Source organism: Plectropomus leopardus, chromosome 8 (genome assembly GCF_008729295.1).
Source record: "Plectropomus leopardus isolate mb chromosome 8, YSFRI_Pleo_2.0, whole genome shotgun sequence".
Taxonomy (NCBI): Eukaryota; Metazoa; Chordata; class Actinopteri; order Perciformes; family Serranidae; genus Plectropomus; species Plectropomus leopardus.
The window spans coordinates 17,829,170-18,061,586 of NC_056470.1; the positions used below are offsets into that span (position 1 = coordinate 17,829,170).

Here is a 232,417-nt window from a genome sequence, read left to right on the forward strand (position 1 = left end):
TTGTTCTTCATTGGCTATAGAGGATCACCACCCCCCTTCCCAAAACCTCTCCTCCTTCCATCACTCTCTTTTTTCATTTTCTCCTCCTTGTCTTCATTATCTGGTTTTCTTCCCAATCTAAAACTATCTCAATATTTTTTTTTATCTCTTTCTCCTAGTCTTTCTTTGAATTATCCCACACCACCCTATGCTCTCTCTTCATCTTTGCCCAAGTCTCAGGCAGTGACACATGGATTGTGTGAACTCTTGAGCAGTGGGGCAGCCCCAAATAAGGTATGAATACACAGCCCATGAAGCTCTACTATTTAAGAGACTGTCACCGAATGCACACACACACCTCTTACACAACACCTTTAACTTCTGAAGTACTGATTAGTCAAACTCGTAGTGTTTGTTTGTGGTAAACTATTTGCCAAAAAAGTGTATAGGCTTGCAACATTGTTTGCTGATAGATTGATCCTACAGGCCATGTGCTGAGCCTGGATCATGGAAACACATGCACCTTACATGATTAAATTTCATTTTACAGCCAATGGGAACATTATGGCAACAATACTGTTGAATCTCCTGCTATTAAGAATTAATCTGTGCTCATATAAACAGTATACATTGCAATCACTGTGATAACTGCTGTTAAAAGTCATAATGACCATTCTTTTCAATTGTCAATTTTCATGACCATAGGAGTTATTTTAAAGTTTCACTGCAAGTGTTCCTCCAAGAGAAACACTTAACTCTCACTTCCTGCACCACTAGTTTCACATTTTGACATATAATATCACTAGGCACAGTAATTATGTGAATAAATTCACAGATATGAGACAAATGGAAATATGCAACTTGACATTTTATATTATTAATGCACACTGTTGCTACACAGTCCTGAACAATTTAGTAGCAAGAAGATGATAGAGAGAAGGCAAGACAAGAAAAAGGCTGCTGTTGAATAGCCTTTTGCTTAGGAAGGTTCCTAAATAAAACAACGTCCTGGAAATATCTCATACTCCTTTTCTGCCAACATGGACTGGTCTCTACTTTGGTTCCTACGCCTTATTTTGAACCATTCAGTTGTTTTTCTGAGTTGGTACCACAAAATAGTAGGTTTTTCTTAACCCGAAGTGCAAACTATGGCAACATTGGTAAACATATGTCATATTCTGCAGGTTGGAAAGAGAGGATGGAGAAGACAACAATGGAGAAGTAAAGTGAGAAATTGTCAACAAAAAAGACAATAGTTGTCCATGCCTGTTTTTTGGATAAAAAAAATTTCTGTAATAAAAGAACAAAAACTCCATTTTACTACTACTGATGACTTTTGTTGTAAACTGTGCAAAGCAATCCTTAGTTACTATGGTTCTGAATAAAGGTGTAAATGTGGGCTGGTTTGCTTGATTACACCAAAGTTCCAAGAATCCGGTGAACATAATCGTTCAAGAACCAGAGCCAGCTAGTGGAAAATTATTATATATAAAAGTATGTAAATGTAATCATGAATAATTGTATGAAGCTGTATGATTCACACATGATCTTGGTTTAGATATAGTTGATGACCTTAGTCAAATCAAATCAAGTCAAGAGAGTACTTCACTCTCTCTGGGATGTCTGAATGTTAAGATACTGCAACAGCAAGACCTTGTAGAAGTTTAGACTGCAATGATAGACACAGCTGTATGAAATGTGCCTCAATACTTCCTTTTTTATCTATTTTAGCATATGGATACACAGGACCATCCTCTACGGAAGCAAAGGAGACAATGCCGTCCCACAGTTTGTTGCAACAGCAACATTTTAAGTAAGTAAGTGCTGTTGGGCTCTCTTAGGTCCGCAACTGTCTCTTACTTTTACATCGAGGTCAAGGACAAGTGTTTAGGAAAAGAAAAGACATAGGATGTTTTTTTGTTTTTTTTTTATTTATTACTCGATCGCAACCTGAGCATGAACAGCGATGTTAGCTACTTTTTGTGGCTGTGCTTAGCCAGGGTTGAGTTAAATGCTAACATGCTGACTTTAAAACAATTTTTTTTTTTTAACCCACAGTCTTATTTTAGCACGTTATTATGCAAACATTTGGTAAGAAGCACTAGACACAAAGTACAATTGACAGTGTACTTAACAAATTACAATACAATTACAATTACAATTCTGATCTCATGATGATGTTAGATTAATCAGTCAGAGGCTCACCAAAGACATAAAAATTCTGGAGTGTATCACCAGAGGTCAGAAGTCTTAAACTTCTCCAATAGCTGTTGAGATATTTCAGTCTGCTGCTAAATGCAAACAGGTCTTATTTTTTTAAGCCTAAACTCAAAAACAAATCTGATCTTGATATGATGGGATATGATCTTTAACAGAGGTTATCTTCTATCTGCCAAAAAAACAGCATTTAATCATGTTCTTTACAGTTTAAAATATTGTTTTGAAGTCTCTTTCCCCAATACTGTGAGTTATGGGTGTGATTATTCTGAAATTCCTCAAGATTGAACTATAATTTATGAAAGCTATGAGGTTGTAACTTGTGATAAATTTAAAGTTTGGACAGACACTAAGCATAACTGCTTCTGCTCAAAGGATTTATGCTTGTTTAAAGCCTGAAGAAACATAAGCAGCCTTGCAGAACAGGTATGTTTGCAGCAAATCAGCAGTCTCTCAGACAGTAATTTCTTCTAATCACATGGAAACTATGATCCATGATTTTTTGCCTATAAATTCTTTAAATTCTTGTGCAACTGTATGTGGCACTTGAGTATTTCCAGCTTGCAGACAGTCCAAAATGTTGCTGTTTTTGGACAACCTATGTCTCAGAGTTTTAAACTTCCACTGAGCCTTAGTGCAGGCTGAGATCCTCATGCTGTCCTGTTTTGGTCATACACAGTCTAGGCCAAGGGTGACTAAACTTCCTCCACTACAAGACCTGAAGACCCGCCCCGCAAAAAGGTCGCCACCTCAGTGTCTTCATTTAAGTTGTGCTTATTTGTACCTTTTTTGCCATTTTATTGTATTATTTCTAATTATTTATTGGTCATATTTTTTTTGAGGGTATAACTCTCAAAAACAGATCAAAGGATGTGAAAGATGAAAGCTGGCCCACAGGTCATGTAAAGACATCTCTCCCTAATTCTTTCAATGAAAAGCTCTACACACTTCCCTTCCCTGCACACACCCAGCTCCTCTGAACTCTCAGTGAAAAAGAGACACGAACATGCAGAGAGGAAATAACCTCCAAAAGGAGGAGGCAGAGTTGTCAGTCTTCAATCAGCACACCTGAAGCAAGGAAACAACACACCAGTTTGGTATGATGTAAAACATTTTGTTTTTTAAATTTGTCAAAAAAAGCAAAATATTGTAAAGCAAGCAAAGACACAAAAAACACTTAAGTATAATCTTAACACACCTGTTTAGCATAATGTGTCTGTTTTGTCTACCTTAATTTCTTTTTTGTGTCTGCTGCTGTCTCCAATACTGAGCTTCTTGACATTTGGCCAACAGACATATCATCTCAACAGAATTTTTATAAATGGCATCTGAAACACCCAGAAAACAATGTTTTATAATGTTTTAGCATAAAATAAGTTTTTTTAGGTCATGGTATTTCATGTCCTTAATGTGTCCTAATGTGTTATTTTGCCTTCTTTCATCTATAATTTTAAACAACACAAAATCCTGAACATTTACCATCTTATTTTTGCTAAAAGATGCTAAAACATTTGGGTGTAAACATGGGCTGCAAAACTGTCATAATTAACATAATGAGCCACTGTCAACAAAGGAGGAAGGAAATATTATCTTTGGCAGAGTTATTCTAAATACATATTTGTGTGTGGGTTGAGGTTTTTCATCAAAAATATTAGGAAGAGGGGTCTTTATGTGACGCGTAAGCTGGCTTACATCTTTATCAGTGCTTAGTACAATTAGTCGGCAAGAATAGTGAATTCCTTACAGAAATCACAGGCAGAGGTGAAGATGTGAGAGCACAAGGAAACACTAAGCTCTGAGTTGGAAGAACCAATGATTGCTTTCAACAACCACTTTGTGGTCATACAAAGTTTCCACATCACTCACACCAGCCATTAGCACAAGGTCAAGACTGACTGTGAACACATCAGAATCACTTTCTCCAAACCAGAGTGGCTAAAAATGAAGCCCACAAGCCTGTTTTCAAATCAGGCCAGGGACTGTTGTTGCATCCCTCTAAGATCACTATCTAAAAAAAATAAAATAAAAATAAAATAAAATAAAATATACTGCATTGCATTTAATAGAAATACTTACAATCTTACATTTCATATGAATAAAACTACAAGAAATATTAAAACAACAAAATATCGGAATAGATTTTGTGTTTCTTTGGTGAGCTGGGACAATACAAATATTTTCAATAATGCTGAATATGGCAAATCACATTGCAATATCATCCCACTCTGTTTAGGGGCTCTACCCAGAGGAAAAGAAAATTCAAAATAAGATAGCGCTGTCCAGCCATGTCTCTTAGACATAAATACAGATTTTGAGCATTTTCTCATTCTTAAATTCAGCCATTGAGAAAATTGTTTCCTCTTGAGTCAGCTCAGTCCTAACTGAAGATCTTAAAATACTTTTTTTTCCTCTATTACTGCTCTGATATTTATTTGTCTGAAATAATCCAAAAGGAAACTTAAGTATCTTATAAATTAGCCTCCACAATCTCAGATCAAATTAGCAAATTCAAGTCTCAACTCTGTGTATTTTATCTGATCTCAGAGTTGCCTCTGAGAGGCCTGTGAGCACAGCAAAAGAACTTGTTGTTTATTATTTTGCTCCTTATTATGTGAGCAGCAATATTTTCCTTTGGGCAACCTCTATTTGTGTGCTTTGCATTCTTTTTATTTTGAAAAAAAAAACAATATGAATTTTATGTATATGCACTTATTAGAAATCACAAAGAGTGAAAGAATATATTGAGGGAGTCGTGGTGCTTATACACTTTATAGTTCATATTTCTGTACTTCTTTGTTTCCTTGAACTAATCTAACCCTGACCAAGTCCAAAGTACTTTGGCTAAAAACAAATAATTTTCTTAGTGTGCAGTATTTGTGACTTGTACCTTATTCACCCACCCTTGAGTCAAAGCACAAACACCACAAACTTCCTCTTTCCATCGCAATAATTTCTGCCAAATTCCTGAGAATCTCCTCCTTGCCTTACATGAACACGTTTAGCTGTGTTTCCTCCCTGCTTCCTCCCATTCACCTGATCCCTGCAGGCTTTTAAGATGCTTTAGAACAAGCAGCATAGGGGGTTTCTGTCTTTTAACCACATCAATGGAAATAATATAGCAGATGCTCTGAGCAAAGTGCTGGTAAGACCGGTCCGGGAGAGACTGCCAACAGTCTAATATTAGCTGAGCACATGGCTGTCTATCAGTCACTAAGCTGGCTAAACTTAGTTCATTGCTTCCTAAGCCTCTTTCCCAGTTCTTTTGCTCTATCACTGACCTCTGCTGGGTACTCTGGTGTCTGGGGAAAAGTTGGACTGCCTTTTGCAGAGATGAGTGAATGGCTCTGTGAGGAATTTGCAGAAAGAAGGAAAATAACTCTGACCCTAAAAGGAAAGTGTGAGTATCAGGAGGTGGGAACCAGAACGAAATGTTCTGGAACTCAAACATCAGATTGTTAGTCATTTGTAAAAACCTGTTGGATTTTCTTTTGAGATAAACACAAAAAGTGCTGCTGTTTGGCTGAGCTGTGCTGCCCTCGTCTGGTAAAGCTGTTGGATGATTTTTTGTATATCTAACACGATTAAGGAAAACACACTCACTACTACCCCACCCTTTTGCGCCAAACAGACTTCCCTTTCCTCTGCATGTCTTCCTATCAACTTCATTTCTGTTTTGGCCTTTCACAAACTATAAATCTGCGCCCCCGAGCATGCCCTTTCTTCCTCTTCCTGTGTTTCATATCAGCGGCGAGTCAAGACCCCCATCTCTTGTGTCTAAACATAGCACCTGAGTAGCAGATCAGGTTAGTGTGATGCTATGAGTCTGATCTAATGGTTCGCAGTCTACGAGGCAGCCTCTGATAAGGAATTGGCTGGGGCATTTGATGGGATTTAGTGAGAGGTGTTGGAGGTGTGTCCTCTTTAGCTGGCTGGTATCAACAACAGTTCTCTGTTGCTTAACTTGTCAGAGCAGACCAGCAACTATGATTCTCAGGATTAAAATGCTTTTGAATGAGTGTCTAATTTGTCAGAGGCTTTTATCAGTCAAGGTGGCCCTCCATGGTGAGGGAAATCTGATATCAAAGTTATTTGATATGTTAATAGTACTTGGGCGAAGCACTTGATAATATTGTGTTAATGGTGGGGTCCATTTAAAGTACAAAGTGGACATATGGAAGTTCAAAGCAGAAATGTGCCTTATAATAAGTTTGTAGATCTATTTGGAGGTTGTGTAAACATCAGCTGTAACACACAGTGAGTATTAGGCTACTTAATATAATCGCTGTTTCAGCTGCCTGTATATTATTCTGAACCACATAAACAAGGCACATGTCCAAACACTGCATTACCCAGATCGATCAGAAGGGGGCAGTGTGTGCATCCCTCTAACAGAGAGCAGCTTTTGCATAAGGCAGGCTACTGTACATTCACATGCACACAGCCACAGATTGGCTTTTCTCCAATTCACTGTCAGGGTTCATCTATTTACATGCACCTTTCATACCACGTGATTGTGTCTGTGAAGCTATGAAAAAACCTGTTGACACGATATCTGTCCACATATGGGGTTCAGCCATCAAAATAAAAGGTTGTGGTAACTGCTGATGCAGGGTTTTAACAAATGTGAAACAAGTAAAAAAAAATAATAATAAAAAGCTAATTCTAGCATATTAATCTGCTTATAATTGGAATATAAGATTACTCAGCATTACATGTGCAGTGCCTGACTAACAAGGATAAGAAGACAATTGAATTAACTGTAGATAAAAATGTGGGTACTGAAACAGAAAATATGCATGCCCTCCTTTGAAATCCCTCTGGGCATGTTTTAAACAAAATATTCGGTTTAAAAAAACATAAATCAGCTTTGTTTTCCTAAGGTAACAAAGTGTGAGATTTGGGGGGATTTAGTGGCATTTGGCAGTGAGGACTGCAGATGGCAACCATAGCATGTATAAATAATCAACGTAGCAACCGTGACGTCACCCATTAGTTTGTGTACCACCATTTCTATAAGACTCAAGTTCAGCATTTCAGCTGTCCCCATCTTGTTGATGAACTGTGTCTTTTCACACTTCCCAGTTGGCTTAATTTTGAAAAACATTGAATAAAGCAGTTTCATGTTACAAAACAGTGTTTCTCTAATGCCGTGCAGCATGTCGGAGATCAGCTGCTCACCCACCACCAGCTAATGTGCACTCAAGACTTTCTCTGATAGTTTAGGATCCAGATGTTCAGGAGGTTTTTACTGGGAGCCTATTATTCGCAGAGGTCTCCTCCTCTCCAAACAAACAAACCAGGTGATTAAAACCTTTAAAAACACTGAATAAAGCAGTTCTGAATGGTCCTATCTACAGCCAGTATTCGTCCCTTCTGGGCTACTGTAGAAACATGGCAGTGCAACATGGCGAACTCTGTGGAAGAGGCCCCGCTCCCTGTGTGAAAACACACATCTCATTCTAAGGTAACGAAAACACAACAATTCTTATATTCAGGTGATTATCCACTAAAAACATACTTATTGCAATATATTCAATTTCTGCCAATATAACCCCTCTAAATCCTACACACTGGACCTTTAAGTCCCTTATCATGTCATCATACAGATTTTGGAAATTAGTTGCTTCCAACTTTTATATCTGTGTGGTTGTAAAAAGAGTTGCATTTGTGTGCACGAAGTGTCTTGTTTTTGAACATTTACGTGCATGCATCACAGAATGTCCATGTCTTTCCATGCATGTCTCTGTGTGTCATCCCTTACATGGGAATAATTACTACCAAGCTCCCCTAGCTTGGAGTAACAGCAGAGTTAGTTTCTTGTCCCAGAAAATGCATTTCCATGGGAAACAGACCCAAGACACTGTCTTCCATCACACAGACATGCTAAAATTATTAAGGCAGGGGGTCCTAAGCAGAGCAGCAGATCTCTGAGCCATAACCTCCATGATTCAGTCACAGCACTTATTTGGACAGGGAGGTTTGCTTTGACACAACAGATTGGCAGCAGAGAGCTGCGGACAGACCGATTCTGTGAGAACTGTGAGAGAGAGAAGAAAGAGAGAGCAGACTAACTCAACAGACTGTAAGGGGAGTAAGGTTGGCTGCTGTCTGTTTCTTTCCCTTAATCCTTAAATCTTCTGTAATCAGGATGAGAGGGAGAGAGCATGTTGCCTGACTTAGGACAGCAGAGTCTATGTTGAGACCAGGACGGATTGCCAGCTGATGAGGCAACATTACTGGCCAGTAGGAGAGATGGAGGGAGGGGGAAAGAATTCAGCTGAACTCAATTTGGGAAACTTTAACTTAACCAGTTTCTACAAAGAGCCAACAGGAGGAAGGGAAGTCCAAGATATGGGGATGTTTTCACCACTGAGAGCAAGTTAAAAAAAAAGAGAAGAGGACTAACCAATGGTTGGATTGTTTTAGGGTGAGATTTTACCATTTGATCTATTTTTTATTTTGTTTTGGCACAAATTGTTGCATATGTTTACCTCTTAACTCCACAGCTCATATTTGGGATTCAGAGGAAGTAGCTTGTCTCAGATTGCAAGTGTTGCTCAGCAGGAAGTGTAGGTCACATTTAAAATAGCAGCTTTCTATGTTTGTACAGAGAGAGGAAGAGAGAGAGAGAGAGAGAGAGAGAAAAGTCTGTGCGATAGTTATCTTCATTCTTCTGTATGACACAGTGCTAAATTAGGACCATATGTTTGTGGGATTAAAGGTATTGAGCAGTCCTATCTGGCATTTAACAAGAGCTTATCCAAAAGATGCTATTACTCTGATAAATTGTCAGCAGGTGCAAAGCTGCTTCTGTGCAATCTGTGTGAATTTGTGCCTAGTGTGGGTATGGTGTAGTGATGTATGCGAGGCCAAGGCAGCTTGGTGAAAGAAACCCTCAAACACTCACTGGCACAGCAACTAAGCTCTTTCTCACTCATGTGCAGCTCAAAACATTAAGAATGACAAGTCTATCTTTTAAGCTTGAGCCTGGAGAAACAGTATCATCACTGGTTTCAAAATATACTTCAAACAAACATTTGTATTTGTATAGCTCATTGATTTATTGAGAAAACCTCTGCATACCTATGAATGCACTTGCAACACGGTTAAGACACCATGAGAGATGCTGTCACTAGCCTGGCCTCCAATTGCTTCCGGCACCATATGGCCTTTCTCAAACCAGTACACTCCTCCTACTATGCCTTCATTCACAGGACTTTCACAGACTGAGCATCCACAGATGAAGACTGTTTCTAGACCATTTACTGTACGTTAATTGTCAATATACAGTATATGATTTTTTTTTTAACACATTTCCAATTTATCTTGTAAAATTATTACGCTCCGTCATACCTCTTCTTCTGTTCTATAATGGGCTGAGCTAGTTAACAAACATTAGCAAAAAGCATGTTGTACATTCAGCTTACCCATCTTGTAAAGTGGACTTGCGAATCAGCCACTCAAACAGGAGGGCAGAGGTGAGCTGAAAGCTCGTCATCCTCTTTAGGCATCGTGCCTACAAAGGGCCCTTACAGGTCAACGGATCTGTTCAACACGCTAACTTCAAAGGCTTCTTATGTTTCAATGTCAGTTTTTCAGTCATTCTTGAATTAGTGTAGTGGTTCTCAAGCTTCTTCTGTCATGCCCCCCTTCAGAAGCTGAATAAAGTTCATGCCCTCCACTACACAATTGATTTATCAATCAGAAACAATAACTGGGGAAGTATCTAATAAAAAAGAATCCATATTGAATTTTAGTGAAATAAAGGTCAGCATGTTAGCATCAGCAAACTGTTTGTTTATCTTTAGAAATTATAATCATTCATCAATCATCAATCAGAGTCCCATCAACTCTTGTTTCACACCCTTGCAGAGGCTATATAATAATGTTTAATGCAAGGTTTGCCTCTTTCTATGTCTGCCATGGCACACAAAGTTTGATGGTGTTAGGCCATGCCCTTCATTACAGTCCTCTTTAGCAACTCAGCTGGAGCTCAGAGGTACTGCATGGCTGTCCTAGTGATGAGGGGAAATATCCAGAAAATGTGTCCATTTTATATCCATGTTAACAGCAATTAATGTTTTCCTATTCAAGATGTGGGTGGTGTGCAGCGGGCCTGACACCCAGGTGTGATCCCAGGCAGAAGGGGGTCCAATGGCCACTGCAAATTATGACCCCCACCTGGGCGCAGGCCCATCCGAAGACTCGGAGATCCTCCTTGATGATTCTGACTCGGGGAGTGTGCTTTCTGATGACTCAGTGCTTCCTGACTATGAAAAGGATGAAGATCAAAAAGAGACAGCTAAAACGTTGTACGAGGCCTGCTTCAGGAATGACCCCACGTCCCTGCACAGGATCCTTGAGAGAGGAGTCACTAAAGACGAGGCCATGGAACTGGATATCAACGGCAGGGTGAGATGGATTTAGATTTCCCTTTTATCATGCAAGGAGAATGAGTTTGACACAATATTAGAAATTCTATAATGAACTAGTTTAATAGTTTCATGATGGTCAACTTGTTTTTACCTTCTTCACCCTCAGAATGGACTGATGCTGGCCGTCGCCAAGGGATTTGTAGACATTGTCATCATACTACACACATGTCCATTTATAGACATCAATCACCAAGACAATGATGGAAACACTGCTCTCATGATTGCTGCTCAGGCAGGTATGTCTGACATACACAGCACACAACTTCAACATCTAATCTCAAGTCACTTCTACCACATTAATATAAAGCGGGTTTTTTTCAATCCAGGTTTCATCACCATTTTAAACTATATTCTTAACTATTACTCTGGTGTGGACACCGAGGTCAGGGATCCTCGTGGCTTCACAGCCCTCATCAAGGCAGGCCTGCAGGGCCGAGAAGAGTGTGTGTCCGCCCTGCTAATGCATGGTAAGGTAATGTTACAAAGTCCTATCTACTAGAAATTAAGTCTTTATACAACTAATTTGAAACAGCAAATATCTGTTTGAGGAAAATACCGTCTTCACTTTTCCACCAAATTAGCTCTGATTACTGAACTGGCCTCATTCAGGGCTCTTTGAACTTTGGTGCCATCTAGCGAATTAGCTCGTGTTTCCACCAGTTTTGAGCCGAAATATTATAATCAAAGATGTGTAATTAATGGAGGGTCTTGCACAATGCACAATAAAAGTAGTAGTAGTAATATGGCTGATTGCACTGATTCACTGTGAGCTTTTGTTCTGTTAATACAGATGTCTATTTGTACCCAAAACAAGCATGGACCAACTGTTAATGACTCCACTCCATGCTCTTTTTTCTCCAAGATGACACGCCCACTGATGTTGTCTTGGTTCACACTTCAGATAAAGCAAAAAACGTCCGGATTCTAGCTAAAACTAACTTTTTGGGTTCTGAATCAATTTATTTTTGGTCAAATGCTCCCAAAGATTCAAAATTGGGCAGGGGAACTGCAACATCACCCACCACCGGGAGTGTTTATTGGTCCAGTGCAGCACAGTGCATTCTGGTAGTTGTAGGTTTTTTACCTCTTGAGCAAAAGCAAAAGTCACAGTCTTTTCCCGTGTTTTCTCTGGTCATTTAACACCACTTTCAAAAAGTATTGTAGCCTGTCTAACGCATACACAGCCCAGTTTTATGAAAAGACCATCTACTCGGCAATGAAATAAAAATGTTTTCTGTGAGCATATCCAGACAGCGATTACCTTGTCACCACCATGTACTTACGAAAACAATTCAGTAAAATACAAATATAACCTCTAGGAGAGTTGGATATACAGGGTAAGTCAGGACGTCTGACCTGATAACTAATCTGGGCTGCAGGGATTAGTCCTGTATAAAGTGTACAGGGACGCATTAAAGATAACACTATAAAAAAATTCCAACAAAGTTCTATTCAAAGTTTAGTTATGTCAGAGACAGATAACTTGGCAGGCAAATTTGAGCTCTCTGTGGCATATAAATATATGTCTGTTGATCTTGGATTAGTTATAGATCCCTGATTACTGATTGAGTGGATTGCCATATCTTTGAAATAGACACATCTGCCTCCAATAATGGGTTAAACTGCATTATTACAACCAGCTCTAGCAAATCCACAGGTCTCTGACCTGATTTTATTATATCGTTTTCACCTCTATATCCTGTTTCAAACTGTTGTGAAACGGCCTGATTTACTTCTGTATGTGTTATTCTATACTGAACATCTACTCAATGAATTGTGCTTCAAAAGCGACCACATGGTGGAGCAACTGACTTCCCCATGTCAATCAGCATCTAATCATTACGAACTTGCTTCCTTGTCTTCACTGCTATGTTCTTCCCTTTTGTGTGCAGGTGCAGATATGAATGCAATGGATCTGGTCCAAGGAAGAGGGCTAAAGGATTGGGTCCATAGGACAGGAGGCTTTGAGACTCTTAAGAGAATACGCCGCCTGCAGACTTATTCTGTCGCTGAGCAGTTCTGCGAAAGCTACATTCCTGAGTGGCCTGAGCTGAAGCAACTGGTAGCAAAGGCCACGGCCACCAAAACAGCCAGTCAGAAGCTGAGGCAGCGCTTAAAAGACACCATTTCTTTCAGCTTCCCTCAAGACCCCCAAGACAACGGGGTCATGGACCATATGGTGCGGATGACCACAAGCATCCACAGCCCCCTGATAGCCACTGGTTGCCGTCCACTCTGTCCCACTAGCCCCCCAGAGATTGGCAAGCGCCGGTTCGCCGTCCCTGAACTGCTTGAAAAGCACAGCAGCAAGGAGTTGGAGGAAAGCACAGTGTCCCACAGTAAAGGCCCCATCACCACCTCAGCTTCTCCTACTGCTGTGTCAGCCACCTCTGTATCTCTGACATCCTGCTGCCAGGACTCAGATCGCAGAGAAAGCATGCCATCAGGGGGCATGAGAAGCTTCATTCCCCGCAGCATAGCACACAGGAACAGCATCTTCCCCTCGGGCTGTATTCCCAAGATCGAAGTGACAAGATCTGGGGAGCCCACTCCAAAGAAAGAGAAAAAGAAGAAAAGGCAGAAGGGCTACCTGGAACCTCCCGTCTGGAAGTACAAGGAGGCCAAGGAGGAAAAAAAAAGGGAGAAGAAAGAAAAGGAAAAAGAACAAGAGAAAAAAACAAAGGGGTCCAAACGAAGCCAAAAATGAAGTATTATTTTCTTTTCCTCAGAAAGTTCACTGTGATAAAGTCGTGCATGAGGGATGAGCACAGGACAAACACAAGGCCTGTTTTAACAGAGGACCGAGGAATTGAAAACCAAGTTTGGAAGTGAGCACTTGACAATTAAAACAAAGCTATGGATTTAAACTTTGGCATGGGATGAACATGAGAAACTGGAGTGACTTCAATTTGCTTCACATGTTTTTCAGCATCTTTCCAAAGCTGAAAATGTTAACTAAATGTTGTTTGGTTTTGGAGATATTTGCTGACATGTCTTAGCATGGCTGTTTCTTTTCTCAACATCTACTACTGATGGCAGACACCTGCAATGACATATCTTTTCAAAAATATTTACGAGGATTTCATTAATATGTGTGTTGTGAATGATTTCCAAGCAGTGTGCCATCATGGTATTCAACTATAATAGAACCAAAGCAATAGCAATTACTGTTTATACAGTACATATGAGAAATGGCCTTCAGCAAATACATTTATATTGTAGTTGATCAAAAATACTATGTTCAGGGAAAAAAGACAAAACACCTGCAAACTATGTGCTTTGCTCCTCAACACCACCTGCACAAAGAGGCAATGGCTGCTGTTTATGACACCAAGCAATGAGGGAATGTGTCAGCCAACAACTACCGTGAGATTCATATACCGTTTCTTTTTCCTCTCTGCAAAGAGAGTAATGTTTTTGGAAAAGATTCAAAAACGTATAGTAAACCATTGCTATATAATAGCTTTATTTTGATTAAGATCCAAACTGCTCAGGCAGCTGATAAATTCTCAATATACTGTGTGTTTCTGACAATCGCTCAAACATGATTACCAGAGGTCATCTCTGTTCAACAGGCATTTTTAAATGACACCAGTCACTGTTTTAAGTTTTATCAAACACTCTTATTCTCAAAGGTTATCCAGTCCTCTCTGTATGCAACATTTAGCATATACCGGATGCCTTTTATTATGTCTTTTTGACAGGAGTTTAACACTCCAAACTGTCTGGCTGTAGCATATGAATGATGTTGGAAGATCCAGATCATGAGAAAAACTGCTAACTGGTATTAACGCCCTCAGTCTGCCAGTGCTTAATAAACAATGTCTGATGGGCATACCAGGATACCAGAATTGCTGCTTGCAATATTTCTCAGACATCAATAGAAACCCTCACATGTGCAGAGTTACCTGTGCACAGCAAAGAAACCATCTGTGCATAATGTTACTCAGGAAATCTTTTCTTAATATTATGTTGGGCATTACACATTAAGCATCTGTCAAGCCAAGAAATCTCTTTTGGGGTCCAGTTTGCGCTGAGGCATTTTAAAATATTCTGTACAGAGACCAACTTGTTACTTGATAATATCATAACTAATGACTCATGAAACTATAACGGCAATACCTATTCTAATTACAACAAAATGTATTTAAATGTGTTATCTAAACAATAATATATTTAGATACGTGTTGTTATAGAGCCTCATTTCTGGGGTTATTTATTTTAAAGTGGAAGCAAGAGACAGAAAACTCAGGTCTTTTACGTCTTGATAAAGTGTGACATGGATGAAAATATGTTTGTATGGAAGCTTGGAATAAATTTACTGACCTTTTCAAGTGAGTTTGTTTGTCTTCACTTTACTTTGCCTCAGATTTGGTGACCTGAAAGTATCAGAACGCTGTGTTAGTGTGTTTGGTCTGGTTACAGGACAAAATACACATTTGGTGATGCACAAAAATAGTTTTTTTTCTGCTCTTACACAACTCTTTGTATTTACATGCTAGAAAAGTAACATTTCCTAAACAGGCATGCACGTGACGGATGAGCCTCTTGCCTGGTACCTTGATTACTCCACAATAAAGTTATTTTGAGCCTCTTAGAGAAGCCTATAATGCGCTCACCGGAGTGGCATGGGATGACTCTTGAACCACGGTCTGTAATCTTTTAATCCAACGTGCAGTGTCATTATATAACAATTAGCTTTATTGGTAACATTAAATTAGAAAGGCTACTTTGATGTGTTCAAAAATATTTCATGGAATTATCTCTGTGAAAACAGTTCAATTTCATGTGGCAAAAAGCTAGCACAGGGATATAAATATTTCAGTACTGTGGCTCAATTCCTCTTAACAGGGGAGAAGTTGGTGACTGGAGGTCAGCTCTAAAATAAGTACCTCTTGACTTAGAGACAATAGACCAGGGGTCAGCAAACTTGGGCATGCATGTCAGCATTGGCATGCTTAGCTTAACAAGTGGCACACTAGCAATAAGTATGCCAGAGTTGTTTTTTTTTTGTTTTTTTTTAATTTTTCTATGTTTAAGTGCAGGGTTTCCTACACATTCATTTACCTGTGGCAGCCCACCACAATAACAATATTTAGTCTACCGTGTGATTATTTATTGTACATGCACTCTGGGAACAGACGGAGCAGCAGAACAGCTGGCAAAGTCAAAGTGAAACTTAGCCATTGATTGTTCTGGGTCTTAAAGTTTGCTTTCAGTGTTGCTGAGGAAAAAACAATTCATGAAGAGTCAACTTGTGCTGCATTCACAGACCTGCAAAAATGACCGAATTTAGAGAGGGACACATTTTTTTTTTTTTTTAAAGGGACCCTCACACATACACACACCCACAATAGCCCAGCAACTTTGCAACTTAAGCATTGCACTTGTGTGGATGTGAATGACACACCACATGCTGCTTAAAACCCACACCTGAAACAACAAAAGGTGAGGACACAGCCAGTGTTTTTTGGAGCATTTTGGGGAGCAAGGGATTGAGAATTTTGCTGACATGGCACACTGATTAACAAGGAAATTTAAAAATGGCACTTCATGTCAGAAAAGTTGCTGACCCCTGCATTTGACTTTAACCATGTCTATGGGGACACGGATGTGAAACACATATCCTCAAGCAGTTTTAACATGAACTGGACCTGATTGTACAGATTTTGACCTCTGAAAATTAGGTATCACACTGCGAAACACAATTATGACTTAAGTCAACATAACATTTTGACTTCATTTTTCAAATTTTCCACAGCAACATATTGACTATTCACTAGTATTTAAGTGGGAGCAAAACAACCTCTCTGTATCCAAAATAACCTTTGAAAAACTCACAGTATGAAAACATGTCTGTTGAAGCAATTTCACATTTCCTTTAATCTAGTAGATTACGCAACAAATTGAGGCTCTTTAGAACAACCTTAAGGGAATAAGACCGAGTGGCTCTTTGAATCACAGAGATTAGTAGAAAAGAAAAATAAGTGCTGATTAAAAAGAGGCAAACAATTTGCTCTTTTTACTACATGACAGCTGATGCGAGGGAGTCCAGCTGTTTCTTCAGCCATAAGCCAGCCAAAAACAGAGAGATTACAGAGCCTGAGAACAAGGAGGGGAATTTATATTACAGACATGAGGCCATCTCTCAGGCTCTGCTGAATGGAGTTTTCACACAGTCTGTCTGGCATCCAAAAGACAAATGCATTTGCCATTAAGAAACACTTTAACTGCCACAATGCAGTAACTGAGAGGACCACCATTGTGTTATCCTCTATTTTAACAACTGATTTGACAGAACATGTAAGCTTTACAATACTAATCAAATATATTCTTGTAGACACGGTATCATACATACTTCTTTTTTATCAGTTGAGGCTGCAACTTTGCAGGTCAAAGGTCACTAAAGTTAAACTCAATATGATGCGATGTAAATATGCTTTGCCAGCAAAAGCTAATGTTTTACTCACACTAAAAAAGAGAATGGTAGACAAATTCACAACTTGTGTCCACTACCCCAAGTGGAAAAAAAAAAAGAAAAAAAACTGCATATTTGCATAATTATTGCTTCAGGATTTCACATTAAGATAAGTAGCATAGGCCTGCTTATACCTTAGAATTTCTAACAGACATTTTTTTGAGGGAAAACATATTTATGAGTCTTACTATTAACCGCTCAACATTTTTGACATTGTGCTGCATGGGTTTGGAACCTTTTATTGATAACCTTTTAGTATTTGTATTTTGTTTATATGTTTCAAATTATTATCCCATTATTTCCATTGGGTTAAATCAGGTGATTTTAAACACTTTTTGGTAGATTACCAAGAAAACCACCTAAAAATCTGTAGACCTGTTTGAGTGTTACTTTGAGAACTTGTTATGGATCTCCACTATATTTTGAAAGAAAATATGTTGCCAAGTAAAATATTCTAGAGACTTTGGACTCAAACATATCAAGAACCCAAACTGGCCTACAGAGAAACATCATGTCTGGAGCATTCTGTTGTGGCTGACATGGAGTCAATGCATTGCCCTCATTTTTTCCTAAATGACAAAAATATTGAGAATGTCTGTGATATTACAGGATGGCACACAGGAACATAAGTTGTGGTTTTATGGGACCTGGTAGCCCAAGAACATGCTGGTTTCACTTCAGAAAAATGAATGCATTAAGCTGACAGAAGTTGCTTTCAGAATAGTTATTGATCACTGTTGCTAAAATGCATGACAAAGTGGCATCTGGATTTAAAAACAGGATTATGGAATTTAAAAAAACATGCAAAGAGAGTGCATAGTGAGAAAGATAGTGAGTAGTTCCTGTTTTTACACAAAGATAAATGTTATTACATGGTGGGGTCTTTGAAGCACATTCCTGTCAGTGCAGTGCAGACAGCAGTCCACAAGGGAAAGAGGAGAGTGAGAGGTTTAGCAAGAAACAGGAAAACCGCTATGAGAACACATTCCAGGCAGAGCAGACCCTGTACGGGACAATAAAGGGTGGGACACAGCTGTGTACACTATTTAAAATTCTCTAATCTCGCCTTTAGATCGGGACTACAGACAACAACACAAAACTTTCTTGCTTAATGGGAGAGGACTTACAGAGAGGCTTCGCTTGTGGGGTTCACAAAGCGGAAGGAGTCTGGTCTGGTTCCAAACCGACGACGATGTTGTCGGTTTATCAGCGCAGATTTGGACGGAGATGAGATAGGCTGCTGAGCTGTTTGTCGTCCCGCCAGGACACAGCTGCCAGCTCCTTTTTTTATGCTTTCACTTTTCCACACGTTAGAGGTGTTACTTGTTGTTAACGAGTTGGCTGTTTTAAGTTTTAAACCAAATAGAAGGAAAAAACTGAGGACGAACTTTTCCCAGAAGCGGTGGTCGGTCGTTACCGAAGCAGGAAAGGATGTGAACATCTGCAACTGAGTCGCTGAGACGAAAACGATTTAGTACACTCTCAAAATTGAACCCGCTGTCTTTTAAACGTTTCTCCCGGCGTTACTTATTCTGACTTGAGATACGTTGGTCACGGAGGGTCACCTGAAGCTCGTTTTGATATGGGAGACGTGCGGCGTTTGCGGCTGTCAAGTTAAAAGGAGAAACAAGGTAAAGCTCTTTTTCTCTGTATGTAGCCCCTTTATGTTGTGTTTCCAAACGCCTTCAAATGTAACTTATAGCTAACACTTTATGTTAAATCATCCTAAACAGCACCATACATTACTCCACGTGTTTCCAGATGTGAACCAACAGGTGTCGAGAAGTGTCCTACCTGACTGATGCTGTTTTCTTATACAATACAAGAGCAGCCACAATAAATGAACTTTATGGAACTCTATTCTATATAGCTACCAGTGATGGAAGTACTTTAAAGTACATTTAGCTTATACTAGTACAGTACAATACTGAAGTATCTTTGGCCTGCATAACCCTTTGAAAAATGAACAAAATAATTTTATTCAAAAACAAGGAAGTGAAGGCAAAAAGTAACTGTACAAAACATGGACCAAGAAATAGCTAAAAAAAAAAAAAACAACAAAAAAAAACTCTAAGACTTTACAAGAACATTACCTGAAAATAAGCACAAATAAGAGGGAGAAAAAAAAACAAAATCAAGAAAATTTCCTGGACAAAATGCTGAAAATCAAAAGCATGAAATATAAAATGTGTGTTTGGGTTTTTTTTCTGTAACATTACTTTAAATGTTGAATTATAATTACAAATATAGTTTTCTGAAAATGTTTCCCTATTTTTATTTTATGTTTTTTAAATAACCCTCCCCTCTTTTTTAAAAAAACAATTTTTCTGTACAATTTCTTGCGATTTGTCAGATGTTTCTTGCCATTTTGATCATTGTTTTTTTCCCCTCAAGTTTTCAAAAGAAATCAAACCAGTTTGCTCAGTTTTCAAAGGGTCAAATAACTTGTGAAAGGCATCTGATTGCAGCAACAAAAAGTGATGTTGATCCAGGGTTTAAAGAGTTAACTTGAGGATTTCCATTTGACTGAACATTGAACATTGAACATGTGGTCCACTAGGTTCACTATGTTTCAGAGGCACTCTGGTTACTAAAGTAGCTACCTTACTTTTTAATACACTGCACTTTTCATACAGCTACCTTTACATTTACAGCGAGACTAAGCTGATAAATTGGCTTATTGCAGATATCTTGTATCACAGTTGTTATGTAAAGAGAAATTGCTGTACAGAAATGCCAAATATAGCCTATTTTTAGCCTAGTTTGTCCACCAGAGAGAACAAGTTTATTTATCAACTGTACATGACATATGTCACATATCTTGGTCACAATTTAAAAATCTATGTATTTATGTGATGTGTTTATGCTAAAAGAAAAGACTATCGGCTGGTACAGTCGTAGAATTTTTTTAGTCTATCACATAATGCTATCAGGGGCGGCACAGTAGTTAGCAATGTCACCTTACAGGGTTTCAGGTCTGTCTTAGGCTCTTCTATGTAGAGTTTGCATGTTCTCCCCATGTATACATCAGGTTCTCCTGTTTTCTCACAGAGTCCAAAGACATGCAGGTTAGGTTAATTCCTCTAAATCAGCCGTAGTTGTGAATTTGAGCGTGAATGGTTATCTGTCCCTGTGTCAGCTCTGTGATAGTGGCGAGCTGTCCAGAGTGTACCCGGCCTGTTGCCCAATTTCAGCTGGAATAGGTGACCGGTGTAACAGCCCAAAATATACCCCCTGGCCATATTATACCCAAGGTTAAAATGAGCTTGTCTGTTTTATACCCCGGGTATATCCTGGGCTAGTCCAGTTTATACCCCCAGGTATTTTTTAGGCTGGGTTATTTCATACCCCCGTAGCCCAGATTATACCCCTCACATTCATAGTCTTGATGAGGGATATATAGTCTAGCCAAGCCCAAAATATACCCGGGGTATAAATCAGCCTAGGCTATTCTATGCCCCGAGGTATACTTTAGGCTAGGCCAGACTAAACCTGGGTATAGCACATATCTCTATGGCTGATATCTCCAACAGCTTATCACAGTGCAGAACGCAGCGTGCATCCACTCATGGGCTCATGTTCATGACAGCACAAGATGTAAACATTAATGGCATCCTCCTCAGCTGAGGGGTACCATTAGCTAGCTCAGTGGTGCTACATGAGCTAGCTCAGTGGTGCTACATGAGCTAGCAGTAGATGCACACTTCCTTCGGCGTGGTGATGAGGTTGACAGGTGTTGTTCAGTAGAAAGAAAATAGTTCCTAAATAAAACTGCTCACAACAATGTCCGTGGATTATCTTGAGTAATCAGGTCATGATTCTTGGAAAAAGACATTGCAGTTAAGTTTTTCAAGTTTATGTATTTTATCTTATTTATTTATTTTGGTGCCTTGTGCAACAGAAGCTGAACACTTTCTAGTTCCATTATATTCGAGAGAAGACAGACAACTCTATGGCTGATATCTCCAACACTCAGCAGCTCACACCAGCACAATCTAGATTGATAACTAGCACTACAGCTAAGAAGGAAGATATGCAATTTTTATTTTGTGAACTGTCCCTTTAAATTCAATTTTAAATATGGGACTTGTAATGAAGTGCTTTCACAAAGACCAACTTGTGTGCACATCATGTGTTCATCCTTTTCTTCCCCAGACATGCATTCATCGTAGGTATGCATGTGAGAGCATGCAGACAGCAACTGAGCCATAAAGCCTGCCAAGCCTGGCTTTGTCTGTGAAATGAAGATACAATCAGTCTGTCGCTACAATTAGCAGACAGTCAAAAGAGGGGTTTTTTTTACCACTTTAAACACACAGAGAACACAAGCGTTTTAAATGTGTGGCTATGTCATTAAAAAGAACTGAATGTGATGTTTTCTTGCCATTTAAACTACATAATAGGAGCTTTTACAGTACCACTGCTTAAAGTTACTTTCCAGAGACAGAGTTATTGGGCTGTTTGGTGTGATGAGGCCCAGTGGAGGGGCTGTATGAGGCTGCTGCGCTATGCCATGCCCCCACCATCCACCGCTATAACCACACAGTCATCCAGATGGAATGAGAGATCTGCCTCTTTGAGTTAAGGCTCTTTAGATGAGAGGAAGAGATGACAATGGATCTTTTCCCCCTGGGTCACGAGGGTGTAGCGTTGGACAGAATGGAGACAAACAGGAGAGAGCTCAGAGAGGAAGTGTGCTGGAGTCTAAAGTCAGGCTGTCTATGATGGAGGGCGTGATTACTGCTCTCTCCTGTGTCAGGATGATAAAAATGATAGCTAGAGAAATAAGACACAGTCATGCTCCTCCTCTGGGAATAAGCTCATTTTCTGAGTGGAGTTGTGTTAAGTATTTGTCCATTGGACCCACAGGTTAACCGCCACCACTGACTTGTAGGTTGCATGACACAGGAAGTGCTTTTTTTCTGTTTGGTAAAATATGACTTGTGGTTTTAGCGAGTCAGAGCAGAGTGCAGCGGGTTCCCATGTGTTGAGCTGGAGCCTGAGAGCTAACCAGCAGAGGAGGAAAGTCTAAAGATTGTTTGTCAGATGTGTTTATTAGATTTCTCATGAAAAATCTTATAGCCGAGATGTGACACTTTAGTAAACATGGGAAACCCCCTTTAGAGCACGTTCTCATTTGGTAGACAGCCAGCTATGTGTATTTTTACAAAGCATGCATTTTATAGGGAAAAAGTGAAAAATTATTAGAATTTAAAAAAAGGAAACCAAGAGTGTCAAATCAGTAAAGCTAGCCATGCTGAACACCTTCACTTTTTGGTCATGGTTTTTGGTCCTTGACGTTTGGCACGACTTAATGAAATGACTAAGGTAATGCAATGGCTTCCTGTAGTTTGTAACATCTAGCTAGATGCATCAAAATTAAAGGAGGATATCCGTAGTATTGTGCTGACATGTGCAAGTTCCAATGCCAGATTTTTGCAGTTCAAGTGTTAGTCACTGTGGGAGACGTGGGGCAGGAAAACTGTTTCTATAGTATTTGATAATAAAACATGCTGTGCTGTACACTTACAGCAAGCAATGCCTAATCTAGAATATACATCTTCTATAGAAAGACTGCTTCCAGTTTAATTTACACAGCCTGCCACATTAGCCAATGCAGGATTAGATGTACATAATATATTATATGATATTTTTAATGAAATTTGTGACAGTGATGAGTTTGTTTAATGCACATACTGAAGATCCACCTGGTTAGATCTGAATTTCTTGAGTCTTGCAAAAAAGGTTAACTTATTTGTCTGAAGAAAGGTAAAGCTGATAAATTGATAGGGCAGTATCCGAGTTCAACTTCATTTTTAAGTATTTGGGAACAAACTGTCTAACTGGTGGGATTTTATTCCCCAACTCAGTACTAGGGCTGCATAGTATATAGTGCTTTTATCGTCATCATAAGGTACAAGGTACAAGTTAGATTAATTTGTCATTTCTCTTAAACGTTTAAATGAAAATTAAACTTGACCCTAAATTCTGCTACATCTGTTTGGCGTCGAACGAGGAGTTGAGGAGTCTCATCGCCTGACGTCAACTTTTTTTTAAACAAATTTAATGTTTTTTTTTTTAATGTTTATTAAAATAATTGCCAAAGTGCCCAATTCAGAAAAAAAAAACAAAAGACTAACACCCAAAAGAAAAAGAAAAAAAAAAGACAAAAAGAAAATAACTTAAATGTTTGCTAAATTGTTTAGGTTTCTGTCAATGAGCTGACCACGTGTTACCCAGTGTTATTCTTTGGGCAGTGACACAGGCAAAAGACTCAAAGTGCCAGTTGTAGGTGGTAGCCATTAGAAACCATCTTGTATCCTTTTTGGAACTCAGCTAGTTTGATGTTTTTTTGTGGTATCAGGCTCTAACCTTTTGGCTCACTAACTTATGAAACTGAAATGGACTCAATAGGTTTAAACTACGGTGGGCACCATGGGACCTATGAGAAAAAAAGAAAATTGATGAGGACACAAAGACGAATCTGACTGAGATACTGCGGAAGTCACTCTGTGCCTTCTATGGCAACTGTCTCGTGTATGTGAATGCACACAGCACAGTTGGCATCCTATTACATTCACATTTGAGATTTAATTTAAGCCCCATCACACACATCAGAGGTAACAGGATAGACCTCAGGTAAAGAAGCTGCCAGCAGGCCCTGGTACACCCGGAGTCTGATTAAAGCAAATAATGTTTAACCACATTTTTCATCTATATTGCTCGTAACTCTCAATGCCTCTTGAACAACAGCATTTCCAAAAGACATGCATTTTAAGTGATAAGAATAATGCTGCTAAACAATGTCGAAGGAAGGCCTGAGGTTTTATGTGTGTGCTTGTGTAATTGTGTGCTTTTTTAGACAGAAAGTTAAAAGCAAGGTGAGATCTGTTGCAGTTGATATTAGTACAGTGTTTTAAACTACATTTTGTCACTTTTCTGAGCTCACCTGGGAGTCAAGTTACAGACCAGAGTGTGCTTCAGCAGTGAGAGAGGCCGAGTCGTGTATGAAGACCCTCCTGCTTCCGTGACCCTCAGTTCTGCAGCCCTAAACAATGAGCAGACCTGAGTCTCGCTGGCCAGCCGGGTGGGGCCACTCAATGGCAGGAAGCGTAGCCATCAATATTTACTCTGCGAGCAGGGTAGTCGAGGAGTCGACAGGCCTGGAGCCTGGGTAGCACAGCGCCACACACAGTCTCGGCACACATACACAAACACTCTGGAGTGCTGTTACAGCCTCCTTCCCCTAAGCCCCCTTTTCCCACCCAATCCAATTACAACACAGGCAGACAGGCTGGGCCCTCGGACTGTTGTTTTTGACCTCAGCTTCCTCTGCCAAAGAGTCCAGACACTATTAAGTTACAGTCTGTAAATTCCACTCACATAGCAGTAAAAATTGCCTTATTTTTCCATATTTTTTTTCCATATTAAATCTCTGGACTCTCATTATGACAGCTCCTATTTAGGAGACAACACTGATTCTATTGTCATTTGATTATATCAACTATTAATAATTATTTTGTTCCTGTTTCACAGCGATGGGAAGCTCTGCTCTGCTCACAGTGGTGCTAGTTGGGGCATTTCTGTGGATCTCTGCTATCAATGCAGGTGAGGTAATGGTTTGATGCAGAAAATATTCTGTATTTTAAAGAGCGCTAAATTAAAGCTACATTAAAGGAAACTTTCGATAGAGAATACAAAATTATCACCAGCAAGACCTCAGTGCAACCCGGAGAACCAAAACTTAGACTGTATGGATTTACATTTGTCACCAATCCTCCAGAATAAAACAATAGGTAGCTGTTTCCAGCAAACAAGCTCAGACAGGCAGAGTGCACTACCTACCTGGCAAGAAATGTAGTCACAGTAAATGCGTAGCTTTTGAGGACAGTAATGGCTCAGGTAATGGAAGACCAATGCAGCTAAAGGCTCAAAAATATTGGGCTTTTATTTGTCAGTAGTCAGACAGCTGTGAGTCTTTCAGCTTCCCAGGGGTTAAAAATTGTGTATTGCAGCTTTAACAATCTTAAACAAATAGTTTTCAAATTTGGGTTCTCGCTTTTCCACTTGTTTATGGGTCAAATGTCCTTTCTGTTTTTGCTGCAGGTCTTTGTGCCTTGCCATGCACACACACAATGCGAAAACATTTTTACTGTGATTTAACTTTAAGTTCATGCTTTGCAAACTCACCTGACCATTACTTTAGCAGTATCAAGTGGTGAAGATTGCAAATTGCAACAAGCTAAAACTTCTTCCACGTGACAGGTGTGAACTGTCATTTAGGATTCCTTCAGTCTGCATTGTTCAGGAGGTTTTTACAGAAAGCCAAATTATTCAGAGGTTCTATCCAAAACTAAAGGACATGGTGATTTACACTAGTAAAAACTCTGAAAAAAGCAGTTTCATGACAGAAGTCAGTATTTTTCAAATGCTGTTTGGCTCGCTGCAGATGGGCAGCTAGTCCAGCACCTGCTTATGTGTGCTCACCTTTTTCCTGATCCAGACGTTCAGTAGGTTTTCACTGGGAGCTGAATTGTTCGCAGATGTATCTTCTTCTCCAAAAGAAATAGACTTCTTGATTTAAATCTGTAAAAACACAATAAAGAAGCTTTGTGTTAAAAACAACAGTGTTTGGCTCATTACAGAGGGGCTGATAACTAAAATGCAAATGTCCCTATCTTGAGCCAGTGTTTGGTTTGTCGTGGGCTTATGTAGAGACATGGCAGTGCAACATGGCAGACTCTGTAGATGAGGACTCACAACTATTCTTATATTCAGGTGATTATACACTAATGAAAACATACTTATTATACTATATTCCATTTCTGCCAATATATGCCGCTAAATCCTGCACACTGGACCTTCAAGTGAGTGGAACATAGAACATTTTTACCAGAATGCAGAGGCTTGCAATGACGCAAGACTTAAGGGTATAGAAAGTACCCTAATCACCATCACACCATTTCATTTTCCATTGCTTAGGAAGCCAAAGCCACTAGTATAGTTTTTAACTTTACTACTTATCCTTAAATAATTTTTGTGCTGAGTTTGACCTTTCTGTGGTTTCTTAATTTACTATTGACTAGAAGAATGTATCTTTCTGTCAACACTGTCTGTGTGTACTTCACTGTGCCTCAGATTCTGAAGACAAAGGGAAGCTCCTGTGTACATGCGAGAATAACAAAGGGACATGCGTGAACGGGACTTGCAAAGGAGACATCTGCTTCTACACTTGGGTGCACGGCAATGAGGAGAGAGGCTGTTTCTTTGCATCTTATTACAGGGAGCAGTGCTTCACCTCCTTCGAGCGCTTCTTTATCTACTGCTGCAAAGACAACCTATGCAACACCTTCACCACACGACCTCCATACATTGGTAAGTACCCCAAAGCTTTTGTTTTACAATATTTTAACATCACATCCATGAATTTGTCCACTGTAGAACTGGGTCTTCTCAGTCACAGTTCAGTGCACATCCTGCATTACTTTGTTCTGAAGGGATTCAAAACTTCCCTCTAGTTCCCCCCTGTGGTCAGTTAGAGCAAATTGATAATGTTGCTTTTTTGGACTGATGATGCACTAAGTGTGTTGCCAGCATGTTTATTGAAAAATATATAATTGTACTGAAATGTTCTCAACTGGTTCCACAATCTCAAAATTGTGTATGTTTTTGTATGCGTGTTTGTGTGTCTCAATGGTACGTGTATCCAAATGGAGACCCGACAACAACACCCCCAGAGCTCAACCGTCCCGAGCTGTGGATCACGTTGTCCTTGCTGCTGTTAATCACGACTGCCAGCGTGTGTGGCCTGGTACTGTTCCTGCGCTTCCGACGTGCCCATGGCATACTAAGAAACATTGAAGACCATGACGTCACCATGCTTAAGGTCCCTAATGGAGAGGAGCCCACATATGGCGTAAGAGACATTTAATGTTTGACATCAGATACAATGCAGAAGTTTTTGAGTTTTCACATGTGGATCATTTTTGTGTCTCAGGATATCTTTGATGAGTTTTGCACTTCAGGAAGTGGGACAGGGCTACCCTATTTGGTCCAGAGGACTATGGCCAGACAAATCTCACTTGTCCAGTGTGTTGGTGAGTCTCTTTCCTTGAAAAAGCTGCTGCTCTTTTTCATGTTTTGTATATTACTTCGCAGTTGTGTAACTGTGTCACCCCGTTTGTTTCCAGGTAAAGGCAGGTATGGGGAGGTGTGGAGAGGGACTTGGATGGGGGAGAGTGTGGCTGTGAAGATCTTTTCCTCGAGGGATGAGCAGTCCTGGTTCAGAGAGACGGAGATCTACAACACTGTACAGCTGCGACATGACAACATACTGGGTATGGCAGCAGATTAATTAAATATTTTTGTTACATGTTTTCTGCAGAAAGCAAAGCCCAGTGTCATTTAGGGCTGGGTGATATGGAGTAGCTCAGAAAATTACATCACTTTACTGTTATGTTTTTTTAAACTAGAAAAGACAACACATACAATATTATAATATCTAAAATCAAAGACGATATCTAGTTTCACATAAGTCGGGCTTGTTATCAGATTTTCACTACCACGATTATTGTGGCCAACATAATAATATATCGCAGTATGTATAAGGAAAAAAAATATAGCAATTGGTAACATTGTTTATTGTGTGTTTTGTCTGTTACTGCACAAACTGTCCAAAAAGAGCAATTACAATCAATGGATAGTGAAAAGGCAACCAGATGGCCATGGGAGACCAAGAGGATAAAAAGAAATGGAAATAATTTTAAAGGCACTGGATTATTAACATAAATGTATATTTTAAAATGGTATAAATTAATGTTTTATTTTTAAATATCATGGTTATAGTCAGTACCATTAAATAATGACAGTCCTAGTTTCATATTACAATATAATATCGATAAATTGCCCAGCCCTTGTGTCATTCTAAAAAGAATCAGCCCAGGTATTGAAATAGTCCTCTCCCACTCTGGCTTTAGGTTTCATAGCCTCTGACATGACATCCAAGAATTCCAGCACCCAGCTGTGGCTCGTCACCCACTTCCATGAGCTGGGTTCGCTGTACGACTTCCTGCAGTACAGCAGCTTGGAGCCTGAGAGCTGCCTGAGGATGTGCCTGTCTGTGGCCTGTGGCCTTGTCCACCTTCACACTGAGATCGTCAGCTCTCAGGAAAAGCCAGCTATCGCCCACCGAGACCTGAAAAGCCGTAACATTCTGGTAAAGCGAAACGGACAGTGCTGCATCGCTGACTTGGGTGAGCTGGGTTGTGTAGAGGCAGAGATAGCAAAATCACAATTAATCTGCCAGACTTCTTGTTGTATCTGTTTCCAGCTTCTGCTCATAGTTATGATTAATGTGTTGAGACTGAACAGCTGTTTTGTGCAGATTCACTGTAAATAAAAAGGTTGCGTCTGTTCTCTGTGCCTACTCTCTCATCAGGTTTGGCTGTGATACACTCTCAGTCCCACGACTACCTTGATGTTGGCAATAACCCCCGTGTGGGGACTAAACGCTACATGGCCCCTGAAGTGCTGGATGAGACGATTCGTACAGATGTCTTTGAGTCCTACAAGCAGACTGACATCTGGGCTCTTGGCCTGGTCTTCTGGGAAATTACCCGCAGGACCATCGTCAATGGTAAAAAGAAGCCCCCTGTTAGAATATTGTGCCTTTAGAGTCGTATTGTGAGAATTTTTACCTATTTAAATTTCAAGAAGAAAATGGTTCTCACTGTAAATTTGTAGTACAGAGCAATGTATCATTTACCCATATACTTAGGCACATCATAGTGAAAATGTGTTTTCTCTGTCATGTCTGTCTGGCTCTGTATACATAAGAGGCAGTCAGTCCCGTGTCTCTCAGCACTCCAGTGTTTTCCTAGTCTGTGTCTGTCTCTACTATCCTCTCTCATGATTAGCACTGCAGTAATTATAAACAGTCTTATCTGGTGTCAGCACTCACTTGTACATAGTCCAGATGCCCGTGCACACAATTTGTAGATCCAAGCACACATCAATGCTCAAACAACCATGCACACACACTGGTACTAACGCGCTTAGTCCAGATGGATAGACATTCATAACTTTATGCGCGTGTGTGTTCTCTCTCAAACACGCACATACACTGTGTAGGCCTTACAGATCTCCATCCCAGCGCAGGCGCCAGGGAATTGATATCTTTCTCTGCTCTCTTGTTTAGTCAAACATACTTTACAAAATCCCAATACAGACTATCTCAATTTCCAAGTGTGCTATTCCAGGCCTTGCATGTAGAGAAAGGTACATTCTGACTTATAATGTGGATTTTTACAATATTAACATGACAGTCAATAACTGTGTCCCACAACAAAGATTGTTGTTGTGATAGTTTGGTAGTGCAGTTGCTCTTCTGCTCAACTGGAGAAGAAAAAGCACACTGACCGATAAATTCAAAAAATAGTTGCACAGCTTTTTCAGCCACTAATTCGGTACAAATAAGACAAAAAGAAACCTTTTAACTCTTAAAGCACCCACAAAGGGTGAAATGCACCCCTAACTGTGCCGCTATCTGTGCTCCTCTGCTATTTGCATGTATTTAAATCAGTTAATATGCATAGAAATGACAGCAAATTGGCCCCTTTCTATGCAAATACAGTCAAATTCACAAAGATCAGGACACACACTCACACACATATGTAACAAATATCTAAACTTACAAAAGTCTCTATATGTGTATATATATATATATATATATATATATATATATATATATATATATATATATATATATATATATATATATATATATATATAGTTTGCAACATACTGTAGATCATCACAATCAGGTGCAAAAAACGGGCAAACTACAGCTATGTTTGAGCAGTGATATCATGGACAAGGCAGATAGCGGTTTCAAGTGATATGCAATTCCTGTTATCATCAGCGAGCACAGTACATTCTTTGTGAATGTGCCCTGAGTCTTTTTTTCTGTTTTGCATTGTTTTAGGCATCGTGGAAGTACCCGCCCTCCCTTCTTTGACCTGGTGCCCTTAGATCCCAGCTTTGAGGAGATGAAGAAGGTGGTGTGTGTGGACCAGCAGAGGCCCAGTCTGCACAACAGGCTCCATTCCCACCCTGTATGCCATCTGATGACACACACATACATGCACACACACAGACAAGGGCAATCAATAAGGCCAATTATTTTTCTAGGGCTGCAAAAATCTCATTACAGGTTATCACAGCTTCTGTGCTTTACCACAAACATAGTCTCAAATTTAGACATTTATGCCTGATAAATGGGCATGCAAGCAAACATGTAAACATACAAACTTGATGAGGTACTCGCATAGATTTACATATGCGTAAATGTAGAGCACATTCTCTACAGGACACGTAATAATGATGCCACATGTTTCATTCTACTGAGATGCCCAGGTTGTATTTTACATCTCTCTCTTTGTGCTCAGATCCTAACAGCCATTGTAAAGATCATGAAGGAGTGTTGGTACCAGAGTCCACCGGCCCGCCTCACTGCCCTGCGGATAAGAAAGACGCTCTCCAAACTGGACCATGACAGCGACTTCAGCATCGAGAAACTCAAGCGGGACATCTAGACCTGCACACTGGCATAAAACGGGGACAAAAGATTGAAAACGCCAGAAGGGATTGTGCACCACATTCCAATAGCACGAGGTGCATATCATTAGCATATTTTGAGCTAATGACTCACACAGTCACTGCATTATATTAAAACCATATGACTTTCAGATGTAGTGTCTAGACTGGCTCCCAAGGTTTTTTTTTTTTCCTAGCCTAGTTTTCATCTGGTGCGGCAAACTAAAGGGACCAAAAGAAAAACTATTAGGACCAAAACATTTAATCTAGGTATACTGCTTTGATACTAAGCTTATAAAAGGCATTTCCAAAGCAGGATAACTAACACTGAACAATGCAGGGTTTTATTCATAGCTGCCTAAATACCGCCATCGTCATGCTAGAAGGGAAATTCTGACATTACTCATGATGTTATCGAGAAGAGGGGGAGCATTCTGGACTTATTCTGAAATACAGTAAAATTGCACAAATGGGTTTTCCCAAAAATGACCAAAGAAAACACAGAGGCCTTTTTTCCCCATGAATACAGGACATATGTAAGTAATAACATGCTCATACCAAAGCACATTACCTGTTGTGTAAGCATATTTAACTTATATAAGATGAGCATTTATTATCTGCACAGAGACACATTGAGCTGTTTAGTTGTACATATTCTAAAGGGCTGAAGCTGTAGTATCACAATTGGATTTATTGTAAATATATTTTAAAGGGGATATTATTTTCTATTACATAACAATGAGACACATTTTATATACATTTTTTTTTTTTTTACAACACAGCAGTTTCAAAGTATTTTTTTCTACATTCCTATAGGTCAATAATGTACCATCACCATTTTTTTGGTCAGTAAAGGAATCCACAAACCGACATGTAATGTTGAATAAAGGATTGTATTTTTCAATTGTTTGTGCTGTGGTTTTGCACCAGTGTTTGCAATTCTCCCTCTTACCAGTAGAGGTCATTAGACAACAGACAAACATGGATCCTTGTTGCTCACAGTATTGCAGCTTACCATGAGAGATATACAGGGTAATCAGTTTTGCAATGGTGTTTTTTTATTTTCCTAAAATCTAGAAGTTTAGACCAATGATTCATCGCAACACTGATATATAATCAACAGATACCAATGTCATGGGAAGTTGGGAAATGAATATTTTATAGGACTCAGGATTCATCAGCCGTAATAGCACACGTGTCACTCTGTGCATGAAATGTCATTAAGATAAGATAACATGTTCACATTTTGTCTCAGTCACACAGACACAACACACAACCTCCCACAGTGAGAAGCTAAACTGGAAAACATAAATAGATTCATGAAAGAAAAGCCTGACTGAATGGGGACTTGATGAATAAACATGTAAAGGTTATTTATATAAATTTATTTTTCTGCATTATTCTTGGTAGGTACTGATGTGACATTCTCTATTCATTTAGAAAACTAACACAGCCTTCAGCTTTTTATGTTTTATTTCGTTATTCTTAAATAAATAATACCTAAAGAGAGGTCTATTTAATTTGAGGAGTTTGATTTCAAACTCATTTATAGATCCCCTTCAGAAAAGAAACTAATTTGACTTTTTTTTTTTAAATAAATCTGTTCATTTCATGAATCAGTTTTTGAGCAATAATAATAGCGGATTTAGGGAGAGTTTGTTCCCTAAATACATTTGATGTTTCAAATAGATTATATCATGACCTCACTTAAGGCTAAAGGCTCATTTTATTCATCCATAACATCATGAAAATCACAAGTAACCAATGCTGGCTACAGAAGATATAAATGCTAGTAACTATAGACAAAAAAAAATCAAAAACATTCAGGAATACATTGAATATTATGGCATCTACACCAAATTTACCTGCATTTTAATTTGATCCTGATCAGATTCTGTTTAAAAGGAAAAACAAATCTGACATATTTCTAATAGTGAAATGATTCTGCTCTCAAAATCAAAACCACTTGTAAACATCTTTGTTTACACTTCAGATGAGTCACAGATCTACACCCACAACCATTTTGTTTCAGCTTTAACCTTAACGGCCATGGTGAACAATCAGCCGTCATACTTATCTCATCTTATAAACACTTACATAACAACAGTATTTTGCTTTACCAGTGATCTGGTGGGAAAATGTGGTCAAAGTGAAGCATAAATGCAACTTGTTTACAAGATGGGAATACAAAGAAAAAGAATCAAAATTGCCAGGAACATTTTCTAGTGGTTGGTTAAAATAACTAGTATAAAAATAATTTATTAGTGTTGTAAGTATCAGCTCCTTTATGTAATATGTGCATGTCAGTATTTTCTTTTTGTATCTGTTGTGCTTCCTTTATCTCTCTCTCTGTGTGTGTGTGTGTGTGTGTGTGTGTGTGTGTGTGTGTGTGTGTGTGTGTGTGTGTGTGTGTGTGTGTGTGTGTGTGTGTGTGTGTGTGTGTTTTCTGTCTGCCTGGTTGTTGAACAAACTCCAGAGAGATAATACTCCCTCAAAGCCCCAGTCTGTCTGGTCAGTCAGATGTAGAGCTGGTTATTTTTAACACTGCAGGGGGGTTGTTCAAGTATCAGAGAGGCCAAACTCCCTGTCTGTGAGTGCAGAAGCCCATCTCACTTCTCCCTCTGTGTATTCTTTACCACAGCGGGATCATTCCAACTGGCTCGGTAGAGACAGAGGGATTTGTTCGGCAGACAACTTACACTGAAGAAATGTGGAGATAAATTGGAAAGGGCTGATAGCGGACAGATATAAAGCCACAGAGGACACTATGCAGACACAATTAGGCTTGAGGATAGATCAGTGAGAGGGCTAGCAAGAGGACAGGTGATAAAACCAGGCACAGATAAAGTCCCAAATGCACCAGGTTAAAGCCTGACTCACCTCCTCTCGAGCTACATTTTCAGGCAGCTGGGTGTGTTGGCATAGAAGGCCGGGTCCTTACATGAGAGAAAACTCTGGACAGATCTGGAACGAAACAGTTTTTGTGATCTTTGGGGCCAGGATTGTTTTATGCACTCTCTCACAAACATGCAAGCAGCTGTAGCATTCTCAAAATGTGATACAGCAGCTGATATGTGATCAGATAAACTGTAACAGAGGAAATGTGGCAGGCAAGGGCGGACGTTTTGTTTCAACGTTGGGGGGGGTTGGGGGGTTGGGGGGCACACATGAAATGGGATTTGAGGGCCCGCCATCAGAAAAGTTTGGGCATCAAACAAATCCTGTATTCTGGTGAATTTACGTTATGCTCGGTTTAGTATTTTAAATGACACAAAGTTTCCTATATGTTCGTATGATCGGGATGTGTCCCCCCTGAAATCTTCACCTGTGGTGGCAGGCTCTTTTTTATGCACGCAAAATTGGTCTCACAGGTTTTGATCAAGGGACAGCTGATGGAAGTATAGATTAGACAGCTGCAGTGCCCAGAAATTATAACATCAATAAGGGATTTGTTTGACAATTGATCAGCCATTGAATACGGATGATCAGACACATGGGTTTGTTACAGACAAGCCTTATACTGGTGCTTCCAAAACACTTGCAGGAAGTCCCATAGTCACCTACTGTGCATATATCAGCTTATCCTTGCTGCCTTCTCACCTACATCCATAATAAGAAGAAAGGTTCAGGCGTCAGTCACAGTCATTTTGTAATCCATTTCCATTTGCTTTGGAGGACGATGTCATGCCTGATTTCAGATGTCTACTTTGAATGGAGGGTCGGCCCAGTTTAAATTAAAGTCATGAGTTTAGGGATTGACCCTTTGTGGACACTTTAAAGGAACAACATGTTATCAGTCATCGAGATGTTCACTATTTCTACTATTGAATTCAAAATTATCTTCATCCAAGACCATTTATCATGCCGTGAAAAAAGATATTTCATTATTTCATAGTCTCAGTTGTGGTGCCAGCTGAAGTTGGCCAGTGAGACAGAGTTTGTTCGCTGAATACATTTTTTTTTTCAAATTGATCATTCAACAAAAGTCCTGTCTTGAGTAATAACCTAAATCAGGCTTACATAAACCAAGCATAACCAAGTTAACCCTATTTGATGAAATATAACCACTTTGTATTGTTTCTGTTTGTGTCATTGAAACCAATAATCAGATTGGAAAAAAAATAATTTACCCAACAAACTTGTTTTGGCATAATCTTTAGGATGTAAATTGTTGTAATTATACAAAACTAAACCAATATTGTAGCGAAGTAGTTCTAATTTAATTATTTCCTATATACAATTTTAACTGAAATCAGATTATTAAATCTTTGCAAAAATAATTTGAAGGAAAAAAAACAAAGACTTCACCATCTTTAACATTGCCTCTATGAGTGAAATGAGAGTGAAATGAGATTTCAGGATTTTACTTTTTTGTTAGGCCTAATCACAGTGTAAGGTAACAAGCTAGAACCAGTTTGTTCCTTCAGTATATTTTTGTTTTATATGTTTATGTCATAAATAAAACCTTTTTTTTATGATATAAAGGTCCAGTGTGTGGGATTTAGGGGAATGTTTTGGCAGAAGTAGTATATAATATTCCTAACTGTGTTTCCATTGGTTTATAATCACCTCAAATAAGAATACTTGTGTTTTTGCTGCTTTAGAATAAGTTGTTAATATCTACATACAGAGTATAGAGTCTGACATGTTTTTCTAAAGTGGCCAAAAAACAGACAACCCATCAGTGGCTTTAGATAGGGCCATTTAGGTTTTCATGTTTTTGCTTCGGTCGCCGTAGTTCTCCTAAATACTTTATGCACAGGAGAAGTTTAAGTTCTGCAACCTAGACCTGTAAACTGCTAGATGCTACTAAATCCCGCACACTGGGCCTTTCAGTAAGAACTTCAGTTTATGTTTGTTTTTTCCCCCCTGATTTTTAAAGGATGAATGCAAAAATTAAGCCATTAACCCATCTGAGGGGCTTCATTTCAAACAAATTGATATATCCTTTGACATTGTCAGCAATAATCACAGTGGAGTTTGACCCAGTTTTTTCCTAAATATATTTTGTGTTAAATAGATCATTAACCAAATGCACTGTCATATCTGACCCCAATGAAGGCTAAAGGTTCAGTTTATTCATCCATAAAATCATGACAAACACAGTGCACCCATCATTATCCACCATGAGAGACTACAGAAGATAGAAATGCTAGTAAAGATATTTAAAAAAAAAAGCAATGGATTTAACAGTATCTGCACTATTTTTTTTACCATATGTTTTGATCTGACACAGGGTGAAACTAGATTATTTGTGACACTTTTAGATAGATTTTCAGGAAAACTATCTAAACCTCTTAATATTACCTGAAGTGTTATTTTTAAATCTTTAATATTTTGTAAGTGACAATATTACTAAATAAATACTAAAAATGCTTGTAATATTTAGATGGTCGCACACAACAGCATAAGTCAGGATTTAATGGCAACTGGTAGCCAAAAAACATGTTGCTTTTGCTGCAGAAAAAATGTCCCATTACATTGAAATTTTTTGTCCCAAATTATCTGAAAGCAATTAGTTCGCATTTAAAACCATTTCTTGTAAAAAGTAAAGTGAATTGTGAAAATTGATTAAAAGTCAAATGATTAATATAAAACGACATCCGAAAACCATTTTTGTTGATATGCCCTTGTTATATTTTATATCAACATGAAATAATCAACATGCCACATGGCTTTTCTTGGAAGTTCTGTGATCAGTGAATTCTTTTAATCTTTGGTGTGCTAGTAATAGCTATCTCAGAGCAATAAAAAAAAAGATTGTTTTATGTAAGGCACAATTGTAATAACAATGAATAGCATGTCTGATGACTGGCTGCTAATTATTTAAAGAGCCCAAGATGTTTAACCTTATTTGTCATATTTTAACAATAATAATAATGATTATTATTATTTAAAAAATAGCACTGTGTACATAAGAACATAAGAGAGTGCAAGTTCAAACATACAATTTCATAAATAATTCCTTCTATTGTGGAAAAGAGAATTAAGCTCACATAGACAGACTAAAATTAAGAGTAAAAGAAATAACCGTACCTAAAAGCAGATAAGACGCTAATGGAGGAGATTATGACATATAAAACAGGTTCAATGCCAATAAAAGAACAAACTCTTGAATTTAAAACAGGTAAAAGTGCAAAGTATATGGAAGCGCACAAAATAGTCAGCTGGATAATGAAAATGTAATGATAATTGCCAAATGTCTGAAAATACCCTACTTCACCCTAGACATTATCCACTCAAAAAAGATACAGATATTTTGATAGTGCTCCCTCTGTCTTTTGACAATGTTAGACTGGAAGATTATAATTCACCCAACATTTTTGTTTACACCACAGAACCGTGACCTCGGTGGCAGAAGAGGACATGCAGCAGGCAGCCCTCCCCTTTAAACATGCACACACACACACACACACACACACCTCTTTAAACACGTCACTCGCCAGGCTGGCTGGCTGGCTGGCTAGTATTTGGCGGTGTGGTGTGTGCGGTCGGACTGTGGTTGTGTTTCAGGTCTGCTCGTGTTGATAACGACACACTTCGGACGCATTTCATCGCGGAGAGATGGGAATTTTGAAGAAATGGCTCTGAAAGAAATTGCCCTAACGCTGCTGGCCCTGTTTGGCTCTGTGGCTGTCGGTAATGGTAAGTTTCATGTGAGCACCTCTCCGGCTTTTGTCTCGATGTGTTTTCCTGGACTGGGCATCGCCTGTTGTCGCTCATCGTCATGGCGCTCTGTATCGGGGATTTGGCTAACCGTATCTAGCTAGCGTCGACCTCAAAACCACAGTCGCTGTTTGCTTGAGTCAAGAGTCACGCTTTATTCCATTTCTCTGATTGTGATTTGTATTGACTGACAAAACGCGAAGTGTTTAATGGTCGCTAGTGAACACGGAGCAAGTAGCTAAACCACAACAACAACATGGTGGGGCTGTTTGTTTCGAGGCGCCTGCTAACGTTGCCGGCTAACTGATAATGAACTGTTAAAAGTTGAATATTTACGATATTTGTGATTCGTTTGTGTGCCATAAAACTGAATTAAAATCGTTTATTTTTATTGTTAATTACGTCGCATTTGGTACAGTGATTTCGGCGGATATAACCTACAGTCTGCTGTTGATGTTGAAGTTATCTGTCGCTGTTATGCTAGCATATTTACAAAACAATCTCCAGGCTTGTGACTGCTTATCACTGTGCTGCTGGGGGACAGCACTCTGCCATGATAGCAGACATTACACATGTGCAATATGGTCATTTAGATTTCCCTCACATGTTGTGTGCACTGGAAAGAGCAGAAAAGAGACGCTGAATGAAGGCCTAACCTACTTTGTGCATGAAATGTGTTTTCATGAGAGTAAACACTGGCAACTCTTCCATTGGTGTCCATTTGTAAGGAGTGAAAAGGCTGCTTAGTGGCCTCCAGCTGAAAGTGAATGCTGTCATAGGGTGACAACAACCGTGCATTCAGCCATCCCAGACACAAGTCAGAGTTGAAGTCTGGGTTCATTGTGATGGAAATGTGGCAAGTGGGGTCTTTTGAGGCGCCAGTGATGGGGCTGCCTCAGTCTGAATCCTCCCAGTCTGCTGGGGCAGCTGATGCCCAGCTCCACACCACAGCCTCACATGGGCATATGTTGCTCTGCTTGCTTCTAAAGCACAACTACTCATCTTTGACTTTAGTCCAAAACCCAAACTTCAACAAGGTTTTATTGATTTTCTCACGAGGCACAAGTATGTTTTTGGTTATGCAAACCTCCACTTTTTTACCTACCATGCTGCAACTTGCCTCTCTACAGATAAACTAACCAATAAAAAGACAACTCTGCATGCCAGAATAAATATCCTGCTGTGTCACCTATTAAAGTGCATGTTGTGCTTTAAACAGTTGAGTCATCAGTTCAAGAATCATAAATATGCCTCCCACGCTCAGTTTAGATAAGGGTGCAGCACACCAAGGTGGATCATTTAGCAGGGTTCCTGTGGATCTTTATAAAGTCATAACAGGCATTGAATTAAGTAATCTCAAAATAAGACCTTAATTGGTATTAAAATGTCTTAAATCAATCATTTTAAAAGTTTTGAAAATGTGCATGGAAATTAGAATTTTATAAGTCTTTTTTCTGATGTTGCATTGTAAAATCTCAAAATAAAAACTCATTATGGGAATTACAGCAGTGAAATCCCACACTCAAAAACAAAACAAAAATTGCCAAGAAAGCTAACAATTGCCAGGTATTTCCCAGTTCTAACTTAAATTTGTCTCTGGTGGAATTTAAAAAATCTTAAAAAGTATTACATCTAACTTGCCCAAGCTGTAGGAGCCCTGAGTTAGTTTAAGGCATGCTAGAAATGATCACACCTGAGTGGTCAGTTTGTTTGACTGGGTTACTCCAACATTAACAGTGATGTGTTAGGGGAGAGTGGGGGTGGGTGTGTGGCCTGAGCAGACAGGGGGTGATGATGGGTTTGTCCAGCTGGCGGGGTCTGTCGTGTAAGGGGCCCACAAGTCTGTCTGGAGCCATGGTTTCACGCCACATAATGGATTACACCATGCAAGGACAGAAACCAGACAAACCTGAAAGTAGCTACACAGGAGCAGATTCCATGCCTGTGGCAAGAAGTGTAGTATGTTTCTTGAAAAGACTCTTTCCGTACAGGTTTGATGAATTTGTCACGTGTTGTTGACTTCGTTAGAATTAGGAGTCACTAGTGTTATGGGCATTACATGCCTGTGTGACGCATTCTGCCTGGGTGCGTTGAACACAATAGCAATGTGATATGGGCACTGTCAACCACACTGCTGTGAGGTAGGGCGCGTCCCTCTCTTTCTCCTTTCCTCATGCCCTTGCTATTCTCCAACCCAGTAATACTCAATTTACGGCCCGCAGGCCAAATCTTGCCCCTGAAAGGGTGCCGCGTGGCCCCTGACCATTTTCTAATTCACGTTAAAAAGAAAGTGATTTATCCTGGGAATTGTTTTTGTACTTTAATGTGCCTGCGTGCATAAAACAGCATCAAAATAGAGCGTTTATCAAAAAAAAGTGCCAGTGGAGGATCCCCTGCACCCGTGACAGAGGTCCTAAGCCCCTAATGTACTAAATTCCTAGAACCATCCTAAAATCCTAAAAAAAGACTTAAAATCCTAGAAATGTCCCAAAGTCCTAGAAGCATCCTAAAATCTTAGAAATGTCCCCAAATCAGAGAGATGTCCAACAAATCCAAGAAACATCCTAAAATCTTGCTAAAATTCTAGAAATGTCCTAAAACCCTCAAAACATGGATGGAGCTGCTGCGACTGGTCCCTGACCTGTCATTTTACAAAAGTGTCCCCCAAGCAAAGCAAGTTGAGTATCCCTAATCTAACCCTGTCATGTAAAAAGACTGGTGCTGTATCGGAATTTAATCTGTACTTTATTATCGGTGGTTCCACTTCTGCTTTCACTTACTCACTGCCACCATCGGGTGCTGAAGGAAGCTCTAGCACGGGCTGCGTTTTTTCTGAGGTTAAAGGAAGGCCTCTGGTTAGATGAGCTCTTTCTATCTGTTGAACTCTGCACTCACTTTCAGTAGTCCTTCCACATGCTATCAAGACTGTGCCAGAGTCCTGTCATTCCCTGATGTGCCTCTGTGTAAAATCAAAGACGGGGCGATTGGAAACAGAAAAGTCCCTACTTCTCAGTTAGCTCGGGGAACTGCCTGTGCAGAGCTGCTACAGGTGCTGTTTCATGTCAAATTTGATGTGAATGAGTTCAGGTGGAGGAAGTGTGAGCTAGTCAGATGTGAACATGTGTACACCTGCCCATAAGATCAGAGCCAAGGGAATGCACGAAGAAGGTTGAAACTTATTGGGTTCAAAGTTGTGTGTCTGTTATGAAAGGAGACTTTGGACAGGGGAGGAGGGGTGGTAATAAGGGCTTAATGTTTAAAAGGAGAAAGTTGTTTGGTGTTTTTCTTAAATGCGTAGCAGTTGTCGAGGCCTGTTCGAGATAGACAGATGTTTTGGCTGCCGGATCCCTGCAGCTAAGTTATGATTAAATGAAGTTTCACGTCTTCTGTGTAAAATGTCAGGATATTCCCTGATACGGACACCTCCACCTTTACAATATCTGTGTTTACTAACAGCTTCTATAATGTGGCACTCAGACAGTCAGGGTCAAGTCAGGTCTGGGGTGGTCTAGTTTTCCCTTCATAATGACCAGTGCAGTTAATGACTTCCATTGGCCTGGAGGCACAGGGCCCTAATTGCTACAGCAGACAGCATAGCCTCTGACTGACCCAGCTCTGCCATTACTGATGTTGGACCACAAGGGATTACTATCACCGCAGAGCCAGCAGTTTCACCTTCGGTTGCCCACTTCTCCATACTGTTAATTAACTCACAACACTTTGTCTTTGTTAAAAGGATTTTTGTCGTCTGTCGGTGGTAAAATGACATCTGCTTTTTCTGCCATACCTTAAATGTTGCCCTACTTGGAGAGTTGTTATTGTCACAGGACACCCAGACAGACCCTGTAGCTATGTGAGTTCACGTCTATAGGGCTGAACCTGACACCCGTCCTCCATTGCAGGCCTCTTTGTAGAGGTGTTTGATTTGTGTTCTTGGCAGTTGTAAGAGTGTAGATTAGACTCGCTCTGCATCGTAATTTTCTGCTTGAAGGTGTGTAGTCTGTTGATTGGTGTGAGGGAAGGGCAGCTGGTAGGAAATCTTTTGCTTGGGGAATGTAGTGTCAGTGTGAATTATCCAACTAATGCTGAAAGTACAATTTAAATCTCTTTTGCCTATCCCTAGCCTCCATGGTGACATTGGCTTTAACAGAAGCTGAGTTTTTCTCACTTGGTTTCACCTTTGCAATAAACTTCAATGTTCAAAATATGTTCCTTTTTCAATGTAATGTAAATGTTATTTTATCAGGAGCATTTGATTTCACTTTTAATGGGGCAGAACTCTGTGATGTTCCCTGTGTATTTCCTGCATCAACACAGCATTAAGTGCCTAACTTTCCGATGATGATAACCAGAGGAAGTTGTTTTGGTTACAAAACATTATTAAATAACATCTCCTTTTCCATACTTGCCAGTTGTTACATACAAATTAAAAGTTTTTGAATGAAATAAATATTCCTGATTTAATCAGTTTTCTTTGGTGAAAGTTTGTTTGTTTTAATTCCATTTGGTTCTGTTGGTTGTTTACACCAGTAGTTTTCAACCAGACAGCCAGGGGTCCTTAATGGGCTTCCAGGGCTGCAGAAATATGGGGAACGCATAGTTTATTTTTTACTATTTACAGAAGTGAGACCAATGTGAGTAGCAGTCATAAGAGTGACAATAGGTCTCACTTCCTCCACGAGCATGTCCTTAGCTGACAACTATAGAATTAGGGTCTTTATCACATCTACCAACCAAAATCTTTTAGGTTGGAGGTCCATGAAGCAAAATATTATTGCATGGATACCCTAATGTTTATCAAATAAGGGGCACTTCCCACAAAACAGGTAGGAAACCAGTGATTTGTACAATGAAAGTATGCATCACCAAAAAAAGAAAATCAAAATGTGATTCAAGTAAAAGAGGGTGTAGTACAATATGGAGTTCTCCTACATTATTGTTAGAGCTGGGTATTGTTTGAAATGCTATTTTTTTTTCTTAAATTCATAGTTCCAGCACTGATACTTGATGTCTTATTTTTTAACACCTTATTTAGAAATGGAAACATTTTGCTATAAAAACACTCTTATTTAAAATAGACGCCAAAGTTCTCATTAACATGTGCCAAGCGTGAAGGAGAACTAGTGGCCAATGTAATGGGGCCTATCTAGAGCCAGTGTTTGATTTGTCTTTTCTGGGCTGCTCTAAAAACAACATGGTGGACTCTGTGGAAGAGGACCTGCTCCGCATGTTGATATAAACAGCTCCTTTAAAGGCAGCAAAAACACAACAATTCTTATTTTTAGGTGTTTATACACTAATGTAAACATGGTCATAAATATTAAATACCATTTCTGTCAATAGATGCTAGGGCTGCCCCCTGAGACTTGGAGATTTGAATCATCAGTCTGAGTTCCCTCAGTCAACTGAGATTGCTACAAGTCGAGCTCTGAGGGGTTTTTTTGTTGTTTGTTTTTGTGCTAGTCAGTGTGCTGTGCAGTGTACTTATGGGGGCGTTTTGGGGACTTCAGGATTCTCTCTTCTGCTCAGAAGTGGTGAATTTACAGCTTGCAGCAACTTAATTCAACATAGTCTCCTGCTTTTGTTTGACATCTAGTGTCGGCAAAAAATGCTGCACATTGCCGGTCCGTCGATAGCGCCATTAGATTGTTAACTATAATACATGAATATCACTGTTCCACTGAACGTCCTGCTGAACCCCGTTCAAACTTTAAAACTCTTCATGGGATAAAAACCCTGAACCGTCAAATATTCCTATTGAACGGCAGAATCTGATTTGACTGACATAATTCTGAGTTGGGTATAGCCCCCCAAAAAATGCCCCTAAATCCCACACACTGGACCTTTCAGTTAACATTTGATGTCAGCCTTTTCTACTTAATGTTCTTTTGCTCTGTACATAAACATTGTTGAGGTTTGATATCCAGCTGTATCTGTTGCCAAAATAAAACTTTTTCAGCAGTTGTAGAAAGACAGTAAAGGGAGAAACTGTTAAGTCTCTGGTCTGCTAAGACTCAAAGGTTTTTAAGCTCAGGTCACATGGCAGAAGCATTGTCTCAGAGTACTGCAACATACCGGGGCATTACAGAGGCAACATTGACTGTTTTGAGAATTTGAGCAGCAGTATGAAGTCCAAAATAAGCATATTCTCACATTTGTGTGCTTTTGAACCGATCCAGGGCAGCAGACAGCCAGACGGACGGACAGGATGGGATGTAGCCTAGAGGGTGGTGGTTGGTAGAGATAGTAAGGCAGCCTCTGCCCCAGAGACTTCACTTTAGAATCAGATCAGTAATCTGACCCTGAGATGCAGACAAAGGTAATGACTTTCCTCCTTCCCCTAGCATTGATTAGGACACAGTTGCGGTGTGTATGTGCACCAGTGTGTGTGTGTTTGCACTCACACTGTCTGGTGGCGTCTGCTTGTCTTGATCAGCTCTCAGTCTGGTATCTGTATGGATCTAATTTCAGCCAGTGCATTTTGGTAATGGTGCTCTGCTCCCCGCACACACGCATGTACCCGACTGCCTCTGTCTGCGTCGCTTAGCTCCCAGACACCCGCTGTTTGTGTGTAACCCTGCGCTGTGCATGTGTATTTTCCACAGACTTTATCATCTTGCCATACTAGAGTTCAGTTCACCCTCTGTTTTGACTGGGTTGCTCCGCATGAGTAGGTCTGAACTACACAAACATACACTCAAAACACCATCATCGAGGTGAATGTGTGAAGGTGTTTGGAGTGGGCTCTGCTGTGGTTTTTAGTTGGGTCCAAGTTAAGGCAATGCTGGTTATGGCAACAATGTTTTATTAATCCCTTCCTCACTGTGTCTGCCATTTCCTGTCTCAACATGAACGGAATGATAGGAACTTCACTCACATGCAGCTCAAAGGAGTCGCTCGTCGCACTGAGTTCTCCTCTTTTTCTCCACTGTTCCCTTTTCCTGTTATTTACCCCCTCCCATAAGTCAAAGTCTAGACTGGGTTTTAATGACGGTCACAGCTGGTCACTTGGGCAGACCCCAATCGCAGCTGGGGGGCCCCTGCTAGTCCCGCTTGTTACCCCCTCTGCCCCCTCCCCTCCGTATTGTCCCGACCAACAACATGGGACCAGCCCCCATCCTGTCTGGCCCAGAGCAGCCCCCAAACATTGGGGTTGTTACTGTTTTCCCTGGCCTGTCCCCTGTGCGCGCCACCCATCCCCCATCACTGCTCCACGCAGAAGTGCGCTCCCCCACTGCTCTTTGTTCGTGCAGGGCCAGTCCAATCCCTCCTCATGTCGTCTTAATCTCCACACAAAGGACCAGTGTAAAGACCACCAATTATGTGGATACAAGAGCAGAGTTCACTCAAAAACTGCATACACCCAGCCTCCACTCAGATCCATGTGTATTTAGTCTTGATATTATTCCTTCAAGTCCTAGCTTTGTAACACTCCTGCTCTGAATCCAGTGAGATATGCAAAGCACTGTGCAAACAACATGGAATTTTGGTTAATGCCAGTGGGCCACGAGTTCAGTGCCCTTCCTGCCTTGCATGACATTAATTTCAAATTTACCTTTTATTTTTGAGGTTGTGGCTTCACATTATGTCATCATTTGACAAATAATGTTAACAGCTGGGTGACGTGATAATATATTCCCTGGTATCACAGTGATTTGTCAGCCAGTGGAGGTTTCCCTTTAATATTTCTGGTTGTATTAGGTTGTAATGGGCAATGTTGCAAATCAGTGAGCAGGACTGTTCTGTCACAGTATTGAATTTTTGCCCCAATGTGATGAATGGCCTTAATTTGTTTGGTATTTGGGTAACTGGATCAGGCTATTTTTATCTATAAATGGTTTCTATCTCTATCAATATATAAAGAGACACTCTATCATCAATTTTCTCCAAGTTGGCCCCCCATACTGTCAAGGCTTGTTTGTGTGTTAGTAGGGTACATATGGTGTACTCACAAGGTAGCCTTTAACGAAAGGGAAGACTCGCCACAAACCAAAGTCTTGGTAGACCACAAACCATCCGTTGCAGACTCAAGAAGGAGATGTGTGTGTTTTTCAGCCATGTTTGGTTTCCTTCCTGAGCTTCTGTCTGTAAGTCTGCGCACCATCTGTCTTACCACACACTGAGTCTCCATGATGGATGCGCCTGTTTCGTTTTCAGATCATGGTGTTCTTATCAGATCACTGTTACTTTGTTGCAGAAAATTGGTGCAATGTGTTTTTCGTAAGAAGCATTTTTGTAACCTTCAGTTTGTTTCTCATAAGAAAAATGTAGCACAAAAATCTAGTTACAATGGTGTGGAGTGGAAATAAAACTGTATGAAAATTTTATTACATGATTATAGGGAACAAAATGATCAAGCTTATCAGTATTACTTCTATATTTTTAAAGTGTGTGTGTGTGTGTTATTGCTTTTTAGATAGCATTTTGGTTTGTCGGAGGCCATAAAGGCCTGACGGGTACGATGTGTGACACAGCAGCTATGTATGAGGGATTATTGGGAGGTAATCATCCACAATCTCAGAGGAATTGAGGATTCAAAACTTCCAGATGATCAACTCAATTTTTGAAGAGTTATGAGGTGCAATAACACCTCTTGTAACGCCTGCTGCATCATGCCCAAGGGAGCCAGTTCCTACAGACAAGTGACCTTTAAAAGCGAAAAAAGTGTTTTCATTGCAGTTTTGCAAAATAAGGCTTTTATGAATCGCCTAAAATATCATCTAGTGGAAGCATAAAAACTTTTTTTGCAAGACATTTTGCGTTCTTTCAAAATTGACATGTTTCCATCAGGGGTATTTTATATTCGCGTTTTCAATTTTCGCAATTAGAGCATTAACGGAAACCTGCTTATTGCAAGTGTGTTGTGAAGAACTGGTTCTTTTAAGTGAATGTTTTTTCTTGAAATTGTTGCTTTTACTTTGGGGATGAATTGAAAATGCCTCCTGTCTGGACTCACTAGCTGATTGATTTATTTCGCTGAGAACCAGTAAACATCAGGCCTACAAAAAAGGAGTCTAATGGAAGAAAGTATTCAGGTTGTCTGAATTTGATGATGGATATTGAGCGTCATCCAGCTTTCCAATCTACAGCTGTTACTGTCATCTGTTTTATTTGGCTAAACTATTTGCTCCATTAATGCTGCAGATTAGTGTGATGTGGCACACAGCTTGTTTTTCTCTCTTTATCAGGCCCAGCCTGCTTCACCTCCATGTAATCTGCAGGAAATTCCATCTGCATGCGAACTGTGGTGAATTTGGACACACTCCACCAAGAGTTCCTGCCACTTTTCCGCTCACCTCCTGGAGAACAACGCACACACAAACGCTAAACTGATGAGAAATATTACTGAAACACATGTTACACAATTCCAGTTACCACTCAGTGGACAAGCATAGACACATCAGCATACACGCTACATGCAAAAAATGCTCCCACACAGATTACAACCTCCCAGAGTTCAGTAAAGTGGAAACCACTCCTATGACACCAGGGTTTGTGGTTTTGGCCACTTCATGTTACATAGTGATGATACAATAACTGTATCACTCATTTGGGAGTTGTTTTTCTTTCTTTTTTTACTGTACTGTACAAGAGCCTAATCGTGTGACGACTCAGATGGTTCAAGAATGCGCTAAAATCTGCTGACACCTTTTGACAGAGACCAACGTCGGTACAAAGAGGGGAGATCAGTGAGCTCATCTGGTCAAAGAAACCATCAGGATAAGACAGAGGATTAGTGGAAGCTTGCCACTCTTAAAATCTTTTCTTTCCTCTGGGCCAGGCATTGTCAGTGGTCCAACCACTGCTGAGCCTCCTCTTTTTGAAGGAGAATGAGGATTGAAATTCCTCTCTGCTTTGTGTCTCCTCCTGTGTTGTTGGTGGTGTGACGATCTTGTCTTGGCCAAGTCCACAGCGATTAGTCTTGAGTGGTCTAGCCTTTGTTTTCCGACCGAGGACCAGCTCTTGGGCTGTCACGCCTCACTCGCGGACCTGTTGTCAGTCAGACAGTTCATCATTATTTACCACGGTTGAGCTTAGCTGCTTCCATGTGTTGTTCCCACGTGAAAACTGGTCCCAAAATCATCCAGCCTTGTCTGGTTCTGCTATGCACTCTGTTTGGTTGTAGCAAACCTTGGAAGAAGCCTTTTGTGCTGACCTTACTCTAAATGAGAAGCATGTGTGCTATGACTCAAAATCACATTTCACTCCAGATCTAATCAGTTTGCAGTTTCTTGCTCTTGTCGTTGCCCAGCCAACTCTGGTTTTGTTTTAGATGTGGCAGATTTGTGTGGACTTTCTGGCACTGACCTCATTTGTGTGTGTAGATGGACCACCACAGTTTTTATTATTATAACGGCTGGAGTTCTTTTGTGTCAGCTTTAATAGGTCCCCGTGCAGGAGTGTGCTGTGTTTAATAAAACTCCTGTCTCATAAGCTTAAACAGTGGCAGCTCTCCGTGTCAGAGAGACAGAGGAGAGGAATGGAGCAGAATGCTGCATTGGGGATTTGGCAGGAGCCCTCTCCCCTTGTTGGGTTTCACTTTGTCTGTCCCACTGGGCAGGTCTGTCTCCACCCTGCGTGTTTGGGTTCATCTGCAGTGGAGGATCTGATTTCAGGGCTACCAGGGCCGTCTGGCTGCTGCTGCTCAACTCCAAGCTCTGTGTCTGCATGTCACAAAATGCCTACAACTGAATGGGACATTAGACGCTTTACATCCTGTGGAAACTGTGGGGTTAGCTTGCCCCCTGCTGGATGTGATGAAGTGAAATGGATCTAATAAACTGATATTTATCAAACTCTCTCTGGTCTTTTCCCATAGCTCTACGCTGTAACTGCACAAGCTGTGAAAAGACGGGCTATGAGTGCGAGACAGATGGCGCCTGCATGGCCTCCACATACTACAACCATGGAAAGGAGCAGCATGTACGCATCTGTATCAACCGGGACAACCTGGTCCCCCCTGGACAACCCTTCTACTGTCTGAGCGCTGAAGGCCTGCTCAACACACATTGCTGCTATGTAGATTACTGCAATAGTATTGAAGTCCCCGGTGAGACTGCGTTATCAAACATCAGAACACTTTCAGTTCAACAGTGTTTCAATTTAAAGTAACCACCTCTTTTTTGCTGTCATTTTGCCCTCCTAGTCCCAACAAAGGAGGGGAACTGGGAAGCCTCAGCGAGCTCCTGGGGGCCGGTGGAGCTGGTGGCGGTCATTGCAGGGCCAGTGTTCCTTCTCTGTGTGCTGCTGATGGTTGGCGTGTTCCTGTTCCAGTATCACCAGAGGGCCTATAGTCACAGGCAGAGGCTGGAGGTGGAAGACCCATCCTGTGACCATCTGTACTTGGCCAAGGACAAGACCCTGCAGGACCTCATCTATGACATGTCCACCTCCGGATCAGGCTCTGGTCAGTACAAGCTGCCCACCTGATGTACTGAAAATAAAGTGTTTTGTTTTGGACATGGACATTATCCCGATCTAGAATCTAATGAGTACCTCTACTAAACCACATGTACAAAACAAGTCCACTGTGAATGTGGGCTGATGTTTTGTTTGTCTATCTACCGCCCCCTGCAGGTTTGCCCCTGTTTGTGCAGCGGACAGTGGCCAGGACCATTGTGCTGCAGGAGATAATAGGAAAGGGTCGTTTCGGTGAGGTGTGGAGAGGGAAGTGGAGGGGAGGAGATGTGGCGGTGAAGATCTTCTCATCTAGAGAGGAGCGCTCCTGGTTCAGAGAGGCTGAGATCTACCAGACAATCATGCTGCGCCACGAAAACATCCTGGGATTCATTGCAGCAGACAATAAAGGTGAGGAAGTTTGTGGGATGTGTGGAGACTTGGACCATTCACGTGCGCATTTAGAATAAAAAAAAATATATATATATTGTAGAGATGAATTTCAAGTCCAACCACAGGAAAGCAACCGTAAGAATTAGTCTTTTCAAAGCGAAATGAAGAGGAGGGACAGGTTGTTAAAAAGGATTTATATTTAAATCATAGCTGTTTAGAAAATAGAGAAATGTAATTTAATAGCATGTACATACTCCCACATATAAATGTAATGTTTTTTTCTTTTTTTTCTGCTCTCTTTCAGACAATGGTACATGGACTCAGCTCTGGCTGGTATCAGACTATCATGAGCACGGCTCTCTTTTTGACTACCTGAACCGCTACTCTGTTACCATTGAGGGCATGATCAAACTGGCACTGTCAGCAGCCAGCGGACTGGCACATCTACACATGGAGATCCTCGGCACTCAGGGTGAGACAAACTTCATTTCTAAGGAATAGATCAACCACAAAATGATCAATTCCTCACCCTGTGTTATGTTGACTTCATAAAGGAAGTTTTTTTTTTTTGGATGCTCATGGTGAACAAAGAATCCAAAAACTGAGTTAATCTGGAGAAAATGAGGGCCGCATACAACAACAGCAAAATTATATCAAAACATTGATACACATCAAAACACATTCGATTACAACCTCTCACACAACTTGTGCATTATATTCAAACGCATGCACTTGTCCAGTGTTTTAAATTATGTGGTTTTAGTTAAAATGCTTGTGTTTGGGAAGTACTGATCATACGACTGAATACATGAGACTTGGATTACATTGCGCAAGTTGTGTGAGAGTTTGAAAACATGTTTTTAAGTAGTTTTTCTGTTGTTCAACGCAGCCCCCATTTACCTCAATTCATCAAGATTTTTCTCCATTTTTGGACTCGGCATGTGAGAAAAACAATGTTATTCAAAATTACAATGTAACACAGAGTGAGTAATTGATAATACACATGGTGATTTTTTGGGTGAGTTCATCACAAAATGACTAAATAAACAGACAGCCGGGACATGAATGTGCACGCAGTTGTTATTCACATTCAGCAAGCATGTGCTCTTTCTGCTGAGCTCTCTTTAATGTAATGATGTGTTGTCTGTTCTCCTGCAGGTAAGCCTGGCATTGCTCACCGTGACCTCAAGTCTAAAAATATCCTGGTTAAGAAGAACGGCATGTGTGCAATAGCTGACCTCGGCCTAGCAGTCCGCCACGAGTCCATCACAGACACAATCGATATAGCACCGAATCAGCGCGTGGGCACTAAGAGGTAAATGTTTCTGTACAAATTCACTCAAAAACACTAAAATGGAGATATGTATTAGACGTCCTTCAGGGATAAGTAAGCTGCATTCTGTATTTGTCTCGTCTACATAAAAAGATCAAAAACAGCAGTGAATAAGGTATCCCTTTAACAAGCACACTCCTTATTTCTCTGTGCCACAGACCTCCTTGGTGTCCAAAAACTATTAAAATGCATTAATGAGGCACAGTATTAAACTATCTGACATGTTTATTCATTATCCTCATTGATGCTGTTACTCATTGCTGCTGTTTGTGTCCATTTTCAGGTATATGGCTCCAGAAGTTCTGGATGAAACCATCAACATGAAACACTTTGATTCCTTCAAGTGTGCCGACATTTACGCGCTGGGCCTCGTGTACTGGGAGATTGCGCGTCGCTGCAACGCAGGAGGTAAGACCACAAACATCAGCTGGAAACTAAATGACAAAGAGCATGAAACCAGAGACTGAAAAGGCTTCCTTACTGCAGGTATCCACGAGGAGTACCAGCTGCCCTACTATGACCTCGTACCCTCTGACCCCTCCATAGAAGAGATGAGGAAGGTGGTGTGTGACCAGAAACTGAGGCCAAATGTGCCCAACTGGTGGCAGAGCTATGAGGTATTTCACACCCTATGTACACCAACAGCTGCGTTTTTCTAAAAATACATTCAGTGGATGTATAGAGAGGCAGTTGGGCATTATCTGGCTGGACAGTACAAGACGTCCTGACATGAGGTCTTGAATACTGAATGCTAATATCTAAATCACTGTTGTGGGAGAGTAGATTAAGTTACGTTGAAGCCTACACCCCATTTTCTTATATCCTCTCATAATAATTAATACTATGTTTCACACAGGCCTAGTTTTCCCGATCTTGGTAAAAAGCTCACTGTGAGACCTGATGCTTTAAACCGATAGATCAGAATTTTTAAAGTGAGGTTGTATAAGGTACTTATTCATAATCAGTGTACCACATACAGTAGATGAGGATCAACATACCCCCACTTGGGAAAAGCAGGCAAGGTTACTGCCATGCAAGCTAAGCAATGTATTCCTGTGGACGAGACGGGAAACTGTATTTCAGCCACCTTAACAATCATCAGTTACAGTGAACACTATATTGAGAGTATTTTCACAGTTTACCGTGCTGCAGATGGCTCTCTCTGATGTGGAAGCTGTTGATGGCTTCAGTTTTCCATCTATGCTTTTGCCAAAGCCACCAGACCCACTAGATAAAAACAGTCATTTTACCTTGTGGAGCAACGGAGCTGCTGGTTAACCCTTTGACCAGTTAGTGTGTTTGTGTTATTGTAAGACTTTGGTTAATCCAAACCCATTTAAACGCCAGTCACAATAATACAAAATACCAACTGATTGACAGGTGTTCTGCGAGGTAAAATTTTTTCTCAGTTGAAGTCTGGCTTTGACAAAATCATAGATAAGTTTAACTTTGAGTTCAGTTTCCCATCGGAAAGTGCTCTCTCCTATAAGGTAAAGCCATAAGCTGTAAATAAAGATGGACAATTGCCCCGTACGTAACCTCGCTATGCTGAAGTGAGGTTAAAATATCCCGGATACAAGCGTTGCCATCTTGCGAGGGTGATGTCATTGGGAGCCCTGCATCATGAGCAGCTCCATTGAATGCGAGCTCATGGATTGGCTGTCATGGCTGTCAATCATGTTGGAAAAGCCCCCTTTTGTATAATTTAATAACTCATTAAAACCAAACAAACTTATCATGAAAACAAACACTTGAACAAACATCAGGGTGATAAGAAATACCTTCAGAGACAGAAACAATCTTTGGGGAAAACTTATTTGGCATGTACTTTGACTTTTTATCCAGCCCATGACCATTCACTAACATGGAGGGGCGGGTCTTAGGACCTGTACTGCAGTGAGACACCAGGGGGCGATCAAGACTGAATAATCTCACTTTGGGGAAGCTGTCGTGTTGTCCATCTTTACATACAGTCTATGGGCAAAGCAGTGAAAATATTCTTAATATAGCAAACAGTTAAACTGACAAGTTTTGCTGCTACCCCTGTCCACAGCCATACATTACTGCTGTCACGACTCCCACCTGTTTCTCCAAACACGTTGACCGTGATCGACTGTATGTTATACACTGACTTTGTACCTCATACAAGTCCACTTAAAAAAAATCTGGATTATCCTTTAAGACAGAAGATGATAGTTGTTTTGTTTCAAGAAATATTTAACAGATCAGGCTGAGTTATATAAACAGTTACACATTTATTAAATGATACACAAAATATTAAAAATACTTCCATTAAATTGAATAGTGCCATAGGTGGGGTAATAAAAAAATTTAAAAAGTATTTTATTGTTGTTGTTATTATCATTCAGCAATGATAGTAAATCTAATAGGGCTGCACCCGAATTATGTCAGTGTCAGTTGAATCACATTTGGCTGTTCATTACAAATATTTGACGATTCATTTTGTTTCCTTATTAAGTTTTGAACGTATTAACTTTTGAACGGGTTCAGCAGGACATTTGGTGTGACAGTAGTCACATCTCTGACTTTCAAGGGGCAGCCCTAAAATCTAACCAATGTTTCCTTTCCCGCAGTCATTACGTGTGATGGGGAAGATCATGAGGGAGTGCTGGTACGCCAATGGAGCAGCCAGACTGACGGCCCTGCGCATCAAGAAGACCCTGTCTCAGCTCAGCGTGGAGGAGGACGTCAAGATGTGAGCCGCCAGGCAGCAAAAAAGGCGCGCTGGAGACGCACAACCAGACCACACTCCCATAGGAAACAAACACTAAAGACAGACTGCAAATGAAAACCCTGCCAGTTTTAAAGCCACACTCCAAGTTGTGACGAGGCCTACCTCACCTTTTTAGCCAAAACTACTGAGAGTCACCCTCCCACTTTTGACTTTTCTCTCCCCCGCGCCCCCCTCGCCTCCTTGTTTCTCGTGTCTCCTCCCTGTTCCCTTCGGCCTCCCCTTCTCCATGGGCCACATCACTACAGCACTACCACTGTTAATATCATCACACTCAACCTGTTTTTGTTTTCATTTCCCATGGCAGGAATTACTATTGTACAGTGATGGGATTTTTTTTAAAAATCTTTTTTACCTCTCTGAAATATGTCCCATGATGGACTTCTGTTGTCCTGAAGAGTCGATAATGTTCTGGGTTCATGAACAATAACACTTCATATTCTGTTGGCCGTGCAGCATCACATCGTGCTGCTCCGAGTGTGAGGGGGGAAAGAGGCTAAAGCACTGTTTCTAGTCGTGTGTAAAAGGTGTCTGGACTACTAGCATGTTTCTCTGGTATCGGCTGTCGCTCATGAGACAAATCCAGTAATGGGGCGTTTTGTAATTAGACAGCCAGATTTGCTTTTTAATCTGTCACCTGAATACCCCTCCAATAGAAACGAGTTGCACTCAACTGTAGCTTCCTCATCATGTGTGACACCCCCCGGTATCACATAACGGATGTGGTCCAGTCCTGGTGTTAGTTTTGAAATGTGGCAGGGATAATGTTTGGGACGGTTTTATTTATTTGTCGATAGTTTTTATTTCATATTAATGAACACTGTGAGACGATTTGTGACAAGCCAGAGTCGAATACGACGTGAAAATTAGTTCGGTCTTCACCAACTTTCAGGCGTTAGATTGTTGCATTCATTTTAATAAGATACTGAGCGAGGATGTAGCCATAAGCCCTGCGTTGGTGACAGGCGATGACATCGTGCACACTGAGCAAATAAAAGGCGTATGAAATGGCAATGAAAAACAGTTTTTTTTTAAATATATTTTTGTGTTTTGTTTAAAGACATCATGATAGGTGTTTTCTTTTGACATTATTAGACACTACTGATGATGGGTACATATGTTTTGTATATAAAACATGCATTTTTTTTTTCCTTTTTATGCCACAAGCATCAGTGTGACATGTGAACAGTGATTTTGCTTGAATGGTACTTTCAGAAGTTTTTTGTTTTGATCGGTCTGCATGGTTTCTAACTGTGCCAGGAAATAGACTGTGCTGGAATTTATTTGCTCCTCTCAAGGCAATTTGGTGGTACTACTGATCCCAGATATTTCTGCTGCATCCTGATTATTTTTTTTTTTAAACGTATGACTGTTGCTTGTTGAGTTCTTTTCAGAGCTCGGTAATGCAGATCTGTTTGTCCTCCGGGGGTGACATCTCTCTCTCATTGACACTGGAATATTTAGGAGCGTCACATAACCTTGAATTCTGATACTGCCAATGGCTGTTCATTCAGAAATAAAGACAGCTGCTGACAGTTCACACACAGGGAACATATGGTTATATGTGAAAAGTAGTTGAGACGTTTTACCCTCAAAGACTGACATGCTGTAAAGTGAAACTGCATGTTTTCATTCTACTTTGTCGTCTGCAGACAAAACTATGAAAGTATTACACTGACATTTGTCACCGTTGGGCTCTGCACTGTTATGTCCACATGGACTTTAGTTAATGTTAGTTATGTCATCACTTGATCCAGAAACCATGTGTCATGTTAATATCCATTTTGCATGCTGTCTCAAACACTGGGTCCTCTGCACTGAGGTAGATGAACTTAAGTCTTTTCCCTACCTGTTGTTTTCATTCTTCCTTTTTGTTCGGGTCGTTGGCTGTGTACCCCAGAAATGTTGCTGCTACTGTTAACATGGGTGGAAGTTCAGCGGGCAGATCGGAGAAGGAGAGCTGGGAGGGAAAATAGGGAGACTGCTGTCAGTTGAACCAAAATTGTCAAAAACACTCCTGTCCATGTTTGGTTTGTTGCCATGGGTATATGACCATCAGACATCCTGTTCATAAGTAATACTTAAAAGATTTCAAAAATCATGTTGTGCAAATCTTTTCAGAAGTAGTTAAGTGTATATAGATGATATACAATAAATTCCTCTTTTTCTTATTTTTGACTTTCACTGTGGTGCTCATTCAAGGTGTCGTGCAGTATTTTTATTGTCAGCTGCTGATCATGTTATAGAAGATTAACATGTAGGACAGGATAAAAAATTTAAAACAAGAGACAAGATTGTCATGCTGAGAGCTCAAACCTCCACAATGGCAGGATGCTCCATCTCATAGTGTTAACGAAAGTGAAAAATTATTTTTCACCAGTCATAACGTTAACTGGTGCACCAGTCATATCTTGTTGGTTAGTCATATCCAGGGTTGGAAAATAACTTTTTTGTCGACCTGCTACTTTGGCTGGTGGACAAAATCTACAAGCCACTCAATAGATAACCATTGTTGTTTTTGGCTGGTGAGTGAAGCGTATCTAGCAGCCACTGGTATATTTTACCAGCATTTGGCTGGTGACTGGTGCTTATATCCGACCCTTATCGTAACTCTTGGCTCTACATCAGTAACTCTTGGCTCTACATCACACTTTTAGACCAGGCGTAAGGCGTACGTCCAGTTGATGACCTCGGCTCTGATGACCATGCTACCTGAAATATATCAGAAATCTTCCTACAACATTACGTCCTCACCTCTGAGCGTCACTCTTCTGGTGGCCCGTAGGCAAAGCGTGGAGCCGCAGAATGAAATAGAAAAGATAGAAAGAAAAATAAAGAATAACATAAATTTGATGTTATTTTGTTTTTGTTTCCTTATTTATTGTATTTTTTTTCCCTTTCAAGCAGATAATGAGGAAACAAATGTCTATTTTCAATATTTGATTTATACAGAAAAACAAATAAAATTCACACTTGTTATTTTGTTCTTTAGTTTGCCAGATGGAATTGAATAATTGAATGAACGGATGTTACACGGCCCCCACTGCACTGGTCTTTTCAAACTTAAGTTGCATAGTTAATGGCACCTGTGCATTAACTGAATATTGTTACATGGCCTAGGTCAATACACAACTGTGCTCTACTGCTGCATTGAATCCAGTTTGTACTATCACATGAAGAGGCAAAATCTCCATTTAGTTGCATTTGATATCCAGATTTCTTCTAAATATATTAAGCTATATTTGTATAAAATTTGATGCTTTTATCTCAAAATAAGCTAGCTGTTCCGCCCCACTAAAGGGGATTACTTAAAGTTTCCTTGGTGTAAGCTAAGTCTACATGTTAACGCAGTCCAGCTAACATGTATCATGTACATTTATCTGTGTATACATTTATTTTTCCACCAGTGAAATAAGAGTCTGTTGACAGTCGCCTTACTGGCATACGACGCCGACGTCGGCTAAAGACACATGAACATACCTGGACATTTGCGGTAAAGTATCAAAGCTTCTTTCCTCCCCTTCGTCCTTTTCTAACGACCATTCGTCATTTAACTAAAATGATATTTGCGGTAATATGTTCCTCTTTGCGGTGTAAAAATGGATACGAAGAGCCTTAATGTGGGCTCACTAATGGCTAACGTAATTAACATTTCAAAACAGCTGTGAAGCGGAGTGATACGTGCACAGTTAAAAGTCCCGGCGCGGTCATGATCAGCACTTATTGAATGCCTTTTGTCCAATCAAATGGCTTGGTCGGAACTAACTGTTGAATAAAACTCATTTGGGTAAAAATGAAAATAAAAATCAATAAAACGAAGAAGGAAAAATAAAAACACCACAAAAATTCCCCAGTCGTTGTCTATGGAGCAGCTCCAGACTTAATACTTTATAACATTTTACGTTTGAAACTTACTTCTCTGATTTCTGGCTTTGAGAGAGCGCCATGCTCACACATATTAACCCTTTGCAACCTGAGCAAACTGGCTTGATTTCTTTCAAACATGGGAAGAAAGCATTGAGGAACTTAACATGAAGTGACCCAAAGATTAACAAAAAAAGACACAAGAAAATTGACAGAAAATTAGCAAGAAAAGTAAAGAAAATTGAACAAGGAAATGACCTGAAAAATAAAATGCTAAAAAAACCAAAACATATAATAATATAGATACATATTATACATTTATATTCTGTAATATTATTTTAAATGTATAATATTAATATGATTTTCTGGACATTTTCTGGACATTTTCTTCCTTTATGTGTTCTAATAATGTGTTTTCTTGTCACCTTTCACCAATTTCAATGTAAAATTATGACTTTATTCTCGTAACACAAGTTTATTCTCATAAAATTACTTTTTTTCTCATAAAACTACGAATGAATTCTCTTGATATGACATTTTTCTCATATCATGACTTTATTCACAAAGTCTCAAATTAAAAAAAATGATCTCAATGTGGCCCTAAAACTCTCGTACTTCAGGAGTCTTGACTGTTAAATCAGTCATCAGTTATTTAAACCTGGAGACTATAATTAATGTCAGCACTTTTGACAAAAATTTTAACTCATGGTTCACGTACTATTTTTACGAGAGCTCTGAGCTGCAACTCATGGATGTTTACGCTCTCCCGACTGTAAAGAACCACCTACTATCACATGACGGTGATAAATCAATTAAGCAGATGGACCTTGAGTCAAGATTTTTTTTAAATAGTATTTCAAGAACAAACCTTCAAATCAATGCTTAAAGTTTTAGTTCTGAAAAAAGTGATAAAATGAGCACATATTTAAAATGCATTTTATTTTCCTTTACAAGAAACAAAAGCAGACAAAGAAATAAGATGAGGGGGAAAGGGAGTGGGAAAGCTGTATATAAAGAGATGCAACCTCTGGCGTCCTGAAAAAAATATGTACAATTCAAAATAATATCCATACAAAACATGCCACATACAATAAAAATGATCATTATATTTATTCATATTCCCTAAAAGTATCTCTGCTGTACAGATGCAACATCTTTTTAAAAAGTAGGTGAGGTTAAAAAAAACCTTCAATTTGAGCAAACTTTATTAAATTATAAGATATGCAGAGAACTTAAATTAAGATTCAGAGAAGTTAAAAATTATTCAGGCTAAAATCCAGTGAGCGGCATAATGTCTCGTCATGATCTTCCCTTGAAATAGAAACATACCAAAAAATATATATATCACTGCTTCAGATACTTGATCAATATCTACCACTTTAGAGAAGTTCTCCGTTATACTATGAGAGTGCAATTCATTACCAGGTTAAGTATGGGATTAACTTTGAGTATTACATCATAACATACATTAGGCCAAGTAACCATTTCACAAGGTTTACCAACACATTCACTTCTATAGGGAAGATATAAAAAAGCAAAACACTAACAATATTCTAGGGAATTCAAGATTTTCCATTCAAGAGTATATTAATCCAATTGTGACCGATTAAGGGACAGGTTTTGGTAATCAACAAGCAGTAGCATAAATAAAAAGAAAAATAAACACGAACAATATTACATAAATACAAATGCTATGCACCATTGTACTGCTTTACGCAAGAAAAGTGATTCTCATGTCTAATCAACGACCGTCCACATGAATCCAATCCATTTCGTAATCACACCGGCTTCTCGTCGCAGTTTGATTGGAGAAGACCAGACATTTTTCTCAAACCTATTTTTAACAAACTTGTCTCTGAGAGCTTATAGCAAAAAACACTAATAGAAAAAACAGGTAAATGCAAAACACTCTGGTTCATATACATAAAGATATTAGTTTGCCATTTTACATATATTTATATTTATATACAGCTTTATCTTTGTTAAAATGATATCCAGTGGTTGATTTTTTTTCTTCAATTTTATTTCTCTACACTTTTTGTCTTTATTGATTACAAAGGGGCTGGATAAAGAGTTGCTGTCCCCTAATGCATATACTATATATACAGTTTGTACAACTTTGCATTTTTAAATCATGTGAGGTCTTAGGTTAGGGGGAAGGAGGAAACAAAGTAGTATGGGAAGGTGGAGTTTTAGTAAAGCTCCCTTTAAAGACTTTTTTTTTTTCATTCATCTTACATAGAAATGAAAACAAATGCCCTTTTTTCCAATAAGTCTTTCCCTGCCATCAGTTCAGCCTCGAGAGGACAGTACCAGCACTAGAAAAGCACACTACAGGGGAAGTAGAAACACTGCAGGCTGGACTCAGGCAGAGGAAGACTTACTACAGTAAAGTTTCAACAACAGTCCACTAAATAATACAGAGAGGAAGAGGCATGATTCAAAGTTTAAGGTTGAGTTGTGAAAAGATTGAGTTGTGGGGGAATAAAAAGCATTTAATGGGACAGTAGTCATGCATCCACCAGCTGGTTTTCAACAAGTGGAACTTCAAATGTATGAAGCGACAAGCAAATGTGGTTAATTCTGGACTTGGCAGTCCTGTGATCCTAGAGCCATTCACTCACACCATCACTGTCTTTAACTTAAAAAGGTGGATGTTATTGTGCTTTCACACAGCTGATAACATGGTTCTTGAGACGCATAAATAAAAAGAAACAAAAAAAGAAAAAAGCTACATCAATATCCAGGAGGATTTGGTGACACCCGCTAAGCTTCTGATTGTGATTTTAATGCAATATCTTATCAAAACTGTCATATATTTCCTCTGTATAAACAATTCATGAATAATAATTATGTTGGCTCATTATTGTAAATCATCATCAGCATAGAGTAGATAGAGCAAACCTGCTGCTTAAGATTCCCTGCTTGTCCGAGAAGGCTAAGCCCATAAAAACATTCCCCCTTTCCCTCCCCCCCCGTTCCACAGTAGCAGTTAACAGTTTTTATACAAAGCAGTCGCTTCCCGCTAAATCAATGAGGTAGACTGGGTCCAACTAACCCACCTTGGGACTCCACACAGTCAGAACATCTGGTGCATCTGGAGCCACAGATCAATAGCATCTCAGATTTTATATTAACTTACATCTTTTTTTTTTCTTTTCTCCATCGATCATATGTAGTTCTTACACAGAGCCACATCAAGATTGTCTAGCTAGCCAATATCCGTGTTGTCTTCATTGATGACTTGATGGGAAAGTGCCTTTTCTGGGAGGTGAGGGGGAGGTGTGGTCAGGTGGGACAGGAGATAGGTCCGACTTAAAACATAAAAATGCATCATTAGTTCATTCTTAGTATTTTAAAATGGCTTTTTGTCGAAGCTCCCGGTGAGCTCTGCACTACGAGTTTTGATATCAGAGGGTCAGAATCATTTGGTAGATGTTGAGGATTGTTTTCCAGCCACTGTGAGATTATTGAGAACAGTCGAGGGGGGGGAAAGGGTTTTGGCTGAGGAAAAGGTGATTCGCTAGTCCAAACATGACAGTTAGTCCCACCATCAAGCTCGCTGTTGATGGAGGCGGTCGGTTGCTTTTATTGTTTAATGCTCTTTAAACCTTTGGCTACAGGTGTCAACGCTTTAGTCTTTCAATGACGGAGGCCAGCCATCCTCCAGGTCTTTCAGAACAGCTTATGCACTGGCTATGTAGGATTCAAAGGCTTTGGCGCAGGAGTGTTCTGGCACCAGTCAGAGGGGAATTCTCCATTTTTTCTTTCTTCCTGTTAGTTAGTTCATCCACTTTCGGCAATTCCAGGCTCCACAATGACAAGGGATTTTGTGCTGATCATCCTCGAAATCAAACTGGTAGTCGTAAGTCAGCTGGAAGAAAAAAAGGAAACTGATGTTAATGGCTGATGAGATTAAAAAAAGGACCTATAAAACTGAACAAAAGGCAATAAAGTTAAGGGGACATGTAAAGTGGGATTTATACTTTTGTTTTGAAACTCCACTGTAGGCTACTTCCCAGAAATATAACTACATGTCACTGCGACACTTCCCTTATTTATTTTTGTCAAATTGAAAACCATCTCCTTCTGTGGAGACAAAGCTCTAATTTCTTATTTCACAAATAAGATACAATAAATTGTGAATACTTTAAAGCCTCCACACACAATGGCTGTTAAAGTCCAGTTTATTTATGTAAGGTAAAATGTCATAGTTCATGCTAGTAACGCTAGTGTGTCTACTATAAGACAGCTGTTTTGTCGGTGAACGTTGTGAGTTTTAATGAAGCCCAATTTAACTTTGTAAAATGCTGCTGTTGTTCCTGGAGTCATATGAGAGGAATACTGTGCTAGCCACTAGGCTATTTTATGCAGCGTAAAATGCCATGTTTTTTTTCTTCAAATTACATTAGCATGTCATTTATGAGGGGAAAACCTGTCAAGCAAAAGTCAACTGTTCTGTCTGTAAACCTTGTGAGTTAAAACGGAGCTGAAATTTGGTACTTGTGTCTAATATCGTCTCTGTTAAGCAATGTTTCATGTTTTATGTGTGTGTTTATCTGTTTTGAGTCAATTAAACCTTCTAGTGCTTTGCAGGAAGTCAACACAGTGATACAGAAACCCTAGTGCCAACTATGGTTCTGAGGGTGTAACTGCAGAGTAACGCAGACACACCACCACATACGTGTAAATACTAAAACGGCACAACTATAAATCAGCCTTCAGTGGTCGCTTTTCTAATGTACTGCACCTCTTCTCCCTTGGGGATCCTACGGCTGGAAATGATAATAATCTTGTCTTCTTTGTCAAATGTTACAACTTCTGCAACACAGTTCGGGGCACAGGAATGGTTGACGTAGCTGGAGAGGAGAAAAAAAGGTCCGTTTCAAAAATCAGAAACATACTTGACTGAAGGGGTTTACAATGAGGCAACCAATAACAAAACAACACCTACCGAGCTGGGCCTCCTGTCAGCGTGGCATCAATCACCTGCTCATTGTTGATGCGGAACATGTAGATCCCACGGTTCTAAGTTAGAAAGAAAAAAAAACACAACAGAGAAAAGGTTGATAAGCAATTTTCCATTCAAATGTAATTTTTTTTCAGATGTACATTTCTTGTTGGTTCATGAGCGTTGTCCAGGTGAAGAATACATTTGAGCGACCCACCCACAAGGGTTATTTTTTCTGTGCATTCCTTAAACTCTGAACCAAAGAAATGCTTTTTTTGTGTACTTGACATTTAAGTGCCAGTGATGAATTGGCATACCTGCAGCTCATAGATCTTCTCACGGCGATTGGCCACTTCGTTGCGTATGACAGTACCAATGTACTCAATGACCATGGTGTGCTTCTCCAGATCCTTCGCAGCATACAGACCCAGGCCTTGAATGCGGGATCGTGCCAGATACACGTTATTCTTCCACTCGGTCTTCAGCCGCCGATACTGGGATGACTTGGAGTGGACAAACTGCTTGCTGTATGGTGTGTTGAGCTCTCCAGTGAAGGTACTCTGGTAGGCCTTTGACACGCTGGTGCTGTTTAGAGTGTGAGGTCTTGAGACAAATAGGAGAGAAAATGTGAGTGGACATCCAGACATTTGAAAGATGCATTTAGAAATTCAATGCTCTTTGGTAGATATTTCCAAAACATCTGTACAACTAATAATTTAAAAAAAACTGTGTTCAACAGGGGAAAATCACCCTTTCCTGCTCGATTTGAGCAAATTAGTAATCTGTTGTTTTTAAATCTTCTGTGAAGCCATATAAACCTTATAAATGCTGATATAATACATATTAATAAATAAAAATTACTTATGCTTTACTGATGTGTTAATGAGATAATGTGCAAAAGTATTCAAATGTTAATAAAGTCTCTCCAACAAGATGCCATACTTCAAATGATCTCACAGGTTTAAATCGGCTTGATAACATGCTTATCTGTACTGAACATGTGTAAATGTAATATTCACTGCAAATTTCTTGTGGCTTATTGCTCAAAGAATGCTGCTTTACCTCTTGCACTGTGTGGGGACTTTGGGCTCAGAGCGAGCAGAGCCGGTGGGGTTGATCATGAGAGGGAGCTCCATCAGCGGGTGACGGCCATATCGGAACTGGTAGTTCTGGCAGTTCTCCACGCCAGGCAACTAAAAAACAAATACAAATCATGTTAATCTTTCATGTACAGGTGAGCTACTGTAGCCCACAGATCTCAACTGCTGGGCTTCATGTGGGGTCAAGCTTTCTGTACACAGTCATGCTTATTGTGATGTTTGCTTTCGTCCTAACAATGAATCATGTGACTTGTTTCCATCTTATGCGAAGATTTCATATATTGAACTGATCTGGCAGCTATACAAAAGTTTCCAAAAGATATGTTTTAATAAAAAAAAAAGGTACTATTCAGTAATTTGAAAGTTTACTATTAAGAAGATAACCATCTCCTGGTATGTGTGAATATTGGCATAGAAAGGGTGTAAATTACAACAAGGAGACAAGGACAAAATTAAATGAAAAAGAAAGTGATACTTAATCTTGCTGCATTTTCTTACCGACTCAGTGATTCGCATGACAGCATGAACTGTGAGGCCGTACATCTCCTCTCCCTTGACATGTTCGGTGAACAGTTTCAACATAGACGAGTCTTCTCTGAGTTTCGCCACCTGCTGAACCACTCGTTCCCAGATCCCTAAAGACAAAGGTGGTGATTTAAATACAGTCAGTGGTCAAGAGAGTTATTTCAACTGTAAAAGTTCAACACTGAGACACACTATGTAGCATTAAGTGGGAGCAGTGTATAAGTTCCTACCCTGTGGAGTGGTGTCACGGTACTGCAGATCCTCCATGCCATGCTCCAGAACACGCACCTCAAACAGGGGGCGACCTTCATCCTCGTTGATGCGGCAGCGGTAGCGACAGCGCTTATTAGGCACACGTGTGCTCCAGTAAATGCGTGTGGCCTCATAGCCAACAGGGAAGATGGCAGTGGGTGAGTGGAAGTTGGCCATTTGGGACGGCAGCAACTGGCCAACGGCATGAAAGATGAGACCGCCGACACGGAACAGGTGGATACGATCACCTCGCTGTAAGATGCTAGCAATCTGCTTCACCTCATCACGCTCAATGTAGACACGCCGTAAAACAGCAAACATGCTGAGTTCGTCTTCGCTGGGGCCCTTCAGCTTGTGCTGGGTGCACAACATGGTCTTGTCCTTGAAGAACATGCAGCGTGCCCTGATGGCACAGGCAAAGTGGTAGACATTTGGGCAGCGTATTCTGTTACAACTGTTGGTGGCGCCTGTTTTCTGGCAGTATGCGCAAAGAGTCCGCAATCCGCGACGCAGAGCTACCTCCACATTGATAAGGGCACCGCCTTGCGTCTCATACACCTCTGTGGACCACAGGGCACAGTTGAGGTGCACCCACAAGTCCACATCAATGTTAAGCAACCGGGCAGGCCCATCTGTGGCGCCGTCACCTTCCTCGTGGCAGAAGCAGCATTTACGTTTATCCCGAGGCAGCTTCTCAGGTCGGAGAGTGATGCGCAGGCGGTCCATTAGCTCAGACACCTCACGGCTGCTCTCTTTCTTAGATCCACCCTTGCGTATTGTGATGACAATCTGTAGACGTTTCCAGCGAATTCCCTTCCATTTTTTCACTTTGGGATGTACCACCTCCTCATCGGGGGAGAGAGGCCTGCGCTGCTTCACTGCCTTAGGGGAAGACTCCACATTGCTGGGAGAATCTTTAGGAGGTTGAGCTTCATCAGTAGCCAAGTCCTCCTCCTTGACAACAGGACTCGGATCATCTTCAGTAGGAGCGGTGGGAGCAGTGGGAGCAGTGGGAGCAGAAGCGTCTGGAGCTGCAGGGGTTGTTTCTGGATCAGTGACCGACTCTGGAGCAGAAACTTCAGGCTCTGTGACATCAGCTGGTTGAGCTGCATCAGTAAGAGCATCATCATCATCATGTTCAGGCTCAGTCTTGATCTGGACACTGGTGGGACTGGAGGGAGGCGGAGATGGAGAAGCTGATTTTTTAGAAGGCTCAGCTTCGTTAGTTGGAGCTGGGACAGATGGAGTAGGATGTGGAGGAGATGGTGATGGTGGTGGAGATTCCTCCACTGGTATAGCGGGAAGGTGCCGCACATCCAAATCATTTACTTTGGTTGTGTAACAGTGCTGGGCCGGTTTGTCTTCTTTTTCTGGGAATTCCTGAAATACAAAAATGCAAGTATGAGATCAGCAGCTTTTATGAAATACACAACACTCAACATCTGATAAAAAAAGCTTAACAATTCACATTTCCCAAGACTTAAATGACTGACCTGTTTAATAAGTGCCAGAATGTCCACTTGTTTCTTCAGAGTACAGCCCGGTAGAGACACATCAAACTGCCTTAGCCACTCATCCTGACTGGGTGACACACTGTCCTTTGCGCACAGAGCCCCTGAAAACGTGACCACCTTAATATTAGTTTTTCATAATGGATTGAAATACTCAAAAGTCTTGCATTCATGTTTGAGAACAATGTAAATATCGTATGTAGCACCTGCGCAGTCACTCCAATAGTGACTTTGTTTTTTAACGGCAACTCTCCACAACTTTCTTGCTCAAGATGAGTGCAAAAAATTACATCATAAGAGGCTAAAAGACCAAGACTATGACATTTTGTTCCCCTTAACTGACATCAGACATCAAAAGCAAATTGTTCAGGTCCAGAAATATTTATCACTCAAAACTCCTCAGATCAGTGCTGAGCTTGGTAAATTAGCTTTTAGGTTTATTTGCACCCAATAAATGGAAGAAGTTACTAGAGGCACTGGAATTAGACAGGTTTGTGTCGGTAGGTCACTTTAAGTGTTTGCTAGATAATATGGTTATTGTACAGTGCTCCTGCTTTGGTTAATTCACAGGCCTGATTGTTTTTATTGCTTTTATTTTCAGCATTTTATTGTTGTTTGTTTTTCTCTGTTGTTGATGTTGTTATGTATCCTTCACTCGTGGCAGAATTGTTTGCTATTTAACCTTTTTCATCATTTTTACTGTTTTTACTGGTATTTAGAACTTTTAACAGACATTGCAGCTGGTTATTTGTTTTTATGGAATTCATCATATTACCATGATTGCCATCATATGTTATATATCCTTTCAGCAAACTAATGTAAATTTAGAGCATTGCTGTAAAACAGCTTAATGCTCAAGTCAATTTTTGCTGAATTAACAATGGTTTGATAATGATGATGATGAAATGGTTCAGGATATTTGCTGTGTAACAGAGTGACATGAAAACTATCATAAGCCACACTCACACACTTCATAATTAATTCAACTTACCACAATATCAGTACCCTACAGCCATTAACAATATGATGTAATGGCATAGCATGTTTTAATAAATGTCATGGACTTTTTGAGACAGTATAGCAACATTACTAAGCGCCATTACCCTATGTCTTGACAATGTGCTAAAATGTTATTACGCATGAATTTGCAACCTCAAGAATTACAGGCTCTGAGAGGCTCACAACTTTTTTACCAGTGGCTAAACAATCTTATACTGTTTGGATAAAGACTTTAATTCTTTTGGCTTAACCAGAATCAGCCTCAAAACTGCCTTTGCCAAAGCCACCAGACTCCATTTAAATAAACTGTTCTTTTAGTGTGTATATAGCCAGCATATTTACACATGTAACTGGGTGAATTAAGGGTTTATTTCAACCAAACCAGAGCTGGTGATCACCAAAACAGGAGAAAGACAAACCAAGACAGTTTCTGTGACTTTCATTTTGTTTCTGCCATCTTTGAATGAAGTGGTTTTTTTACAATGATACTGATAACTGTTTAAATGGTGCCTGGTGGGTGTGAAAACAGCGATTTTGGGGTCTATCTCTGCAGGGATTCATTGAAAATTGTTGTGAGTGCGACCATGCCTTGAGCGTTAACATTGCAGTCTGGCTGCTGCTATGGCTAAATGCCAGAACAATCTCAAAAATGTTGTTCCCATTCGTCACTTAGACTCAAAAACATAGGGAAACAGAATCTAGGTTCAAACAAAAATCCCCTTTAACTCTGAATTTTTAGGTTTATCCGACATGCAGAGAACCACACAGCAACTTTTCAGCATGGTAGCGAATGCTTTGTTTTTCCCCTCAGCGAAAAGGGACGTGATGTTTCTTGGGCAGTCCCATAAATACCAACTGCATCTATGACACAAAAGGACAATTCAAAGGAACAATAATCTGTAAATACATGCCTGACTGGTCAGGTCCTTTCCCAGGCCCCTCCAATCCAGGCATGTCAGGGTTTTGGGGAGGGAAAGTCACCTCATAAGAACCTGGCATCTTAATACTAAGCAGCTGGGCCATGGCCATCATGACATGGTTCAGTTTCTGGAGAAAAAAAAATGTCAGTTTAAGTTTTTTAACTATGCAAGAAAATTTTAAGTTGAACAGGGTGCAGTGATATTATGGTTTCGTACCTTGGCTGCAGCAGAGGACAATGTGAAGGTAACAGACACTTCATTGTTTTTGGCCTTGTCCCAGTGGTTGGATGTGGACACTACCTTGCCGTCGGCTGCTTCAAATGGTTTGTTTTCTGGGAATGCTACAGAAGAAAATGTGTTCATTATTTTGGCACTTTGCAATTTTGCCAGTAATATAAATGAATTAAATGGTGCAACTGAACTACACATTCACATTCATGATCGATTTCACCAATACATCTATACATAAATATAATGTGAGAAATGTTGCTCTTTTGGGAATCATGTTCAGGATGTTGTATAATACCTGGGATGGCAGTGCGAGGTATGAGGGGGATGATGGGGGATATTGCTCTCTCCGTCTCCTCCTCTTTAGGCTCCCGTAGGTGAGGGAAACGTGGCGTTTCATCTCCTACATTGCTCTCAGGGGATGATGCCGGGATGATGCTTTCTGGGGCATCCTCGTCATCACTCTCCATCCTGTTAGAAAGAAATCTTCATTTATAGCCACTCAGCAACAAGAACTGTATTCTGGTTGACGAAGAACTATAGATATTGTGCTTTTGTACCTGATGTCCTCATTCTGGTTGTGTGGTGGGGTTGGTAGAGCTGCCAGAATGTCCACACTCTTCACCTCCTCTTTAACAGAATCTGAAGGGAAAATTAGAGTATTTAGAGCCCAACTACTTAACAACTGCAGATAAGATATTCAAGAAAAAAATAATTGAATGCCAAATCCCTCATTGTTTACCCATTGGCTCCTCTGTTGGCTTTGTGTCTTTGCGACCCTCAGACATGTCTTCCACAGGAGTAACGCCATTCAGCAGCTTGTGCTGTACTGAAGGTGGAGGAGTAGGTGGCAGGGAGGATGGGGGTGTTGGTGGGTTGCTGAGGTTACTCTGTAAAGGCACATAACATTGTCCCAATACATCTCTTTTTTTTGACAAACAAACAGTGCTGCAGTGCAAGGTGTGCGTGTTTGAGAGAGAGTAACAGAAAGAAGGGAAGAGAAGGAGAAGATGGACTATTCCATGCATTTTTTTCCTGTATGTTATCAACAACTTTTGCAGAATGCTGCTTTTTCCTTTTTTGACTTAAATATTCTGCTGATGTGTATACTTGTGATTGTCCCTATTAAGCGATGTTTAATGTGTGTTTTGAGCGTGTTCTGAATCTACAAGACTTTACAGCACTTTACAGAAACTCCACTGCTGACTAGCGTTTTTGAGGTGTAACTGCAGAGCAACACAGACACACAAACGCACAAGTATAAATGCTCAGAACAGCATAGGCCACTTGCATAGGCTACAGCACAGAGTGAACGTGTGAACGTAGCTTTAGTTATACCTTTGTGAGTAACTGAGAATAGTAGTCTGGGATGTTGTCCAGCACTGCATTTCCAAAGGATCCTTTGAGCTGGGCTTTGCCATTGGCTGGGCTGCTTCCAAAAGGTGCAAACAGATCCAGACTGGCGGTGATTGAAGGCTCCATCAGGGGCAGCAGAGAGAGACCCTGCAGGGTAAATGTCAGTTAGTCTACATGAAGAAGAATCTTTAAAACATCAATGGCACAAATTATTTAAAGAACAAAAAAACAAAGTCTGCATACTATATAATGGTCCCATGAATATTTAACACAATTACCATCAAGGTGATATTTTGAGCTACATGCTCTTCATTAGACAAGCTATCAATGCAGAAACACTCCTCAAATACTATTACACCAGGTCACCTGATAGATCACCTGGAATCCAGTGGGATCCCATTTATAAATACATAAAGAAAAAAAAACGTATATAGATGACAACTTAACAAAATGTGGATTAGACGTGTGATGACAAGATGAAGAAATATAAAATCTCAAAAATGTGTATATACGCATGTACAGATAATTATAAATAACTACATACAATATATACCCATTGCCCCAGTGTACAGTACAAGAAAAATTACATGAATAGCACTAGTTTTAGATAACAACCTAGTGTACAGTATATAGATTGAATTAGAACTTCATTTTCCCATCCTTTTACCTGTTTGAGTTGTTTTATGAGGGCTTCAGCACTTTTTCCAACTTCCTCCTTCTTATTCTTCTTCCGTGCATTTGGCCCTCGGTCTCCAGCTGCCTTGTTAGTGCGCTTTGGCTTTTGTGCAGGAGCCCTTTTTGTTATAGACTGTAAATCCTGAAAGAGTCAAGACAAGGAATGAGAGTCTCTTTTCTCACAACAACATGATGAAGGCGAAAGGGATAAATGCACTACAGAAAAACATACCTCCATATTCCGTGGGGTCCCTTGAAGTTTTTGCTCCAGCATTGCTAGTTTGCTGTTGATGTGACCATTGATCTCATTGTGGATGCCCTCAGACGGCCTCTGAGCACCAAGCTGAAGGTTCTTGGTTCTCAGGAGTTTCTGTAGTAGCTGCTGTCCTGTCTCAGATCGAGGACCTTGAGTCCCAGGGTCTCCGGCCATGTTTCCAGCATTAATAAAGCTGGTGTTGTTCCCAGACGTAACTGCTTCGCCTGTTGCTTCTCGCTTTATAGCCCCAGGATGAGCCTCTGGCGCACCATCGCACTGAACCTCCCTTGGCTCCTGTTTGATGTTCTGTAGGGTCATTTTGCATAGCTCCCCTCCTCTAGAGCCATGTTGTGTTTGAGGACCGTGGCTCTCTGTGACCTGCTGCTGCGGCTGCTGCTGAACATTCATTCCTTTCTGTGGACCGTTGGGGATAACTGAGGCTGTGTGAGATGTTTCATTGCCTGATGTCTGACCTTCTACTTTCAATCCTGGACAATCAAGTGGACTCTTGGCTCCAGGTGACCTGAGTGGAGATGCCTTGACGTGACTGTACGGACTCCCCCTTCCAGCCCTACTGTCAGCTATAGGTGAGGAGACGTGGGATGAATGGGGTGAGGCCGGGTGGGCAGGGCTCATGCCGAAGGGACCTCTTGGGGAATATGCATGGGATGGAGAACCCTGCATGCGACCTGCTGCAGCTGCCATTAGTGCTTGTTGATTCTGGTTGGGAGTGGGTGGACGCATACCCATAGCTTGATTAAATGCGTGCCGTTGTGAATCCCCAGGAGAGTTAGCTACTGGCTGACGTGGAGATGTTGGCCTCACCATACGGCCTTGGTCCACAGGCGAAGGTGGCACTGGTACCTGGCCTCTCATAATATGTTGCTGCATCATCTCCCCTACTTGTGACTGTTGTTGCCCAGGGACCATCATCCCCTGCTGCATCTGGGGAACCACACCAGGCTGCTGGCCTAACATACCAGACTGCTGCGGAGTGCCCACTGCTCCTGACTTCCCCATGGCTCCATATGGGATCTGCTGCCCAACCTGCGGCATCTGTCCTGGTGGCATGTGAGGCCTCAACTGACCTTGCTGGCCTTGACCCATTGACATCCGCAGCATCTGTCCCTGCTGGAGCTGCCTCTGGGCAATCATGGCCTGGATGTGCTGTATCTGCTGGTTTGGGGGAAGATTGCGGAGCTGAGGGTTTTGAGCAATAATAGCCTGGATGTTGATGGGTGTGCGGATCTGTCCAGGTGGAACCACAGGTCGCTGTCCCATCATCCCTTGCTGCTGGGCTCTCATCATGCCCATCATAGCCTGTTGTTTTTGCTGCTGGGCCATGAGGGCTTGTTGCTGCTGACTATGGCCCATCACAACAGGCTGTGGCTGACCAGGATGGTTCTGGCCCATCTGCTGCTGCATGTTGGGATCTTGTGATTGCTGCATGGCATTTTGAACTGGTTGCTGTTGTTGCTGCTGAGCTAATAAATCGATTGGTTTCCCGTCCTCTTTAGCAGTATTCAAAATGGGCTTGTCAACACTGAGGGAACCTTGCCTCTGGAGAGTGAGCTGATGTTGCCGAAGCACACCAGTTTGCTGGTTTCCAACCAAACCTGCTTGTTGCTCAGGGACAGACTGAGGATTTGCTTGTTGCTGCTGGGCCATATAAACCTGGTTTTGATGCTGCTGCTGCTGCTGCTGCTGTAATTGTTGTCGCCCAATGTCAGTTTGATGATCATTTGCAGAGCCTAGTTGGGACATCTGATTGGGAGTGGAAGGTCCGCTTTGCTGTGGTGGCGTTCTTGAATCAGGGCTGAGGATCCCACCCTCTTTGGGGCCTGAGTTTTGGTTGTCTTGAGCTTGCTGTGGCTGGGGTGTGATACTTCCTGCTGAAGGGGAGGATCCCATCTGTGGGGTAGAGGGTTGTGAGAGCACTCCTTGCTCTTGGCTGGATTGACTGATCAACTGTGTTTGTTGTCTTTGCTGTGCAATCTGCTGCTGCTGCTGGAGGTGGGCCAAATTCTTTGCAACATTTTGCTGCTGCTGCTGCTGTTGTTGCTGCTGCTGCTGCTGCTGAGATGCAAGCATACGTTGGGCAAGGATGTTCTGTTGTTGTGGAGTCAGTTGGGTCTGCGGACCCCTGAGGCCAGGATGACCTGGAGATCCAACCATTCCCTGCTGACCCATCATCAGCTGAGGCCTCTGTTGTTGCGATGGTGGAACTTGCGGGTTCCCCATCATCCCTGGTTGAACTGCCATCATTGCTTGAGCATGGTTCATAGGCTGGCCTCCTGCAAGGTTCTGCTGCAGTGGAGCCACAGACTGGCCTCCAACCATTCCTTGTGGAACCTGCACCATACTCTGCTGGTTGGTTGGCATTCCCTGTTGAGCATTTGCTTGCTGTTGGGCCATGAGTGGGTTCCCCATCATACCTGCTTGTGGCTGAGCGATTAAGCCAGGCTGTTGATTTGGGTGTGGCATTGGTTGCTGACCCATCATCACCTGCTGCTGTTGCTGGAGCTTTGCCATCTGCATCCTGTGTTGAAGCTGTCTCTCTTGCAGAAGCCTGGGGTCTGCACCTTGCATTCCAGGCCCCTGTGGGAAGAATCCTGCTGGAGCCCCAGGAGGACCTGGGGCCCTGGCACCACCGGCACCGAGAGCTGCAGGAAACTGGGGCTGGGCTCCACCAATAAAGGGCTGGCCTTGGGGCATCCTGACCGGCATTCCACCTTGGGGCAACACACCTGGGTGCTGGCCTATTACTGGTGCTCCCTGTTGGCCTATCATCATCTGGCCAGGCATCTTGGGGAACATGTGAGGGGGCCCTCCTTGTGCAGGATGACCAGGGGTAAGAATTCCTGAGCTCTGTTGATGCTGCTGCTGCTTGCTCCTGTACTCTGCAATGAGATTGGTGTGTTCCTTCTGCTGCTTTCGTACCTAGAGCAGAATGATTATGAAAAAACACTTTATTTTCATATCAAGATGCCAAATTTCTCATAAAACGTTTATGCAGCTGTCTTAATTAGATTCTTCAAAGATCTACACACCTGGTCAAGCTGTTTCTGAATTTTGCTCTGCTCTTCTGTAACCAACTTTAGTTTCTCAGCATCTGCCTCTGCAAACTCCCTGCCAGCTTTCTTGGCAGTGCGTTGCTTAGCACACAGGGCCTTGCGTGATTTGCGGTGAACTCCAATCTGTTCCTCCAAAAACTTCAACTGCATTTGGAGTAACTGCTGGGTGTGAAGAAGCCATTCTTCATATTGGTGCTGCTCTGCATCATCTGTAACAGAAGAGCATAACATAAGACAACCATAAAATGGGGACAGCAATATAACATTTCCTAATGACTAAAGACATTTATATTTAAAAAAAAAAAAAAAGGCAAGTATTGGTCAAACATACTGATGATTCCTTGCACAAACTGGGGAGGGTTAGGTCTCGACTGGGCAGGATCACTTGTTTCTCCCTCCTAAAAATAAAAACAAAGCATTTAATAAGTCAGCTGCAATATTTGAGTAAATCGGTCACCTCTGACAAGAAAGACAGCATACCTTTGGAGGTCCAGACGGAAGTTGACCTGGATCTGTGCCTGGGGCAGAGGCCAGCCTTTGTGCAAGCAGAGAAACTTGTTGCCTGAAAAATATAAAAAAAAACAAAAAGCAAGATGTATTATTATACCTGCAGTGTTCTGAACAAAGGTCTGTAATGGCATGTAGTTACCAAACCACTGAGCACAAAAGTTCAAATTAATATGATGTTGCCACCACCTGATGGATGTCTTGTGATGATAATAGATAACATTACACAGTTAAACAACTACACTGCTGCATACTAGCTCACTCCCTTTTCGAGGAGTGCAAAACAGTCTTAAGAAAATATGCCTAACATGCACCTCTAAAAATATTTCTAAACATCTGCCTCAGTAAACAATTGTGATACTAACTCTGCAGATCCTGTAGAATAGGTGTTAGTCAATGCTTACTGAAGAGACAGTTATCAACCAAGATATATCACTTCCCTGTTAATTTTATGTAAGTGTGTCGTGTTTCTCAGCAAATGAAAATGCAAATCAGTATTTTTTTCCATTTGTTAGTTTTGTGCTAATGTTTTGACAAGGGTGTAACGAGACCACATTATTTAAAGAAGACCAGTACCTGACTCTAAATAAGGCAGAGGTATTATCTCAGCAGTGCCCTACTGAACCTTTATCCTTTTATAAATGAACATGTTTTTCTGGCTGTATTTGTTCAACACAGGTGGCTAAACAACTTGAGTGTACTAAGCCTTGAACAGTTACTCTGAATTGTGATGTTTTTATAATCAAATTGCAACTGCATTATTCCTGAGTGTCAAGACCCAAACCAAGACTGGGTTTTTCTATGCATATCAGGGTTCCCACATATTTTGACAAAAGTTCAAAACTTTTGAACTTTCGAATAAATGTTCATGGGAGCATTTAATAGTGTGCAGACTTTTTATGTTCTTTGATATCTGTTTTTGCTTTGTCCAGCACTTAGTCTTTATAACTTTTGGATGTGCATGCTGCTTTGAAGCTTTCTCTGAGAAAAAAATCTGCAAATTTTTTTTCAAAATCAAAATGTCACTGTCAATCACACTTTCTATCAAAAGTGTGATTGTGAAATTTCTTGCCTTTACCAGTTTTTCATGGGAAGTCGGCTATATTAAAATGAATTTTAAACAACTCACCAAACTGACTCCGAACTTAAACCAAAGAATGTCCAAATAATGTATACAAGTTTTACACAAAAAAGTACCTGTTAATGCCAGGAGGAACAACCATTGGATCCTGTGCCAACACTCTCTTGATACCCTTAAGTGCCACCATCTTTGCCTTGGCAATGGGATCCATGATGTCATCAGTAGCAAATTTGTCTAAATCTGTGATAAAAGAATGAGACAAAGTCTGTTGATATAATATGACATCAGTACGCAATGATGACAGTGACAAGACACAGCGCTTACCTTTATCTGGGAAGAAGTTGTTAGCCAGAGGTGGCTTAACCACTTGCTGCGGCTGCTGTTGATGAATGACACCTGCGTGCATCCCTGGCTGCCCCATCCTCACCATGGCCGACTGCTGGGCCACATTCATGTGAGGTGGAGGTGCCATTCCGGTGCCCATAAGCCTTTGCTGCTGCTGCTGCTGCTGCTGTTGTTGTTGCAGCATGTGCGGAGGCCGAGGTACCATTCCTGGCTGAGCCATCATTCCTTGTGGTGGTGGACGATGGTGGTGTGGCAGCATTATCTGTCCAGGTGCCTGTGGGTTCTGCTGTTGATTTGAGAGGCCAGGAAAATGAGGCGCCATGCCTCCCTGGTGGAGTGAACTGAGCTGCTGCTGCTGCTGTTTCTGTAGTTCCTTCTTCTCATGCTCCAGCAGATCCTGTATTAGAAGGGGCAGCTCACCATCTAAAGAGCTCTCTACCTTTGCCAAATCTACAGCAGGAGAGTGCTGTTCCCCTACGTCAGGCAGCCCCAATGGATCATCACCAATATCTGCATGTGGAGCAGCTGGAGGAAAAGGCAATGCATCAGCTGGGCCTGGCAGGGGGTATGGAAGTCCCCCTAATCGAACAGAACTGAGGGAAGCTGACTGGTTTTCTGTTTGTTCAGGCTTGGCTGGTTGTTCAGTCCCACCGAGAAGCATTGACACAGCCTCTCTTATTTCATCTTTCACCACAGTCTGTCCTGAATGCAGCTGAGGGGTCATACCTCTGTCTTCTGCTTTGACCTTGGAGATATCAGCAGTTTCTGCAGAGGGTGGCAGTTGGGCATCAGACCCCTTTGCAGTGGCAGGGGCTGTTGTGAGAGAGTCCTTCCCTGGCTCCACTTTGGTTTTTTCTTCCTCCACTTTAACAGCTCCAGAGGAAGTTGACGGTGCTTCACTTTCTGCTTCCACCAACCGCAGCTGGTCTGAGAAAACATCTTTAGGGTCTCCCTGGTCCAGTTCAGGGTCAGTGTAAGCCAGCAGGTCAAACTCATCGCTGTTGAGCAAGTCGTCTAGATGTGGATCATTGGTTTCAAGGTTGTCTAGGTTGCCTAAGTCATCATCTCCTTTGTCGGGGTCTAAGTCTAGCGCCAAATCGTCCTCATCCTCCACACCTCCATCCCCTGGAGCATCCCCAAGTCCCTCAAGGTCAGGCTCTGGCAACTCTTCGCTGTTTTCTGCTGTGGCAGGCTGGGTCTGAGTGACAAGGCTTGGTTGCCGCAGCTGATGCTGCTCAGTGCTAGGAATGTTTTGAGTGGAAGAAGCTGCCTGGGGCTGAAGGTGGGGCTGTTGTGTTACTGGGCCTGCAGACTGCTGAGGCAGTAAAACTGACAGTCCGCCCTGCTGTAACCCCAGCTGTGAGTTGCTGCCCCCCTCTGTCTGAATGCCACCAGCTTGAGCTATGGGATGTTGCTGAACATAAGATGCTGCCATCTCTTGCTGTGGGACAAAGAGACGTGGTCTGGGCTGGGGTCCACGGGGCATAAACTGAGGTCGTAGGGGTAGCCTCTGTGAGTTGTGTCTTAATTCAATGAACTGTGGTGGAGGTCCTTGACCCATTGGCTGCATGTTCTCTCCTCCATGTCCTGGAATCATGGCGTGAGGGTTTCCCATGCCTTCCATACCCTGGATGTTGACAGCAGGGTTGAGATTGTGCCTTATGCCCATAGCCTCCATGACGGGCTGAGGGAACCTCCGTGGACCTGGAGCCTGGCCCTGCCACTGAGGAGGGAATGGCGGACGGGCAAACATGCCCTGAGGTCTGGTGGGCCCTGGTGGCCTGAACAACAAATACAAACAAGAGGAGAAAACATATTTCAATTGAAATTGAAACAGAATCTATATTACAGATTTTTGAAGATGATTCAGATTCAGACAACTTTATGAATCCCACCAGAGGGCAATTTGATTGAACAACTTGCTGTGTTCACTTACAGGAACATGTAGACACAAATAGATAGGTAATAAATAAAAAATAAAAAGGTGCAAATGAGTTCAGAGGAATAAACAAATCTATAAGTACAATAAGTTTGGTTATGAATAAAATCAATAAAAGATTTCAAATGGTGGCTAGTCTTACAAGCAGGTAAAATGTAACAATGTTCAACAGCAACAGAGAAAATTCACCTCTACTCGTCCAGATGAGGCTAAAAAACGTCACTTTCTGAAGGTTTTGTGATGTGAGAGGTGGAACTAATTTAGGAATGTTTTTGTTTAGATATGTATACACCTAAAATGTGCTATAATCGTAACCAAAATAACCAGATGCTGTGTTAGATATTATCATGAATGAAGAGCATGGGAAAATCTCAAATTTTGTTAAACAGAACCAAATCTTATTATTTCACACCAATTGTGAAATCTACTTCAATGACATGGTTACCTTAGTGCACTAGGATCCATCATGGCAGGGGCTCCTGTAGGTGGTGGACGAATGAGTTTGTCTCCCATGCCTCCAGCAGCCATGGGCATCTTCCCTGCTGCAGAAGCCTGAGGTCCACCAGTAGCAGCAGGAACACGATCCTTAAGGAAGTAACGATGGCAGAAATAGGCAAATGTAACATTCCATTTATTTGTAATTAAATGTAGCATTTACACAGCACTTTTCTCCAAAGCTCTTTAAAAATTGCCTCTCATTCATTCACACATTCCTAAGGCCCCATTTAAACAATCTACAGCACATGGTGTACACTGCATGGCACAAGTGCATTTATGGCGTGTTTGCTAGGTAGACGGCACATAATTAAATTTATCAGTTATCTATATTCATTCTACATTTTATCCATTAACTCTTCAGCAGAGCAGGTATGTGCTTGGCTTGTACACAGGCCATACAAAGGCTACTTCCTAACTGCTACATCACACTGTTGTAAAGATGTTACATTTGCATGGAAAATTGCTGAAGGTGTATACCTGCGGATAGGGTGGTGGTGCTCTGTGGGCCTTGTCTTGTTGAAAGGCTGCCATTTCTCCTCCAGACCAGCCAGGAGATGCACCGCCAGCAGCAGCAGCAGCCGCCTCCTTCTCTTGTCTGATGGAATTTCTCTGCATTTGTTGTCTGATTAAGAATTCCCTCAGTTTCAGTCGCTAAAAAACATAAGAAGCATTGATTAGCAAAACATCTAGCAGGTACATAGCCTGATTATTCACTGGCTAATACTGTGATACCTGTCGGTGCTTTTCCAGCTCAGAAGGGCTGAGGCCTACTAATGCAGGGTCCTGCACCGCTGCAATGTCAGACATTTCTTGAGCACCTGGCAAAGCTGGCTGGTGAGGGGCATCTGGCTGGCGGGCAGTTGGTGTTTCTTGAGATCCAGAGGGAGGTGGCACCCTGGAGCTGAAGCCATCTGCCCCCATCGTTTGCTGAGTTTGTGGCTGTGGCTGCTGAGGCTGACCCTGTAACATCTGACTCTGCTGTTGTGTTATTTGGAAGCCTCCCGTGCTGGGGCTGCGGCTGAAAGTAGGAGGTGCTGACGGTTTACCAGAGAGAGGATCCCCTATGGAACTGTTGTTGGGATGGGGTGGAGGTGGCTGGTTGGGATGAGGTGAGCTTTTATAACTTGCAGTTCCCTCTGAGGCAACAGAGGAGGGACGAGGGGGTTTGTGGATAGTAGCAAAAGGGTCTCTAGATTGTGGTCTTGAGGGTGGCTGAGAACAAGGGTCTGGGGATTGGAAACGAGGGGTAGCAGGAGACTGGACAGAGAAAGCATCATTGGAGAGGCCACCGGGAGTGTGGGGAGACTGAGAGCTGCCCTGGGACTGTGGGCTGGAGGGCACTCTAGAGCATAGTTCCTGTTGACCTACAGGGTGTCTCTGGGGTCCAAGAGAGCAGTTGTCTCCTGACTGCGGCCTGGGAGTCAGTGGTGGCTGAGGATGGGGGTCAGAGAAAGGGTGGGAGGGAGACTGCCTGTAGCCTTCAGAGGGGTGGCTAGGCGAAGCTCCAGGATGAATTGACCCACCCTCCCCTTGGTGCATTCGTGGCGTCATAGGGGCCTTGAATAGACCATCCCCAGACTCCAGCATCCCAGCAGGAGAGCCAGTGGACAGATCAGGTCTTCCAACTGCAGAGGAGCGTGGTGAAGGTGCACTCATATCAGCCCTGTACTGCCCTGTGCTTGCGGGTGAAGAAGCCACTGCAGAGGGTGATGGAGATGAACCGTACTCTTGCCGCCCCATCCCTTGCTGTGCTCTGAAAGGGTCTCCATAGTGCGTATTGTGAGAGGGTGAAAAAATGGGCGACTCCCCTAGCCCTGTGCCTCTGGAATGAGGACTTTCTGGAGGTCCTAGAGACTCCAGGGAGCCTTGCTGTGATTGTGGTAGATGACTCTGTTGCTGCTGCAGCTGTGATCTGAAGTAGGGGTCAACCTGCTGAGCCCGTCTGGGGGTTCCAGGAGTTCCTGGTTGCATGTCAAAGGGGCCAAGACTGGCTGGCCGTCCCTGAGGAAGACCCTGTGGGCCGGAAGCGGAATAACCTGAGGAAGAGGCCTGTAAGGGGCTGGCCCCAGCATGGGAGAAGGGTGTGGTTGGGTGAGAGTGAGAATGGGGTGACTGAGGAGGAAGCTTGGCCAAGGGATCTGTCCGGATTTCAGCTGACCCTGGGGTCTTAACAGGTCCATCTGAGAAAAAGACAGAGGATGATCCTGAATCTGGAGGGAAGGGAAATGGGCTTTCTGCAGAGCTGGGTTGGGAAGAGATTGACATGGATCCTGAAGGTGGCGGGATCTGGAGGTGTAAACTTGGCCGTTCTGTCTTCACACGCACTCCCTCGGTCTTGATTGGCCTGCACACCTGAATCTCTGCCTGCTGAGAGAAGAAGAGCGCACAGGAAACGTGAGCAATCAGCACCATGATAACCCTTTATTCACCTTGACAATGCAAAAGGATGCTGCTGGTTTAATCACCTTCTGCGCCTTGTTGATCCTCTGAGCTGCTCGGTTATCTTTGGCCTTTTGCTACACAAAGAAATTAGATAAGAAAAATATTAAAGTATTTAAATTGCAATTTTACTTCTGCATAACATTTTTTTTCTGCAAAATTGCAGAAACATTATAAATAATACATGATACATTATACACGTGCAGGCTTAATCTGGATCATCTTAATGCCAGATTTGTTAATGTTTTTTACTTAAGGCTTTCTGCATAGAAGTGAGGGTACCATAAGCCACAAGGGACAATTTGATCAAACACAGAATAAAAAAAACATGGCGCAACTAACTACAAAAGTGTAGGACATGCAGAAAAATCATATAGCTATTACAAATCCTTGAAAAAATAAAGAAAAAATACATACCAGATATGGAACCTTGTCAGCAGCTGACACCTTCCTCCAGATCTTCATGATCTGCTTACAGCGACTAGCCCAGTCTGTGACAGGAGAAATATTTTACAGCTGCTCAATATCTGACAGAGATAAAAACCTTTATAAAAATGTTTCTTCTGTTGGGTCTCAATTAATCTTACTTATTGGCATTGCATTTCTTCCACACTCACCTGGGTAGTCCTGTTTGAGTGTGGGAAAGTTGGTATTGGCATAAAGCACAGGGGAAATTGTTGAGAGTTCTCCTAGCTCCTCATCTTTCTCCCAGCGCTGGAGACTACGCTGGTTGTAGGACAGTCCATCGCCCTCCGCCTCAGTGGGGGTCGGTGGAGAAGACGGGGTTGCTGGGGTAGAGGGAGTGGCCCAGGGGCTTTCCTCACCCCCATCTGGACTGAACAGTCCTCCTCGGTCCCTATACATCATATAAGATGTTACTGTCCTACATAAAATAATAGACGGCTTTGTATGTATCAACAACACTGGAAAAAAATGACATTGCATGCATGCTTTTACAATGTGATCTACGACTTCAGTTGCAGAGCTACATACGACATATGGTTGTAAAAAACAAAAATGCACAAGGCATTTCAGTATTGGTCCTACCGCATATCAAAGAACGGTGACTGGGAGAGGCCAGGAAAGGCATCCATCATTCCAGCTGAGGGCAGGGACCCTGCAAGAGATTTCCCATGTTTTATTCCCAAGCCAAACTTCAGTAAAACCCAACTTGCATACTCAGCCGTTACAAAGTCCTCAACCATATTTTCAAAAGAGTTTCAATCATATCTTCTGCAGACATGCCCTTGTACACACCTGAGAGGAGAGCTCTCTGTGGCAGAGCACTACGATTGAGTTCTCCCTTACTGCCCTCCAAGATGGGCTTCATGCCCCCCAAAGAGGAGCCATCTGACACTCCCAGAACCTTCCTGAAGAACTGCTCAGAGTCTTGACTCTCCACCCCTTGCGGAAGACCTGTCACATAGGAGGAACAGCATGTAAGGTATGACTACTACATCAGGAATTAAATCTTTCCCCTAGTTAATGTTTCATACTGTATGCACCAAAATCTTTCTCTCAGGGTACTACCTTCACTTTTCTCTGCATCAGATTCATGAGGATCATTTGACGCCTGGTCCTTCAACGATGAGGACGGTGCAGAAACTCCTAAAAATGTACACGTTTAAACCAACTGGCAATCTGCAATCTCAAGATCATAACAATAAACCAGAAGCAAAGTGTCCACGCAGACACTTACCTGCACCTTCTCCCTGAGCCTGGGGGGCTTCACCCCCCTCTTGCTTGAGAGGAAAATTATCTCTCACCACACGATCCTCAGCTAGTGAGAGAAGCACAAAGGTCACCAAGGGACTAACCTTTTTCACTTCCAGTGTCACTAATAATCTGAACAATTTTCATGTGTCATAGGTCAAGTTAGTGCTCTTACTCTCTGGAGCAGCAGGTTTGACCCCTGGTGGTGCTGGTAATGAAGGTCGGACAAGGCATGTGCCTGGCCTCTGCCCCGGGGGTATCATCACAGCTTTCTTACTCAAGTCTATTAGTGTCTTCCCAAAGAAAGCCTCCTGCAGTGAATTACAAACATTACAAATATTATCTTTATGTCCCTGGAGACCATAAGTTCCAAAACTGTTAAAATCATGGGGCCTAGAGAGACATGAAACCTGGAGATAAGCTGGAAACATGTCCTCAAGTTTGCTCTTCTTCCGTCCCCGACGTTTCTTGGCCTGTTCCTCGCCCTCCGCTGGCTTAGGATCCATTATGTTATCTGTGTCAGGGTGAGGTCCTACACAAATATAATCATACAATTCAATTTCCCAAATTTGAAGTATTCTCGACAGACAAATGCAGTCGCACTTCTCCTAGTAATGAAAGGATGATGAGGAGATTCCGACCAAAAAAAAAAAAACAGCCATGCATTAAAAATTGCGAGGGGGTTCATCTTTTTGCTGTTGGACTGGTTGACCCTGCTTTTTTTGCCTAATCCCTCCACATTAGCCCCTCCGCTGTGTTAACAGAGTGGCCTTTTTTTCACCCCAGAATGATGTTGGTTGGAAGGACGTTTCACGTTCAATAACTGAAAATTTTCTTAAGCAAGCAAAGAACCCTATCCCCTTTAATCGCTACTACTTTCTGAATTCTGAACTTATTTTATTCTAACATTTGATACTGGTTGAAATGAAATTCCACAGTCTACTTTTGTCACTGACCTTCTTCAATGGTTCTCTCTATTGGCTGTCCATCTAATGTAGTCTCTCCAGCCAGCTGGGCAAAAAATTCTTTCTTCATCCGTGTGTGACACTTCCTTTGTCGCACCATGAAGCCTCCAATTCCTAATACAAATTATAGATAAATATTTTTGAATATCAAGTGGATGCTCAGTCATCTATGTGAATGTGAAAAGTTGTTTTGTGAAACTTAGGGTAGCTTACCTGGTCTGTAAGGTTTCCGCTTCCTTTTTTTGCTATCATCTGTCTCCTCAGCTCCGCCTTTGAGACCCTCACAGTCAGCCATGCCTTCAGTGCCTCCCTCTGCACCACCTTCTCTGTCAGGGCTCCCTGGGTTCTCCATCTTGGATTCGCAATCCATGGGCTCCCCGCAGCCTAGATATACAATACAACATTGCATTTGCATGAAGCCTTATATTCATATGGTGAAAATACACCTGAAAATTGTGTATAAACCACTGGATGAGCAGAAAGTGTGCAAACCTTTTCCATCTTCCCCTTCTTCAACCTCCCTGAGATCCATTCCATCAGGACCTCCCTCACAACACAGAGTGCCGAGACGGGAGCGACGTTGCCGTCTCTTGTGCAACGGAGACATGGATATGCTGCGAAGCAGGGACATACCTGACTCCGTCAGCCACACACCCTCCAACCGGTAGAACTGGGGTTCTGTCAAGTGACATTTGCAAATATGAGTGACTTACAGTCAAACAAACAAAAGATGACCATGTATAATGTGCTTGTGATAATAAACACGAATAACCAAAATCCACTAACCTGGCTCTTTGATCTTTATTGAAGCCATAATAGCTGACTCTACTACTGTGAAGAAAGGTAAAAGAGTGGGTGGGGAAAGCAAAAGAAAACCATGTCATTAGTAAATACAAGAACGTCCTGTGTATTATTTTGAAACTATAGTTGTGTCTCCAGTTTTTAAATAGTGCCGTTCCAACATTCGACTCACCCACGGGTTTTGGAACATATGGGGTGCAGGATGTGCATGCAAAGCCCTCATCAGAAGCTTGTTCCACCTCATCCTCTGTATACAGACTCTCACAGACAGCATGGACCCATCTGCACAGGCACACAGAAATACATTGATACACACACACACTCCTCATAACAAATCGCACCGCAAATCAAAGATGTTATGGAATAATTCATGATGTGAAAAATACATAAATAATCCATTCCCTGCTTGTCTTCATTAGCTGCAGTCTCATGAATACCTCAGTTTCTTAGTGTGCGTGTGTAGTTCTAATGAGCAGCACCTACCGATCACAGTACTGACACTGCAGCAGCAGCTCCTCCTCCATGAAGTTCTCTCTGCATACTGGACAAGTAACGAGGCTGGCACAGGGGCCACAGTGGGTGTAGTTATTCTGCCACTCACAGTGGAAACCCGGCGTGTGGGAACCACACTGCACACAGCACACACACCTGCACAGAATGAGTGAAGCACTCTGTAACAAATATCCAGCTAATATACAAGATTTAAAAAAATACAGATGCTAATGTGAGTGGTGCAAAATACACTCTGTTGCTACAGAGGCAAGAGGCAAGAGGGATGGGCCTCTGCATTGCTAATGCAGGGCTGAGGCATGAGTGTTTTACATAATATGCAAATTTACATGTATTCATTTCCATTTGACCCCTTTCAAAGCTACAAGGCTAAATGATTCATTGTGCTCTTAAAGTTTACATTTTTCTTTACCATTTGCACTTCCAACCACCCTTGGGAACATTGTGCAGGGGTGGGTCCAAGCAGTAGGTGTGATAGCTGACATCACAGTCATCACACAGCAGCAGACGGGAGGGGTCTGAAGCCTTTCCACACACTTCACACACAATACATTCCAAACAGCGCCAGCCCTTATGGAGCATCGTCTTGGTGATCTACAGAAGACATCAGGTTAAATCTATCTGGATTGACAAAATATAGTGATGGAAGAAAAATAATCGAAAGACAGTGTTGTGCTTACTTTGCTGTTCACACAGTAAGGATGGTAACACTGGGCACACTGAGCACAAGCCAACAACTGACCCTCTGCACCCTTTCCAAAACTGCCACACACAACACACATATCCTAAAACAGAGGAGAGAAAGTGAGAGAGAGAGAGAAATAAATAAATAAAAGAAAGGAAACCAGAGTTGCATTTGAAAGTGACAACTGTACTTGTGCCACAGGGTAATTGCAACAATCTCACACTACAACAAGAGCTGTACCTGGAGCAGGACAAATTTATCAGTGTTTGAGAAAAGAACCACTGTGTTCTGCATGGTGTCATCTTCTTCATCTTCTTCCTCTTTACTTAGTCCAGTGTCTGCGGTCATGCTTAGCTGTGAACAACAAGATAAACCATTACAAACATATTGCCAAAATAAAAAATTATAATGACCACACTATAAAACTGAAAGAATACAAAAGAACACCAGCTCACCAAGAAAGCATCAATGCAGGAGGCCATGGCTTTCAGGCGTGACCTCCCACCACGCCCTCTCCCTCCACCACCCCCTCGAGGTCTACGCTTCCCAGGAAAACTATTGCTTCGCCCCTACAAGCGGAGGAACAATCATTTCAATGTCAAGTCCTGTTATGACATTTTAAAAACAAGAGCAAAATATCAGCTGTTCAAGCAAAAAATCCAGTCCAACTTGTACAAGGTGACCTCACCTGTTTGACCCGTGAGCGGCCAGGGGATCCTCTGCGTTTCACCTTCTCTCTGTCACTTCTGAGGGGTTCGAAGGGCAGCGAGTCATCAGTCTCAGTGAGCAGGTTATCCGTGTGTGAGCGGCCGGCGGGCACAAGGCCGAGCTCCATGGAGAGCTGAGGATCGGGTTCTCCTGGAGAGCCCAGAAAGCCACTGCTGCTCTCGTCTCCGTGGCTCATGTTGGACATCTCGTCCAGCAGCAAATCCGGCTTACACTCTCGCTCCTGCAGTTCACGCTTTATGTCCTCTTTCATTTGCTCATCAAACTCTTCATCCTCCTCCTCCTCAGAGTGAGGTAGTAACCTCCCCTCCATCTCCATAGAAGAGAGGGCCTCTTGTGTATCCACTGATAAAGACAGAGGAGAAGGAGACTGAGGGTCCTGGCATGGACTTCTTTCCTGCCGACTATCCATATGTTCCGTTTTGTCCACAGAGGCAGGAGAAGCTGATAACTTTGGTGGATCCTTACTAAATGGTTCTGTAATAGGCGTGCCATCAGAGCCATTGTTTAATAACTCGGATGACACCTCTTGCTTCTCCACCTCCATATGTTCAGCGTCCTGCTGTGACACCAGCGTTGCTTCTACTTTAGGGTTGTCAGACTGAGTCTCTGCTGTCAGGTCCTGGGAAAGGGTTGCTCGGGTCACCTGGCTGACTGCCTCTTCTACTCTCTCTTCATCAGCACGTAGACAAGAGGCCCTCTGTTCTTTTGTTGCACATTCTAGATTTGAGATTAAGGAATGCGTGGTTAACATTTATAAATCTATAATTAGTTACGGCAAACCATTATATCAAAAACAAAGTACTGCTTTGTGATCATTTTTTAAATATGTCAACAGTGTGTTGTGAGTTTACCTGTGGACTCAAGTGGAGCAGCGGGCGCCTCAGAAGTCAATTCTTCTGTTGCTACGCTTGGCTCGTCCTCCATGGTTTTCTCCCCAATGTCTGTTGTCTCAAATACTGCAGACTCCTCCCCTAAGATCAAAAGTAGTTAACTTTCAGAGGCACATCTCTGACATAAATTACATTACATTTATTTAGCTGACACTTTATCCAAAGTCACTTGAATAAGTGACTTCAACCATGTGCATACAACCCAAAAATCACAAAAATAATGCAAGAGCATCATCAAATATGCTTAAGTGCTACATTTAGAAATAATAACAGATAGAAAAAGAGCTTGGTTTTTATGGGTCACATTGTAGTCAACATAAACACGTTGCATTATTTTGCTAGTCCAACAAATCTCATGAATGGCATGTCTTGTGAGCTTTATCTTATCTCTGGAAACTTACCCAATTCCATGGGTGTCTCTTTTTCAGTCGTGGCTTCAGCCTGACCCATCTCTGGTGTGCCTTTCTGTGACACCTCTGATAAGTCTGTGTGCTCTTCTGTTACCATGTCTGCATCTGTTTGGATTGTCATCTCCACCAAATCCACGTTTCCTTCAGTCTCCTCAGACGCCTCTCTGGTTGTTATCTCTGCTGTAACGTATGGTTGAGTGACAGGCTGCTGCTGATCCTCCTTACAAAGCCGGCAAATGCACTTGGCTTCTGGAAGCTCCCCCGGTAAAGCACACTCGCTATGCACCCACCTAAAACAATAAAGAGATCATCAAGAAACATTTTATGACAATAATGAAGACAAGTCCACATATGATATCTACCTCCAATGAACACTATTATGCTTCTGCATCAAACTAACCTGTGGCACATGCTGCAGCACTGCAGAGTGACAGATGGGTTGGCAGCTTTGCTGCAAACGCCACACATAGAGCTGCGGTGACGCTGGCAGCCCTCACACACGGCGTAGTTGTCAAACCACTGGGCTGAACCTGGCAGGCTTAGACCACGAACACCACACTCTGTACATACACGACACCTCTGACAAAAGAGTGGGGTAAAATGTAAACCAAATGACCAAAGACTCAAGTTTCTGGGGTAAGGGCATCTATTTGTACTGAGGTGAAAGACAAATGTGACTTACTCTGCATTTCCATGGGTCAGATGGAAGAGAATCCATGGCTGGCTGGAGACAGAAGGTGTGGTAGCCCTTATCACAGGCATCGCATACCAACATTTTGGAGTCTTCTCCTGGTTGTCTATGAATATGAAGAATAAAGACATTAATCTTACAAACTAGAAATAAAGCTAAAGTTAAATAGGACACATCTTTAAAAAAACAGTGTAGATATAACGCAAAGCTTTCTGGCACTACATCTGATTTGCTAGTATAGCACGCAGTTTGACTCACCTGCAAGTCTGGCACACTTTACACTCCGGACATTGCCATCCTGCCCGCTGGATGGGCGTGGCACCAATCTCCAAACAGGCCGCATGATAATGTAGGCCGCAACCCGTACAGAACAGCAAGTCTGTGAGTTCCCCTGCTGAGTCACACACTGCACACCAAGCCTCCTCACCTGCTGTAAAAAAACATGACTGGGTATTTAAAAAAAATAGGATAACCACAACATCAGTAGCCAATAGCCACTTTTTAAAGGTGCATGGTGTTTTGTTAAACAAAGTAAGTATTTTTAAAAACTGAAAACATTTTAACTTTTTAGGAAAAAAAGATTACAAGTGATTGCTTTTTTTCCTACTTTTAAGCTATACAGGCAGCCGACATTTTATAACAAAGTGCATAAAAACATGCAGTCCACAGTCGATCAACCATAATCAGTTCGAACCACAGAAGTTGCTTTACAGCAATTCTGGAAAAATTTAAAGCTTTTGACTTGTTTGATGATATTTGCAGCTGGTCATCACTTTGTAATGTGTGCTGAGCGCAAGCTCGACTGTGAGCAAGCCCTGAGTAATGACAAAGATGTCTTGTTCTCTTACCCAACTCCTCTGCCTTGTCTATGTGCTCCGGACAGAGGAGGACCAACTGCTTCATAGACTGGAAGGATCCACTGGCCGCCGAGCAGGGGAAGTGGTAGAACCGTGAGCAGCCCTCAGCATGGCATCGAATGGTTGCACCCAGCCTTTTGCAGTATTCGCAAAGCTAAAATAAACAAATGGTAACTAAGATTTCTTGAAGCCTGTTTATCCCTGTGTTCTGACCCAATACCATAATCCAACTTTTGGAACAGTGCACTCACCCGCTGTGTCCCTGAGATAACGGCCTTATCCACGTTCTCCAGCTCCTCATTTTCCATTCGCTTCACTCCTTCCGACCACACCGCACACCAGTGATGAACCAAACAGCCCCCTGTTCATTAGAAAGCACATCAGTAATTCTAACCAAACTTCAATTCTACATCTGTTAGCTATATTTTTAGGGACCTATTATATAATTAATTTCTAAAAGTAAATATTTATTGTACATTATTGGAATGAGGGTTTCAGCAACCAAAACTCTGTCAAGAGTGACTAAACATTTTCATCGGTCGCGCCAGTGCACCTGGCATTTATAACATTGATGGACATAATGCGGAATCAAAGTTCACTAGCGCGAGTTCTACCAGGAAACTTTAGCCATAACCCTACACACTGTTAGCAACATATGCCGATGTAAGCAAGACAAGCAGACTGGCTTTTGAGTCAGTCACACTCTGGTGAGCCCAGATAAAATGCCAGAGCTGAAAGACCTGTCCGTGGGTTCCTGGTCAGCTAGTACAACAATTGAGAGAGAGTTGCATGTAAGACAAAGATGGTGTATTGGCATTGCTTTATCATTGTAAAGGACGCAAATGGAAACACATCCAACATGTTAACACTGAGCCCAACTTTTTATCCCCACTTTTTTCTAGCAGCCATTAGACACAAAAGCAGAAAGGGGTAAAATAAGATGACTATAGTAATTTGTATTTTAATTAGCATAAAGCCAAGATGGAATTAACTTTAACACTCCTGGTGGCACAAATTCTATTTTGAAGTATTCTATTTATTTAGTATTCCAATTTAATATCGTATGAGATGCTTTTCAGTTTAATAGCCTGTTGTGACCTGTTGCCTACTGAGAAAGTGATGGTATACAGTGTATTGCAGAAGCGTTTGGAATGTTCCTTTTAAATTCTTATAATGGAAATAGTTTACCTACGTTGCCTGTAGGCTCCAAGTCCACAGCAAAAGGATTTTGTCTTGTCTTTGACATGTGCTGTACTGTTTGTTCAAAATAAACAGACGGATCCTTATGTATTTTTGTTATTTTGTTCCCGCTGTACAGAACTTGCACACAACCCTGACAACCCTAAACTGGGTTATGAACTGAACCATGACGTCTTTGTATCATTACACTACTAGTTAGGAGTTTACTAATGTGTATGGGAACTAACAATAAAAAAGGTAAAGCTTAATATTTATTATTGTGGCACCAAAAGACACTGTAAAAAAAATTGGGGGGCACCTAAATGAGGAAGTTTGGCACACCAGTGCAACCAATGTAATAAAAAAAAATTAGTCTGGAGCCCTGGGAATGATAATAGTTTAAGGGTTTGAGTTCAACCTGAGTCGTCAAAGAGCGATCCCAGACAGGGGGAGTCAGAAAATCCAATGGAAGACAGATCATCATTCCCGGGCTGTGGCAGTGGGGAAGCTGATGGCTTGAGGTCCGGCCGCTCCAAAGATGGCCCAAAGTGTCTCAGTTCCCGCTGTCCATGCAGGCTCCGCTCCACACAGTTACAAAGCGCACAGGCTCGAACGCTCCCTCTGTACAGTCACAAACAAAATCGTTCGGAACAGGAATATAGAAGCAATTGCTGGTGTTAGATATTGGATATAAACCACAACAGTCTGGAGAATATAATTCATGTTCGGAAAGAAGCACTTACAGAGGTGTGCTGGACGAGGCTGCAGTAGTACCAGACACGTCCTCAGCAGCAGGAAGGGCTTTGGGCTCCTCCTCAGAGGAGACAAGCTGCTTTGAAGGGGCATTGTCATCAGCTAGAGAATAATATAAAAGGGGAAAAAGAAAGAATAAAAACCTCACTTCCAACAAGGTGAATAAATGACTTTATGTAACCCGTATTAATTTACCTGCTCACCTCTAATAAATCATGTTTTCAAATTTCTTTTGTGGGATTTTTTTTTTTTAAATAATCTTTTTTCTCCACCGTGTGCATTTCTCTTTCAGAGGAAAGCCACATTTTATATTATTCATCTTCATGCAGAATACATGTAATTACACATTTATTATGCATGACGCTGGGACATGAGGAAAACTTAAAAAAGAACACATTACCTGTTGGTTCAGAGTCATTCTCTTCGCAGTTTGATTTCTGCTCGTCCATCCCCCGTACTGATTTTGACCTCCTTGACAGAGATCTGCAATTTAAAAATATACATAGAATCAATTTATTCATCTTGAATTAGAGGTTGATAAGAGTCTCAACAATATACCGCTTTCAAGGTATAACATGGTATGAAAGTTGTTATCATACATGTACATTTTCTTCATGACACTATTGAAAGAAGTGCATTGGACGGAGAGTCTCCTCTTTATTTGTTACCTTCAAAAGGGAGACTATTCCCTTAAGGATCATTGTAACTAACTTTTTAACTTGTTAATTCATAGACATGATAGTTTTTATTGCTTTTATTTTCAACATTTTACTGTTTTTCTGCTTTATGTTGTTGATGTTATGTATCTTTCACTAATGGCTGATCTCTTTGCTATTTAACATTTTTATCTGTTTAACTGTTTTTTATTGCCATTTAGAACCTTTGACATTGCTGCTGGTTATCTGTTTTTATGGAATTTATCATATTACTGTGATTGCTATCATACATTATATATCCTTTTAGCCCAATAATCTGAATTCAGGTCGTTGCAGTCATTTTCCCTAAAATAAACAATGGTTTTGATGATAACAATACTGTAATACTGTGATACCGTGAAACCACAATATATTCTGGAACGGTTATCATACCATGAAAACATCATACCATTGCAACCCTAGAAATAGAATAGTTTTACAAAATGATTGAAAGTATGCAAACAACCTTTATCTGATAACCGGCTATGCAATAACATACAGATGTTATCACTGTCTAATGAATGGAGAGACTAAACCTGATAATGTAAATGAAAAAAAAATGGAAAAAAAAAATACTAAATGCATGAGATTTAGGTTCTCTGTAAGAAAATTAAATAAGTGTTAGATTGTGTATAGGTCCCCACTTAGCAAAAGAAAAAATACAATTTTCATTAGCAAACATATGTTTATCATCATTAAAAAAAAGTAATTACCAAAAAGCACCTTTCTTTGCCACAAAATACCACAAACTGTCCTCCGCATCCATCTAAAATCACTTTTCACATAAAGACTTACAACAAGCGATGCAAACAATCAAACATGGCTGTTATGTCTTCACTTTAAATGATTTCCTTGTGTTAATCTCACTAACGTTAGCACCAATGCAACGGAGCTTCCTCGCAAACTCATGAAAATAGCGCGAGGTTTACAGAAGACAGATCAATCGGAAACTGTTTCAACAATTCAAATGACCATTTACCAAAGAATGCATAATCCAAGTCGGTGAATCTGCTGCGTGGAAAAGCACGAAATGATAAAACTAAAATGGTGTTTTCCCAAATAAAACAACCATAAATCGGGATACACAAAGAAAACACAACTTCCGTGTGTGGAACTTCCTGTTGCAGCGGAGTGTCTTTCGTGCAGAACATTTGTCTTTCGCTTCATAGTTCCGCTGTGAGATTTACGCCATTTAACACAAATAATGTAAAATAAAAACTCAAGACTGGACTGGCTCAACATTTCATCATCCTCAGAGCCAATTAAAGCAATTCGTGTCATGTTTTTAACGTTTAAATGCTGCTCATGAACGACCCTTTATAAAGGAGCCGATCGGCTTCGTTTAGTGTGGTATAATGTACTTATGGTGCATCACAGCTTCACCAATATCTGTTCATATCATCGTGAATATCCAAATATCGGGAAACAATGGACGGAATCTTCAGTGGTACAATGCTGTGTTTCCTGATCTTATGGGCTCAAAAGACAATAAATGTGACAGTGACTTTGAAACATAGATCCAGCTCAATCACGCAGTGTTTTGTTAGTTACAAAACACAAAAAACTGTACCATCATATTCAGAAAATCATCCTATAAGATTACATGATCACACGCGCGTTTCGAAACATTTCCTTTTCATTCTTACTGAGGCAATAGGAAGCAGATCCCAGTCCGAGGACGGGTGCGCTTTTGCAGTGTTTATAACCCATAGGAACAGAACTAATCACAAATTCAGATCAAAATGCAATTAACTGTAATACCAAAGCAATTACAAAAAATATTCATCTTTGTCACTGTTATTTACGAGTGTTTTAAATGCCTGGCCAGTTTGACGTTAAAACCCAAACTCCCAAAATAAAACGCAACACACCTGCACTATTAACCTAACATACACAATAAATGGCGCTACATTAACACTCTGTTTAGCAAATGGCACCCAAAGCTATTAACGATAAAACACAACTGAGCTTGTGCACAAAATTAATTTCTCTACGAAGCGTTAAATCTTCGGTGGCAGCAACACCGGGCACTCTCTTTTCGACAACAAACTAACGTCAAATCCAAGTCACACAAAACCGAACTGTTGTTATATCAGAGTTAATGAGGATAGAAAATAGGCTTTGTTTCTAAAGTGAAGTTGGCAATGTCCAGAGCAAAAGTGATGACATGATGGCTAACGTTAAGTTAACGTCTTAACATCCTGCTAGCTTAGTTAACATTAAAAGTGTTAACGCCACAAATTAACTTTCGCTGTGAATGTGTTTGTTCTTGTTTTGTTATGTTAAGCCAACAGCAGCAGCTATTTGTTGCAGTGCCACGGTGAAAGCTATAGAGGTTTTATAGTTGAATAAATGCAAAGCTAAGCACTATTCCTCAATGTAAACACCGACTTCAAAGGGTTGGTTCTGTCCAGCAAGTAGCCGGGTCCGTGTTGCTGACGACAAGCTGATACGGAAAAGCTAACAACTACCAATGGTGACGTAGCAACAAAGTGTCCCGAACAGGCAAAACTACGAGAAATATACTCAATCACACGCACAGCAACATGTACTGCTAAAATATAAACCGACTACTCAGTTGACGGTACCTCGGACAAAGCAAACGTTTAACATATTTCAACCTAAAGTTAGCACCCAGGTAACACAGCGAGTTCTCCAGCAAGTAGACGGTCCCATCTGGTCGAAGCTAACGGCTAAATGTTACCGATAGCAGAGCTAACATTACCCGGTCTAAGGTCAGGGTTGATGTGTCTTTAGGTATGTCTGATGCAAGCAGTTAAAAAAGGCCATAATAAAAACAGCTCACCTCAAAAAAACAATATCGTCTCCTCATACATCAGCAAAATCCAAACAGCCACACAGCTTCCCAAAATGCTGATGGTCGCTTCATTTTATGTACCGGACTAACGCTACGGCTAGCCGGCTGGAGGGAGAGTGGGGGAAGTGCACCTCGGCGGAAGGCAGGCTGTGCGGTGCTGCTAGCTACGTAGCTTCTTAACTAGATGGATAATGCTATGGTTAGCTAGCTAACCAGCAACTTGAGCTTTGTGTCGAGTGGTCGGGGAACTATTAAGCACCGAGACAAGTCTTCAACCCGTCCCGACAAAGGCTCCACAGCTTCATGCTGTGAATAACTACCCAGCTATCTGGCTCCTTGCTTGTGTATTTAGCTGGAATGCTAACAGCAGCTAGCTTCTGCTCTGTTCTGGAATCTAGCTCGCGAGGTCGTTAAAGCTACTGCAAGTTTGCACAAAATAATGCATCCGAAAATTACAGCCCCAAACTTTGTTGACACGACTGTAAATATATTTTTTCTTTTAGTTTTAGTCCACTGCAAACATTCATCTACCTAAATTTGCAGCTCAACTTTGCATGGGTACCCTTGTGTGGGTCACTAGCATCGCTTCACTTCGCTGAACTGCGTTGCGTCTGCACACGGCTGTTCCGCCAAGTGGCTAGCAGCCGCTAGCCGTGCTAGCTAATAATAACTACGTCAAAATTAATTCATGCAAAAGGGTCAAGCACAAATTGTGTCTTATTACTAGATATACGCAAAACATGCTGCAGCTTTAGTGTAGCAATGAATAACTCTGTGTGGGGGTCATAATGTGGCACTCAGCACACGGTTTTAATGTGGAGAGCGCGGACCACTGAAATATGGTGGATATTAGATATTAGGTCATTAGATTTTCGGATCCAGGGAAGCCATTTTTCATTAGATTGTTTCGATTGTAGAGCCAAAGCTACTTTGACATGCCTGCGAATGAATGCATTTCTTCTGATGATTAATCAACCGCGATTTAATCGGTTTCGAAGAGGCTCATATTTCTTAGTGCAATTTAATTTTGTAATTAACATAACAAATGTGTTACTGTACACTTCATCGTGGTCGCTAATTACTTATTCCTCCTCTGTTTCTGTAGTGCTATGCATTGCGCATTTGGCTGGAGTGACTGAGGGCGACAGGGAGGAGTGACTGATTTTAAAGTGTCATGATCTGAAATAAACCTTGACCAAGTTTTAGCAGGTTCACTGATAATGACCCACATAAACCAGAACACCTGCTGTGCCCAAGCGATTTGTGGCTATTGTTTGATCTTATTACGAAGAGATATGTATTTACCATTCATCTTGGTTGTGTTTGAGTCCTGAGTGATTTTAATAATTTATTCAACCTTTATATATATATATATATATGTGTGTGTGTGTATGTATATGTATATATGTATATATATATATAGAGAGAGAGAGAGAGAGAGAGAGAGATATTAAAAATCTTTTTCAAGAGTGTCCTGACCAAGGCAGCATAGAAAAAAATCAAAACATGCAACTCCAAAACAAGCAATATAAAACACAAAAATGAAGTTACTGCAGGACTAAAAAGTACATCAATATAGGCCCATGCTATAAGTGAAGCATAAAAACAAGAAAAAATGAAAGAGCAGCTAAGATACTTCCTTACTTTGGCATATGGAAGATGACAAAGATGACAAGTCCTGCAGCAGTGCTTTGAAACAGCCTAGAGGAACCAATAAGTGCAGCTTTAAGTCCCTCTTGCAGAAGAATCCACATACAGGGAGCTGCATACATAGAGCTTGTTGTGACAAACTCAGTATGAATCCTAGGTATGAACAAAAACAAGTTCTGTGAACAGAGAGGATAGCCATTTTCAGTTTTTCTTTAATGTACACATATAAACATGCTGGAAGAAGACCAGAAATAAGAGAATGACAATGAAAAAGTCAACAAAGTTTTAAAGACAGCCACCCAACCTGAGCATATAGGATACAGTGATGAGTAAGGGACTTGTAATTTGTAATGAATGTCAATGCACCATGATAAGAGCATGCATACACTGGGAGGGTGCATTTATATATAATACATCTCCATAGTCAAACATAGTCAAAAAAGTAGCTGAGAGCAGTGTTAAATTAATGGATAATCAAAATAAAATTATTGAATACATCTTAATTGATACTATATTATGTTAGAAATGTTGAAAAAAATACTCAACTCCTTACAGGGGTTCTCACCTGATGCTGAATCAGTTGGCAATTCAGTGTCAGACCTTTGCATTTTAAATTATCGATTAATATTTGTTCATGTAATAGACTACATGTTCAGTTCTGGTCTTCAACTAAGAACAGCACTAATAATAATGTTTACTGTTGGTGAACATAATGCAGATTCTGTGGGGGTGGGAATGACAGGTGGGCCTTCTTTATCATAAGGTTTCCTTATCACTGTGAGAAAATCACAGTGGCATGGCACAAAAGTTGTTCCCAGTTCTTAAATTATGATTTTTAGTAACTGATTAATGGCCTGTTAACACTTTAAAATATGATCAAATATGTTGGATTTCCGGAAGAGGAGTTTAAAATAATACAAACAACCAGAGGCAGCACACACAGTAAAGCTTGGATGTCACTGGATTGATCCTGTGAACGCACACAAAATTACGTTGGGGAACAGTCCATCCCATTGTGAGAAGTCACGGGTTTGATCCACATCAACTACTGTATATCTACTGTTATGCACTAGAACAAAACTGTAGCTTACTAGATTTGTAGCTTACAAATCTGTTATATGTCTCAAATGTAAAGTTAATGGTAGTGATCACACAGGAATGCCTGACTATTCACTGTGTGCTCTGTAAGCAGTGAACAAGCATCTGCTGTAGATGGGTGGTCTGCAGCTGCCCCTGCACAGTGAAACAGCTCTGGTAATGCATATGAGGCATCAAGAGGCCTCAGGGCTGAGAAGAGCACAATGTTACAAGAATTCCTATCGACAGGATGAATGCAATTGTGTAATAAAGAATTGTCTTATAAATGTGACCTGCAATTAAAAGACAACTGATACACACCCAAAGGATCTAGTGTAAAACTTTAATTTTTCACATTATGCATGATGATGGTAAAGAGACCTTTTTTTTTAAACTAATGAAGGCTAAACAAGGAAACAGACAATGAGAAACATGGCAAGAAATGTCCCTCAAATTGCACAAATAATTGTTTTAAAAAAGTTACAAATGACCTGAATTTTAAAAAAATCAGAAAAAATTCTCCCTATATTGGTAATGCATATGATATATATATATCTCTCTCTCTCTCTCTTCCCTCTCTCTCTGTATAGATATATCTATATATATATAAATGTTTGGCACTTTGTTGGGTCATTTTCATGTCTTTTTTTAGTTATATTTAGTTAATTTTCTTGTTATTACAAATTTTTATTATTTCTTGCTGAGTTTTGGGCAGTGTCTTGTTAAGTAGCTCATCTCTTTCTCCCCGTGTTTTTGAGAGAAATCAAATCAATTTGCTCAGGTTTCAAAGGGTTAATTGCTAAAAAAAAAATCAAAGTGAATTGCCACTCAAGGTCTAGGTTTCAATCACATATGCAGATATAAACTCTATTGTCAATGATACAAAACATTTTGTCCCAATTTGTTCAGGTGTGATATACGATGTTCTTCGGTACACAGTTCTTTTCAAATGTATTAAAAACCCATAACAAACTCCCACTGATGCCTCTTTCTCCGTTATGTCTAAATATTGTCATAAAAGTTTTGTCATAATTATTTAAACCTGATGACACTGGTCTGTATTTTATAAACAGATGAATATTCTGATCAGGAAATGTGTGCTTCTCAGTGCCTGGATATGGGGTGTGCAGGTTTTAATTTTGAAAATAGGTTATTACTGGTCCCCTTGACAGGATTAGTTAACTCCCCATTCAGCTTTAGCAAGATTGGATTAGATTTTGGGGGGCTGAGACCAGTTGGAAGACAATGACTGATTGGCCAATAGATGTAAATAGAGGGTGGTATTAGGACACTGGGCTTTTCCTATTGGCCAGTCAACAGAGCCGGTGCTTTCCCATCTGCCTCCTGTATCTCAAGGATAATCCCCTTGAATACCTCCACAGATGTTTACAACAGAACATAAACCTGAGGGAGAGAATACAGTTCAGGTCCTCAGGGTTTTATTTGTTACAGTTATATACCTTAAAGATAATTGGGGGAAAAAAACAACGTAGGCTACTTTTATAGGATGCAGATTGTGATTATATTTTCTTAACATCCTGTATTCATCGTTTTGATAACATTGTGTCGAGCAAATCAATTCAACACTTGCGAGCTCTTTGGGCCCCTGGGCCTGTGCCTGGTGGGCCCATGCATGTGTACCAGGGCATTTGAGGAATTAAAATAAGTAAAATTCAAAGGTTTACTATCAGTTCCTCCACTAGGGGGTGTATAACCTTGTGCTACTTTCCTGACTATGGCCTTACACAGTATTATGAACCTTTGAGTGGTAGGTTTACAGGACAAAATAATTAGGTTAAATGTTTATTAGTAACTGGAAAACTACACTTGCGTAATGCCAGAATATATACTAGAGACTAATGGACACAGATGGGGTGCAACAAAGTAAAAAGTTGTGTACAATGATTGTACTATGCCACCAGATAAAGCACTTGTGACCCAAATCTGAGCAGTAGAGACCAATAAAACTCCTTTAAAGTCTCCTTTAAGATTGCAAGAGACCCAATGACTTCCTTGAAGTAGCTATGTGATAAAGCCACTGTGGTGGCACAGTGTGGGGAATATTAAGTACATCTGGGCTTTTCATTAACCCGTCGGCCTGTTGGACTAGATTTCCACAGAGCTCTTGAACACTGCAACGTACGTAATGCTCAACCACGACCCCAGAAATGATCTTTTTGTTCGAGTTAAACAAGAAAAAGACAAATGAGCTTAATGGACAAAAATTACTCCACAGCTAAAGAAAAAGCAGAGTGTTGCTTAATAAAATGACATTTTAATTTGTTTTACGACATGAAATCATGTGAGGACAAACAATACATGTAGTGGAATTATTATACAATGAAACATTTATATATTATGATTCAGAAAGTACAAAAATAAAGATTCTATTGTTGTGGGAGAAATTATTCCTATCCCATTAGAATAATATATATATATTACATATATAATTGAAATATTAAAAGAAATAACATGATGTACAAATAGACTATCATACAGTCATTTTGGAGTGACCAGTTTTTTTTTTTGTTTTTTTTTACATTAACATGCTTAGACAATTTGTCCCATCAGCTTCTTACAAAACATCACTTACATTAGCATGTATGATAGATTATAATGCAAACAATAGTGGGGAAAAAAACAAAGCAAGATACTCCAGTGTTTTTTATTTATTGAAGAATAGAACAGGAAGTGTTAGTGTAAATGTATCAAAGCTGAGACACAGAACAGTGCGACATGTACTCAGTTTATAGTTTTAGGCTTTTAAGGATGAAAGGAGTTGGAGTCTAAAAAGATACATCCCAAACTGTACAGTAATCGAGCATACCAGTGCACATTGGATGCCTGCTTCTCTTTCATTTCCATCCCCACAGGTTTGCTCAGATTGTCTTCTTTGTCCAGAGTGCCATTATTCACATACGCACCTGCTTTGTCTTTTGCAGCCAAAGGGCTACAATGAGATGGAGTCTTAATACAAGCTGTTTCACTGTCTGTGGTTTGATGTTCTTTTCTTGTCTCTCCCCAGAGTAGCTGCTTGAATGAAGAGAGGAGTCGCACTGGACCAAATGCCCAGTGTGCAAGTCTGTGGTCCTCCACCAGAGCATAGCTAGATGCCAGCACCCCATCAACAAACACAGTTCCAGCTTCTGTTAAAGGCGCATACACTCCCACACTCTCCTCGACTGACACAAAGATGATTCGAGATGGACGTACTTGACCCTCCGCTGTATGGATGAGCACACAGTCTCCTGTTTTGGCCCTGCTTGCAAACTTGTACTCACTGCTCTCAAGTCTGCAGTGGGGAGCTAAAAAGACCAAGTGATGTGGAGTAAGAGCCAATCTGTGGCCGTCTTCTGTCTCCAGAGACAGAAACGTGGACCAGCTTTCTTGGTCCCGGTGCAGGAACAAGAGGACTTGGCTAAACACGATTTGGCCTGTCCCAGACAAGGCCATGACTCTGTCCCCAGGAGCCAGGGACGACAGGCTCTTCTGCACCCCTCCAGCAACCGTCACCCGGGCCCAGCCTGGGAAACAGCCACCTTTTTCCACTGCAACAGAGTGATCTGCAGGAAGATCAGCAGAAAAAATGACTAAACACAGATTGTGTTCCTTTTTTTGTCTTAAATATCCTGATACACCATCCAGTTAAGTGATGTAATTTGACACAGTTAACTGCATGATTTTCTGTAAAAGCTCTCTCCTTTAACTTACCAGCTTTTACTGAGCAGTGGATGTGATATTTGGACTCATAGTGGACCCAGTCAAAGCCAGCCTCCACAGCCAGCTGGGCCAGAAGACCATACTTCTCTGTTTCTCTGTCATCAGTGGTTATATCCACGGCACGGCCCTCATAGTGCAGCGAGCCGGGAGGGTGGTGGCCGTCCTCATCCCAGGCCTCCGTCACACGCAAGTGTACCCCTGGCCACTGGTTCATCACTGCGATAGCCAGCCTGTTCAAACAGTCCTTACAGCGCTAGGAACAAAATGAAGCAGAGGGGAGGTGTTCAGTTTGGAGTGGTTATTATTATTATTATTATTATTATTATTCAGTTAAAAAAACACATCATACACATAAATCACCAAATACAATAACAATAACTGAAGAACAGGGGATTTTTATCTGGAATTCCAGTCCAGAGCTCTCAATCAGCAGCAAATATTATATTGATATCAATTAATATGATAATATCACTATTCATTGACATACAGAGGAGGATCTCATCTCTACATTTTTGTTATTTAAAAAAGAAATAAAAATTATAAGGACACCAATCTAAGTTTTAATTATCTTTTTTCGGTCTTTGCTTTACATGTGTATGAGGAAATAAACTAAAAGTAAAAAACTTAATTTGCCGTGGTGATCTTAGACTTTGGGAGCCCCTAGGAAAAAAGTCCATCAAGGAACACCCCACCCTGAGCCCACCCACGCAAGAACAGCTTTTTGGAACTTGAAATTGAAATTATATTAATGCTGAACCATTTAAAGTATACTTTATATAAAGTATACTTTATGTACTGTAAACAATATTTACACTTTCACACAATAAAATTCACATGATAAATTAAACCTGACCAAACAACAATAATTTGATACTAAATAACAAACATTTGCCTTGTTTGCCTATATGAATGGAGCACCTCTGTTAGTTTGGAACAATATTGACTGATAAATTGGCCAATATAAGCATCAGATAAATTGGTATTGGAATATGTTGGTCAATAAGTAACAAGAAATCGTGGTCATTTAGAAACGGTGTCTCCATTACATAGTTTGGAACCAAATCTAAGGGGTCAAACATGTTTGTTTATGTTATTAATATATTAAAAAAATTTAGCCAATTACCACATTTTTAAACATTCAAATATCTATATTGGCTTCAAAAAGGATCAAGAATCCAGCTCTAATTCAACATTATTCTACAGGAAACTGCTGGCACATGTTGGGTTGGGATCAAATAACTTGTTCCATTTTGGATCTGGATCCAAGTTGGTAAAATACCCCATTTCATCAAGCCACGAAGCTAAGAAATCTTCAGAAATATTTCATCCTCCTCCTTTTTTTCACAAAGAAAAATAATCATAATATGCAAAACATTTAATTAGCCATTTAGTTTTATGTTCCAGTGTGTAGGATTAAGGCTTGGCATTTTTTCTTTAGCGTATAATCACTTGAAAAGAAGAACTGTTGCATTTTCGTTTCCTTAAAATGGGCCATTTATATCTAAACACAGATTTTAAAGTGAAATTGCTTTATTCAGGGCTGGGGGTTAGGGTACGACTCCTGGTGAAATTGTTAAAAAAAAATTGTTATATAATGTGTTGATTGTATCAGTATCAATGTGTAATTCTGAAAGCTTCTACTCATGTTTTTATGGTCTTTTAGTGTATCACTACAGTTCTTAAAATGCATTGTATGTTGAGTAAGGAGGGGATGTTTAGGTTGTTGTTTTGAGTATTATACTGTGAGTTTTTTCTCTTGTATTGTTGGATATAAGAGTACATAAAAATATTTTTTAAATGATTCTCAGTTTTGCATTTTTAGCCACTTTTTCAGCAACATGTGCCTTGTACAGTGAAAGGCATATCTAAACCCTTTAAAATGTGAGCAAATTGGTTTGATTTCTTTCAAACATGGGGAGCAGACAAAAAATAAGCAACTTTTGCCTATTTTTTTCAGTGTGTGGGACATGTCTTGCCAATTTGCTGATTGCCTTTTTTCCCATGTTTTTGAAAGAAATGTTTAGGATTTAAAGGGTTGCTTGTGAGAGGGATCTGAATGCAGCGCAAGAAAAATGATGTCAAACCAAGATGTAAAGGGTTAACAGGGGGTATGGCACAACCTACGTGTACAAGAAGTATGTACACTATGTAAGCCGACTGTACGCCGCAAACTGATTTCAGTGCAACTCAGAAAAAGAAGATGTATTTCACCACCAACTCTGGCTCCCAGGTTATGATTGTTTGTCTGCTGGCATCATCACACAGTCCCTCCTCTACTTTGCTAAAGGCCATCTCAACCTTGCTCCAACAATCAGAGTACAAGAACAAAGCTACTGTAGCCAGTTTGGGTGAGTCCTTGCCCTTTTCAACAGGGTGACAGAATAATCAAGGCCATTCTCTGCACTGTCCACATTGTTCCAGGCATGAGTCTCTCAGTTTCACCCCTGAGACATTTCATCAGAAATGTGCACAGTGACTCCTAACACCCCCGTGATGCTACAGACTGTGTCAGCATTGTCACAAAATAGCAGGCTTGAAAAATGGTGACGTTAGCAAACTGAGGTGATACACTCATTATCATCTCCTGGACACGTATTTCTCTTGTGACTTGTGATGTCTTGTGGCCAAAAAATGATGGAATAGAGCTCCTGTTGCAACTGAGCGAAAAAGAGGGCTGGGAGAGAAAGTGAGCGGATGATGGAGAGACGGAGGGAGAAAAAGTTGGGTGAGAGGACAGCAGTGTTGGCAGGGCCGAGGTTGGGAGTAAAGGGAGAGGGCAGAGGGGAAGAATGTATGGGCACGGACTTGGGAATGTGACAGCAAGAGTGAGAAAGCGAGAGGGACAGAAAACAAACTGGCTACATTTTTCTCGCAATGCCATTGAAGAGAGGCGTTTCATTGTCAGAAACTACAATAGTCGCTTTTCCGACGGTGCCATTACTTCAGCGGGCGGGAATTTTGTATAGGCGACCCCTCCAAGTCTCCAAATGACGCACAAAGAGTGTCTTTCACATCTGGGCAAAAGAGGGGCACATGCACACGTACACACACTCAAACTGGGCATCAGCAGGGCACACATATACGACCACAGATTTCCATCACATACAATCACACGGGGAGGGGAAGGAACACAGATTCGTATCCGAAACAATCACAGAAAGCCGCAACTTCCAGAGCTGGGCGACATCAGAGTGTGAAGGCACCCTGTGGTCATATTCAGCAGTGACTGACGATCGTTAATCTTGAAGAAGGCATGAGGGCTGAAATAGCATCTGAATAAAACAGAAATGCATATGTTGCCATTGTGAGAAACTTTTTCGTACTTTTACGTCACTTTCAGTCATCAGCAATTCACTGCAACCCTTGGTGTGTGTTACTTTTCTAAATATTTACCAGTGTGGTATTCAAAATGTGTTATCAACAGCTGTCCAGGTCTAAAAAGGGTAACCTCTGTATTTTTCTACCTGGAGCCTTTTTTCTGTGTTTTTATGTTTTAGTAACTGATGGAAAAAAGGAGTTTTTGAAATTGGTCCAGTATTGAGATCTGCAGCCAGCAGCAGCGCTGCAATGTAACGTCAATGGGCAATTTTGCACCATCAATTATCGTCCACTAGTGCTGTTTCTGCCACTGACAGGGTCAGATTATTAGATTATCAGATTATTAAGTGTCTGGCATCATTATGAAAAGGATCCCTACAGAGTTAACCTGTTTTTGTTAAAGAGTAAGATCCTTTTTGTTTTACCAGAAACAGCCCTGAAATCACTATCACCAAATCCACCAGACTCCATTAAATTTTTTTTTTAATATTATCAGCCTAAAGCACAATTCAGTCAGGGTCGACAGAAACCAAATAAAACTCACAAAAACCATCTTGATTTGTTTTTCCACTGTTCAGTCATCAACTCTGGTGTAGTTGAAATAAACTCTCATAAACCCAGTGAGATGTGAAAATATGCTGACTCTATACAAACTAGTTACTGATTATTTAAATGGGGTATGGAAGGTTTGCAGACTGCAATTTCCAGGTTGTGTCTAGTGAAACAAAACTCTTTAACAAAAAGGTCTATCTCTGTAGGGATCATTTCTGTAAGTCGTCAGACACTGAGAATACCAATCTGAGCCTGTCAGTGACAAATAAAGCACTTTTAGAGGACATCATTTGACAGTGCATCTTTAATGATACACTGCAGCCTGTTTTGCAGCTGCAACACTCTCGCTCAATACTTGACCAGTTTCAAAAACTGTTGTCTCCATTACTAACTAAGATTTAAAAAAACATCGGAAAATAAGCTCCAGGTTTAAAAATACAGAAGTTACCCTTTAAGTGATTTAAGCAATAGTAATTTTGGATCAGTTTATGGTAAAACAAGAAGGATCTTACTCTTAAACACAAAGGTAGACATGTTTAAAGGTTCCTTTTTATAATGTTGTCACTTAAAATCACAATCTGGGCCTGTCAGTGACAAACACTTTTAGTAGTCATAAACTGATGTTGCACAAATTCCCAGAGTGGTTACATTGGAGCTTGTTTCACCACTGTGCTCCAGCACTCCAGCTCAACAGCAAACCAATTTCAAAAATTGTTGTCTCTTTTAGTCACATACAGGGCTCCCATACATTTGACAAAATTTCTACTTTTCCATGACTTTCCCAAGGACCCATGACAGAAATTTCTGTATCAGAAAAACATGCGCTTCACTGTGACCAAGGACGGCACTTGCCGGTCTGGTTTCTACACACAAACTCAGGAGAGTCTCCTTTCCATAACAAACGACGCAACACAACATCACGTAACTTGTCTTAAGGGGAAGGCTTTGCTGTTATTAATCATGGACAATGAGAACCGTGTAAGTTTTCCATTTGTATCAGCAGCAAATAAGTTCTTTGAGTTAATTTGCCCTCCTAGACATTGCAGGTCCTTAGATACGACTATTGAGTGTTGCAATATCGATGCTGAAAGGATATAGCATGCAACCCTAATCAATGAATATTGGAGGTAAATTTTGTCAACAGCTAACTTATAGAAAATAAAGTTTCTGTTATGTTGCATTACCTGAAAGGTTATCTCCAGTATTATTGCAACATTTACTGTCATTATACAAAATATAATTCCATGACCTTCCTAAAATTTTCAATGATTTTTAATGATTCCATGACTTTTCCAGGCCTGGAAAATGAGATTGTGAATTTTCATGACTTTTCATATATGACTTTTCAGGATTTCATATGACCGTGGGAACCCTGCAAATAAACAAGAAAAACCATGACAAAATAGGGTCCAGGTTAAAAAAATACCTAAATTACAGTTTAAATCCTCTGGGCCAACGATATGCCTTTTCTGTGCATGAGATTTGAATTTGGATACCTACCCATTTAACATTAAGGAATTCAAGTTGAAGTGCCACTGAGAACCTGTCATAGGAATAGTTTGATTTCCAATAACAAAGACTTTGGTTAAAGATTAAAAGGAAGTGTTCCTGAAAGGGAAAGGCAGCCTCTTAAGGGGTAGTGTTGAATTACATCCTGATCTTCTTATCTCAAGAAAAGGGAGGGGAAGTTTGGTTAAAACTTACACACTCTGTGTTGAACGTTTGTGTGTTGAGAGCCTGGCAAGGGCAGGTACGGCAAACAATGAATGAGGTTATGTGATTTGAAGGTGCCATGCTGGGTGGCAGGATGAGAACTGCAAACTGCTGTCTGTCCCCTCATATGAATGTCGTTAATCAATGATCCAGCTGGCTTGAAAAGGTTCATGAGACACCAGCGAGAGCATCCTTCAGTCAGTCTGGATGTTACTCTCTGCCCCTTCTGCACATTTAATTGTACTCACCATAGACCAAGCATCACTGCAGTTAGTAAGGTGACTCAGTGTATCATGATGGAGCTGGATTAATCTCACCTTGGTCATGAAGCGGTCTGCGTTGGTGTTCTCCTCATCCTTGAAGACAATGTCTGGGTTGTAATTGCACACAAGTTCGTTGAAGCGCTCAGAGTTGCGTGTGATCTTGCCCTCTGCTCTCCCGCTGGCACCAAGGTTGTTTTCTGAGAAGTTGGGGAAAAACTGCTTGTAGTGCATGGCCGTGAGCTTCCTGGGCCTGGGCCGGATGCCGTACCCGGGGCCCGGTCCGCATCCCTGGACCAGCCATATGCAGGTCCACACAGCGAGCAGGCCGAGCTGTGCCAGGCGGGCCCACCAGGACTGCTTCATTGGGGAGGGTTGGGGCTCCCAGGAGTCAGTGATTCGGCATGTGAATGAGGGTCAGATCCTGGTCCATTGCAAATCATGTAGAGCTGATGATGATAGGACAAAAACTTATTGCAGGGACATGTAGGAACCTTTATTTACTGACTTAAAAAATAGCTTTGAAACTTGGATCGACATCAGTTCCTTGTGTTACGTTTGGACACCTAACACATTTAAACCTTTGAAGCTTGAGCAAATTGGATTGATTCTTTTTGAAATCATGGCTAAAAAGGCAGCAAGAAACTAGTTAAGAGATGTCCTGAAAATTGCAAGAAATAAGGAAAGGCTGACAAGAAAATGAGGTTTAAAAAAAAAGACAGAAAAAAAGAGATAGATACAGAAAGAAAAATATTAGAAAATAATTATTCAATTATATATTCAAAGTGAATTACATTTACATCTTAGCACTTCTTCTAGCCATTTTCCTTGTGTTTTTTTAAAAACAATTTTTCATTACTTGTTTTACGTATGTTAATTTGTAGGTAATTTTCTTGGGACTTTTTAATATAAACTCTTGCTATTTTGGGATAATTTCTTTTGAAGCTGCTCATTACCTTCCTCCAATGTTTCTGAAAGAGACTGAGCCAGGTGCTCAAGTTTCAAGGGGTTAGTGGTGCAAAATCAGCTTTGACTTTTCTGTTTTGATGATTAAAACTTCAAGTCAAATGACTGATCTTATTGGCTGAAAGTTTCTGCACTTTGGCACCAGCTGTTAAAAATAAAAAGCAAAAACTGGGTTTCTATTCAAATATTTCGCCAAAAAAAGGCTGCTTCTGACCTCCTGTGAACCGAAAGTCGTTATCATAAGTCCTTCGCAGCTACCTGCCTCGACACAGGTGTATTTTTTGTTGCTTTCTGGTCACTTACCGCTCCTCTCTCCACGCAGTTCCTTTGACGAGACACAAACTGACGCACACTAAAAGCCCCCACGGCTCCCCTGTAGTTCCTATGGACGCTCCCGTGGCGCTCTCATCCTCTTTGTCCATACAGAAATGTCTCTCCTGAGATTTTTTTCTCCTCCTTCTCTGCTTCGTCCACCGTCTCCTGTCGCGTTTCAGAGCTCCTGGCCACCTTGCACCAGCCATTGGGTCTTATTAGCGTCCGGACAAGATTGCCCTCCCTTCCTCTGCGCGCTCCCACTGCGACAGCACACGCCTCCAGTTCAACCTTACAAAGGACATATGATTAGCCCTCAAATGTTAACACAATGACCCCCACCCCTCCTCCTCCCCAGAAGATATTTAAGCCCAGTTTTGCCAACTTTTCCACATGAAACTTCAAAACCAAATTAAAGATCACCCTAAAGTCTCCAAACTTTTTTAAACACATTTACAGTGTATTTACAGTCAACTCCATAACTTTTAAGCAACTTGCCCTTGTTTCTGTCTGCTCATCCCACCCATCCAAAGTGGACGGGTCAACTGTGATGACCTCCTGCTGATGTTATTAATAGATGCAGTTGAAGGTGAGAGTGAACACAAGAGTCCAGCCTTGACACCCCTCTGACTGAGACTTTACAGTGCTGTCTTCCTGTGTTTGGGGAGCCAACCTGACCCCCCTGAACCCTGTGCACCCAAGACCTCTTCACTGGAAACACCCGCTGTCCACATCAACATATTATTTTTATCCGTCTCAGAACAATAGCTGGGAGAGTCATAAAAATGTGTCAGATAATTCCCAACAAGGAGCAGAAAAGAGAAGAATCGCTTTGTCTCAGAGGTCTGACACACGTAATCACATACGGAAGCCTAAATTAATGGCGGATGAAAAGGTCGGAGTGTGTCACCATCCTATCTGTGGCTTCCTGGAACACTTGAGGACTCAATGCATCATGGTCACTTTCTTCACAGTGACTTTGTTTCAAGGAATCTTTAGCCCAAACATGTTAGGACTGTTGGTACGATGTGGGTGTTTTTATAGTTTATGTCAGAGTTTATCTTGGTTTGCTGTGATTGCATGCTAAAGATACCTCAAGATTTAATCACTGTTAATCTAAAAACTTGCAATTTTTTCTCACACTGTGCCTGGTCTAAAACAGCTCTTACAACAGCAGTGTGCAGGATTTAGTGGCAGATTACACATCTGAAACTTCTCCCCGCTAGGATTTCTTCAGTGTTCATTGTTTTTGCTGGAAGCCGAATCCTAACGGCCAAGACCAGCATGTACGAATGTGCTCACCTTTTTTCCTCTGATAGCTTGAGATCCAGACTTTTAGAAGGTTTTTCCAAGGAGCTGAATTATGAGCAGAGGTCTTCTCATCTCAGAAACAAATAAACCCAAGGACATAAACCAGTAAAACCACAGAATAAGGCAGTTTCATGATAAAAAAGTAATGTTTTTCCAATGCTGTTCATCTTGTCATGGAGGGACTGCTGACTACTGTAGCTACAGTGAAAACATTGTTGCAACTAGCTTAAACTTTTCCTGTGCACCCAGAGTGAACTCCTGGTTAGGATTCCCTCAGTGTTCATGTTCAAAAGAAGCTGAATTATCTACAGAGGTCTATTCCTCTGCAAAACAAAGAGACCCAGTGATTTAAAGCAGTAAAAAGACTGAATAAAGCAGTTTTACATTACAAGTCAGGGTTACAGTTTTAGCTCAATTAGGCCAGTTAATTGGACTACTGTCCTTGTCCCAGTATAAAAGCACCCGGGGGAAACCGATTTATTGGCAGAAGTATGTCCGGCTCTGCCATGGTAGGTGGCAATATGCCCCCTTTCAGCTAGTCATTATTCCTCCTAATCCTTCCTATTACATCAAATACCAAACAATTTAGCAAGCAGCAAGCGGGTTGCATGTCAAACTGTGAAAACATAGATACATTTTTGGCGCTGTGCATTTTATACATACTCTACGCTTTACTTTACATGTTGACCATCTTGTTTTGTATTCTTCCATGTTTCTTTTTCTTTTGTTTTTCCCAGCTTTCTTCAATGAATTTATGCTGTGCGACTTCCAGGTCAAAGCCGCGTGGGGGGACTTTAGAGCATTTGTAGAACACCTCTGCCAGTAAAGGTCCAGTTGAAGTACATACATAAAAAGAGTAAATCAATCCCCTAGGTGTATTAATCCGACTTCAAGAAATTATAATGAATTCAGTCGGACTAATATGTTTACATCCAGTTTTAGTCGGACCAACACAATAATTGGACTTTTTCTAACATCATGTGAACTCACTGACTGTTTGGCTAGCCCAGCACGTGTACTCACCTTTTGTCTCTAATAATTTAAGATCCAGGCGTTCAGGAGGTTTTTACCAATTATCTGCGGAGGTCTATTCCTCTCCAAAACACAGACCTTGTGATTTAACAGGTATAAATACTGAATAATGGCATTTCAGATTTTAAAAATGAATGTTTTTTTCAATGTTGCTCATTGTGGAGGGATTGCTAACTATGGTGGCAGACGTGAATACCGTAGACTTTAAAAATAATGGACGTAGCTGCTGTGATGTCAACCCTGGGTTTTACGGAGTCCTGCTTTAAATCCACAAGTTCACATTATGGCCATCACCATCTTGCACTTTTGAAGCCAGAAGAGACCATATTTGGATGAGAGGCTGATGCTGTGGTGAAGTAAGTGTCAGGATGCTGACTGTCACTTTAAGCAGCCTGCCATTAATTCTATGTAACCTTAAGCCTAAATAAAATGTAAAAGGTGAGTTATATAAAAATCCAATCTCTGTACAGTTCTCATTTAGTAGGAAATTATCTATAGAGACAAAAACTGTCAAGTGGTCGTAAGAGGAACTGTAGTTTTCGGCAGTGGGTTCATTTTTCATCCCCATTTTCAGATGATTACACTTTAAAGAAGACATACTTACTAATTTCCATTTCTGCTGATTTACTCTAATTCTACAAACTGGAACTTTAAAATCTGCTTTTGCAGGATTATGAAGCACAGGTCACTTAGCTCCCCACTGAGAATGTGCAAAGACATCCTTGTTAGGGAAGTTTCCAAAAGATCCCAGGATGTTGTAGGGAGGGGTGGCAAGGCGAAGCTGCATCTTCCTGTCCTTACGATAAACATGGCAGAAGGCTCAAGTCTGGCCCAAGCAGCACAGATGAGAGATATCAGCCTTCATGACAAATGCAGGGAATGACTCAATCAAAAAAAAGCAACAAACACTTTCATATCTACAATTACCCGCACAGACGTTTCTCTTCAAAGCTGTACAAAAGAACAGATTTCCATCTGACTTGAAAGGGAAAGGAAGGAAGCAAACATCTGTGGGCTGGAGATGGAAATAAAGTCATTCTTATTAGTTTTTATTTTGGTGCCCCCATCCTCCTGCCTCCCCCTGCCTCCTTGTGGCTCTTAGCATTTCACTCCCCCATTTCAGGATGGGAGTACATAGCCGGGTGAATGCTTGGGTTTCCTGCAAAGCCACAGTGCAGAAAATGAGATCTTTCCTGCCTGGGTTAACCTACCCTGCTTTGCTCTTTCCAAGTGGACACCTGTGCTTGCACCTGGGCTGGTGGTCAAACACAGCTCATACCTGCAAGTAGCGGAGGGAAAAGTAAGATTGATCACACAGGACCCCAATGAGAAGGGGGTCCATGAAAAGCCTGAAATGAAATGTTTGGTTTTGTTTGCATTTTTGTATTTATAAATAATTACTGATATAACTACTTACTGATATAAATTATAATTTGCTGAATAACTCAGCTGAGCATGAATTTTGTATAAAAAAAAATAGTGGAAGCTCTCTAAAGGCCAATATTGCCCCTTAGCCCTTTAAAGTCTTGGCAAATTGGCTTGATTTTTTTCAAAAACGAATAAGAAGGCAATGAGCACCTTAACAAGAAATAACTCAAACATCAGAAATTTGTAAAAAGTTACAAGAAAATTACCTGGAAAAAAAAACCCTACAAAAAATGTAAAGGAACAAAACCAGGAAATGAAGAAAAAGTGCTCAGATAAAACAAAAATAGATAAAATAATAACAATGTTCTCTGTAACCTTATTTCAAATATATAACTGTAATATCCATTAACTTACTTGTTAATTTGGCCTAATTATTTGATAGTTTTCCATTGATTCTCTCTGTTTCTCTCTCTCTCTCTCTCTCTTTAATTTCCAGGTAATTTTCTTGTTACTTTTTATAATTTCTGCAATTTCATGGCCCTCTTCCCCATGTTTTTAGAGGAATCAAACCAATTTGCTCACAATTGAAAGGTTAAACAACTTGTGAAAGGTATGAACGTAGCATAAGAAAACTGATGTTAGGTGCTAGGTTTCAAAGGGGTGAAAGCACACAGTAGTTTGATCTGCCCGTGCACTAGAATTTGTTTCTACAATGAGTGAGTGCTTATGCTCCTGAAGCACCAGCAGACACTGTCATTTTTTTTCCATATAAAGGGAAACTGTAATTCCAAAAAAGAAAAGAAAGCAAAAGGTTCATGAAAGTGACATGTTTCAAAAAAGGAAGGGCGGGGGGTCCACAGAGACTGCTTCTGCATAGGTCCCAGAATTTGGTGCTACGCCGCCGCCAGCAAGTCTTGTTTCTCTTCTTCTGTGGAGTCATCAGTGACTAACAGGAGCACTAACACTGACAAATAAAGTTAATTTACAAATGAAGCCAGAGGTGAAATTAGAATTGCACACTATTTTTAAGAATACAGTCATTGTAAAACTGAATTTAGGCTTTGAAACAATGCTGGCGCTGACATCTCAAGTGTTTGTCTTGTCTCTTGGAGCTGAATAGACACTCTGCAGGATCCACTTCCTCAGATGGAGGCCATTACAAGGGTTGGGGGGGAAGGAAAGTCAAGGAACTGACACCTAACCGCCTCCCTCCTTTCTCCCAAACACACACACACACACACACACACACACACACACCACACACACACACACACACACACACACACACACACACACACACACAGTGTCCTTTCTTTCTGCCCACCACTAATCCGCCCAGTCCACTGTCTCTCACCATGTTATCAGTGCAGGAAGAGGCAGGGTGGTGCACTGGATGATTCTTGGCTTATGTATTGTAACTTTTGGTTGGTCGTTACTCACCACACACCTTTAAGAACGCACCTATCACTGCGTGATAACTTTGGGCATACTGCACAAACTGATGTAAAACGTGCATGTCGAGTCGCGGTTGAGGTTACTTTGCCTCCGCGTTGATTTGGCCTTTGAAAAAGAGCACCAGTGAGCTGAGGTTGAGGCGATACTGCACTGAAGTGGACAATAGACTGAGAAGGGTGGAACTTCCTGGCCCCAGACAAGCAGGTCAAAGGTCACATATGATGCTATACCTTGCTTTGTGAACCTGACCAAAAAAAACCCAGCTTTATTTACATTGTATATATCGCATTCTGTATGGTGATGGTACAGATTTCTGGATAAAAATCCATGTCACGCCATTCACCCAGTGTTCCCCAATGAAACAACGGTCAAGTCAACTGTGTGAAGCAAGTGTGCCGCGAGTGTGCATGCAGGATGGCGGGCAGCTATGGCAAACGGACAGTGTGACCCATTATCAGTTGATTAGCGGGCAAGTCTCGCCTTTTCCTGTGAGTGGTTCTGTATTTGCGAGCGTACAAACGAGGGAATAACAGCCCCTAATGCACTTTGGCATCAACTTCAAACGGCCGACTGTCAGGAAAGCTAATCTGTGTCTTTTTCCCCCCTTCATTCTTATGTTTTGACAATAAAGATAGCCTATCTCATCCCATTACACGCTGCCCGTCTCCTGCCTTATCCCCGATATGCCCGACAGCTGGTCCAAAAGAGAGTGTTACCCAATGGGACTGCTGGGACACTTTGATTGCACTGCTATCGAGCGTTATATTTTGCTGCAGGGAGAGGTGCTATTCTAGTGTTTCCCCAACTAAATCCAAGGTTAAAGGATGTGTAGGGTTGTTACATGCTGTCTCTGTGTATGTTTGTATAATATAATTTAAAAATATCATAGAATCCATTTTTTCTGTAGCTGTTCTTACACACCAAAAAAGTCAAAGTAATTTGCACAGTTGTGGCATCGTTTATTTAAATTCAAGGAAGCGGTGGGGCAGAAAATTAATACAGCATAGTACTGCAATTTTTTTGCATGGCAATATTGTATCAATACACAGAAGCAACCATTGTTTGTTTTATTGTATAAAATATTAATTTACAAATTAAAATGAAACTTTTGGTAGCCTACATAAATAATAAGATCAATTTGTTTTTTCAACCCACAAGATACACCTGGCTGTGATTAAAAAATGAAAACTTCACAAGATAAAACAGATCTTGACAAAATTTCTTATTAATGACCTAATTTGCAGTTGAAAAAGGTAATAAATCTGAAGTTTTACAGATGTAACTGGAACCAGACCCAGTTCTAGCAATGTTTGGAGTGAAAGCAGTTACGAGAGAGCTGACAAATAGCCAATACAACATGCTTTATGACATTGTTGGCATGGATACTGATATTGTTGAACTGGAAACAGAAAAACCCAACAACTAAACTCATGGATCATTTACATTTACATTTTTTTCATTTAGAAAAAAAAATATTTTCATTAAGAGAGAGGTGAACGTGTTCTACTTGACATGGCAACCTATCAGACAGTAGAGACTATTTCGATAAGATAAACCATGGCTAATATTTCATAGCACTGTTTTACCTACTATGAGATCTCTGACATCCTTTCTTGTCTGTTTGCTCTTTTACTGTATGTGTGTGTGTGCGTGTGTGTGTATGTATGTATGTATGTATGTGTATATGCTCTTTGCACCTATGTGTTTTGAAAAAACCCCCCAAAAAACATACGTTTTTTTTTAATTTACAAAAAAAAAAGTAATAAATCACAGTATATCACAATATATGTTATCACAATACTTAGCATATCACAAAATGTCTAAAATCACAATAATACTGTATCATGACTCAAGCATTGTGACAATATCATATCAAGGGGGCTCTGGTGATTCCCACCCCTAATATATACTGTATATATAAACCTTTACATTTTTTGAAAGGGATTTTACATCCACTTCATGTTAAATATTCTTTTTTAATAGCACTGCGTGGATTGGCACCTGGTTACATTTTGGATCTGGTGATTGACCACTGCTCTCCGTTCCTTGCACCCAGTCATAAAGCAAAAGTGATCCATGAGCATTTTCAGATGTTGGCCCGAAACTGTGTAATAGTCTGCCACTAACATTTAGATCTTCCCCTCAACTGATACCTTTAAAACCTGTCCTAAAGCCCTTCTCTTTTCTTTTAGCTTTTTTATCTTTATAAGAACATACCAGATCACACTGTTCTTACAGTGCGGTTTCTGTGTTATTTTATTAAAATGTTGTATGCTTTTATTAATTATATTATTTACATGCTCTTGTTTATGATTGTTTCTATTTTTTCTGGTTTTTGAAGAAAATGGTGAAATGTATACAATGATAAATGAAACATTTTCACACACCGACACATATTAGTGCAGTTTCACCATCAGCTTCTGAAAATAAATTGGCCATTATGTTACATTATGAGCAACGTTATCCACCGAGGATAACTAACAATTTCATCACACACAATGAAATTTCACAACTTTTCCAAGTCTTTCAATATGCTTTAGAAATTCCATGACATTTCATAGCCTGGAAATGTAATTGTGAAATTCCATGACTGTGGGAACCCTGGACCTAGCATCATTTAGCTATGCCTTGATATATTTCTCGAGTCAAACCCCAAATAATGTAGTGAATGACTGTATCTTGACCTGTTTCTGCTCCTTTTGAATTACAATATCGACTGCACTTGTGGCAGCATCTGTCTGCTTTTCTTTTTTGAACTCCTCTTTCTTTAAAAACACACTGATCATGCATTTAACCCTCTTTTCTCTATCTCTCTATCACACACACACACACACACACACACACACACACACACACCTTTTATCTGGCTCATGTGTCACTTCCTCAGAGGGTAACCAGTCTCCAGCTGTGCAAGTAATGTTACGGCGACATTTCACTTCATTTCCTTTTCGCAAAGGAAACACAGTGCAAAACAAAACCTAAACCAAATAAGCTTAATTAAAACATCCAACAAAACAAGAAATGCAAACAAAAATCAAGAAGGAGAAATTAATCAGAGACGGGGTTTTCTTGAACTGACGTTTAGAAAAAATTAGAGGAGGAAATGAACAATAGGCGAGGAAAAGAGATGGAAGAAAGGAGGAGGTGTGGGTGGTGGGGACGTGAAGAAGTGAATGTGAGTGGATGTCCCTTTTCCTCCTGATTTGCCAGGTTTTTATCTGGCAGTTGCATCAGATTGGGGAAAGCGTGGGCTACGGCTGTAGTGGCGTCGCGGCTGGACACTGCTGACAGACAGGCCAAAATACGGCTTTCTTCTGCTGCTGATTAAAGAAGTGCAACAAAAGGGTGGAGGGACGCAGAGGACAGACGCCCTCGCCAGTCACACCCACCCACCCACAACAGGCCACATCAGATCAGTTACAGTATAGTTTTAAAAATGTAACAAATGGCATCAGAGGAACAGTTTTTTCAGTAAGTGACTTTGATATGTATCTGAAGGGACACAAAGAAGTTAAAAACATGGTGATTTTTATTACTTTCTGCTCTTAAAACAAAGGTTAAAAATTTTGTACAGAAAATCTGAAAGAGAGCATTGAAAAAGTAAACAAATGCATTTATTCATCTTTGAGAACAACTCTAAAGATCTGTTTTGTCTCAAATGTATCACATTCAACATTTTAAAACAACTGTTAAAAATCCTAAGAGTCAACATGTGAAGTTTAGATTCCAAAATGCCCATAAATAATGAAAAAAAGTCCATTACAAACTTTATGTTCCCAAGAACCAAAAGAAAATTCCCAGAATAATGTGAAATGAGTAAACCTCAGAGTGCTCCAGATATATAATACATATAATACCTAACCAGAGAGAGTCTCACACAACACAGTGGGTGGTGTGTTTGAGAGACACTGTCCCCTGCTGGTCAAACCAACAGCTAATAACCTGCTGATACAGCAGCAAAGACAAACGGTGACACAGGATCACCAACACATTGAAGACGATGAGATACAGCTGATAAACATTATAGAATTATCAAAATATAAAAACGGACACCGGGAAAGATTGCAAGGATTGATGGTCACATTCGCTTTCTGAGATTATTCTAAACTTTCACTCGATGTCCAACAAAGAGGAATGAGATGAAAATCCCAATTTCGAAAATCACTTTTGGTAAAGTTAAAAAGTGTGCGTCTACCTATAAAATATTGCACTTCCCCACATAAATTCTTAATAATTCACAGTTTGATTGGTCAAAGGCAGAAGTTCCTCCTAGTGAGTGTCACATGGCATTCATAAGTCTTATATAAGACAAAGTGTAAAGCTTTCTTTTTTAGTGTTTTTGTGTAAATCAATGAGTCAGACTCAGTAAGCTTACTGTCATCTACAAAAACCCTGTTTAATGATGGATCAGAAAATGCTTCTAATTCTTCTTGTAAACTACGTTCCCAAAAGAGCTCCAACACTGAGATTATGACCTCACCCATATTCCCTGTGTAACCTGAAGATCCATAAACAGACAAGGTACTCTGCATCCTACTTGCTTCCACTAACAACTTACTAACATAACACTGGTGCAACCTGGACTAAACACAAGTGGAAGTAAGATTCCCAATCTTAAAATAGTGGTAAGACCAAAGAGGGGAAAGCATGGGGAAGTCACAGAGAAAGAGGGAGCGCTCAATTGCCCTGGAGCAGGAAGAGGAAATTACGTCACAGTTGCAATGTAATATTTCAAAATAACTCTGCTGACTTCTACATGTGCCAACAGAACAACGGCTATCCACTGGATCCTCTTTTCATGAGGAATCACGTTTGTGGAGGGGATTGCTCTCTTACTGTCCACTGTGGCAGGACTGGCTTACATCCCTTTTCCCCTAGTTCCAGTCATAACCATGACTCAGCTAACCTCGCAGTCCTCGCAGTCAAATAACTGCACAAAATTGGACCCTGATTATTAAACGCTGCTTTAAGCAGAACTCCAACAGCACACAGACCAGACTGACTTGTCACCTTTTCTGGTCTCTTCGCACAGGGCGACCTGACCCACGCTCCAACTGGCAAAGAGACCGAATTGCAAATGCCTTTAATCCAGAAGGTGCATATTTGAACTGGCTCAGTTTCTAAAGGTTAGGGTGGCGAGGAGGAAAAGTCACTGGATTTTAGACAGTCCGCTGGCCAGGAGGAGTCTGAAGGGGACGGTGGAGCGTGACACAGTTAAAGGCAGTCTGTGGAGACCTGCAAGAAAAAAAAACAGAAGCACCATAGCATCAAGCACAATCACAAGGTGGAGCACTGAAGTTGCAAAGCTAAGAAAAATAGTGATTTAGGTGAAATGAGAGTCGATTAATCATGGAACAAAAGTGAGTTGGGAGGTAATGGGAAAGTGCAGGAGAGCTGCCATGGTGCAGAGATGCTATCGGTGCTGTGAGGAAGGGGACTGTGTATACGTGTGTGTGTGTATTTGGCGTGTCCATGCTCCGAGCGCTTGTTTGTGTTGGGTGGAGGGGTAGAGGGTGTGTGTGCTGTGAGGGGTCTAGGGCGGTGTGCCTGAAGGTCCCCAAGGAGACCTGACTCTCCTCTTGTCCCTTTACACTTTCCTGAAAGAATTGTATTCTTTCTATCTGAGGAAGAGAGACCAGCCCAACGGGGAACGGGGCCAAAGGTGGGGAAACATAAGACACGGCTACCCAAGCGCAATTTATTTTAGCACAGCACAATCCCCCAGACAGAAAAATGTACGCATACTAAACGGGGAAAAATGGGCCAACAATGACAATAAATGATTATTAATTGATTTTAGATATAAAAACATAATTTTAAACTATTCAAGCATCTATTTTTGCACATTATGTCCATAGGAGGTGAAATCCAATACAAGACATAACAATTTGTATCATATGTTTATTTCAACAGACTCGTTAGTGCAGCTTTTTTTTTTTTTTTTTTACAGAATTGAATTTTACAATTGAATGTCTATTTTTTTAATTATCCTCCATTATTTATTTCATTATTATTATTATTATTATTATTATTAATTAATTAATTAATTAATTAATTTATTTTTAATTTATTTAAATTAATTAATTAATTTATTTATTTTAATTTATTTATTGGCAGCCCTAATGCAAACATAGCGACACCAAAGACAAATTTCCACTGAGTTGGACAATAAAGTCTCCCTATTTATAGTACTTTCACCTCCCTTTATAAAATAAAAATGAGAGTAGACTGACCAAAGGCACGGATGAGCTCTCTCTGCACTGCCCAGGTGACTGTCTTGATCAGGGAGGCAGAAGTGAGACCAGCAAACATCATGTTGTACAGGAAAACGATGTAGAAGTTCCCGAGCCAGTTGTACCGACCAAAGTCTCCCAGTAGATCGAAGCGGGTGATCCCTAGCACAGTGGAAAAGCAGTAAAAGAAAATGTTTAACTTGTGAATGTTTTTACGATTAGAATTGTTTTGGATGATCGGTCATATATACTTGATGTAACTTTTGATGTGAAATATTTATTATATCTTTGTATGTTTTGCTTTTGTTGTTTTTGGTTTCTTGTCATGGAGACAAGTTCTGTCCCCCTCGTGGGAGTCTCCAAATTTGATTGTTTCAACCTGAGAGTGGACTGACGCTCAATCAAGCAGATGACAATCACCTGAGAGATGAATGTGCTTGTGTCTTAAGAATTGCTTGCTCTGCTTTGTGATGATTTGAAAATGCCCAAAGAAGATCTGTTAGATGGAAACAATGCACAGTGAAAAATTACTGGGAGCTTTTCACGTAGTGTGCAGATCTTCTGTTTGATTCCTTGTGAATGAAGCTGGCTCAAACTGGGCCTCAGCTGCAGTATTTACGACATACAGACGTCCTCTTGTGGGCATTACTAAAACTACAAGTGAAATCAGCTCCTGTCATTACATGCTCTATCAGTAGTTCCCAAACTTTTTCCAAAAGAGACCCCTTTTCTATCATTGATAAAACTGACGTCCCTTGACAAAGTGACATATTGTATGCATATTTCACATTATAGTCGATGTATAAGGACAACAAGAGCACAGAACAACTGATTAACTGCACAACTAAGCCAAATAGTGAAGACAACAACAACAGGATATGAAAAACAAACCGTTTGGATGAATTTTAAGCACATATCCCGATATTTTTAGGAAGTTTTCATACAATTATGCCTCTATTATTATTATTTTTTTTTAAATTTTTTAATAGTCCTACATTATAAATAGGCTTCCTTTTTTTGACAATTCAGTGTCTTCCTTGGCCTGATGCGTGGCCAATGTTATACTGGCTCTTTTGTTGTTTTAACTTTATACTTTTCTAATACAGGTTGAGGCTGTTTAGCAGAGAGTGATGGCTCTGTGATATAGTTTGTGTTCAGGTCTTCACCATGCCTTTATAAAATTAATTCATTAATAATTTATTATTTAAAAAATCCTTGAATAATAAACTGAAAAAACAATAATTTAATTTAGTTTTTTTCCGTAGAGATGCATGTAATAATTAAAAATAGGCTTACTGTATAAATATTTCATAAGTTTTCTTGCATCCCTGAAGATCAAGAAAGCCTTGCAGCTACCCGTGAAGCTTTGGTGACCCCTAGTGGGGGTTGGGACCCCCGGTTAGGAACCATTTTGCTTGAACAGTGTTTTTCAAATGAGAATACCCTCCCAGAAAAGCACATTTTATATTTAACGTTCCTATATTCAATGCAATTGTTAAGGGTCGGAAACAAAAGCAATCACCTTCACGTTTGTGTTTCTTAATTATGTGTTTCCACAGAAAAGGTTTGGTGCTGGTCAGGGGCTGCTGGGCTGAAAAGTATTTCTAGCATTTATAGCAGAAATCTATGCAGCTTCAAAAAATAAAAAGCAGACTGTTTTTCCACAGATTTGCTTGTTTTAAGTTTCCATGAGCTTCTTTGAACTGGCTCACAATGTATTTTAATTTTTTTGCAGCAGTAAGTAGCTTATTACTTTTATTTGTGCATTTCAGTGGGAGACAGTAGTATACACCACTTTGAGCACACTCAAAGATCAGGCATTTTTTGGTATGCATCCTTTAATGATTGTATGCTTCCAGTTTCACTGTGAACACACCATATACTTAAAACCTGCTGAGAATCTGTACATGGAAGGAATTGGGACCTGGCTGCAGAGCTTAAAAACTGCTGCATTTGTCATTCAGGCTATGTCCTTACCAAGTGTGCGTGAGAAGACGGGCAGTGCTGAGCTCAGGATAAGCAGTGAAACACAGTTTGCAATTATCTGAAAAGAACAGACGTTACAGGTTACTATGAGAAGTAAACACAGAACCTCGGGTTAGATCTGAGTGTGAGATGAGATACATGCAAAGGTGAGCTGTCATACCTGTGTGAGGTTGGTGTCCTGTACTCGAGGAAGGAGGCCGGTGAAGAGAGGAGAACTATAGAAGCCCACCACTGAGGACACCATCAGATAGCTGAAACTCATGTTAAAGACAACACTGGAAAGAAGATTGATAAACTCGCATAGATAGTAAATAATATGCAGAAGTCAGAGCCTATAGTGGCTGTTTCATAGTGTCTCGGTTTCGACGTGTGTTCGAGCTCCATTGTGTAAAATCCAAATACTTACGTGAGGCACGAAAAAAAAAAAGGTTTATTTTGGAATGCATAAAAATACAGCAGGCAAGGTACTTCCATTATTACATCTCATCTGGTCCACTACCAACTTGATGTCATGCTCCTCACATAAAACGGTGAAATAAATCACGATCAAAAACACACTCCCAGTTGATTGGGAGAAAAGGATACAGGATAAGGACGACTTGAACCGCAGCGCCCAGTGAGCCAAACATGGAGAATGATGCCATCCCCAGGTGAGGGTCCTGACACACAAACACAGCAAACATCAGTGTACACAGGTGACAGACCAAACATGAAATGTTCACAAGTTCTTTGTGGTTAAATCCTCACCTCCATTCCTCTGGGCATAGCGGTCTCATCCAGGAGCAACTCCAACACGTTGAAACAGACCATCAGTACACACATCACCTGCAGACACATGAACAGTATTTATATGACAATCAAAACAACCATCTGTGCTAATAAATGAGAGTTAAGCAGCTTGTGAGAACATATTAAAATATTAGTGTCTACCGTCAATGCGAGGAGCATGAGCATGGCGAGTGGATAGCCCAAGTTTCGCTGCCATGGGGATGCTTTCCTACGCATTTCTGTGAAGAAAGCAACAAGAATGAAATCAAAGAAACAACAATACATAAGTGAAAAGCAACAATGACTGTGGTAAAACTTCAATTAAAATCTGGACCCCAATAAATGCAGAGCGCTTTTTTAACATTTGGGTGTGGCTCTGTGTTTTAACAAAAAATGCAGGTCTCAAATAGAGGCATGGTGTGGTTGTTTCTACTTATTTGGATGTATAAAACCCGCAAAAGCCCATCGGGTTGTCGGCTACTTGCTTGAACTAGTTTCAAGATGCTTCCATCAACAGAAAATGTAAATGTCTTAACTTTTGGCAATATGGTCAAGATGCCACATAGTGTTGGCTCAGTTAGATAAAAGTGTTTCAGAATTCAGGTGTTCAGTTCATTTTACAGAAACAATGATCACCAAAGAAATATCAGATTTGTCAGTATGGTCAACAAGAGAGACAAAAAAAGGTGACGCCCTACCGTTAAAGCAGTCATAAGTCTGAATTTGTGTGCATCGTTGATTATTTTTCACTCTTTTTGTTTTACTAACTAAAAGAGGTCCAATCATCAAAAGAAGTGTTTTTTATTCACATTAATTGTGTGCATATTGTTGTTGTGTATATTAATATGACCATCTGCTAACTAGGCTACTGATTTCAAACTGATGTTTTTGAATTTTACAAATAATACAAATAATTTCATACTGGTTTAAAAAAACAATTTGATAGTATTTCCCATCTTTGCTGAGCAAGAGCTTTGTGTGAAAGGAATTAAAGGCCCATCCCATGTATTTACTGAATATTAATTGAAATTTTTCAGTATGCAGTGTGATCAGTGTGAGAGAAACCCAGCAGGGAGCAGCCTGTTCAGTCAGTCTTACCCAGAGCGATGCGTTTGCTGCGGACTGTTTGGTACTCTTTTTTCATCGCCTCCATGTTCAGCCTGACCCAACATGACGTCGTACCGCCACCTTCAATCAGACAGCAACACATGAGGGAGACAAAAAGTCAATCAGTCAGGTTTAAATTTAATCATCAGGAAATGGTACAGGAGCGTGTTCATGGTGATGCACTCACAGTTCAGTTTCCTGGAGAGTGAATCTTCCTCAAATGAAGTGCAGCTCAAAGTGTCTTCTACATCTTCAAACAGCTGAGGTGGATAGGACACATCAATCGAGAAATCAGAAACTACAGTACGCAGCCACAACACGACTGAACAGGTATCACATACTTATTTTAAATGCCTTTCCAGACCTTTCCAAGATAATATTAACCAAATCTAAGAACAATTTTTGCACAAATACTTTTTTTTCCTATTCCAGCAATGCAGTTAAGTATAAAAGTAAGTAGTATATAATATGTGGTCCTGTGCAGAGGTAGGTTATATGTTTATTAGAGTTACAGGTAACAGGTAACTGTGTTAAAGTAAAAATACAGTATAATGCTCAGTGATAGATTTAAAGATTTCTATCATGTGTGGACTTGCACCCAGATGAGCTTGACTTCATTTGCAAGTTGTTGTTGTTTGCAAAAATAAATCAAAAGATGGATAAATTACATTAGATAAAATGTTTGTGGCAATTGTGACCGTGAAAAATCTAATTTATTTATTTATTTGACTTTTAAATTGAATTTAGGACATTTTAAGACTTTTAAAGGACCGGCGGACATCCTGGTTAATGTAAAGGCTACTCTATGTGAAGTGGGGAGTGTTGTCGGTGGTTGTGTGACTCACCCGCGGTTTGACCAGCAGGCTGCCAGTTACACTAAACATTCGGGACAACCCAAAGGGAGTGCACACTGAAGGCAGAAACACACAGATAATTGACATGCAAGTGCCACATGATAAAGTCTTTAGCTACTCAAGTAACTGAGATATACTTACACAAAAGCATTAACACTCCAAACAGAGAGATGCCCGAGTACAGGTAGGGAAGGTAATACTCCCACAGGTCTGAAATTCACAGGGGAGTATAAGCACATTAAATTCTGTACAACCAGTTGTCACCGTGGGATCTTCAGGTATAATGTGCGTGACTCACCGTAGAGGCTCTTCCTGGCTATGTTGTCGTGGAGGAGGGCTGATGCCACCCACACAATGCCCAGCACAAGCAGAGCCAACAGCAACAGTAGCACAACTGCTTCATACACCCGTGCCATAACCCCCTGCACAAACAAAACAGACACTCTGTGATGAGCTGTCAGTTTACAGTTTAGTCTTTATGAAAAGGTTCTGGTGCCATTAGTGAGGGACACAAGTACCTTTCTGGAACCTGCAAATCCCTCAGACTCCGTGAAGAAGTAGGCAAAAGGCATGAGGAAGACCAGGGACAAATTGGAGAAAAGGAAAACTAGGTTCCACAATCCTGACAGAGATGAAAATTATAGTTCCACGTTATTTTTCAGTGCACACAAAACAGCAGTAAAGCAGTACCTCTATCGACCACTGTGAGGTATAGTCCTGCCAAGAAGTGTCATATCTCAAGACTGTCTACCCAGTCTCATGTGCTCATAAACAAGAATGTGCAGCAATTAAAAAGGAAAAAATGTTAAAAGCATCTTAAAAATGTTCCTCCCTTCAGGCCTGGTTTACTTTTGGACATCATAAGTGCACTGAACAATAATATAAATGTAGCACTTGTGTGTTTTTACTCCCATTTTTTACACGTTGAAATAACAGATCTGAGGTTTTCTGTGCACACAAAAGGCTTGTCTCTGAAATTTATATAAATCTTTGTTAGTGAGTACTCTGACGACATAATCCATCAACCTGACAGGCGTGGCAATCAAGATGCTGATTAAACAGCACAGCCAACACCAGCAGTGAACTTTTACTGCGACCAACCCAACTCATACCTGTGCGGTAATGATGCTGTTTGAGCAGCACCTTGATACGCCGCACCTGTCAGGTAGATGGATCATCTTGGAAAAGGAGACATGGTTCCTACAGAGTTTTTAAGATTTTTTTAATGCAACTCAGAATGAAATTTAAGACCGCTTTCACTATAACCAAAATTGGAGGGGAAAAAAAAAATATATATATATATTTTCCCAAATATTTACATTAATATAAAACATGACAGATGTATTCTGTGAGTTTTTAAGTTACTTATTATTTTGAGATTTCACAATGCAATGTCAGAAAAACAAATTCACAAAATCCTACCTTTTGTGCCTTAGCACTTTTAAGAAAAATGAATTTAAGACAAATTAAGGCCTTATTTTTAGATTGATTAATTCAATGCTTTTTATGACTTTTTAAGAATCCCCTGGGACCCTGGGAGAACACTAACAAGCATTTTAACAAATTTACAATCAAAATTTGACAAAAATAAGGCTTTGTGTGCATAAAAAGTCTTGGATCTTTACCTTAAACCTGTGAATATTGTTTAATGATGAATTTTAAAAAAAATAGATTGCTATTGAATTGGAGTTAGATTGCTCAACTAAGGTAAACAACAGCTGTTGGGAAACAGTTGGAGCATTTTTTTTTTATTTAAACCCAAACAACACACACAGCAAGGTCACAGCCACTCTGTCCTGTAGAATTATCTGTTTGAACACAGGCTTGTAGTGTATTGATTTGGAAGTTATTTACCTGTGAACCTCAATGAATCTGATCCTGTTACAGACCGTAATGCACTCTGCTGTGTTCACGATTATAAACTGTTCAGTTTTATCTCGTTAAAAAAAAGAGTAAGATGTACCGTGGATAAGAGATCCGTTGAGCCACTGCATGTAGTAGCTCTGTGGGAAGGTGAGCAGCACCTCATTGGACAGAATGGAGATGGGGAGAAGGAGCACAGCACACACGGCAACAGACAGGGTGAATGTACACAGCCACAGTCTGGGAGAAGGAGAAAGACAAGCTATCAGTGAATATATGTGTTAAGCCTCAGCCTGACAGCACAGCCTAGGTGAAAGGCTAGGGTGGCTAAGGTAATACAGTGCCAGCGTGTAGGGGCAAAGGGCGGAGTGACACCGAAGTGCCGTCATCCCAACAATCAACCACATAAAGAGACACACATGCACACAAGACGGGGCAATAAATGTACAGCCAAAAGGCCTCAGGCCACTTCACGTGTCGGTCTGACTAAGGTATCTGTCAATCATTCACATGGACACTAATCAGAGTGAATGAGTGGGTACAGATTGCTGTGGATTAGTTAATCATTAGAGGCTTTTACTTACGCAATTTTGTTGACGGTGGCATCTTCAATGTCCTCTGAAAGAAAGCAGAGAAACAAGGAGGTTAAATCTATAACAAAAGTGATCCAAACTGTTTTTACTTCTATGTTTAAACAAGGGTAAGTTGCCTCAGAAACAGTCAGTCAATCTGTTTGCTATAACTCTTTAACTGAGGAGGACTTAAAGAGACAGTTCACCCCAAAATCAAAAATCCACTTTTTTTTTCTTTTACGCGTAATGCTTTTCATCAATCTAGATTGTTTTAATGTGACTTGGCGAGTGTTGGAGATATCTGCTGTACAGATGTATGCCTTTTTTTCCTAAATATAACAGAACTAGATGGCATTCTGTTTGTGGTGTTCAAAGTGCCAAAAATGCATTTAAAAACTCAACAGCAATGTCTCTTTCCAGAAATCAAGATACTCCACAGACCTTCTTGTGAGCAGTTTTATCTTCTTTCTACCAAACAACACCCACTAATTGTCCATGATTAGACGCACGCTTCCTTCTGTGCAGTGATACAGATTATCTTGAAGAATCGGGACATTATTTTTACATACATTTTTTTGGCACTTTGGCCACCAAAAGCTGAGTGCCATTTAGTTCCATTATATTCAAGAAAAGGCAGAAATCTTTATCTCAAAATACTCAGAAACTCAAACTAAAAAAAATGTGGTTGGATAAAAAGCACTAAGAGTAAAAATCCATAATTTAGATTTTGGGGTGAACTCTCCCATTACAGGTTATTCTAAGTACATCAGATTAAGTGTTGAAATATTAATACATAGAAAGTCTGTATTGGTGAGAGCTCTGTGTGTGTGTGTGTGTGTGTGTGTGTGTGTGTGTGTGTGTGTGTGTGTGTGTGTGTGTGTGTGTACGGTATATATGTATAGGGGAAAGGTGTAACAGGAGCACTCCATATGAGGATGAAGCCCCACTGGCCTCAGAGCGGGTAGTGAGTGGGGGGCGAGCATGTTGGGAACATTCTGTTCAAGCAAGACCAAAACTCTAGTAAAAAAACTAAATTACTTTTGGTTTCAGCACGCAAATTGCAAAGAGCAAAATATTTTAGAGTGTGAAAGGAAGCAATCTGTAAATGTTATGTGAAAAAAACTTTGTAAACCTCCCAAAACTGTTAACTATCAAGCAATATGCTGCAGATCTCTAAAACTATACTGTGCGAATTGTTTTGGAATTGCTAAGGAATGTAAACCAGGGCACATGATACTGTAAATTCACTTTCTGCAAATGTTGGTACAGCTGTTTTTGTAATGAGGTAAAGCCTGAGGAGCAAAAACCAGTTCTTGGTTCCTTATTGTCAAAAACAACTCCATAGAGACGTATTGCACAATCTGCATTTGGCTGCAGGGCACAACTGTTCCGCTGTTGTTGATGCACAGACAACGTTTACAACAGCACACTAATACATAGCAGGTCCAGGAAAAAAAAAAAAAAAAGAAGGAAAAAGGAGTTGGCCATGTCCCAGGTTTCAACCCAGCCCAGCCGCAGTGGAGCAGAGCAACCTGGCTAGCTGGACATCCGACATCTGCTTCCAATAGTTGCAAGTTATGGGATTTATTATGTAACTGTCAGCCCAGTCACCCCGCAGAACTTCAAATATTTTCTCAGTTTTAATGAAAGAGAACATATAAGAGATCCAAGTGCATGAGGAATTTTATGTAAATGTTTGTCAGCTACAAAGTTGTCAATACTGTGCTTACCAAAACAACCTTTCTACTCTTTTTTAACTGTCAAAAGCAAAAGCAAGTACCTGAGAATTATGACAGATGAAGGCTAAATTCATGATGCTGGTTGTGTTGAAGAAAGATCTTCTTTGAGATGTTTTGGTCTAACTTTAGGGGACTGAAGCTACAACTCTGTTTACCTTGTAGCAACATTCTTTCCCTCCCCTCCACCATCCTGATCCACAGGGGGACCGCCTCAGGCTGTGGTTACATGTTAGAAAACATGCCTCAGTCCGGACCGCTCCAGCCAAGCTGCAAAGGCTTGGGTCGAAATGTGCAATCCTGGCAGTGTGTCGACTTCAGTTATATTTACATATAACTAAACACATAAACCAGCTAATATCATAATAACGAATATCCATATATAATAAAATATTTTCTTTTAATAAAATTCTAAAATGATGTCATACTTCTTCTAAAAGTATGATGTCAATGTCCTGGATCAACAACACTTTTCTTGTTGTCTCTTCAGACGCTTTTCACAAACATTTAAAAGAGGGCTGTCAGCGTAACGCATTAATCACAATGCATTTAAGGTCCATAATATGTTTGTTTTTTTTTAAATGAAGACATTTGTGTCTTCAAGAGGCTGTTCGGGGCTGAGTTTTGAAGCTAGAGTGATGACACTGGTATCATCTGAAATTAAAAAGACCCGGGGAACCCACTAGTGCCAACCAATGTTGGCAAAGTCATTTCACTGGGGTCCCTTGACTTCTGATCTCAAGATATCTGGATGAAAATGGATTCTTTGGGTACCCATGAGTCTCCCCTTCACAGACATGTCCACGTTGTGCTGGTGACATTCAGTTATTTGCTGTCATTTGATTCCAAATCAAGACAATCTGGTAATAATTTAGCTTGTCAATATGGACTTGAACTGCTTTAAAATGCAAAATAGTGGAATCTTAAATAGGTGATTTAAAACAGTGATTAACTATGGAAATTCTGCGATTAACCACGATAAAAAAAGACTAGTTTGGTAAGAAATGTTTCAAGATATATGTGGATTTAGAAAATTATTTTTAAAAAAGCAAGAAAAAAAATCCTTAAAAACTATATAATTATCATAACAACATATGTTAAAATATATTACAGAATTATTATTTCTTTGTTTGCATGTTTTTCAGGTAATTTCCTTGTTGTTTGTATTTACTTTCTTTTATGTACTAATTTTCTTGTATTTTGTACTACTGTCTTGCTAATTTTGGGTCTGTAAGCTTTTCATTGCCTTCTTTCCATGTTTTCCAAAGAAATCCAGTTTGCTCAGGTTTCAAAGGGTTAAGAACATTATGTTTACAGAAATGAGTAAGGTTTGTGAAAAAGGTGCATTCATTAATTGCTTGTCTTAACTTCATCTTGCGCTAAATTCAATCTTCAAGTAAGGCTGTTGCCTAACGCATCCATCCACCCCTTCTCCACAAACTATAAATAAGAAACTATTTACTAAAAACAGAAATGACATGTTTGAACAACACATGTGCTCCCTTGAAAAGTGGCCAATATTCTACTAGAAAAAAAATCCCAAACACTAATGAGTACACCCCCAATTCCCCTCCCGGCAATTCTCCATGTGCGTTTCAAGGAAATCTTTCTCACAAAGGAGTCTTTGTGTGGTGCACCTGTTAAAATCCAGTATGTGAGTGATTTCATAACTCACCTGTGACAAACTCGGCAGTCTTCTTGAAATGAGTAAGTATGAGGTAGGACACCATGTAAAGGCATGTAAACAGGAGAACACAGATCTGCAGAGGAGACACAAAAGCAGACAGTGTTTATTTTTTGTTACTTGTTTACACAGCTAATCACAGAAAGGAAGTGCAGCCTTGATCTGTCATGTTGTCCAGCACTATTTATGAGCAACACATTTATTTAGCTTGGCTCATGTTTTTGATTTTAATCTAGGTCTTTAAAGTGGGGGTGGATATGCAGCACAGACAGCAAAAACATCCAGAAGAGATAGAGAAGGCCCAGGGAGAGGACAGGAGATGGCAAGCACGCGATCACGACTGCAACAGATTTTTGTTCTTCATAGAATAATTAGTATTATTGGTGCAGACAAACGGCAAGAAATAAACAAAACAGGCTATGTAGTGCTACAAATACAAAAATCCAAAAACATTCACCATTCTGCCAAAGTCAGAGAGACAGATGGAGTCTGAAGATTAGCACTTTATTCCAACAAAGAGTGAAACGGGTGACAGTGATAAACCAGGGGGGGATTAAGGGGAGGAAAACGGGAAAAGGGTTAATACCAGTGACAGATAGTTCCCATACTGCTTGTAAAGATCACTGTCTGACATTACACTAAACCTATCAGAAAATTTAGGCTAAACCTATATTCACTCAGCAATCTGTTGTCTGGCAAAGCTGTAAACATTTCAGCCTAAAGACTGAAGTAAATCACTTGTATGGCCATCATAAAAAAACAGTTCCTTTAATGAAAAGTACATGAACAGAACCATTCGTTTGTAAAAATACGTCTTTCAGATAACCCCCACTCTACAAACACGTTTTCACGTCTCAGAGACACACTCAAATATTTCCCAACTGTATGAACCTGTCAGTCGCAGACATGTCCCAAACACATCCGTGCACATTGCCAAACTTGTGTTTCAAGAATGAGTTTACGGTGAAAACCGAGCGACAGAAGTTGCATGCACTCCCCTCTTGCACAGAATATCAATTGCTATGATTTGGAAAGTTACTGTACAAGGAGGAAATTAAAACTAACCCCGAGAGTGTTTTTGTTAGATTATTCTTTTGGCTTTTATTGCCTTGACAAGATTGCAGCTACAAACTGACAGGAAATTGGGAGAAAGAATGGAGAAGACACGCACCGAAGGGCTGCAGGCCAGAATCGAACCCCAACACTGCAAAGGACTCAAACTACATGGGGCAGGATGCTCTACTCGCTGAGCTATAGGCCGTCTCAAACCCTGAGAGTGTTGCAGTCTGAAATCTACCGCCCCAAAAAAGTGCCTCTCTCAGCAAAACGATTCCCATGATACTCAAACATTTTGAACAAAATACTAACCAAAAGGTGACAGCCATTGCTGCCCCATGAGACTGTGGTGCTCATTTCACACCAGAAAACAAAGTTATTTCTTAGGCAACAACTACACTATCATTACAAAAAAATGGCGTGGCCTTATGGTTTTCAAATGTAAGTCAGTTCACTCTCTGTACAGTGTGCATTTTAGGATACCTTCCTTTCAGTGAGTCTGTCGTAGCTCTACATCATCAGCAATGTTTCAGTTAGTATGTTGATTTTCAGCAGACAGATTCTCTTCTCGTGTGTTAATTTTGCTTAATTTGACAATCTGCCCTGCTGGAGCCACTTAATGAAAACTTCTAGGGTCACCACAATCTTTAGGATTCGTCCTTGGTAGATGAAGGAAGTCTATGGTAAATGTCATTACAGTCGCACCAAAGGCACGTGCTGGACTGACAGATGAATAAAATGATGATGTGAAAACACAACACATTTCCACGTGGCAGCTAAGAGGAGCCCAGTAAGCACAAAATGATGTAGAGGTTTGTCACTGAAGTAACGACAGCAGCAAACAGAGAGAGAGGCTCTCTGGAGAATGACAACATGTGACAACATAAGCACGAGTTCATGGGAAGAACAAAGAGCCTAGAAATTAATTACTTTTTAAGCATCAGGTTTCCATTAAAGTTTTAATAGTATAGTCCAATACATGTACTGTGAACAATAAAAAGTCCCAAAGAGGGCCATGTCAAAACTATTTATGGTGAGACAGTGTGCATTTACATCAATGTTTTTGTTATTCATAACAAAAGGATATTTAAAATGGATCACTGGGACATATGAACATATGGTGCAACAAGAAACTGGGTTTGGGTTATGGGCTTAAACCCCTCCTCCTGCATCATTTCAGGAAGTTCAAGATGTTGACCCACTTAAAGATGGAAACAAAATCTTTAAAAGGAAACACAAAACAAGTCACAAGCTTGCCTGATATCAGACAGAATTGTCAACTTGTTGCACATTTCCATTTTCAGTCTGACATTCAGTCTGGGGAATATGATTTTCCCTAACCAATCACTAGAAACCAACAAATCCGCCTGAATCTGACATTAACGTTATTTAATTATTTTTCCACAGCCAGAGCCCTATCCGACCCGGCCAAATAGTACATATTTCCAGCCTGAACCCGGGAGCTTTTTGGGAGCCGTTGGGCTCAGGTTGGGTTAGAGAATTCGAATACCTGTTGATTTAGAAGAGCCTCAATAGCAGCATCTATCGCCTCTATAACAATCATCATTGTTTTTAACTCCTCATTTTTTGAAGCGGACCACTTAAGAACGCATGACAGCAGTTTGAATTACGGTATTATCCTCACCAATGCACTGAAAGGCTAATTGTTGGTCCCCCATGGTGCTCATTGGATCACTTTTTAAATGGAACTCCAGAGCTCGTGTGTACGATTTTACTGTTTGTGATAGGGGTTTAAACTGTATTGACTTAAAAAAACACTGACTGCTAGATAGCAGTGCTGTAATCTGTCTTCAGCCATATGACTGTTGGTCCAACCTATCAACATATTCTTTTCTTGTTGCAGGGGCTGTGATAAATACAGATCCTATTGTTCTGATTGCATTAAAAAAGTAAACTTATTAAACTGTATGCATATGGTGGAGTCATCTTTATGACACTTTTCCTTAAAATCAGATTTTAAAAAAATACAATACAGTATATCACTTTGCTTACAGTATTGCAACATATCCCAATATACTGACTTATAACCTGTGTCATGGTATGTATTGTATCACCAGATTCCTTCAAATTCAGTTGTGTCTGTCTCATTTGTATGGGATTTTTCCCCCCAGAATACCCCACACGATGCGTGAAGCAGCTGGTATTTTCACATTATCTAACCTGGGCCCCATTCAAAGAAGTTAGGACACCCCTGCTGTACTTGGACCTACCTTACACTCTGTTAGAAAAGAACATTTTTTGCTGTGTGATTAGGAATGATCACTGGTAACTATGAGCTACATCACACAGGCGACAATGGACTGTACATACCTAATCAGCTCACCCAGTCTGCAGGAAATGTTCAATTCTGCAGTCTAATTTGCTATAGTTAATCCAACAAAAGGAAAAGCGGGGAACAAAGGATGGGTTTTGGCTGAGAAATAATTGGATGGGAAGAATAACACCCTTTTAGTCCACGAATTTGGAGACACGTGCTGCTTGGCAGAGTTGAGAACTGGCAGGATATTATAAGCATCTGAGGAGAGAGTTTAAAGGGATTCAGCATCCAGAGGGGCACATCTTTGTGCTGAACACAAAGCCCCAGAGATCAGAGTTCACCAAGAGCCTTTTTAAATTCACAGAGTGCCCTAAAAATCTTTGTGCTGATTCAGGCAAAAAAAAAACAATGACGCTCACATGTTTTCAAATCTTGCTTAACCTTGTGGTTCCTGTAATAATGCATAAGAACGAAAGGTTGGCAGTGGCACAGCACGTTCTTGCAAAATGTCAAGTGGACTTCGTCAAGAGTGTTATTTCAGGGGCACCGTGCCTCTTGTCCAGCTAAACACGTTCAGGCAAAGCATGACGTCCTTTGTTTATAAGTAAGAGGATGGATTAGGCAAGGCCGATGCGATATTTTTTCAACAGCGAGAAATAACTTAAATGTTGCACGGGCAAAGCCACCCTAATCCAAAAGTAGGTGGGGCAGCTGCAGTATGTTCTTTCAAGAGTTTTGATCATTTTACTGGAATGCATCACTCAATATTTGATAACTTGGTAATATGAGATTTCAGAAACACACAACTGCAATTCCAGTAAGGTAATTGCATCCTTGAGAACAGAAAATGTATGACAACAATGTGGTTTTGATTTGTTTTCCTCCACAAACAAAAGCCATTGTATAGCCTCTCCTTAAAAACTAAACTAAAATGAAATCAGAAGAAAATTTAATCAACACTCCCACAAAATTGCAGATACTTTACGTCTCAAACCTATAGAAAGTGATTTCTTACATGCATTTGTAGCGGACCATTACATTTCTAATCATCTCTAACAATGTCTTTTATAGATGACATGGAGTTTTTCTCATGGTGACTTCATGCCATAATGAGTGCTGACGCGGAGTCTCCACGTCTCTTACTTATTGTGACCTTTTATTCAGCTGATCATTGATCCTTCCTGATCCCTGTAGGCTCAGGGTATGGGCCATGGGTGTGCATTCCTGGCTCTAACATTTACACCATCTCACATAAACAGATTTCGTTAATCTACACCTGGTACAGCTGCCAGATGCTGTGATCTAAGATGATTTACAGTGTTGCATTTGGCCTTGATTACATTTTCTCAGCGATTAGCTGGCATGCCCTGTTGGGCCAATGTGTGAAATTTGAGCTGTGTCTTTACTTGGTATTGTTTCTTCCCCATAAGGCAAAATCAGTATTATCTATTCATAATTTGGAAAGAATTACTGTTGACTTACAGAACTGGTGCTGCTGTGAGGCTCCTTACAAAAGCTGTATAAAGTCAACATTTCCACATAAGTACTGCCTTTTTTTTCCTGCCAGTCAAGCATAAAATGTTAACATTTGTCTCTACGCTAACAACATATTACACAGAGCGTTATGATTATGTAAATGAGCCTCTCTGTTCACTATTCACTGATATAATTAGCAAAAACACACAGCTTGTGTTGTCATTCTCTTAATGTGCCATGTTATCATTAAGGCATCCACCTATCTATCTGGTCTTTCAATGTGTTGAGCCTTTATCATCTGGACGATTTGCTATGCAAAATACTACAACTGTATATTTAGACTGCTGCCTTGTACTTTTCAATTTAAAATGAACTGGCCAATGATAAGCTCAGCCTAAAGCCATTAATAACCAGAGATGCAGGGGCAGCCGACCTGTCTGACAGGGAGCACTGAAGAGAGATAGTAAGCTGGAGACTTGAGGCAGGCCTGTGGCTTAAGAGGAGGGTGTCAACTAATAGCATTAGGTCCTCAGGTGAAAGGGACAATGACAAAACAAGGACACAAGAATACATATGGGCACTATAATAGCTGCTGCAAATGCGCTTCTATACAATTTAAAATATGTGCCTGCTATTGGAGTACTGATTGACATGGGAATGTCTAGAGAATGAAATCATCTCTACTTGATAACTTTTATTTGGAAACATCCTAAATAAGCACTTGAAAAAGAACTGGGTAAAGTTCTTAAAAAGTTCTTTACATTAAATGACCCCATACTGTTTGCTTTGGATGTTATCATAAATAAAAGCTATTTCACAGCAGAAATGTTGACTTGTCATAGCAGAAAAAACTCAGGAGTATAATGACACTGACGCTGACTCAGTCACATAAACTGTTCGGTATAATATCAGAGCCCTGAAACTGGGAAGCTAAATATAATTCATGTTATTAGTTACACCTGTGGTTTTACTGCTATGTAAATGTCTGCACTGAAATAGGTCTTCTGGCTTTACAAGTTCATTTACTCCACCCTAATATTTGCTGTTTTAATGACTCAATCTCCTTAGGGGATCAATCTTCTGCATAATTCATCCATTAAAGTATTTCTGTGTGATGGCATAATCCAAAACTGCAGTTTCTGCTCATCTTCTCATCCTACAGCAGGGTGAAGTCAAGTAATTTGGGACACCTTTTAGTAGATTACCAAGAAAACCAGCTAAAACTCTGAAGACTACCTTGAGTGTTAGTTTTAGAGCTTCTTATGAATCTCTGCTTTATGTCTATAAAGAAAACTAACGCAACCTGCTCATTGGTGCCATGTTGTACACAATGGACGTGTGTTCATGACAAATGATGGGTAACTGTGGACTATTGTGGCCAATATGACCTAACTGCATCATCTTTAATATTTTTAAATCGCCAAAAAAATTCACGTCTATAATATTACAGGGTTGCATACGATAAATTCATGGCACCTGGTAGCCTTGAGACATGCTGGTTTCACTATAGAAAAATGTCCCATTTTAGTTTAATTGTATGTTCCATTTTACCTGAATGATTTCACACTCACTCAAAACCCTTACAAAAAGTGTACTGTGAAAATGTTTGGGTCATAAATTGATTAAAATGCAACATCGTACAACCATTTTCGGTGTTATACACTTATTGTTTTAGTTGCAGTACTCTTATTACCAAAGGGAGAAAATCACCATGCCACATGGCTTTCCTTGCAAGCTCTTGGACCAGATCAATAAAAATGATCATTTCATGTGAAGTACATTTGTGTTAATGCACTAACATGTTCTGTGACTGACTGCTAATATTTAGAGCCCAAGATATGCAACCAAACCAGGACAAATTTATCACCGATTCCAACATATGCAGAAGAAAAACATATTGTTTGACACTGTTCCTTATGCGACACTGTACCAGCACTATCTCTAATCTTAGGGAAATGGACTACCTATGAAACCTGATTGTACTTTTTTTAGGGTTAAAGGTTAGTATCCATGTGCCTTGCTGTAACTGAACTGATGTTTCATGGCAAGTCTGAAGTTCAACATGGTGTTGCACAAAACGGAGTCAGTCACTGAGGACAAAACTGTACAATAAAAGCAAAATGCATTATTTAAAGTGTAGTCAAACTGAAAAATGTGATACACAGTAGTGTGCAAAAGCATAGGCCACCTTAGAGCTGGTATTTTAGCAAAGCTGTAATGAGGATATACATTATAAATGTATTTCCCAGTCTTTTTTATTAAGCTACAATACATTAAAACTCCCAAAAAGTAAGAACAAAATGTTTTTTTTCAGACTGAAGTCAATATTTAGAGTTAAACATGAAATTGGACAACTATAACAAAAGGTAGCTCAAACAAATACTGAGCTTTGGACATGTCTTGAATGTAATCTGGTGCAAATACACCAGAACATTAGTATTACAAATCTCTTATTGTCTGCCCAAGAGAGTTCAAGACATGCTAAGTGGAATGGGAGGTCACACTAAATACTTGAAATTTTAGCCTGTTGAAAAAGTTTTGCGGTTTTTAATACTGCAAATACATATTTCCTGTACATTCTGGTTGTATTTAAGAGAAGTGACTACTGAGCAATAAATATGTATGATCATTACAATGGCCTGAGACTTATGCACAGTACTGTAGGGGGGGGGGTCCAAACAATATCAAAGAGATAAATGCAGATTTTAGGAGAAGTCCAAACACAAAGAAAGTGCCCCAGATGCTGAGTAAGCTGCTTGATGTTCATGTGCTTTCACCACAACCTAATGACCAGCTGCATCCGTGCAACAATTACCGTCTGTACAGAAGTTAAGCTAACTGCCACAGCACTCCAACATTTAGCTTAAACCACCTAAAAATTCGTGCTAAACTTATTGTTACAGACACTCTTGCTTTGAGCTGAAATGTGACACTTAGATAACTTAAACTGGAGAGTTGAGCAACAGCCGAGTCACGCGAAACAAACACTTTTACGTGGCTCCCTTGTCCTGATCGATTGTTTTTTCCCCTCATATGCATTTTAACCGACGGTCACAGCAGCACAGATCGGTACTTACTATGGTCTCCCGGACACGGTTGTGGAAAAGTTGCTCTCTAACCGACACGTCGTCCATTCTCCGAAACCATACCAGTATCCTCAGGCTGAGAAGCACTGGAGGGGCAGAAATGGTTAAAAGTTTAAAAGCATCTTGTTGTTAATGCCGTGGATGTGTTGCAGTGCCGCCCGGCTGCATTTAAGCGTCTGAGCTAGCTGGTGCTGCTAGCTCCTCTGAGCTCTGATAAAAGACAAACAAGGAGGGGTCCTCGAGGGGAGGGGCCACGCGGAGGGGCGGGGGCCCAGACATTCAGGTAGCTGTCAATCATCACTATAATTAATACTTCAGCGTCATCACCATTGTAGGTTATTCATATCCAAAGGTGTGTATGCACATACTAAACATACCAGAGATGCCAAATGACCATTAAAATGTTTCTGTGCTCTGGAATGTGCACTAAAAATAAATTTAAAAAAGACATGGGAGGAGGACAATGGGGTTGGTTGTCATACTTTTTACTTTCATTAGAATCTCTCAAATTCCCTTTCAGTGTGTAATGGGATTTTCAGGTAGGAATGGAGTTTTCTTACCCTCCTAAAAGGGTTAATAGTTCACCCAAAAAGAAAATTCAGTCATTATCGTTTGCTTCACTACATTTATATGAGAGACATATTTACTGGTAACTTTGTACAAAAAGATTCTTAAAATGTAAAATTGTCAAAATTAAAATTAGCTCCACAGCCCCCAGATTAAATGGTTCTTAGTGCATCAAGAGCCATGGACATGGGCCGTTTTGTAAGTAGGCTTTCCTCATAATACATAATACTATCTCTTGTTCATCTGTTTTTATCATCCTACCTTTTAGCCCCACTGGTGTGATATTGTCTCGTCTTGTTGTCTTGTTAGGTTTTTCTCTTTTCTATTTTCTATTGTCTTTTATTGCATTTATTTATTATATTTTCTAAAAACTTCTAAAAATTTGATTTATTCTTGTTGTCCTTTGTGTTCTGGCCTTTTTGCTTTCTCTGTTTGGCCTAAACGACTTACTTATTATTTATGGGCCTGCTTTTAAGGAAATAATATTTTTTGCATTGTGGTATTGTTAACTTTACTCACTGTACACAGAGAACCTGAATACTTATCACACATGAAAATCTAATATAAGGCTTTAATTTTGGGTTTAATGTCCTTAATTTGTATATATCTCTGTGTTTGCAACGTGTTATTATTTGAATGGTTTAAAGAACAACATAAGTTACTCTTTAAAGCATTTAGATCAGTATCCTATCTCTTACAAATATACTTTTGAATTTTCCTCAGTTATCAGTTCAAATGATCAAGGGACCTAAATGCTGATGAGGCCATAGTGTAATTTCATTGTCCTGATCCAAAGTCCAACTGTTGCAACAACATGCAACTTCAGCTAGGCCTATGGAAAGGACAGGGAAGGATTTGTCGGGATAAGGATTTTAAATCATGGGCTCCGTAAGTAACCTAGTTTTTATTAAACAAAACTAAATAGGCCTTAAATGTATTTTAAAGTAAACGCATTCAGTCTGATAAAGTGTTTGGATAAATTGTGGATTGGTTTTATGGCAGAATGTCTGACACCTTGTTCAACATATAATATGTTTTCTCTCATGCCGTACTTGTAATAATTTTGAAAGTTAAACCCTGCACTGTTTGGATCACATAATGGCTTAAAATGACAATGTCCATCATGAGCTTGGATAAATCCCTCTTATATAATATATTATTTAACCAGGGACGTAGATCGCAGAGATTAAATATCTCTTTGCCAAGATACCAGCAGTGCACAGAACACAGAGAAAACACACTGAAATGTTTAACACTTTAGCATCTGAATCGACATCAGTTTTCTTGTACTGCTTTCAGGTGCACTGTAAGTATTTAAACCTCTGAAACCTGAGAAAATGTGTTTGATTTCTTTCGAAAACATGGGAGGAAAAAAGCACAACTTGGCAAGTAATGTCCCATTAATTGCAAAATGACATTAAGAAAAAAATGTAGAAAAGTGTGTATATATATATATATCATATATAGCATATGTAGCATATATAGCATATATTCGGGTATTTTCTTTTAACTTCTTATCAGTTATCTTGCTCATTTTTGGGGCATCTCTTGTTAAGCTGCTTGTCACCTTTTCCCCATATTTTGAAAGAGATCAAGCCAATATGGTTTTGAAGGATTAACTGATAAAACAGGCTAAAATAGATCATGTAAAATTAGTAAAACAAACATCAGCAGTCAATGTAGCTCAAAAAAGAATGAGCGGAGCTATGACTAAACTCTTCCTTTACTTCAGTGCAGGTGCTCATGAAGGATGAGTAGTATTCACCTGTGCATGGACTGATCCACTGAGGCCACAAGATGGCAAAAAGTGTCATGGTAGCCTATGCCCTGTGGGCAGTTGGCGGTCCGTTGGGCCTCCACCACTTATATTTAGGAAGAGACAGCCACGCTCTGCTATGGATGCTAACCCTGGGAGGATTTGGCTTTGGCTGGGCCAGAGAGTTCATACGTATTCCTGCATATGTTGGAGAAGCAAATCAAGATGGAGAGACAGAGAGAAAAACACGTCCCACAGGCCCTCCACCTGTAAGTCCCATTAGATTTGTTGGACAGGTGTGTGTTGGGATCTACTTTGGCACGGTGGCTCTGATTGGACTGAACTCCCTCAGTTTCTTCTATTTGATCGTGCTGCCTTTAAGTGTGGGTGCAGGGGTACATTTGGTGTCCTCTATTGGCCAGCAGACTTCTGATCTCCAAAAGACATTTACGACTTGTCTTATAACTTCCCCAATATTCTATGGCAGCACTTTATCACCTCTCCCTATAAGCCTGGCTGCCAGTATTACTGCTGCACAGAACCGCAGGGTCAAACCTCCGCGGCCACCTGGGAGCACACAGAAACTGGGTAAGATAATGTCACAAATATATCAATATCATCTCTTTTTTCTTTTTTTTTTTTTTTTTTACCTCTTTGCAACATTGCTTCTCATTGAACTTTTGAGGCCCACTTAAATTTTATTTTTTTGTGCAGGTCCACGGCTTTACAGGCTCGGCCTAGCCTGGCTAGCCTTCTCTGCTCCGCTGGCTTACTGTATTTTCCATAACACCACAGCCACACTGTACTACCTGTCTGACTGTGTAGCAGCACTGCTGGATATGTTCTGGTTCCTGCCTTGGCTCAGAAATGTATTGGAGTACATTCTTTTAATGCCATATCGGCTCCTGTGTGTTATTACTGGAGGGGGGGCCTATGAAGAAGCATGGAAGAAGGTGCTGGAAATATTGCTCAAAGAGTACACTGAAAAAGAAAAAGAGGCACTGCAGGTGAGCAAGTTCATGGCACTGGAAAGGCTATGTTAAAGAATAACTTTGAGATATATATGTGTGTGTGTGTGTGTGTGTGTGTGTGTGTGTGTGTGTGTGTGTGTGTGTATATATATATATATATATGTTGTGTTGGTCCAGTATTGAATGAGATCATTGCAGCCAATAGTAGCCAAACAAGTTGTAGTGTAACTAGATTGATTACTGAACTGGCCTACCTACAGGGGCCCAAAGTGACAGGGGAACTGCCTGGCATTTACTCGCAAAATGTTACTCAAATAAACACACAGAGAAGATACTCAAAATGACCACAGAAAGACCACACAGACATGTAAAGGAACTACAAAGAGACACAAATAGTTTTAAAAAATCGGACAAACAACCAAAAGGTGACACAAAATGCAACAAAGTGGCCAAAAAAGACCAAAACATTACCTCACAATGATGCAAAATTACCTAAAGAGAACCAAATGACTACAAAAACACACAAATCAACCACAAGGAGGAAAAAAGTCAATCACAAAGTCTGTGTGAAGACACAGCAAGACGGAATGCCTTGAGGAGGCCGTGTAAAAGGGTATTTAGAGGGAGGACATTAACAGTGCAAAACTGCCCCACATGGTCACCTTGCAGCCTGTTTCACAATTGCAGTATTCTCACTCAGTACTTGACCAATTTCAAAAAAGTTGTTGCCTCCATTAGTCACTTAGACATGCAAACACAGGACAAAAGGCTCCGGGTTGAAAATTCTTAAGCTTCCCTTTGACACCTGACCAAATTGGCTTGTTTTCTTTCAAAAACATGGTGAGAAGCAACTTAATTAAAAAAATGGTTCAAAATTTTGCAAGAAATTTGTAAAATTTAGGAAAAAACCCAATAAAATGACCCTAAGTAAGTACTATATATGTTTTTCTTTTCCTTTAATTTTAAATATATAATCTAAAAAACATATAAATATAGTTTTCTGGGTATTTTTCCTAGTTTTATCCAATAATTCTCCCCAGATAATTTTCATGTAATTTGTTTGGTCAGCACGAACACATTTTTTTTGCAATTTGCGGGATATTTCTTTCAGGTGTTAAAAGGTTAGGATAGCTGTACCATGAGTTGTATACTGTGCAGCTGTCTACAAATGTCATTTCTCTGGCATTGTCATAATCTCCAAACTGTGTATCTGGATATGTCTTTGTTGCAGGTATTGTCATTGGAAGCAGAGGCCTCACTGGAAGAGATAACTCACAGCTACAGGGAGCTGGCCAAGACATGGCATCCAGACCACAATCCCAGCAAGGATGCTGAGGCAACGTTTTTGAAGATAAAGGAGGCTTATGAGGTCCTTCTGCGTCGGCACAGACCTCATCGATTTAAATAGTTGCTCTTTGTTCGTCACTGACTGGTCTGATTGGTTGCAAAGGCGAAATGGGACTCTTGATAGCATTGTGTCTATTTTTCATGGAACATAAATCAAGAGCATGCACAGAGACTTGCACAGCATCTCACAGCTGTCTGATTGGTTATTTGGCAAAGTTGATCTGAAACAGCACTTTGCTGCCACGTAGTGGTGCTACATGTAACATCATCATAAACTATTCCATCACAATTTTACTTGTGTTTTAATGTGTGCTGGCTTGCACTTAAATGCAAACGCAAAACCAACACTACCAAGTACATATCCTTTAATTTCACACCAAATAAAAAAAAATTGTCATAATAATGTATTAAAAGGTATATAAACCGACACCAAAGAGAGAGAGAGAGAGAGAGAGAGAGAGAGAGAGAGAGAGAACTGGTAAAATAACCCGCCTACTTGGTTTTCCACTTGCATTTCCGGAAGAGGACTTTATCATGAATATTTTCTGTTTTTTTTTCTTTTCTTTTTTTCCAGTTAATGATTTTACAAAATGCAGCAGGCTTCTCTTGTTGCCGGTATTTCTCCAAGCAGAAATAATGCGCAGCAGACTATAATAATCTTCATATGAGCCCATTAGATCTTCTTTAATATGGAAAACATTTCATGACATTTTTGCCACCTGTACCCGGAGCTGACATGCATCGATGCATTCGACAATCACTGAATCAAGAGCTCTGTTGTACAATTATTCGGTCTGCATCCCAGCATGGGCCCGGAAGTTCTTTGGGATTCCCAGGTAGAAAAAAAAAATCCCGGAGATGCTGTCGTCGCCTGGGAAAACAAACAGCTATCCAGACAATTAAAAAGGAAAACACCGATCGGTCGCCAGGTAAGGAGGAGGCTTGTGGACTTCACCGCGGCGCTCGGTAAGACCATCCATCGGTTTTAATTTGGAAGTACGGCATGTTTTTGAGGAGTTGGTGGGGTGAATGCCATTTGTCGTGTGGTCGGGTGCCATAGCAACGGCTCACGAGAAACATTGTATACCCATTTTGACGTGCTCGATGTTGGATGACAGCTGCGATCATGCGGACAATTTGGACTGGGGCAACTCCTGCAACAAATTGCCGTGGTGTCTCGCCGCTGTCTCGACCGTCCATGAGCTGATTGGTGTCATAACGGACCAAAGCACCACCGAGCAGCTAAAACAAGTAGCATACATGAACAAGCATTGTTTTAAATTGTAGCGTAATGTGTTTTATTGCACAGTCAGTCGCATAGAAAGGGGTTGTCAAGGGTCGGTGCTGTTGCGCGTCCCCCTTTTTTTAATCGCCGTGCCCTGGTGTGACTGGCGCGTCTCCCGGCTGCATCAGCGCCTGTTGCTCCCCATGCGCGGCCAATGCCAGGATATTAATTTTCCCTGCGATGTGTTGTCTCCGCCCCCCAGCTCGCTCCACAGGCTCCTCTGTCCATTGTTGTTGTCATCCATTTGAGCAAAAGGTGCAGCATTGTATATCAGGGCTTTTTTTTTTATCTGTCTTTTTTTCCTAACATAAAATTACATAGAGCACATGGTCAGATGAAATCAATATGTTCTCTGTGTGTAACTCAGCACCGCCACTGTTGGAAATTGGTGTAGTCTGCATGCCTCTTTGCACTTTCCTGTGTGCTGTGGAATAACTGCATCATGCAACCTACGGTAAAATTCCCCCCCTCCTCCTATGATTTTTCCTTAGCTTATTGCACGAACACAGAGGGGGTGGACAACATATTTTGGGCAGTAAACAATAAAAAGAAAAAAAAAATCTGTAAACTTAATCTTAGCAGAATTAAAATTGTTAAATTTTGAGATTAATAGAGTTTTTATTTGTACAGCACCTTTCATGCAAGAAATGCAGCCCTGCGTGCTCTACATCAAAGAAATTACATGCCACAAGTGCTCCACATGAAGACACAGAAGACATAAAGACATAATAAAACCTGCATCTAAAAATAAGATCAGAGGAGAATACATAGAATGCATCTTCACGTGGATAAAACCCAATTGATTATATATGTATATATGTATATATATACACACACACACACACACATTCTAACATTATATATAATATATAATTATACAATAATATAAACCAATAAAAATAAAAAATAAGTCAAAATAAAATGAAAATTAAAAATATAAAATGAAGTATATGCATTAGTGAAAAAAAAAATAAAAAATATGTGCCTTATTATACCTTACATATTTATGCACATTAGTGTGGGTAATGTACTATTTAATTCTGTAGCTTTCTAACTCAGATTTTTAAAAAGAAAATCTGTGTTATAATCTATTTTTCGTTCTAATTATCTGTATTTTTCCCTTCTCTGATTGTCTTCTTGTGCTGCTCTAATCCGAAATTTCCCTCCCACTATCATTAAAGTTTGTCTTTATATCTTAATGAATTAGAATCACTTTTATAGGCCAAATGTGTGTACACATATTTTTTTTCTGCCTTACAATCAATGTACTTACACATAAATAGACATAACAGCTAGTAGGAATGAGGACAACAAAGCTGGACAAATGAAGTTAAAAGACAGCATTATAATGTACACAGGGATGTTGTAGAGTTGGTGTTTACATAAATATGAAAAAGCACCAATGACCATTGTTTAATTTTGCTGAGATTATCTTAATAATGTAAGGTGTTTCAGCATTTTGTCCATCCCCGGTACTTTAACTCCTCCTCTGACACTCTTGGCCATTAGCTCTCTATAAATGTGGAGCCTCTCATATTCATTTGCTTGCCACGGTGCAGAAGAATCTACATGATACAGACACAGCAGGGCAGTACCCAAGTTTACTAAATTAATTTATTACTTATTGTAGTTTATCACTTATTATTAGACACTTGGAATTGAAAGCCTAAAGTTATTTTCTTTACCTTGTTCTTGTAACAACAAACAGATGGTAAGTATATTCTGTATAGTATCAATGTGTTTCATACAACTTTCATGTGACTGGATCTTTTAAAAAATACATTTCTAGATGAATTGGGAAGAGTAATATTGGAAATCTGTTTTTAAACCTTGTTTCTGGTAGGCATCTGGTGAGAGAATGAATGCTGATGACTGCAATGGACGCTCATATGCACAAGGCAAGTTCATTAATAGTGGAGAAACTACTATACATTTTGTGTGTACAGTCTAATGTTTACTTTAATAATGTGGGCATATTTGTGTTTCAGGTAATGGAGGAGAGTCATCAACAGAACAGGATTTTTATGGCAGGCTGCAGGGGCCTTCAGCGAAATCTCCAAACAGTCAGCAGTCCTCACCACACCGCTCCCTAGTGGTCAGTTATTCTTTTGTTTTTATTGTGACTACTTTGTCTCTTGATGTATGAAATTAAATGTGCACCCCCCCTTTCCTCACACAGCAAACTCTCCATCAAGGTTGAGCTGTGCAGCGATGATGAGTCACCAGGTGCTCAACAGCCAGAGAACAGAGAGAGGCTGTGAGGGACGACAGTAGGAGGGATGACAGGGGAGACCCCATGGAAGAGGGCAACGTGGAGTACGCTGGGACTGGAAAAGACAGAGGAAGCGTTTACAATGACATGGCCAGTCCAAATGCTGCTTCACCAGGACCTATACGGCTGCCCAATGGGAAGCTGCAGTGTGAGGGTGTGTGGTATGATCTGCATCGGACCCAACGTGCTGATGGTGCACAAGCGTAGCCACACAGGTGAGGGAACAAGCCAGTGTTAACAATAAAGGCAATACTTCAAATGATTTGCATCTAAAGTCCTCTGCCCATTTATGTGTTCATAGGCGAGAGGCCGTTCCAGTGCAACCAGTGTGGCGCATCCTTCACCCAAAAGGGGAACTTGTTGCGCCACATCAAGTTGCATTCAGGAGAGAAGCCTTTCAAATGTCCCATTTGCAACTACGCTTGTCGCCGGAGAGATGCCCTGGCTGGACATCTACGCACACACGCAGGTAAATCAGTGAGCTTTAAGTGCAATACAACAGTACCGAGCACATCAATCATACACCATGAAGATATTTGTAAAAAAATGTGCTTAGTCAATTATTGAACCTCGTGGATTCAGCTGTGCTATAGCAACATTAATCCATATTGTGATGAGGTATAAATCTATGAAACAACAGTAAGCAGCAGAAGTGGGGACTCATTAGAACAACCCCCTTCTTTGAAGCTCAGAGGAAGTAGGTCTTCTCCAGAATCTACAGTAAAACACATGACAATAATGTGACATTTACGGTTTTTGAAAACAGGAAATCCTGTAAGTGCCTCAATTTGTGAACACACATTCAATAGGTGTTGACTTATACAGTCTAGTTACAGTAGGTCTTGGTCGTTCGCTTTGGGTCTCAGAGGTTCATTTTCGAAGAAAAGATTCTTGCAAAGTGGATTTCGGCGAATTGACGTCATTCTCTCCGTAAGAGGAAATGTTGCGGTAAAGGGTTTGAACGGTTTTTCTGGCGTCATTGGTGAGCAACATCGAAAAATTATGGGAATTGCTTATCAATGGGGAAATCCATTCTCTCAAAGATAGCCAGTAATTAGTTATTCTTTATTTTTTTAAAAATCCCCTTCCAAAAACATAGTGATAAACAACACCACTTTAGTAGATTACATGATATTTCTTGGCAAATTACATTCGATCAACAGTATCCACCGTCTTTGGTGAAATTTTGGTCATTTTGTCTATCTCTGAAGATATTACTTAAATATTTTTTTCTCTGAATTCCAGCTTCTTCTCCAACGGTGGGAAAACCTTTCAAGTGTAGCTACTGTACTCGCAGCTACAAGCAACAAAATACTCTCGATGAACATCTAGAGCGCTGCCATAGCTATTTGAAGAGTCTGGACCATCAGACAGCTGTCAACGCACAGACAGCACAGGGTAACATATCACACAAACATGAAACCCTCTAATGCATGATTGCAAACAGATTGAAGAGAGCAAGTTTAACTTATTTATACACAGAATGAGTTAGTCGTTATGTTGATGACAAGGTGCTTTCTATTTGTAGGTGAAGTCCGTAAACATGGAGACGATCACTAAACCTGTGCTCCAGCCATCTAATGAAAAAGTCCAGCTTGTGGATAGACTGGCTATTGGCATCACCACCAAACGCAAGAGGTCAACGCCGCAGAAGTTTCTGGGTGAGTTTTTAAAAAAAAAAAATGTTTTAAATAAGACAATCCATGTGTAAATATATGTGTATAACCTAAACATGGACACTCTATTTTTAATTTCAGTTTTACCATCATAATGATATATCTTTAACTTAACTTAATTAGACAAAGACCACATTCTTTATAGGTACCTATCTACAGAAATATAAAGAATGTGGTCTTTGTCTAATTCAAGATTCATGATTCAATACTTCATCGCCATAGTTGCGCTTCCATTGGAATTTGTTAGGGGCAATGTAGGGCAAAATAGGGGCACTGGGTAGCTCAGTTGGTTGAACGTGTGCCCCTTTAAAAAGAGAATATGCGTCCTCGCCGCGGTGGCCCTGGGTTTCAAGTCTGACCGGTGGCTCTTTGCTGCATGTCATCCCCACTCTCGCTAATCACCATTTCCTGTCATTCTTCTAGCTGTCCTATCACATAAAGGCCATAAAAGTCCTATAAATATCTTTAACTTGAAAAAAGAATAAAATAATAAAAACAGCAGCACCATTAAATCAAGTAAAATAACACATTTACATTAATAAAAATGTTGTCCACTGTCCTGCAGTGCAAGTCAGCAAAATGTCAACCTGCAGTTGGTGTTTGGTGGCACTTTATCCATCTTGCTCCAAAACATGGGTCAGAAGAAGTAACTCCAGGAGACCCTCCTTCATAATTGTTTTTATGCAGTTGGTGTTTGGTGGCCTTTATCCATCTTGCTTATTACTGATATGTCCTTTTCATAGGGGAAAAAGCACATACGCCTTGACCTACCTGACGCACCTTATGAATTGTCCTCTGGTTCTGAGAAGGACGGGGACCTCATGAGCTCTCAGCCTGCTGGGGACTCTGCCAGGCTGGTTGGTTCACATCTCCAAGGCGGCATGGGTAAGGCGGAGAACCATGAGCCACCTGCACTGTCTCAGCTCCATCCTGCCTTCCTGACGGAGCTACGCACAGTTATGGGCTCCATCAAAAGCAACGTGACTCCTCAGGGCTCCAGAGCCCATGGTGGAGGTGGGCTGGCAGCAGTGTCTCTTGGCCTGGCCGGACGGGAGGCAGGTGAAGGTGACCAGCGCTCAGCCCATAGCCATACCACCTCACCCAACGGCTGCCCCTACTCTACACATGACCAGCGCTCAGCACCTCACCCAACGGCTGCCCCGACTCTACAGACACAGAGAGCACAGCAGAAGAGCAGAGCACAAGGGCTACAGCCCCGACAAGTACCTCCAACAACCACCACCACCTCCACTACCAAACCCCAGCACTGCCCCGCAGCCATCCCACCTCAAGCCCCAGCCAGGCCAAAGACTCGGACCCAGAGTGGGAGAGAGCGTGTCCTGTGCCCCCCACCATCACAAAGAGAAGCCCCGTCTCACCCCTTTCCTCCAGGGAGACTGTGCAGGTGTTAGACAGGGACGGCCGGCCTGTGCGCACCTTCCACTGTCGGCACTGTCGCATCCTGTTCCTGGACCACGTCATGTTCACCATCCACATGGGCTGCCACGGCTTCCACCAACCCTTCGAGTGCAACATCTGTGGCCACCGCAGCCAGGACCGCTACGAGTTCTCGTCTCACATCAGCCGCTGAGCATTCAGGAGGGCTCTGTGGCCAGCAGCCAGGACCGCTACGAGTTCTCGTCTCACATCAGTTGGGGGAGCATCAGGTGGGCTGAGGAGAGCCGACCGCTGCTCTCTAAAGTTGGAGGCTCCTGTTTGTTCTGCACCAGATCAGTTGCTTTAAATCCCTAAGAGTAAGTAAAAAGAATTTGTGGTTTTATTGTGAGAATATTTATTAAACTAAAGCAGAGTGAAAAATCTTTTCACCGCACCATTTAAAGTTTAGAGGAGGCAAATTATATTCTAAGATTAATTGCACTCCCATTTAAAATCATCTGGCAAAACTACTAGTTTTGCTTCAAAAGTGCCTTCTTTGGGGGTTTCCTCTTAACTTAAAAAAACTGGAGGGGAACTGGTGCTCAAAAATCTCGACTAGCCATCTTTTGCTAAATGATGTAGTTAGTACTTTGGAGAGGTTGTGCACAGGCAGTTAATGAAAGCATGTTCATTTTAAGATTTGGTATTTGGTATGCACTAAGAGCTTTTTTGGTTGCAGAGGGTACTTTGTGTCGTCGTGTGTCAGGTAAGCTTAATATGCACTGAGAGCTTTGTGCCTCTGGGTTTGGGATCAGCTTTTGTCACAGACGAAGCACAGAAATGGATTGCCTTAACTCCTACAGTAGCTGTACGCTGCTGTAGGGATACATTGTTTACAGCATGTGTGAAGTCACCTCAGAAGGGAGAATATTTTGCAGCTGCACAGTGAGACTATCAGGACGAAGCAAGACAAAGTCACAAGGAGATGAACTTGAGAACATTCAGGGGCCTACAGGGCTCATATGTAAAATTTGGATTTTAAAGTGAGCCTTAGAAAACTGGTGCAGAGCAGACCATGAGCCACGTAGTGTACAGTAAGACCCTGACTGAGATGGCCCGGGGGTGCTATACCTATACGGGACTGCACTTTTAGGTTCCCTGCTTATATATGAACATCTTTGCTGAAGCACTTGATGGCTTTACAAGTTGTTATTTTTTTTCTGTGATTGTTCTACTGCACTGATAAATCTCATAATACTCACAATAATTAATTTGCAACACCAGTGTGTTTTTAAAACGGAGCCGGCCTTCTACAGAATCCCCCAGCGTTGCACTGGTTTTGCGGTCTACACTCAAGTTTGCTGCAATGTGTGACTACGAGAATTAAATATCAGTTCAAACTACAACAATTCTTTAGTGGATTTGCACTCAGCAGCTGAGATTTTAAACAATTTGCATCATGTCAGTGGATTAACAAATGAATTATTTAAAAGATTGATTAACAAATCAGTTTGGATCTGTTCAGTTATCACTTGTGATTATCTATTTAGTGTTGTTTGTTTCAGCCTTGTGTATTTAATCAGCTATATTCCAAATCTTATCCAGCATATTCCTCAAGTCCATGAAATGTTACCTCCTGCTTCTTTATAGCACCCAAATACCTTATTGCTACAGTACGGTGAGTTATCTGACAATGTTAATATTGGGAACATGAATGAGACCAAACTCAGTATTCTTACTTGTTATTGTGGGTTTGCTGCTTCATAGTTTAATTTCCTTTGATCGCAGGCAAAAATATACTTGAAACTGTTTGAGAAAAAAAGTAATCTAAAAATGCACTTGGTTTGATAAGTAGAGAAATGTGTGTGAATGGAATATAGCATGTGTGCTTGTCATTTTCTGCTTTTTCCCTGAATTGTGAATTATTTTTTTGAAATGTGAAGTAATTTCAAGAAGTGAAAATGAGGCATGGGGGTTTTTGTCTCCTTGTGTGGACTTTTCAATGTTATACGATATTTTGTGAATGATGTAACATGACAAAACACTTTACCTCAAAGTTAAAGATGTACAACTGCCTCATTATTTCAACAAAGTCATGTTGCTTTCTGAGATGTTCTTGCAGTTACAGATGCGTGCCCCTCGATATTCTCAAAACTTTTTACTGTCAATAAAGTTGAGTTTATTGTAAAAGTGATTTTCTCTGGCTCGACTATGATGACATCCACATGTTTGTGCTTCACTTGAAATATGTTCTCTCTCTCTCCTGGGTGGCAATACAAAAAATGAGAACACTAGATATTTAAGTATTAATTTCACAAAAATAACATTTTTTAAATTCCGCATTATATAAGTTTTTCCTGGGACTCACTGGATATTACTTTACAGATTTACCCAACAGACACTATTCCTTTAACATGTTTACGTCTACTATACAGGGCTGCATAATTTATCAAAATATAATTAAAATCAGAATACAGCCAAGTGCAAAATCCAAACCTGCACCTGGAGCTGCAGCTTTTAAATGCATTTTTTTGATAAAGGTAAAATGTGTCACAGTTGTTTGAATTTGAATTGTAAATCATATTGCAATATCTGTCAAAAATAATCGCAATATAATTTTTCTTGCATTTGGTGCAGCTCTTCTACCAAACATTTAATTTTAATTTATACAGCTATGTCCATCTTTCCATGTAAAATTTTAGGATGTAGAATACTGGGAGGTTGACTGTCATATGTATGATATATTTAGTTAACAATAAGAGAGAGGCTTATATTGCATTACATTGCTACCTTCATATTAAGTGACAATGGAATATTTTCTTAAACTGTTGTAATTATGGGGTATTATACTCCAGGGGGTCATATAGGAAGGTAGTAATGTAATGAAATATAAGCCTTTCTCTTATTGTAAAATAACTATAACAACTGAAGAAAATTCTCATTATTCTTGTGTTACGTAATGTGATTTAACAAAAAATGCAGGAATAATTTCAACAGCTTGCCCTCTAAGATGGGGACTGGATTCTAGTGTGTGTATTTGGGGTTCTTTAATGGAAGCCAAATAATTTACTTTGTCTTTAAACTTGGGTGGATGGATTGGTAGATGGATGGATGGATGGATGGATGGATGGATGGATGGATGGATGGATGGATGGATGGATGGATGGATGGATGGATGGATGGATGGATGGATTTGACATTATTCAAAATATACATGACAGACTCATAGGAACCAAATTTGCCAGACTGCCTCATGTGTTGTGCAAGTGACTGTTTTTTGGATTTGTACTCAAATAGTATGGAATATTTTTTGCAGTGTAGATTAAATGTTAAAATACCAGAGATATAGGCACGTAGTGTATTTCTCCTGAGAAACACATCTGAAGTGGTGTTAACAATGCTCTCTATTCACGTGACCTTTCGGTCTATGTGACACACTTTTGTTTTGACTGTTACATTAAGGTTAAGGTTGGTTTCAACCTTTTTTTCCCTCAGCAGTGGAAAGTGTGTCTTGGCTGCTCCCACACAAAAATTCCAGTTGCGATTCTTCAAAGAGGACATAAATAAAGCAACACCTACAGTTCATGACAACATTCAGATACCCAAAAAATTCCAACGTGTAGAAGCCGCATGTCTACAGAGTATTCTCTCTTACTTTGACAGCACACACTTCACAAGGTGCCGACCTGTGTGACCTTAAATGCACCCATCAACACCCTGTGAAGGCACAAAAGGCGTGGTGTACTAAAAAGGAGCTCTATGATGTGTTTGATAGACCATTTTCTAACAGGTGGCTATACTTGCAGTTCAACACCACCTCTTAGTGGAAATGTCACTAGATTTTTTTCTGGTTTTTCACCTCAAGAAAATACCACATTACTGTCCCCACCCAATGCACTGCTTCTGTTCACACTGTAGGATGAAAGAAGTCTGCTGTGAAACAATGCAAAGCACACAAGATTTTAATCATTAAATCTAATGTGAGGATTTGGCACAAATTGTGAAACGTGCATACTTGTGGTATGTGCAGCTTTTATTGCTCTGAGGAAATAATCTGCTTACAATCCCTGCGTGAATATGTTGAGTTTTAGTTAAGAATATGCAGTCACAAAGACTTTCCTACCTGTATTCAACTCTAGCTTTCAGAAGCTCTGGTTAATTCTCTAATTTTTGCTTGTTTTACCCAACTTACACATCACTAATACACAAAAGCACAGTATCAATGTAGCCACAGCTTTCTGTTGATTTCTGTATTGTTTCCATCCATTTTATTTCTTATTTTACCAGCAAGCTAAGCAAGGTTAATCAGATGTCCCATTTCCCAGCAACATTTTCCATCTCCTCCTGGTGGATCCTGATTTGTTCCCCGGTCAGATGAAATATATATAAATTCATCCAGTGTGTTCTGGGTCTATACCCAATGTCTCCTACCAGTTGAAAAAGCCCAGAAAACCTCTGAATAGAGGTGTCTAGGGTTCTGTATCATTTAAGCCCCTCAAATTTTAGGATGTGCTGCTCTTCTCTTGTTTATATCACTGTAAATTTAATATTTGGGGTTTGAATTGCATTTTGGCCCAGAAAAGCATTCTGAAGAGGCCCTTGGAAGTTATGATAAGCATTTTTCACAATTTACTGACATTGTATAGACTAATTAATCAGTAGATTAATCAAATAAATTGTAGTTGGATCTAACATTTACAGAAATAATTGTTAGTTGTGGCCATAAATAAGAATCTCGGCATACTGTTATTTGAAATAAGTGACTGCTTAAGGGTTAAATGTGTGGGATTTAGGGGTGGTATATTGGCAGAACTGTAATATAATATAATCGGGATATTTCTTTATAGTATAATCATCTAAAAGTAAGAACTGTTGCTTTTTTTGTTACCTTAGAATAAGTTGTTTATAACCACATGGCCCAAACACTGCTTTAAGGGCAATTCCCGTTTTCACATTGGCTACCTCAGTAAGCTACCCCGGCCGAGGAGACAAGGCTCGCAAAATCAGTGATCTCTTTTAAATCACTTCTCGAAATCAATTTTTTATAGATTTGCTTTTATTGTATGTCGTCTACTTCTTTTTTCATTTATTTTAGTGTATTTAATTTCCTTTTATTTGTAGTTTGATTGAGTTTGTTGTTGTTTTTGGTCTATTTCTTTGTAATATTTTATATTGACATTATGCGTCCTACATGTTGCATTATTTTTCCTCTGGTTTTAAGTTTCTGCTAACTTCACCCTAGTTTCTTTTTGCTTGTGTTCAGGGTTGTTTGGCTTTCTGTTGTTGTATCACCATCTATGTATCCCATTTCTGCATTACTTTGATTGTCAAAGCACTTTGTAAACTCTGTTTTTAAAGGTGCTATATAAATAAAGTTGTTATTATTATTATTATTATTATTATTATTATTATTATTATTATTATTATTATTATTTATTATTATTATTATGGATTTTTCACATGTCACTCAGGGGGGCTCAATGAAAAATATTTGCAGGCTAGCTTCGGGGAGGGTTAAAAAAAATAAGGTAGGCACTTCTCTGATAAGTAGGCATAAAAAACAGTTCCTTAGTGCATCTGGACTATTTTAAGAATTGCTGTAGGTAGTTTAATGTAACTTTCTGAGTGAATTTATTGCAAATCAATCATTAACGAGCTTGAATTTGAGCAGGATCCTGTCACAGACTTTGTAAACATTTTGTGTTAATCACCTGCTAAATTAAGTCGATCCACCCAGGATTTGATACTTCCGCTTCTGCCTCCAGGTGTGCACGTGACCTGCTAACGTTAGCACAATGGCCGCACCCCACGGGGAAGGACCTGGCTACAGGCTTTAGGTAAATGTTACTGTTATCAACTGTGACTGAACAGCAGATAACGTCGATGTTTTGCCAAATAAGTCTGTAAGTTTTCTTTTTTCCCGGTAGAGGAACACCTACCCTTTTAAGGTCTAGCTTAGAGCTAAGCTAAGGTTTAGCTAAAAGGTGGTAAATGTTAGGACGCTCGGGCAGCTAGCTAGCTAACTTAAAATCCATTACTCCTCCAAAAGCCACGTTAATTATCAGCTAAAAACATAAGAAGTAAATTATCTTTCGTAGTAGGCAGTGTGTTCAGCCCGTTTTCTATAACTAAAGTTAACAGGTGGGTTGCTATTGCACATATCTGTAATTTGTTTTGTTTGAACAGGGTTTTCGAGGAACTTTAAAAAGCCTTAAAATGCATTAAATCCATAAATCAAAGATAAGGCCTCGATCAGTATTAAATGTAAAGGTATAATTTGGTGAATGCCTCTTGCATTAACAGCACCACAAAAGTCATGTTTTATTTTAGAATCAATATTTTGGAAAATGTGTTAGTTATTGTTAAATGTGTGAGTTGTTGGTGTTGGTTCATATTTGTTTGTTTTTATTTTGTTTTTGTCAATTTTGTACCGTAACATCAACATCAATTTCATTCCGAATGGCTTTTTTAAAAAGTCCTAAAAATCCCTAAATCTTATTTGCCTTAAATTGTAGTGACCCTGGTGAATGAGCCAAATTAATGTTTGTAAGTCGACATTTATTCCACTAGATGGCAGCAGCTAATAATTTCCAGTCAGCACTGCTCCTTGAAGCCTGAAGCTGACTGCATTGATCAGGGTGTTTGTGCCCTCCGTATTGTCTTGAGGGGAGACACCTTCAGGTGAATAGGGTGAAATTATTTAACATTTCTACGTTTTTACAGTGGGGATTTTGGATATTTCCATTTATCATTCCATAAATTAGAAAATGACTCATTAAAAAAAAATCACCTTTTGACATGTTTTTAGGAATAAAATGTTATATAAATCAGTTTTAAATGATATCTGAACAAACCCCTCTGTAAAAAACCTAAATACTAAAAAGTTTGTTGTATGTAAGTCCTTCTGGAGCGGAGTTATTCTGTCTCAGCATGTGAAGAAAAAAAAATATTTTGAAAGAATGGCCTTTAAAGATATGTATTGTAAAGTTAAGTACATTTTTATACAAAAACTATGATATTACAATTGAGTAGCGTAAATATTTTAACTAATAGATATTACAGTGAAACTTCCGCAGTTATTTACTTTCATGAAGATGATTATTTTTGGTAGTACGAATTTTCTGAAATGTAATGTTCAAATTTGCAAATGAATCATTTTCTAATTTAATATGCGCTTTTTTACATAAAACTCTAAGCCTAAAATCTGAACTAAAATAATTAATTTTTTTGCACATTTTCTTTTCTTTAGTGTAAAACAATACATAGAAGCAAAAATGCACCCAATTTAAAAAATGATAAGTGCATGAAAAAACTGGGATCAGTTCATTTTCAAATGTGTTCAACAGTTTTTGCCTCTGTGTAATTCCTCATATCAACTTAGACATAAGCAATATCCCTGTTTCTTTGTTGGACATCGGCCATCCCAGGGCAAAGCTCCAACTGACGGGAATAATCTTCCACTTCTTCTTCTTTGTATTCATCATCTCAAAACAACTTGCTCGTGTGTTTGAGTAGTTGTATTGAAAACTGTTATGAAACTATACATGATCATGGTATCAGACTAAGGTTCTTCCTGTACAGCAGCTGAGGGTAGGGGGTGTGCGTGGGAGATGGTGAGCAAGATGTCTGTATCTGTGTTTTTGTGTTGTTTGTTTGTTATGTAAAGCAGTCTTGTCTGTATGTTTTTGTTTTGTATTTGTGTCCATAAGACCCCCTTGAAAATGAGATGCTACATCTCAAGGGGCTATCCTTTCAATAAATTCAAATTCAAACTATGTTTTCACCTTTTGCGTCTCCCCCTAATTAAGGCGGCTCTACACAACATCACTGATGATGACCGGTGACTGCATGGCAGTAAAAGTGCACAGTGACTGCCAAACAAGCCCACATATGAGTTTTTTTATGTTTAGTGCAGATTCTTGCTGCATATTTCCTCATCACATAAAGGTTAATTTTGAAACTAGTATATTTTGGGAAACTTGTACATTTTTGTAATTACTGTCTATAGCTACTACATGTATATAGGCTAGTTAATTATCAGTAATGGTTCAGTGAGGTCAAGAAGGTTTGGGGATAAAATCCCATGTTTGTGTGAAGCACCTTTTTCTCAGAATTAACTCAAACAGCTAGAATAAGTCAAAAGCACTGGTCCAAGTTCCCAAGGGGGCTAATAATCTCCTGTCCTTTCCTTCTCCAGGGGAGCATGCCAGATTATAAATAACCTTGAAGATAAGATAAAGAAGACAGAAGTTCACTAGATACAAGGATGAAGACCCTTAAAGAAATACCCAGACCCCTGCAGTGCAAACACAGGTGAGCACCGGCACACCTCAGGACTCGTGTGGACACCATAGTATACGATTCCCTTGACTAATGTCTGCTCCGCACCCCACAGTTCTCAATAAGCCCCCTCATTCACCTATCTTCCAAGAAGCGAATCGCGTTGAAATCCAACAAACTTGTTTATATCCCAAAGGATTTTCCAAGGAAATCTTCTGGCTGCCGGATAAATGTCTAGCTGGTAGCCTATCAAAATCAGAACAATTACTCTATCAAGCTAACACACCCATTTGTCTTTTAGATGAGACAGATGCCAGAAAAGTTTATGACTAAAAGCCAAGCAAAATAAAGATGTTTCCAAACATGCTTGCAGTTCAGACAAGCTGCTCACTGCAGCTGTATCCTGGATGGACTACAATATGCACATGATATTAATTAACACTTTTCATTGTGCCATTTCAATTATAAAAAGAATGTGTTTATTTTTCAGCTGGGTCTCAACTTAGGACACATTCAGGTGCACTCAGGGTGTGAAAAATATTTTAGTATTCTCCTCTGCAAGCAAATATTGAGGGCTCAGTGCCCTTTCAGCATTTGTTGATAGTTGTAGCATCCCAAATGATGACATTTACAGAGCAATTTCCTTTATTTAACTTTGCACTTTGGACTTTGCTCATGTCAACAACATTCAGCATTTAATGTCACTAAATTAAACACATTTGTGTGTAAATTCACAGCACTTTCGGCTCCTGCAGCGGAGCTCACTCAGCTCATGTATTACACTCACACAATATTCATTTAGGGGCCAGAAGGAACTTTTTAGGGTCCAAAATGTACTGAAAGGCTGCTGGCACAGTCTGTAGGACAGCTCTGGCTCTGGAAGCGATTAGCCCTCAAAGCTTGGGTGAGTATATTGCAGAGAGACAAGGGCGGGTGGGAGCAGAATCGTGTGTGTGAGTATGACATGGAGAAAGAACTTGTGTGTGTTTTGAGAGAGAAGGAGATTGGGGCGGTTCTGTTATGCAAGCAGTTCTCAGTATGCATGTAGATTGGAAGATGTGTGGCTCCTGTGGTTGGCTGTCCCCTGTGTCACTGCCTTTAAAAAACAGTTGCCAAGAGAAATGTCTTCTTTATAGGCTTTGGCTGCCAGATGCTGGGGATAATGGAAAGGACTGCAGAAGGAAAGATGGAAAGGTGTGTAAAGCCAGCCACACAGATATGCAAGTGAGCACATAGTAATACACACCCACGCATGCATGTTTGCACGCTTTGTGGACAGGGGATCACCATAATGCTGAAGTAAGGCGTGAATAATTCATCTTCAAGTTGCTGTTGTACAACTGCCACACACACACACTGACACACGGGGGAAGTATTAGGCCGAGTAAGTCATGTCACACTAAGTCGCCATGAATGAGCGTATGGTTTGGGCATGCTTACAGATGCCAGAGGTGCCACATTTTGTGGATGTGTGCAGGAGGAATTAGCAGAATAGTTGTGTGTGTGTGTGTGTCTGTGCAGCCGTGAACCAACACATGGGGCGCCAGTGTGTGAATGCGATAGTGTGTCTGCGAGCGGGATCGCCAGTGACACAGGAATGTGTCATAGTTCCTGCAAGCCACTCAGCTCCTAAACTGCAGCAAATAAACATTCCTCTGCTGCTGTGTCAGTGCTGAGCCCTCGCCCACTGTCGCTGTAAAACACAGCTTGTAATTAAAACCAAAAACTGAGCATTTCTCCTTTTGTTTCCAAGAGTATTACTAGTTTAGAGATAATGGCCCCATGCCTTCAGAAATTTCTCAGCACTGTTTATTGAGTCAAAGATCACTTGTTGTGGTTCAGATGATGTCGAGGTTGGACAGTTGATAATAAACCATCGGAATCATCTTTATTGGTTAAGTGCAGCTACAGTAATTCTGATTTGCTGTGGTTCGTCATATTTCACTGTGTTGCAAAAATGACCTCACATCCGTGCAAGTGAAGCAGTACTAACATCATAAAACCCAGTGTTGGACAGATACAGATACATTTGGATAAAGTGGAGCTTTAACATTCAATATAGCCAGACACATATTGCTGTAATTTATCACTGACTTGTCTGTTTGATTGGAATAAATGCAGGTTTCATCCCTGCTGACAGGTGAAATGATGCGCAGGCTTATGTTGTGTCACATGGATTCCACCACAGTTTGGGCTTATATTTCATGTGGATCTCGGAGCTGAAACGTTGCCGTGCTGTACCCATACATTGTCAGATGTCTGTAAACATATTCTACTGTTGGTTGTCCTTGCCCAACATCTTTCCCTGTCATTACAGCTCTGTTTACAGGAGGACTAACAGTGTTTGCTAGCACATGATGTCCCTCAGAATATACAGTGGTTTAAAGTCGCACTCTGACGCACAGTTTTCCACCTAAAACACTTAATCCCAGTGGAACCGATTTTGACATGTCACTTTATCTGTTTGTTGTCTCTTGTCTGGTCTTGCCAGGTTAACCATTCACAGATGTTTGATTGGAGATTTTAACCTTTTCTTGTTGGATGACTACTGACTTTTTTTTTTTTTTTGACAAATGGTAATTAAAGGTCCGGTGTGTAGGATTTAGCAGGATTTATTAGCTAAAAAGGAATATAATACAATAAGGATGTTTTCTTTATTGTATAATCACCTGAAAATAAGAATTTTTGTGTTTTCATTACCTTAGAATGAGCCGTTTATAACTACATAGGGAGCATGTCCTAATCCAGGGAGTCCACCATGTTGCACTTCATGTTTCTACAATAGCCCAAAATGAACAAACCAAACACTGGCTCTAGAAAGGGCGATTCCCATTTTCACACTGGCCACAGCACTTAGCAGCCCCTCCATGGTGAGCAGTTTCAGAAAATCACTGTTTCATATATGGAATATAATAAGTATGTTCTCTTTAGTGTGTATTCACCTGAAAATAAGAATCGCTGCATTTTCTTTACCTTAGAATGATCCTTTTATATCTAAATAATAGCCCTTGTCCACGGAGTCTGCAAAGACTGATAAATGTCTGGATCTTAAGTTATCATAAAAAAAAAAAATGTTAGCAGGTGCTGGGCTAGCTGCGCATCTACAATGAGCATAACAGCGTTAGAGAAACACTGATTTGTAATGTGAAACTGCTTTATTCAGTGTTTTTACTGGTTTTAGTGACCTGGCCCATTTCTTTTTGAGAGCAAGAGACCTCGTAGATAATTCAGCTCCTAGTAAAAACCTTGATCAAAGACAGAAGAAATTCTTTTTTTTTTTGTAAGATTTTGTTTTAGTCATTTGTGCGTTTACTGACAGGAGAGCTAAAGATTGACAGGAAAGGTGGAAGGACTCAGCCTATGTGGGGTGCCCCAAACACAGAAGGAATTCTAACTGGGAGAAGTTTCAGCTGGTTGCAATATGCATTCATCACCGCTAGATGTCAGTAAATCCTCCTAAATCTTACAAAGTTCCTTTAAGAGGTTTACTGATTTTTTTTTAATGTAATCCTGTTCAGGACCCTGTCTATGACCATTAAAAATTTAGAGTAATTTTACTATCTCACTCAAAACTTAATTAAGAATTGGTGATCTGGCCATTGCTGTGGTAGAAGTGCAGACAAAGAGGGCAATTACACCAAATGGTGCAGTAAAACATTTCGGGGCAAGAATGACAGTGCATGTAATTTTAAAAGTTACGTGCGCCAGTGCATGTACACAGAAAAAAGTATTTTGAGCCCCGACAGCGATAAGCTGTTTATCTGAGCAGTCTTGAGGTTCAGAGTATTTAATATCAACAAAAAAATGGGCCAACAGAGAAAAGGGCTATCAAGCCAAAACAATCACGAGGTCATGCTGTGTATGTGCAGACGGTGGGGAGTGTTGATAACTCAAAATATATTATCACCCCATGCCGATTCACTCACGCCCGTGTTCACACACAGGAGGCTCCTATTCACGACGTCTTTATGTGAAGACTGCTGGCGTATCACAAACGCACACACGCACAAACACCGCAAAGTTATATCCCTCCCACCTTAACTGCAGGGCTTGCTCTCCATCTCGCTCCACAGGGGCACAGAGCCTGACCACAGACATCATACTGATTGCTCACCATGGTCGAGTGGTCTGTCCACATTCCCACCCTGATTCACTATGTGCAGAAAACCCAACAACGGAAAACAGTGGTTTGAGAGTGTCTGGAGGTTTGCGGACAGCTGTGAGTGTCCGCTGTGTCTCTCCTAAATCTATCCTCCTCTCATCTTCTTCGACTGCCCTGCTGCATACCCCAGGAACATGGGAACAGTTGAGGGCAGACCCAAACTGATGTGTGTGGAATGTTTTGGACTTGTAGCAAGAGGATTACAAAAAAAAAAAAAAAATAGAGGACACTTGAATGCGTGTGTATGTGTGCTGGGGTGAATGTAACCTCCTTCTCTCTCCTGTGTGTGACAGGTTGTGGCAGGACGGTAGATGATGAAGTGATGGAGATGTTAGGAGGCCACAGCCATTGTGATGCTGGGTGGCTGTTACTCTGGAACTGCCATCTGCCGAAAAGGTCAGTTGCTAGGGGACGATTCTCCTGGACCGTGTCTGCCTCCCAGCTGCCATCCACACACCCACACAAACTGGATTGCATATGCACACACACATGTACACATTTGCACACTCACGCTCTTTTCATTCTTTCCTATAAATCTGAATTGAATTTGAGTAAATTTGACCCGCCGTATTGACCACTATTAATCCACTCTGTAGTTTTCTGTAACTTTCGGTGAGGTTTAGTTGATTATAATTCTTCGTGTGTGTGATGAGGTTGTAAATGAACATCTTATTACATAATAGCACTGTGGTCACTTAATGGCACCAAACAACTGCTTCTGATTATTATGAGCGGTGTGAGGGTGTTCCCGTCATAACAGTGCCCTAATTAATTGGAGCTTGGCCCACGATCGAATGCAGGGATCACAATGAAATGTCGAGGCAGCACGGAAATCAAATCAGTATTGTGCGCCAGATCCAAACCGTGCCACATTGTCCATCACAACCACAATGAGCAGCCTATCATTCAGTGCGGTGACCCAAACCCAATTCTAAATTCCTTATCATACGCCCTTCAAATTAAAGCCAACTCCACCCAACGGGCAAACATTTTTTTCCACAATTTAGCAGGAATTTTAATATGAAGCTGCTGTGCCTTCATTATGCCGTATCATCTTCTCAACATGTTCTGTGGTGATTGACCTTATTATTGGAAAGAGCACAATGTGGGCAAGTGAAAACTATTTCCTTTTTCAAGCTTAAATCATGAACACCATTTTTTTCAAGTGACTCTCTCACTCTCAGGTCAAATGCAGAGTTTGTGGCTGTATTTGTGTTTCAACTTAACCCTGAACAAATGTTATGTCGCCCCCATAGAAGTAGAATGAGAATAGAAGTGACATTGAACTGTTTGCAGTGGCCATTTGACTAGTACAAAAGAAAAGAGTGATTGCTGTCAGTCGTTATGATGACAACAAATGCTCATGGGGCCATAAAGTGTGTCACACTAACTAGTTTGAGAACTCAGTTTTGGCCAGTTGTTAAACCTAAACTCATAACTAAACAGAAATAAACAACCATACACTAGGGGTGGAATTCACCTGAGCCCCCACGATAGGTTATGATCATGACACTTAAGTCACAATACAATATTATTGCGATTTTACATGTTTTGCGATATGCTGAGAATTGTGATAACATATGTCGCAAGATAATGCAGTTACTGTATTTTTTTCTACAGCAAATTATGTCCCCAAAGGTAAACTTTGTTAACATCTGTTTTATATAGTAGAATAAAGTTTGAAGTGTAATGGACTGAAAAAAAAGCCATTGATTTAATTTGTATTTATTATTTGCAATACTGATAATATTTAATACAAATGCAGATACTTGGATTCTTCCATGTTTTGATACAGTATTGCCAAGCAAATATCGAGATACTATACTCTATTGTTTTTTTTCCACCACCTCCACTGAACACCAATCAAAGTTTCTCAATTTCCCTGAATTAAGACTGACATTAGCTTAATTGCCTTATTAAATCATCTTAAGACACACACAACTCGCAGAAACAAAATAAATCTCACCAAAATTGTCTAAGTTTACTTGTTTGTCATGTAGTTAATTAATCCACTATTTCAACAACACCGACTCCGGTTTGGTCAAACTAAATTCTCAGTGAACAGGGTTGGGTGTAAAAATATGCAGATCTACACACTGTTTGTACCTTCCCTCTCTCTCTCTGCCTCTCAGCTGTCCACTGAGCAGCATCCGTTACTCATTCTTCGGAGGCAGCTAAAGTTTCTTTTTATGTGTTTCAAGAAACATGCTACCTGCTACCCTGCTACCTTGCAGGGTTGCAGCAATATACAGGGTTTAAGGTGTAACATAATATAAAAGTTGACAATTATCATATGTGTTCATTTTCTTATTTACGATATTGGGAAAAAAAGGCATCTGGAATGAGAATCTCACCTTTATTTAGGTATTTTTAAAAGGGAGACGTTTTACACACACATCCATTAAAAAAAAAAAGTCTTAATTATAGTAATAAAAATTTTCTTCAACTAACTAACCCCTCTGTTTTTTTCCTTTGGGGGTCACTCTGACTAATATAATAATTCTGTAATACTGTGATATGGTGAAACCGCCATATTTTCTCATACTGTGAAAATCTCATACTGTTGCGATCCTTCTACCTTGATTTGAATGGGAATGTCAGTTCTACTCTCATTCTATTTCTATCGTTGCCCCTGAAGTTTAGGGTCCTATGACGATGGCACCAGAAAGCTTTTTGCGGATGAAATGGGAAAGGATTTATCAGGAGAGTGACCATGTAATAATTAGTAAGCTCCTGGACCAAAGTTTTTTTTTAAATGCCCGCTAAGAGGGTCGCTAAGTAACTGTTGCTCCGTCGATGTTGCTCCGTCGATGTTGTACTAACAATATAATACACATTCTGATCATGAGCAAGCTGTAACTGGATGTCAATTATCTTTGGTTATTACCTAAGATATTGGCACAGTAGCTGTCATGGTTTTTTGCTGTCTTTATGTCATTTTTTTTTTTTTTTATCCTTCCTGTCACACTTTCCTGCTCTCCTTTCTTTTTCCCCTCCTCATGGCCTCACCTCCAGCCTGCGCTTCTCCACCAGCCTTCATGGACAGTGACTTTTGTGTAGGGGAGCTGTTGTTTTTGTTTGTGCCCTTCTCACCATGGCTGCCTGCTCGCCGCCTGGCAGCCCCGTGTGTCAAAGGTGGCTGCAGCAGAACAGACTGTGGGAACAGCCGGTTAGCCTCCCCTGGTCCCCTGCTCCCCAACCAGAGGGGCAGCCATCAATCCAGCACTCCCCCTTGCCCCTGCACACACAAAATGCCCAACCAAACACACACTCACACAAAAAGCCTACAACACTCACACCCTTTCCCAATAATCCTCGGAAGCAATTTCATCTCGACTCGGGTGGCGGCCCATTGTCGCCAGCCCCTTCAATCTTTCCTTATTAACTCTCGCTTTGTCCCGCATCCGAGCTTCTGGACTCATCTCTCCTACATTCCGATCGGTGCTGCTCCCAGCACTCCCAGGCAACCTCCATTCGCTAATCCCACTGCCTCCCCCACCAGCCGCCCCACCCCAAGGAACTCTTACTGCTTTTTTTTCTCCCAACCTGCCGATCACCTACTTACAGAGTAAGGTAGGGGCATTAACTCCATGGATTTTCTGAAGGCAGAGCGTGAAGGCGGGGTGGGTGAAGGAGGAGGCGGCCACAAAGTGACTCCAGCCCAGACAATTAGAACAATGAGCTGGGCCTGTAGGGGGCTAACTCGCTGCGTCACGCCTGGACGGTGGGGTATTTTGTCAGTTTAATGAATTGTCCGTCAGGCCAGGGCCACATCGCAGGCTGCGCAGGGAGAGGCCAGCAGGGACCCAGACACTAAGTCGGTATTTATTACACTGCCTTTGTCACTAATTGAGCTAATTATCACTGACTCCTCAGCACTCCCACAGGCTGCACCCCCTCCACTCACTCTCTACACCAACGCTCCCACCTCACTCTCACGCCTGGGATTTGAACTCTGCCTTCCCTCTTCTTTTCTTAAATCTGTCTGCCTCTTTCTCTTTGTGTTTCTATGATCGCCTATCAATTCTTTCTCAAGCAAGGATTGTATCATTTCTACATTTTTACTAAAGTCTTGTTTATTTATATCACAATTTAAGCCAAATCATCATGTGATCACCTGTCATCCAGTAATACAGTACAGGATATTAGTGTTTTAGAGCAATCAGATGTGATACCCTGAGATCAATCTACATTTTAAGTTCTAATCGTTCTGTTTTGGTGGGCTTTCCACCATCGTCTGACCCCCATAATTGGATTCAATTTGCTCCGTAAACGTTGTACTTTCTTTAAGATGCTGACCAATATCTGTCCTTTTTTTTAAGCTAGTGATTTTTTGTGAAAAACATGCAAACATATAGTGCAAAACAAGTGACAAACAGTGCAATGCAAGTAACCAACATGAAAACAATCATAGGACAAGACAAGCAGGGAAACAATGTAAACATTACACAATTAGCTTAGATTATTTGTGTGTGTGTGTGTGTGTGTGTGTGTGTGTGTGTGTGCGTGAGTGTGTGTGAGAGAGAGAGAGAGAGAGAGAGAGAGAGAGCGAGAGAATGGCTGGGTGGATGGACCGATCTCTTTCCAGTCATTGATTTATTACTTATCTTCGTGCTCTCTGCAAGCAAAGCAGCCCCTTGTGATCCTGCATTTTCAACCTGGAACATTAAAACTGTACTTCAGAATATGTCCTATCCCTATGTCACCCTGTCTGCCCTTATTTGTTGCACTGTTATTGGGACCTTTTTTGCATGCGTGTTGAGGGCCTTACTGTGCTCTATGTGGATGACCCTGGCTGCTCTGGTGCTGTGGTGGGCTGAAGAGAGAGTGCAAAGCTTTCCAAACTCCCGTGGTTAGTCAGGTTGCCAGGGGCTGGGAGAGACTAGGTTTTTCACAATTTTTAATGCAATTTCTTTATTTCTTTCTGACATTTAGCAAATGAAGCAAAACATTCAATGCAGTAAAATCCTGTACTGTATGAAATAAGGTATGTGGCTGGACAAGCAGGGGCCGTCTCTCGTGGTCGGGAGCACAGATGCTGGGATGTTTTGTGAGCTGGAGAAAGAGGCTGCTTTGGTGGTGGTAATAGGATTAGGCAAAGGACACCCAGGGACAGGCTTATATGTTCACTTGGTTGGTTGTCAAAACTATCTCAAACACTGAAACTACAACAGGCATAATAGCAACTTTTGACACATTCAGGAGGGCAACTTAATTGAAAATATAGACTTTATTGTTCTATCATACAATACAAAACCAACTGGAGCCTAAGTCTTTTGATTAAAATCTAAAAAAAAAAAGTATTCTCTTACATCTCTCTATAACAGTATAAAAATCCTCAGAAATAAATATTTTTTATATACACTCTTTAAAAACCCTCAAAACAAAATGTAAATATTCAGTGCATGAACACAAGTGTTTTTACAAGAAACAAGCAAAGGCGTGAAATGTTCTGTTCCTAATAAGACTCAGTTTTGTGTCGGCTACTATACACCAAAATAAAAAAAAAATAAAAAAGGCATAAAATCAAAACATCTCCTGACTTGACACTAATGATAGCATATTCTCCAACCACTGACAGGTGCATAAATCATTCAGCAAACTTACAAATCATTATAAATATATTCATATATTTTAGTATTTACAGCATTTTGGTTCTCATAGCTGATATACAGAATGATCTCTTCTGCAAAGGCTGTCATAATAAAATGTTAATCTGCCTTTTACAGCCTGAAGTAAAAACACACATGCCTACTTTAAACCTGGGCCAGTTTAATGCTACACTCATATATTAACAGGAATTTAGTGTCTTTTTTGTTACCTCAATGTACCTCTCAAATGTTTTCATTTTGAGAGCATGGTGTGGTCCTGCACTCACATTTCATTTATTTTTTTAAAAATATTGACCCCCTCAGCCAAACTACATCTAGTCATACCATAATATTCAGTGTATTGATAATACATTCAAATTACATTGCCTCAGAAAGATTTGTTCAGTCACTTTCTATTTTCCTTGGCGAAGCACAGGCCCCAGTCGTGTAACATCAGGACGATCCTGCGGTAAGTCAGAGTGGCAAATCGAAGTTGAGGTGTATTTAAACTCCAGAGAAATCTAAATAAAAAGGGCAAATGTGGTGAAGAAAATTATAAGTGGTTGGGCTGCATCCAGGGCCTAAGTACACAAGTTGGGAACAGACAGCCCATCCCTGGAGATAAACTTCACACAGTTTCATGTGAGAGAGGCCAAAACTCAGCGAAAGAAAACAAAACAGATTTTTTTTTCCCTTCAAATAACTCCCTCTTGTTAGAGGTCTTCACCAGTTTATGACAGCACATGTTTGTGGCTCTCTGGCCACAGAAACATCTGTGAAACATTGTGTCCAGTTTCTGCCCTCAGTGGGGGAGAAGGCGGCTCTAGTAGTACCTGGTTACAGCAATCGATTCTCCACTTCATTTCGTCCCTATTTATCCACAGTGTAAACACTTGAGGGATGTGGATGATTTCTATTCTACATGGATGGTTTTAGTGTTTAAATACTCTCTTAATACTGTAAAGCACCAAAGGCAAGGGGTAAGCACATATACTCCCTCTGTACCCTGTTCATATATTTGTGCTTTTCTCAATCTCCCTCTTTCATAAACACTGATTGATGTTTTTTTTGTGCCAGGGAGTTCCCTGTATCACTTTACCCGCCTTGAAGCTCTTCTGGCTTCCACATAATATCTAGTGGCTTTCTCAGCCAACTACCTGTTTTGCTAAGAAGTTCTTCTTCGCCTTTCACGTACGCCTAAATATTCACTTGGTGTCAAGCTGCGATCATAGACACTGGTGTAACGTTCGTGTGCTGGTGCAGTTCAAGCAGCTGACATGACAGCACCAGTGGAAGGTGCAGTGGCAGCGTTCAGTCACGCTCTCAGTCCGAGTCTTAAACCCACGTCCACAGCAGAGCAGCTCACACCCGTCCAGGCCTGGAGAAGAGCTGTTGCATGTTCTCCCAGAAGTTCCCAAAGTGCCAGTTTTGCCATTGTAGGAGCAGAAGTTTGGTGATTTCTCAAAATAGACCAGATCCATGGCAGAGGGGGGTTTGTGAGCCGGGTTTTCAGGCTCTAGATGCCGGGGGTCGGCGCGGTGAGAGGCTCGGTTGCTTCCCTTGTTGGCATAAACAACTCTGGATGCACCATCAAACCGATCCTTGAGGAAGTCTCCCACTGTGCGGAAGCTGGGCAGGCGCATCCAACAGGTGCGTACGGTGCAGGAGCCTGACATGCCATGGCACTTACACTCCTGACGCATCTCTGATGACACAGTCTGCAGAGAGGAAGACCAAAATCTATTGATGAAATCTTACAAAGTGGACATACATCTGAAGCTTTTGGGAATTCTGACAAAAAAACAGACATATTTAAGTTTCAAATCCTCACCATTCTGCCAGCCTCATTATTGTGTAGGTTGGTGAGGTAGCGCAGATCTCTGCCCCTCTCGCTGGAGTCCACAAACTCACGGCTGAACATCCGGCCAAAGTCTACATTGTCGCTGCAGCCCCCCCAGTGCCAGTCTGGCCCTCCAGGACCTCTGCGGCGGTAATCGCATGTGCACGACTCAATGGCCCCTTCCGAGCAGGAGCGAGCCACAGCGTGGGTCACGCCTGCGCTGGTAATGGCAAATACAAATGCTGTCTCTCGGCAACCTGAAGAAACAACATCAAAACTTCCCATCAGAACCAATTCCAGCATTTTAGACTTGGCTTTGCCAATTTTTTGCCAAAAATTGAAAAATATTTAGAGACAAAGCCTTTTAAATGTGTACAAGAGATTCCATTACATCCTGGCCAAAATTGTCCAAATAATGCCTGGTGAGAAGGACAAGAGAGGCTCACCACGATTGACAATTTTCCCAAAAACTGCTGGGCTGTGGGTGGTCGGACAGTTCCAGCGGCGGTTGCGGAACTGCCACTTGCACTCCTTTATGGCAGTGTGCAGCCCAGCGGCGATGGCGTGCAAGATGCCAGGATTCTGCCGAATCAGCCGGCGCTGGCGACGACTGAGTAGGGCCAGGCTTGGGTCCAGGACCAACTGCACGTTCTTGGAATTGGTGAGGAGGTTGGATGAGGAGGCCACATTGACAATACCCCTGGCACAACACGAGCACAAGGGAAATCAGAGTCAAGGAGCTGTTTGTGCATGTAGCTCCTTCTGTGACCCTCTAAACTCTTAAACTGATGAAACTGGCATCTCATGAGTGTTGTGCTTTTAAAATGACAGTTTTAAGTATGTACAGCAGTGACACGTTGTTTCAGTGAGGCAGCAAGTTTCAGAGTGCAGGTTTCTGGCTTGACAGATAAAATGAAACTATATTTGCAAGTCTTTTTAGATCACTTGGAGCTGAGATATGACATGTCAGGTCAATTATTAGAGCCTGTAACCATATTCCTCTTCTAAATATTTAACATGCCTTAAAGCTGAATGGCACACTCACAGGTTTACATCTGTGTTGTCCTTTTAAACATTTTCTTTTCTGTTCATTTTCTCAGTGCCATGTGATAAACCAAAAACTAAACAGAAGTGGGCTACAGATTGAAATGTCCAAAATGTCCCAAATCACTAAACATCAGCCCTTCGTTAATTCATTAGGTGTGTTTGCTGTGAATGTTAAATTCTCCCCTACAAAAATGTTTAAAATTCATATTCTGTGGAGGACACTTTATGTAGCATATAACAAAATGACAATTCGCATCATTTTTTTTTCATATTAAAAGAAAAAAATATAATGTTTGTCTTTATGTCCAGTCTAATTACAGCACCTGCACTTCTCCAGTTTCATATAAATTTCAGATACTGAACATGGCTTAAATGCACTCATATTGGTGGTCAGGTTTCAGAGCAGTTCTAGTTTGAGTGGTGCAGCACACATGCTGTATAATTTTCCACTTTATCTGCTGGCAATTTCTGTGCGATTTCTGTGTCAACATTTCTTTTTATTCCCATGTAGTGTAATGGCTGCGTCTCCTGTTAAGCATTATCATCCGGAAAAGCGGGCGAGTCTTGGCCTGTTAGAGGGCTGACCCAGACAGTTGTGTGGTGAGGCCTGGGAACATTAATAATAATGTCGTCTTTTTTGGATGTTTGCTTCATTCCAAAAACTCCGCGGTGACTTTCCCCCCTCTTTTCCTGGATGTTTTCTTGGATTTCAGCTGACATTTTAAATATTTGAAAACGCCTGACGTTGTGCGCAAATACTGTCCATCTAATGGCACCGCAAAAACGACACAATCTTTCGTTAAATCATTACTGCATTAAAACCCAACCCACAGTTTATAGAGTTTTAAACAAAAGCAGGACAAAACGCCCACTGACGCAAAACTATACATATCGTATTTTTGTTTTCTGTAACAAAATATTGTGGAATTGGCAGTTGTAGGTCGCTGTATAGACAGAGGAATGCGCAGTATTAGATCAACACGACCCTGAATAAGACCTCGTATGGGATTCCTTTAAGCTATAAAATAAATCTATATTTAATTTATTCCACATTGCATTGAAAAAAATGTTGTCTGGGGTTCAGACCACAATGTCCAAAATGACAGGGAGGCAGAGAGAGAGAGTAAATTAAATCTACCGCAAATTAAAGGTAAGCCTGCAATTATTACCAACGTAATTCGTTCATTGTCAAGTAGTCTACTGAAAGGCCAATAAATACTTATTTTGTTAATGCCACAATCTTTAATATCATGCGGTTGCTTTTTTTAAAAGGCTGAACAGAAGTTGTGATCGGTGCCAAAACTAACACATTATTTGGAGCAGGGAATGTGGCAATAAAACACCGATCAGAGCGCAGGCTGTTCCACGTTCAGACCGGCGTTAAATAGACACTTCTCTATTGTAGGATGCTGATAAGTGAATAAAGTTCAGTGTCTGGTAAACTCACCACCACCGGCCGCTGTTGTTGACGGCCACTGTGCCCGAAAGCGAGGACACCAGCAGGATGCAGGCGGCTTTCACCCCTAACAGCAGCGCCAGACTCCTCATCGTGTCTTCAGGACAAATGTGAGGAGCAAAATGTCAAATGGATTTTTTTCCTCACACAAAGTTTTAGAGTTTCCAAATATCCGTGACACAAAGCACAAATCCGCAATCTTAATAACAAAATAACCTTAAAATCATCTTTAAAACGCGGAAATATTGAAATCTGGCATTGCTTTTTTTTTCCTCCTAACAATGTACTTTATATCAGGTTATTTAATATATTTTCATCATTATGATCTACTGAATTCTGTGTATATAAAAATGCTGCAAGGCTGTATACTCACCACGCCACTGTCCGGTGAGAGGACCTTGAAAGGTGCAGACAGCCCTAATTGACTTAAATGGATGTTGAGTGGAGACAGGTTGCTAAATGATGTGAAGTGTCCAGGGCAGGATGCTGCTGCTGCTGCAGTCCTCTTCACTCTGTCTCTCTCAGTGATGCTCTGCACGGCGCATTGAACGCGTGGGACAGTCCCGAAGACTTGATCCCCTCGGTGACTGATAGGCAACACATTCTTCTCTTATTGAGCGCTACGAGGGGAATAAAAAAGGGATTTGCTGCTCTCATCTCCCTCTGTTTTTTTCGGAGCCTTTTCAATAGGATTGGAGGGAGGGATAGTTAATGCTCTTCATAGGGCGCACAATGAATAAGGAAACACAGAAAGGAGAAAGGAAGAGAAAAAAATAGGGCAATCCACAGAGTTGCGCATATTACTTGAGGAATCTCACGGTCATCACATAATCGATTCCCTGTTGCCTAAATGTGTGCCGCTGGTATTTTCCCACTGCGCCGTGCGCTCGCTTCCACGTCCAGATCTCGCAGAAAGGAGTCCCTGAAGCCGTGATGTGTTGGTGCAGATGCTGTGGGTGCGCCCGGTTTGGTGCTCCGTCGCTGCTCCAAGCTGGTGTCACGGTGCAATTCAGTTACAGCGGAATATGAGGCATCTAAAACTGCCCTTTTTACCCGGTGGTTGGATTAGCCTACTCCCTAACCGCATCTCCTCCTCCTTCTCCAAATGCGCTCTCAAAATGTGCAGTGACTAAGGACATTTCTGCTCATTTCGTTTCCTTTTTGCACTAATCCCTTTACAAATACACCCCTTCTTTTACGACAATTATTTATAACATTTGATTAAACCCCTTTATGATGCTCTCCTAGATGCAAATTAAGAGTGAACCCAATAAACAAAACTATTATCACCACTCTTTATAGGCCAAGACGCGCGCGCACATGCACAACGAAACTTTAAGACGCAATAATAAGCTCTTTGGTTTGTCATAGAACTCACACTGCCTGCTGGGCTGCTCTTTTTTTCGAGCGCGAGAGACATGAAATACGGTCTCCAATCAGAAGTTTGATGTATGATGAACCAGGAAAAGAGGGGGACGAGTAAGAATAAAAACCATTCCCAACATCTGGCCTGCAGACCTCCCTCGACGCACATGTAGCCCAGTGTAATCACAGCTTGAGCCACTTTGCGGCATCTCCATCTAACCCCAGACTAGGGAGCAGGCTTCAATGTCCCCAAAACTTCTCCATGTTGGTTCATGGGTGAATGTTTCATTATGTGACATTTATCTGCTAATTTGCATGTTCCACATTAGTCACTGCAGCGCTTGTAGTTTGAGTAATCTCCCTCCCTTCCTTCTCCATCCTCCTCTCTCTCTCTCCATCTTTCTCTCTCTCTTTTCCTCAGATGACAGTAAAAGGAAGTGGGCTTTTGTAAAAAGGGATTTAATGACAGCCATCCCTACGTTTATACTCCAGCCTTATATGAAGGTGCTCAAACGGGTTTCCTGGAGCAGTCATGCGACACCGAGCAGATTAGAGCTTCAATCCGGATAAAGGGGGCCTTTTATATACAAATCAACTTCAAATCACTTTTTAAGCCACTTAGATATACACGCCAAGGCAGAATGCTAATGCACTTTTCATTGCTGCAGCTTAGGGAATGGAAGGAGATTAGATGAATTGGTGTCACTATGCGAACCGTGTTCGAGGGGGGTTTTAACTTAATTTTATGAAAGTAGCCCACATGCACCTTCCAACAGCAGTGTGTATCACTGTTTAAAGTCTGGTCAAGATTTTTTTTTTTAAGAGAAAAGTAGCTGTGTATGAGTGAATGACCTGTTGATTCAGCAACGATTTGTTGGCTCAATATGCTGATTGGTTCGATGCCATCACCCTAAACAAGTCCTAACAGAAGGCCTGAGTATCTGCTTTAATGAGCCTAGTCATTACGGAGCGTGAAAAACGAATTTGTATAGATAATTGAGGTGATTTTTGGTAGTCTTCAATATGCATAATATGTATTTAAACTGCCCATTTCCTATACCGCATCACCCATTTTAATAAATCCATTAAGTGGTATTTCTCTTTAGATTTTTGCCGGAGCATTTGACACCATAATGTGATGAATAATGCCCCCCAAAAATCAGGCCTGTCACTCCTATCATTTAGAATTTTTCTACTCTGAAATAAAGACTTTGGAGTGACAAAGTGAAGTTGTTTCAAACACAACAATGAGGAACAGCCGCTCTGATGGAGGTGGGTGGAAGGGAGGGGGGCCACATGACTAAAAACAGTATTGTTGGAGGGGTCTGTTAGCGGAGCCGCCTGCCTGCTGCTGCCTCCCTGTCGTACAGTGGAACCAGCAGCTCTCCCCTCCCCCCATTCATCATTTAACTCACCCCTTTATGCACAAAAATCTTCTTTGACTTTTCATATTTAATTTTACTGAGCGTGTCTTTGTTGTCTCTCTCCAAAAATGTAAGCCTGTACTGCAGAATTGCTGCAATAAAAAGCAAAAACTTACGTCAAAAAAAAAATCATGCTAAATATTTTTTAAGTGATTCAATATTTTTATATCACCTACCAAAACCTGAGATGGTTTGGGGCAGGGGTTGGGAAACGGTGCATGTGCGTAAAAGTTTGGAGATGTAATTTTTTACGCTCGGACAGATCATATCACTCTCAAATGATAAAATGATCAACCGGTGATCCAACTTTCATTTTGGCCAATATTTTTGCAAACAGCCGCCTGTAGAGGCATCTCCTCCCCTCCCCTCTTTCTCTCCCCCTCCCGTTTACTCTCTCGCCCCCGAGCTCCTCTGTTCTCCGTCTTCACTCTTCGGTCGTTTGGCGGTGCATCGATAATACTCCACTCTTCTCCTTATTTTTTTGATATTCTTATTCAGCACAGGACTTTATTACGAGTGTTTTAATGTCACGTCGCGAAAGACGCTTAACAAAATGGAGCTATCAAACAAACTCCGTTGGGACCAATTCCTGATTTTGGCAGCGGCACTTATGTCACCTGCATTAACGTGAGTGCACTTGAGAGCGCCAGGAGAGTTGATGTTACACGCGGGTTCTTGATACGAGGAATTCGGGAAAAGTTGAGGAAGTTTGCTGTGTATGATGTGTGATTTTAATTTTCTAACATATTTAGGTAAAAAGTGAAACATCTGCCTCCGATTTCACGGGCTGATTTTGTGTAATATTGAAACACTGGCATAAATCTTTACTAATTTTGTATCCTCAGACAAGTCTAAGCTGTAAAGAATTCAACATAAATCCCACTATTGTTATTTCTCCATGAGATGCATTTAGCAAGTAACTCTCCGCTTTGGGGAATCACAGCTGGATGATCTGTTTAGAATTATTTTTTCCCTGCTTAAAGCAACATCTGTAGAAACTCTGTTTTAAATGCTTGTGCAACTGATTAACACTTTTTATTGCTAAGTTTGCAAATCCCTTAGAGATGAGACACATTGTGCACTATATCTTTAAATCATCCTGTTTATGCATTTTTCCGATTTTCTTAGGTATCCAAAACATTTCTCCACTGCCACATACTTTTGACTAATGAACTCCTGACCAGCTCTGATGACCCCCCCCCCCACACACACACCCACACACACCCCCCCCCCACGAACTCTCTCTTTCTCTCTCTCCACAGGGTGCTGTGCAATGATATCCTCAGCCTGAAGGTGGCAGGAGATCCAGTGCTAACCCCTAACTCGGTGTGCCTGAGGCTGGCAGGCCTCAGTAAACGTCAGATGCGGATGTGTGTGCGGAGTCCCGATGTGACAGCTTCCGCTCTGCAGGGCATCCAGGTGGCCATCCATGAATGCCAGCACCAACTCCGGGACCAGCGCTGGAACTGCTCCTCGCTGGAGGGCCTCGGCAAGCTTCCTCACCACAACACCATCCTCAACAGGGGTGAGAGCTGGAGGCAAGATAAAGATGGTCAAATGTGACCTGGGGTTATCAGAGTTTATCGGGATGGAGGTATGAGAGTAGAGATTTTCCTGCTACACAGTTTTCATTCTCTGAGCGTGTATCTTCTGCTCCCAGGTTTCCGCGAGAGTGCCTTCTCCCTGGCCTTGTTGGCAGCGGGTGTGGCTCACTCTGTGGCCTCGGCCTGCAGCATGGGCAAGCTGCGGGGGTGTGGCTGCGAGGCCAAGCGTCGCCAGGACGATGACAAGATCCGGCTGAAACTCACACAGCTGCAGCTGCAGACCCTGCAGAAGGGTGGAGTAGGCCTCGGCATGACACGGTCATTACCCTCAGGGCTAAATGGTCACCATGGCGACCTGCCCGCTAACCTGCGCTCCACCCACCCCTCCGCCCTGCTCAAGCCTTTACCAGATGAGCTGAGCTCCATGCAGGAGACGTGGGAGTGGGGGGGCTGCAGTCATGACGTGCGTTTTGGGGACCGTTTTTCCAGGGATTGGCTCGACTCCCGTGGCTCCCCAAGAGATATCCACGCTCGCATGAGGATACATAACAACCGCGTGGGACGACAGGTGAGTATTGTGCATGTCCATTGTACTCTGACCGCTGGTGTATATCATCATCCAAGTCATCGTTGCATTTCTGATTTGTTTCCTCCACAGGTAGTTACTGACAACATGAAAAGGAAGTGCAAATGTCACGGCACGTCAGGGAGCTGCCAGTTTAAGACCTGCTGGCATGTGTCTCCAGAGTTCCGGCTTGTCGGTTCTCTGCTCAAGGACAAGTTCCTGTCAGCCATCTTCGTCAACTCCCAGAACAAGAACAATGGGGTTTTCAACCCTCGAACTGGAAACAGCGCCAGTGGGAGCACAGGGGGACTCAACGGAGGTCGCCGCCGAACCATGTCCAGAGAGCTGGTGTACTTTGAGAAGTCTCCTGATTTCTGTGAGCGAGACGCGTCTGTTGACTCACCGGGTACACAAGGACGCATCTGCAACAAAACCAGCTACAGCACGGACAGCTGTGGCTCGCTGTGCTGCGGCCGTGGACACAACATCCTGAAACAGACACGCAGCGAGCGCTGCAACTGCAGGTTCCACTGGTGTTGCTACGTGCTGTGTGAGGAGTGTCGCCTCACAGAGTGGGTCAATGTGTGCAAGTAGATCCTTCACAGTCCCAGCTGCCTTTACCCATCCAGGACTCAAGATGGCGAGCCTGTCCCTTCGCCCACTCCTTTTGTTCGAGCGTTTGTTTTGCTCCTTGTGTAACTCTCCCAGAGAATCTGTTTATCCCCCCGCTCTCCTTTTTTTTCCGGTCCATCATCTGGGATCTATTTTCTCTTTGTAGCCGCTGTTATTCTCAAAATGCCAAGTCAGAGATTGAAGAGGTGACTCATGTCATTTGTCTTGCCATGGCCTGTTTAGACGCTGCCCTCTCAGCCATGAAAACAGCCTATACCCCGTCCTCTCTGTCCCGCAACACAGCAGCACAGGAGCATCTCTATTTCACTGTCTACACGCTGACTCATCTCATTGTACAGTAGCTGTGTATTTTAATGTGAACATGTATATTTGTAAATGTATTATTATTAATATTATTATTGTGTTGGAGCCTGTCTTTTTGGTTCGAGTTACTGACAGACTCGTGCTGGCCGAGTGGCTCATGATAGTGAACCAGTGTTGTTAGAGAAAAAAAGTCTCATTGCATCATATCTTAGTTTTAATTGATCTCCAGCATATTTACTCCATTTGTATATTTTGCACCTGTGACTCAGACAGAGCAAAAACACTTATTTGGGTGTCAGAGACAAAATCTTCTTAGACAAGGTTTTTACTATAGAAGAAGATAAGATAAAGGACAATTTCCTTCCAATTTTTGTGGTTTGTGGTGAAGGAGTGCTACATCTGATTTTTTTCGTACAAGAAACAGGACAAAAAGCACAAACATATCAACTTATCAAAGCTCGTACACCTGTAAAACTCCAGAGGGAAACATTTTTGAGATAAATTTAGTCCTTCAGTTCCTTACACTGAGCAATTAATCGCTCTGATTTATTTACACCATTGTACAATAGTAATTACTTTATGAGAGTGGTCATGAATATAACTGTGATGTGATGTGTGTCACTTTTCCTATGAAATCATGACTGAGCTCTTGTTTTTCTGTGCTTGCTTTTGTCCGTTTCATCAGTCCGAGCCCTCCTTAGATTCTTCCCACATGTCGTACATGTCAGAGTGAGAGATGGACCTGCTTTAGTCTGATGCTGAAGGGTGTGTGTATGTTTGAGTGTGTGTGTTGCTGTGTAAACGGAGGGGGGGCGAGTTCTACGCACTACAGATTTGGGAGGTGAGAGCCTTTTTTATGGCCACTTCATGCTGAGAGAAGGACTTTTTATGGCTGCAGGATATTGTTTCCTTAAAGTATGACTTTTATTACTGGAGAGAAGCATCAAGAGAGCAGAGAGTGGGGGTGATTATACCAGTCTTTGCTGTGTGAGCATCTAAGGGGATCATCTGTCCCAGAGTTCATAGCCAAGGAAGGGACTTGCTAAACCACGTGAGACGCCATGTCCCTGTTACCTGGGAGACAGACAACACAAATATAAACACAGGCACATAAACACATGCATGCGTTTATGCGCTAAGACATGTAGGAATAATGGCACTGATGCACAATCAAAAACATGCTGGTGCACACATATGAGCTGTCAGACAGAACTCCTGGTGACCCGAGTGATTTGCACTTTCATTCTCGTTACACTGCAGATTTAGCAAAACTCCCATGTCAACACATATCTGAATTTATGATAGTAGCATTCCCCGATATCTTAGATGATCCAAACTCAGTGCTCAGCCTGCCATTTAGGATTTAATGCCAATTAAGTCTTGTTTGTATGGACTTTGGTAAATATCCCTCGACTCCTGAGGAATGGCAGCGCCAGTGGCTGAATCGCTGTCTGTTTGGTATTTAATGCGGGTATAAAAAGGGAGACAGTGACTGGTATGGAATGATAAGGGACTGGATTTCTGGTTTGCATTTCTTCATTCCTTTATCATTTCACCCTGGAGCTGCTGCGAAAGGGAATTTCCTGTCACTGTTTCTCCCATGTGTGAGACAGAGGTTGGTGGACATCCTGGGACTGGTTTCTCTCCCCTCTCTGCGCTCTTTTTCTCATTCTCCCCCTCATCGCTGCAGACATAGACACATGCATAGCAACACATTGACTGCCCCCCGAATAATGACAACCAGACTGGGCTGAAATTAAAGAGAGGGAGGCAGAGAGAGGAAGTTAGGAGAGATAAAAGTTACCCACTTTGATTGACAGGATGATTATATGTATAAAGTAAGGCGATTTAGTGTGTTTAGTTGGATATAAAGATAGGGAGATGGATCCTCGCTGAACATACGGCGGAGATGCAGAAGCAAAGGACAAATGGGGTATGGGAGAAGGGGGTGAATAAAGTGTACTCTGTATAAATACATGCCTCAAAACATCTGCTTCTCAACTCCCCTTTCATTTTTGATGTGGGACAGGCAGAGAAGGAGAGCGGGAGAGAAAACACAAGGAGCCAGCTACCCAGAACATCAAAGCCCCTGCCCTCAACGCGCAGGCCCTCATTAGTTCAGCTAGCAGAACCAACGAGACTTGTGATTGTGTTTGCTGGGGTGCACGCTGGCAGACACTTCAGAGGAAAGGCTCCTTTAAGTCATAGCTCCCCACCCCACCTCTCCTGCCACCACCCGAGCCCGCTGTAACCCCCCTGTAACCCTCTCGAAACTCCCCGCGCACACAAACTCGGCAGGCTCCCCCACCAGCCACTCCACCCCGTAATCTGGTCTGCAGCTGCAAACATCTGCTCCCCTCTTTATTCCTCTGCCTTCACCACCGAGTTGATAAACACATCTATCACCGGACCACTGACTGACACACAACAGAGAGGAAGAGGGAGACAAATGTTGGATTCACCTTCAGCTGTGGGGCTGGTCTCAGGCATGTTGTTTTTTATGGTTACTGGGTTAAACCCACACCTAGGAGGGAGTTGCCCCCCTGACTCCTACATATTACCACCTGTAAAACCGCATACAACCCTTTTTTTACCATTGTAATCTACGATGAGTCATTGCACAACACACAACAGAAAGAAACAGTTGTGGTAAAATTGCAGATAGTATTGATTATGTGCAAACTTTAGTTCTTTTATCACAAATATTTGTTTTTCCCCAAAAGCAAGCATAGACCGACTATTAATGAGACCACCGCACACTCTTTTATTTATGACTATTTCTCACTTGACTTCTCCATTGTTGTCTTCTAATCCTCTCTTTCCAACCTGTAGAAAATGATATGTCCACAAGGGATGTCCCGCTCATTTTTGCCCCTGATTTGAGTCATTTGATATTGAGTATATTAACGGGTTCCAGTCTGATATTTGTATTTACCAGGATAATAAACACTTCAAGTACTTTAAAGTTATTAAAACCAGTCAAGTTTGTATGCCTGAAAGCTCAGTGATGCTATACAATAAGAAAGGGCTGCATACAAACAGTTCCTTAAGGGTTTATATTTTATTTTTACAAAAATAACAAGTAAAGAAACTAAAAATACTTTACATGGCTCTTAGCACAGTTCCACTTTGAATTTTGTTTATTTTTTTAACAAAATAAGAAGTAAACAAACTAAAATGTGTCTTAGTATAGCATTGTTATAAAAGTACAGAACACTATAAATGAGTAAAATAATCATAGTTCTACTTCAAGGTATTACTATGGCTTAACTTTTAGATTCCCAGTTGCTACAAATACCAATCGGTCACATTTGCGCTTCTTACAGCGTTATAGTAAAACTAGTTCACTAAAAATAAAGAAACAACCAAAAAAATTAAATTTAACTTAAAGTGGTGTAGCAGCATTAGTTAAACATTAAATAAAACTGTCTCTACTTATTGGAGAAGCACCAATACAGAAAAAAATGAAACCCTGAATATTTCCTGCAAATTGTGCCCTCCGTTTACATCTGTGTAACAGCGGACTAAAAAAGGATCGAAAGGGGCAAAATAACCAATCCCAGTCACTAAAAAAATGTGTTGATCTGGCCCGATACCGATCTCTCTGATCCGATTGGGACATCCCTTTTGTCCACTGATGTTGTTTTCTACGGGCCAAGGAAAGCCTGATATTTATTGGTTCCAGCTGAGAATCAACTTTTCAGGTTCTGAACAAATTTATTTCTGCTAAAAAGCTCTGAACCGTTCAAAATGAGGCACAAGAAGTGGAACAGAACCAGTTTAATGTTGGTTGAAAAGGGGAATACAGTATCATTTTTTAAATACGTGATACCATAATAAAATCAGTACTCAAAGTCAGTAACCTGCTATAATTTTGATTATGTGAATGTTTTGTTGCCTCTCATCACCTCATTATCTGTGACACAGAACGCTGCTGCCAGGAAGTATCACTTGGCATCCTATTACAGTCAGCCATTTACTTATTCATTAACATGATTCCTGTTTTAATTATTCAAGCCTGCAGACTCTCTGTTACATTTCATATTGGTTTAGTTGTTGGTCTCATGCTGCAACAGCACACAAATAACAATCTAACAGTGTGTATTTGTCAGACATGATATTGTGTGTGAGAAAAGCTGGACATGATTTGATCTAAAGAAATAAAAGGATGTTAAGTCTCAAAGCATGTCACTAAGATATGATGAGACTTTCCACACAGGGGTAGTTCACCCGTTAGTTATTCTGAACTATTTAATGAAAATAAATAAACAATAATAATAATAAACTTTATTTGTATAGCACCATTTCATATAAGAAATGCAGCCCAATGTGCCTTACAACAAAGAAATTAAATGCACCAAGTTCTTCACATGAAAAGACATAGAAAAAAACATCATAAAACCTGCATGTAAAAATAAGGTAAGATCAGAACAGAATACATAGAATTCACCTTTGTATGGATAAGACCCACTTGATAATACTATTAAAAGTAAGATAAAAATAAGGATAAAAACATAATGCACAGAGTGCATAACATAAGATGGAAAATAAAACCCACTGAGATAATATCAATAAAAAATAAAGCTAAAAATAGCATGTATAAAATGCATAAAATTAAGGAAAAAAACAGCATTTTAAAAAGGTGGAGCAGTGGGTAAGTGTGAAGCAAAATGCAAAGCAGTTATTTAAATGCAGTTTTTGCGTTTTTTAAATACTGTATACACATTTTCTGTATGTTCTGGTCATATTTTAGTAAAAAGACTACTGAGAATTAAATATGTATGACCATGAGGCCTATATCCTTGCTAAAATACAATGTTTAAGGTGGCCTAAGACTTTTGCACAGTACTATATACATAAGTTTAGATGTTGATTCTGGTTTTATAAACAATTATTCGTGTTAGATAGAATTATTCTTTTTATTTTATTAGGATTAAATGAGGGCTGCCCTCCAGCAGTGCTCCTGGCTTTTCACAAGTCATTGGGGATGGCAAACGTGAGAGGTGCGCTTGACAACCCAACTATCGCGAGAGCACACATTTCCCTAACCGTTGTTCATCGCGAGACTATCATCCAGTCCTCTGCCTGAATCCAGCTGGTAGCCTGCCTGCCGTTGACGGGTAAGTGTGAATGAGATGCAAATGGTGAAAATACTCAAAGACGTATACAAGTAGTAAAGGTGACCGCAGCGTGTGTGTGGCTGTATTTAACGCCTTGTTACGGCCTCTCGGTAAAATGAACCGCCGTTAATCGACGACATCAGGCCGACTGGTGCGCTTGTCGTGACTGTACGAGGGGGATTACAGCACACAAATTGACCCGGAGAATTTTTTTCAATCCCGAAGACGTTAGCTAATATTGTCGCTAGCTAACTGCGCTCGAATAATTGTCGTTTCACGGTATAAATACGTGATTTGGCTCATTCAAATTCATCGCCTGCCTGGACTGCAGCATCAGCCGTGTACCTCTCGCGTTATGACAGATGTACATGGATGTGCGGCCACTGCAGCTGTAACAGGCTATGCTAGCAGCTATAGCATTTGCATTTGCAATAAATTAATGATAGCTAGGTCTGTGATAGCATCAGTTGCATTGTGAAAATAAAAGCTTCTTAGAGAAAAAAAGACTTTGCTCCAACTGCAGCACAGTAAGCTGTGGATGCTTATTTTTGGGCTCATTTTGTAATATCCCTAAATTAGCCCAAAAAGCCCCTCAGGTGGATGCTAGCACAAGTTGACAGCAGAGTTGGCCTGTTAAAGGGGCCATACGACGACAGAAAAGTAAAGTTAATAGCTTCTTAGGGGCTGTTCGTTATTTATGAGAGGGAAGGGGGTGGTGCAAAAAGGCTGCGGCATGTTAATTAATTGTCTTTAAGCACTTGGGAGGGCTATATGTTTTTTATTTTGGCTATGGGGAGGGGCATGCAAGTTTAAATGGCTATATTTTGTATTTTACAGCCGATTTTTAAAAATCATTTATCATAGCCAGAATGTGTAATAACAAAAGTGATGGATTTTTTCACATTTTCAATGCCCCCTGAACACAGTATATGTGAAGATACTGTCAGAAAAAAACTAAGCTTAAAATAGTTTTATTTAATCAAAATCACTTTATTCTACATGTCTTATTTAAAATTTTGCCAAACAATAAACCGTTGTACAAACCAACCAGCATACACAACAAGCTTGAAAATCCAAGACTTTTTTTCAGCACCAAGATTTCATCTTTAAAGGTTAAGGTTTAAAAATTTAACAACGAGGGTCACTCAGGGAGGCTCGTGGAAAAATAACTGTAGTTTTTGGGAGGGTGAAAAAATAAAGAAAATCAAAGTCACACCCCACCTACCCCCTTACTCTCATAAATAAAGAACAGTTCCTTACCTTAATGCTACAGTCTATGTGCACCACGCATTCTCACAGCCTGAGGTTATGTGTCATTAAATGTAATATGAATTGATTGTTACACAGGCATTTATTCAGTTGCCAGCAAACAGCTTAAAAGGTGGTTACACTGCACCACATGAAAGTTGATCCACATAACAGGGATCAAGTATGGCAGCCGGTTTCCCCTGTGAGTTGTCAAAGTGTAACGCAACAGCCTTTAAGTCAGGTTAGCCGCCTGCTGAGGTGTGAGGTGTGAGGTATGCTTTTACTGGCTCTCCTCTGAGGTGGCTTCAAGCCCTAACGAGGTGGTAATGTTGAGAGTTGCTTTTGAAGAGCTACTGTGACTTTTTTGTGTGTGGTTTTGTACTTTCTGTATGTGGTTTACGGTTTGTTTTGGCTGCTTTGTTGCTATGTATCGCAAGCAGTCCCAAAAGTTCCCTGTGTAACAGTTCTGTTGCAGTTGAGGTGAGAGCTGCCAGTCATCATGGGGAACATCTTTGGCAACCTGTTGAAGAGCCTGATAGGCAAGAAGGAGATGAGGATTCTCATGGTGGGGCTGGATGCTGCTGGGAAAACCACCATCCTCTACAAGCTGAAGCTGGGGGAGATTGTCACCACCATCCCCACAATCGGTGCGTGAGGGAAGGATTCGTTATTACTGATAACTACTCGTCACCGAATTTATCCAGCCCTTCTAACTCATTTTGATTTTATTTCATCAGGTTTCAATGTTGAGACAGTGGAGTACAAGAACATCAGCTTCACCGTGTGGGACGTGGGTGGCCAGGACAAGATCCGTCCCCTGTGGAGGCACTACTTCCAGAACACCCAGGGTGAGCCAAACCAGCAGCCCCTTAGATGACGCATACGTCGATCATATTGGACTTAACAGGGTCGCTCGGTGCTATGGCAGATCCTGCAGCAAACGCTCGCCCCCAGCACCTGAGGGCATATCTGACTAATGTTTTAGATGAGGTCATTTGCACACAGCCCCCAACTGTTTCAAATTATGATCATCTTAGTCACGTTGAAAGCCTCAGCAATAAATGAACTAGGTTTAGCAATAAGCATTTTTAACAATATGATGTCAGCATATTGTTGAAACTGTGGATGGATTACTGAATGGGCCATTGGGTACAGGCCCAGGACCCGAAGAGTCACAAAATGAATACAAAAAATCTCAAAATGACTACAAAGACAAACAAAATGACTACAAAATGATGCGAAGTGACAACAAAGAGACTACATATGACAATGAAGAGACACAAAGTGACTGAACAGAGACTAGAAATGATCACAGGGAGACACAAATGATTGTACAGAGACTCAAAATGACTACAAAGTGACGTACAGACGCCTACAAAAAAAGATGCAAAATGACTACAGACGCAAAACAATTACAAAGAGGAAAAAAATGACTATAAAGTGATGCAAAGCAAGTAGAAAGAGCCAAAATGACCATAAATAGACACAAGATGACCTCAGAGACTCAAAATGACTATAAAGAGATACAAAGTGACTACAGAGAGACACACAAAATGACCACAATGGGACAAAATGAATACAAAGGGATGCAAAGCAATTAGAAAATGACCGTAGAGAGACCCACAATAGCAGAGAAATGCCTAACAACCAAAGACACAACACAACAACAAGAAGCTCCTGTGTAGGAGAGACGGTGGGGCCTTCTGCATGTCTGTGTCCAGGAGATCGTTTTGGTTTTGTTTAACCCTTAAAAAGACACTCTTATCTTTCCCCACAGGTTTGATCTTCGTGGTTGACAGCAATGACCGCGAGCGGGTGAACGAAGCTCGGGAGGAACTGATGAGGATGCTGGCTGAGGACGAGCTGCGGGATGCCGTTCTTCTCGTCTTTGCCAACAAACAGGTATAGACATCCTTGTGTTCCCTCCTTTGAGTTCACTACTTTCTGCACCAACTCAGGTCTCCTGATTGACACACCTGATGGGATTTTTTTTTTAGGACCTGCCCAATGCCATGAATGCCGCAGAGATCACAGACAAGCTGGGCCTGCACTCGCTACGCCACCGCAACTGGTACATTCAGGCCACCTGTGCCACCAGCGGAGACGGTCTCTACGAGGGTCTGGACTGGCTGGCCAATCAGCTGAAGAACAAAAAGTGAGGGGTCCGGTCAGTAGAGTGGGGAAGAGCCTGGGTGCCAGCTCCAGGTAGAGGTTATAGGGGATCCATTGTGTTTACATGGAGAGGCAGTGCTGAAAAGCTCCCAGGGGGTGACTCTCAATGGCTTTCCCCCAAAAAATAATTGTTTCATTTCTTTATTTTGATTAATTTCATTTGTTTTGATCTGCGGTGAGCATTTTTAAATATTTACAAACCGATGGTGTTGACCAAAATTACTTACAATTTACACGCTGAATACATAAATATCAGGATGTAATAGTATAATGTTACTGTAAAGGCATATGTATTTCCCCTACTTTGCAGTCTCTTTACCTCCTTCAACCTTTTAATATGTTCAGAAAACGATGTGACGATGTAAAAGCAACCTTCCCTCAGATACTTAAAATGTAAATTATAAAGAATGTCATAATAGTATAGTGGGACTACTATCTCAGAATACTATCACATTGTCTAAAAACAGTATACTCGTACAGGCTCAGATAAATGTAAAGTTGTCATTTTCCGTCCATTCTTGTGTTTTACCACCAAATTATGCGCTTCAGAGCTCAATTTGTGCTATTTTATTTAATTTTTTAGAAACAAGACTGGATGACATACTGGAAAGTCGTAAACAATTTATATTTTTGTCGACATGTATTAATTTATTTATTTATTCTTATGTTTATTTTCAGTGTATCATATGTTTTTTCTCCCTTTATTGCAATGTGCATTTACTGCTAAGGCAGCTGGTGATAAAAAAAAAAAGAAGAAGCCCTGGTATCACTGTATATTACCGCTTCCCAATCTGCATGGAGATATCCCAGTACTGGCTCGTGGGCTTGTAAGAGCTGTGAACTACTGCAGGCTGCTGCTGTAAATAAAGATTTCTTCTTGGTCGACTTGCCTGGCTCAGAAAGGGTTAAAACAATTTGTCTGGCATCAGCGAGGTGTGATAGCTGAACTGATACAGATGACAGAACAGGAACACTGTACCAGCTCTGTGGCTTAGGGGGGAAAACGCTGCTATAGGCCTGTAGAGAGCGATGCAGCAGAGCATGTGATTGGCAATATCAGAGAGCTTACATGGTTTTCGAATGTTTTTTTAAGTCGGTTCGTGCTGCACTATATCCATCGAAAGAACTCACATTGCTTGTCATCCTGATTTATTCATCTCTGATTGGCGTGACATTACATGTGTTTCTTGTGTTATCTCTCTGTATTATGTTGCACAAAATAACTCTAGATGCATTACTGTTGTACACGTCTGTTTTTTTTTCTTGTATTTTTCAGATGGAGTATTTATTTATTTTGGACCAAAACGCAAGTGTTGATTTTAGTGTTTCTTAATTTGCTAACTAGATCAGACTGTCGTCTTTTTGAGTGTTCATAAATCACATAATTTGAAAAAATAAAATAGGAGAGAGGATGATCGTAATACTGCATCATAAGGCATGTTAATACTGTACAAGATCTGTAATAAAAGTGAAATATAATAGCCTGTTTCCTCAGACTATATTTGTTAGTCTAAATTACTGCTGCTGGTTGGAACAATGCTGTACTGATAAATGTTATGGATTTAGTGTAAAGTTTACCGAAAAACCTTCTAATATGCAAAAGCATGCTTTTCTATGTCAGCGCAACTGTATATATGTTTATGTAACAACAAACCATGGTATTCACGGTCAAGTTGAAAGTGTTGTTGATACACCTGTAGATATTGGGGTCAGTGTGTTGGCAGACATGTATAACTGACAGCAGCTTGTGTGTGTGACGTGCCCTCTATTACGTTCAGTTTGGTGTGAAAATTGTTTTTGTGGCCTTATATTGCCAGTGGTTATTTTCTCTTTGATAACAGGTTTGTATGTAGGGATGTCCAACATTCAAGTATCTCACCTATGATCTGTAACACTGACGCACTCACAGTACTGTTGTGGCTAAACTGTCCCTCTTTTAATGACTATTGGCAGATTTTAAACTTGAAAAATGTAGAAAAGCGAGACACTGCAGAACATTCCAGCTGATAAAGTTTATTCAAAAAGGAGCAGATGGAAAATGGATTTATCTAATTAAGTGGAATATTATCAAGAAGAGAAAATAAAAACAGAAACAAACTGGTGCAGAAGTGTTGATGATTTGATGATTCCTGGCACTACGTCGATCAATCAATAAAATGACCAAAACACATTTGCTTTGCCTTACTCTTCTTTCCTTATTATCAGTGATGGACCAAGCACTATTGGTTCCTTAGCAAAACTGACCCAACCCCCACGCTGTAAATAAAAAATTAAAATTTTATTATTATTATTAGTAGTAGTAGTAGTGGTTGTAGTATTCTCTTCACATTCACTCTACTATCCGCCTTATGTTCAATTATTTTGAATGTTAAAAACAAACATTTTTCTGGGGGTGGGGTCAATTTTGGTCAAAGTGTATTTTTCTGATACTGCTCGTCACAGAGGGGCTACAAACTATGGTGGCTGACTTGAAAATGCACATGTCCCTATTTGAAACCAGTGTTTGTTTTGTCCTTTCTGGGTTACAGTGTAAACAACATGGCGGACTCCGTGGACGAGAACACGCCCCCTATGATGATAGAAATGGCTCATTCTAAGGTAACGAAAACACAGAAATACTTTATTTTTAGTTGGTTATACACTAAAGAAAACATACTTTTTATATTATCTTCAATTTCTCCCAGTGTATCCCCCCTAAATCCTACACACTGCATCTTCAAATCAATTAATTAACTTGGTCAAGATTCTGACTTTAGGATTTGTAACAGAGGCTAAAGTCAGGTTTATTAAGAGCACATATTATGAGCTCGATTGTTGAAAATGTGCTGGTGGACATGAGCTGCCTGGGAGAGAGCAGGTCAAGTAGGTGGGAAGGACATGGATCTCTGTCGCCTTTCTCTTTTGGCCTTTCCTAACTGCTGCCATCAAGAGAAGTTTGGCACGATCAGGTAGTTTCTCTGTGGAATTGCTGCCCTCCGCAGAGAGTCATTTTGTCTGGGCCAATCAGAGGTCCATGTAGGGGAGAGTGGCGCTGTGTCTCCAGGGGTGTGACAGCAGTATGTGGGTCAGAGCTGCTCCCGGGGCCACCAGCCCCCAGGGCCCCCTGCAGGATGGCCACAATAGTAGCCCCAGGGCGGATGCCATAGCTGGGATTCCCACCCGTAACCGGGACGCCTTCACCCAGGGCACAGACACACTGGCAGCAGCCCCACAATCAATTCATCAATCTCTGAAGGGAGTGGCAACCGCAAAAGGCCACAGCAGTCACCCCCACGGCTCGCCTTGGAAGGGACAGGGCCACCAGGGCTGACACTGAGGCTGACACCATGGTGGCGACTCTGCAGAAACCGTCAAAACCTTTATTGAAGCCACTTTTTCTTGACCTGACAACTGAGAAACCCTCCCGAGAATGTGAAAATAATCACCAAACATTTATCCGTTTTATTTCCACTGTGATATTTTCACTTCACTTTACTAAGCAAGAATTCACACTGACTTGCTGTTTATGTAACTGACTCAAGCTGTGAAAATGTCTTCCAGCTCACTGAGTAATGTTGCTCTGTAAAGTTTTCCATCATTCGATAGGCAAGTGGACAACTCTCTTATGATTTTACCGGAGGAGTTTGTACTTAAAGTTATGGGTCAGAGAATAATCATGTAAAAACAGCCATGTAGGTGCAAACAATGGCGGAGAGTCCACCTCCCACAGGCCCTGCAGCAGCTCTGACATCTGAGCACCAATCCTCAGACTCTGTCTCCTCCTGCTGGACGCAAAACTGCTGGTGGCGTTCAGCTTCATAGGACAGACTGATGCACGAATAATTAACCCTTTAAAACTAGAGCAAATTGGTTTGTCTTCTTTCGAAATCATACATAGAAAGCAATGGGCAACTTAACAAGACATGGCTGGAGATTTGTCATTTAAAAAAAAAAAAAAAAAAAAGTAAAGTTACCTGAAAATAAAGAAAATTTCCCCCTTTTTTTAAAAAAAAAAATGAGGGGAAATTTTCTTGTTACCTTTTACTAACTTCTTGCAATTTGTGGGACATTTTGTGCCAAGTAGCTCAGTGCCTTTTTTCTTGTGTCATTGCTTGAAATCAACCACGATTCAAGGGTTAAATAGCTTGTGAAAAGCATCTCAACACAGCACAAGAAAACGGATGTCAGACCAAGTTTCAAGGGGTTTATGTATACTTAAACCATGTTGCAGTGGGGAAAAAAGGCTCTATTTCTAACATGCTGATTTCTTTTATTTTGTGGCTTAATGAACATATCAGGTGAAAACAGAATTTAATGATTGAATAGTCAAACTATTATTCAAATTCCCACATACTTCCAAACAGACTGCAACTGTTCTGCTATCTCTTTCTCACAATAAGATTAACAGTACATGTGTCAGAATCAGATACTGACATCCATCCATTTAGTGAGTCGTCCCCTTTTCAATCGCAGCTCCCTCTTCAGGAATCTCGCCTGCTCTGAGGCCATTTTCTCAAATTAAGCTTGTTCTTGTTTTGGGTTCAGAAGTCACTTGACCATCTGACAATGTGGCCCATTGTGATAGTCCGCTCCATACGCATCAAAGAGGTGATTAACCAGTTGACAGGGCTGCAGGGACAATACTGCTCTTTACGGGGGGAAACAGTGCAGCCACTCACAGCGCTGGGTTGCACAGCACTGCTTCCACATGCTGCAGCTGACAACATGAAACCAAAATAACTGCACATAAAGGCACATACAGGGTACATGGTATTCACACTGGTGCACATGCAAAAAGTGATTTGTTAAAAGCTGCATATTAGTATAATTCATCTTTTATATGTAGGCCTAATGTGTTTGTTGTGAGGTATTTTATTCATCACGACATGAAACATACAAACAAACTATTATTAAAAATATTCAGACTAAAGCTTACAAGATTTTACCAATTTTGATGCTCAGTGCAACATTTACGGCTGCAGCTCAACAAAAAAAAAATGACGGACCAGTCTCTCATTGGTGAATAAATCAGACCTCTGGCCAATCACATGTCCCTTTCTGGGAGGGGAAACTCAGCTCCAAAATAAACTGCCACTTGTTCGTTGTTTTCAGTTTTTCAGTTGGCGCGGTTTATCCTGTCTTATTCTGTCTTATGTTTTGTGCAAAGTGTCCTTCACTTTGACTACATGATATTGGATTTAATTCTCACTCACTCTCTCTCTTTTTCAAGTTTCCGAGCGTGGAACTGACTTTTTAAAAATTTGTTTTTTTATAAATCTATAAAAAATATTTCTACACAATATAGGCTCCTATGAGGACTAGAGAAACCTGTGGGATATGATCATATTTCACTGAAAAGATTTGATATCAACATGATCCAGTGGCAAGTCATATTATTGTGTGTGACATGGAGGCTACAAACAGCATCATCCCAAACCCATGAAGGTAGGGGAACTTAAAATTACATATCAGAAACTTTGTCTAGCCTGTTTTGGTTTACATTATTTAAACTTTTATTTATTCATTTATTTTATTTATATGTTGTGCCTACTGTAAAACAGAAAATACATATATTGTTCCTCTTCTTATATTTTATATTAATAATTAATTTTTAATTTTTCTGCTTGAATTCATCTGTCAGCAGTTACTCTTAAACATCTGCCTGCCCTGAAAGGTCACGGCTTCTAACCTGGTATGCGACTATATTTCATGGAAAAGAATAGAATAGAATAGAATAGAATAGAATAGAATAGAATAACAAGCATGGATGTCATGTAGACTTGTCAAATATGATAAGAGGGATACATTTTATAAAACTATTAAGCCTCATCTCCTCTTTTTCCTTTGTCGATATTATTTATCTAATTAATAATTTTAATTAATTTTACTGTTTGAACTCACCTGTTGCAGTTACTCTTCAGCATTTACCTACTTTGACCTTTCAAATTCAATTCAATTCAGTTTTTTGAATTGAATTGAATTGAATTTGAAAGGTCAAAGTTTCTTTGTGTAATAGAATAGAATAGAATAACACAGATGTCATCTATTCACGTGAGAGGTGAAGAAGGCCACATTTTAACATTTACTTTTCCCCATGTCTCAAATCACACGGTACTTACTGTGCTGTCTTCCTTAAGAGCTTTTTTACGGTCATTACAGAGCTTGAATCAAGGCCTTTAATGCAGCAATATATCAGCACTTTATATACTGTTAGTGATGAATTGAAACAACTTTAATGTCATAGTGGAGACGAAATTGCCTGCATGGCAATGACCCCAGTTGTTAGGAGCTACAGAGAGCAGTTCTGTTTATGAGCAATCTGCAGAGGATTGTTTTTGTTTTAACAGTCACTCATTTTCTTAAGGCTGTTTTGTTGTTTGGATTATGCAGGTGTGTTTGTGCATGCATGTGAGTTTTAAATGCTGTAATAGACAGAATTATCATGCAGCTCTCCCAAATGAACTGTGAGCTCTACTTCTATTCTGTATTTAATCAAGAAAGAAGCACGCATAATTAAGTGCATGGAGAAATGTTACAGTAAAGTCATCAGTCAACATGAAATTCTCCACAAAAATACATGCAACAAGCCCAAAACATTGTTTATAGAGGTGGTTTATACCTCTGCATGTTCCCAAAGAAGACAGGAAATGCGACTCGTTTTATGACTGCAGGTGCCTGGTCTTTTCACATTAAGGGCCAGCGCCACAGTTTTTGTTGCTCACTACGAGATGGTGTGCATGTCTCTTTCCGTTCACGATATTTCCCTTCCCTCTGCCAAAAAAGTCCTACTCACACATGGCCCTATTGTCTGTTGGTATGATCTCAGCAACGCAGACCCCTCAGACACACACACACATACATACGTATGCACCATGAACACACACAGAAGCACTGTCTGTCACTGCATCACTCTTCAGTCACTAGGACACACTGTCCACATTTATAGCTTCATCACAATGAGGAACTTTGTCTGAGAAGAGCCCCTCTCCCTCGACCCTTGGCCTCCACTCCATCAGCCCCAGGCCTGCACTGCTGCGTGTACCACGGTTACAGCCTGCCTGTTTCACTCTTCTTCACATCAAACTCTCCAGACAACACAGCAGCACACACAGGATCAACAAAAGTCACAAACCCATAAATATTTTGAAAACTATATAGCCCTAACACTCAAAGGTGCACCATTTTTAAAGAACCATACTTGTGTTTTTGCATGTTTCAGCTCCTTTACAAATTATTAACTGCAATTTTTTTTTTATACTATTAGTTTCCAGTCATTTCTTGATTGTATTAAAATAAATCAGCAGACAACAGATATAAAACTCACTGGAATTGTGTATTGCATCACAGGCTGCAATAATCTTGATCAAAATCACAATATATTTGTATTGCATGAAGTGCATTTTGTTGCCATGATAAATGACAAAACATAATACAGACTTAATGTTCAATGTGGTGGATTGCACAATAACATTTAAAGAGTCTGCTGATTTACTTAAAAAAAATATAGAAATGAGCAGAGATAATATAGTGCAACATTAGTGGCAGTATAGTTTGCTTTGCTTGATTAGTTAGTTGTGATGTAAAGTACACGTGATCTGTAGTAAACAGACTATTCATGCAAAAACACTGGCATGGTCCTTAAAAATGTGGTCCAGCAAGTAAAACTGATATACTGACCCACATTTATCTTCTTTGTCCCTAAATCAGCCTTAGAGTTTCCATTGTTTTCGTCAAGCAGAGAGCAATATAAAGAGACTCTAGTCATAAGACTTGACTGTCAGACTCGAGTCACAGATTTGATAACTGTAGACTTGACAATATCAAGAAAAGATTTGCAACTCGACTTGGACTTAAACACCATGGACTCGTGACTTAATTTGGACTTGAGCCTTTTAATCTGAACATACAGTACTTGAAACCTTCCCTAAAACACCAAGATTAAAAAGTATGTTATTTTAAAAGTGTGCCATGAAGCAATTCATTTACCAAATCAATTAATATCCCTTTTTTAAAAGGTTTGATTTAAAAATCTAAGACTTTTTTATGCATTGAATAGATATATTTCTCTCAAATTTTGGTCACAAAGTTGTTTAAATCTGTGTCTGTGAACACTTCTCCCTTTCCAAGATCATCCATCCACCTGACAGGTGTGGCATATCAAGATACTGATTAAACAGCATCAATAACGCACAGGTGTGCTTTAGGCTGGTTACAGTTAAAGACTACTCTAAAAGTGCAGTTTGATCACACAACACAATGCTACAGATGACACAAGTTTTGAGGGAGTGTGCCACTGACATATTGACTGCAGAAACGCTCACCGGAGCTGTTGCCCGTGAGCTGAGTGTTCATTTCACCACCGTTAACCATCTCCAATGTTGTTTCCATTAATTTGTCAGTATCTAATGAGTGCATAAAAAACTTAGATGTTTAACTTACACCTGTGAAAAATTGGAGCAAACACAAAAGTGTTAAGTTAACATTTTTGTTCAGTGTGAATATAAGTTTTAAAAGCATTTATGATTTGTGTTTATGTAATGTATTAATACTTTGTTGTTAGAAAAAAAATACATTTGGTGAAGAGCATGTGATGACTTGTTTAGGACTTGAAACTCAAAGTTTAGGACATGGGACTTGACTTGGGACTTGAGTGTAAAGCCTTGCACAAACAATGACTAGATCCCACCTTTGATAATGTGTCTTCGTTCCCTGTGTATGGCAGTGGTGTGTCCTGGTACGCAGAACGGACTGAGCTCCACAGGTTCTCAGGAGACACAGTACAACCTGATAAAGGACCGGTATGACGGTTGTGAGATCATCATGGGAAACCTGGAGATCACTCAGATTGAGAGTAACTGGGACTTCTCCTTCCTCAAGGTAAAAAAAAAACCAAAACATCCCTTTCACTCTGCTCTGTCTTTTAACTGATTAGTATTTATAAGGTGTAGAAATGTGCTATTCTTGTTTGTTTTTTTTTCCTCCAGACAATCCGCGAGGTGACCGGCTACGTCCTCATTGCCATGAACCACTTTCAGGAGATTCCTCTTGGGCAGCTGCGGGTCATCAGAGGAAACAGTCTCTATGAGAGACGCTTTGCTCTCTCTGTTTTGTTCAACTACCCTAAGGATGGCTCCAATGGCCTGCGGCAGCTGGGGCTCGCGAATCTGACAGGTAGAGAGGGTTAACCACTAAAACAAAAGCATGGACAAATAATGTCCTCTATGCAAGGTGTAAAATGTGCTTTTCTGAAATTTAAGCATCCCAAACAGTGAGAACAAAGGTGACTAAGTAGCACTAAAAATGGAATGTGGCCTCAGTCATGGCCTGCCCCCCGGCCACTTCTTTGGGGCACCACTGTGGGCTGCTCCTGGGGAAAGTGGGATTTAAGAAGTTTGTAGCTTAGGAAGCTTCTTCCCACTCCTTTTCAGACATGTCTGTATGCTTTGTGTATGTTTACATGATCATTCTTTCCTTTCCTTTTTTTATATGTTTGAAATAAATTTCACCCCACCTCAAAGCAGATTTGGGGCCTATTTTAGGGGCCCAGCTGTTTGTTTGAGCAGGCAGGCCTGTACATCTTCCCTTGAACCTGCTGGTATACGCCTTGGAAGTATTTTATTTTTTACCCAGTATATAGGCCTACAGACACTGTAATTTGTAGGCTGGACTGACATATGCCAAAGGATATCCTGTTTGCTTTGTCTGCATAATTTCTTGCACATTTCTTTGCAGAGATCCTGGAGGGAGGAGTGCAGATTATCAACAACAAGTACCTGAGTTATGGCCCCTGGATCTTCTGGCAAGATATCATCAGGGACAACAGTGCTCCTATTGACATCCAGTACAACGGAGAGAGAGGTTAGTGCTAGCATAATCCTATTTCAGATATTCCCAAATTATCTCTAGATTGTCTCTTTCTTGTAACTACTGCCTGTCTTTCTCTGTCTCTCAGGCCCATGCCACAAATCGTGTGGGGATTACTGCTGGGGGCCAAATGAGGACCAGTGTCAGATCTGTGAGTGCACAATTGTTCTGATTTTCTCTCTTCCCTCCATCTTTCTCCTCTCTTTTCACAGACAGAGACACACAGAGACAGAGCAAGACACAAAGGCACACACATGCACATTGGTGACCTCTGTTCAACCCGTCTCTCCTGTGTGTCTCTCCTCAGTGACTAAGACAGTGTGCGCTCCACAGTGTAATGGCCGCTGTTTTGGGACGAGCCCCAGGGACTGCTGTCACATAGAGTGTGCAGCGGGATGTAAAGGCCCTCTGGACGTGGACTGTTTTGTAAGTGCTTCATCTTTGAGGCAGTATTTGCAGACACTTTTACTGAAGGATTTCATTCCTTAATAACAAAGGACACTATAAAAAAATCAATTATATACTTCCAATGACATTTGATTCTAATTTTATATGCATATGTGAAAGTCAGAAAGAAGTTTCTAAGGACCTTACAACTGGATTTTATGCAATTACAAACAGTGCATGCTTTTGATTTAATGTCCATCGTTCAGGCAGCTGCTGGTTTTTCTTACAGTAACAGTGTGGTATGGAAATCCCCTTGCAGACACTTGAAATTTGCTGACTGTCAACCAACTCATTTTATGTTTTGATGTTATGCTAATGTACAGTAATACACATGTGCACGCAAAACTCTTTTGTTGGTTCATCAGATATTTGAGGCCAAACAGGATTAACATTGTTCTTTTTGATACATTAGAGTCTTTTTTTTTATTTTTCTGGGTTTGATTTTCAAATAATATAGTTTGTGAAAACAATAGTTTATGGCAGCTGGCTATAAGGCAGGATTACTCAACTTATTTTGCTTGGGGTCCACACTTAAAAAATGACAGCAGCCTCATAAGCCTACATGTTTCTAGGATTTTTGGACATCAAGGGCTTGGACCTCTGTCAGGGGTCCTCCAGAGGTACTTTTTTGGTGAACAAACTCTATTTTAATGCTCTTGTATGCTCTCTGGTACCTTACGTGTACAAAAGCCATTCCCGGTATGAATCAATTTATTTTTACTGTGAATAAGAAAATGACACTCTATTGGGAGCCAGATTTGACCTGCAGTCCATAAATTGAGTATCACTGCTTGGTGCCTGGAGACTGAGAGACTGAGTCCACAGCCATGCTAGCAGCTGTGAGATTCTACCATGGATGTATAGGGATCTGGATTCAGCGTTAGAGGCAGGGCCCCGTTCATTCCCATGAACATCGCTCAGCGGCGCATGAAGCCAAAAAAGTTCAATTTCCTGGGTATGTTCCTGTACTAAAGTTGTTGAGATATTTCAGTCTGGACTGGCCAGACATTTTCCATCCCTATAGAGCCATGCTGCTACCACGACTAAAATGTAACCTAGAGCTTAAACAGTGTTATTTTGGAATGCAGCTAGAAGTCATATCAACCAGAAGTCATTTCTATGATTCCAGTGAAAACATGCAAATTCATGGTTATACGTTTTCTTTAAGATGATTCCTTTACACTATGGACCTCAACAGTAGTCACAAATTTGACACATGGAATGTCAGTGTTTTTTCGAATGGATATCTTATTTCATAAAACGTAAATATTTGTGTGTATGTGCATACTTGTACAGGCATGTCGTCATTTCAACGACTCTGGAGCCTGCGTGCCCCAGTGTCCCCAAACTTTGATTTATAACAAGCAGACGTTTCAGATGGAAACCAACCCTAACGCCAAATATCAGTACGGATCCATCTGCGTCTCCCAGTGTCCCAGTGAGTCACCTGTGTTTGTGTGTGTGTCTGCATACTCAACATGTTGTCTTATTACTTTTGGTGCAATGTGGAACATAAAACCACCTTTTATGTGGATGTCTAATCAGTGTTGAGAGCAAATGATTGGAGCAGTAAATTCTTAAGTGTGTGCTATATTGGCCAATAAAGCTGAGCTCTCCTGCTTGCGGAGCTAGCAGTGCCTAGATATATCAGTATACATTACATCGCCAACCTGGCCTATAGCTTTTACTTTGTTGACGAAAACATGGTAGGTTATTAGGTGACAAAAATACTCACTCACTGGTCATTATAGCTCTCTGCCTTGCTGGCCGTGGTTGTTTTTTCCACTTTATCTTTGGGATCCTGTAAAAGATCTCTAGCACACCTTTGTCCAACTGAGGAGTAAAACTTCCACACATCCTAACATGTCGAATCCATCCGTCCGTCCGTCCATCCATACATCCAACCAACCAACCAACCAACCAACCAACCGTTTTCAGCCACTTATTGGGTCGTGAGGACTTCAGGTTAAGTAAGGTATTCCAGTTGTCTCTCTCCTCAGCAACATTTTTCAGCTCTTCCTGGGGATTCCCAAGATGTTACCAGGCCAGATGAGATTGTCAGCAATGGCATCCAAGAAAAACTGCCCACTTAAAAGTAATTGAAGCGGAGTGACTCAGTTTCTGTTGGCGTAGGAGGACAATTTGAGAAAATGCCCCACCATCAGTCTGGGTCTGCTTTCAGAGACTCAGGTTCTCTATGTTCCCGCCCTCCATATCCTCTTGCAGCCTCCGCTTCTGTTCGCTGCATTTCTTATCTGTAATGTTATACCCTGGCTCAAATAAATACATCTGAATGTCTGAGTCAGCCAATACCCTGTAAAATGTATCCTCGTCCATGCACTTCTATTTTTGGATGCCACTTTCAATGTTGGACACGTATTTAGTTTGCAATACAAGCAAAGAGAGCAAGAAAGTTCTGTTTTTAAGTGCTGTCCAGAACACGTTTGAGATGGAAGGTGGAAATCTAAGCTGAAATAGCATGAAGTTCATTTTTGCATCCAACTATGCCACTGACACATCAAATCACGGCGCTGGATGTAGGAGGAGCAACAGATTTTGCATCTCTGAACTCAGCTTTCTCAATCAATGTAGCCCACACTGGGGAATTTAATACCTCAATTGTCTACATTTGCCATCAATTCTGAGCAGAATTCCACATAAAAGGAGGTCTTTTTTTCCTTTAACTAACCCTCCTGATATTGAAAACCTCATCATCACTGTGTTTTTTTTTCTGGTTCTTGTAGCCCACTTTGTGGTGGACGGTAGCTCCTGTGTGAGCGCTTGTCCTCCAGACAAGATGGAGGTGGAGCGAGAAGGCCACAGGCAATGTGAGCTCTGCAGTGGACTCTGCCCAAAAGGTTAACACAAATAAATATTTTCCACTTCCTACATTGAGTTTCTTTGTTAGTCAGCAAAGCTAATGATGGTCGTCCCTGTAGTGTGTGAAGGCACTGGTGCTGAACACAGACAGACTGTGGACTCCAGCAACATCGACAGCTTCATCAACTGCACCAAGATCCAGGGCAGCCTACACTTCCTGGTCACTGGGATTCTTGGGTAATTTTTCTGCCCTGCCTGAGGGGACTCAGATTGCAGTGATGCATGGTCAGCTTGTTCATATTGTGTGTTTTATTCCTCATAGGGATGACTTCAAAAACATCCCACCACTGGATGCCAAAAAGCTGGAAGTATTTCGCACCGTCAGAGAAATAACAGGTATGTGCATATACAGTAAAATTTGTTGAAGCTGCCTATATTAACTGTTGTGTATATTTACTCTGAATGCCCATTCAGCATTCACAGTATCTCATCTTCTATATGTTTTTTGGCATCTAACTTTCAGCTACATAAAGCATTCAACTATGCTTTCGCATACTTTCAGCTAGAGACTTCATTTAAACTTTAAACAGGTCGCAAGACCTTAAACTATTCAGACATTATTCAGCTCTTTGATATCTTTTACCATTTTTTTTAAAATTGCAGTTTAAGTTTCATGCTGTTTTCAGACGTTTTCTGAGTTTGTGGGATGGAATGTTCAGAGCTAGAGTGGGTAACAACACTGATGGCATCACTCAATCAAAAAGTGAAAATCTGAGCTGTACATCAAATACTTCGAGGACTTTTTCTGCTGGAGTTTGAAAAAAATATACCCTGCTGGAAGCGAACCGAGACCAGCTGAGAACAAACCAGCAGTTCTGACTACCAGACAATTTAGGACTACAGGACCCTGGGATCTGGTTTTTCTTGTACTTGGTAAGACGAGCAGCACAATTTACTCAGTTAATGAGGGTCCATGAGGACAAAAATATAGATCTGATCCAATCAGAACCGTCTTATACACAACAATCCATCAATTCACCTCAAATCTGCATCTGAACTGAAAACTTCAGGTCCTTTAAGGCACAGATTAAAGTATATCTTGAACACTTTCCCATCCAGCTAGCTAACTTACCTAGCTTGACCCACAGGGCTCACATGTACTTACCTGTCCTCTGTTCCGTCCTCGGTGGCCCACTTTGGAAATTCAGATATTCACAAGGTAAAACTGTTGTGATATAAATGCAAGGTTTGAAATTTCACTCATCCCAAGCACTTCTGTGTGATATATCTCAGGCAGGGTTTGAAGCCACATTGTAGTTGCTGTTCTACATTGGCAGTTCGCGTCCTTATCCCCTGACCGTTTTTGGCGCCAATGAACTCTCCCAAGAAGAAAGAGAAAGACGAGGAAAAAAAAAGTTCACCTTAATCAACTTGTCGAGAAACAAAGTTTCCTGCACACTGAAAACTATTGTGATGTTCTTTAATCCTGCTCTACAGATCCTTTAGGTAGTTCTAGAGCTTTTTTTTTAGGTGATTCTACAGATTCTTTTGGTGGTTCTGAGTTCTGAGTTTTGATGTAGTGTAACTTCTGAGTGTTGAATCAGTTTGTTGTCGAGCTGTTTGTCTCATGAAGTGAAAACAGGTCTCAGTGTGGTATTGTCCCAGATGGTCTGGTGGTTAGGGCTCCTGGTATGTATTCAGCTAATGTGGGTTCACTTCCAACTTTGGGAGTTGTTTTTATCAAACTTCAGCAGAAATGTCCTTGAAGTATTGGCCGTTCACCTTGGATCATCACTTTATGAGATTCTTTTTGTGTGTTTGTTAGTTCAGTTCTGCAGAACTGATGAAGCCTCTCACATGAGAGGTGAAATGTTCTCAAGAAACTCAAGAAAGTCCAGTTGCCTGTGATGATGGGGGTCTCAGATGCTCTGGTGTACAGGACTCCTGATTTGTACCCTGCTGTTCTGGTTTCACTTCCAGCTTTGGGAATTTTCCTTCTTTTTCATCAAACTCCTGCAGAAAATGTGCTCAAAATATTTGATGTTCTCCTCAGATTGTCACTTTTTGAGATTATTTTTGTTTGTTTGAATCTCTGAAGTGAATCAGTCCAGATGGACTTACTAAAGTGTCCTGCAGATGTTCTTCTTCATGAAGGAGTCAAACACACTGTCTTCTATGGACTAGTGGTCAGGACAGCTGGTTTCCAGCTGAGTAACTGAAGTTCACTTCCTGCTTTCCTGCTGCAAATTTACCTAAGAGATGTGGCCACTGCTATTAATCCTATTCCTGTATATAGTTACTTAGTACTTGGTGTAGGAGTAGTCACTCGTCAAATTTCTTCTGCAATCTTCTAGTTGATGCTATGTGTTTCATGTTTTGCGTACTATAGTAGAGTGAATGCAGTAGTAGTTGTTAACGTACCTATCCACACAGCAGTATATGAGACAGGTAATTGTGAAAAGGAAAATGGTCGTTGGTAATTTGTGTGACTGTATCCAACAACAGCGGTGGGGTCACAATCGTTCCCATTTTACAGCTAAACAGTACACTAAAATATGTTTCTAAAAACATTTGAGGTAAGAAACAGGCAATGTAGTAACAGAATCTTGTTTTGTGTTTGATTAGTGTTGCCCAGGTTAACAGTTTGACCACACACGATCAGTGATTGACATGACTGACAGCTGCTCTAGAGATTCCTCTGCTGTAATTGGTTGTTTTCAGTGAGCCGTGGTCAGTTCTTGTGAATGCCATTGGAGGCAGTAGGAAGAGCAGGAGGGACATGAAGGTTATTTTCATTAAAAGTTACCAACTGTAGCTTTAACATGTACAAATACTATTATATACTTTGAAGTATTTTTTCAAAAGAATTTGTATTAATTTTATCATGACAGAAATTTTTTAAAGACTGCTCAATATTATAATATTTAGTTACGTTCAGTCATAGTAATACAGTTGACAGTAAAGAAACATAAGTCTTGGACACAAGACAGCAGAATGTGTTCTCTACACTTGTTGCAAATATCCATCTAATAATCTGGAAAACTGCCAAATGCAATATGTTTTTCGTGTCCTGTAGCACTCAGAGCTACCTTCATGGTTCTTATGCCTTAATGTTATGACTTTGTTTGTCAGATATCTTAAACATCCAGTCATGGCCCAAAGAACTCAACGACCTGTCTGTTTTCTCGAGTCTCACAACCATTCAAGGGAGGTCGCTCTACAAGTAAGACTTGTTTACACACAACAATGTGCATGTTTGTTAATGTGTCAGTCGAATTCAGCCCCATGGAAATTGATGTACCTGAAAATTAAATCAGTAAAATTAACCCGATAAAACAAACAATCTGTCATCAAAATTACTTTTTTATGGCAAGAGCAGATATTTAAAAGGTGTCAAAGCCACTAAGATTTAGTGTTGCATACATTTAACCCTTTGAAACCTAAGCAAATTGGCTTGATTTCTTTCAGAAATTGAGAAGACAGTGAGCAATAACAGAAGAAAATGCCCAAAAATTGACAAGAAATCAGTATAAAGTATGAGAAAATTACCTGAAAATTAGTTAAAAACAAAAGAGAAGGAAAAAAAACAAAACAAGAAAAAGGCCTAGAAATAACACTGACAATTAGTATCATTTTCTAACATTATTTAAAATATATAATTTTCTCTAACTTTTTCCCAGACATTTTCCCTTGCTTTTTAAAAATACATTTACTAAATTCTTGCAATTTGTGAAACATTTATTATCAAGTTGCCTTTTTCCCATGTTTTTGAAAGAAATGACACCAGTTTGCTTGGGGTTCAAAGGCCTAAATACTTGTGAAAGAAAGGTGATGTTGCTCCAGGCTTCAAATGATTTTAAGGGTTAACCTGCTTTATGCCTCTGGCTGGCTCTGATTTTTTTGTCATGCCTAAACTCACGTCTGTCTGTATTACATGTAGAGTGTGTTGCATAACAATGTGTCATCACTCCTCCCTCACATACTCCACACGCTCCTCTCTGCTATAAGCTGCTCTCTGTGTTAACACATCATGATGAGCCCCCTGAGCACTGTGCTGACACTTTCTAACCTCTCTTCTCTCTCTGCTGCACAGCTGTGAACAGGTATACGCTGTGTTTGTGTGTGTGTGTGTGTGTGTGTGTGTGTGTGTGTGTGTGTGTGTGTGTGTGTGTGTATGTGAGCCCTATAATGCAGACCTCCAATCGGCATGCAGTTTGACTTAGAGCTAAAGCACAATCTGCATATACAAAGCAGACTTAACAGTTCTGAGTATTTCTTTGATATTTGCTCTTTTTCAAATATTTCTCTGTTTAATTTATACTTTTTTTTTTTTTTAATTTCTCTTTTCTGTTTTGTCCGTCCTCAAACTGAAGGCGTTTTTCTCTGATGGTGATGCACATCCACACTCTTACCTCACTGGGTCTGCGCTCTCTCCGGGAGATCAGTGATGGCAGCGTGTACATCAGTCAGAATGCCAATCTCTGTTACCACCACACTGTAAACTGGCCGCAGCTGTTCAGAGGCCACAGAGTTCGAGTCAACAACCTTAACAACAACAGGCCACTGGCAGAGTGCGGTGAGGAGAGACCAAAAAAATAAACGGTCTATAATCCAAATTAAACATTGTTATCTTTGGTTGTTCCATTTTTTTTTTTTTATCGAGGGCTAACATTTATTCATTAATCAATTAGTTGCTTTGTCAATAAATCATGAATGGTTTTAGTGTTTCCAAAATCCTAAGATTGCATTCTCAGATGTCTTTGTTAATAACACAAAGATATGCAGTCTACTGTCATAAATGAGTAAAGACACAGGAAAGCATTAACTTTTACAAAGCTGGAATCAGAAAATTTGGCCTTTTTTCCCATAACAATGATTATTAAATTATGATTAGTTGGTGTTTAATTTAATAGTAGCCAACTAATGATTTAAGTTGGTTCAGTTCTAGTTTTATCAATCTCAGTATATATATATTAAAGATACTTTGGTCCTAAAATTCATTCCATACACATCTGCTTCTTGAGTAGTTTCCTGATGCGTTTCTCACATTGTTGTGTGTACAGTTGCGGAGGGCCATGTGTGTGATCCGCTGTGTTCAGACTCAGGTTGTTGGGGCCCGGGGCCCGACCAGTGTCTCTCCTGTAGGAACTTCAGCCGAGACGGCACATGTGTGGGCAGCTGTAACTTTCACACTGGGTCAGTAGATGCATGAATGTGTTCATATTCTAACTGATGTGTGCTGTATTTATTTATTTTATCTGACTCTATATTTTGGAACATTGTGTTCCCAGAGCTCCCAGGGAATTTGCGGGCCCTGATGGCGAGTGTGTCGCCTGTCATCCAGAGTGTAAGCCTCAAAGTGGGAAAGTCAGCTGTACTGGACAGGTAATCACTTTCTATGATAGTACATTGTGTCTCCCTTGGTGCTTTTGTAAAAATACTCATTCGCTCTTCAAATTTTTTGGGGACATGACTCAAACTCAAACTCATTTTACTCATAAAATGTGTGTGGTATTTAATCCTAATGTTGTTGTTTTTTTTTTTTCATGTGATTTTTTTTCAGTTTTACCTTTACCACAATATAAGGCCATATCAAACATTTTGGATGAGGGAGCATGTCACCTGTCAGTTTTCTTATTCCTGTTGTTATTATTATTATTATTATATTTTTCTGCATCAGATGTAAGTTCGAATAATGATATACATATATATATATATATATAGAGAGAGAGAGAGAGAGAGAGAGAGAGACAGAGAGAGAGAGTATTTTAACAGTGTGGTATTAGTTCTTTTACTTAAGTAAAGTAGCTGCATGCTTCTTCCACCACTGTGTACATGTGGGTTATTTAAATACAGGAAAACTTGTTAAAAATAAACTAGGCTCCTAAAAAAAAATAGGCTCCTTTCCCAATTACTTTTTTTTCTAGTCACGGAAAACAGGTTAATAAACAGTAGAAAGCAGAATGGAGGCCAAAAGAGCTAAAATGTTTCTTTAGTTGTTTTTTTTCATATCTCTTACTTAGTCAGTCTCTCTTTCAGATTCACTGCTGACTAATTTGAAACTATGTTCGAGTGCTGCTTGAACGGATATGGACAGAATTTTTAGTAGTGCGTCACAGCATCATGTGGCTAAAGGGGCAAAACTAGTGCATCCAACTGGGTGTCGTCTTTCCATCACTCCCAATCAAAGCCAATCAGAGCTGGAGCCGATTAATATCCATGACTACAACAAAGTCATTTGACCCAGCAGTGAATGCTGATTACAACCTCTTCATTAAAGGCAAAATTCAGATGACAGCTGGACTTTAAGGGTTTTTTTATTGAGTGAAAAGGGGGCTACATAAATTCTGTCTACACGAGTTACTGTTTGCCCTGCATTAGAGGAAACATGTGTATCTAAATTATTGACAGAAACTTGGTTTGTGTTTCTCAGACAAACCTTTGATGCCCTGGTGACACCTTCTGCTCGACGTAAAATCTGCAACAAATCTTAAAATGCTGACAAAGTCCCTGCTTGCTTCCATTAAGATACTTTGTATTGATTCTCTGCTGCTCCTTGTCCATTATGTTAAAAATCCTATGCAGTAATGGTTTTTAATCATTTACTCTGTGTTGGATTCATTCTACACAAAAGAGCTTCTTGCGTTATTTCTTGGTTCACTGCAGGTTACGATGCTTCCCCATAGAGTAAATATACATCATCTCACTCATCACATTTTCCTGCCTTCCTCTCTTTCTATGACAGGGTGCAGACAAGTGTGTGGCATGTGCCAATCTTCGAGATGGTCCTTACTGCATGTCCTCTTGTCCCACTGGAGTGAACGATGGACAGAGGGGACTGATCTTCAAATACCCCAACAGGGAGGGTCACTGTGAACCATGTCACCACAACTGCACACAGGGGTGAGACTGAACCCAGAGTACATGTGTGTGTTTTCATGTGTCCATCCATAGATGTGTAACAATAATCAAATCAATGACGTGTTTATCTGTTACAGGTGCTCAGGCCCAGGATTGAATGACTGTTTAGAGGCAGCCAGGCTGGCAGTAAGTAGGTAAGTAGGTGAGCATTTCCCCCTGCTGGTGAATATAACTCACTACAATACTGTCAATTTGCATGATCTGTCCAAAACTGTGACACAGAGAGGATAGTTTTGCTATTAGGCCGATTTAAATTGCCAATTGTGAAAACAATTTTTCAAAAGTGCTGCATCTCTCTCTCTCTCCACTTCATGAACTCCACACTTAAATCTTTTATTTTGTTTTGAGACATTAACTTTCATTTCATAACTTTAGAACTAACCAACTTCAGAAACTGGAAGTATAACCGAGTAGGAAAAGTAAGTCATAATTCAGATCATACCTATTTGTGCCTTAAGACTATATTTTGTATGATAAGGAAAAATACCACAACATCTGTTCTGATTGTTCTAAAGTCTTCAAATCTGATACCTTTATACTTTGTGCAAGTATCTAACAGAACAGGTTTAAATATTTTAGATAATACTGTGTATATTAAATGTTTTATATACATTTTTTTAGACTGCATATTTTTGCATGTCTCTAATATATATAACTTGGTATAAGTAGATACCAAATAATAGATTCTGCTCCTTGTAGTTTCTGAGATGCAGCCATTTTTTTTTTCACACTATTGCTATTTATGCATCTTTCTATTTTTCCCAATAGTTCTTTATTCAATAAAGTAAAACTTTGCAAAACCTTTTCAATATATCTATCCTTTGCACATTTTTCAATTTACATGCCTTATTTGGGTGCTGCTAGCTAGTGTGCTTATATATGTATGTGACCTTTGAAATCATTATTGAGAAGATGTCGCATCCTATAGAAATCATACACAAAACTAATGTTAGTCTAAAATGCTATTTGTTTTGTCTAACCCCATAACATCTGGATTCTTCCAAAGCGTTCAGATACCTTTCAGAAGCATTTAAACCTCTGAAACCTGAGGAGATTTGTTTGATTGCTTTCAAAAACATGGACGAAAACAAGAAACTTGACAAGAAATGTCTTGAAAATTCCAAAATAAATAAAATAAGTAGTAAAAGGTGACAAAAAAAAGGCAAATTACTAGATGTTATCAAAAATGTATTTATAATTCTGGAAATTATATATTTAAAATCATGTTACAGAAAAAAAAACAATATATGTGTTATGTTTAGGTTATTTTTTATATTTTGTAAAGAAATCAAAACAATTTGCTCAGGTTTCAAAGGGTTAATATTTATGACACCCACCTCTTGCACCTTTTTTTCTTTTGTGATTGTGAATATTTATGGATGTCAAAGATGTTGCACACTTTCTCTTAAGCTCTGTGTAATTGGTTTGCTGCTGTCTGTGCACAATACCCATAAGAATATCTTCCATGCTTGTAAACTAATTAATGTCTCAGCAGCTGGAACAAACAGTTGCACTTAAAGCAACTTTGAAGAAACCTCATTTTTGATCAGTCAGATGTGCTTGTTGCAGTTGCCACTGCAGTGTCTGCTAAAGAACATCCCTGTATCCCTACACTGACATCTCTCTCTGCTTCACTCTGCAGCGGTCAGATCACAGGCATAGCTTTAGGAGTCCCGGCCGGTTTGATTCTCTGCCTGGTGTTGTTTTTCCTGGGTTTGCTGTACCACCGAGGCCTGGCCATCCGCCGCAAGAGGGCCATGAGGAGGTACCTGGAGAGTGGAGAGGTGAGACTTTAGGGACTGTACAACCTCATGAGCTGCCTTTGCTTTAAGTACAGCATGCATTTGTTTTCAGAGAGAGAGAGAGAGAGAGAGAGAGAGAGTGGATCATCTGGATATTGTTCTTGCTCTTTGGCAGAGCTTTGAGCCGCTGGGTCCCGGAGAAAAAGGTACCAAGGTTCATGCTCGCATCCTGAGACCCTCAGAGCTGAAAAAAATCAAAGCCCTTGGCTCAGGAGTTTTTGGTTCAGTGCACAAGGTATTTATTAAACCTCTTAACTGCCATTATAGTTTTAGTATGAGACTTACATAATTTTAACAAACTCATGTGAACTGACATGACTGTTCATTTATTTGTGTTTAAGGGTTTTTGGACTCCAGAGGGAGAAACAGTGAAGATCCCTGTGGCCATTAAAACCATCCAGGACAGCTCAGGCCGACAGACGTTCACTGAGATCACTGATGTGAGAATCAGAGCTTGAAGGAAGTTATGACATAACAGAAATAGCAATTAACCCCCTTTTCAAATTGCAATGAATAAGAAAGAGATGACAAAATAACCTGTCAATTAGCTATATATATATATATATGGGATGAGATATTTAAAATGTGGTTATATAAAAGCATAGATTTGTTTTTAATATTTACATTTTTTATTTAAACACTTTTCCAGTTCATTTCTTGTTTTTGTCCTATTACTGTTTTGTCTCTTTTTTTATTTCAGGTAATATTCTTGCATTTTTTCCCTAATTTCTTGCTAATCTTTGGTTCATCTCTTGTTAAGCTGCATATTGCCATCTTTCCATGTTTTTGAAAGAAATCAAGCCACTTTGCTCGGGTTTCAAATGGTTAATGTGACGTGTAAAATATTTCATACAAAATACACACAAACCATCAATAAGAGTGTCAGAAAAATGTCAAAAAAGTAAACTGTTTTGTTTTTTCTAACTCTCTCTGTGTAGCATATGCTGTCCATGGGCAGCCTGGATCATCCCTATATCGTTAGGCTGCTGGGCATCTGTCCAGGTCCCAGTCTGCAACTGGTGACCCAGCTTAGTTCACAGGGCTCCTTACTGGAGCACATCAGACACCACAAGAACAGCCTGGACCCCCAGCGTCTGCTTAACTGGTGTGTGCAGATTGCTAAAGTGAGTGCCTCTGGACTTTTTTGAGCAAGCAAATGTTATGAAGAAGATGTTCAGTTTTATATAGGGCTGCACTTTATGTCTCAGGGTATGTACTATTTGGAGGAGCACTGCATGGTCCACAGGAACCTGGCTGCCCGCAACATCCTGCTGAAGAACGACTACCAGGTCCAGATCTCTGACTACGGTGTCGCAGACCTCCTTTATCCTGACGACAAGAAATATGTCTACACTGACACCAAGGTTGTTCTGACTCATTCAGTTTGAGATACACTATGAATTGCTAAGTCACTGTTAAGAGGTTTCACTGTCTCCTCTACAATGGAAACAAACCAATCTGCATGACTTGTCGGCAATTTGTCTCTTAATCCAGACACCCATAAAATGGATGGCTCTCGAGAGCATCTTGTTTCGAAGATACACTCATCAAAGTGACGTGTGGAGTTATGGTAAGAGCCTGTGTGTTTGTGGGAGTGCGTGTGGTGTTATACACTCTGTACCAATAAAATAAACTTTTGGCAGGGAGCATTTAAATGTGGCGTCTCTATTCCCGGACAGGGGTGACAGTGTGGGAGATGATGTCATTCGGGGTGGAGCCGTATGCATCCGTTCAGCCTCAGGAGGTGCCGAGTCTGCTGGAGAAGGGCGAGCGACTGTCACAGCCCCACATCTGCACCATAGACGTCTACATGGTCATGGTAAAATGTGAGTATGATAAAATGTTTCAACCAGTATGCAAAAACATACAAAGAAATGATCTGATTTATTTAACTTTTTCTCTTTAGGCTGGATGATCGATGAAAATATAAGGCCAACCTTCAAAGAGCTGGCCAGTGACTTTACTCGTATGGCAAGAGACCCACCCAGATACCTTGTCATCAAGGTGAGGCGATCATGGTCATTTCAGCCAGAGGTGGAGCTGGGGGGCTGGCTTCTAGAGCTCCAGCCCTGAATGTTTTCTCATAGGCCCTGAATTTATGCTATTCCCTTAAGAAATCCAGTATAATTAAGTAAATGTACTTCTGTTGGCCTATTATTCAATACAGAGTGTAGAAGACCACATTTACTTGGCATTGTAATTTGTAAAAAGAGCAGCCCACATTATGAGGAATGGACTGCAGCAGATCTGTCAGCTAAACACTTTCTTTCTGTGAACTCTACTCCAGCATAGCAGGCTTGAAACTAGGGATGTCCTGATCTAATCTCAAACTACAGATTGGGGGCCGATCAAGGCATTTTTTGAGAGACTGGAGTCGGGAATATTTAGTTTATTGAGCATCCGATTCTTTTATGTCAGCTGCCACTCAGCTGTCCGTCTCTCCTCTCTGCTTAACTTAAGAGCAGCGGCTGATATATATATATGACACTGTTTAATTACGTGATTTACCAAAGTTAGAGGCACTTGTTAATGTCAGCTCAGTATGAGTCTCGTGTTTTACTTTCAGCTGTAACTCATGGTGTTTCTTCGCCCTGCTCTCTCTGGGGGAACATGCCCCTAAGCTCCCAATGTGTACATGTCTTGCTTGTTTTTCATCTTGCTACCACTGTCCACTTAGACCATAAACCCTTTACTTCCATGTATTTCTGTAGTTGGAAGGAGGAGAAGCTGCTTCGGTAGAGATCCATCGAAGAGAATCAGAACGTGGTCTTCTGGAGGCAGATTTTGGAGCTCAAGACGATGAGGGGCTGGAGGATGGTTTGACTACTCCTCCTCTCCAACACTCTCCATCCTGGAGTTTTTCTCGTTCACGGATTAATTCTTACAGGGTAATAAAATGCAACTTAAATCTGATACTTTAACAGTCTTTTAGGACTGTTGTGACTGGATCAGAGCCAAAGAAACCAGCACATAACACTTTTTCCCCCTTGATTTGTAGAGTGGTACCTCTCAGGTTGGACCCATTGGATACCTGCCAATGACCCCCAGCCCTGTGGACAGCATCCGCCAGGTGATATACACATTCACACATTGACACTAGTACATGCAAACAAACACATTCCCACTCTGCAGTAGCACAGGTGATACAGTGGATGTATTAAGCTGTAACTCTGAACAGCTTCTCTATAATCAGTATTATTGCACACTTTGCCAACAGCTGTGATAAAATAAATGTTATGACCCCGCCAGCGCTGCCAGCAGGTCGTTACTTCAGAAAGTGAGACCTATTAACCCTTTGAAACCTGAGAAAATTGGCTTGATTTCTTTCAGAAACCATTAAAAGAAGGCAATAAGCAACATATGAAGAAATTACCCAAAAAACAGCAAGAAATTTGTAAGAAATACAAGAAAAAGAGGAAGCAGAAGAAGAAGAAGAAGAAGAAAATGAGAAAATGACTTGGGGAAAGTGCTTAAAAAATTGTAATAATTCTGTAACCTAATTTTAAATATGTAACTATAATGATTATAAATATAGTTTTCACCTAGTTTTATCCCCTAGACACTTGTCCCTTGCTTTTCAAAAAAATAATTTTCTAAATCTATTAATTTCTTGCAATCTGTGGAACATTTCTTACCAAGTTGCTCATTGCTTCTCCCCCATATTTTGGAAAACATTGCACCAAGTCTCTCAGGGTTCAAAGGTTTAAATACTTGTGATCTGCGTCTGAAAGCAGCACTACAAAAGTGATGTTGCTCCAGGTTTCAAAGGGTAAAATGTGTGGTTCTGGTCCCACTGTGTTATTTTTTAAATAAAAGAATTAATTTTGTACAAGCTGCTGTATCAGTTCACATCTTTGCCTTTCTGTCTCAGCTCTGGCTTCAGAGGACTCGACTGAGCTCGGTGCGGACGCTGCCGGAGAGGTCAGAGTTCAGGGGGAGCGGCAGAGAGGCAGAGCTGCGAGAGGAAGGTTTATGGACGGGGAGTCTTCACCGGGCCAGGTTCGGCTCTGAGAGGGGTACTCCCCGAATATCCATCAACCGGCACAGGAAACTCTCATCAGCGTCAAGTCCATCCTCATATAAAGTGTGGACGGCAGAAGAGGAGGAGGAGGTGGACCACTATGGCTACGTCCTGGCTGGGTCACCTGTTACTCCAGAGAGAGGTAAACTACCAGCAACGAGACGGGAGCATGCTGAGTAATCAGATTATTTGCTTGACTCAGGGCTCCTACACATTCTCCATTTCAAAATTTAAAAACTCAGATTTCCAGACTTCTCTGTAAATTATTCAGAAAACATTTGACATCTAACAGTATGACTGCACTGGCTGCCTAGTCCAGAAACCATGGAAAACTTAATTCTGCTTAAATGATCTATTTATTTTTAGATATTCAACTTTTTTGTTTTGTTTTGGAAAACAGAAAAGGGGCGATAGCCTTGACACACAAATATTTTCCCATACTTTCTTTTAATTTTTCCTTACTGATCCAACCCTGGAAATGACTAAAATAAAATTCCATACTTTCTATACTTTTCCATACTGGGTACCCTGCTTAGAAAATATAATGGAGGATAAGGGCCATATTAAAAGTAAAATCTTAGCTTTGGAAAATATAGTTATTATATTACAAGAATTAAAGCGTATTTTCGAGAAAAAAAATGCTATGAGCGTGAAGTCATGATTTCAAGAAAATTATCGTTATGCTGTAGGATTAAACTTGTAAATTTAAGAGAAAAAAGTCGTAATATGAGAAGATTAAACATGGAAATTTGCAAGAAAAAAGGCATAATGTTATGAGATTAAACTCATTAATTAATTTATAAATTTACAACTACATTCTCGTAATATTATGACTTATTTTCCTCAAAATTACAACTTTATCCTCGTAATAGTATGATTTTATTCTTAAATTCTGTTTGTATTGTTTTTCAATATGGCCTTAATCCTCCTTTGTAATAAAATAATTGATAAATTACAGGATAAACAACACATAATTAAGGCTTCTTCCCGCTGATTTTCCTCCTTGTCATTCTGTTGTGTCTCACAGTTTGCAGAGCCTCGCACTCTGGGCAAAGACACTCAAGACTCAAGACTAATCTGTCTCTCGTGGTGATAAATCCCTCTCAGGACTACGAAATCATGAGCAAAGAGTCTGGTGCTTCTCCTTGCTTGACCGGCGGTGTCTTAACAGATGTCTCTTCGGTGGGGGTTTGCCGTAAAACACCACCTTTACCCTCTCCATCCTTCACGGCTCTGGATGCGGCTCATGTGGAAACTCTGACACCAGTCCCAGCTGTACAAAGCCAGAAAGTCGATGAGTATTGTGAAAGAGGTGTTACAGAGCAGAAAGACTTAACAGAGACACATGAGCTCACTGAGGACTGTGACGGTGGGATCAGAGCTGTGGTCGACCCAGGAGAGGCCGCTCAAGCGATAGGCAGGTATGAATACATGGATATCAGGCGATCCGACTCAACGGAGGGAGAGGATCCAGCATGGGAGAGACGTGGGAGTCAAACATCTGAAGCAGATGAAGCAGACCAAACAGTGGAGGTGTTGAAAAAAGAGCTTGAGGGGGAAGAGGAAGAGGAGAAATACCACAACAAAAATAAACAACACGCACTTCAGGGGTGCGGTATGGTCATGCCCAGGCCAGATGTGCTGACAGCTGGGGGAGATATGGTGGAGGAGTATGAGGAGATGACCAGATTTGAAGTGGTGCCCAGCGGGTGGGAGCAGGCAGACTACCAGAACCTCCCAGTGAAGGGGAGGGCTGTTTCTGAGGAGGTGGGTGGTGGCAGGTGTGCAGGAATCGGGGGATACATCAAGGTGTGTGCAGGCATGGGGGAGCCCGGCAGCAACACATCATTTGACAACCCTGACTACTGGCACAGCAGACTGTTTCTCAAGCCAGATGCTGTACGTACCTAATAATGTGGACTGGGACGGAGACATCGCAACAGTTACTTTACTTCCTGTCATAAATGTGGCTGTTTTGTAAAGTTTTCCAGCTTTTTATTTTCGCTTTCCAGTATTTAATTCACTTTGAGAAATAAAGTTGATAAAAGAAAGCACACTTTCACAGATTTACGCTGCAGAGGTGGGAGTAAGTCACTCATGTGTAAGTCTCAAGCAAATCTCAAGTCTTAGCCTTCAAGTTTCAAGCAAGTCCCAAGTTACTGTGGTCATGTGAAATTCTTTTACGTTCACTTTCTACATCACCTTTAAGACACATTCTTTTTCCTTTGTTTTGGGGTTTTGAATGATGGATACAGTTGTGGTGGTCATGTCACTGATTTTTGAGCTGCAGAAGTTAAATATTGCTGTTTCTCCTATTTTTTTTTTTTTTTTACTGACAACAACACAGTCCTTTAATGCAAATTTGATCATTTTTGGACTATTGTACACTCCTCCGTGATAGCAGACATGTGTTGGCCTCTGTTGGTTTGCTACATCCTAGAAGGTTGCCTGGTTGGAGTGCATTGCACTTGAAAATCACCCCATTGTGTTTCAAAAACCAAACTTATCTTTTCAATATCAAGAAAAATGCAAATATTTCATTAAAAAAGTCAAGTACTTTTAAGTCATCTGCCTCAAGTCTACGTCAAGTCCAAAGTCATGAATATCAAGTCAAAGCTATCAAGTCTTTTATCACTGTTATTCAAGCGAGTCTGACTCGAGTCAAGTCATTTGACTCAAGTCTACCCACCTCTGTCAGGCACTGTAAGGGTATAAAACCAAATTTGAGTTGATACAGACCCAAAGAGTTTGAAATACCATCAATACTTGCAGTATAGAGAGCAAAGCTGTTCTTTACACTACATGTTGGTCCACATACTGCAAGTGTTGTTGGCATTTCAACCTCTTTAGACTTCTTTATATTCTCCATGCACCTCGGAAAAAGGTGAAGTTGCTTACACTTGATACAGATTTTTTTGCTATGCATTTTGTACGAACTATATATGTGTGAAACTGTGATTGTTTCATCGTTACAAGATTTGTGTAATTATTAGCAGTAATATGAGGTAGCCATACCCTTTTTCTGTAGAGCAGTTTTTTGTACAATTTATTATAACATGAATTACTATATAAATGAGTAAATGTTACTATTTTGCAAATATAATATGACGTCATTGACTTGTGTAGTAAAGCAATAAAATTTCTACTTGAAAATATACATTCACTTGTTTTTTTATATCATATTGCAATATGATATATTATACATTGGCCTATTAAAAACAAGATAAATAAATTGTTATTTTTGCACATCTCCACCTTGTATGCAATCACACTGACACTAGCAGAAAATGAGATGGAGGCATGTGAATCGGTGACGCACTCGCGCGCGATTTGGTCAGAGGCCGATCGAAGATGACCAGAGAAGTGAGATAATACTGCCAGGGATTTTCCGGTTTCGTTCGAATACAGTTCAGACGCATGGGTTTACCAAAATTTTGACCGTAAATATTGCAGTGTCTTTCGATGATAGATTCACTTGGTGATATACAATAATGCCACATCAGTGAACTTTATACTAAGATTAATATCTCGATTTGTACATTCATAGACCTATCTTTATTTCCATAATTTCCCAATCTCTGTCTAACATTATAATTTACTAATTTGCCATCATATTAACTATAAATTATGTCTTATTTATTATTTTTATCATTTATTTCTTATTATTTTGTCTTTGGTAGCGTTTCTAAAACATACGACTATGATATATATTAAACAAATATAAAACAAGGGTATGATTACCCCTCTTATTTTGTTTGAAATGCCAATTTTGTGATTGTTTTTTTCTTTCTGTTGTCATTTCTTTTATAGTTTATTTTGTATAGCTTAAATTTAGCAATAAATAGAGAATATGCTAAGCAAAAGGGGTAGGAAGGCCTAAAATATGATCAAGCTTCAGCCTTCATCTTTTCGGCCTGTTTTTTTTTTTCCTTTTGTTTAACCTTTTAATGAAATGCCTTGCTGTAATTTCCTCTTTATTTTGTGCATTCCTCTTGGAAAAAATGTTTACAAGGACCAAAATAAATAACAAAAAAAACAAACCTTCCATAACGTTATATATATATAAAGTTAGGGCAGTCAATCCTGTTGTCTATGACTACTCGTCCATGGTCTAATTTTAAATGCTGATGATATGATTTAAAATAACAGTCATGCCTTTTTCGGTTGTAACACAGCGCTCCACACGAGGCGGGGAACTATCTTGACTACGCAGCGTGTCTTTGGCAGCAGGCGGGATCTAGAGCTCGCAGGGTCGGAGTCGGGCGGGCCGGTGCAGAGAGCAGCGTGGTCCATCCTGTGACTGACTGACACCCGCCGGGGAAAAAGTTACTCTGAGTTCGCGGACACACTGCCAACATGTCTGGAGATGACGAGACGCAGGAGCAGACCATCGCCGATGACCTGGTGGTCACCAAGTATAAGATGGGCGCCGAGATTGCGAACCGTAAGTGAAATGCAGCGTTAACGTTTTGGTCCACAAGTATGAGGAGCCGTGTGACGGTAGCTAGCAGTGTCAGCTAGTCCTCCCCAGGCAGCAGCTGTGCCATGTGCCGCAGCAGTGTCAACGGCAGATCGTATCAGAAAGCGGGCCTTTGTTTAATTTGAATGAAACACGAGGCACGTTTTATATTAAGCTTTTCTTTATAGTAGCTTGTGTTTGTTTAACGAGACGTTGCTGTCACATTAGCCTGGTGAGCTAGCTAAGCAGCTATGTGGCTGAGCTAGCAAGCGTTAGCTAGCTGTAACTGCTAACGTAACAGATGTAACAATGACAAGTACAAAAATGAATGACAATACAGAGTTTTTCCACGTGCATTTTGAATGGCCGGCGTCTAAATGTAAACCAGCAGCTTACTGAAATCCAGACATACAAAAGTGCTGTGTAAGAGACTGGGAGTTTGATTGTCTTAAATGGTGTCATTTAAAGTCATGTCAGAGTAACATCCAGCAGTTTAACTACCAGTGTAACGTGTTGAATTAACCCCTTGAAACCTTGAAACTAATTGCCTTAATCTCTTTCTAAAACACGGTAGGAAGGCAATAAACAAATTCACAGACAAATTGCACTAAATTAGCATGAATTAGTAAAATTATGGAAATTACCTGAAAATTAGGACACAAAAAGAAAAGGAAAAAAGGATATTGCTTGAAAAAGTGACTAAAGTGTAAATGTGATTACCTTTTAAATATAAAAGTGTAATAATTTTCAGGTAATTTCCAGAATTTTACTAATTCAATCAATGTTAAATATTAAGATTTAGATAGTGTTATAGTATGATAATATTATAATAATAAATAATAAATGAATATTTTTTGTGGAATGTTATAATGAATTTATTATGAAGTTATTTTATTTCTTTCTGTATGCCTTTTTAAAAAACTGATTATCAGTTAATTATCTTGGCAGTTTCTCCCTATTTCTTGTTTGCAGGACATCTCTTGCCAAGTTGCTTGTTGCCTTTTTAGCCATGATTTCAATGTCAATGTCAATGTCAGCTTTATTTATATAGCACATTTAAAAACAGCCAGTGTTTCAAAAGAAATCAAACCAATTTGCTCAGGTTTCAAAATTTAAATGTTTGTGAAAGGCGTCAGAATGTAACACCACAAAGTGATGTTGATCCAGGTTTTACAGGGTTAAATCAAACACAAATTATTTAATGAATATTGAAGAATGAAGCAAAACCACAAACTCCATGTTAAGTTGCCATCATGAGTCAAACTGTGCAGTCATTACTTGTGGTTAAGGCATATTATTTAATTTGTTTTAATATGAGTACACTCTAAATCTATCAGACCTGAAAGTATCAAAAATATGTCCGCACCTATACTTTCAGAGTTTTAATATTTCAGAATTTCTGCCCTATATATATAAATATATCTCTTCACTTTAATTTTTTAAACCAGTTTTCAGTCTGTTCATCTCTCTTCAGTCATTTTTATTGCAGCAAAATGCAAATCTAGTCGACTGAAAGAGCAATTGATTTTATTTTTCTAGTAGGTTACCAAAGGTTAACTTTGTATTTGCAGTATTAACAATTTATATAGTAAAAAAAATTATACTTGGCATTTATGTACCAATACAAGACTGCCACATAAAATTTTGTGATACTATGCTATATAATACTATACTCATTTAAAAAAAAAAAAAAAAAATGAAAATGCAAAATTACAATTCACACTAAAGTAGCAACTCATATTTTAATTGCAGTCTTTGTCAAAATAATGGAAATATTAGCTTTAATTGCCTGTTGTGCAGCCCTACTAAGTGCAACGCTTTTACAACAACGGCCTCCTCCTCACTCATAGGTCATGCTGACTCACACCTGTCAGTTGCCCAGTTCAGCCACCGTCGTTATGTTCAGTCACAACTCATCTGCAGTCTTTAGGCTGAACAGCTGACCTTCCTGCCAAGTGAATATCCAATTTTCTCTCTCTCTCGCTCTCAAAAAAAAGGACTATTATGGCTTAATATACGTTTTCAGTGACTTGTCATATTTCATGCACAGTCCATTGTTAAACTCCTGCTGGGTTTTGGAGGTGCCTCATATCAACTACGCTCTGTGACCTTGTGATTTCACGTTGTAGCTTATCACAGCTGACCTATTTATCTGAAGTTGAGACATCTAATTTTCTACCAGCATTATGCTGATTCAGGCTGAAATACAGCTGTCAGACAATCTGTCAAAGGTTTATCCTCTGCTTAACGTAGCATCAGTTTAGTCAAAATCAAATGAGTTGTTGTTGTGTGATTTAATGTCAGCACTCACACACTCAATCCATTAATTGAGACTTAAACAGTCAGCGAGAGTTGTCGTGTTAAACCAAATTATCCGTCCCATCTATCCACAGTGGCACCTGTTTATTTCATCAGATAAAAGCACAAACTATGAAATCATTAGACGCTTAATCAAGTCAATGGACAGAAAACTAATTTGAAAAATTGCATTAGGGATTAGACAAAAACATAACCTTTTAAACTCTTTTGGAACAATCACTGGCTCCTGTGTTTCAGCTCTGCGTTGCTCAAATCCATTTGAAACTGATTTTAAATTGTATCGGAGACGCCAAACTCTCCAAAGCTACTCCAGGGGACCAGGATATTGTAAACTTCCACCAAAATGTTAGTGAAATGTTAAATTTATTTTATTTTATTTTTTTTAAATCAGTGGTTTCAGAGGTTAAAATGATAGCTAATCATTTAATCATTTCATATTTTTTGTGTAGAAAACTAATTGTTCACAGTTTTGTAAAACCAAAGTAACAACAGCTTCTTGTTTAGAGCCAAACTATCCTTCTTAACAAGTTCAGTTCAAAAATATTACATTGGCAGAATATATGGTGACTAATTAACTTATTCAAAATGATATTTTACAGGTATACAAGTAGCTGTTGTTATGACTTTGGTTCTACGAAAATGAAGAATAGTAAAATAATTAAATATATTTCTAGTTTTATCCTCTAAAACCATTGATTTCACTCAAAAAAAAAAGTATTATAAACATTTCACCAGCATTTTGGTAGAAAATCCCAATTTTTCAGTTTTGGAAAGTTTGAGATCTTCCTCTTAATTATTTTTGATCCAGGAAATAAACAACAGAATGAACTGAATAGTGAACATAAGGGTTAGTTACAGCCCAGCGCTGTATACACGATGTTACTGACCTTCCTGTTTGAACGACATTATGGCTCGTCTTATCTCTCGTCTTATCTCGCGTCTCGCAGAGGCTCTGAAGACGGTGGTCGAGGCGGCTTTGGCCGGCGTCTCCGTGCTCAGCCTGTGTGAAAAGGGAGATGCCTTCATCATGACAGAAACTGGGAAAATCTTCAAGAAGGAAAAAGACATGAAGAAAGGTACGTCTTTTGTTGCATTTCATCATTCACTGTCAATGTCTCTGACTCAGCACTCGCTCATTCGCTCTCTTTCTCTCGCAGGTATCGCTTTTCCTACTTGTGTGTCAGTTAACAACTGCGTATGCCATCACTCCCCTCTGAAGAGTGACCCTGACGTCATACTGAAGGATGGAGACCTTGTCAAAATGTAAGCTGCTGAATGTACATGTCCTCCCTGTGCACTCGATAGTTTCTATTTTATTTGCCGTTCATGCTCTCTGGCTCATGTTTTCCTGTCCTGTTTGTTTGCAGTGACCTGGGTGTGCATGTCGACGGCTTCATCTCAAATGTGGCTCACAGCTTTGTTGTTGGAGTGACCAAGGTGTGTCATCGCTGTTGAATTATACCTGCTATGGACGTCAGTGGTAACCTTTATTTGGTTGACCGCCGAGATTGTTTTTGACGGTCTAAAGGTTAATTTTGCTACTTTTGAGTTTACCAGCTAGTGGCACTGCTCATCAGCAATTACCTCAGGTACATCTCAAAACATTAAAATTTCACGACCTTTAAATTTATAGCGCTTTGAAATGCCGCGCTAAAGCTCGCTCTGTCAGTGAAGCGTAGGGCTATGTGTCCATACACTTTTGTCTTTTGCACGCTCCATTCTGTTGTTTTCAGTGGAGACACACAGCAGGCGCACTCATAAAGCCGCGCTGACGCCGCGCTGACGCCGTTGTGATGCGTACCCGAGTGCCTATTTTTCAGCGCACAACGGCTGCGACATGTAATAAATGAAGTTCAACTTTGGGAACGCAGCAGCGCGCACCGCATGCAATGTGATGAAGAACAACAAATCACAGCCGGCAAATATCTCTCTTTTCTTCCATAAATACATTCTTTGATAAATATGGAGGAGACGTTGATCATTTTAATGCAGGGATAACCTGAGTTTACCTCAGACCCAACCGGCCTCCAAACTCGTGAAAGTTGGCACAGAGTGGACACGAGCAGCAGCCAGCGCCCGACAATGTGTTGTCCATAAAGACCCCCCGTGTGTATGTCCTCTAAAAGGAGAAGCCTTTCGTATTAAGCGTTTTTTTTTTGCTTTTTTGTTTTTCATTAAAAATAACCTGATACCGGTTAACAGATCTCGGACTGTCAAAAGCGAAATCAAAACTGACATTGAAATAGACATCACAAAATATTTGCAGTGTAATTTACTTGATTAGTGGTATTCACACGATTTCCTCCTGTGTCACTTCAGGAAAACCCTCTGACTGGAAGGAAGGCTGACGTTATCAAAGCAGCTCACCTCTGTGCTGAGGCGGCTCTGCGTCTTGTTAAGCCCGGAAACCAGGTAACTCACCCACCATGACCCCTGATTTCACTGACTGGCGTCCCCTTTCACACTAGTGTTTATTTGGTCGGCTTTTTTTTTTTTTTTTTTCATTTAGTCTTAGTCTTGTGTCAGATGCCCTTGTTAAGTTTGGAGCATAGTTTTAGTTGACTAAAGGTCTGGCCATTTCAGACTTACTTTAGTCGAAGGAAACGGTTCTAGTATTGTTTTAGTCAATTAAAACTTTTGACATTTTAATCCTTTTTTAGTCATCAGATTATAACAAACACTGCAGTCGATCCAGCTGAGCCCAAAAACAATGATTCTGTCATTTTAGTCAAACTTGTTTTGCAGGAGATTTTGTCTTATTACCTGATGAAAAACACAGGCTTAATCATGAATTTTCCCATAAAAGTTTCACATTGGCATGCCCCTCCACATGTAACACACACACGCACACACACGCGCACTCTCACACACTCACACACTCTCTCTCTCTCTCTCAGGTGAGGAACTGAAAAGTCACACATACATTTTTTTTAGGAAATGTGATACTTTTATTTTGCGCTTTTAAGCATGTATTTATCTTTAAAAGTGATTCTTCTGCATAAAATGTTATCATAAACTTTAAACTGCATTTTAGCCTCGTCTTCTTGCATCAGCAGTATTGCATGTTGATACAGTCACCGGAAGTGTTTAATAAATCAACGCCATCTCCTCATAAAGATTGTTCAAGAACATAAAAAGTCATAGTTTTCATGAACAAAATGAACACCAGTTTACACCTCATCTGTCATTTATATAACTTTGTAACCCTGTTTTTTGAATATGCTACGTAAATAAAGTTTTTATTAAACATCACGTCTCTTTCATCAGAACACGCAGGTCACAGAAGCCTGGAACAAGATTGCAAAGTCATTCAAGTGCTCCCCTATTGAAGGTGAGTGACTGTGAACATTTGGCACCTTCAAGCTCTGTGATTCAAGTGGCATACATTTACCAGCTGTAATTTAAAATGCTTGACTCAGTTTATTTGTCCAATGTGCGCAGGCATGCTGTCCCATCAGCTCAAACAACATGTGATCGATGGGGAGAAAACCATCATTCAAAACCCAACGGACCAGCAAAAGTGAGTTCACTCAGCAGGTGCTTCCTGTCCCTGAGCCGACGAGCGTTTAACCAGTGGATGATCTTGTCACTTTGCTTTTGTAGAAAGGACCACGAGAAGGCTGAGTTTGAGGTGCATGAGGTGTATGCAGTGGATGTACTTATCAGCACTGGAGAGGGGAAGGTGAGAGGAAATTTAGTATGAATTTGATTTTCCTGTTTCATCTTAGAAATTCCACAGAGGCGAGGAATTTACAATGCATGCTTTCTTTTCTAATTCAGGCAAAAGACGGAGGTCAGAGGACCACTGTTTACAAACGAGACCCCAACAAGGTGTACGGCTTAAAGATGAAGACATCTCGGACATTCTTCAGTGAGATGGAGAGGCGCTTCGATACAATGCCTTTCACTCTCAGGTAGCCTCTTTAACCCTTTGAAACCTGGAACGACATCAGATTTCTTGTGCTGCGATAAGATGCCTTTCAAATCCACTTAAACCTTCATAGCCTGAGAAAATTGCTTTGATTTATTTTGAGAAGATGGCTAAAATGACAATGAAAAACTTGGCAAGAGATGTCCCAAAAACTGCGTGAAATTAGGAAAAAGGTGACAAGGGAATGACCTGAAAATTAGCTTTCAAAGAGAGAGAGAGGGAGATTGAGAAGTTATTAGAGGTTAAATAAATAATAATTAAAATTAATGATTAAAATAAATATTTTAATAATAATTGTTGTTATTCTTGGCAGTTTTTATTTACATATGTATTTTTTTTTTTAACCTTTTTTATGTTGTATACCTTTTTTAACCCTTAAAAAATAATAATTTGCAACTTCCTCCTGTGATTTTCAAAGAAAGCAGGGCAGTTTGCTCGGGTTTTGAAAGGGTTATACTCGAGATAAAACATTTCACTGTATTTTCATACTTTTCCGGGTTTCACTCGCTCAACTTTCCTTTCTTCTCTGTATCTTCAGAGCGTTTGAGGATGAAAGCAAGGCCAGGATGGGCGTGGTGGAATGTGCCAAACATGACCTGGTGCAGCCATTCAACGTGCTGCATGAGAAAGAGGGTGAGTGGAACAACGACGGCTGTAATTAAGGGCTTTGGTGACCGTGAAAAATCTCGAAGGTTTTTTTTATATGTGAACAAAGTGAAGTGAGGTCTGTACGTTTTGTTGGAAAAGCTTTACATGTACTTGAATCTGTAGAAAAATATTGCTGCACAGGCAGGCCCGGGGAAATGATTTGTTTTTAGGCCTTCATGCTGTCCCAACTTCTAATAGATTCCACCTATGACAATGCTTTGGCTTTTTAATCAAACAGAAACCCTCCAGCATGATTAAACTTCCTGCTGTCGCTCTACTCGCTCTCCTCTGTCGTCCATTCGACTGCCCGGTCCTCTTCTTGTGCTAACAGTTGCACTGTAGGGCTTAATGATAGATGGCATTTAAATCAACATTACATCGTAATAGAAGACAATTTTGAAATCACAAAGACTTTGATTTAAAAAGGAAAAAAAGTTTGTTTTTTAAATTCCAAACAAGAGGGTCCAAAACCCCCCCGCTGCAGGTGAAGACAACAAAACGCAAGCTTTCACGCTCTCAGTACTGCAAAGAGAAAATGGCCAAAGCATAATGTGTCTAAATTTGTGGTCAAGAGACAGAGACGCTGCATCCTCTTCTCAGCTGTCCTCAGTCCATTTCTAAGGGAAATTTCGACCATGCATTTTGAGTGGTTAACTAACAGCACTGTGGTGTCCACCCTTGATTCTTGCCTGTGAAAAGCAACATTTGAGGTTAAAACTTCACTAAGTGGGAACTGTTTAATGTACCTTTCACCTTAATCTCTCTCCAGGTGAAGTTGTAGCTCAGTTCAAGTTCACCGTGCTGCTCATGGCCAACGGACCCCTGCGAATCACAAACAGCCTCTTTGAGCCAGAACTCTATAAGTCTGAGCATGAAGTGGAGGACCCGGAGCTGAAGGTAAAAAGTCTTTGATGGATGGGGTATTGCATCCTCTCCTTGAAAAGAGGAGATTAGACTAATGGGGTCGCTGTAGTATTCTGTTAGCTGACTGGGCATTCTCCAAGCTATTATGCATTTATGTACTGTTTGAGGATATGAAAGTCATTTGTGTTTTTTCTTCCTTTAAAGGCTTTGCTTCAAAGCTCAGCCAGCCGTAAGACCCAGAAGAAGAAGAAAAAGAAGGTGAGTTACAGCACGGTGTTTTTTTTTTTTTTTTTAAATAAACAAGAATAAATGCTCTTAATATTTCTTCTGATCTCTTTTTCTTTTTCAAACTTGTTTTTAAAGGCCTCAAAGACTGTTGAAAGCGCAACAGGACAGGCGATGGAGACTGAAGCTGCAGAATAGATTTCTCTGACAGACAATGGATGACCCAAAGAACAGACGTCACAAATCCTTCTGTCCCAGCTGTCTGAGGCACTTGCGGGCATAGCCGCTGTGAATACCTCTGAATCTAACTGATGTCAGTCTGGGATGATGCTGCTCCTAAATTCTGTCACTCCACCTAAAACACACGCTCACACACGCACACACACACGCACACGCACACACGACCATCCATAGTAAATCTCACTGTCCTTGAGACTGTCTTCTTCTCTTTACGGTGGACAATAGTTCTGCTACAAAAGAGGGTATTTTGTGCAAGGGCATAACACTCACTGGAACATTCAGCTATTCGACTGACCTTGAGCCTTCGCCCCTTTCTCCACAATAACTGTAGTGAAAGATATGGAAAGTAAAATGAGTTTGACAGAGCGGCCAAGGATGATGAATGCACAATACTGTGTCGGGGTAATTGTGTGGCATTTAGATAACTTCCTTGAGGTCATAAACCTGAAGCCATGCCTTTTTAAATGAGTGTTCACTTGTTGTGGGCAGAAATGTGTAACACCTGCGTTGAGCCCTGAAGTTATGAGCATAGACATTACTATTACTGCATTTATACTGCTCGCGCTTAGGTCTGTCTGCTAGTGTACATTTGTAGGAATCTGCTGTAGGTTACTCGGCTAACAACTCTAAAACTGACAATTTAAGGCATACCGGTTGAGTGATTTAACGAGTGAAAACATGAATTTCTCAGTTGTGGATGGTCTAACTCCTGCCAAGGGTTCAGCATTCAGTCCTCTGGTGCCACCATCGAGTCTGACAGTCTGTGTTTACATAAGAATTCCATACCTGTTAGATTTATGGATGCTTTTGTAAAACAAATCCCAGTTTCAGAGACTATTTTTGGAAACATTAAAAAGCCACCTGACATCATTCGTATGGTTGTTTTTGGACTGTATGTATACAGCTGATTGTCCTGATGAGTGAAAGTGCATTTTTCATGATTTTGAACATTAATGAATCACCCTTGCTGAGTTATTTTAGTGTCGTCACCTCGCATTTATCAAAAGCATAGCCAGGAACCTTATGATAACACCAGCCAACATTAGTTGAATGACTGGTTTTAAAAGAATGCAAACTGATGTTTAACTAACATTTAACAGATTGGTACAGACAGGGCCGTAGCCTCCCCATCACCCTCAGAAAGGGCATTTACATATTTTATTAAGTTAATTGTTCATCTACTTTATGTGCATTTTGAAGGTCTTAATGTAGTTAAATTGGTTGGGGCGGCTGTAGGAGTTGGAACCGGTCATCCACTTATCGAAAAGTCAGTGGCTTGATCTCTGTCTCCTGCACTTTGTATGTTTTAGTATTTTTGGGCATGGTTGTGAATCCCAGATTGCTTCAAATGGCTGTTCCAATGGCGTGTGAATATCTAGAAAACTGAGTGGCAGGTGGCACCTTGTATGGTAGCCTCGGTCACCAGTGTGTTATTGGGTGAATGTGACTTTGTGTAAAAAGCACTTTGAGTGGTCTTAAGACTGGAAAGGTGATACACGAGTGCAGGCTGATTTTACACGTCCAAATATCCTTTACTATATGGAATTTAATTTTGGGGGAGAAATGCAAAAGTGTCAACTTGTTTTTTTCATTGGTGGACATTTAAAGTGGTAAAATATCAGCATACTTCAATAATCCAAATCTACTGGAAAGGGCTTGTTGAGTATCTAACGTGTTAAGTTCTTCAGGTTAAAAACCCACATTTGCATACACATTACATTACAGTTATTTAGCTGATAGGAGATGAAGAAAGAGGTATATAATTTTTTTAATCATTATTTTATGGGCCATTGTGGAGTCAAAAATCCACACAAAATATACATGAAAACACAGAAGAAAGGGTTATGTGTATTACATATTGAACAATACAGTATCACTGAAACCGTTTCTGTGGTAAAATTCCCTTCCTTAATATTATTAATTTATAAGTGAAACAGGTGAGGTCTGATGCATATGTAAAAAATATAAAGTACTGTGCAAACGATAAATAACAATGGATGTTTAAAGCATACATATAAATCTGCAGCAATAGCTCAGCCCCTTTAAACCTGGACAGACATCTCTTTCTTGTGTCGAAAACACAGGGGAAAAGGCAATGAGAAACTTGGCAAAAAAAAGAGAAAAAGAAACCAGTAGATAAAGATTAAAAAGTAATATAAAAAAGCTAGGAGAAAAAATCTAGAAAACTGTAATTATAGTTATAATAGTCTTATATTTAAAATTATGTTACAGAATTATTTTTTATATATATATCAACTAATTTTATTATTTTTCATTTCTCTACTTTTTGTTTTTTACAGATAATACAGATAATTTTATGTATTTGCAATGCATTCTTTCGATATATTTATAAGATAACAAGCTAATTTGCTCAAGGACAATGATTTCTGCGTATTTTCTAGTATTTTCTGTACATATTTTACTTTTCAAACTACATTTCCCACCTTCATTACAGTCCAATGAAAATGACGTAGCACAAAGACTATAAGTCAGACGTCGCTCTAATGTGACGTCCTTCATTGAGACGGTTCTTTGGCGGACGGTACGTGAGTCCTGTTGTTAATACCAGAATCCAAGTTAATCATCTTCTTTTTAAATCAATCTAACTTATCCTTCACATGTTCCCTTCTGTTTTCAGCCTCCCCTTCTCAACATGAGGGCTAAGGTTTGTGTTTTATGTCTGTGTGATCAAATATAAATTGTTTCCAGAAGTGCTAACATTGGCTAGCTAGCTAGCTAGCTAGCGTGAGCATGTCGACGGTGTACCAAGTAACCCTTTTTAGTTTTCAACTTTACAATTCGTGTTTTTCTTTTGTGCCTTGTAGTCATTGGAGTACAACTGTGTTTTTAGAAATGCCTGAATCAAAAAAGTAAATAATCTAACGTTGTATTTCTCTTTGCAGTGGAGAAAGAAGCGCATGCGCAGGTAAGAATTTCGATGGCACATGTTTTTTTATTAATGGTTAACAGTTTTTACTGTTTTCCCAATCTACAACAGATACATGCATACAAACAAACAACCCCATATCAACCAGCTGTCGTCACTACATACACTATTGGTCTTGGTTGTAAACATAAAAAATATTCCATCTTAAGCATCCAAAACATACTCCAAAGTCTATGAAGTGCAAATCTAATAAATCTGTGTCCATACATGTATCAGTACAATAATAAAAAAAAAAAAGATCTTTGCTCATCATTAAATCATTGCGCATGTTTTTAATGCTGTGATACTTAGTCTACCTTTTAGGAATTTCAGCTAATTGGCTCTTATAATGATCATTTATAGGCTGAAGCGTAAAAGGAGAAAGATGAGGCAGAGGTCCAAGTAGACTGTCCTCTCCGCCGTGTCTGTGACAGCACATGATGCCAACAACCAGACCGGTGAGCACAGCTGAAGACCCCCAGGACCCTCCCGGTGTCAAGTCTGTCAGCGGAGCCCAGATCAACCGGAGGAGCTGCAGCAGCTGAATGATGCTGGAGAGCTGATTCAAGACCTGCTGGATGACAGGCTTTTCTTCTGGGACATTCTGGACTCTTTTGTTCTTGATTCCTCAACTTTTGTCTTTTGTTTATACTGTGATTAAAGGTTTTGGTTAGTAAATAATTTGCAGATCTTGTTTTGTTTTTTGTTACGGCTTGCTTTCAAAGCACTTGCCTTTCCTGAGTGCTTCTGAAAACCATCTAATGGGGGTTTAAAAACACTTTTAAGGAAGTGGTTTAACTGCCCTCTTCCAGGTACCTTTTTGTTATGCAACACATTCTGACAGTAGGAAAAGCACAGATGAAAATAACTTTTATTATGGCTCAACCCTTTGAAAGCTGGATCAGTGTCTGTTTTCTTGTGCTGAGTTTAGATGCCTTTTAAAAGCTGTTTAACTCTGTATAATCTGAGCAATACTGTGTGATTTTCTGATTTCTGGGGGGAAAGGCAGCGAGCAACCTAGCAAAAAAATGTCCCACAAACTGCAAGAAATTTGTGAAAAAATCAAGAAATTGCCTGAAAACTGCTGTGAAATTTTACAGAATACTATAGTGATAATAATTAAAATTGCATATTAAAAATAGTCACAGAAAAATAGAAACATTTAATTTTCAGGACTCCTTTTGTGGGTAATTTGTTTTTCTTTTCCATTTTTTGCTTACTTTCAGGCTTATTTTTCTTGTAACATTTAACTAATTTCTTGCTAGTTTTTGGGTCATGTATTGTGTTGTTCTTTGCTTTCCCCCCCTTTTTTTTTTTTGTTGCAAGAAATCAAACCATTCTGCCTGGGTTTCAAAGGGTTAATTTCATTTAGCTGGTTTTAGGGTCTTGATATTGCATCATATCTTACTGGATGTGGAACTTGAACTAGACAGCCTTGATTAATGTTAGTTCCATTGTGATTTTTCTATTATGTCGAAGTGTTAAAAAAGGCTATTAGAGCAGTCACTAAACCAGCTAACAGCACTGACTGCTTCACCATCCAACTACCCAGCAGCCATAATACTCACATCTTTAACCTAAAGGAGTGTACTGCAGTACAGCAGCACTTATGAGACCTGCATTTGAAATATTACTCATAAAACTGCTAAATATTCTCACAAAATACAGATCAAATATTGGTGTTTTCCACAGGGAAATTGCTCTGTAGCAGTTGAAATACAAAGTGGGAAGAGTGTGACTATGAAAAGATTGATGCGTAACTTGAGGCCAGTGGACCACAATTGTGTGATAAGGTGCTGAGCGACCCACAGACCATTTTGTGATTCTTAAAGGGAATTGTTTTTGTACTTTTAATGTAGATAATGTGCCATAGTGCACAAAAAAACATCAAAATACAGCTTGTTTATCAAAAAAGGTGCCGGGGGGGTCCCCTAAAATCCCAACAGAGGTTTGGGCTAAATATGTATGTATGAATTATTAATATTTGTTAATCAGCTGTCCCCTGGCCTCTGTTGTTTTTTATAAGTGCACAGTGCACAATCCAAAATATGAATGTGGGAGGGAGGAAGAAAACAGTCAAACTCAACAGAAATGAAATAGATGCTGGGGGCATCTCAGCTCTGCGTGTCTCTGCTGCACACGTCTGCAGGAGGTCGATGATTTAGAGTCATTAGAGAAAAGCTGGCTTCTCAATGTGCAGAACAGCCCCTGTAACCCGTGTTTTTGGATCATTTTGAGCTGATCTGAACTACTTCATGTATTTCTGTTGTTTAATCTGCAACAATGCATCTGCTACGGAAGGTTGTGGACAACTTTCTCTAAAAAAACATTTCAGATTCTGTCCACATCCCACAACTGGAGTGGGTGTGCTGTAACCTTTATGTAGAGCTCAATCAAGACAAACAACTCGCTAATATATCTTGTTTTTACCCTTGAAGGCAGCCCAATAATTCATTCTGTCCTCAGCCAAGGTGGTTAGAATCAGGCTGTTACTGGAAATCTCTGTTAAGATTCAAGATTCAGTTTGTCATTTTTTCTTATGTATCTGCATATATAAAAAAAGGCGAAACGCTGTTATCCCAGCCCACAGTAGTGCCACGGAAAAGAGCAAAAACATGCATTAAAATAACTGCATATGTAAGAAATTTATGTTAAAAACAACCCTACTAAAACTACATGTAAAAAACGTAAGAACAATAAGTAAAAGTACAAATGCAGCAGACACATCAGCACAGACATTAACAAGTATTAAGTTAAAGAGGGCAGCGTCCCCATTCTTCTCATTTACAACTTTATTTTGTTTTAAATTTACATTTAAAACAATGTAAAGCTGTGAGATTTCTGCTGTCGCTATGACCCCATATTCTGTATATTGTGCCTAATGAAACCACACAAAATACTTTTTCAAGGCAGAAATAAATGATGGCATAAACCTGTAAACTACAGACAGATGACAGAGATAAAACTGAGTTGGGCACATTTTAGTCATCAGGTTTTAGGAGACATTTTTGTTTTCTTTTTCTAGAGAGATTAGCTTTTGATAAAACTGTCAGATCCTGTCAGTCATAGAAAAGCTTGAGTCTGCTCGGGTAAGAAATGCATCCATGCACAATATCATCATCTGCATCTGTAACTTGAATTATGACCCTTTTGTTTTCTCATATGTCTTGTTGACATAATGTGAGAGTGTTTTGGCAGAACTCCAACATCCTCTTAGCGCTGACCTTTTTTAAGTGGAGGATGTAAGATCACAAATAGCTGATGTAACTTAAAGGGCGCTGGCTCAACACCTCCTGATCAGAACACAGGGTAGTTTCACAAGACAGAGTAATAACAGAGCAGGGGGAAACGCTGGTGACTTCTACAGACTTAAAATCACAAAAAAAACCTCACTGAACAGATGCAACAACTGCTGTCTGGAGCAGCATGGTCGAGTAAACATTGTACATTAATTCCTAACTGTGGTAAAGGTAATAAAAATCCAAAAAGCCTCTGCTGAGTTTGCAGTCACAGTCACTAAAAATGTGTTTGATTTGATTTTAATTTATTTTGAACATGTAAAATGAAATAGAGAAATGATTATACAAAAGCAGACAGAAAAAAAGCAATATTTACAGACCATGAAAAACATAAAGCAAAAGAAAAGAAATAGTCAAAGACTTAGTGCACACATTCAAAAAGGAGTGAGAAGAAGTAGAAACTTATTTAATTCCACCCCTTCTCCACAAGTCATTGAATTTTAATTAACCAATGTCCTTATTAATTTAAACATACTCTTATTAATTAAACATATATGCATACACCCACAAACTCAAAATCAAATATTTACAGTTTTACATTATCATTTACAGAAGAGGGAGATAAACAAGGAACAAATAAATATGGAGTAACTAAATAAATCAGCAGTAATCCCTGTAAACACCTGGTGATTGTCAGACACCCCCTCTTCACCCCTGTTCCTCCCTGTCCACAAACTGGTTTATGTTTTATTGTATTTTTTAATGTATTGTTTCATATGTTCAGTAAATGACACACTGTATGTGCTTCAAAATAAGAAAATACTCTGAAATCAGATGTTACAGGACCCACATTACTGTCAAACATGGTATGGTCATGACATAGTTTTTTGTATAAGTAACATTTAAGCTAAAAAACACTGATTACAGGAACACTAAATATTCTGCACAAAGCCGTCACCATCATGACAGAGTTACTGCAGATGTCTTTTAAAGTCTTAAATCCTATTTTATAAATATTAAGCCTTAAAGATCATTAAGGTGTCTCAATTTTCAGTTCTTGAGCTTTAATTAATTACTAATGCCATCTTTTTACTCTATACTTGCACTTATTTGTCGGCAAAATGTATATTAACCTAACTCACTATAAAAACCGTAGTCTACATAAAACTTTCTTCTGTATAGGACCACATACAGTATATTTACTCATACTCACTTGCAATGTCTGAATAAGACAGATGCTTTGTCCAAAAATCATTCTTAAATTTGTTAAAAATGATCTTTAAAAGCATTACATTTAAGTGTCTAATACCTGTAGACACCCTGCACGAACCAGCGCCGTTTGTTTTACACATTTAAACATGATAACAAAAATGAGAGTCAAGTCAGAATTTCACTCGTCCATCAGTTAACAGCTTTTCTTGCAGCCCTAAAGAGATTTGCATTATAGACTATAAATCCATGTAAACAAGTATTAGCAAAGCCAAACTAACAGCAGACTGACATGAGGCCAAGTTTGACCTTCGACCTGTCACATGTTGTGTATCATCTCAACACAAGACTCAACATCCTATGACTGCTACTTCTGCTTCTGCCTTTTGCAGTTTTCAGGAGTCATCTTTTATCATTCAGGTGCAATGGTGTGATTGTATACTGAAATGTGCTTGTTCCTTATTGCTGACAGCCTCACTAAATGTGTGACCAATTGTGGGTTATAGTTGAATTGTTTGGGCTTGGAGGCAGTTTTGGTGACTGAAACATTTCTTTCCTGCAGATCAGTGAAGCATGAAAATTCATGATGTTGGTGCAGAAAATGGAAACCAATAATCAGTAAACTTTAGAGCATATAATCAAACAAATAACACAGTTTACAGATGGTAAATATCTATACCGACTGGTTTATTGTGAGTTGATTTATTACCTTTAAATTAACCGACAGCGCATGAATAAATTCCATCTCAGTTGTAAACAATACTGTCAGAACTGGGAGAAAAACATTTGTCCTGTGACATATAAGATATATGCGAGTGCCGGAAGGAGAAAGCTACTCATTTTCCTTCTAGCAAGGAAACATCAATATTTTTATAAACACAGTCACGTGAAAATCAGAGAGAGAAAACACTGTAATACCAGTTTGGAGGTTTACTATCAACAAAACAAGCATGTGACAAGTGACCACAACCTGACTACTGTGGTCACAATTTAGCACTACACTGCCACGAACTATTCATTTTTTGAAAGCAACAACTGTAGTGTCAGGTCATAGGATGTTATGACTTTCAAAAGTTGTCCAAAACATGCCAAATCTAAATTTGTAAATAAAAGTTTACAAGTGATCTCTTTAATGGATTTAATCAAATTAGTTCAACTAATATAAGCAGTAACTATTGGGGTTAGACACATTCCCCCAATATTCAAATATGCCCATGTATAGACAAAAATCTAAGGATTTTTCTCTTTAGCAATCTTGATCATGAGCATAAATGAACTTAACAACTGTACATTGTTATTAGCAGGCTACTGGTTCTAATATTAGTGTACCTGAGATCTTTGTGTGGTTTGTGCAAGTTGTGTTTCCGCATCCTGGCAGAAGTCGTTGCTCAACTGCCGTGCTGAACTGTCTTTATTTCATAACTTTCAAAGATATAAAACGTTAAAACCGAGAATGTGATATGTGTGCAACAAAGGCTTTGTTACTGATAATTATTCTAGTTTTTGTAGTATGTCAGAAAAAGTCATAGCGCGTGCACACATCCTGTGCAGCCCTCAATTATACGCTGGCTTCTTAGAATGGCATTCAGTCATCAAGACTTTGAGAAACC

General features: G+C 40.3%; 13 protein-coding genes and 1 long non-coding RNA gene across 21 annotated transcripts; 10 read left to right on the top strand and 4 right to left on the bottom strand.

The window, feature by feature from the left end:
- The first annotated feature begins 10,350 nt into the window (after positions 1–10,350).
- Positions 10,351–13,338, top strand: ankrd33aa (ankyrin repeat domain 33Aa). Its single transcript, XM_042491804.1, has 4 exons — positions 10,351–10,608; positions 10,738–10,867; positions 10,958–11,098; positions 12,524–13,338. The coding sequence occupies exons 1-4, from the start codon at positions 10,351–10,353 to the stop codon at positions 13,336–13,338; spliced, it is 1,344 nt and encodes a 447-aa protein (XP_042347738.1).
- Positions 13,339–18,051: 4,713 nt separating this feature from the next.
- On the top strand, positions 18,052–31,606 carry acvrl1 (activin A receptor like type 1). Of its 2 annotated transcripts, XM_042491557.1 has the most exons (10): positions 18,052–18,740; positions 24,646–24,717; positions 26,248–26,484; positions 26,826–27,025; positions 27,107–27,206; positions 27,300–27,446; positions 28,086–28,361; positions 28,547–28,754; positions 30,104–30,221; positions 30,555–31,606. In XM_042491557.1, the coding sequence occupies exons 2-10, from the start codon at positions 24,648–24,650 to the stop codon at positions 30,699–30,701; spliced, it is 1,503 nt and encodes a 500-aa protein (XP_042347491.1). In that variant the 5' UTR covers positions 18,052–18,740; positions 24,646–24,647; the 3' UTR covers positions 30,702–31,606. The 2 variants fall into 2 exon arrangements, with proteins under 2 accessions (XP_042347491.1, XP_042347490.1); XM_042491556.1 differs by lacking the exon at positions 30,555–31,606 and having other exon boundaries at positions 28,547–28,744; positions 30,092–30,221.
- Positions 31,607–37,169: 5,563 nt separating this feature from the next.
- Positions 37,170–55,414, top strand: acvr1ba (activin A receptor type 1Ba). Its single transcript, XM_042491583.1, has 9 exons — positions 37,170–37,347; positions 48,188–48,418; positions 48,515–48,775; positions 48,946–49,176; positions 49,463–49,630; positions 50,317–50,473; positions 50,775–50,899; positions 50,978–51,108; positions 53,086–55,414. Exons 1-9 carry the CDS (start codon positions 37,284–37,286, stop codon positions 53,209–53,211), a joined length of 1,494 nt encoding a protein of 497 aa, XP_042347517.1. The 5' UTR covers positions 37,170–37,283; the 3' UTR covers positions 53,212–55,414.
- A 2,615-nt stretch (positions 55,415–58,029) lies between these two features.
- On the bottom strand, positions 58,030–94,023 carry kmt2d (lysine (K)-specific methyltransferase 2D). Of its 5 annotated transcripts, none has more exons than XM_042491331.1 (55): positions 93,448–94,023; positions 90,347–90,429; positions 89,937–90,048; positions 89,612–89,814; positions 88,266–88,375; positions 88,006–88,168; positions 87,416–87,584; positions 87,149–87,263; positions 86,867–87,045; positions 86,458–86,756; positions 86,018–86,137; positions 85,126–85,883; positions 84,893–85,006; positions 84,678–84,791; positions 84,433–84,537; positions 84,165–84,346; positions 83,726–83,890; positions 83,415–83,524; positions 83,228–83,272; positions 82,934–83,119; positions 82,655–82,825; positions 82,433–82,555; positions 81,887–82,008; positions 81,652–81,787; positions 81,463–81,543; positions 81,294–81,371; positions 81,021–81,179; positions 80,811–80,880; positions 80,381–80,619; positions 80,181–80,254; positions 79,790–79,840; positions 78,057–79,691; positions 77,802–77,975; positions 77,272–77,411; positions 74,867–76,668; positions 74,659–74,782; positions 73,435–73,516; positions 73,286–73,352; positions 72,931–73,163; positions 69,857–72,820; positions 69,617–69,766; positions 68,932–69,096; positions 68,336–68,483; positions 68,154–68,235; positions 67,892–68,064; positions 67,582–67,706; positions 67,357–67,492; positions 65,429–65,550; positions 63,914–65,315; positions 63,657–63,793; positions 63,121–63,251; positions 62,376–62,661; positions 62,062–62,135; positions 61,858–61,966; positions 58,030–60,981 (listed from the first exon to the last, which is right to left on the bottom strand). In XM_042491331.1, exons 2-55 carry the CDS (start codon positions 90,393–90,395, stop codon positions 60,889–60,891), a joined length of 15,156 nt encoding a protein of 5,051 aa, XP_042347265.1. In that variant the 5' UTR covers positions 90,396–90,429; positions 93,448–94,023; the 3' UTR covers positions 58,030–60,888. The 5 variants fall into 5 exon arrangements, with proteins under 5 accessions (XP_042347265.1, XP_042347264.1, XP_042347266.1 ...); XM_042491330.1 differs by having other exon boundaries at positions 83,228–83,269; positions 87,416–87,587; XM_042491332.1 differs by having other exon boundaries at positions 78,057–79,688; positions 87,416–87,587.
- Positions 94,024–98,590: 4,567 nt separating this feature from the next.
- dhh (desert hedgehog signaling molecule) lies at positions 98,591–107,274 on the bottom strand. Its single transcript, XM_042491758.1, has 4 exons — positions 107,019–107,274; positions 105,807–106,198; positions 99,898–100,159; positions 98,591–99,749 (listed from the first exon to the last, which is right to left on the bottom strand). Exons 2-4 carry the CDS (start codon positions 106,113–106,115, stop codon positions 98,950–98,952), a joined length of 1,371 nt encoding a protein of 456 aa, XP_042347692.1. The 5' UTR covers positions 106,116–106,198; positions 107,019–107,274; the 3' UTR covers positions 98,591–98,949.
- An 8,676-nt stretch (positions 107,275–115,950) lies between these two features.
- Positions 115,951–137,084, bottom strand: lmbr1l (limb development membrane protein 1-like). The gene is made up of 17 exons (XM_042492231.1): positions 136,884–137,084; positions 128,988–129,072; positions 125,589–125,622; positions 125,105–125,244; positions 123,660–123,763; positions 123,440–123,563; positions 123,283–123,351; positions 123,133–123,197; positions 122,475–122,547; positions 122,279–122,368; positions 121,343–121,419; positions 121,160–121,237; positions 120,998–121,071; positions 120,573–120,663; positions 120,404–120,470; positions 118,427–118,588; positions 115,951–117,428 (listed from the first exon to the last, which is right to left on the bottom strand). The coding sequence occupies exons 1-17, from the start codon at positions 136,938–136,940 to the stop codon at positions 117,343–117,345; spliced, it is 1,476 nt and encodes a 491-aa protein (XP_042348165.1). The 5' UTR covers positions 136,941–137,084; the 3' UTR covers positions 115,951–117,342.
- A 1,199-nt stretch (positions 137,085–138,283) lies between these two features.
- On the top strand, positions 138,284–141,822 carry dnajc22 (DnaJ (Hsp40) homolog, subfamily C, member 22). Of its 2 annotated transcripts, none has more exons than XM_042492494.1 (4): positions 138,284–138,347; positions 139,192–139,803; positions 139,930–140,222; positions 141,418–141,822. In XM_042492494.1, the coding sequence occupies exons 2-4, from the start codon at positions 139,257–139,259 to the stop codon at positions 141,592–141,594; spliced, it is 1,017 nt and encodes a 338-aa protein (XP_042348428.1). In that variant the 5' UTR covers positions 138,284–138,347; positions 139,192–139,256; the 3' UTR covers positions 141,595–141,822. The 2 variants fall into 2 exon arrangements, with proteins under 2 accessions (XP_042348428.1, XP_042348427.1); XM_042492493.1 differs by having other exon boundaries at positions 138,285–138,347; positions 139,197–139,803.
- Positions 141,823–144,783: 2,961 nt separating this feature from the next.
- Positions 144,784–148,357, top strand: ikzf4 (IKAROS family zinc finger 4). The gene is given in 8 exon segments (XM_042490978.1): positions 144,784–144,806; positions 145,045–145,243; positions 145,245–145,305; positions 145,392–145,559; positions 146,336–146,488; positions 146,602–146,774; positions 147,510–147,859; positions 147,907–148,357. Coding segments are annotated over 8 exon segments (1,578 nt in total).
- Positions 148,358–153,910: 5,553 nt separating this feature from the next.
- wnt10b (wingless-type MMTV integration site family, member 10b) lies at positions 153,911–176,445 on the top strand. 2 transcript variants are annotated; one of them, XM_042491143.1, is made up of 6 exons: positions 153,911–153,980; positions 156,341–156,456; positions 160,879–160,981; positions 174,571–174,833; positions 174,969–175,420; positions 175,511–176,445. In XM_042491143.1, exons 3-6 carry the CDS (start codon positions 160,908–160,910, stop codon positions 176,009–176,011), a joined length of 1,290 nt encoding a protein of 429 aa, XP_042347077.1. In that variant the 5' UTR covers positions 153,911–153,980; positions 156,341–156,456; positions 160,879–160,907; the 3' UTR covers positions 176,012–176,445. The 2 variants fall into 2 exon arrangements, with proteins under 2 accessions (XP_042347077.1, XP_042347078.1); XM_042491144.1 differs by lacking the exons at positions 153,911–153,980; positions 156,341–156,456; positions 160,879–160,981 and adding an exon at positions 173,857–173,935.
- On the bottom strand, positions 166,876–170,942 carry wnt1 (wingless-type MMTV integration site family, member 1). The gene is made up of 5 exons (XM_042491146.1): positions 170,893–170,942; positions 170,511–170,616; positions 168,463–168,716; positions 168,008–168,273; positions 166,876–167,894 (listed from the first exon to the last, which is right to left on the bottom strand). Exons 2-5 carry the CDS (start codon positions 170,609–170,611, stop codon positions 167,403–167,405), a joined length of 1,113 nt encoding a protein of 370 aa, XP_042347080.1. The 5' UTR covers positions 170,612–170,616; positions 170,893–170,942; the 3' UTR covers positions 166,876–167,402.
- Positions 176,446–181,415: 4,970 nt separating the features above from the next.
- arf3a (ADP-ribosylation factor 3a) lies at positions 181,416–187,050 on the top strand. The gene is made up of 5 exons (XM_042491147.1): positions 181,416–181,473; positions 183,186–183,368; positions 183,459–183,569; positions 184,499–184,623; positions 184,719–187,050. The coding sequence occupies exons 2-5, from the start codon at positions 183,221–183,223 to the stop codon at positions 184,878–184,880; spliced, it is 546 nt and encodes a 181-aa protein (XP_042347081.1). The 5' UTR covers positions 181,416–181,473; positions 183,186–183,220; the 3' UTR covers positions 184,881–187,050.
- A 3,153-nt stretch (positions 187,051–190,203) lies between these two features.
- erbb3b (erb-b2 receptor tyrosine kinase 3b) lies at positions 190,204–213,516 on the top strand. Its single transcript, XM_042492049.1, has 28 exons — positions 190,204–190,317; positions 193,595–193,749; positions 193,857–194,043; positions 194,605–194,730; positions 194,825–194,887; positions 195,044–195,162; positions 196,480–196,621; positions 197,928–198,041; positions 198,123–198,240; positions 198,326–198,399; positions 201,136–201,226; positions 202,377–202,579; positions 203,067–203,199; positions 203,295–203,388; positions 204,749–204,906; positions 205,002–205,058; positions 206,567–206,708; positions 206,842–206,961; positions 207,068–207,166; positions 207,665–207,850; positions 207,935–208,090; positions 208,221–208,296; positions 208,406–208,552; positions 208,633–208,730; positions 209,438–209,614; positions 209,725–209,796; positions 210,598–210,889; positions 211,775–213,516. The coding sequence occupies exons 1-28, from the start codon at positions 190,245–190,247 to the stop codon at positions 212,656–212,658; spliced, it is 4,356 nt and encodes a 1,451-aa protein (XP_042347983.1). The 5' UTR covers positions 190,204–190,244; the 3' UTR covers positions 212,659–213,516.
- A 1,485-nt stretch (positions 213,517–215,001) lies between these two features.
- pa2g4b (proliferation-associated 2G4, b) lies at positions 215,002–224,303 on the top strand. The gene is made up of 13 exons (XM_042492507.1): positions 215,002–215,191; positions 218,473–218,601; positions 218,683–218,788; positions 218,893–218,962; positions 219,845–219,937; positions 220,793–220,856; positions 220,967–221,045; positions 221,129–221,207; positions 221,306–221,439; positions 221,995–222,089; positions 222,874–223,001; positions 223,173–223,226; positions 223,332–224,303. The coding sequence occupies exons 1-13, from the start codon at positions 215,104–215,106 to the stop codon at positions 223,389–223,391; spliced, it is 1,179 nt and encodes a 392-aa protein (XP_042348441.1). The 5' UTR covers positions 215,002–215,103; the 3' UTR covers positions 223,392–224,303.
- Positions 224,304–225,927: 1,624 nt separating this feature from the next.
- Positions 225,928–227,040, top strand: LOC121947255. The gene is made up of 4 exons (XR_006106069.1): positions 225,928–225,975; positions 226,072–226,098; positions 226,337–226,359; positions 226,723–227,040. It is a non-coding gene; the product is annotated as an uncharacterized LOC121947255 (long non-coding RNA).
- Positions 227,041–232,417: the final 5,377 nt, after the last annotated feature.

Excerpts from the sequence above, each read along its gene's own strand:
- ankrd33aa (XM_042491804.1), top strand. The coding sequence starts at position 10,351 with ATGGCCACTGCAAATTATGACCCCCACCTGGGCGCAGGCCCATCCGAA. Across the intron at positions 10,609-10,737 it reads AACTGGATATCAACGGCAGG|AATGGACTGATGCTGGCCGT; the intron begins GTGAGATGGATT and ends CTTCACCCTCAG. Across the intron at positions 11,099-12,523 it reads GTCCGCCCTGCTAATGCATG|GTGCAGATATGAATGCAATG; the intron begins GTAAGGTAATGT and ends TTTTGTGTGCAG.
- acvrl1 (XM_042491557.1), top strand. The coding sequence starts at position 24,648 with ATGGGAAGCTCTGCTCTGCTCACAGTGGTGCTAGTTGGGGCATTTCTG. Across the intron at positions 24,718-26,247 it reads GATCTCTGCTATCAATGCAG|ATTCTGAAGACAAAGGGAAG; the intron begins GTGAGGTAATGG and ends ACTGTGCCTCAG. Across the intron at positions 28,755-30,103 it reads ATCGTCAATGGTAAAAAGAA|TACCCGCCCTCCCTTCTTTG; the intron begins GCCCCCTGTTAG and ends GCATCGTGGAAG.
- acvr1ba (XM_042491583.1), top strand. The coding sequence starts at position 37,284 with ATGGCTCTGAAAGAAATTGCCCTAACGCTGCTGGCCCTGTTTGGCTCT. Across the intron at positions 49,177-49,462 it reads CATTGCAGCAGACAATAAAG|ACAATGGTACATGGACTCAG; the intron begins GTGAGGAAGTTT and ends GCTCTCTTTCAG. Across the intron at positions 51,109-53,085 it reads ACTGGTGGCAGAGCTATGAG|TCATTACGTGTGATGGGGAA; the intron begins GTATTTCACACC and ends CCTTTCCCGCAG.
- kmt2d (XM_042491327.1), bottom strand. The coding sequence starts at position 90,395 with ATGGACGAGCAGAAATCAAACTGCGAAGAGAATGACTCTGAACCAACA. Across the intron at positions 84,792-84,892 it reads CCTGCATTGATGCTTTCTTG|CTAAGCATGACCGCAGACAC; the intron begins GTGAGCTGGTGT and ends TGTTGTTCACAG. Across the intron at positions 72,821-72,930 it reads TTCAGAAACAGCTTGACCAG|GTACGAAAGCAGCAGAAGGA; the intron begins GTGTGTAGATCT and ends ATTCTGCTCTAG.
- dhh (XM_042491758.1), bottom strand. The coding sequence starts at position 106,115 with ATGAAGCAGTCCTGGTGGGCCCGCCTGGCACAGCTCGGCCTGCTCGCT. Across the intron at positions 100,160-105,806 it reads CAGACCGCTTCATGACCAAG|CGCTGTAAGGACTGTTTGAA; the intron begins GTGAGATTAATC and ends TTTTGTTCCTAG. Across the intron at positions 99,750-99,897 it reads CCACTGCTCAGTAAAAGCTG|ATCACTCTGTTGCAGTGGAA; the intron begins GTAAGTTAAAGG and ends ATCTTCCTGCAG.
- lmbr1l (XM_042492231.1), bottom strand. The coding sequence starts at position 136,940 with ATGGACGACGTGTCGGTTAGAGAGCAACTTTTCCACAACCGTGTCCGG. Across the intron at positions 123,764-125,104 it reads CAACGGATCTCTTATCCACG|GATTGTGGAACCTAGTTTTC; the intron begins GTACATCTTACT and ends CATCTCTGTCAG. Across the intron at positions 120,664-120,997 it reads GTTCAAGTCGTCCTTATCCT|CTATCTGATGGTGTCCTCAG; the intron begins GTATCCTTTTCT and ends CATGAGTTTCAG.
- dnajc22 (XM_042492494.1), top strand. The coding sequence starts at position 139,257 with ATGGCAAAAAGTGTCATGGTAGCCTATGCCCTGTGGGCAGTTGGCGGT. Across the intron at positions 139,804-139,929 it reads TGGGAGCACACAGAAACTGG|GTCCACGGCTTTACAGGCTC; the intron begins GTAAGATAATGT and ends TTTTTTGTGCAG. Across the intron at positions 140,223-141,417 it reads AAGAAAAAGAGGCACTGCAG|GTATTGTCATTGGAAGCAGA; the intron begins GTGAGCAAGTTC and ends TCTTTGTTGCAG.
- wnt10b (XM_042491143.1), top strand. The coding sequence starts at position 160,908 with ATGGAGATGTTAGGAGGCCACAGCCATTGTGATGCTGGGTGGCTGTTA. Across the intron at positions 160,982-174,570 it reads AACTGCCATCTGCCGAAAAG|GGTGCTGTGCAATGATATCC; the intron begins GTCAGTTGCTAG and ends CTCTCTCCACAG. Across the intron at positions 175,421-175,510 it reads ACAACCGCGTGGGACGACAG|GTAGTTACTGACAACATGAA; the intron begins GTGAGTATTGTG and ends TTTCCTCCACAG.
- wnt1 (XM_042491146.1), bottom strand. The coding sequence starts at position 170,611 with ATGAGGAGTCTGGCGCTGCTGTTAGGGGTGAAAGCCGCCTGCATCCTG. Across the intron at positions 168,274-168,462 it reads TGGGAAAATTGTCAATCGTG|GTTGCCGAGAGACAGCATTT; the intron begins GTGAGCCTCTCT and ends TTGTTTCTTCAG. Across the intron at positions 167,895-168,007 it reads ATAATGAGGCTGGCAGAATG|ACTGTGTCATCAGAGATGCG; the intron begins GTGAGGATTTGA and ends TCCTCTCTGCAG.
- arf3a (XM_042491147.1), top strand. The coding sequence starts at position 183,221 with ATGGGGAACATCTTTGGCAACCTGTTGAAGAGCCTGATAGGCAAGAAG. Across the intron at positions 183,369-183,458 it reads CACCACCATCCCCACAATCG|GTTTCAATGTTGAGACAGTG; the intron begins GTGCGTGAGGGA and ends TTATTTCATCAG. Across the intron at positions 184,624-184,718 it reads TCGTCTTTGCCAACAAACAG|GACCTGCCCAATGCCATGAA; the intron begins GTATAGACATCC and ends TTTTTTTTTTAG.
- erbb3b (XM_042492049.1), top strand. The coding sequence starts at position 190,245 with ATGATCCAGTGGCAAGTCATATTATTGTGTGTGACATGGAGGCTACAA. Across the intron at positions 198,241-198,325 it reads CTGGTCACTGGGATTCTTGG|GGATGACTTCAAAAACATCC; the intron begins GTAATTTTTCTG and ends TATTCCTCATAG. Across the intron at positions 206,709-206,841 it reads GGTACCTGGAGAGTGGAGAG|AGCTTTGAGCCGCTGGGTCC; the intron begins GTGAGACTTTAG and ends GCTCTTTGGCAG.
- pa2g4b (XM_042492507.1), top strand. The coding sequence starts at position 215,104 with ATGTCTGGAGATGACGAGACGCAGGAGCAGACCATCGCCGATGACCTG. Across the intron at positions 221,440-221,994 it reads ACAATGCCTTTCACTCTCAG|AGCGTTTGAGGATGAAAGCA; the intron begins GTAGCCTCTTTA and ends CTGTATCTTCAG. Across the intron at positions 223,002-223,172 it reads TGGAGGACCCGGAGCTGAAG|GCTTTGCTTCAAAGCTCAGC; the intron begins GTAAAAAGTCTT and ends CTTCCTTTAAAG.